Consider the following 288,358-nt stretch of genomic DNA (forward strand, 5'->3'; position numbering starts at 1 on the left):
CTCTGGAAGAACGTAAAGTACCTAGCGACTGGAAGAAAGCGCAGGTCGTTCCCATTTTCAAGAAGGGTCATAAATCAGATGCGAATAATTATAGGCCTATTTCGCTTACGTCAATCTGTTGTAGAATAATGGAACATGTTTTATGTTCTCGTATTATGACGTTCTTAGATAATACAAATCTCCTTCATCATAACCAACATGGATTCCGCAAACAGAGATCATGTGAAACTCAGCTCGCCCTATTTGTCCAAGAAATTCACAGTGCCGTAGACACTGGCAAGCAGATTGATGCCGTATTCCTGGACTTCAGGAAGGCATTTGATACGGTTCCGCACTTACGTTTAGTGAAAAAAATACGAGCTTACGGAATATCGGACCAGGTTTGTGATTGGGTTCAGGATTTCCTAGAAGAAAGCACACAACATGTCATTCTTAACGGTTCAAAATCTGCAGATGTAGAGGTAATTTCGGGAGTACCGCAAGGAAGCGTGATAGGACCTTTATTGTTTACAATATACATAAATGACTTAGTTGACAACATCGGTAGCTCCGTGAGGCTATTTGCAGATGACACGGTTGTCTACAAGAAAGTAGCAACATCAGAAGACTCGTACGTACTCCAGGAAGACCTGCAGAGGATTAATGAATGGTGCGACAGCTGGCAGCTTTCCCTAAACGTAGATAAATGTAATATAATGCGCATACATAGGGGCAGAAATCCATTCCAGTACGATTATGCCATAGGTGGTAAATCATTGGAAGCAGTAACGACCGTAAAATACTTAGGAGTTACTATCCGGAGCGATCTGAAGTGGAATGATCACATAAAACAAATAGTGGGAAAAGCAGGCGCCAGGTTGAGATTCATAGGAAGAATTCTAAGAAAATGTGACTCATCGACGAAAGAAGTAGCTTACAAAACGCTTGTTCGTCCGATTCTTGAGTATTGCTCATCAGTATGGGACCCTTACCAGGTTGGATTAATAGAAGAGATAGACATGATCCAGCGAAAAGCAGCGCGATTCGTCATGGGGACATTTAGTCAGCGCGAGAGCGTTACGGAGATGCTGAACAAGCTCCAGTGGCGGACACTTCAAGAAAGGCGTTACGCAATACGGAGAGGTTTATTATCGAAATTACGAGAGAGCACATTCCGGGAAGAGATGGGCAACATATTACTACCGCCCACATATATCTCGCGTAATGATCACAACGAAAAGATCCGATAAATTAGAGCAAATACGGAGACTTACAAGCAGTCGTTCTTCCCACGCACAATTCGTGAATGGAACAGGGAAGGGGGGATCAGATAGTGGTACAATAAGTACCCTCCGCCACACACCGTAAGGTGGCTCGCGGAGTATAGATGTAGATGTAGATGTAGATGTAGAAAATGTCATTATGTTGAATTGCCAATCATATTAGTCATACTCATAAGTGCTATAGGTAGACATAATAAAACAGTGAAGAATTATGCTCTGGACACCCATAGTGGTGCAAGAGTACAGTTTCCTCAAGGATGTCTTATAATTGCAGAACATTCAGATTATTTTATATTGGGGGTTAATTGCATAGAAAAAGCCAGTGTAGATGTTAAGTGGGGAGGAGAGAAGCTTTGTATTCCAAGATCAGATGGAACCTGTGTTCTAACGAATTTTCTCAAGTCACATTTCAATGCTAATAGTAAAGTTAATAGTATTCAGATTTTGAAAGAAGTAGGATGTGTGAACTATGACACTTTTGGTACAGAGATGAAGAAGGCAGAGTTGGAACAACTTGTTAATATTAAAATAGGGGAAGCTGGTGGGCTCAGCAAGCATCTGCAATGGGAATTAAGAACTTTACTTTGAAAGTACAGTGATGTCCTTAGTAATGTGGCAGGAAGAGTAATAGGCTACCAGTGTACTTTACAGTTGAAATCCAATGAACCATTTTTTACAAAACTTTATAGTGTGTCAGTTTCGAGAAGACCGGCATTTGAGAAAGAATAACAAAAATATGGAACTATGGCATGTTACCGAAAGAAGTGCCAATCGGTATAATAACCTTCTAGTTGTAGTTATGAAGAGAGATGGAAATGTAAGATTTGTGATAGATTCCATACGGTTAAACAAATTTATGTACATAGAAAAAGAACACCTTGTAAACACTGACAAGCTTTTACACAAATTTAAAAACACAATTTATGTCAAGCCTCGGTTTGACCTCAGGATTTCACCATGTACCTTTAGCAAGAGAATCAAGATAGTACACTACCATATTATTTAGTAGTCGTTGTTATCAATATTCTGTTGTACAATTTGGTTGGAATTCATCTGGTGCTATATTTATTAGAGCTTGACATTTTGGTGACTGGATGAGGTTGGAATGAACACATTCAACTTTTGAAACGAGTATGTAATAAACTCAGACAAGGAAGAATGACACTTAAATTAACGAAATGTAAATTTTATGTACCACAGCAAAATTTTTAGTCATCTTGTTACTAAAGACGGGATTCCAGCTGGCTCTGAGAAAATAGAAGCAATTTCCAAATTTCCATCACCACTTAAGAGAATGGAGTTAGTCATTTTTCATTTCATCTGGATTCCATCGAAAATTTGGTAGTAACCAAAGCTTGAATGAACAATGTTTGAGAAACTTTCTAAGAAGAATACTGTGTGGATTTGGAGTGATGTACATCAGAAAGCTTTTATTTGTAAGACAGAACTGAACAACCAAAACTTATTGCATAGACCTGATTTCAGTTTGCCTTCTTGCTTACACAATGACGTCAGTAATTATGGACTAAGTACCGAGTTATTTCCACAAATAGAATTTTTAAATAAAATTACACATTGTCCAATTGCTTTCGGAAGTAGAATGTTTCTCAAACATGAAAAATCTACACCATTACTTAAAGAGAGTTACTGGCTATTCACTAGGTATTTTAGAAGGTTCGAAATTATCTGTTACATTTTAAAACCAAAGTATAATCAGAACTAAAAGCATTAAGTTACCTTCAAGATTGCACAACTAAAGACTGATAAGATGGGGTATGTTTGTACAGCAATTTGGATATAAAGTAATGGACAAAAAAGGTACTGACAATGTTATAGCAGATACTTTGTCTAGGTCACTCTTACGTGGAAATAATGAATTGTTTGTTCAATAAGAGGAAAAGAAATATAAGGTGAGATAAATGAAGGACGTTCATTATGAGAAAGACATTAGAGCCATATGTAACCAAATCAGGAGAAATCAAAATCATGATTCAAACTCGATGTTAGTTAGAAGCTCTTTAGGTAAAGGGTGGTATGAAAAACTGGATAAATTTTACAAAGTACTCAAAGGTACACTGCTTAGGAGGACATATTCTGACTCTGATCATGAGAAGTTATCTTGGCCAGATGAGAAATCTTCAAACTTAATCAGCTAAACTTATGAATCATATGAACAGTGTGGCATTCAGAAATGTGTTCAAAAGTTACAATAGAATGTTTACATTTACAATAAAGAGGTAAAGAAAGAATTGTCATGCTATGATAGAAAATGCAAGTATTAGGTTATGTGAAGGAGTAATGTGGAACATCATTCCTGAAAAACCGATGGATTTGGTAGTCTCAACTTTTATCGATCTTTGACAATGAGTAGAGGTTCTTATAATTAATTTTTGTTATGGTTGAAATTTTGTTTCTAAATTTGTAAAATTGTATACTATCAGAAATTCCAGAAATAAAGAGATTATTTCTAAGACTGACTAGGTCTACACAAGAAAGAGAGGATATTGTCAGAGAAACCACGAAGAAACAGGCAGAGCCACAAAAAGGAGACACGACAGTAAAGTAAAAACAACAAACTTTAAGACTGGGAATTATTTACTTGTGAAATCACACAAAAGTTCTAAAATGTTAACAGTAGAATAAAAGAAATTCTTTGACATATACATTGGCCCATTCGCAATTTCTGAAAATGTGCATCCTAACGCATACTGTTTGATTTATTCAAAATCTAGAAAACTTCTTGGGTTGAGGAATATTACCTCAACAAATCTGTATAAACAGGAAAAACTAGATTATTTGAAGTATTGGGTTTCATAATGAACTCGTTAAGTAAAGAAAGAAAAACCTATCACTGGTAAACAGAAACTTAAATTCTAAACTACTAATTTCTTATGAATTTACATTGATTCAGGTGTTTTTCTTTAACTCTATATGTGCGAAAATATGTGCAAAAATGCTGCCTTGATGTAACGAATGTAGCCCTCAGAGGGATGTACACTTCTTTGTAGATTATATGCTTGTTGAGCACAAGGGCCGTAACTGTTGTTTTGCTGCTGGTTTTCTGTACTACAGCTTCTTCTGCTATCTTTGAAACTATCAGTGTTTTCTTCTACTGTCAATATAATTTTTATTATTATTATTTTTTGAAACACCACTCATGAAGCAACACTTACATATTCACCTGGAAAATTGACCTACTGTGATATGAACTTCCAACTGATTCTTTGAACTGTGACATGTACCATACACATCAAATATTCCTTTACAAAATGAAGTGTTGGGCATTTCTCTACTAGGATGAAAAAGTAACTCTTCTCAGATTGAAATGCTGGGAAATCTGTCTGTAATTGATGATGATGAAATGAGTATGTTAATGATAATCCTTAAGAACTTATATTGGTTTTCACTACGCAATATCATCATTAAAAGAATCAGATATTATTCCATGAGCAATCATACTGCCTAGTGCCACGAAACAAAATGCCTCTGATGTGTTCTTTGAGCAAATTCTCTGTTTCAGTCTTTGCTGCTCTCTACCAGAAGAAATCTTTAAACTCTCTGAATTATACTCTAAGCACAAATTCCAGTTCATGTAAATATCCTTAAGAAATCTCCGGGCTCAGCTCAGAGCAAGTCTTTATCATTTATACTGATTTCAAAACATGTCACTGTATACAGTTAAGTGTAAACCATGTACTTGTATATACGTTTATCAGTTTGAAGGGATTTTACTATTTAATATTAGAGATTCCATCTCATTTGTGAAGACATATGCTTTTAGCTATGTATATATATTTATTCTCCCATGTGTATTGGTAAATAATGATGATGGAACATTTTGAATATCTGAGAAATTCTCAAAACCATGTAAGCAGTTATTAAGTTTGTCTTCACTAATATACTTTTGGTGGATGAAAAGCCATTTCTTTAACATTTCTCCTACTATAGTGTTTTAATATTTTGACTGCAATGTTTCCTCTTATTTAACTGATGAACAATTAATTGCCTTAAAACATGTTCCAACATAACACATTTGCTTTTATTTGTAAGTATGTCATTTGTCTCATGATGTAGAACATTCCAGCACTTTAATATTGTTGCAAATGGGACACATGGAGTTAATGTACTCAGTAAGATATTTACTACACCGGAAAACAACTGGAAAAATCAGATACTGTTGTGAGGAATAAATATGAGGAAGAGCCGTTTGCTATAAAATTAACAATTTTGTTGTAGACAAAGAGATCGTTATGCACAGTAATAATCTTCTAATTAAATAGAAAAGCAGAGAGAATGGAAAGAAAAAGAAAGTAACATTATTCCAACCTGTATATACTGGAGAGTAAACTGAGGCTAAGACTTTTGAGGAGACTTGAGTAACTTGTTGTAAATAATGGGCATGCATGCAGAAAAAGTAATAAATGTGATATTCAGCTGAATTTGAAATAGAGATGCAGTATTGGGTTATCATAATGAAGAAATGTGGTATTGAGAACCTTGATGATGTTTTGGTGCTTGTTGCACACGTATTTGTGGGATGAGATTATTTGCATGAACGGGGTGCAGTTTTACAGTGAATAAAATGAAGCTTAAGTAAACCTTGAAAAAACTGATCCAGCATTATGGTATAAAATACAGTAATAACAAAGTAAGAGAGTTGAAACTTAAAAATGGAAGTGTTAATGAGGTTTTTTTTAAAAAAAAGTGATGAGTTGAAGTGTAGAACAACAGATTCCAGGTGTAATAGTTACAGGTAGGCCACATGCTAGCTGAATTTGAAAGGCAGACAGAAACAAATAAGTCTCACTAAAGAAGGAAAACTTTCAAAGCAATGTGTCTACACTTGCAATAGTCAATAATTAATTAATCACAGCTAGCACACTATGACACAGTTTCTTGATTTTCTTAGCGCTAAATGGTCATTTACTATTTTATTAGGTGATGTATATCATGCACTTTTATATTATTGGCATTGTTGTATTATCCCCAGTTCTGTGACAACATACTTCACGATTTACAATGCACTGTGTCTCATGTTAACAACCCATCCTGAAACCATTCTATTGTGACTTGTGTCCTTGCCAGTTAGTGACAAAGTGTCGTGTCTCTTGCAGCTATGTCCAGAAATAAGTAATGATGGTGAAGCAGTGTGTGGATGTGCCATACAACCAGTCATGCTAAAGAATTACAGCATTAGAAACTTGCGATGTCATGGACAAGAGGTCAAGTGAGCTCTTCTCGAAAAAATAACAAAAAAAAACCATACTATTTTCTCCTGAATTTCTTTTCATTCTGGAAACATCCCACTTTCTGTGGCTAAACCATGTCTCGGCAATATTGTTTCTTTAAAGGGTGCTAGTTCTGCAAGGTTTGCAGAAGAGCTTTTGTGTAAATTGAAAGGTAAGAGACGAGGTACTGGCAGAACTGAAGCTCTGAGGACGGGTCATGACTCGTGCTTGGTTAGCTTAGATGGTAGAGCACTTTAACGCGAAAGGCAAAGCTCCCGAGTTTGAGTCTCGGTCCGGCACACAGCTTTAATCTGCCAGAAGTCTTATATCATTTTCTATTGTATAAAGTGTCGTGAGATCCCTTCCCTTTGTGTTTTTGTCAGCCTGTTATCATTCTCATTCTCACATTCTGACTGGTGGGTTTGTGTAATGAAACCGGTCTGACTACATCATATTCTATGTACGAAAAGTAATCTCACATAAAAGATGTTTTATCATGCGTTTCGTAATACCCTTACTTGTCATAAATATTTAAATATTTCTTACAAATAAGTTGTCTTGATTATTTTGATGAATGTAATTGTCAGTGAGGCATGTAAACATGAAGAAATTTAAAAATCTTTGACTAATGCGTTGCTGTATTTAACAATCTATGGACTATCAGTGGGTAAAGTAACTTAGTTGCTGGAGAGTAGTTTGCCGAAAGAAGCTGTGTAAGGCCGCATGTTGTCAAAGTGGGGCGAGTGCTGCCCATTATGTTTATATTTATATAACAATGCTCAAAAGAATCTTTTCATAGTTATGAACCACAAAGAAAACGTGTGTTTCAAATTTGTGAAACGTTTTCATGAATATATAAAGAAAATGAAACCTGAAACGTGTTCATTGATTTGATTAGAAGAAATACAAAATCATACCTGTGGACTCCTGCAAATCCAATTTAGTCAACATTATGAAGGAAAGCAAGAAATAAGACCACTAGACGTGAGCAACGAGAAGCAATGCAGAAGAATTTTAGCAGCTAAGTACCAATTATGTTGATCATTAAACATTTCTGAACTTCCACCCTGTTCGCTCAGTGTGCTGTTATGGAAGACGAAGAATATGTCCTGAAAAGCAGTCACTTTAAGTGGCAAAATAACCACGACAGATGGAGCAAGAAGACCATAAAACAGCGAACTGTCATAGGCCAAAATGCATTGCTGGCCAAGAGAAATTTAGTGGTATCAAAAATTAGGCGTTAAATTTAGGAGGTAATATCTGAGAATTTATATTTGGAGCACAGCTTTGTGTTGTAGTGAATAGCGCAAAGAGGGGAAACCGAAACACAAGAGAGACATGTGTATGTGGTGCTGCAGACGAATGTTGAAGATTAGGTGGACTGATAATATGAGGAACGAGGAAGTTCTCCGCAGAATCGGTGAAGAAACGGAGTTGCGGGAAACACTGATAATAGGAATCGAGAAGATGGTAGGACATGGGTTAAGACAGAAGGGAATAATGTTCGTGGTAAGAGAAAGCTGTAGTGGCTAAAAACTGTAGAGGAAGTCATAGACTGGAATACACATAATAAATAACTGAAATATGATGCTACTGTGAGTTAAGAGGTTGGCGCAGAAGAGAAATTTGTGGTGGACCACAATGACGACTAGAAGAAAGAGAAAAGAAGAAAATAAATATGGTCTGTTTTTAGGCTGAAGTGTGTCGAGGTTTACATCGGCCATGGCCTTTCCTCTTTTAAATAAATTGATATTATCTCTTTTTTCTGTTTCAGAGCAAGAATTTTTGAAAGCTCTTTGAAATGGATGAGTATGAGATGCTTTGTTCATACTGCATTTGGAGATTTTACATACCTGCATTGACAGCAATGTTGAGGCTGCGTCTATAAAAGAAAAGGTGGCATTTGTTTGCGTCAGAATTAAGTGTAATGGAGTCGCAGCTTTAGCTGACTCAGTAATCTTGTGTAAATGTTGTGGAACATGAACCTCGGTTACCTTCTTCCGTTTCTCTATAGTTGCAAAATCTGTGTCACAGCTGAAAAAGCTGGGCCCACTCGCCAAAAATTTGGGTGTTATCTTTTCAAATCATCCCAAGCTACACGGTGAGGATTTTTACGCATGACACTCCTGAGGGAATCACTTCTTACTACACAGACCATACGCCATCTACTTCCGCATGTTTGGAACAAGAATTAGAACGTGGATCAAGTGTAGTGACATGCAGCAGAATACCGAGAACACAAAACACTGATAACGCGTTCTGTGACAACATGGCGCTTAGAGAGCTTTTAAATCACACTCCTCAATTGATGAATGCGGTTTATCAGATGAGCGAAAATAAAGGAAATACGCTTTAGTCAGGGCTAGCGTATGAAAAGAGAGCAAAGAAAGTGGTGTCATTTTGCGTCGTTTCAGGGCTACAGAAGGCAGACCGAGGCCGGTGTGTAGAGGCTGGCCCCTCCACCTGAGGTGGGCCATTTTCTAAATCCGCAGGCGCCCACCGAAAGGCGCGGTGCGGAGGTGGTGCGCCGTTTTCCTCGTTTCCCTGCTCGGCCACCGCTGATCCCTATCGCAGCGACGAATGCGGCCGCCAGAACAATCGGCGGACTCAAATCCAATCTGGAAATTGTCCGCCGCGCGCCTAATAAATCCCGTCCGCTATCTGCGGCCAGATGGGGGAGCGCCGAGCCTAGCGTCGCGTCGCGCTGCGTGGCGTGGCGCGGTGCTGCGCAGCCTGCCGTAGCGTCACCCTTTTATCTGCGGGCGCCTCTAGAACACTCTGTTCCACCGCAACCGTTGGAAGCTCCGGCGCTCTGAATACGCTTGAGCGTTTCCTCACAAAAGATTAACTAATCACGTGCATGGCCGGCAAAAAGTTGTAAACACTGGCAGAGGAGCAACAAGAGTCCCACAGGGTTCCATTCAGGGTCTGCCATTGTCCCAAGAGACCAGCGTTTCTCTGCTAACACAGCATACATTTGATAAGGTGGAAACAGGAATGTTTCGATCCAAACAGCAGCAATAACGATGTGTCATCAGGGAAATTTTGGTTCTGTGTTATTAGTGTAAGGTGATAAGTACTGCTACTTCTTACTGTAACTTGTACACATTTTTTAAAAGTAACATTGGTTATATTCCGTTAATTGCTTGGATGCGGTCGCTAGAGTGTGGAAAGAAATGGAGCATGCTCAATATATTAATGTAAAATACAGTGAAAGTATTTCAAATTTTGCAGCATTATCTTATTTAATGGTAATCTAAACTACAAAGTTTCGTTGTCCACCTTTTTAGAGGTGGTTGCGGGACTCGGCTGTTCGATAGAGGACGTTTTCAGCTGGCAAATTTCCAACCTTATTTTATTTGGCAACCAGTTTCAGTTGTACTAATCTATATTTTACCACTGTTGCAAGTATCTACTACTACCAGTATCGCTGGCCCTTGTTTTTATCACAACCGCGGTAGATTCTTCCTACATGTCGATCAGGGGATTCACTATGGCGTAGTAAAACGTTGAAACGCGTTGCCAAAGAAAATAAGGTTGGAAATTTGACTGCTGAAAGGTGTTTAATTTGACATCCTCTAAACTACAAGGATTCAACAACTGCCTTTCCAATGGGCCTGCAGCTCGCATGAGGTTGAAGAATTACACATTTTATTTCAAGTAGAACATTTTTCTTGCACTATTTACTTATGTACCGGTAGTGATACAAGTTATACGATGAGGTCGTTTCGGCGTTTCGCCATCGGGTATAACGTGGAGCAGATGCCATCCTGCAGCGTGAATATCGATCGTGTTTTTATTATGATATAATCATGTGATTTATATGTTTACATTTCATTTGCGTTATAATGTAAAGCTATTTTTGACAGTTTTTTGACAACTTCGGCTCCAGCGATGCTATATGTTCACAGTGGAACTTTTATGTCGCGGTAATCTAGTGATAACGTTTAATTTCTCGCAAATAGTATATTATCGGAAGTTTTCGATGGTGCTGAGCCACAGTCAAGCAATATTGTTAGAAAGAAAAAATCTTCAGTTGACTGTATATTACTGTGTTTTTCTTTTTTACTACCTAGAATTCTGTTTTTATGCAATTATTGAGTACAATGGAACAATTTCTTAATCCATTAACACGTCAAATCTGGTAATTTCAGTCCAGGTAAACAAGACTGCTTTGGGATCTCTTTACCAGATATGACGTATTAATGGTCCAAGAACTTTCAGCATTGTAGTCGATAGTGGCGTAAAAGATGGAATGTAGGTAGTACAAAAGAAAAATATAATAATATACAGTCAAATGTCCGTTTATTCTTTAAAAAAAATAGTATCTAGCGAGTTTTGCGAAAATTATACGCTTCCTATTGCTTTGTGTTTATTTTGATAACGTATTATTTTTCTTTTATAATATAACTAAAGTTTTCCAGGTTTTCTGTTTGAAATCTGTTCGTAGAGGATGTCTACTGGGTAATTTTCTGTTGGAGTGTAAATTTCCATTTCCTTAAAAATGTTCACTGTATGTCCTGTAGGTACTTTGTCGAGAATTTTAGGGACTTTTCAATATTTTCTGCTTTATGTTCTTGGCTTTTAAATGCCAGTCAAATATGTATTGTTTGCTTACGCAGTTTCGTGTGTGGTCTTTAAATCTAATTTCAATATTCCGGCTTGTTTGTTCGATATAAAATTTCTTGCAACCGCCACAGGAATGTTTGTGTATTCCTGGATTTGAAAAGTGGAGTTGTTATTTTTTGTTGCTAATAGTTTCTTATTTTGGGCTAAACTGTCATTCTTATGAAATTCTGATTTAAATTTTGTTTTCTGAAACAAGTTATCCGTCTTTTCTATATTTGGTCTGTGTGTCGTGTTGTGACATATGTATTCTTGACATTCCGCGAAACAAAAAATCCAATGTAAACATATAGCATCGCTGGAGCTGAAAATAACTTTATGAGACCATGCAAAAAAGAAAATCATATAAATAACATGATCACAACAAAAGGATAACCGACATTTATGTCCAAAGATGCCATATGGACCACGTCATACCGGCTAATACGTAACCATATGGTGCCATATGTAGGCATAGACTAACATAATCATAAGGAACAACATTATACCTGTTATACCATCTTCACAGATACACGTGGTAACAACAAAACGCTGAAACGAGATTGCCGTTTAACAGGTAAGAACATAAAAAGTATAACAAAAGCTTATAGTTAAAATTATCTGCCAGTATCTTGAACAGATACTATATGAAGGATAGCTATAAAACTTTAAGTACCATCTCGAAAAACTTAAATAAATAAATAGCATTGTGTTTGCTTGCAGGTACATCCTGGGACACAGTGAGGTACCCACATTACCGCGGAACATCTCTGGAGTAACCAAAACAATATGACACAGGCCACTGATAAAATTTAGATTGGCTGCTCCGCCTATTTTGACTCCCCAAGCGGCGTTCAATCTTGTATCGCTCTCTTTTTTAGTTTCAGGAAATCACGCGTTTGTCGACACTGTCTCTATCGGGTTGCGCACGCAACAGCCCCACTGGCTAACTGCAATGCTAATTAACTGCGAAATGGCGCAAAGGATCGAATTTTTTTCTTAATAGTTATTAGTCGGCACAACCTACCGTGCAACACCCTTACTAGCTTTTCAGACTGTTTCTAACCACCCAGTACATGATACACAAGTGGAAAATTTCTAGACCAGACCATCAATTACAATTCACTGTTTTGTTCCGCAGATATCCGAAGCACGAACTATGGGCGTAGTCCTGATCCAGATAGCCTGAAATATGTCAAATAACAATCATTATCAATTTGTTCTTGTAGAATATCACCACTACTTTGAAAAAAAATTTCTTATGAGCCGACCGCGTTGGCCACGCGGTTCTAGGCGCTGCTCCGGAACCGTGCGACTGCTACGGTCGCAGGTTCGAATCCTGCCTCGGGCATGGATGTGTGTGATGTCCTTAGGTTAGTTAGATTTAAGTAGTTCTAAGTTATAGGGGACTGATGACCTCAGTTGTTAAGTCCCATAGTGCTCAGAGCCATTTGAACCATTTTTGTTCTTATGTGGACGCAAAAACAATTGGGAAGAGACTTAACATGCAGATGATTCTGTTTGCATAGGATTTGATTCCTGTTATTAATGTAGGTACGGTGTACGATGCAACATACCATGAAAATTTGTGTACGCTACAACAATAGGACTTCTTTCTGGAAACGGCCTTTCACTAACTCTTTGTTGGTAGATTTCCTTGACATAACTCTCTGAACCATAAGCCGTCCGAATGGATACTACGTAAGATGGTTTTTGAAGAACGAGTGTAACAGTGCGGAGCAAAACCGCCGATGACACTTCGAGAAAATATAGAGAGAAAAGGCAACTATTCGTCCTACAAGAAACTTGATGTAGGTTTGATGTACTTGGCAGCTCCTCGCGAAAATCTCCAGTAGCAACACACACTGGGCAACCATATAAATACTAGCCTAACACTGCAAGATAGAATGTCTCTCGTCGGCGTAGTAGACGCGTGACACGGTAAGAAATGTACACTGATGGAAAAAAATCGCAACTGTTAAAAATAATTAATGTAGGTAACATATTTAAGCGTTTAATGCTGCGAGATAGGTTAATTGGAGTGCGAGATGAGTCATTGCAAATGTGGAAAGGTGGTACGTTAACAACGTATATAACCGCCAGGATGTTGAATGCAAGCATGAAAATCAGCATCCATTGTATTAAACAGGTGCCGAATGTCAGATTGTGGGATGGAGCTAAACCACAGAACTTTTTTTGGCAGGAAGATGGTGCGTCGTCTCACCGGCATAACTCAGTATACGACTGGGTAAATGACATTGTACCCGACCGCCGGATTGTCAGCAAGGGGTCGGATGAGAAAGTTTACTTCGTATGGCCTCCAGGTTCATCCGATATTGCACCATGCAATCTCGGAATTCTTTAAGGATCGTGTGTATGTTCCTCTACCACTAGCTGACTTAAGAAACATGATGAAGCGGTTGTAATAATTACTCCGGACACAATGGTCAAGGTTCGGAATGAACTCGCCTATCGACTCGATGTGTGTCGTGTATCGACTAGTGCTCACATTGAACACGTGTAAGAGAAAATCTTTGAGTTAGTCTTTTATTTGATGTGTTATTTACGAGAGTCATTGCGAAAGGCCTTTCACAGCGCATGCGCGACCATTACAGTGGCGTGATGAAGTTGAAATCCGTGTGAGTTGTGAGAGAGACCAGACCTGACAGTCGTAGATGTGTTTTCTGGTTCGCATGGTTGTCTCATGAGCCATTTAGTTTTAAAATGGAAGGTGAAAACTAGTCACGTCGGATTATACGTTGCGTACAGCGTTCCTACATCAAAATCGAATCCCTATGTGGAAAGAACCCAACGGCAAGTTATAACGCTTTGAGAGAGAGATGTGTAAGAATAGTGTAGTGGTTCGTGGCACAGTTATCACTGTGGTCTGCTCGTTTCCGTAAAGGTCGGGTAAGCACTGAGGACAAAGCAGTAAGTGGAAGGCAGTCAACTGCAAATGACAACGTCCTCAGCTCAATGTCAATGACATTTTGAGAGAGAATCGACGACAAAAATCACGAGGAAATTGCATATGACGCTAGTTTACAGAATCGTAACTGATAAGAGATGAGAAATATTGCCGCCAGGTGGGTTCCGCACGGGCGGAGTGGGGAGCAAAAACAAGTCGGATAAGAATCGCAGAAGCATTGCCTGGAGACTATCGAAGAGAAAGAGAATAGATTGTGAAAAGGATTTTTGCACTTGATGAAACGTGGATAGGAGAGTTGGAGGCGAACTGAAGTCTCAGCCGTCACAATGGAAAAGCTCCTACTTGCCATTCCCGAAACAAATCCGCCGCCAACAATCAGAGGTGAAACTGATGGTGATCTTTGCGTAGGATATAAATGAAGTCATGGCGACAATTTGAATGCCCCAGGGGACGTTTTTAGCTGGCACGTACTGCAAGCTGTTGCTGAAACATGTTTTGCGCTCGGAAATTAGTCAAAAGGGGCTGACATGCTTGCACCTGGTGCCCTCATTTCACCCGACAGTTCAAGACCGTATATTGCCCTGCCATGAGAGAGACTTCCAGAACTCTGTATTTGAAGTTCTTCCCCACGTAGTCCTGATATGAGACCATGAGACGTAGATTTGTTTCCTAAATTGGAGATGCAATTAAGTAGAAAACGTTATGATGCAGCTGGTGTAGCCTCCACTGAGCTGACCTGACTAATTAGACATCTCAACAATGAAGGTGTTCTATCTGGAATTCAGATGTTGCCAAAACCTTAGCAAGCTGCCGTAAGCATGAATGGAGTCTATATTGAAGGACTGTGAAAGCGTTTTGTAAAATGAATTATTTTCTTCAATTGTAACTTACAATGTGCACAACTTCTGATGTGACCTCGTGATGGAATAACGATAAGCACATAGACAGGTGGCGGTAGCATCGCGTACACTAGGTATATAAGGTCAGTGCGCTGGAGCAGCTGTCATTAGTACTCTCGTGAATCAGGTAAAAAATTTTGCAACTTGATTATGGCAGCAAGATGGGATTTAACAGACTTTGAACACAGATCGGTAGTTGGAGCTGGACACTTTGGACATTCGAATTCGTTAATCGTGAGGCAGTTCAATATTCCCAGAGCCATAGCGTCAAGACATTACCTCTCATCATAGACAACGCAGTGGCCGACGGCCTTCACTTAATGACCAAGAGCAGTGGCGTTTGAGTAGAGAATTAGTGCGTTAAACAACCGTAGAAATGAACGTGGGACGTACAACGGACGTATCCGTTAGGACAGGGCCGCGAAATTTGGCATTAATGGGCTGTGGCAGCGGACGACGTATGAGAGTGCCTTTGCTAACAGCACCGCATCGATCCAGCGCGGCTCCTGGGCAGTGGTCACATCGATTGGATCCTAAACGACTGGAAAACCGTGGCATGGTCAGTTGCGTCCCGATTTCAGTTTGTAAGAGCTGAGGGTAGAGTTCAATCCCACGAAGCCATGGACGCAAGTTTTCAAAAAGCACTGTGCGAGTTGGTAGTTTCTCAATAATGGCGTGGACTGTGTTTACATGGAATGGGTACGTCCTCTGGCTCAATAGAACTGACCATTGATCGAAAATGTTAATGTCTGGCTACTCGGAGGCTATTTCCAGCCATGAATGGATTTCATGTTTCCAATCAAGGGCGGATGTTTTATGAAGTCCATGCCACATTGAGTTGTTGCAGTACGCCAGGCAAAAGGAGGTCCAACACCATATTAGGACGTATGTCAGGACTTTTCTCACCTCAATGTAATTGTGGGTTGACTTTAATAAATGCTAACAAGCCTTAAAAATTAGATATTCATTTTGAAACACCAGCTACAATAGTCTTTCATAAATTCAGGGAAGGTCTAAGGTTAGAGTAATGAAGCGCGCAGGTTGAGTAGTTTACACGGCTCGCTCAGACACGCAAGTGGAGCCGAGCAACGAGCGGCTCGTAAGTTACTGATGGCGCCATTATTCTCGGCGAGCGTCGGGTGACAGGGTAAAAGCGCCGCGGGCGGGCGCGCGCGCCTCTGTGTGTGACCGATGCGCCGGCCGCGGGCGTCAGAGCCGCGTGATTCACGATGCCGCCGCCAGGGGCGCGAGCGCGCCAATGACGGCGGACGCGCGCTCCAGCGCCAGATAAACAGACGGCTGTCTCCACGCTTCTACGCTCCACCACCGCCAGCACCACCACCACCACCACTGCCACCACACCCGCTTCATTTTTCGAGTTGTGGGCCGTCGTGGGACGGGCGTTCATCCCTCTTGCTTGTCACTCCGCACGCGACAACCTGCTGTGCCACACAATGGCTGTGTGTTAACTCACTGAGAACTTACCAGCGGCGAATTGTAGTACATACGCGGGGACTCTCAACATTTTAGATGACCAAGTGTTGCCCTTTTGTCTACATCTTCATGTCAAGCATGCTATGGACATTTCGGCCCTGCAAAATGACGACTGCCATATTCACAGGGCTGTCTGCATACCTTTCTGATTTGAAGATTGACCTGCTGTATCATCCGAACTTAATCTCATACAAAAATAGTAAGTATTTGGAACAGAGGGCGAAACTCAGCAGTTAAAACTCTCACAATTCGGTAACTCTGCAGAATCGAACCAAGCATGAGCGTCTGCCATTGTACTGGGAATACCTGAAGACAGTCCTAGACTCTTCTTTCTCATCAAATGGAATTCATTGTCAAGGCTACAGTAATGTTATATGCTATCAGCATGATGGAATCGTAGGGAAAGTGCACATGTTTTGATTGTTATGTTTGTTTACAGTTTAATCAAACGTTGAGTCAAATGGTTCAAATGGCTCTGAGCACTATGGGACTCACTGCTGTGGTCATAAGTCCCCTAGAACTTAGAACTACTTAAACCTAACTAACCTAAGGACATCACACACATCCATGCCCGAGGCAGGATTCGAACCTGCGACCGTAGCGGTCGTGCGGTTCCAGACTGTAACGCCTTTAACCGCTCGGCCACTCCGGCCGGCAATCAAACGTTGAATACGGGCATATTTCTTCTACGTTACAAGCTAAGATTCACTGAGTCAGAGAAGTATTATTTGGAATCTGCTTTACTGCCTATATATCCAGGTTTTACAAGACAGGCACGAATTGTGAGAGCTTAGTTTCCGCCGATATTTCGGCAGAACCAGACCCTGCCACTTTCAGCACGAAACTGCAGCAAGTAAGCGCTAACAACCGAATTTCATAGAAACTCCGTAAAGATAAAACACACACACACACACAGGTGTAAACACTAGCGCCATCACAAATCAAAGGTGTGCGACGTCAGACGTTATCTGTGATGCATCTCACGGAGAATGCTTTTGACGACGCAGCTTTATTCGTCCTACGGGAAGGGTTTAATTTTTAGCGACTCCTTAGCGATTTTCCAGTGGTTGATGCTATTAGGTCTGTTCAACATGCTGTTTAAACTAGCTCCTGATGTTGCATAGGAGGCTAGGCGGAGGCATGTCATGTGTTGATTGGGGCACCTCCACCCAAGTGTACTGTCACAGCAGATGAGAGGGCTGCTTTACAATCACTTATAGCTGATCCGGGCATTATTATTTTACCCGCGGATAAGTGCAGTGCTGCCATTGTTTTGGACAAAGCGATTTCGTTCAAAAGATGCAGTGTTTACTGTCTGATTCTTCATATCGTAATACAGGTGCTGATCCCAAAAAAAGTGTTTGACAGGAAGACTAATAGCTTCTCGAAGAAAAACTCCGTATCACAGGAGACTATCAAGTCTCAATTCTTATCATGCTATTACCCTATGTTACATGGTCATTCTAAGGTCCACAGGACAGAGGTTTCTCTTCGTAGGATTGTGAGTAGCATTGGCACTCCGACTTACAAAGTAGCAAAACACCATGTTACTCCGTTGAGCCCTATAGCGGGTCGGTGTGAGCACCACATTACGAACTTAGCAGATTTCTAAAACTGATTAGAGAGAATATGTTTCAAAGACTCCGATATTCTAGTAAGTTTTGATGTGGTCTTTCTCTTCACTCGTGCTCCTATGTCTGACTCATTACGGTTGATCGGGGTTAGGTTTGGAGCTGAATTATCGAACCTATTTCGACATGTATTGAGTTCCATTTACTTTTTATTCAATGGCCAGTACTACGAGCAGATGTGGTTTGTTTATGGAGTATTTCGAAGAACGTGCCTTGGAGTAGGCGTCTTTGAAATCAGCGTGTTTCTTCTGATGTGTAGAAGGTATTTTCGGTGTTTGGCCACGTGGCAGTGAGAATTCCAACGAATTTTTAGAAACAACTTTCTGGGGAGGGTATCCACAGCTTAGAGACATTATGAACAACAATAACAACACTCAACACTCAATAACCGTTCAAATTATAAAAAATACAACCACAAAAAAGCCAAGAACGACGAGGTGTTTCCGAAAGCCGCATAGCTGTATGAAGGCGCTTTATTCGCAACCACTAGTTTCACATTAGTATAGAGCATCTTCAGATTTAAAACGGTTACATTTCCATAATGTTGATCGACAGTTACGGAGTCCCAGCCTTCGGGAAGACCTGAATTCAATCCACCCGAATATTCTTTTCACGATAGAGGGGGAAATGGAGGGCTGTCTTCCCTTCCTTGTGTGTTGATCACGAGGAAGGTGGATGGTACTTTGTGACATGCCGTTTATAGGATGCCTACTCACGCTGACATTTATCTGCTGGCTGATAGTTGCCACTATCCGGTGATAGTTGTCACTATCCGGCTCAACGTGAAGGGGTACTCCGTACCTTGGATCACAGGGCCCATGTCATCTCGGACCCTGAGAGATCGTGAGCTGCGTCTCAGCCCTTCTAGAAATCACCTTTCGCCAGAATGGTTATAGTAAAAAACCTATTAGACGTGCGTTGCGTTATTGACCAACTGTGCACCGGCTGAGTGATGATAATACCGAGGTGGCACCTCCCTCAGACAGGGAGAATTTCGAACAGAATTAGTCGTATTCTGCGGAAATATGATGTCAAGGGTGTCTTTCGACCACCATCTAAGATCAGAACCCTTGTACGTTCCGTAAAGGATGTTCTTGGTTTGCCTAAGGAGGGTGTCTACCGAAGTCCTTGCAGTGGTGGCAAGTTATATATTGCTCACACTATCAGAACTGTGGAGGACCGGTGTACTGAGCTTTAGCGGCACACACGTTTACAATAGCCGAGCAAATCCGTTATTGCTGAACAGTGTCTTGGCACCGATCATACTGTGGAATAAAACAACACAGAATTTATGGTATGCACTTCCAGTTATTGACTTCACGTAATGAATTAACTTTTGGGTAAAATCTTGTCAGTAACTGTGCTGTAGAAAAATAAAGCCTCACGCCCATGTTAAAGAGTGCGTTTCACTGTGTTTGAAACATGCAGAACGAACGCATTGGCTGTTGTTGTCAAACTAGAATGGCAGCTAAAATCGTTAACAAATTTGAAGATGTAGTGGCACAGATGGAATTGTTCAGAGAGTATGAAATATTTTCTGAAAATACAGAAACGTTTGAAGCTATGGCCTTTAAAATTTTCTAACAATGCGCGCAGTTAATTCCAAACATGGTAACGTATCTGACAAGACTATAAATACGTAACAAGTATACAAAAACTGGAGTGAAGTTACCAACCACACAGTAATCATCGTTTAATGGCAACATGCCGCATTTCCGGCATTTACGTGACACCTTAGCGAGTCTGGTTGTAAACAATGAGGCACTGGACAAAAGTGCAACAATTCATTATTTCAAAAATGTTCAGATGTATGTGAAATCTTATGGGACTTAACTGCTAAGGTCATCAGTCCGTAAGCTTACACACTACTTAACATAAATTGTCCTAAGGACAAACACACACATCCATGCTCGAGGGAGGACTCGAACCTCCGCCGGGACCAGCCGCAATTCATTATTTGCTGGACACCTTTACTGGCGCACAGTCAGCATACTCATACTTCTGTGACTACTAATAATTGTGACATAGGGTTCAATATCGCTCTACCTTAAAAGACAGGCTTCTCAACGGGGTTTTAAGTAATGGGAACGCACTCTTTGTCTTATTGTTAAAAGTATCATTGGAAGAAACATGGTGTCATAGAGCCTGTCGCTCTACAACGAGGGTATTCAGAACGGGCGGCAAGTTCCTCTAGAGAACAACTGGGACCACTGAATTTAAGGAGACAATTCTGTACCCAGCATAACATCCATCATGCCAGGCAAGTGAATCTCGGAATCTACATATTGAACATTGACCACCTTCCAATTACCACTTTCGATCTTTTGGTTCTCGTAGTGTGTCAGTTATATTGAGAAGAAGCAAACATTCTGGGGATATGATGAAACCGTTTATACATGAACGCATTTGCACAAACACCCGTTGCCTTGTTTCAGTAAAGCTTACTCAGGTTCATCTGATCGGTACCCTGCTGTGCCACCTTTACAATTTGACTTGCTATGCACATGATGCTGACATGAAACAAGATCTTTATCCAGAATGCAACAGGGTACGAACTGTCCTCAGTTATCTGTTTATTCTCGGAGCTTCACACTAGCTGCTGGGAACAAAAATAGTTTACTTTGGCTGACCTTTGGTGTATAGTAACTCAATTTGCGTAGATTATCATGTTCTGCTGCCTTATGTTCTTTTAAAAAGTGCAGGGCTACAAGGCAATCGAGAACTTCTGAGTAATTCCTCAAATAACCGCAGCGCAATTTGTTGCACTGCTTACAAATAGCCTAATAACTCACGAACACTAAAGATATCAAAAGCGAAGAGTTCATCGATGAGAACAACATTTTGAAATCATTGAATCCTTTTCACGAAGGCACAAATGATCAAAATGTTAAATGCTGCTTTAAAGTCTGAGGGAGTAGAACTTGATCGGAAGTGAAACACATACTGTTTGTTGAGTTCTGAGTAAGTGCCTGATCTGTCAGCAACAGATGGAGAACTGTCGGAAAAATACACTGCCTTTTGTGAAAAGTGCAACCAAGAAGGAATTACCCGAACAGCGTTACACTTGTTGGAAGTGGCAACGGGTGTGCAAGCAGTACGTGACACGTTTTGCAGCGAGATGGGGTACAGGTAGGCCAAGCAGAGCCCTCTCGTGTCGGCCCGACAGGGTCGGTGTTGCGCCTAGTGTAGTCGGTGCAGAGCTGTCACACAAGGTGGAAACAATACAGTGGGTGCCACTATGTCTCGTAGACGTCAAAGGGAGCCCTATCGGCATGTGAGCGAGACCGAACGGGGCAGAATGATCGGTCTCCAGGAAACGGAGTTGTCATTCCGTGACATTTCGGCTCGCACAGGGCATACTGCAACGACAGTGATGCGTGTGCGGAAGCAGTGGACAGAGGAAGGCCGTACGCAGCGACGAGTGGGAACTGAACCACGGAGCATGACCTCGGCACGGGATGACCGTCATCTTGTCCGCATGGCCATTACGGACCGTACAGCGTCGTCAACAGTGTTGGCTCGTCGCTGGTGCACTGCATCGACTGTTCGTCGCCGTCTGCTGCAGGTTGGACCAGTTGCACACATGCCATTACATCGGCTTCCATTGTCCAGAAACCACAAGCTTCTCCGACTGCAATGGGCACGTGAACATCGTCACTGGGGTGCTGAGTGGCAACATGTAATCTTTTCGGATGAGTCCAGCTTCAACATATCCTACAGTGATGGCAGCATACGTGTCCGGCAGTACCGAGGTGAGCGCAATCTGGAAGGCTGCAGGTGGAGCGGCATAGCGTACAAACACCAGGTGTGATGGTTTGGAGCGCCATTAGTTACAACAACCTATCTCGCTTCGTACGTATTGCGGGCACTTTGAACAGCAACTGGTACCTAACGAAGGTTGTTAAGCGTGAGGTACTCCCCCTGCTTCATGCATCTCCACAGGCCACATTTCAACAGGACAATGCCCGGCCACATATTGCGAGGAAAGTACACCCATCGAACATGTCTGGGATATGGTTGGTCGGTACCTGGTGCGTCACGGTCGTCCAGTAACTGGTGTCACGGGTTTGTGGGCTCGAATACAAACTGCATGGAGGGAAATCCCTCAGGAATGTATTCAGAACCCTACTGATTCAATGCCGCGGCGTATAGCAGCTCTAATTGCAGCGCATGATGGCCACACGACATAGTGAATAGTAGGGCACAAAGGACATGTACAGATCTGAAAAGGTAATCACTTGTTACTTGTCACTTACCGAATCTGTGGTATTAAATTAATTGAATTCATGCGTTTCGTTCTTGGTGTTGCAATTTCTACAAACGGTAGCGTACTTCTTTCGTTGTATCTTGCATGAAGTAGTCGTCATCTTCACCAAGGATATTTCGTGATAGCATGTCTATTACAATCGTTGGCTTTGCTTCGAAATCACTGTCGCTAATTGTCTTCCTTGTAGTCTATCGTACAACCTGTCCCTTGCTTCTTTTGCAGTCGTTTAAAAAATAACGTATCAATAATTTTGAAATATGGAGTTCTGATCGATAAATATAGATATGAAATGTTACTTGCAATTTGTGCCGGAAAAAGGCTGCATTTTTTTAAAAAAATCGAAGGTCGTGAAAGGAGACAGCATTCCTGAAGGGAGTGAGGAAAGGTTGTAGTACACCCCCCACCCCCCACACCAATGTTGTCCACGTTGTTTAGTATGTACTTGTAGCAAGCAGTAACAGGATCTCAGTTGAAAAGTGAGAAGAGGTGTTGAAGTTAAGGCAGAAAAATAAAACCTGAGTTTGCTTGTGACATTCTGATTCTGTAAGAGATGGCTAATGATTTGGTGTATCAGCTGAGTGGAACGTACAGTGCTCTGAAAAGATAATGAAAAATAGATGTTATTTTTAATCACTGCCGTTTCCTTGGCGTTAAAGTTTTACATCTATGATAGAAAGTTGGATGATAAACAGGCCAACTGCTAAATGGCTGCAATGGTGAATTTCAAATGGTTCAAATGGCTTTAACCACTATGGGATTTAACATCTGAGGTCATCAGTCCCATACACTTAGAGCTACTTAAACCTAACTGACATAAAGACATCACACACATCCAAGCCCGAGGCAAGATTCGAACCTGAGACCGTAGCAACAGCGCGATTCCGAACTGAAGCGTCTGGAACCGCTCGGCCACAGCGGCCGGCGGCGAATATCATTCCGATGCCATGTGCAGCAATTCTTGGAACATAATTGATGTGCAAAACACCTGAGATTGTTGGGTGTGTGAATATCTGTCGGCAGCTAATGCAGTCAGACTAGCAGATGTGGATTAAACTTAGTTTGTTAGTTGTCTCCCAGATTCCACAGTTTGTACACCTCGTAGTAGATTTTCTGAATAAACTTGGCACACCGGCCAATTTCTAGAAGGTACCCGACTGTTTTTACTCAGTACCCACCCGGATGGCCACTTACCACAGTAGCCTTCACCTCGTTCGGCCCTGAACATAACGTGCGAGAAGAAATACGGAGTGCGATTGACGGCTTATAACTCAGGCTGTTTTCGGAGCCACATACCTTCGTCGTGCCTGCACAGATTACTTAGTGCTTGAAACGTTACGAATAGTGTTATTATGTTTGACCCTATATGAGATACACACACCATCTATAGTCTATTCAAAGTTACTTTAGTATTGACAGCTGCGACGGAGCTGGTAGGGAGGAGTCCGCGCCGGAGGCACGGCTCGGATTCAGCCAATGCTGTGGTGGCTGTAGCCGCAGCCCACCGGGCGCGTGCACCCTTAGTTTCCAAATCTCAGTCCACAACACTTCAGCGAGTGCCGCGATTTGGTTGCAATGAGCTGGGTCTGTGCGATCGCTGCGCGCTGTGTTTCTGAGTTTGTTTCGTCGCAGTTTAGGAGTTACTGTTTTGTTTCTGTGACAGTTATTTGTTGTGTCTTATTTAACATGTCAGAAGAAAGTACATCGAAAGTTAGAAATGGAAAAGTTCGACGTCGTTCTCGTGGACAGGGGATTGCTTTACGAGGACAGTGTAGAGAAATGGTTTGCTCGTTAAGAGCTTACTTTGAGAGTGAGAAACGTAATGGTGGCCCACTATTCTCCGTTACAAGGTAGTAGATAAAACAGCAGAAACCCTGAATATCAACAAAAACACTGTCCTAAAAATTGGGAAGGAACTGTTTGAGACAGAAAACGAAGTTGTAGAACCATCCAAACTTGGTACTCCCGGGAAGAAACGTTCTATGGATAAGCGTGTTACGAATTTAGATTCATTTGCAGATGATGCAATTCGTCGTCATGTTAACGATTATTACCGCAGAAAGGAACATCCCACACTCTCAAAGTTATTGTTGACACACAAAGAATCAGGACTTTTTCAGGGCATCGAACAACGTTATTCACAGTTTTGCCAACGTAGCATTTCACTACGGACCATTCTGCGGCCGTCAGCTATTGATGGAAAGGGAGGATATTGCTGCATGGCGATGCCGATTTTTAAGACAAATATTTAGCATAAATGTTAATGAAGTGGTTTGGATCAATGAAACGTGTGTTAATTCTGGTCACATAGTTATTCAGGGTAAGACAGACAACACGATTAAAGGAACAATGCAGATGCCCTCCGGTAAGGGGGGCAGATTGATTCTACTGCATGCAGGCACCTTGCAAGGTTTCGTATCAAACTGTCTCCGTCTCTTTAAATCGAAGAAGACAGGAGATTATCATGAAGATATGAACCGCATTACATTCACAATGTGGTTCGTAGAAGCTCTAATACCCAACAATTGTTTTAGACAATGCTCCATATCATTCAGTTGTTGATAAAGCACCTACCATGGCAAACCGAAAGGAGGAAATGATTAATTGGCTTGAGCGTCGTAACATAAATGTATCTCATGACTTTAAGAAGGTCGAGCTTAAGGAAAAAATTAATTTTCATAAACTGCAATTTCCTAAATATGAAATCGACGAACTGGAAACAAAATATGGGCATACAATCGTCAGGATGCCACCGTACCACTGCCACTTCAACCCTGCAGAGCTGATATGGGTCCAAATTAAAGGTTACGTTGCCAGGACCAACCAAAAATTGACGCTCTCCGCAGCAGAAGCACGCACTAAAGAAGCTATTACTCACGTTACCCCTGAAGTCTGGAAGAAAGCAGTCAAACAGACACACACATTATGGAAAGAACATGGCTGGATGAAGGTGCTCTGGAGACTTCAGTGGAAGAGATGATTATCTCTTTAAATGATAATAGTGACAGCGAAACTTCAAGTGTCTGTAATAGTGACGAGAGTGATGTCGGTGGAGTTTTACAATTATCCACATAGAGATGCAGCACAAACGGATTCAGCTACACGTTTGAAGCGCGCAGTTTGCACTTGTAAGTAATGGCATAACAAAATAAATTCAAACTAAGTTTTGAAATTTTAATATGGCAGCATTATCAAATATTAATTACAAATAAAGTACATTTTTAGAATTCAATCTGTGTATACGTATTACAGTATCAAAATAATGTCTGCAATACATTGGGCGTTTTTGTATTGTTTTTGTTTCTCAGAATAAATGTTGCACAATTTAAGATAACAGACAAGCACTATTTTATTTTTTGTTGTTTTGGAATTAAGGATGGATATTAGAAATATATCAGGTCTTTACAATTATAGAGATATGTTGCCTATCGCTAATGTACGCGAGCAGATGATTGCGCGTCATATTATTTACAGTCCTGTATCTCGCGTTAGAGATCTTCGATACAGCTATGGTTTGAAACAGATGAAAATTCTATGTTTTCTGGACATTTCATTCCCATAATGTGCACACCTAACTTGAATAACAAAAAACTTCTTCGCATGTCGAAAATTTGATAACGTCGTCAGAAAGTTGTTCTTGAAAACTGTCGTTTTATTGTCTAAATAAACATTTTAAAAAATTGAAATTAAACCAGCACATAGTGAAACTATTTCACAACGAATTACAGTCGGCTCCACATTTAAAGATCTAATAGTTAGCGTGTGTGAGCAAGTTGAATGAAACATGAGATTACGCGCGAGGTCCGTGTGGGACTTGGGCAACTGTGCTCCGCGCTCACCTGTGCAACTTCCGAAGTGTCAATCGTAAGTAATTCTGAATGCGCTACAGTCTGTTCCAGACGAATAGTCATTATTCCCACGTGCAGTAATGTGGATTTCTTCCTGCATTTATTTGATTTGCTTTATGAGCAGTTGTGTTCAGGAGTAATTTTACCTTGTGCAATAGCAGAACTACTAGTAAACTTGATTAAATGTTCTTAACATGAAACTGATATCACATGCTCCTATAGGCTATAGCTCTTATAATAATGTAATTCGTACTGAAGTGCATATCAAATTCCTTGTTTCCTGAGATCAGCAACTGAGTATTTTATTGTACGACCACTGTTCGGGAAATTTGGCAGAGATGCAAACTGTGATCGACATTTAGTAATTAAGAGAGTTTTTGATAGCAACAAATTAATTTGAAGTGGCGTACTTAAATTTCGATACAAATTAAATAGCAATATTTTGTAATTCTCAAATATCTCTCGAGCAACAGCAGTAAGAACAAAAATATATTAATATACCCATATAAGTAAATACTGTAAAGAAAACTTGCTAGTTAATTAAATCGCCATAATAACATGATAGCGTTTATTTCTTTATCTATCTCTTCATGATTTAGATCTGTCATGCTCAATTTATCTAGGCTGTAAGCTACGAGTTCAATAGACCATATTCGCGGGGAAACGTTATAACGTGGAAAGTGTAAACTCTAAAACGTTGAACACGTGTTTAAAAAGAGACAAAAATATTTATAGGGATAGGGATGCCAGCAGGTGGTTTTTGCTGCATAAATGGCCAATTATTTATACTTTAGGATTCCTGTATGGGCCAGAAGGACCTGCTAAGAAGTAACATTTATAATCTGCATTTGAAAAACTTCTGTTATCTTTAGGTACTATATTTCAGTGAGTAAATTGTCAAACAGTGTCATAGTTGTGTATATTATCCCTTTTTCTCCCAGTATTGAATTCGTGAAACGACAGCGCATGTCATTTGGTCTTATACAGTTGCAGCAGTGAATATCTCTGTTCTAGTAAAATTCAGGTGGATTATTGATTCAAATGGCTCTGAGCACTATGCGACTTAACTTCTAAGGTCATCAGTCGCTTAGAACTTAGAACTAATTAAACTGATCTAACCTAAGGACATCACACCCATCCATGCCCGAGGCAGGATTCGAGCCTGTGACCGTAGCGGTTGCCCGGTTCCAGACTGTAGCGCCTAGAACCGCACGGCCACTCCGGCCGGCCCAGGATTATTGATAACAAATTTCGTATGTGACTGAATAAACTGTGAGCTGTGGTTAAATCCTCTGCTGCTTAAAGAGATGCATGAGAGATATACGTGTGTGAACCCGACATATAATTCTAATTACTTTCTTCTATGCAGTGAATACACTTTGCCTAACCGAAGAGCTACCCCGGAGTATTATCCCACGTACGCTTTTACTTGGAAGGTTGTTAAAACTAGCGTAATGTTACACATCGTAGGTCAGTCAGCTGGCTAAAAATTAAAAAAAAAGAAAAAAAGGCTATGAGTGTCAGACTCACCTCACGCAGTGCATAACGATAGGGACTAGGTCTTGTCCCAACTATCGATGCCTTTTACGTTAATTTCAAAGCTGGGTATGGCTGAGATAGAGATGTGGGTGGTCTGTTACGTATCTATGGTATGTGGCTATTTGTATGTGTATAGGCTGGAGTTAAAATAAGACAATGACTTGGAAATTCAGAAAAATAATTGAAACTCTTTTTGTAGTTCTGTGAAACGAATTGCGCAATATTTTACATCATTTACTGTGAAAATTCATGTAGCAGTTTGGTAAGGTAATGTATGAGAGAGTTTCGGTAGTGAATTACAAGTGGGCACCACGAATACTGTTTAATATTGCGGTGGAACATTTCATGTAAACATACGGCGAACGGTTAGTTAGACGTTTTATTAGACAGAGTGAATCAGCTACATATCAGGTTTGTTAGCACAGCAACAAATAACAGCCCGAGTTCTGGTTGTTCGTGAAGCCATCTACAAACAGTCGCGTGTAATCTGAGTACATTTCTTAACGTAAAATTATCTCTTTCCAAAGTGAAAACACGTACTGTTCCGCATATTTTGACTGTCAAAAAATTGGAATGGGTTCATAACGGCAGCCGCATTTCATATAAAGAGTGGTGTGTCTTCACGCTAAAATGGTGTAATCGTTTCACTGTTACCTTACGTCAATAAGAGGACGACACAAGCTTTAATTTTTCATCGACAGTTTGTTGACAAAATCTCTGTAGTAAATTTATGCGTAAAAGTTAACGATAGTGACAGAAAGTTTACGAAACGTTTTTTTTTTCACATTTTTCTACTAACTTTTGTGGCTCACGACAATGAACATGCCTTTCTAATTGAAACCATCAAGATGGCTTTCATACCATATGTTTCTACTGTAACTGTTTAGTTTAAGATACCTTCAGAAAACATATTTTAAGTCTTGATTCCCGATACAGGCACATAGCTATCAACAGAGTAACATTCCTTCGTCCATGAGACACTGCAGAGAAGGGAGGAATTTGACCCAGATCTCTGGCGTTAGATGTTGGGATCAGACATTTTACGATCATTCGATGTCTACCACGATAATTTTTTTCACCATCATGAACTGAACCGTGTACTTACGAGTAGAGTGCCACCGCCAAAGCGTACATTAGTGGCTTAGGCTAGGGAGATATTAGAAATAATAACCTTAAACTGTAATTAAAGCTACTTGCCAGGTGTATGGTGCACTTAAATAAAAATTCCTAAGATTTTCTTAACTATCCCGGTTGGATAATTGTCAAATACATTGACTGCTTAATCGTATTGGCTGTTTATTGCAAAATGTAAACAAAATTCATTCTAGATTTCTATGTATAGTACTTTGTTATTAGCGGATAATTTATTTATCCATCTGTTTTGTCGTCACATCAGTGATCAGTATTCTCCTACTGTGTTGGCTTACAGGAATGAATACTTCATGTGATTCGAGTGTGTTTCTCTCTGATGGACCAATTTCTGAGATCTTTTGACGTAGCAGTAGCCGTTCAAGGCAGATCACAAAGCAAATTTACATCTAATTTCGAGGCAAGCCTTCGAGCAAACCTTCTTTTGCGCAATTCTGCCGTGTACCAAAGTAATTAAAATTCTACCAAGTACTTGTTCAATGAATTTAGCGATACCCAACTTAATTAATGATATCATCAAATCAGAACAGGACTATATCACAGCCGTCACTGATTCTTCGTCGTCATCATGCTTCACATCAGTATTACCGTTACAGCATATGTAAAAATGACTGAAATGATGCTGTTAGGAGAAACTACATAAATGGAGTGACGAATATAACATTCATTTACGGCAAGCAATAGTTAATGACATACAACAAGATAGCCACAGAGGAGTGTTCTAATCTTTTATATGGCACCAGTCAGCTGAGATGTGACAGCACAGTTATTTTAGCTTGTTGGGACTGTTACATGAAGAATTATTTTTCACCGTAGAGCAGAACAGACTATATCATATCATCATGTCTCAGCACACTCTAAATCATTTTCTATATCGTCATCAAGACTCCGTCTTTCATTGCTGGAACTTGTTAGGCCATCACACGATCTTCTTAAAGGCTGTTTCGAGTTTCGCAGGACTTCGGCATCTCGGCCACTCCGGCCGGCTTCAGTTCCATTTCATCTGGTCCATCGCCTTGGTGGTCTTCCCTGCAATGTTTCTCTTTCGACTTTCCTATCGATGATAATAATTTCTAAGTTACCGTCATCTCGTCGAACAGTGTGACAAAAGAAGTACAGTAGTCCCTAGAAATAAATACAGGGCAACCTCTTTCCCTGCATGAGTTCTTGAAGAATTCATTTGTTGTTTCGTTTGTCCGCATGTGAAATTCTCAGTAATCGCCTGTATGTCTACATTTCAAAAGCATCAGTTGTCTTGCGGTACTCTAAGTTACGTTGTGCAAGACGCGACAGTTGGCTGCGACTGCGACGCTGCCCCCTCCTCTTTTCCCACCCTGGCAGACGGCGACACGGCCGCAACACGACTGGAGTCGTCGCCGTTTCCCAAGCTCCGGTCGGCGGCGGCGGATTCAAATACATAAGAAAAATAAGAATACCGATTTTCTTGCTGTAAAAAATACTGTATGTTAATGCAAAAAAGTTACATCGGCTCCCAGAGTTACTTTTTCGATACAGATTCTCCTTTTACTTTAAAAAATTGAAAAGTATCTCTTCCCGTTTTGCGTGTTTTTTTCGCTGTATATTACTTCTCTATCAATTGTGAGGAAAGTAAAAGGCACAAAAAATTGATGTTTGCGTATCTTACAGTTTCACATCACAGCTTGATAATGAGGTGTCTATTTTTCCGATATTCGTCACAGTTATTCCGATACTTAATTTACAAGTAACCTACTGCATAAAATTTGAATTGTGTACGTATGGTTCACGTTAGGTCATACATCGTTGGCGATGAAAAGAAGCTAACATATCGAAATTATTTTTAAAGTTGAGATCAGAATGATATCGATCTCCGTTTCCGAGATTTGGGCTCATATATCTCCGGGAGCGTCGCAACTAGCCGCCAGTTCTGCCGACGCGCAACGAGAATCGTGTGGTCATCACACGATAGAGAATGCATTTGTTTTGTTTCGCTGACACATTTGGACCTAATGAAACCATTTTATGTCATATATTTCTCCGGTATGAGTTACTAATATTTCTCCATATGCTCTTGACAATTTCATTTAAAATGCCACGAAATGTAGGTTTCTTAAAGCCAAGTGATCAAGCAGAACCCATTTTCTTGGTTTTGCTGAGGCATCTGAACCTGTTCCAAGCTTTCTTTCTCGTTTATTTCTCTGATACGAGTCCCGAATATTCCTCCATGTGTTTTTGCACATTTCACCTAAAATTCCAATGAAAGATAAGTTTATTAACAATAAGCGCACGCTAGCGTCATTGCATTGTTTCAAGTTCTTGACAACAGGATAGGGTTACACCTTAAACATCTCTAGAATTTTCATTCTGAACGTCTACAGTATACACTAGCAGAAATGTGGAAGAAATAATGTCCGTGCTTGTTCACAAAATTTCCCCAAATTACACTTGTCAGTTTCTCCCATGCAGAAACTTTTGGAACAAGCTAAGGCAACTTTCATAGCCGACTGACTCTTTATTCCCATCCAAATGAACGTCCATATTCTTATATTCTGACAGCATACATCGTTATGGATGACATGAACATTTAATCTTGCCAAGCTGCACTAACTGTGTCAGACCAGAAGGGCCTTGAAAAACAGTAGTGCACTTTTGGCACAAGTTTTTTGAGCACCATCCATGAACACCCCCATGAACCATGGACCTTGCCGTTGGTGGGGAGGCTTGCGTGCCTCAGCGATACAGGTAGCCGTACCGTAGGTGCAACCACAACGGAGGGGTATCTGTTGAGAGGTCAGACAAACGTGTGGTTCCTGAAGAGAGGCAGCAGCCTTTTCAGTAGTTGCAAGGGCAACAGTCTGGATGATTGACTGATGTGGCCTTGTAACAATAACCAAAACGGCCTTGCTGTACTGGTACTGCGAACGGCTGAAAGCAAGGGGAAACTACAGCCGTAATTTTTCCCGAGGGCATGCAGCTTTACTGTATGATTAAATGATGATGGCGTCCTCTTGGGTAAAATAGTTCCCCATTCGGATCTCCGGGCGGGCACTACTCAAGAGGATGTCGTTATCAGGAGAAAGAAAACTGGCGTTCTACGGATCGGAGCGTGGAATGTCAGATCCCTTAATCGGGCAGGTAGGTTAGAAAATTTAAAAAGGGAAATGGATAGATTGAAGTTAGATATAGTGGGAATTAGTGAAGTTCGGTGGCAGGAGGAACAAGACTTGTGGTCAGGTGACTACAGGGTTATAAACACAAAATCAAATAGGGATAATGCAGGAGTAAGTTTAATAATGAATAGGAAAATAGGAATGCGGGTAAGCTACTACAAACAGCATAGTGAACGCTTTATTGTGGCCAAGATAGATACGAAGTCCACACCTACTACAGTATTACAAATTTATATGCCAACTAGCTCTGCAGATGACGAAGAAATTGAAGAAATGTATGATGAAATAAAAGAAATTATTCAGATTGTGAAGGCAGACGAAAATTTAATAGTCATGGGTGACTGGAATTCGAGTGTAGGAAAAGGGAGAGAAGGAAACATAGTAGGTGAATATGGATTGGGGCTAAGAAATGAAAGAGGAAGCCGCCTGGTAGAATTTTGCACAGAGCACAACATAATCATAGCTAACACTTGGTTTAAGAATCATGAAAGAAGGTTGTATACATGGAAGAACCCTGGAGATACTAAAAGGTATCAGATAGATTATATAATGGTAAGACAGAGATTTAGGAACCAGGTTTTAAATTGTAAGACATTTCCAGGGGCAGATGTGGACTCTGACCACAATCTATTGGTTATGACCTGTAGATTAAAACTGAAGAAACTGCAAAAAGGTAGGAATTCAAGGAGATGGGAACTGGATAAACTGAAAGAACCAGAGGTTGTACAGAGTTTCAGGGAGATCGTAATGGAACAATTGACAGGAATGGGGGAAGGAACTACAGTAGAAGAAGAATGGGTAGCTTTGAGGGATGAAGTAGCGAAGGCAGCAGAGGATCAAGTAGGTAAAAAGACGAGGGCTAGTAGAAATCCTTGGGTAACAGAAGAAGTATTGAATTTAATTGATGAAAGGAGAAAATATAAAAATGCAGTAAATGAAGCAGGCAAAAAGGAATACAAACGTCTCAAAAATGAGATCGACAGGAAGTGCAAAATGGCTAAGCAGGGATGGCTAGAGGACAAATGTAAGGATGTAGAGGCCCATCTCACTAGGGGTAAGATAGATACTGCCCACAGGAAAATTAAAGAGACCTTTGGAGATAAGAGAATGACTTGTATGAATATCAAGAGCTCAGATGGAAACCCAGTTCTAAGCAAAGAAGGGAAAGCAGAAAGGTGGAAGGAGTATATAGAGGGTCTATACAAGGGCGATGTACTTGAGGACAATATTATGGAAATGGAAGAGGATGTAGATGAAGATGAAATGGGAGATATGATGCTGCGTGAAGAGTTTGACAGAGCACTGAAAGACCTGAGTCGAAACAAGGCCCCGGGAGTAGACAACATTCCATTGGAACTACTGACGGCCTTGGGAGAGCCAGTCCTGACAAAACTCTACCATCTGGTGAGCAAGATGTATGAAACAGGCGAAATACCCTCAGACTTCAAGAAGAATATAATAATTCCAATCCCAAAGAAAGCAGGTGTTGACAGATGTGAAAATTACCGAACTATCAGTTTAATAAGTCACAGCTGCAAAATACTAACACGAATTCTTTACAGACGAATGGAAAAACTATTAGAAGCCAACCTCGGGGAAGATCAGTTTGGATTCCGTAGAAATATTGGAACATGTGAGGCAATACTGACCTTACGACTTATCTCAGAAGAAAGATTAAGGAAAGGCAAACCTACGTTTCTAGCATTTGTAGACTTAGAGAAAGCTTTTCACCATGTTGATTGGAATACTCTCTTTCAAATTCTGAAGGTGGCAGGGGTAAAATACAGGGAGCGAAAGGCTATTTACAATTTGTACAGAAACCAGATGGCAGTTATAAGAGTCGAGGGACATGAAAAGGAAGCAGTGGTTGGGAAGGGAGTAAGACAGGGTTGTAGCCTTTCCCCGATGTTGTTCAATCTGTATATTGTGCAATCAGTAAAGGAAACAAAAGAAAAATTCGGTGTAGGTATTAATCTTCATAGAGAAGAAATAAAAACTTTGAGGTTCGCCGATGACATTGTAATTCTGTCAGAGACAGCAAAGGACTTGGAAGAGCAGTTGAATGGAATGGACAGTGTCTTGAAAGGAGGATATAAGATGAACATCAACAAAAGCAAAACAAGGATAATGGAATGTAGTCTAATGAAGTCGGGTGATGCTGAGGTAATTAGATTAGGTAATGAGACACTTAAAGTAGTAAAGGAGTTTTGCTATTTGGGGAGCAAAATAACTGATGATGGTCGAAGTAGAGAGGCTATAAAATGTAGACTGGCAATGGCAAGGAAAGCGTTTCTGAATAAGAGAAATTTGTTAACATCGAGTATAGATTTAAGTGTCAGGAAGTCATTTCTGAAAGTATTTGTATGGAGTGTAGCCATGTATGGAAGTGAAATATGGACGATAAATAGTTTGGACAAGAATAGAAGCTTTCGAAATGTGGTGCTACAGAAGAATGCTGAAGAATAGATGGGTAGATCACATAACTAATGAGGAAGTATTGAATAGGATTGGAGAGAAGAGAAGTTTGTGGCACAACTTGACCAGAAGAAGGGATCGGTTGGTAGGACATGTTCTGAGGCATCAAGCATGGAGAGCTGCAACAAACCAGTCTCGGGACTGAAGACCACAACAACAACAACATCTTCTACCAATGAATTGAAGTAAATGTGACAAATTACTTATTGCAGCAAACTGTTTGCGCAATCTGTTGAGAAACACCTTCCTCAAAAACGAACATCTATTGATTACAGAAAGCTGTACAACAATCTGGTGGTGGTTTTTCACAACTAGAAGGTATCATCAAGACACAAATCTACCGTTAACTTTCGAAGTGAAGGTATTGTAAAATGTAACATTCTCGTTGTACTTTAGATTGTTCATTTTATAATGTACTTGCCGTTTTCAATTTTTATCGTCACAAAAAAGAGTAATGCGAAAATTGACCTTCAAGTTCATTTTGATCATTCTAATTCTACATCTGCATGAATTATATGATTTTCATAACAGGCCTGAAAAATTTGCATTGATGGGAAAATATTATATATTTCACTCACCTGCCAGTTTCAACTGTGCACCAATTTGTTCCCAAATTCTGTCTCTGAACATAGTGTCTCTATATTTAGGGTTCTTCAAATCGTAAAGGCAAGGATGTTGCGAGACCAGCTCACAGAGCATCACATCCTGTGAGTGGCTCATTTCAGTTTCCCTTGAGTGGCTCGATATCTTTCTGACAGCCGTACGTCTTTGTGTCGTCCGACTTCCGTCGCAACACTGCTCACTGGTGCAGTGCTGCGGCAGCTGCCGCAACAGTCGCGCGTCGCATCCCAAACTCGAACTGCGCATGCGCCAGCAGGCAACTTCTGACGTCACGTAGCGACCCGTCGCAGTCGCTAGTGTGCGTCGCGTCTTGGACAACCTACCTTTAGTTGTTGTCTCACTTTTCAGTCCCATAAATAAAACTTGGAACACCAGAGATTAGAACTATCACTTTCGTAAGTCTGAATAGGCCTCAGTATTTCCAAATTACTGTAAGTTTCAATGCAGCACCCCTATCTAGAGCAGTTCTACGGAGTATTTCTTGTGGAAAACCACACTCTTTCTTAAACACTGAACCCAGGATGATAAAGTGATCAACTTATATACATTCTAGTAGCACATTAGTAGCTGGTAGTGACTCACTTCTGTCAGTTACCAAGATATTGGTAGTCTTCTCAATTCATTGACAACTCTGTTCAGTAATTCCTACACTTTTACTTGTTATTCTGCACACGCCCTACGCCCTTGCACGCGCCCTACGCCTTTGGGTAATTAACCTCATTCGGTATGTAGACGCCAATGAAGACTGTAAACTATCTTTTCTTACTCAAGGATTTTTTAATTGGCCCTAAATTGTGGCCCTGCAGGCTTCAAAAAGGTGGTTGAATAATGACATTGTAATTTAATTTTTTGACCTGGTGAGATACGTTACAACGTACCTACACCAAATAAAGCCTATGTTCGTCTGTGAAAATGGTCTCGATAAGCAACCTGAGCTACCAGTAATCGGAATCTAACCTGCATAACACTGTGTGCATGTTGTGTGAGTGTCAGTTTCACTGTCATTTAAGTCCTCAACAGATCGTTACATGAAAAACTTAAAACTAACATCTGAATAAGCTATCTGACAGCGTGTCTGAATAAGAATTTTCAAGTGATACAGAATATGGCTTGTGCAACTAAATTTACTGGATTAGAGTACAAGACATGTTGTGGTGAGGCAATGTCTCTGTTTCGGCCCTAAGTTTTGCACTCACCTCTTTAGATGACTGCTTTCTTCCAAGTGGTTTACAGCAATTCGCAGCAGCAGCGGTTGAAGGTTATTGTTACTAAGAATGAATTTAATAAAAAGGAGATTGCTTGGACCCTGTTAACAACAAAATAACTAGTAAGAAGGGATTTAATAAATTAAATCTATTTAAAAACATCATGACCAATAATACAGAATGAGATTTTCACTCTGCAGCGGAGTGTGCGCTGATATGAAACTTCCTGATGGATTAAAACTGTGTGCCGGACCGAGACTCGAATTCGGCCTCCCGAGTTCGAGTCTCGGTCCGGCACACTCCTTTAATCTGCCTGGACGTTTCATGACCAACAATAGTTTGACAAGTATTAATAATGGCGAAATGCCTGTCAATGACTGAGTGCGAGATTAATAAATTATTTCGATTTCAAAGTCACATTAACATTTAATAATCAGAGCATATTTATGAATCAGACGTAGAGAATTATTATTATTATTTGGAGAATAAGGAGGCTTCTTTAACTGGCAAGCAAAACACGGGATTATTGCAAACTCGGACTGACAATCACGAGCCTAACCTTGCAATTATGCTTTACGTTATGCGGGCGAATTTTACATTGAATTCCATCTTCAAGCATAGCTAAGCGATCTAAATCTCTCCTGGCTATAAACATGCAATCAAGCCTTGACGGTGGTAAGATCTGACATCACCGACGTGTGATCAGTGTGACATATCTTCTATATCCGGGTTCTCGCATAGAGTAAATATCTCTGGAGTGAGCATTCACATGCGCAGAACAGATTTTGTGTTGTCAACAGACATTGCCGGCCTGGTCACGTGTTCTCGGGACGTCGTGTGTTTGTCCGTATAGCGCCCTGTATATTTAGAATGTCACTACATCCCTAGTACAGACGGATTCTTTTCGTAAGTGTCGTGGATTATTTATATATGTTGCGCGGACATTTTAACAGTATCCATTTGGTACCGGGAATAAACCAGCTACGTAACTTTTAAGGGCAAGTGATATTAAAGCCTGATTCTTTGCGATAGGTGTCACAGTTCAGATGCACTGGATTTTTTGTAGTTTTCGGTATGATACGGCACTTTATAGTATTACGGAGCCTGACGTACATCTTTGCAGTGATAGTCTTGCAAAACGACTTGACAGTACGCTAGTACTTTTGCAACCGTCCGAAAAACACCGAATTTGCCACACATTAGCGATTATATCACTCCTAATTCGTCCTTTATTCTGCTATTTCTGCGTATTTATTTTCTCGTTTTTGCGACCTAAAGCACAATTTTTCTTACTGGTGACACTTTGAAGTATTTATTTAACGCATTTTACGTACTTGCTCCCAGTTTATTAAATAAATAGTAGATTGAGTAATCTATATACATAATTGACAAGTCACTGATAAATACATGGAGGATAGTATTTGCTGAAACAACTAACCATTCCCTTTCCTTTTCCACTAGCAAATTTACGAGAGGAAGCGATTGTTTGTAAGCTTTTGTACGAGCCGTAATATCTACTATATAGTCATAAAATAGTAGAAAAATAGATCTACAGAATCAAGCCTTAATTATAAAGCGTCTCTAAATTTTTAAACATACACAGTGTCACTTACTAATATGATAACTATAATTAGAGCTACATGGTATGTACCCATGAAAAGTTACTATCCCTCCTTTAACATATTTTTCTTTGCATCCGTAGGAACAACAGTAATTCACCATCGCTAATACACTATCAACAAACGGTGAAACACAACAAAAACTCTTCACATTATAAACTTCAAACGCTGCAGAAAGCACACACGCACAGCGAAGTCCCGAAAACACTTGACAATCCTGGTGTAATGTTGGCAACATGCACATAACGCAATGCTCACTCCAGAGATATTTTCTCTATGGGTTCTCGACCAACACTCTTGAGATTTTACTCTCGCAGACAGACCTCGTCTCACAACAATGCTTAGAATCACGCTCCCATGTTTCGCTCTCAGACTGTTACTACTGCTATCGTAGTGCTTATTTATTTGCATAGAGCATCGCAGAATCTCGTACAATGTAAAGAATAGCCTCAAGTTGGCTATATTGTTTTCAATACTCAATGGAATATTTAATCATTGTAATGGAGAGTTCTGACACATTCCTTACAACGTATGTTCTATTGTTTATTATAAATCTTCACACAAAATCAGTGCAGTAGTTGCAATGAAATATAACACGAGCACGTTTGATTACAGCCTATTCACTGACAAATTTTCACTAGAATATGAAACAGTTGTAAGTAACTAAGGTTGGCGGAGATTCAAGACAAGGAACCAATAGGTGATTACTACATTATTAGCACACCGATCCGTTGGCTCGCTCTGAGGACAGGGTTTCTCAGAATTTGAGTTCGTAAAATTATGCATGTAAGAAGGGCGTTTGCTCATTAACACTCCAAGGTTTACTGGGTCATTGTGACTTATACACGCCAAAGTCGATTTCAGAGCTTTATTTTGAAAAACAAAAAAGTGAATGTCGTTATGTGGTCCGGTGGTACGGCAGTGCTGCTGTCAGCGGCCTCTGTATCAGACGATGGCTGTGAATCCCGAAAAGCTCCATAACGCAAACTTCACACAATGCTCCACTTGCAGCTGCAAAATGAAATAACTGCTTCTCACACCGAAATCTATGAGCAGAATTGGAAGGGATTCTCTCACTATCAACGTAGGAAGTCACCTTACCTGCATTTTCGAATAAGACAATGAAATGGAATGACGACAATGAATCTTGGTGCTGGAGGGGGACTCAAACCGGATTTGACGCTTTTTGCGTGCTGTCGCCTTACCATTTAGCTATCTCAGCGTCACTCACGGCCAAACTTCCATGTCGTCAACGTTGTATCTACAACCTTTACTCGTACATCCATTATCTATGAGGATGATGATGAGGTCTCATACTCCGAGGAGCATAGGGGACGATGCGGGAGACCCGCACTGCCGAATAGGCAAGGTCCTAGCGGAGGTGGTTTGCCATTGCCTTCTTCCGACCGTAATGGGGATGAATGATGATGATGAAGACGACACAATAACACCCAGTCATCTCGAGGCTTAAAATCCCCGACCTCGCCGGGAATCGAACCCGGGACCCCGTGCGCGGGAAGCGAGAACGCTACCGCAATACTACGAGCTGCGGACCCATTATGTATATTGCAATGTATATTCCGGCACAGGGGAGACATATTACTTGAAAGTCGCTTGTCTGGTGTCAGCGGATAAATACATTATCGCAGCGTGTGTGTGTTATTACGAATTACAATGCAAAGTTTGTTCGGAGATGCATACATGTCCGAAAGAACAGGCACTGTGGCAACAACTGCAAATACATCTCTTGTATTACATAACGGCATGTCCGAAGAAACTCTGCGTCGCGTTTCCTAACAACACAGGTACTGCAATATGGAAGTCGCCTTAACTCCTTCCGTCTTCCCTCGTAACATTCGTCCTTGCTTCGAGAGCCAATCAAAGGCTCTCACGAGTAGTCATCCAATGACAAGTTCCTCTCCTGGAGAGTCGTCCCTGTTCCTAACAATTTTCCGAAACGACGACGTCAAACCAGGCTGACCAACGAAATTCTGGCGTTTCCGTGCCAAGAGACATACAGCTGAAGGAAGGTATGTGTTATAGCTCGGTCCTGTCGGTGTTTCAAAGGATCGCGTTAGCATGTTGCTTCCTACGACCCTCCTAAAATTCCTATCAGCTTTATGCACATGAGGGGCCAGCTACAGGTATTTTTTGGAGAAGAAAGTTGAAGTTCACACTTACAAAATCCTCACGCCTCACCTGTCCTGTTCAGCTGGGAGCATAAAGCTATAAATACCTGTAGCTTTTACAGAGCCTGCCTACTGTCCGCCTGTTTATTGTTGTCCTATCGGCCGTCTGACGCCGTCTTCTCTGCATTTATCGCCCATGCCTCATTGTTCCTCGCCTCCCGAGATCTTTATTGGAGGACTTTACATCGCTCTCACCGCAGAGAAACGCTTTAGGAACGTGAGAGCGAGGGTCATCTCGCACAGAATTCCAACGTGCGGCCGCGGCCTTATCTGCTTTCGGCATTCTATCGGCTCGTGACCGGCTAACCCCCATATTGGCTAGTAAACAAAACAGGCTTCGGTGAATGCTGTCCTACCTGTCGTAGGCGTCAGATTTTGCAACATCCGTTAAGTTGTTGGTGCCCTTCAGTAAGTTTTGACCTGGTATCTGTTTGTGAAACTGCCAGCCCATCCTAACGTAATTTTCAAGACATTAAACGCCTACGAGCACTTCATGCATAGGCAGCCACTATCTGATAATCTTTCATAAATAAAAAGAAATACATTATATATCGATAAACTGAAAGTCGACATAACCAACAGTTTCACCGTTTTTTATACTATCGCATTTAAGTCTGAAATTTAGCGAGGTGTGTGACAGACTTTAGTGAGTAACAGACTGAAGAAAAGTTTGAGTATACCTACCGACTGGGTTTATGGGAAAAAAATTGACTACTATATTTGGGAAGGGATGCGTTTCCCACCTATAAGTGAACGTATAATGTTTAATATCATACTCATACTTATGGGAACCACCCTTATTCAAACTGACTTGTTGCCCGATGTGCAGAAGCCACCGATGTATGTTGCAAGCGGAATATTTTTCTGTTTTAGGATGACAACTACAAGAATGTAAACACTCAGAAAACAAAATTGGTCCAGCACTCTCCAGCGGAAAACAGACTGTCACACTTAATTCGAGAGAGAGTGTATTTTTTTTTTTTTTAATTTGTGGAAAGGTCTTATGGGACCGATTGCTGAGGTCATCGGTCACTAAGCTTATACACTATTTAAGTTAAACTAACTTACGCTAAGGACGAGACACAATCATGCCCGAGGGAGGACTCGAACGTCCGACGCGGGGAGCCGCGCGGACCGTGACAAGACGCTAAGACCGTGCGGCTACCACGCGCGGCTGGTGTATTTAGTTACAACATCATCTGGTCGCTCTTTCCTATTGAGTTTTGTCGTGTCGTATCGATTCCTCTTCCCGGCGACTACCTCTGCTTGGTTTCTCCTCTGGTCGTCCGGTGGCGCTGCCGCCGCGCCGCGGCCGGTGGGCCGAATTTTCGCGGTGGGCGAGTCTCGTTTGAACAGCGCTGGGAGGAAGTTGGGGCTCTGAACGGCAGCGGTCGGGACTACGGTTGGTCGATTGTGCGAGAAGTGACAAAAGGCTAAGGGCTATTGGTTTTCTAATGAAAGTGTGTTGCCGCCGACGCACATTGTGTTGCCGTCCGTCGAAGTGACCTCTTGGTAAGAAGCTCTCAGTTGGCAATTCACTTGCAACCTTTTCCCTTGCCTGTGATTTCAACGGGAACAACCGTCGGTTGGTCGTTCGGTAGTCTCATCGGACGACGTGTATTGTCTTTTGGCCGCTTCTGGATTCTGTGTGCTCCTGATTACTTGCCATTCGTACCGGTTGCTGCACAGTGACTAGTTTTAGTATTGCTTGAGTTGCTGGCGGTACGGTATTTTGGTGGATCTGGAAGGGGTCTATCTAATAGGAATCCTGCTGGGATAGACAGGCCGATTATTGCGCTGAGTTGTTAAAAAAAAAAAAAAAGAAGAGGGAACAATTTTGCAGCAGCTTACGGTGGTGAATGATCCTTGTGTTTCACTTGGTTACTGTCGAAGTTGATCTAACACTCTGGTCGCCTGTTTTGCAGAGTGGACTAGTTAGTTGTATGCTGATCCAGCTCCTGGTTGTCCGACCAGCCATCAAATTGTTCCGGTGTGCCTCACCAGCCGGCCGAATTGACTACTGGAGAGGAAGGGGGCGCGGTTCTTGGCGGAAGTCGGTACGAGGACCTCACTGGGACCGCTATTGTACCGAGTTGTGGTTGTGGGTCGTCAATCAATAGAGTTCTTATTCTTATTGCTACTCTCTGCCCCGTGAATCTTATACATTTTCAGTTACTCATTAAATTTGCCTCTGCTTGCCTTCTCCTCCTAGAATTGAGCCCCAAAAATGTGCATTAAACTGTATTGCAAGGACACGCACACGCATATATATATATATATATATATATATATATAGTGTATAAGCTTAGTGACCGATGACCTCAGCAATCGGTCCCATAAGACCTTACCACAAATTAAAAAAAAAATATATACACTCTCTCTCGAATTAACTGTGACAGTCTGTTTTCCGCTGGAGAGTGCTGGACCAATTTTGTATATGGAATTGGATATTCCTTAGCCTCCTGGGACTCTGTACTGATCTTCACCTTGTTGCAATCCTTAAAAACTTCAAAGCAATTTCTTAGCCTTCTCGAACTAGCTAATTATTGATTTTTATCTTCCTGTATTTTTGAAGAGTGAGTTTACTAGTAAATGCGAAGGCTTTTGGCACTCTGTTGCTATTGATATTGATCTTGTATATTTTAAGGGATAAATTTCAAAGCAAATTTTTAAGCCCTTCTGGAGATTACGGTTGTTAACTGGCTTTTCGCTTCATTCCACTGTAAAGCAAAATTTTAAATGTTTTCACGGAATCTCTCAAGATGCTGTTGACCACAAGTGATGATGAACCCGAGGCTCGGCCCGTCCATGAATTCATGCCGCCAGTAAAGAAAGACCATTTCACCTATCAATATTGTCACGTCCCAGCACAATTTTGTAGTGCGATCGGAAAGTTGACGGCAATCTGAGGGTTGTCTGAGAGTCAACCTTTATTGTTGGAGATGAGAGGGAGAAAGCTCTCCGAGGTAGATCTGGGTGGTTATTGGTTGCAGTGGTAATCTTTTAGGATTAATGGCAGGATGGGTATACTGCAGAGTTCAGTTTTTATTTAAGTAATATCTTTATTCTCTGCGATAACTTATAAATGAGGTGCCGGTTCCTAACCCCTTTCTGTATTACTTGTCAGATTCAATTTATTATTACGAACAGGCCACTCACCTAAGCTTACAAGAGACACCTATTATTCTGTAAATTGTTCTTGTTAATTACGAAACTACAAATGCTGGCTGTTCCTTAAGACAAAGACAGATCGTCTATGTTCAGAGCTATTCCCCAGAATAGATAATGATTACTTATCTTGCAGTTGAGGTGTGTGTGTCCAGATCTGATCACTGACTTCTCGCTGCGAATATTACTTCTGCATACTCAGGCTGAGGCTGACTGGCGTACTACTGCTCTCGGACTCTGTGGGAGACGAAGGTCAAATTGCTCAAATTCTCCGTCGCGTCTCATCCATTAGTGACAGCTGACGTGGGTATAATCAAGGCTCATTAATGTGGAGTAAGGCTCTCAGTATGACGTTGCATTAGCATATGCATACGTCTTCTTCGTCGATTGGACTGCAGGAGTCCACTCTGGGATTCCTGTCTTGGCTGGCGTCGCATTGAACCCATTTCATCAAGAAGCTCTATGGGTTGTTGCATCCTGCATGTACTAGTAAAAAAAAAACAGACTACTCCATAAGGATTCTCCATCAAACTGACTCCTCTCATTTTATCTCTTGCTTATATACCGTCTAAGTTGCGGCTGACCCTCGGTAATAACATTTTGGGATATTTGCATTAGCTGGCTCCCTTGACAGGTAAATATTTTAATGTTGGATTTCTCCTAGAGGTTTCCGCTCGATGTTACCACTTACGTATACTGGAAAGCGTCCGTTGACGTCAGGGCGTGTATCCCTTGGTGCAGTCTCAAATAGTCCCATCACTTGTTTGATCCATGATCTGACAGGCTACTGGAGGTCCCTACTTTACACAACATCGAACACTTCTGTTGTCGTCCAACTGCGGTTCAAATAATGTCTTAATCTGCGTGTTTTGATCGTATGTGTCTTATCTCTCTCCCCTTCAGAAATATCCTCCATTAAGGTTTCTCAATGCTGAAACTCTGACGCTTCTAACGTCATGAGGTGACAATTGTTCTCCGATCATGTCATTCGACAAGTATTGCTTAGTAAAATCATTATTAATTTTTTTCTTGTTACTAGACAATATTGTGGACCTTCTTAATGTAAGTTTAAAAAGTAACTAAGATTTGACATAAGCTTCACACACACACTCACACTAACACTCAAACCTATTATTTCTATTCAAACACTTTTACTTGGAATGAAATATGCAAAAATGAGAAAAGTAATCAGTTACACAAGAACTATACATTACAAATCAAAACATCAGAATGTTTTTATAAAAGTAAACATCTCTAGCGAATTCACGAAAACACTACTAGTTTACAAAGAGATTCAAAAACTGTGTTGAAATTCTTGCTTTTAAAACAATTCAGACATATAAACAATTACAAAATCCCACGATAATTCGCAAGTAAATGATATAACATTGAAAAACCATTGAATTACATAATGTTAAACAAAATAAATGGCATGGACATAACAGACTAATTTTACAAAGAATTCAGAACAGTCTTGTTGGAAAAGAAGGAACATTTGTGATATATATAATTCACAGAACTGTTTTCTACACTGAATTAGAGACGGCACGCAACACACACGATAACACCCTTTACCATACTTCTGGAGACATTGGGTTAACACTATTAATATGGGGACGATGATTCACTGTAGCTTGTCTGTGGGAGGCGAAGGTCAAATTGCTCTAATTCTCCGTCGCGTCTCATCCATTAGTGACAGATGACGTGGGCATAATCAAGGCTCATTAATGTGGAGTAAGGCTCTCAGTATGACGTTGCATTAGCATGTGCATACGTCTTCTTCGTCGATTGGATTCCTGTCTCGGCTGGCGTCGCATTTAACCCATTTCATCAAGAAGCTCTATGGGTTGTTGCATCCTGCATGTACTAGTAAAAAGCGTAGTTTTACTAGATATCGATAAGGATATGCTGTCGGGAAATAGCTTTGAAAAGCGATATTGCAATGGGTTAACCGGATATGTCATTTGATCCCATAGTTCACGGACTGAAACAAAGAATCGGGTTATCACTGATTTGGCATTCTGGATTAGTAGAGCTCCATTTCGTGTGATGTGAGCTCCTGTCTTTTCTTGACTTCTGCTGCCGTTTACAGAGTCGCTTTTGTCATTTTCCAAGCTCTGCTGTCGGCAAATGTCGTACCTCCTACCTTGGTGGATGAATCGCAGCCAACTGCTGTTGTCTGGCCGTGAGGAAACCGATATGTAGAGTCAACGCACCCCTCCACGCCAGACAGGGTGGCGCCAGAGTTCTCTTCCTGTCTTTGCGGTCTCGTCCTGCAGAAAGTGGGTTAGCCAGCCCTTACTTTCGCTTTCGCAGCCACTGGGCATCTTACTGTGGTTTCCTTCCGGTCTCGCGAGCATAGCTGAGACCCGCTCGCCAGTCCTGCGTTGTCTGCAGGACTATCTGCACACTACTTCCAATTAAACGTTACATTCTTACAAACACTGGGATCACGGCGCGAGTCGGCAAGGGTGCTTCGCCGCGCCCCTGGGTAACCGGGGCGTGTTCTGCCAAACCCAGGTGGTGGTGACATCGCCTGGGCCAGGTTAGATGGGCCCAGACCGCTGAACGACTGGGGGACCGACCCACCACCTGAGTAGGAGTGGGTCCTTGGCCTTCTGGTGGAAACTTGGGCAAGTAGGCGGCGAAGGGCGAGGGGTGCATCCGCCTCTCCGGAGTGCGGGGTGCAGTTGCCGAGGAGCGTCGTGTGAAATCGTCGACGACGGGGCCGTCGATGGGGACCAGTGCGCTGGCGACGGCGCGCTGAACCCGGCAGCTCTGGAGTGCCCTTGATCTAGGGGCGAGGTCGGTGGGCGAGCTGCAGCAGTCCCCCCCCCCCCCCCCATGCCAGAGGAGCCGGTCCGGGGCAAGAGACGGGCTCCCACCCCTTTTGTTATCACTCGTCAATATGGAGACACCAATAACGAGTGATTCGAGTGCGCCATCGCGAGCTTCTGCGATGCCTGTACCTGCTCCTCAGGACGAGTCGGGTCAGGCAGAAGGTGAATCAGTTACGCAAAGACATGGTAGAATCTCACTGCTCTTAGAGCAGAACGTGAAGAACGGTAAAATAAGCCAAGCAGCTTTAACAACTATTAAAAACGAACTTACTGCATGGGCCATCGCCCACGCAAAATTAGAAGGTCGAGTGGAAGAACTGGAAAAAGAAAATAACAGATTGAGAAACCAACCGACCAAGACTTGGGCGGCGGTGGCTGCGCAGGCGCCAACCAAGCCGCATACAACAAAAGAAAGTATAGACAAAGCAGCTAAAAGAACAGACACTGCGGTCTTTCTCAGGACACTGCCTGGGCAAGACACCAGTGTAAAGAAAATACAAGAGCTGTTCACGAAAACTATAAACCCAGCCAAAGACAAAATCAAAATAAAACGAATTAAACCCAGCAGAAACTCTGTAATAGTAGAAGTAGCCTCAGAAGAAGACAAAAACAAAATATTAAATAATCAAAAATTAAACTCACTAGTCAAGTGCGAACCACCAAAGAAAAGGAATCCCCTTGTTATTCTCTATGACGTACCAACCACTATGACAGATGACGAACTGACGAATACAATAAAAGAGCAGAATTTTGATGACATAAATGAGGAAGAATTTAGAAAGAGTTTTAAATTGAGATTTAAGACGGGGCCTCGGGGGCGTGATGTGGTTCATCACGTAGCTGAGGTCACGGCACCGATGTGGAAAACAATCACAGCAATGGGCAGATTATATGTTGGATTTCATTCCATCAACGTCAGAGACTACATCGTGGTACCTCGCTGCCACAACTGTGGTGACCTGGATCACATCCTAAGGCTGTGTACCAGGGAATCGGCCTGCACGAAGTGTGGCACAAGTGGACACAACCGCAAAGACTGCAAAGCAGCAGCGGTCTGTGTCCCTTGCAAAAACCGAGGGAAAAAGTCATGCGGAGCCTCGGGACGCAGTTGCCCAACATATAGAATGTTGGAACAACGACTAATCTCGAAAATCGATTATGGCTGATCACAGCCCACCGAATAGGATGCCAAAACGCAAGTCCCCAAGTAAGAGGAGGCGGGATGCTATGAGGGCAACCAGGTTCAAGAACTTCCTAGTGGCGCTTTCGAGCGCCACTAAGACAGAAATAATAGACAAGGCCATCCAAACGGATCCTTATATGATAGATAAAAACATACAAACAGATCTTCCAGCATTGAACGTAGATCCTGCCCCTCGAAGACGGGAAATGAAGCCGACATTCCATCCAAAGCGGCAAGAGCATCCTAGGACAGAAATATCTCAGACAAAACCCAGAAAAGAACCCATCCAAGATAGTGCTGTCACAAGCACAAGCTCGAAGCCCACAATGCAAATCGCTCCAGCGGTCAGATTGCCGCCCGTGGACCCGGTAAGGGTATACCCCAACATCGAGTTCACGATGCAACTGGCCAGACTGGAAGAGCCGATTACCCTGGCCACTGCCTTACGGCATGTGGTCCGTGTAGGACACGAAGAGGGAAGAAAGGTAACCTTCTCGGTAATGGAGGCAGTGGATAGAATACAGCTCAAGTCAGTGAATCTCCCCACTGATTTCGGAGCCCTGCGGGACTTACTGAAAAAAGTTTTTGAGAGACGCGGTGAAAAGTTTGACCTTCAGGACATCTACGAACAGGCCGTACTGGCAAATGGACGAATTGCTTTTGACTGGAGTAAGACCTGGCCAGACGACCATATACACACATACTTTCCATGACGACAGAGATAACAATTGGACAACTGCACACGCACAATAGTCGACTTGTTATGCAGGAGCTCCGTAAAGAGGTGGAGGAGAGGAGACTAGACGTGCTCTGTCTACAGGAGCCGTACTCCCAAGCTGGGAAAATAGCCTTTGCTGCCACAACTTGGCAAATTGTCAGCAGAGATGAGGACCCAAGAGCAGCAATAGTAATAACAAATAAACTCCTGAGGGTAACTACGCTCTCACAATTTACAACTCGTCACTGCAACGTCGTGGAGCTCCAGTCACCAATGGGAGTAATTATACTCATAAACACGTATTTTCAATACGGAGATGATATAGAACTACACCTGGAACATCTGGCAAGAGTTACCGCGGCGTTGCGGGGACGAAAAATAATAATAACTGCTGACATCAATGCAAAATCCCCCCTATGGTACAGCGGCACCAGAGACGCGAATGGAGATAAAGTAGAGGACTTTCTAATGGCATCACAGCTCGTGGTGGCCACCTACACAACATTGACGTTACCCTTACATCACACAACGCAGCCAATCTAATTAAGAATTGGACAGTTGTAAGCAATGCCACCACGAGTGATCACAATTTAATAACCTTCACCTTAAGCGAAAGAGAGTGCCGCTGGGCCATGGGGTGGGAGGTACAATATAATTATAATAAAGCAAATTGGGAACTTTTAGCGAGGGAGTGCGACATCCCTGCATTACCAGAAGGTGACATACACGAAGACCTAGACATAGACAAAAGAGCTGAGGAACTGGTGGGCGCAGTACATAGAGCAGTGAGGGCCGCCGTACCAACCAGGAGGAAGGCCGTGGCGGCCTCGCCATCACCATGGTCGCCTGAATTAGAGGAGTTACGTCGGTCTGTTAGAAGGCTAAGGAGGAACTACCAGCGCAGTGTCGTCTGGCTGGAAAGACAAAGATGGCAGTTGCGATACAGGGAGGCAAAGCAAAATTTTCAAAAGGAATTACGCGAAGTGAGACTGCGTAGCTGGGAAAGCTATGTGCTGAACCAGTTGGCCTTAGACCCGTGGGGTCTCCCTTATAAATTGGTACGGGAAAAAATCCGCTCTCCCCTGGAGTTATCCACTGTCAGGCGAGGGGATGGGATGACGGAGTCTTGGCAGGAAACTGCCGAGGTCCTTCTCCAGTCCCTGCTGCCTGACGACAATGCGGATGGGGAAACTGAAAACCAGAAGCAACTGCGGGATGCATATCTAATGGATTACAACAACAACACGGCAGTCTACCCATTCTCGGAAGAGGAGGTAGCTGTACAAATAAAATCCCTAAAGAGAGGGAAAGCTCCAGGACCAGACGGCATTGTGGCTGAGGTGGTGCAATTTCTGGCACCCCAGTTAGTCGCGCCGTTAACTCACTTATACAACGAATGCCTCCGACAAAGAAGGTTTCCCAAGAAGTGGAAAACCGCGAATGTAATAATAATTAGAAAAGGACCGGAGAAGGATCCAACTGAAGTAAAATCTTACAGGCCAATCTGTCTATTAGACCTGTTTGGGAAGTTCTTGGAAAAATTGCTAGCTGACAGATTGACGGCTCACCGAATACTGCGTGGGATGAGCAGCAGGCAGTTCGGCTTCAGGCCGGGGCGGTCGGCATCTGATGCCATCGCTCTGGCGGCTGAGGTCTGCGGCTCGACCCCACATAAGTATGTCGTTGGCATCATGGTGGATATCAGTGGCGCCTTCGACAACCTGTGGTGGCCTTCGCTCTTCTCCTGCTTACGGGAGAAAGAGTGCCCAGGGCCGCTATATGGGTGTCTGAGGAGCTATTGTAAAGATAGGGAGGTATGGCTATCATCCCCTAGCGGGAGAATTGGAAAAGCAATCACTAAGGGGTGTCCCCAAGGCTCCGTTCTGGGGCCCCTGTTTTGGGACATGCACATGGAACCATTATTAGATGAATTGCAACAAAGTGAAGAAGTGCTAGAGGTGATAGCCTACGCGGATGACCTCCTCCTGCTGGTCGGCGGTCGTAGCCGAGAGGACATAGAGCCAAAAATCGAAAGGGCCATTGAAAGATTGCACCAATGGTGCCTTAAAACGAAAATGAAAGTATCCCCTAATAAATCAACTTATTTACTACTAAAAGGTCAGCTCATTAGAAATCCCACTGTGAGAATCGATGGCTCACCAGTTCTTCGGCGACGCGAAGCGCGATATCTGGGAGTCATAATTGACGAGAGATGGAACTTCGGAAAGCACATAGAAACCGTAACACAGAAAGCATTGCAGTTACTAAACAATCTCATTTCCATCGGACATAAACGATTTCATCTCCCTCCTCATCTCATCAAACTCTATCACAATAGCATCCTGACATCAGTAGTGGGTTACGGCTCGGGAGTCTGGGCGCACAGGCTCACGCGGGTCGTGCCCGCCATGATAGTGAGAAGAGTCCAGAGAAATATGATATTAAGATCAGTAGGGGCCTACCGGACATCACCAGGGGGAGCTCTGTTAGTCATAATGGGGCTCTGCCCGCTAGATATTAAAATAAGAGAACAAGCGACATGGTATTGGGTGAAAAGAGGGGACGGGGAAAAAATAACAGAGATCATGGGTGTGAGAGTAGAGGATAAGAGGGAGATAAGAAACAGAGGAGAGGAACTGTGGCAGAGGAATTGGGATGAAGATGAAACGGGGAGAAGAACATTCCAGTTCTTACCTAATGTTAAAGAACGTGGGACTATGAAATATTTCGAACCCACACGAGGACTCATCCACTTTCTCACTGGTCATGGACCCTATCCGACATACTTATGTCGGTTTGGGAAAAGGGCAACCCCCGAGTGTGACTGTGGCGCGGCGGAAGGAACTCCCGAACATGTGGTTTTCGAGTGCCCTCTCTTCGACGACGTGGCAACAACATATAGAGACAGACTTCTACACAACGAGACATACGACCTTCTAAGACAAGAAGACACCTTCCATACCTTGAATGCTCTGGCAGAAGAGGTATCGCGAAAAGTTTTAATAGAGTACTTGAGAGATCAAGAGTAAATACCAGATTCTTAACCAACCACCCGATTAAGACCTGATCCCAATCCCATACCGCCCGTGCGTGGAATGGCCGACCTTCATCAGTTGGAAATCGCCACGTGTGGGAACAGGGGGATGGGATCATTTACACCGATTATGACATGCACCAATTATGACATAGGTTAAGTTAGTAGAGTAGGACTTAGATTAGAATACTAACATAGGGAACTGCAGCGATTACTAACCTTGGCCGGCCCAGTGCCAGGGGCACGCTCCTCGGGATTAGCTCGAGGAGCCTGGCCACTCCAAGTAGGTTTGTATTTACTGGCACACCTGTGACGCTGCAGTTAGTAGTCATTTCTAGGTTAGACGTAGGTAACATTAAACTGCCCATTGCACCGTAGGAAATTAACACCATCTTAGGAACTTAAAAAGTAGTTGTCACTAATATAAATTGTAGGTAAATTAAAGTGTCCATTGTACTGTAGGAATTCAACACCAGCTAAAAACTTAAAAGTAGCTCACAAATACAAATTGTAATATTAGCTGCAAATTTTTAGACTTATGTAATAATTATGGCCCACTAATCATGTTAGGAGGTGGGCTAAATATGTATAATTAATATTGTTGTTAATAAAGAATTAAAAAAAAAACACTTTGCACAGTCTGCCTATTATCCTGTAGTATCCTGTCTGTAGCTCACAATAATAAACATAGTACCAATATAATAATAATAATGAAAATAGCTGCTGAATGTCTAACATTGTAGAATTGTTATGACCCACTAATCACTAAGGTGGTGGGTTCCTTTTGTATAAATATTATTATTGATGTTGAAAAAAAAACACTTTTCACATACGTAGTAAATCGGAAATTAACCTGATTAAACGTTACCCGAAAGTATTCCTCAGGAAATTATTTATGAAATTACATTATATGTGTTCAATTGCGCCATATCCTTCAATATTTTGTTTCACTTTTATAAAAACAAAATTCTTTGGCGCAGCACTCCAAGAGATACAAGAAATGCTATATTTATTTACTACTTGCAATAATAGGAATATATTACAAGGTGGACGTTTAGCACTTTATGATAACTTATGTGTACAATCTAGTGAGCTATGCTAGCGTTTTCCATAATTTAAAATGCCTTAACCCTTCATCACCAAGATGCTGGTAGAATCGCACATGCTGTAATATTAACCTAATGGAATTATTCTCACGTTTAGACAGGACGTGGGATCAAATGCCTTCCTACCAATCATGCTTATTCCATCTACGTCCATTTGGCTCCATTTGAGTACCTGTCGATCTACTATTTGTGTTGCACCTTCGCCTTATTGCTCATCACAAAGTCTCTGTCTCGGACTGGGTGTCGATTTTGCTTTAAACAAATTCACAACAAAGAAACAAAAAAACAAAAAACAAGCAAATCCTCATCTCTGAAATATTCAAATGCAGTGTGGAACAGATGTAGACAGAATAATTGTAAATATAAAGCTAAAATATTGAGACAATTTCTCTGTAACTCTGTATGCTTCCTTCGTAAATTTTTCTTTTCCGTGACAGGTTTCTCTTCTGCCATTTGATATACTATCAACAAATAATTCCTTCCTTTCTTTTCGCTCCTACGTCGGTGGTGTCGTATTCATCTACGTAAAAAAATAAATTCATTAAAACATACGTCATCCTTTGTTTAAATTAGTATAAATACATTTATAGCACAATTGTTGGCTAATTGACATGTAGCTAGCTTCATTTTGGGTGGCGATTCAAGGCAGTTGGAAAGAGACTCTGGGGACTGTTCATATCTCCGGACTGTTTAACAGGAGGAAAATCCATGTTGGGTTCCCTGGGAACAAAATTCAGAGGGTGGCTTCTCATTGGTTTCCCCTGTCTGTTGAGACTATAACGGAAAATGTAAAGGACTAACTACATGTGGTTTGAATCAATGATGGTAGGGCAAACCAAGAGGTCTCATAGGTAGGGTTGCGAAATCCCTGAAGTAAGACCATCTTTTCCTGTGATTATGAAGGAAGTACTGTTCACATTTGTAGCGGTTATTATAAAACACTGTCTTCTGTGTCTTCAGTCTTTCGACATCTCTCATTGCGGAATGTAAATATGGCCTATGTTGGAGTTTTGAAAGAGAAAATATCTCGTCAACTGGAGGTTTGAAAATGCCTAAGTCTACTCTGAAATGGGACTGTCAGTATTAACTGAGGCCTATGGCAGAATGATTTGTAAACAGTTGTCTCCCAGTTTACTTTGTTATAGAGGGTCTGACACGCAGGTGCATGTCTCAAAACACTGTCATGCATACTGTGGCTGTTACATGTGCACTGTCAGGTGCCATTCAGGGAGCATCGATTCTGTGGCGCATCGTGTGCTCCTTTACGATACCTACATTGTAACGGATCGCTGGCTTGTGTTAATGCATTGACGGTTTGATGTCATTTTAATGCTGGTCGTCATGATCCCATTAGATAATGGCACATAATAATGAAGTGGAAGAATATTTTTAAAACGGCAGGATGTCTTAGACCAAGGATTACACGAGGAGATAATCGACCCGAATGGGTCCTGGAAACTGTTAGCAGGGTACGAGAAATCATTGAACCCATCCTTCGTCGATGGGTATGACAAGTCAGACAGTCTCGGACTGATAATCAGGTGGGCAACATCGTCGACAAAACGACAGTTAGATACCATTAGATTGTAAAAAGGATGTGCCAGTGTACATTATACGAGGCCCACTTTCAGTAATAAGGGAAGAGTTGGCAGTATCGGGCACTCGAAGACACCCTAGTACTCAACAGGTCCTGGTTATCTTGAATCTGCGTTCTTGGCCTTTTTCTCACTCAAGAGTCGTATTTTTTAACACATGACAAAAGTAAAACGAGGATAATGGAATGTAGTCGAATTACGTCGGGTGATGCTGAGGGAATTATGGTTCAAATGGCTCTGAGCACTATGGGACTTAACATCTGTGGTCATCAGTCCCCTATAACTTAGAACTACTTAAACCTAACTAACCTAAGGACATCACACACATTCATGCCCGAGGCAGGATTCGAACCTGCGACCGTAGCAGCCGCGCGGCTCCGGACTGAGCGCTGAAGGAATTAGATTAGGAAATGAGACACTTGAAGTAGTAAAGGAGTTTTGCTATTTGGGGAGCAAAATAACTGATGATGGTCGAAGTAGAGAGGATATAAAATGTAGACTGGCAATGGCAAAGAAAGCGTCTCTGAAGAAAAGAAATTTGTTAACATCGAGTATAGATTTAAGTGTCAGGAAGTCATTTCTGAAAGTATTTGTATAGAGTGTAGCCATGTATGGAAGTGAAACATGGACGATAAAAAGTTTGGACAAGAAGAGAATAGAAGCTTTCGAAATGTGGCGCTACAGAAGAATGCTGAAGATTAGATGGGTAGATCACATAACTAATGAGGAAGTATTGAATAGGATTGGGGAGAAGAGAAGTTTGTGGCACAACTTAACCAGAAGAAGGGATCGGTTGGTAGGACATGTTCTGAGGCATCAAGGTATCACCAATTTAGTATTTGAGGGCAGTGTGGAGGGTGAAAATCATAGATGGAGACCAAGAGATGACTACACTAAGCAGATTCAGAAGGATGTAGGTTGCAGTAGGTACTGGGAGACGAAGAAGCTTGCACAGAATAGAGTAGCATGGAGAGCTGCAGCAAACCAGTCTCAGGACTGAAGACCACAACAACAACAACCTTGTCACGTTGTGTGTTTATATATTACCACACATAAGAGTAGACCCTGATTTTAGCAATGTGGTGCGACTGGAAAGGCGCGAAAAAGAGTTGCGGCTTTATTAAGACAACATTCTGTGGACACCTGATTTCATTGCGTGTCGATGTCACAAGTCTGTCATTTGTGACTAGCCACTTATACGCTGATGTTTAGTTAGCGAATCTACGTACTCTTGAAATCGTTTTCGACATTATAGTTCTGTAAATTGTCCAGCGTGTCGTATCCACCGAGAACTGCCAAATCTCGTAGAAAAATAGTAACAAACGGAGAGTAACGTTAAATCTTAGTGCGCGGCGAGGACAAGTCATAGGGCCGCAAACAGAGCAGGCCAGTCAAGCGCCAGCTTGTCGATTGACCACGTAGAGTGATAACGCTGTATGCTATGAACACAGAATGATCCTAGGACATTAGAGATTATCACTGAGATTCATAGCTCCAAGTGCACGCAGTACATATATCAAGAACACCAGTCAATCCAGCATTACCTGGATAGACAGGAAACCTGGCACGAGAGGGGCAAAGAGAGTCTTTGGTGGGGACATCGACACTTCATAAAAAGCATGTTGCAGGCTTAGGACGCAGTGTGTGATCATATGAGGAGAGCCTCACTCCCCCAACCCAACCTCTTGTAAACTACTGAAGGGCAGCGCGCAATTACAGCCAATGATGTGGTGAGACACCTACGGGGTCACCTCACCTCAGGTACAGACATGGTCGAAACAGAAATCCGAACAAGTCAGTGAAGTGAGAAGAGCATCCAGGCAGGGAATGCCAAAAGTAGCTGCTGTAGTATCAGTGCAGTTAATGAAACCACAGGTGAATAGGTGAAGTCAGTGTATCGTTTGGTGGGTTGGGCCTCAGTTAATACTGACAGCCCTATTTCAGAGTAGAAGGATCGGTGCTAGCCAGTCGCCGTCTCTGTGCTAAGACTTGGCCTCGTTGGTGATACAACTACTTTGGGCAAGTAGAGCAAGAGTTAAAATTCTTTCCTGAATAAATTTATTAGTTGCAGAACACTTCTAGTTGATATTTTTATTAGAAATGAAACTCCTCCAGCTGCACTTAAGATTTCATATTTATTTGGCTACGGTACTAGTTTCGACGTTGCGTCAACGCCATCTTCAGGCCCGCAAACTTTCATGATATCAATTGTGTGTGACTGAGTATTAGAAGTCCGCGGTGAGACCAGTACGTGGCTCCATGTGGAGCACGTATTGGTCTCTCCGCGGACTTCTAGTACTCAGCCACATACAATTGTTTTCTATTTTAAAATTTTGTGACTATAGCTTTATCGCTTGCTGTATATTTTATACGTGATATGTAAGTAGTGTTTCTTTTTTGTATTGCTAGACAATACTTACACTTACAGAATATTTTTCCTAAAATTTTATACTTATGTTATACGCCAGTTTGCGTGTTTTACTTCTGATGAAGGCACTCTTAGTAGTGCCGAAACCTAGATCAAAAGACTTTATTTTTGGGACCGAGGTCTGAAGATGACGTTGATGCTACGTCGAAACTAGTAGCCAAATAAATATGAAAAATTAAGTACAGCTGGAGGAGTTTCATTTTTAATAAAAATTGTACCAGCTGATGTTCCACCATCTCCAATTTAAATGTGGATGTAAGAAGACTTATACCTGAGGCTATTTCAAGTCACTTCCGAACCATTACCTTTTGTAACGAAGGATTTAAAATGGTAACTGAGTCAAGACTTCCTCTCACATAGGTCAACCGGCTAACTCCCTTCTCAAGAATCCTGTCACTCAATATCAGACACTACACACGCTTCGGATGAGACAGGCGTCCAACTTATGAAAAAGGAATGGACATTCCCGCCTCTTATCTACGTGGTGTCATCACGAAGTCTTGGCACTCGAGCTTGCATTTAGTACCGTTTGTTTCTGTATAAATTTGCTTTTACGGCAGTGTTAGTTGTATGTTAATACTGACAAAGAGTAATGTGTGTAGATTACCTAGTGATAAAATTTTGATTTTCTTGTTTTTGGTACGAACGACATCACCACCCCAGAAATTAATTAAAATGCAATGGTGACAATGTAAGGGAAAATAAGCAGAAGATATCAGTTTGAATTTTGTATTGCGGAAGACCCTCAACTACGGTAGTTCGTGCAGCAATGTTAACAATAGTGCTGTGGTGGTGTAATGGTTAGCATTTCTGCCTGGCAAGACCACCTAGGTTCGAGACCCAGCCGCTGAACATATTTTAATCCATTTTATTTGCTTCAATCATTATCTCAAAATGCTAATATATTTTAACATGGCTGCCTCGTCAGCGATCATCTACAAAGGACGATTAAAGCAATAACAGCCGTCGCTCGCAAAAATTAAGTCTTTTGATCTAGCTTTCGGCGCTATTAAGAGTGCCTTCATCAGAAGTAAAACACTCAAACTGGCCTATAATATAAGTATAAAATTTTATGGAAAAAACTTCTTTAAGTGTAAGTATTATCTAGAAATACAAAAAAGAAACACTACTTACATGTCACGTATAAAATATATATCAAGCGATAAAGCTTTAGTCACAAAATTTTAAAATGAAAACATAAAACACAAGCCACTGTGGGTTGCTCACACATGTCGAGCTACAGTAGCATCAGACTGAGGCGCCCGCATTAGCTATTGCGGGCAGGTGAACACTACACCAAGAGTGCAATCTAGTAGCCACCAATAAAAACAGGCTACAGAACATTGAAAATATAGACAGACAAATATTATGATCAACATTATTTACTACATGAAGTAAAAGGCAATACTTTATCTAACAGCAGCAGACATGGTAACAATTTGTCTACGTAAGTTCTTAGAAGTAAAGTTTAAAGGCTTAAAACGGCATTACAGAATTAAAAATGGAGCTGAATGACTCAGCGAGTAAAGAAACGGTATAGCATGAAATGTAGTTGATATAAACCATTTGATGAACAAAATGTTATGAATCGACTTAGATAGCAAAAATATTTCGGAAACTGCACGAAGGAATAGGGCACCAATATCAAGTAACGTCTTTATATCGTTGAAGAAGCTTTTAATACGTAACTGTAGCTGCTCATTAGGAATAAGACCTATTCAACCAATAATAGTTTGATATTTATTTTATACGTGACATGTAAGTATTGTTTCTTTTTTGTACTGCTAGTCAGTACTTGCATTTAAAATACTTGTTTCCTAAAATTTTGTACTTATGTTACAGGCCAGATTGAGTGTTTTACTTCTGATGAAGGCACTCTTAGTAGTGTCGAAACCTAGGTTAAAAGACTTCATTTTTGTGGCCGAGGGCAGTTATTGCTTTAATTAAAATGCTTCTAATTCCCCATTTAGGACAAGCTTCTCAGAAGGTTTCCCTTAGTCATTAGCGGAATTCCGAAACTGGGAATACGTCCTAAGGACTCTTTGAGCCGCACTGCAGCCAGGTGAGATGTTGCTGTTATTGTCTTTAGTCCGGAGACAGGTTTGATGGACCTCTCCATGCTACTGTATCCTGTACAAGAAATTTAATCTCCAAATAACTACTTTAACCTACATCCATTGCAACCTGGTTACGGCGCAAACACACCTTTCCTTACAGTACAATATTAACAGTTCCTGGACGTCTTCTGGGATATTTGGTTGACGCATGTCAACAAAAGCCTTCTCTGCTCTCAGAAGTTGACAATGAAGAATCAAAAACAAAGATAAAAAAATCTTAACGAAGTAAGCGATAGGGACACTACAAATGTCAATGCAATCATCAACGTTACCGGATCTGAATATACCCGTAACCAAGATTACCTATTTCACTGGAACGTTTTGTCACGAATTAAATTGAAAATAGCTCTCATCCTCCCGTTTTAACCAAGTTTGTTGGGAGGTGTCCCTTGATTGTAAAGCAATTGCTGGAACTGGAAATCTTTCGTGAACTATCCCCAGTTGTACGTTCCTACGCCCTATTATGCTCTCTGTTAGCAGGCTGAATATTACCTAACTCTGCAATTCGCCTTTACTCGGACAGATAGTTTTACAAAGACAGTCGAAGTTTGCAATGAAACCGTTCAGAGCAATTCGAATTATTTATTAAATAAGTGAGTGACCGTCAAGAAGAGACTGTCACTCACTTATTTTAGATCCCATTATTTAGGAAATAATGTTCGTCATCGACTTCTCTGTTTTTTCCCACAAATTAATTGCTCAAATAAATGAACAAAAAGGTTTGTGGGAGACGCACCGCTTCCACCGAGTTTGGTATTAACGTAGAAACTGCATCATGTGGGATGTCTCGCGCTAGGGGTCTGCATGCGCTGCATCATGGTTTCCCAGCTAGCGTGCGAGGAATGTGAAAGGGGAGGGTGGAGGGTGAGTTTTGGACGGGGGACGGGGGCGGAGCGAGGGAGGCTGTGAGAGCGCTGAGAGGCGGAGTTTCAATTTCGGGCTTCGCGGGTGCTGCGCGGGCCTCGCGGCCTCTCCAGTCGCTTTCCGCGATCCAAGCACGCCGTCCTTCACCCGGTGCACCCCGCCCCCACCCCCCCTCCCCCATCCGCCCCACAGTCTGCTGTTATTCACGTTTGCTCCTCGTGCATTTTTTTCTCCTCAGCGAGGCTCGTGAGAAGGCAGTTGCAGCAGGTGCCGTCCGTTTCCAAGGAGACGCAGGTCGTCACCCACTCCTGCCCTCCCATAAGTTGGGGTGTTGCGGACGACGTGCCCGAGTGCGCCATCTCTGAATGTAGCAGCTGCAGGGGCGAAGGCTGCTGTTACGTATGACAGGTGGAAGCTTTAGATCACTGGTTCAGCACTTTGCAGTAACAAATAAACTTTGTGAGGGCTGAAAAACGAAGCGAGTTCCATTATGGCCCGAACGAATTTTCACTTTGCAGCGGAGTGTGCATTGATCTGATATTTTGGGGCTGATTAAAATTTTGTGTCAGACTGGGAATCGAACCTCGACCTCACTGGCCAACGTCCCGGCAAAGACATATGTACCAGGATCAAGTCCCGGTCTGGCACTCGGCTTGAGTCTTCCAGGAACTTCCAGATCAGTGTGTAAGAGTATTACGTCTGGCACATTCGTACGTTTTGTTTAACTTGTGCTACGCAGTGAGTCCGACATTCTAGAATCTTCGGTAGGCTATGTGTCGTTTTTCGGTAGCTGGAGCGTCTAATAAACTATACCTTTTTGCATTTTACTTACAACACTATTTATTTAGTTGTTCGGTGATGAGACTTCTAAGGGAGACGACATACAACAGATTACATCCAATACAGGAATATACTAACGGAAGACAAATCGCACCACAAAATAGTAATTAAGCATAGCAATAATATTATGGGAATACATTTGTCTCTAGGTAACATATTTAAGCGATTAACAATGCAAGATCGCGGCTTAATGTAAGCACGAAATTAGCCGTTGCAATTGTGAAATGCTGATACGTTAACGCTCCGTGTAACCGCCAGAATGTCGAAAGCGATCATGCAAAAGTGCGTGCATTGTGTTGAACAGGTGCCGAATGTCGGTTTGTGGGAGTTGAGTGTAATTCCTATGGAGTTCCATGCCTGTTGCACTTGCTCAGTCAACACAGGGACCGTTAATGCTGTTTGTAAATGAGGCTGAAGTTATCCGATGATGTCCCATATATGCTAGATTGGAGATGATCTGATAATCGATCAGGCCAAGGTAACATATCGACAATCTGCAGAGCATTTCGGGTTACAACATCGGTATGTTGACGACTGTTATCCTGTTCGAATGCACTACCTGGATGCTGTTCATGAGTAGCTGCACAAGAGGTCCAATCACCACACTGACGTACAATATTTCAGTGCGCGTGTGATAACTGTGTGATTGCTCCTGCTGCCATACGACATAGCATCCCATACCATAGCTCCAGGTGTAAGTCCAGTGTGTCTAGCACCCATACAGGTTGGTTGGAGCCATCATCTGGTCCCATTCTAACACACGGCCACAACTGGCTGCAGATGCAGTAAACTGCGCCAGAGCCATAAGCCAAGTGTGAAGCCTTCTCGATAGCGCCATGTGGCCGTTCCGAGCCCGGTCGTCCTGTGACCTTACATTCCCGTGATCACTGCTGCCAGCAATCATGTACGGCTTCATTCCTGCCAAGCCTCTCCGCAGTAACGCAGAAGAAACACTCAGATTGTCGAAGCCCTATTACAACACCTCGTTCCAACTCAGTGAGGTCTTGATAATGTCCAATCTCAAAGGTACATCCTGTATTTCGAGCAAACCTGATTCGCATCCTCACCGTGGCGCCACTCTTATGCGGCTGGTGGAAATTTGGATAGACATGTTTTAGATGAACTTTCTTTAAATCACACAACTCCCTTTTCTCCGCCAGTGTAATATACATGACTATTGTTCATTACGAATCTGTAAGTAACGGCAATTACACATGATCACGAACCGTTATAAATGACAACATGGTGTATAGAAATTTAGTTTACCACTTCGCAAACTGAATGTTCGTAGCTATGGCGTCCACATCCTTAATGTTGTAATCTTTTCTGATAATTTGTCATTTCGAAGAAGTAACCATTTAACTGATCTTGTTTCTTTCATTAATCTACTTTCAAACTTTACAACAGTATCCCGTACGATGTCAGTTCACTTATATTCTAATCAGTCACTTCAGTTCTACCCAAAGCAGGAAGGCTAATGGTACGCAGCACTGACGAAAGGGTGCCTGGGAGTGGACCGGGAAAAATAAGGACTGAACGTCATTCGTATCAAGAATTTTATTAACACTCCTCAGGAAAAGTAACTTTACCAATTATGTCAACAGGACCTATACATATCAAGAAAAAACTTCCGATTATATAAAAGAATGTAAGAACAATTGCTGATAATCGATAAAACAATCTCTCCAAAGATTCTTTTCCTATGTTAAAAGGATAAAGGATTACCTACAAAACTCAAGAAAGCTCCAAATAAGACTCTTCAATAATAAGTATAGCATGATAGAAGAACAGTCTTAAAAACAGGCACGCAATAAACCGTTTTAGAATGTGTTGGACTAAAATACAACAGATAATTCAGGTTTACCTAAAAGTAGTTCATTAAAAGGAAAACCGAAACAATTAAGGCTGCTTCATATGAAACTACCACGCATCGGGCATAGTGGTCCAGACGAATGTCCCCGAAATTGCTTATGGCAGGCTCAATACGTTGATCATCACACTCTTCCTTTTCTAAGGAACTAGTGGGTACACACCCCGAAGAAGAACATACGATGATAGCCTGATTAACAGGGAAGTAACTTTTAAATAAAACTAGTAAAAACTTAAGTCATCACATTTCAGACTGGCAGCGCAGCAAAACAAATGTGGTAAGTCGCTTGGAGATAATGAAGTAACGGCCCAAGGCTACCGTCCCCACTGACACCTGATTGTAAGGAAGTTCAATGTCCAACCGAGATTCAGCTTCAAATCTCGCTTCGAGCTGGAAACGGTAGACACTTAAACGTCGCGTGGTACGAAACACATAGATGAAAGGAAGACGTGAACTGTTGGCTTGTGAACCTAACCTACGTTGAACACAAGCCGGATTTGGAATTATAGCCCATCGAAATGCTCACATCAAAAAAAGTTTTGCATCACCTCGGTTCCCAGAACTCCTAAAGATAGACGTTGACTATGGATACTGTATCACAGACACAGTCGCTTTGACTGTTCAGAGATGTCACTAAACCCGCCCAATAATGTAAACAACAGTGCATGAGGACAGCCTATTAAACGGAGGGGGTCCGACAGCCGATCAGTTCCAGTCATTCCACCAGGAAGGAGGTATACGGCTCGAGTTGTCCGTAGTTCAACCATGCCTAGACAGTCAATACCGCAGTTCGGTCGCGTCCGCCTTGTTACTTTGTGCCAGCAAGGGCCCTCAACAAGGGAAGTGTCCAGGCTTCTCGGAGTGCACCAAAGCGATGTTGATCGGACATTGAAGAAATACAGGCAGACAGGAACTGTCGATGACATGCCTCGCTCAGGCCGCCCTAGGGCTTCTACTGTCGTGGATGACCGCTACCTAAAAATTATGGCTCGGAGGAACCCTGACACCAACGCCATCATCTTGAATAATGCTTTTCGTGCAGCCACAGGACGACATGTTACGACTCGAAGTGTGCACACTTGGCTGCATGTTGCGCAATTTCACTCCCGATGTCCATGGCGAGGTCGATCTTTGCAACCACGACACCGTGCAACGCAGTACAGGTGGGCCCAACAACATACCGAATGGACCGCTCAGGATTCGCATCACGTTCTCTTCACCGATGAGTGTCACATATGCCTTCAACCAGACAGTCGTCGGAGACGTGTTTGGAGGCAACCCAGTGAGGCCGAACGCCTTAGACACACTGTCTAGCGAGTGCAACAAGGTGGAGGTTCCCTGCTGTTTTGGGATGGCATTATGTGGGGCCGACGTACGCCGCTGGTGGTCATGGAAGTCGCCGTAACGGCTGTACAATATGTGAATGCCACCCTCCGACCGATAGTGCAACGATATTGACAGCATATTGGCGAGGCATTCGTCTCCATGGACGAAATTTCGCGCCGCCAACGTGCACATCTTGTGAATGACTTCCTTCAGCATAACATCCTCAACTAGAGCGGCTAGCATGTTCCCCAGACATGAACCCTATCCAAAATGTCTGGGATAGATTGAAAAGGCAGTTTTTCGACGAAATGCCATACCAAACACTCTGAGGGATCTACGCCGAATCGCCGTTGAGGAGTGGGACGATCTGGACCAATAGTGCCTTGATGAACTTATGGATAGTATGCCACGACGAATACAGGCATACATCAACGCAAGAGGACGTACTACTGGGTATTAGAGGTACCGGTGTGTACTGCAATCTGGACCACCACTTCTGAAGGTCTCGCTGTATAGTGGTATAACTTACAACGTGTGGTTTTCATGAGCAATAAAAAGGGCGGAAATGATGTTTATGTTGATCTCTGTTCCAATTTTCTGTACCGGTTCCGGAATTCTGGGAACCGAGGTGATGAAAAACTTTTTTTGATATGTGTATATGCAACAAGATTTTCCCCCATAAGGTGCATAAGCCTGTGAACTCCAAATAACTAAAGAAAGCGACTTGGCGATTTAGTGCACAAAGCGCCAAGCATAAAGAAAGTAAAACAAAAAAACAAAATAAAATATTTTGAACGTCACGAGTAACGAAACATTGAATGTAAAAAAATTTACATAGCCCGAAGGAGTCGAAAACCACAATGATTGAAAACACACAATGAAATTACAGTTGTATGACATCTACATCTAAGTCTACGTGATTACTCTGCTATTCACAATAAAGTGCCTGGCAGAGGGTTCAATGAACCACCTTCAAGCTGTCTCTTCCCTTCCACTCTCGAATGGGGCGCGGAAAAAACGAGCACTTAAATTTTTCTGTGCAATCCCTGATTTCTCTTGTTTTATCGTGATAATCATTACTCCCTATGTATGTGGGTGCCAAGAGAATGTTTTCGCAATCGAAGGAGAAAACTGATGATCGAAATTTCATGAGAAGATCCCGTCGCAACGAAAATGCCTTTGTTTTAAGGATTGCCACTTCAATTCATGTGTCATGTCTGTGGCACTATCTCTCATCTTCGTGATAATACAAGACGAGCTGCCCTTCTTTGTACTTCTTCGATGTCATCCGTCAGTTCATGTGATGCGGATCGCACACCGCACAGCAGTACTCCAGAACAGGGCGGACAAGCGTGGTGTAAGCTCTTTAGTAGACCTGTTGCACCTTCTAAGTGTTCTGCCAGTGAATCGCAGCCTTTGGTTGGCTCTACCCCACAACATTATCTGTGTGACCTTTCCAATTTAGAGTATTTGTAATTGTAATCCCTAAGTATTTAATTGAATCTGAAGCCTTCATATTTGTATGACTTGTCGCGTAATCTAAATTTAACGGATTTCTTTTAGTACTCATGTGATTAAATTCACACTTTTCTTTACTCAGGGTCAATTGATACTTTTCGCACCATACAGATATCTTACGTAAATCATTTTGCAAGGCTAGGCGCAAATTGAGACGCGTATAGCGCGTGTGGGGCGACGCAGCGCACCGCGCGTTTTTTTCAACTTCGCAGGTTCAAAGGGAACCGCGCAAATTGCGACGCGACTGGGACGCGACACGCGCCTGCGCCAGGTCGCGTGGCGTTGTGGTTGTGGCACAGTTTCTCGCGCAGCGCATTGCGCGTGCCTCGCTAGCACCGTGGGAAATTTGAGGCGGGGAGCGGAAAAGTAGCCTGGCCATATGCTCACATCGGAATGGCGCATATGAGCAGTGGTAGTATTGCCCAAACGATAAACTTAGCCTTACTGTGTAAAAAATTTTATTGCCCTTGGGTAGTGTTTCGATTTTCGCCATTTAAACGCTCCAGCTTTCTTCGTTAGTACATTATACTTCTCTGTTATTTATATCTGTATAGTTTTATTTTTCTTCAGTCGAGAAAAATGTATACTTCAGTAACTGATGAGTCATTGGCCGCTGGAATTGTATCTTATGCCTTCGCGATCTTTTCAGATCGCAAGAAGGGACAGAGGTTAGTGAATAAGGAAGCAAGGAATATCATAAAATCGTGTGATTAAGAAGCAAGGCAGGAAAGTAAAACAACGTTATCTTTTCGCTGCCTAGTATGGTGGCGTATCTGTACGATCTGTTACAAAAATTTAGAAAGGGACAATCTCCACAGGTGTGATCCCTTTGTGCTCCTGGTAAAAAGCGTCCAAGATCTGAAGTATAAAAGTCTCATTGTGATATCTTGGATATGGATTTAATAATGTAATACGACACACTGTACGACATGCATGTGAACGTGATATTTCCACTGCAAGCCAGAAACAGTCGAAAAGCAGTCACAAATAACAATGTTTTAATTGGTTCACCGTGATGAGAAAAAGCATTTCAATTGTTGCATGCACACTATCAGCATTAATAAACTAATTATACAACATGCTACACAATGAAGAAAATGGTCGGTACTGTTACGAAATTAGGAATATCCTAAAAGACTGTCATGATTAGATATATTTAATTTGTTGAAATGTACTGCTGACAAAGGCAGATCTACTTTCATGACAATGTTTTTCGAACTCCAACTCACAAGGCACACATGGCTAGCTTGTCCACTCCTGTCGTGCGCATTATCCTCCCCTGCTGACAGTACACTGACCATTGTGTTATGCGACATATCAATTGTTTATTTTTCTCAATAACAACAATTTTATTCGCGATCACACATTGTCAGTTTTGGCAAGCCGTAGGTGAGTCACCAGTATCTAGCATGTGCCTATCATTCCCCCTGAAGGAACGCTCGTCATTGTTTTAATACTGCTCAGATCAAGAGAAGGAATAAAATCCTTCGGTAATTTTCCATTCCAGTCGCTCAGTGTTAAAAATACCGTGGGTTACGGGGATTCCACCAAAATTCCAATAAAATTGGCAATGTATTTTTGGGTAGTTGTTAACCTTTTCTCATTCGAAGAAGCATCAGCGTTTGTGAGTAACGGAGACATTTCTCTTGGTGACTGGTTTAATTGTACTTCCTTTGTCACAGTGTAATTTGCCGAACTCATCTCACAGCAGCTATTGAGACAGAATTTCGAAACGGAGTGCCCCATTAAACAAGTAATTGGCAATCACAGACCTGAATAGCTTACGAAAACCCTCATAGTGTCGGTTTGCAGTAACATAAAAGAGGAAATTTCATGTTCATTTTCATACTAGGAAGCTCTTTTTTCGGTAGCTGTCGATAAGTCTTAAAAAATTACAGTCACTGGAGTGAAATAAATGAAAAGGTAAGTATAAGTACTGACATATCGCCATAGATAAGAAAGTTCCGCGTGTTTAAGAATTGACAGATCACTCTCCTCCTTGTGTGCTGTCATCCGCGAAACTTTCGATGTGTCGAGCGGTTTAGGAGATATGAGAATTGTTGAGAGTATTTCATTCTAATGGGCGTGAGATCGGAAGTGAGCGTGCTACATGGGATCCATTTTCTCGAGATCGGAGGCAGATAGAGACCTCCTCCAAGTCTAAACAAAAATTCAATATCTTAGCTAAATTTCATACGCAGCAACATATGGTGTAATACACACCAAACGCAAAATCATAGCGACCCCTAATTTTCGTTGCAAACTTTTTGAGTTTTGCGTAGTGTCTTACTAAAATGTGTACATCACAATAAGAATGGTCATTAGCGAGATCGTGGGCACTTCGCCACGAAGCTGACATACAACGCTACAACCAAGGCAAAAATCAAATATTTTCAGTGAATAGTTTCTGTAAAATCGTTTGAGGAAGATAACAGGTTGCGCGCGCTTCTTTTCTGCCAGCGCAGAGCGTCGCCAGTCGGCGCGTGCGAAGTATGGTCTACACTTCGCAATATGCGCTGGACCCGCGCGACTCGTGCGGCATGTGCGTGTCGCGCTGTAGTGTAGTGTTACGTCACACGTGCTATACGCGTCTCACTTGCGCGTAGCCTAAACAGGAGGAAGCAAACATGCGCAGGAACCGATCCGGTCACGGTTATCATGCTCGCAGCGTGGAGCGAGGTCAGTCTTTTCGAATGCCGCGTTGTCTCTGCACCACGGCAAAGAACTAAAAGTGGCTCGTCGAACATCCACATCCGCTGTGTGGTGAGACACACTGCGAAAGCTTGGAGTCGCCGGGACATAAATGGACGACAAAGACCAACCACCTACCTACAAATCTGGTCAGCAAAAGAAATAATGCCGGCCGGAGTGGCCGAGCGGTTCTAGGCGCTACAGTCTGGAGCCAAGCTACCGCTACGGTCGCAGGTTCGAATCCTGCCTCGGGCATGGATGTGTGTGATGTCCTTAGGTTAGTTAGGTTTAAGTAGTTCTAAGTTCTAGGGGACTGATGACCTCAGATGTTAAGTCCCATAGTGCTCAGAGCCATTTGAACCATTTGAAAAGAAATAGTGTGTCAACTCTCATTTCCGCTGCACGTCCCTTGTATCTAGAAAATGCTGAGCCTGACAGACTTGGAAGTCACACAGATGGCAGAACAAACATCCAGCCAGTTTCCCCGCAGACCTGTGCTGTCTGCGCTACACCGGTCACTATCTCTCCCCGGAAAAAGGCCTGAACACCACCCACGGCATATATGCCACGCCCCATCCCCCGCCCCCTCACGCCAAATATCACGTTACAGGAGACATGGCACGAGCTATCGATCGTGCAACGTTTCAGCTGACACTCGCTCTTTCTGCGTACCCTTAATACAAGGTATCTGTAATTAAAGTTCCTGTTTCAAAACGTTGCAGAAAGAGATCCACCGCTCAAATTTGACTCCAAATATAAACATCGTATTGTTGACGCAGGGGGAAAGACATGACCAGAAAAATTGAACCAGTAGATGGCGTTGTAAGCGTCTAAACGTAAATGGGGTCGGCTATAAATGACAGATGAATCGCAATATAACGGCTACAGATTGAGTTATACACTAGACCATCTATACTGTTCAGTGTTCGTTGAAAGATACGAAGTTCTTGTGGCTTTTCCCCTTCGATTTTTTGCGTGGATTCAAGTCCAGGTAAGGTCACTGGAGTCATAAAATCTGGTATGGGGGCTTTGATTTTCTTTAGATAGGAACTGGGTAACGGGGCTGGCTACCTGAGGGACAAAAGCAGAGTAAGGCCCCCTAGTCGCACCACATGGGGCGGCCAGCGTTTTCGCCTTTTGTATCGAAGCGAGCAGGGTGTCTGGTACGTGGGCAGCCATTAGGGCCAGCGCCTCACAAATTGTTTTAGTGCTCTGGGACCCGCCGCCCGCCTTCCAGACGAAGCCGGACGGGTGCAAAGTCTGTGCCATTCTGGAAACTTTCATGTCTGTGTCCATGTGGGGTCGGCAGTATGGCGCCCACATGGACCTCTGACTTCCAACAGCCTGAGGAAGTTTTCTGCCTATGCTTTCCCGAGTGTAGACGTAAAAACGCCATCTGCTTGGTGGACCAGTATGATGTGTGCTGACGCAAAACAGCGCACTCAAAATATAGGGGGACGACCTGTCATAGAAGGAAACTTTGTTCTAATGGATTGGAGTGGAAAGCAGTGGCATAATCTAAGGGTATGATTGGCAACTATTTGGAGTGCAGTGGGGAGAAGGTGTTAATTCCTCGGAGTGAAGGCGAAGAGAAGAGTTCAGGTGACTCACTTCTGGACAGCCAGAGAGATCGGTCGTGTATAGCTTCTCTACTGCCAGAGCATGTTACCACTTGGTGACAACAGTCGGTTGTGTCTGTCGTTTCGTGCATGTGCTATTTTGGTCGGGGCTTTATCCATGGGTACAGACCCCCACTGGGAGCAGCTGCAAACAAAATCGCTGTGCTCCCAACTATCGCCATGCTACCAGACTTGCAGGTGGTAATGTACTTGCCACACAGGAGCAGCATGGGGACTTGCCTAATTAAATTGATCACTCTCAGCTTACACTGTCACCTTTCCGTCATACACAGCTATGGCTTGCATGAGTGAGCTGTATCTAGGGCTCACATTCCCGACCAATATGGTTCATAATAATCAGCAGTAACATGTTAAGGCACACTCTCACTCACAAAATTTGTAGGGCCGCCAGATGTTAAAAAAATACAATCGCAAACACCATACTACTATCACAATCGGTCTTGGCTCTACAGGTGCACGCAAGTATCCAAGTTAAAAGCTATACTGGCTTTATAAATCGAAGTATGGCATTTCCTCCGAATGAAGTGGCTTTACCAGACAAATAAGGTGACACTGAATATAGTCAGTGAACGTCAAAGTGTATATTTTCAGACCAACAGTGCGGTCACGCGTGGCCGACGATGCAACCTCGTGGTAAAATCACCGAAGTGATTTGGCTAATAAATGTGGTAAGAAACCGATATTTGCAACTCCCTCACACTGCCGCTAGATATTTCTCCAATATTTTTAACGTATTCTGTCTCGATGCCATGTCAGAGGTTCTGCAATATATCCACTGGGTTATAGGTGAAGGTTGATTGAGAAGCATCACTAACTGTAGATGGTGTGCTGCTTAAGGTTGTGCACAGGATTTTCAGATATCTAGTGTTACGCTAACAGGTAGAAATGCTATCTGGGATTTGGAATCAAGTCCTTCCATTCAACCTCATACCTGCACTGGATCCTATGGAGAAGATACTGTGCAAGCGATACTGCTATGCAAGTGATATTGCTATGTGCTTGACATCGAGAAGTATCATGTAAATGTTATGATATTCTTGCAGACCATTTGAAATTACATAGTTCTTGTAATCCCAGAGTCTGGAGATGGATGTAGAAAGCATGCAAGCAAGCAAGCAGATCGAGCTGACCCTGACTTTATACCAGAGTTTCGAGAGTGACTTTGGGCCACTGAGGGCGCTCTGGTCATGCATCAGGAGCAGATGACTTGTGAGTGTCGGCATCGGTAGATGACTGCCCGACCTTGCGGGAAATACTTAATGCTATGATGAGTGTACACGGTGCATGTGCTTATGCTCCCTGTCTTTGTGGTATATGTACGAGTGTCCGGCGATCGATCCAAAAAGGGCGATTTTGTGTGACGCAGGATACAAATTGTATGTTTACTACATCGATATGGTACATGGAGATCGGTTTCTCGCTGAATTATTCAAGCTTCCATCCTCAGTGGCAGAGCAGTGTAATTGAGCAACAGTCTTTTCATATTTGACGATCTGTAGGTCACTTTTGCAGGGTTTAACTGTCAGTGCAATATGGCAATCTGTACAAAATAGTTTTCCTGCTGAGTCTCTTGTATGCAGATAGAAAAAGGCGGACAGTGCTTCCACACCAGCAGCATCAGTGATTTGTAGGGTAAATTCAGTAAGAGCTGATCAGAATGCTCCATTCATTCGACAGACATCCTTTGTGTTTGGACATAAGGGCCTCTACATAGCGGTGAGAACGTCTGGGTTTCAGACGTTTGTTGAAAGCAGGACTTAACGATTTCCAGGAAGGGCAACAGCTGATGGACGGGATGCCACGTTAGGACCATCAGAAGCAATGCATTTGCCGTTATTCTGGGCTATTTCCGCAAAGAGGTCCTGTTAGGTCAAGAGTTTCTATGTAGACAGGTTGAGACATCACGAAAGCTCCTACAAAGGCGACCATTAACTATTTCAGCAACACTTTACCATTTCTGTGAGGGGCTGATATGTGATGGGCGGGGTCTACTATTAGGTGCATCAGGAAGATTGCATTCGATGATGTTCTGGACTATTTTCGTAAACAAATTCTGAAAGCATTGCTGAAGATTTCTACAGCGCATCCAAGTATTGGAACAAGGCCAGTCCCATTCCATTGCCGGTACCATTCCAAAGTACCGTTATCCATGATGGCGGCCATGGCGTCAGGCATCAGAGACACCCCCCCCCCCCCCCGTCCACATATACGCGCTAGGCATGAAATGTTTTCATAAATAACACCGCCACCACTCCAAAGTACCATTATTCGACAACAACATGGTCGCACCCAGTGTATCCACCACGTGGTGTGTGTCTAGTCCCTATTGCCGTGGCGCGGTGCGAGAGAGAGAGAGATAGCGTCATCTCTCTGTCACAACCCTGCACCTACATACACGCGCTAGGCAGGACCTATATAAATCAGTGCACGGTCCACCTCACTCTCACACTGCTCGCATACTTCGTTCGTCCAGTACTTGTCACGTCTTCGTAATTAAACGTGCAAAAATGAAGCGTTCACGATCCGCCAGTGGCAGCAGCAGCAAATGTGCTCATGTGGATGAAGTTCCCTCGTGGTTCTCGTCTGCTGTCCCGCTCGTCGTCAACTGGCCAGTCACCGCCACAAAGTGTAACTGCACTCACTAAGGATACGATATTTTATACATGATTACTTATTGCCTAAGTCACTTCCTCTTACGTCATCACGTACAATACATTACAATTATTTTACAGAAATACATTTCTTAAACAAAATTTTCAAAACAAAATTATAAAACCAATCATGATGGTCTGTTCCTGTGGATAAAATAAACGTTTATTAATTTAGTCATCCCATCACCACATGGTCTCTAACCAATAATTTCTCTAATTCTACTTTCTACAGTTGACGTCAACATGCTACTACTACATGCCATGACCTTTTATAGTAAACTCCTTTCCCTGGCGTCGCTCAGTTGCTGCTATTATCTGTGAACAATTAAAATCATTTGTTGCACATTATAGTAGGTTACTGTAACTCCGAATTTCTCCGATACCCCTTTGATGTTGTGCTTGTTTGACTGGTTATGGCATTGGTCTTCCGCTCCTAGTCTGCTTCTGTCTGTAACGGTAGGCTCAATTCAACGTGTACTGTAGCGCTAAACTGTGCGCCTTGTTGCAACATAATCTCTGTGGAAGTGTCGTAGTTATCGTCCTCCGAAAGCTAAGTTCTGCAGAAGTCAATGTACTTAGGTCATGATAAACAAAAGTGAAATGCTTTGCGTATAGTTATCGTAGTTATTATGCTTATTGGCGTGATGAAGAAAGTACTCTACAGTAACGTATTGTTGTGCCACGAAAAAGGCTGTCTCATTGTTGCTATACCACAAAAGTTAGTACTAAAACATGTTTTACTTTCCAGAATAATGCAGAAAAACTGTGCAGATATAAAACAGAAACACCGCAAAAGCAACATTGTAAATTGCCACTCATTAGTGGCGTCGTGATAAAACCGTGTAGTTGTCACATAAACTAACCACTGTGTCGTCTGGTATCTCACAGAAAGTACTTTAAATCCAGAATGTATTTTCAAGTAAACCAAAATGTTGCATTAAAATTTCATTAACAGTACCAGTATATGTTCTAAGTATGTAAGCCTTATAGTCGTTACGTAATCGTGCAACTAACAAGCAAGAACATACACACACAATAACACTGTGACGTCTGTTCACTATAACAATGCATTCGTAATTTCTGTTTCAATAAGTTCTCTTGGTTCTTGACTGGATATTTAACTTCAAACACTGTTGCATGTTAACAGATTCTAAGTCTGACAAGCATACTAGTAATGTAAAGTGAAAAGTTATATGGCAAAGACAAAGTTAAAAAGCAGATTATCTTTCAATAAACGGTTTTACATGTGAAATGTGGTGTAAACCTTTACTCTTCCTAGTACGCAGAGTTTCAACTTCAACGTAATTATCATGTGGTATACGTCGGATTCTGTAAGGTCCATTGTAAACTAGAAAGAATTGGTGACTCAAGTGTTTCTTCTTATGTGACAATGAATGAGCTTTAATGAGAACTTTCTAACCAATATATAATTTCTTTGCATTTGCTTTACTGTGTAGTTTTCTCCTTTTATCTGCTGCAGATTTTATATTTTTAATAGCCAAATCAATTATGTCTTTGTGTCCAAGTTTACGTGTATTCGGGAAAGGTAGAAGCTCTCTGATTCTTTTCGGTGGTTCTTCATTCTTCAGTACAAGAATAGGTGGTAAAGCAGTGGAGTCATGAGGCATTTCATTCAGCACGTTTTGAAATAAGTGTAAATATCTTTCCCAATGCTGATGCATTCTGTGACAATAAAGTCTGCAAAGCTTATTGATTTCTTTCATAATCCGTTCAGACGGGTTACAATGTGGTGAGTACAATGAAATAAAAACAGGTTTGATTTTATGGTTCCGAAGCATGCGTGACCGAACACCAGATCTGAATTGAGGTCCGTTATCTGAAATGACTTTAGCAACGTGGCCAACTTCACGTAAGAAATTTTTAGCAAAGGCGTTGGATACAGACCGTCCAGTGGCTTTACGTAACGGAGTGAAAGAAACAAATTTTGAAGTAAGTTCAACAGAGACTAGAACGTACGAAAATCCATTCTATGTTCTGACAAAGGGTCCCAAGAGATCAACAGCAGCAAATTCTTTTAATTTAGAAGGAATAATAGGAAACAATGGAGCACGATGTGAGATAGTAGATGGTTTCGCCTTTTGACAAAGTTTCCAAATAGACAAGACTCTTCGAATTCTCTTTTCCATATTGTTAAAATAACAAGTTGTCCGAAGAATATGATAAAATTTTCGTGGACCAAAATGTGCATAGCTGAAATGAATGTACCAAATGAGCTTATTAACAAAATCGTCAGGAATGCAAAGTACCCATAGCTTGCCATCAACAGTGCAGCGTTTGAAGAGTATGTTGTTTCTAACCAAATAATAATGCCGAATCTGATTGTGCGGCTTTTCATGCCATTTACTTTTGATGTCTTTCCAAATCGGATCTTTATCTTGTTCAGGAGCAATGTCCTTTACATATGTGGTGATGAAGTTTTCAAAGGCGACTTTCTGAATGTAAGGAATACTGAAATTTTTCTCGAGGTTGCCTTCTGTGTTACTTTTCTCAAGCCCTGCCGGTGCGCGTGACAGTGCGTCCGCAACAATGTTCTCCTTGCCGGGAATGTAGACTATTGTGAAGTGGAATTCTTGCAGAAAAAATGCCCAACGTTTTAACCTGTCATGATTTAATTTTGAAGACATAAGAAATTGTAATGCACGATGATCACTGTATACTTTTACGTGCTTACCAGAAAGAAAGAAACGGAATTTGTTAAATGCCCAAACGATAGCTAAAGCTTCTAATTCAGTAACGGAATAATTTTTTTCAGATTTTGTTAGCACTCGGCTAGCAAAAGCAATGGTTTTCTGAACAGTAATGTCATTTTTAATGGCTTCTTGAAATAAATGGGCACCAAGACCGACTTTAGAAGAATCCATGCTAAGGCAAAAGTCTTGTGAGAGATCTGGATGAGCTAGTATTGGCGCGTTAAGTAGCGATTCTTTCAAAGAATTGAATTCCAACTGTGCTTGTTCGTCCCAGTTCCAAATAGTATTCTTTCCAGTGAGAGAACAAAGTTTTGGTGAACCTAGAATTTGCATATTCAGAAAACGACGGTAAAAATTGACGAGACCTAGAAAACTGCGGACTAGTCTTTTTATGGATGGAACTGGAATGGCTCTGAATGCTTCTAACTTTTCAGGATCCGGCTGAATGCCTTCAGAAGAAATATGTCCCATAAACCTCACCTTTGACCTACCGAATTCAGACTTTTCCAAGTTAACTGTAATTCCAGATTCTGCAAAAATACGTAACAAACTGTTGAGGATGCGATTATGTTGTTCCCATGAGGCTTCTGCTATTAGAATATCATCCACATATAAGGTGATGTGACGTTTTAAGAACTCAGGTAATATTGAATTTAGCCCGCGAATGAACGCTGCCGAAGAAATGTTCAAACCAAAAGGAAGTTTCCGAAATTGATAACAAACGGCGAAACAAAGAAAAGCTGTGTATTTTCTACATTCTGGATGAAGTTCGATCTGATAAAAGCTGCTGGATCTGAGATCAATAGAAGAGAACACTTTTACACCATTAAAATTTTGAAGAAGTTCTTCCAACGTTTGCGGCTTGTCTGTTTCAGGAATGATGATAGTATTGATTTGTCTCGAATCGAAGACAAGCCTGATCGATCCATTTTTCTTCTCAACAACATGTAATGGATTGTTGTATGAGCTTACTGCAGGCTCAATGATGCCCTCGTCAAGCATAGATTGTACTTCTGTTCTAACACGGTCCCTATAATGCGCCGGAATTACGTATGGTCTAACACAAAATGCTCACGAACACGAAATTGGTATTGAAATCCCTTGATTGTTCCTGTTTTGTGAGTAAAAACTCTGGAATGTGCTTGTAAAATCTCAGAAAGGTCCTGCCTATCAGTGTCATTACAATTCTCAATTGTTTGAATTTTATTCTGAATTAACTCATTAGTATCAAATATGCCGTCGATATCATCCCTGTCAGTACTTGCAGAGTGATTGTTAGTTTCTAGTTCCGTATAAAATTCCGAACTGTTGTCTAACAGAAGGTAAAGCCGATTAATTTCCTCGTCATGGTTTGAGAGCCAATCTTCAAATTTCAAAGCTATTGACTTACCTTCTTTTTCTAAACTTGTTTCAGCATCGTGAAAGTTTAAGATTGCTTTGTATTCATTCAAAAAGTCTACTCCCAATATAATTTCCATCGACAATAATGGAACAATAAGAAAGCTCATAGAGAAGCTGTGGCTTTGACAAAAGAATTCTAAGTTGGTTTGTTGGCGTACATCTACACTTTTTCCAAAGATTGCACCTTGTAATTTAATCTTACGTACCGGAAGTGTGGGACAATCGTTCGATTTGTTGCATTTGCTAAAGGCTGTTTCACTAATTACTGAAATGGGACTGCCAGAGTCAAGTACTGCCGTAAATTTTACGTCATTTACTGTAATGTGAATCACAGGATATGCAATGTTGTTATGTTTTACGTCGTGTTCCTGGAGTAAGATGTCCCTAATGTCTTCCATTTTTACCTAATTACTAGCTACGGCAGCTGCGTCGTTAGTTTCATATGTACGTTTTGTTGCTACCAGCGGTATGAGTCATTGCCTATTGTCTCTTTGTTGGCGCGCGTCGTTATTGGGGTTTGGAGATCTAACTTCTACACATTCACCTTGTCGAGAGGGCCCTGCCCTGTTTGAATCCCGCCAGTTCTGATGCAATTCAGGTCCGTCGTTACGATCACATCGTCTGTCGTCATGTCGGTAGATTCCATAGTTTCTTTCTTGTCGGTCACATGGTGGAGAATTTCTCCCTGAATCGTAACTGCACGCTGGACCATTGCGTCTAAAGTTATTCTGTCTCCCTTGATAACATTTATTTTGGTTCCCATATTGTCTGTTTCTCTGATTGTCTCTGTGATAGTCATTACCGCGGAGAGGTGAGCTTTCCCTGTAATTATTACTACTCTGCCAACGGTTGTCATACGGGTGGTGTCCGTTTTGGTCACGATTTGTGTTGTGAGAATAGCCTTGTCGTGTCCAGTTATTATTTCTTTCATCGCGGAATTGCGACGGATGTGACCTGTAATTGTTGTGTTCCTGTTTTCGCGTTCCGCAATTGTCAGTGTCAATTTCTAATTCTTGTAAGAGTCCCTGAAAAGCTTCAATGTCGTCTTTGCAACGTCCTGCCAAAATAATATGTCGTAAATGTTCAGGTAATTTGATTAAGCAAATGCGGATGAGTTCTGATGGGCTGTATGGGTTTGACAGGTACTGATTCATGTGCAACATGTCTTCAAATTTATTTCACAAGACTGGAAAATTCAGATTGTTCGAAACGTTTCATCATTATGATGCTATGTTTTACTCGGTCTTGTGTAGCTTGAGACCAATATGCTGAGAGGAAGGCATGATAAAATTCTCCTTCACTGTGACAATCGTGAATGACCGATCGCATTCTTACAGCTGGTTCATTCTCTAAGTAGCCACACATAAATTCTAATCTGTGTTCTAACGACCAGTTGGGAGGAAAACAATGAGAGAATTGATGGAGCCATGCTTGTGGATGAATGTCGTTGCCAGAATTCTTAAATGTTTTGAATTTACGTGTAGTAATGAACAGCTTATAATCAAATTCATCATGTCGGCGAGTCGCATGTCGGTCATTGTTACGTCGTTTCGGCGGTTCCATCTCAAAATTCGGTGTGCCTTGCCCATTTCTTTCATAATTTCCGAAGTGTCCTGTGTTATTATTTTGTGGTTGTTCCGTATTTCTAAGTACCTCTTCCCGTGTTGGAGCGCGAGTGTCCTCTGAAATATGTAATTTTTGTATTACTTGTGCCAACTGATCTTGTACTCCCCGGATTTCTCTTTTGTGTTGCATATTAATTTGATTCTGATTTTGTTTGAATTTCTTAATTTGTTCGTACTCTTCTGTGTCAGTGATGGCTACAGGTCTTGTGTCATTCAGATCATCATCTACCTTTGTAGATAAGTTAGTGAACTGATCCGAAAGTTCGGCTACTTTCTCCGATAGTGTACTTATTTCCTCAGTGTGTTTTTCTGAACCAAGTTTCAGAGTATCTACTGTGTCCTTTAAGTTTTCCTGAGCTTTTGCAAGTGCGTAACCGAATCGGTAGATGCAACTGAGTCAATTTTAGCTTGCAAGGTGTCGCGATTTTCATGAACAATGGTTTGCAGTTCTTTTATGGCTGCTTCGTGATTCTGTAATGCATTTTCATGCCGCGAAAAAATAGGTTGAAAATGCTCACAAATTTGTGTTTTTACGTCATTACAGACTTTTTGACATTTCGATTCAATGTTATGTAACTCAGTAGTTAAATCTTCACGTGTTTGTTCAAGTGTGGTGTCTAACTTTTGAAGCTTTTGCTGTGTTTGTCTCTGATTTTGTTCCATTGTGTCTAACTTTTGAAGCTTTTGCTGTGTTTGTCTCTGATTTTGTTCCATTGTGTCTAACTGTTGCTGTGTTTGTCTCTGGTGTTGTTCCATTGTGTCTAACTTTTGAAGATTTTGTTCCATTGTGTCTAACTTTTGTAGCCTTTGTCCCATTTGTTGCATTGACTGTAATAACAATGCATTAGTGTCTGGAATCTGTTCCTCTACGCTTTTCGGCAGTGCATTTGCACCGGCAACATTCACATTTTGACAAGCAGAAAATGTGTCTTGACTTATTTGAGAAAACGGTGAGGACCCAAAACCTGAATCTACAGTATTTGCGAGATTGTGACCTGTCATTTCGGATTCCTGAGGCGAACTATTGCCGACCGATCGATCCATAATGCTTCCCTGTTCACTAATTGTTTCACTGTCTACGCCATTATTTGCCGCCCGCTCCATTTCCCTATGCACAGTTACCAAATAACTACTTTGAATGTCTGTTAATTCATTACACAGTGGTGCTGATAAACTACGCTCGTCGTCACTATTATTTCTCAGTTTACTTTGGAGCCTAGTGTTACGTTTTTCACACGCCATTATTGTCACAATATTTCACACGACAACACAGAAAAGCACAATTTGAGGAGCAAAATAAGAAAACACATTAACATAGCACTGAAAATAATATCTAGTTAATTGCAAGCGCAGCTGCGAAATACTTGGTGCAAATCTACATGCATGCCACAACAACAATGAAAGACTGCAACTACAAAGGAGATTCTCTCTACAATTACGCACTAGCAATAAACAAAAGCTGCACTAATTACACAAACTACAAGAAAAAAATCTGAAGATTCCAGTGAGGTATCCTCGCCTAAGGGTCGACATATCAAACGTCCCCTTTTGAAAAATTATACAAGACTGTGCTTATCCTGACACACAATATTTTAGCGCAACGCAATCTGACTTTCAATAATCCCTACAAAAGAATGGCCCTGACTAACATTAACCTATACCTTTCACAAGTCACTTACCTCACAAAAATCTTCGTTACTCGAACTACTGCAATACAGCGAGCGCCACTACTGCCAGCTAAATAAAAGATTCAAACTACGGAAGGCACTAACTACTGATAGGCATAGTTAGCAAATGAAAGATTTTAATAGAGAACAAAGAATGTATTTACCTTAATAGTGTTGAAAAATCATAATATACATAGCAGTTCATGACACCCAGTCTTACAAATTTCAAAACTCCGCTATTTCTCTCCCCACATCCACCACTGCTGGCGGCTCACCTCCAACTGTGCAACGCTATGTGCTGTTGACAGCCAACTGCCCAACACTACAATGGCGAGTATTACAACAATGCCAACCAGCCACTGACTGCACACAGCACAGCCAGTGATTTTCATACAGAGCGCTACGTGGTGTTACCAATATAAAAAACCTAAACAGCCTAATTACAATTGTAATAAATAAACTATTTGAAATCAATCCATAAATAAATTGTTCAGAAACAAATAAAGTACATTCCTACCTCTTTCCAGCAGCCCAGCACAGGCTTTATTTTCCCGTTTTTTTTCCCCACAGACCGCCATCTTGGATTATGTCTTGAAAGGGATGACAGAGCCCTCTGGTGGCAGTACTGTGTACTAGGTCACTGGATGGACCTACTGCCTCAAATTGCTTAAATGAAGACCGCCTGCAAAATGAAGAGTTAATTCTTCCTATCCAGCAGCCCAGCACAGTCTGAGTCCTTCTCCTGCCAGTTCCCAGGAAGAGGTGGCGGTTGCATGACTTAGGTTAGTGGAGGTATCCCAAGAGATCTATTTTCCCACTATTTCCTAAGGTTAGTGGAAGTAGCCCAAGTGACTTCTTTCTGACATAGTTTGAACTTCCCACCATTTTCTGGGGAAGGGTAGGAGGTTAGGTTAGTGGAGGTAGCCAAATTGACCTATTTTCCAGGCAAAATTTGAACTTCCCACAATGATGCCATTGTGACATTGCCATATCTATCGCCGCCATCTTGGATCCACCATCTTGGATCCGCCATCTTGAACAAATTTGGCAACAATACAGAGTATGGTCACGCTCTTTTTTCCCTACTACTTGTATTATTCTAAATAATACGGATTTCTTCAATGAGTTTAGGTTACATGCCTACCTCTCAGTCCCGTCAACTCGCAACGTGGTTCGGTAGCCAACAGTTGTGGCACTGTTAGTTAGGTAAGTCCATCCAAAATGGCGAGACTGTACCACTCTGGATCGGAAAACTCGATTTTTAGTTGTAATGAGGCCAAAAACCACATAAAAAGCAAAACTACTTCGGTGTTTCATTCTCCTTGGGCCAAAAACTGCATAAAAAAAATTAAGTTTCTAGCTTTCCTGTTGTCAAAAACCGCAGAGAGACTAACATAGCGTCGGTTTACAGTTGTTGTAAGACTGGCAAAAGACAAGTTCAACATGCTGTCCACCGTTTTCTGCCACATGTTGAAATCGAGGAACAACATATTGCGAAACAGAACAGAATGTGTAGACGTCACGTTCGGAATGTGTTCTGCGATTTGTACCTTCAGATGAGCTACGGTCGTAATTGGAGCACTGAGCACAACATCTTTCAGATAATTCCACAGTCAGAAATCACGTGCATTAAGATCAGGCGATCTGGATGGCCAGGCTGTTGGGAGATGATAGATGATAATTCTAGCTTTTCCATAATGCCTCTGCAGCGGCCACATCACTGGCAGTGCAATGGGCGGAGGGGTTCCAGCTTGCATAAAGAAGACCCTATCCACACGTCCGTGCTGTTGAAGGGTTAGGATTACGTTGGTGTGCAGAAGACTCTCATAGTAGTTACCAATGACGTACAGGTAACAGCAGTGGCAAAACTCATCTCCTCAAGAAAATATAGCCCTATGATGCCATCAATCGGCACCACACAGTCACCTTTGCAGAATGAAGGGGTAGTGGTTGATGTTCGTGGCCATGTTCTGCAATTCTGTGTATTATCATGTCCTCCGAGATGTCAATGGGCTTCGTCTGTCCACAGAATGTTCCACAGATATTTGTTGTCCACTTCTATGCGAGCAAGGAATTTTAGTGGACTTTTGTCTTGCTGGCAGATCAGCAGGAAACAACTATTGAACATAGGTGATTTTTTAGGTATAGCAATGCATGATGTTTCATCGTATTTTACACACCATCCTCACAGGCATGTATATTTCTAAGGCTATTCTGCTTGCACCGCACGATTGCACACCACTGCTCGACCCCTCCTGCAATGCTGTGGTCACATCTTCGACAGATGTCGGAACAGTTGTTTCCTCCCTTTGCCGTATTGCATTTCAAAAGTACCTTACCTGTCTTTCCGCATTTTGTAATCATTTTCTCCAGACATTTAGCAGACATTGGACGAATGCCTTTTTCCATACAGTTCTGCTGGGCTACTGGTGCACATTCATAGCTCTTGTCAAAGAGTTTTACCAGCAGTGTGCGATTATACATGGTGACAGTCATGATGAGTCCCTCGAAAACAAATTGAGTAACAGCTGTGTGCCGTGCTTATGTTGGTGTGCATTTGTGACGCTTACAGTGCCATCTGTTGGTTAAATTTGCGTTATTTCTTTTACTGACGTTTCCCGCTGCGTCAACAATGTGCGGTACAAAGTTTGCTTCACTCTGAGCAGTGGTCCTCTTTCTACAGCGATTTGAAAATTGAAATTATTTATGGATAGACTGTGTTCACTGCTCAGTGTGAGTGCCTTCAACATGTGGCCAAGCCCAAGTAAAACGACATACAGCAGCTGTGGGTTTGGACAGCCATCCCTCATTACAGATGCCAGGCATCGTAGGCTGAGCGGTCTGGTAAAACAGGACAGAAGGCGAACAGTGGCGGAACTAACTGCAGACATTAATGCTGGGCAGAAAACAAGAGTAAGAGGTGCTAACGATTGGCCTTTGCAGCTGACGACCCATATATATATATATGTCAATGTTAACACCATCACATCAGCAACCTCGACTGAAATGGGCATGTGACATTGGCACTGGACGCAAGCGCGTTGGCGAAGCATTGCATGGTCTGAAGAATCCCAATATCTTCATCACCATGCTGTTGGGAGTGTGGCACTCCGTAGCCTTCCAGGGAACAGCTCCTTGACACCTGTATTGTGGGATGGAGACTAGTTCGTGGTGGCTCCATTATGCTCTGGGGAACATTCTCGTGAGCATCCATGGTTCCTGTGGAGTTCGTGCAAGGCTTCATGACGGCCTAAAAGTATCATATATTGGTCGGAGACCCCGTATACCCCTTCATAACGATCATGTTTACGACAGCAATGGCATTTTTCATCAAGATAATGCGCTATGTCATAAAGCCAGGAATGTGGCGGAGCGCACGGTTCGCAAGCTATGCAAGAGAACTGCAAAGTTTGGAATCTAGGAAAATAGGTACTGTCGGAAGCAACGGTGCGATACTAGAACGTAACTCGTGCTCGTATAGCACATCGAGTTTGATTATGTTTTACACACTAAAAAAATTACTTAGACACGTTCACCTCAGGTATGCTTATTTCTTGAGATCCGTCGCCGAAGTTTCTGATGTTGTACAGGGATTTAGGGTATTCTGGGGTGTGGAATGCAAGGTCTCCTGTGGCTAGTTACAGAGTAATAGATTTTCTTCGATTTCTTACTCCTGTTTATCTTTGTATATTATTTGTTGTGTATATCTACATAACAGTGCAAAATTCAACGGCATGCACTGTGCGTGTTGTTGGAGACAACAGTGTTCCATTCACTCATACTGCTTGCTCTTGGAAATAGAAATGGACTTTTAACTCTCGGCCTTCACTCTTGTTTCTTGCACTAATCGGTTCTGCCGCGGGTTTGTTTTTACGACAGTGTTAGTTATTTGTTAATGGTGATTAACAACAAAGTGAACAATATTCCAGATGAAAAATTATCCTGTTTGCACTACATGTATGTGTTCAGTGAATTGCATGGGAGAGCGCCACAACGACAACGATGAACTGCTTGGCAGCAACGGCAATCACATCACACTACATCCAACTCTGTACGTAAGTGCCTACGAGAAATAGAATCCTTCAGTGCTAGAAGGAAAGATTTTGGCCGTGCGAGGTATGACAGAACAGCACATCTGATAGTGACGTTTTTACACGCTATTGGTGACAATTGTGCCGCCGGCGGTCGGCGTGTTAAACGAGCTCTGAATACAAGCCAAACAGACCTTTTGCGAATCTTGCATGAACAAAGCTGCACACCGATCATCAACACAAGATGTAATCACTATAGCCAGATGACTTCCCATGTTTCGCAGCGTGGTTACTACAGTAATATGCAGCAAGTTAGTTTTCCTGCTTTCGTTTTGTTTCCACATGAGGCCTTTAATACAGGAGAGGGCGTAGTGAATACTAAGATTGGCCACGTTCGTCATGAAGAAAACCTTTAAGCACTGTACTGTCAAAATTACATCACCACAATACCATTGTGAAAGTATAGGGTGGCATTGTCACACATTAAGTAGCTACACCCAACATACTTCCCGAAAGTGTACGGAAGATGCCTTCAGCAAGTCTTTCAACATTTATGGAAGGGTACAGCTGAGTATTCGGCAACTTACATGGTTTCAGCGTAACAAGGTGCCGCCACACTTTACACAAGATGATGGGAACCACATCGGTGCACAGTTTGGACTATCGCTGATAAGTCAGGGTGGTTCTCTTCCATGGTGAGCTCAGCTTCTGCGGCCTTTGAAGGACCAAGTGTACAGGACTCCTATCCACGTCCACATGATTTTGGTTGCTAAGAATATCGCAGGAGTCATACGCAAAATTCTTGGGATTGTTGGACATGTCTAACAGTTGATGGTGGGTAGCTGTAGATTGTGCAGTGGTCATGATGGCCGAAATTTTGAACAATACCTGCAGGGCAACAGTTATGCATTTCCTACATACTGTACTGTACAATGGCTGATTGAAACTGTGATACAAGTATAAATGTTTCATCTAAAGGTTGTTGTACTACTTTGTATTTTGTGTTGAACGTTTTGGTAATTACATGTTACACGTCTTCTCAGCATTGTGAAAGTATTTTCATTGAAACTGGTCATTGAAGTAACAAACTGAATCAATAACGATTACATTATAGCAGCAAGGCTATTCTGAGTCCAAACGACTTTGTTTATGCTAGACATTCTGACACTCCAGTGGCACTGACCTAGTGATATCATCCATATCAGTGACGTTGTCAATGACATTGTCGCTCTTATCAGTGATCTCAACATTCTTATCAGTCAGAAGTCACGACGCATTGCCTTCCTCCCTCATCCTTCTTCCTTATCTCCAGCCAATCAAAGTGTGGTGTTAAAATTGAAACAACCAATAAAAACTCCAAGATGGTGGAAATAGCACAGTAGTGCTAATGGAAAATTAGAAACTACCACCCCTCCTCATCTCCGAACAGTCACAATGCAGTATGAAAAATGAAAGAGGAAATTAAAAAAATAAAACAATATTGTGGAAGTAAGCCGATTGCATTAACGAAAAATTAAATACCCTCTCCACATCATTATCTCCTGCCAATCTTAGAGCAGGATTAAAAATTCCAATATGATGGTGAGAGACCAATTGTGCTGGGTACTCCACGCCCCACCCTCTTACCAACAAATGAGAGTATGGTATTTTAATCATGTGTAAAACTAATGTCAAATTACATATGTAACTCACCTACAACAAATATAGCCTATGTTTGTCTGTGAAAACGGACTCGAGAAGCAACCTGAGCTATCAGTAATCGGAATGTAACCTGCATAACATTGTGTGCGTGTTGTATGAGTGTCAGTTTCATTGTAATGTAAGCCATCGACAGATCGTTACATCAAAAACTTGAAACCAACATTTGGATAAGCTTTCTGACAGCGTAATTGAATAAAAATTTACAAGTCATACAGAATCTGGCTTGTGCAGCTCAATTTACTGGATTAGAATACATGACATGTTGTGGTACGTCAATGTCTCTGTTTTGGCTCTATGTTTTGCACTGACCTCTTTAGGTGACTGCCTTTTTCCATGTAGTTTACAGCAATTCGCAGTAGCATGCAACAGCAGCGGCTGAAGTTTATTTTTACTAAGAATTAATTTAATAAAAATTAGTTTTCTTGAATATTGTTAACTACTGAATAATTAGTAACAAGGGATTTCCTAAATTACGTCTATTTAAAACTTGAGAAATAATAATGATCAATAATAACTTGACAAGTGTTAATAATGGCGTAATGCTTGACAGTGACTTTATACATATCAGTAACGGCTGAGTGCCAAATAAACAAATTATTTCAATTTCAAAGTTAGATTAACATTTAATAACCACAGGCTATTTGATAATTAGATGTGGAGGATAATTATTGTTTGGAGAATAAGGAGGCTTCTTTAACTGACAAGCAAAACATGGGATTATTGCAAACGCAGACTAACAAATACGAGAGTTAACCATGCAATTGCGCTTCACGCTATGCTTTCGAATTTTACCGTGAATTCCACCTTCAAGTGTAACTAAGCCATCTAAATCTCTCCTGACCATAATAAGTGAAATTAGGTTTTGAGTATGATCAGATCTGTCATCACTGACATGAGAGCGGTATGACACGTCTTCTGTCTCCGAGTTCTCAACCAACACTACTGACTCGTCTCACAACAATGCTTAGAATCGCGCTCACATGTTTCACCCTCAGATTATTACTATCGATATCTGAGTGCTTATTTATTACCAGTCTTACACAATGCAAAGAATAGCATTAAGTTGGCTATATTGTTTTCGATACTCAATGTAACATTTAATCAATGAAATAGACAGTTCTGACACACTCCATACACATTGTCTCCGACTTACACTATTTTTTCCCCTCATCCCCACCTCCGACCAGTCAGAACAATGTATTAAAACGATGCATCAAATGTACAGTAAAAATTACATAATCCCCAGACCAAAGATATTGATTATTTCTGAAAGATATTTACCTTTGGTGTCATATTAAAATGGTATGTATAAATAATGTTTTGTTATATTATTTATGTACAATTACATACGTGTGGCGTGATATTAAGACGATTTCGAGGTCAAACATAAACATTATTTACGTAAAATAGCGCACAATAATCGCAAAGTGATCTATCGCCCTCGCCTTAACTGGGATCAGGGCCTAGTACTGAAATAAAAGAGCCAATTACATTGTAGCCCGATCTAGGTTGGGCTCAAAAGTATTCAAATTACTTTATACCTTTATCAAAAAATACACAACATACCTCTCTCTTGTCTCCTAAAATCAAAGCCTAATATCAAAATGAAAGAGCCGAGTGAAGCTTTCCCTGGAAGAAAAACTTTAAGCTCATTAAGATGTTTTTCCATTTCTTCCAAACATTGAATCTGTACTAACATGTCTTTCTGTTTCTCACTCACCATCGAAATATCTTAACGCACTGCTCACCTTAGTCGTTGTTCCTCAAACCACTGTAGATGGGAGACAAACTAACATCCATGCCTCTCGAACCTGCGTTCGACTGCGGCATGCTGCGATCTATTTGTTAGTGGCTGGGTATCTTTAACGTTAACTTCACTGTTTAACATCACAATGGAATCTAATAGAAACTGTAAAAAATGTGGGAAGTGGTTATGGCAATATATCCAGGACGGAGAACCAAACTATTAGACGGAAAAGTAAAATTCAGAAACGGAGATGGAAGAGAAAGGATGCAGAGAACAAGAGACATGAAACCCAAAAAGTTAAGAACAGATCCATGAAAGATTTCGTATATAGTTCAAAACATCAGCTAACATACTACGATATTAAGTGTAATTGAAAAGAATAGGATATCTAGAACATCTCATGAAACTAAGTCTGCTGGAACTGTAACTCTTCACATATTTATCATCTAAAATGCGACAAAAATAGTTGCGATGATACCGAACGCTGGTTCTCTTATAGTAGAGCATAATCGAGGGAAGCATAGCAACAGACTGCATAAAACACCAACAGAAACCTGAGAAATTTTCTGATTCCCATTATACCAAGGAAAATCCCAGACGAAATATTAAGACGACCCTGACTTAAGTGCTACAAAATTATTCATATCTTTCCAAAATTATTTTCTCCATGAAAATAATACAGTACTCCACATGAAGTATGAAACACATTATACGGTCTTTAGGGAGAACAGTACGTATTCATTTTTCATTTCTAGAGCCAGTAACTGATGTCTGTTATCTGCGCCGGAAATGTGAAGTTGTACTGAGTGTCAATACAAATGAGTCTCATAAGGAAGTACATGAAGAACACAGCATAAAAATCTCGGAGTACAATGAACTAAAAGAAAAGTATTTGAGATAAGCCAAAATTGAAAACAAAGATACTTCAGTACACGAGTTTGATTAAGTGCATAACTTGCCTCTGGATAAACTGAGCATCAGTGCGCAACTCTGCAAGAGACTACTGGGGTCCTACGAGGGCATGACGAAAAGTAATGCCTCCGAATGTTTTATGTGAAAACTCTTGAAGCTTTTAAAATAAAACAAACTTTATTTATATTCTGCATATCCGTTCTTCACGGCTGAATAAACATTTCTCGGAATAGTCATTCTGGCAACAAACACGTTTCTCCCAACGATAGACCAATTTGTTGACGGCCTCATTGTAGTATTTTTATTGACAGAGCCACAACTTTACATCTCCTTTCACTCATAAGTGTGGACTCTACGGAAAATGATCGATGACTGTGAGCCCAAGGCGTAGGATTGCTACAGATATCGCAGCTCTCCTGTGTGGGCTGGCATGATCGTACTGAAGGAGAGGGTGCTCCATGAGTGGATGAACTCTCCGAATTCGAAACTCGATTACAACGGGTTGTTTCTCACGCTCCGACATAATTATGTTACTCACCGCCATGTAACACGCTACAATTCGGAGCTCTCTAGCGGCAGGGGGCTGCAAATTTGTAGACATGAAGAATAAACATATATAATGTTCATACCGTTTGTTTTGTTTCAAAGACTTTAAGGGTTTTCACATATGAAGTAACTTTTCAGCAGGCTCTCGTATTTTTCACTGTCAAAATGACAATATTCAGAACGTTATATCGGTTTCTTGCAGAAGGAAAAAATATAGAAAAAGTATAAATATTTTAGGATTTTGCACTTAGCTTCAAGAATCAAAAAACGTAACCATATAATACGTTTCCTGTGACGGGAAATCTTTTGGTCAATATGACTGTAACTTCTGCCTATATGAATAAATTCTAAGAGAGACTGAAAACATTAATAAAGTGTGCCATTATATTATATACTGCAGAAAGAATCGAGCACTCTTTGAAGTGGTACGGGAAGTGAGCATTAATGAAGAATGGGCATCAGCATTATCACCATACTACGTCAAGAAACAAAAAAGGAAAATTTCCAGTACAAAAACATGTTAATTTCCATTTCACAAGAAACTCGTTCAGTATCGTTTCCTTATGCAGAACATTGATGCTTTATCAAATTAAGAAACGGGGATGTTTATTGCCATTGTTGAAGACTGAGAGTGTAATTTTGAAGACGTCACGTCCTTAGATTACAGATACAAAGAAGAAATATATTTTCTACATTACCCAAGTTACTAAGAGAAGAAAATAAAGAAATGATAAAGATACAGCTCAAAACTGTGCATCTGTGAAAAAAAAATGAATACCAGGATGAAAATCGAACGTTCGTTAATAACCATGCAATGACTGGTGAAGAACATTTGAGAGGAACTCATCTTGTGCTATTTATTTTCTCATTTAATTAGAAATACATTTATTTCAAACTGTAAATGCTATCGTTAATAATAGGTTTTTAAAAATTGGTGTGTGTTTTGATCTCTATAATATAAAGTGACTTAAGGATCAACGTTACAAATATTCTACTACTTCGCAATGTAAATATGTTTGTATAAAAATGGTTTTTGCTGTGTTAAGATCTGAGAACACAACTATCATCTTATTTTTCATGTCATACTGTGCTCTGTGGAAAAAGAACTTACGTTTGATACTATATTATCACTTCAAATCAGTCAGTATGTCATATTTATTGCACTGTCATACCATTTGTTCTGAAACTACAATCTTTCGCTCTGTCTGATGCTTAGTCTGTTTGTGTTTTATACTCTGTATTCCAATTTCAATAAATATATTTCACCTAAGCTATAGTTCTACAATATGCCTCAATTACAGTTAAGTGCCACCTGGGCTGTGCTGAAAAGTATCCAAAATATTTTTCAAATAATGCGTCAAAGTATCTGGAGATGATGAACTATGTTTTCATTACTGACTTCCAAAAATTTTTTCATGCACTGTCTCACCAGTTATATTTGTAAGTGTAATGACAACTTTTGTATCATTCATCATGGAAAATTGGAATGGGTACATAAAACTCTCTCTATAAATAATTAAAAACCTGTGTTTTTGTATCAAGTATATTTAACACATTGCTGAACATGAGTTTTACCTTCAGTACTATGGTGAAAACCCTTAAATTTAGTATTAATAGTTTTAACACATGTTTATATACACCTGATATACTGTATGAACTGGTCACTCAATTGTGTGTAGATCTTTTAGCGGAAGCTGTCCTAGTTTTTAAAATTACCTGAAATAGCAAAAACTGCTCTTTCATGTCCTAGTTGCTTACTGTCATCAAGTGATAGCTGTAATGTTAAAAACGTCAAATGTTCATTTTTTGAACCAGGAATAGCTCACTATCACTTACAGGTGTCTGCACTGGAAAAGAGTCAAATTTTCAGTCATTGTACAATATTTTCTTTGACACACAACAGCGTCTTAAATCGTTTTCCACGTCTATAATACTTGTCAAATGACACAATATTCTAGAAGTCTACAAAATACGTGATTAGTGTGAAAGGTGAGATATTTATGTTGATAATCAAGAGTTATTTTCCACTGATGTAGGTCTATAAAACATGATTGGGAACCGTAAAGGATTTGTCAAAGGAGGGAACAGTGAAGATAATTTATCACTATAAAAATTTTGCCGCTATAAGTTACTGCAAATGACGGACACCTGATTGAAGTTAAGCAAAAATCGTTGTGAGGCACATCTTCATTATTTTACTTCACCTGTGATGCTTTTCAAATGCCACAGTGTTCTAAAATGTGTCAGTGATGCAAGTAAATGTAATGTTTATGTTGCACCAGTATCTAAATACATAAAAGTATTGAAACTGACAATAACTTATGTCATCACCTAACTTTTTGCACCACCAGTTGGAGGAGTGTAGTGAAGAGAATCACTAGAAAAAAATACAGTTGATGAGGAGTAATACGCAAAATGCTACATTAGGAACTATGGCTCCCTAAAAAATCTATAATCATCTATACCAACCTCTGATAGAAGTACCACCACACACACACACACACACACACAGAGCACAACTCTAAGGAGGGAAGAAAGTGTTCAATTTTTAAAAGGAATAAGATGTTTAAAAACAGTTAGAGCTTATTGTAAGATTTAGAAATTCACAAAGCTTGCTTATTCGTACTACTTATAAAACTTTTAGGTTAAGTAGCACTTATTTTCGTCGTTTAGTTGAATACTAGTACTATATGGGAATACATAATTGGTGTGAAGACTAGTGTGCGAAACACGAAGGAAGACATCCACCGCTATGGAATACTATCAAGCAAGTGCGACTTGGGCTGTGGAGACTACTGAAATCATGTCAGCTATGTGTTAAAAAGTGTCAGTCATTAGGAGAATCTCTTGTTAGATATTCTTGAATCACCCATTCATATGTTGTGTGCAGTAACACCACATGGCGCAACCAAGCTTAGTTACTTTCTTCACAATAATTTGCTCTTCTATCAGAAAAATGAAAGGACTTATTGATATTTTTTCATTCAATGGTATTTGCAGAGGAAATGCTATACTGAATTAAACATATCGAATGGCCTGCATTTGACTGATTTGGTTTACAAAATTGTGAAATGTGTTCGAAGAGTAAAGACCCTTCTGCCACAGAAATACATATTTGTCAGCAATAGCTTTCATTGATAGTTTCAGTTGCCGACAAATGTACTTTAGTTTTCCAAGAAATCGCCATTCTTTTCTAAATACATATTGTAACGTTACAGTTGTTTCTTAAACTCCTCATCGCTGCAGTTTTCCGTCGTGGAACTTAAGCGCTGGACAATGATGGTCTAGTTTTCCTCGTAATCTTCATCGTCCATAAAGTGATTGTTCCCAATGCAAGATGAAGTAACAGCCGCAGGGTTCGAGGTCAGAATTCATGGTGTGCGACCGAAAGTTTATTTATTTATTTATTTTTCTTTTTTACGACAAGGCTGCGTGGCCGTTCTTTGGCTCTGAGTAAGACTGTATCAGATGACAGTATCCCACACCGTCGATTACGAAACGTACGTCTCAATATGGTGAGCGTCAGTTGTAATTGTTGATGCACAATCCAAGTAATCGAACTAAAGAGCACCCTTTACATCCGAGAAATTAGTAGCAACGATTTTTCGACGAAAGTGAGAACATTGCTTGAATTCGGTTTTGTATAGATAAGATGCGGGACTGCTTTTACTGTTGTTTTGGTTATGCGGTGGTGGAGGGTATCAGTGTCTCGTTGCACGTAAATATCTGGGAAAATAAACCATGTGCATCTCACCAGAAACTATCCAAAAACACACGCCCGCTTGACTGTTCGTCGATCTGGATACTATTACCGTAGCTCTACTCCACGTTATACACATTTGTATGCCCACTTTCCTAGTCTGATCCCCGTTTTCTGAGCTTTCTTTCATTGCCTACTATGGTTTCGTAGCAAATGGACAGAAGAGCTGTAGATAATTTTAAACACACAAAATAGAATCATAGCAAGCAGTTCGAAATAGTTGAGTAGAATTGTATCCAGATCTACTGTTGCTTGCTTTCACCTACGGTCAAATGACTATTCAACCAAAGCAATGGTCTCTAGGGATCGTCAACAATAGGTGACATTGCTTTCTTCCAACTTTGTTCTGAAATGGGCATATTTAAGTACAAGCAAGCGCCGTATGATTTTTGGACATGCCTGACATGAATTCCTGTCGCCTTTTGTAGAGACACTAGGTAACAAAACTCAGAAAACCACAAATAACCGTGAGAAACATAATGCTGAATTCCGATTCTCAGCTTCAGAAAATAGCTGATGGTTTCATTTCGCTCTACAGTCCAAAGACTCATTTCATATCCGTGATAGTCTGTCCGCTGCAAGCCTCTTCATCTCTACATTATGAATATGTTAACTATTCTCTTGCTCTTTCACCTCAAACTCTTACCTCAATAATACTTGAGACCGAATTGGCAATTTATTCGGTGCTTAATGCTCAATATTTGAAAGACAGATAAGAAATACTTTGTCTTCCAATTTTTGTTTTCAGTAGAAGTGTAAATTCACCAATTCATGTATTTCTTACTCTTCGCTCTTAACACTCAGTACATGACTAATTTCATACCCCCGTAATTTGGTATTTAGTTAAAAAATGTTGATGATAGTGTCAAGTGAATAAATTTTGCATGATATATTAACTGTAGCTTTTCTAAGCGCAATTGAAAAAGGCTTTAATGTTTCTTTAATGGATTTTTCACTTTAGAACGACGTAGGATTGCATGCAAAAAAGTTGTAGTTTGATATAAGTAATATAAATAATAGGAAACAGCTGATCGGAAATCTGCTAAATATGATACTGCACAGTGCACCGTCTTTAAAATGTAGACGTTAAGTAACGTATTGGAACTTACAATTATCTGGAAGATATTAACGCGCAGTAAGTTATTTTAATGATATATGCCACTTCCTAAAACAATAGTTATTTTAGTTGCTCAGCAAGTTAAGAGCTACGGTTATCGAACGTACACAATATTTTTGTAGCTTCACCGCTTCACTTGCTGAAATATTTTACTTGATGTGTGAACCCACGATATTAAAAGCTTCTAGTGGTTGAAGCCTCAGGTAGTGAACAGTGATGATTTATGTATGTAAAGCGAAGTAGGAATTGAACAAATTAGTATGGTGTTTTACACAAGCAAATAAATGCAGTGAACTGAATTGAACGGAAAAGATGATAATCATTGTTTGGGTTCTATGCGAAGAAGAAATACAAGAAAAATCTTAGAGGTGACGTGACTGATCACCAGACACAAGTTGAAATTGGTTCAAATGGCTCTGAGCACTATGGGACTCAACATCTTAGGTCATAAGTGCCCTAGAACTTAGAACTACTTAAACTAACTAACCTAAGGACATCACACACACCCATGCCCGAGGCAGGATTCGAACCTGCGACCGTAGCAGTCCCGCGGTTCCGGACTGCAGCGCCAGAACCGCTAGACCACCGCGGCCGGCCCAGACACAAGTATCTCACAGTCAATTTGCATGTCCCGTGTTACTCACCTCTATGGAATCCTACCAAGGACAAATGAGGATACGTACAGAAACTGAAATAGGAGTTCAAAGTAGCTTAATTGTTGACCTTTTATTACAAGTATCTTGGGAGAAGGTAGATAACAATGAAAGTGTATTGATACTTATTAACCATCCCTCTTTCGTTTTTCTTTCCTCCTTACGTAGTAGCTTCCTTGCCTGTTGCTTTAGTGATTAGGATGAAGAACTAAATCACGCCCCAATAAACAATAACAATAACCTAGTGCCACACAGAGGAATGACAACTCACTAGCAACCAGGCTTGGGGGAACAGCACATAACAGTCCTTCACGTTGCACATAATATAATTCCGACGTGATTCAATGATCACAGGATTCTCATACGTTTTCTAATTGTGTAAGTTGCAGTGTTTTGGATCTACATGTTACATGATTCTATACTTGCAATTAAAATCTTTTATCATTCGTATTTACAAAATAATAGAAAAACACTTTTTCAAAAATGGGTCTTACACAAAATATTGTTAATAATTTCTACCCACAAATCGTGAAACATTATTAAAATTAGGCCTTGAACAGTTATTCTATATTTACGATTTACGTGAAGGATGTGGGTAAGGGAATCGAGGAACAAGGGGAACTTTGGGGTGGGTGAGGAATATTACTGGTAAACAAGCAGCTTCCGCTAGGAAGAGTCATTTCTGCTCACGTCAGTGTATAAATACATGGAAGAAGTAAAATGGAAGAATATGCTAACTTTACTGTTGCAAGGGATATTGCCGTCCTGGCTGAAAAGTAAGTAAATGAGAGACTAATGGAGAGAGATGGTTTAGGAACTGCATTGATATGGTAACAGTCATAATTTTTCCAACAGTATCGGTAAATGATTTACTCCAGCAAAACACAACCGATTAATGAGGAGTATCTAGTGAAATTATTCAGCCAAGAGCTGAAGAACAGAAAGTACTATCCGTATTCCTCAAACTACCTTACGGTGTGTCTGAGACAGTACTTATGGTACCACAATCACATCCTCCATTTCCGCTCAAGAATGGTGCGCTGGAAGAACAAATGATGGTAAGACTCCGTGTGGGTACTAGTATTAACTTCTCGTAAGGGTTACCTCGCGAGATGAGCCCTTTGTTGCGCGACACTAAGGGGAACGTACGCTGCGAGAGTTCTCACTGTAAACCCCCCGGCGATACGCAACGACTCGCTAGCGACCTAGTAGCTTCTACCACCGTAAATCGAAGTGCATCTCCGTAATACTTTCGCAGTTGCTGAGCGAGTCCGTGACGAAACGCACCTCTCTTTTTTATTAAAAAATCTTTCCTTTCTACTTTATTATCCTGTACGGCAAGGGTTCCACATCCCAGGCAATACTCATGAACCGATCAAACGACTGTTTTCTAAGATACATGTCGCATTGGTACATACGTTTTAGAATTCTTTCAAGGTATCAGCTTTTTATCTGCTTTCCTTCCCACTTGTTACATGTGATCGTTGCACCTTATGTCGTCCCAGACGCATTGTTCAAGATATTTTACTGTGATTACTGTTTCCAGCTAAAGACTGCCAATAATGTGGACGAACAGTAATAGTTCTTATATTCTCGGAGATACAATCCATCTGTGCAACTACATGAAAGATGGTTTAGTTCCTTAGACGGACCACAAGCCGGAGACAGTAACAATAAAATAAAAATAATAGTAGCAGTCCAGAATGAGATTTTCACTCTGCAGCGGAGTGTGCGCTGATATGAAACTTCCTGGCAGCCATGTCTCCGCAATATCCTTTCTTTCAGGAGTGCTAGTTCTGCAAGGTTCGCAGGAGAGCTTCTGTAAAGTTTGGAAGGTAGGAGACGAGGTACTGGCAGAAGTAAAGCTGTGAGTACCGGGCGTGAGCCGTGCTTCGGTAGCTCAGTTGGGAGAGCACTTGCCCGCGAAAGGCAAAGGTCCCGAGTTCGAGTCTCGGTCGGGCACACAGTTTTAATCTGCCAGGAAGTTTAATAGTAGCAGTGTTATTAGCAGTAATATGTATGGCGAAGTCAAACGAAAACGAGGCAGATGGAAAGAGAAAAGTAAACCTTTTATTATTTCAAAAGTAATTTTCATAAGTGTTAATAGATTTATCCCACTGTGAGACAAGACGCCCAGTACCTTTACGGGAAAATGTTTGCAGTTACCTACGAAACCAGGATTGTACCCAAGCGTGCTCCTCTTCATCTGAAGCAAATCTACGGCCATGACTGTCACTTATGGTGGCCCCACATGTTGCCAAGATTGTTTCGACTACGCTGCAAAAGTTTCACTGCGCAGCCGTTACACATCTTCCATACAATGCTCGTCTCTCCTCGTGAGTTTCCATATTTTTGGAAAGCTGAAGAAAGATATTAGTGGCCATCTGTTTGCTCCGGACGAAGAAGTACACGACTGTTACAATCATGGTTCCGTAAGCAACTACAAACACTTTTCCATTATGACATTGACCGTCTCAGTCTCATGAAGGGGCTAATCTGTTAATAATTAAAGCGATTACTATTTCAGAAATAGTAAACGGTTTACTTACTTTATTTCCAATTACTCTCCTTTTCATCTCACTGATCCTTATAGAAGCAACTGAACACTGACATGAAACCGAGCTTTCAGATTACTAACGAACAATAAGTTACTTTTACTTACGTTGAGGGCCAACTTCCAGCCCTTGCCTATATCAGTTTCCCTCCATTTACTTACGTGGAGGGCCAACTGCTAATCACTGCCACGGCCAGCTCTTCCCACAGACAAAACAGAATTTTATTTCACAATCACAAAATTACATTTTAAGTTGTTCCTTGATGTTCACATACATCTTTGAGGAAATCACTAGTGCGTCGACTCATCTGCAACTTGGACATCGTGCTATATACGGTGTTTGGTGTTCCAAATGCCAATTAGTTACTTCTCCCGTGACTCCAGAGTGTCATTAAGCCATATCGACATGAACACCTTCACGGCCACGTACTGTTGCAAGTTCCACAACATTACGTTGATCACACTCGTACAGTTGAGCAGTGAGCATTGAGTACGCGAAAGAATTTGCCCCCCCCCTTCTAACAGTCGTGTACCGCAAGTCTCTAGAGGAACAGAAGGTTCCAAATGATCGGAAAAGAGCACATGTGGTTCCAGTTTTCAAGAAGGGTCGTCGAGCAGATGCCCAAAACTATAGGCCTATATCTCTGATATCGATCTCTTGGCACAAGTGGTTCCAGTTTTCAAGAAGGGTCGTCGAGCAGATGCCCAAAACTATAGGCCTATATCTCTGATATCGATCTCTTGTAGAATTTTAGAACATGTTTTTTGCTCGCGTATCATGTCATTTCTGGAAACCCAGGATCTACTCTGTAGGAATCAACATGGATTCCGGAAACAGCGATCATGTGAGACCCAACTCGTTTTATTTTTTCATGAGACCCAGAAAATATTAGATACAGGCTTCCAGGTACATGCCATTTTCCTTAACTTCCTGGCCGGCCGAAGTGGCCGTGCGGTTAAAGGCGCTGCAGTCTGGAACCGCAAGACCGCTACGGTCGCAGGTTCGAATCCTGCCTCGGGCATGGATGTTTGTGATGTCCTTAGGTTAGTTAGGTTTAACTAGTTCTAAGTTCTAGGGGACTAATGACCTCAGCAGTTGAGTCCCATAGTGCTCAGAGCCATTTGAACCATTTGAACCTTAACTTCCGGAAGACGTTCGATACAGTTCCGCACTGTCGCCTGATAAACAAAGTAAGAGCCTACTGAATATCAGACCAGCTGTGTGGCTGGATTGAAGAGTTTTTAGCAAACAGAATTAAGCATGTTGTTCTCAATGGAGAGACGTCTACAGATGTTAAAGTAACCTCTGACGTGCACAGGGGTGTGTTATGGGACCATTGCTTTTCACAATATATGTAAATGACCTAGTAGACAGTGTCGGAAATTCCATGCGGCTTTTCGCGGATGCTGCTGTAGTATACAGAGAAGTTGCAGCATTAGAAAATTCAAGCGAAATGCAGGAAGATCTGCAGCGGATAGGCACTTGGTGTAGGGAGTGGCAACTGACCCTTAACATAGACAAATGTAATGAACTGCGAATACAAAGAAAGATCTTTTATTGTATGGTTATATGATAGCGAAACAAACACTGGTAGCAGTTACTTCTGTAAAATATCTGGGAGTATGCGCACGGAACGATTTGAAGTAGAATGATCACATAAGATTAATTGTTGGTAAGGCGGGTACCAGGTTGAGATTCATTGGGAGAGTCCTTAGGAAATGTAGTCCATCAACAAAGGGGGTGGCTTACAGAACACTCGTTCTACCTATACTTGAATATTGCTCATCAGTGTTGAATCCGTACCAGGTCGGGTTGGCAGAGGAGATAGAGAAGATCCAAAGAAGAGCGGCGCGTTTCGTCACAGGGTTATTTGGTAAGCGTGATAGCGTTACGGAGATGTTTAGCAAACTCAAGTGGCAGACTCTGCAAGAGAGGTGCTCTGCACCGCGGTGTAGCTTGCTGTCCAGGTTTCGAGAGGGTGCGTTTCTGGATGAGGTATGGAATATATTGCTTCCTCCTGATTATGCGTCCCGAGGAGATCACGAATGTAAAATTAGAGAGTTTCGAGCGTGCACGGAAGCTTTCCGGTAGTCGTTCTTCCCGGGAACCATACGCGACTGGAACAGGAAAGGGAGGTAATGACAGTGGCACGTAAAGTGCCCTCCGCCACACACCGTTGGGTGGCTTGCGGAGTATAAATGTAGATGTATATGTTCCCGCGAACCCTAATCTAAACGTTTAGGTACTAATCGAAATACACGATGGCTTGCTTAAAATCAATGCCTCCATATTTTTTATGTGACAGCTATTTGAAAAACCAACGGTTCCATGTCTGCATGTTTGCAGCTCTCCGCCGTCAGAGGACTCAGAATTGTAGCGTGTAATATGACGGTGTGTACCGTAGCGTAACTATGTCGGTGCGTGAGAAACAGCGTGCTGTAATCGAGTTTCGAATTCGAAGAGTTCGTTCACACATGGAGCACCACTTCCATCAGCATGACAATGCCAGACCACACACGAGCGCAGCGACGTTTACAGCATTCAGATCGGCTGTCGTCGATCATCCTCCATACAGACCCGACTTGGTCTCAGCCGATTTTCATCTGGTTCCAAGACATAAAGAGCTCCTTCGAGGACTTCACTTTGATAGTAACGAAGCGATGCTGGCGGAGGTGAGATTATACCTGCGTCACCAATGTCAAACATTCTGTAATGACGGTTTCAACAAAGTTATCTGTCGTTGGGAGAAATATGCTTGTCTCCAGGGTGAATACGTCGAGAAATAAATATGAAGAAATATGAATTAAGTTGGGAGTGTTAATAACGTTTGTTTCACTTAAAAAATGTTAAGAGTTTTCACATAAACAGTTCTGAGGAATTTTTTGCTCAGGCCCTCGCATGTAATGAAGTATGGAGAGATGAAATAAAACTTATAGTCTGGACAATAGTACCATACGTACAATGCTATAACATATTTTAATCTAAAAACTTATTTTATCACCACTTTTAGCCTCCGTATGGAGCATATTTATTTTTAAACACCAGTAACATTCTTCTCGCTCCTCTTGTTCCGCACTATTGCTACTGCTGTAGCAATATGCTCAAGTTCGAAAGAGGAACAAAACTGTTAGCATTCCATACGTATATTATTTGCGCGAGAATGATTAGGCTATAAATGGGAATGTTATTCATAGCTCTATCTGATACAAATTCATTACAGCAGAAAACGAATATTACTTTAAACTGCACCCATGAATAGGGGATTCTAAACTTGAAATTGCTTCGCAACGTGTAGTTTATTATGAATGGAGGAAGATTCCCGTGCACTGTGACACTAGGTCTGGACCAAACGCCCTACGAGTTATAAAGCGGGCCCATTCATCCGGCAAAATGGTGAATGAGGTTACCTGCCGTCAGGAAATTGATTCCATTTCTGTCGTAACAGAAAAATTATGGCGACAGCGTCGCCGCCCTTGGTTTATTGGACTGTAAAATTAAATAAGCCAGGAAAAAATAATATAAACCCAGCAGCACCATTTGTGCAAAGTCATAAATTTCACTGGCTGCTGAAATTTGCAGCGTACGTTGTATCTTTTCTTTTCGCGTTGTTAAGTCTGAAATTTCTCTCATAAATATGAAGTAACTCGCGGGCATAGAAGGTATACAGCTTTTTGTGACGAGCCGAATGTAATAAATTTAATACTTCGTATTACATCTCGTAGGCTTCTTGCTACAAAGCACTTCTCCTTCTTTACCTGTTCCGACACTTTATGTTGAAGTAAGTCTAGCAAAATCTCAGTGCTAGGGCGTCCACCGGCTCAGTAAATGAAAATAATTACCATATGTTCTATAATTTAAACCAGAGTTGATTATCCATGGTAGTCCTTGAGTGCATTATTTGGTAGTTCTATGTTAAATCGTTGTTTTACAGCCAACTTCTGAAGTAATTCTTTCAAAAACAATCATCGCTTTTCCGGTGGGTGATATGTTGCCAACGTAAAATGACTAAAGGAAACCATGTAGCATACGACAATAACAGACGCCATCTGGTTCAATCTAGAGCACCACCAACGCTAGTGTCTGCAGCGCCTCTGCTTAAAACCACTACTACTTGCTTGAAGTTTCATGAGAAAAATTATATATTTTGGCTTACATTACAGGTCAGATTCAAACGTCAATAAAAAGGCTGTTATTTTAATTGCATCTATCGTAAAATGACAATTCTTTCGGTTCGGAATGACTGTTTATGAGTATTCGCAAGAAGAGAAATATCTGCGAGATATTTTTTTAAAAAATTCTTACGTTTTCTCTTACTATTAAATTACAAAACAGCTTGCCGATGCGTCAAGTAAGGTTGTGAAACTTGCACAATATTTCAAATTCACGGTCTTACTGACGTGTTGTTGTTTTTTTTTTACTTTATTGTTATTTTAACACCTGAACAATCAGGTCGGCTGGCAGCGGCATGCGACGCCGCTCTTCAGTCATAGAGTTGACAATAAAAATACAATAATGGAGAATTAAAATGAACATAGAGACGGGCAAAAAATAGTGGTCACAGACACAAAAAAACACGGAGCCGTTCACACTCGACGAGAAAGACACTGAAAACACGTTGACACGGCGCACATAACACTGATGAATCCGATGGCACAAGTGAACGTAGAAGCGTGACGGCGGACACTAAAAACACAAAACGACGTCACACACACGAGACACAGATGGCGATGATCTCCGGCGCGCGAAAGTCCACGTAGCGTGTGCGAATCCGGGGACCTGCCAAGAGGGGCAGAAGGGTGCGGGCGGGTGGAGAGGGGACGTGTTGCAGCACTGGGTCGCCAATATATACTCTGACTCTCGCGAAAAGCCCAGGCGCAAGGGGTGGGGCTATAACGCCATTGTAGACGAATTGTAGAGCACGGCAATATCCAAAGCCTCCTGTGGGAGAAACGGCACACGGTCATCGCATGCACGACGCAGGAAAAACGCGGCCGAAATCGTGGCCCACTGTGGGCACGGGCAGTGTGTTGGTGCTCAATTTAAGTGATCGGACACCGATCCTCCGTCTGTGCAGACTCGGATTCGTTCGTCTGCAGCCAATCATGCCTTAGTACCACCAATGCTGGTTCCCATGCCTTGCTGAGTTGAAAACTCGTGATCTATCAACCAGCTCGTTACTTACAAGTATTTCGACTGTTCCTTTAACGATCGAGTCTCTGTACGTAGAGGCGGACGTAAGCACCTTTGTCTCTCAGTAATTCATGCTGTCCCGTGTCACGGAAGTTATCGGCTTGAGCAGACTTTTCTGGCTGACCCAGTCTCGTGTGACATCTACGTTCAACACATCTATCCCTAACAGTGCGACACGTCTGGCCAATGTATAATTTCCAACACTCGTGCCAAAGTCAATTTTATTCAAGAAAAAATAGTAATATAGTTTGAAACTTGCCTTTAGAATGTAAAAACAGGACTGTGCTGGTAAACTTTTACGTTATTTGATACAGAAACAGCTGAGTAAAACTGAACGTACTCAGTTTTCTATTTGCTTATTCTGATATTTTATAAACTGGCACACAATATTTTAGCGCAACGCAATCTGACTTTTAATAATCTCTACAAACCAATAGCCCTACCTAACAATAACCTATACCTTTCATGAATCACTTACCTCACAAATGTCGTTACTCGAACTACTGCAATACAGCGAGCGCCAATACTGCCAGGTAAATAAAAGATTCTAACTACTGAAGGCAGTAACCACTGACAGGCAAATAGTTAGCAAATGAAAGATTTTGATACAGAACAAACAATGTATGTAACTTAATAGTATTCAAAAGTCATTATACAGGGTGTTACAAAAAGGTACGGCCAAACTTTCAGGAAACATTCCTCACACCCAAAAAAAGAAAAGAGGTTATGTGGACATGTATCCGGAAACGATTAATTCCCATGTTAGAGCTCATTTTCGTTTCGTCACTATGTACTGTACTTCCTCGATTCACCGCCAGTTGGCCCAATTGAAGGATGGTAATGTTGACTTCGGTGCTTGTGTTGACATGCGACTCATTGCTCTACAGTAACAGTACTAGCATCAAGCACATCAGTACGTAGCATCAACAGGTTAGTGTTCATCACGAACGTGGTTTTGCAGTCAGTGCAATGTTTACAAATGCGGAGTTGGCAGATGCCCATTTGATGTATGGATTAGCACGGGGGAATAGCCGTGGCGCGGTACGTTTGTATCGAGACAGATTTCCAGAACGAAGATGTCCCCACAGGAAGACGTTAGAAGCAATTGATCGGCGTCTTAGGGAGCACGAAATATTCCAGCCTATGACTCGCGACTGGGGAAGACCTAGAACGACGCGGACACCTGCAATGGACGAGGCAATTCTTTGTGCAGTTGATGATAACCCTAATGTCAGCGTCAGAGAAGTTGCTGCTGTACAAGGTCATGTTGACCACGTCACTGTATGGAGAGTGCTACGGGAGAACCAGTTGTTACCGTACCATGTACAGCGTGTACAGGCACTATCAGCAGCTCATTGGCCTCCACGGGTACACTTCTGCGAATGGTTCATCCAACAATGTGTCAATCCTTATTTCAGTGCAAATGTTCTCTTTACGGATGAGGCTTCATTCCAACGTGTAAATTTTCACAATCAACATGTGTGGGCTGACGAGAATCCGCACGCAATTGTGCAAACACGTCATCAACACAGCTTTTCTGTGAACGTTTGGGCAGGCATTGTTGGTGATGTCTTGATTGGGCCCCATATTCTTCCACCTACGCTCAATGGAGCACGTTATCATGATTTCATACGGGATACTCTACCTGTGCTGCTAGAACATGTGCCTTTACAAGTACGATACAACATGTGGTTCATGCACGATGGAGCTCCTGCACACTTCAGTCGAAGTGTTCGTACGCTTCTCAACAACAGATTCGGTGACCGATAGATTGGTAGAGGCGGACCAATTCCATGGCCTCCACGCTCTCCTGACCTCAACCCTCTTGACCCCGGTACCAAAAGTAGAGACTCTTCGTGCTCATATTGTGGACGGCTGTGATACAATACGCCATTCTCCAGGGCTGCATCAGCGCATCAGGGATTCCATACGACGGAGGGTGGTTGCATGTATCCTCACTAACGGAGAACATTTTGAACATTTCCTATAACAAAGTGTTTGAGGTCATGCTGGTACGTTCTGTTGCTGTGTGTTTCCATTCCATGATTAATGTGATTTGAAGAGAAGTAATAAAATGAGCTCTAACATGGAAAGTAAGCGTTTCCGGACACATGTCCACATAACATAATTTCTTTCTTTGTGTGTGAGGAATGTTTCCTGAAACATTGCCCGTAAGTTTTTATAACACCCTGTATATATAAAGTCGTGACAACTATTTTGACAAATTTCCATTTTCTGACGGACAGACTTCCAGATTGTCCACTCATATTAACATCTCATATATCTGGGATCTCTCTACCCACATCCACCACTGCTGGCGGCTCACGTCGAACTGCGAAACGCTACGGGCTATTCACATGCAACTGTCCAATACTACACTAACGAATAATCCAACAATGAGTCCAACCAGCCACAGAATGCACACAGCGCAGTCATCGATTTTAATACTGAGCGCTACGTGGCGTCACCAACATAAAAACCTAAACAGCCTACTTACAAGTTGTATAATCTATAACGCAATTTTTAAACGTGCCGAAATCTGTCCAATAGCGTCTACACAAAATATTTCTCACTTTAAGGAATAATTAACTTGGTATCGGTGGGAATTTTGCTGCCGGAGGGGTGCGGAGAGGGGGGGGGGTGTTGGGGGGAGTGAGGGGCGGTTTGTAGATGAAGGTCGATGTTTGACTACAGTAAACAGGTCCAAATAGAAACAGTTCAACCTATGCAAAGTCTTGCATAGGATAAACTAGCGTGGACAGTTACAATAAGCCTTCCCCCTCACACAGAACGAGTTCGCTAACTTTGGCATGGTGCTGTATCTATTTTGTGATGTCACTTCCTGTTGGTTCGTCTTGTGGAGCCATGTCGTCACGTGATACATAAAATACATTCTGTAATATTTCGGCAACCCACCATGTAAAGTGTATATATATATATATATATATATATATATATATATATATATATATATATATATATATATAGTGCAAAGTGTACATACGCAGAGTTAAAAGACAGCGAATGGTTTGTAGCTGGTTCGCCTCTCACGGGATCTATTTTCTTACTAGCTTTTTCGTTCTCTAATGGGTTCTGATTTTTTCTTATTAGTTAAAGTATATTTCGTTATGTTCGATGTAATGTTAATGTAAATCGCTATAACTCAGGAATGAGTTTGTTCGATTGCTTTTATTTACACGGCAGCTTGTACTGCTCGCACTAAGATATTTTGCACTTTCTTGGTTGTAGTCTTGGATTTCACATGTTCTAAAGATTAAGGTACTGAAGACAATCAGTGATCAGGTACGAATGAATTGGGGCTGTACTAAAACGTGAAAACGATGAAATAATTTTTATCTTATGTGGTGAAATATTGCAAAATTGTATCGCACTACTTTTAATGCAAATGTTACAATGTCGATGTTCATATTGACTGGACATGGTACTTTCCGTTTTGCCTTATAACATGTGTATGTATATCTAAGATTTTATTTATGTATACTACAGACAGAACAACACAACAAGCATATGGACAGGTGTGAAAATGTTCGTTTTTGTAGAGCTGACGTAGCAATTTTACGCTCGACACTCTCGTAAACAGGTGATTTGTGAGTCAGGTAACAGCCGAGAACAATTGCTGCAGGACGTTGCAATCGCAGATACCGCGTTGAGGCACATATTCACGAGTCGCTTCGTATCTGAGCGTTCAACAGCACTTTGACCTCGACACGCTCGACTTCGACGTTCGAAAACGCGATCAGTTTGCCGACAGTTTCAGATCTTATTACAAGACTTTGCGGCGACGCAGCACTGCCTCAGTCAGCTGAGCATGCCACCACCCCAGCAAAACATCTCGGCGTGTAGATATTACAAATATCTAGCCGGCTAGCAGCGAAAGGATCAGTGAATACTTCGGCGACAGTGTGCAGCGGAACTGTGGTTCGCATCGCACAGCCTCCTCCATGCAGCCACCGGACATCCTCCTCCAGGTCCACCTGCCGTTGTGGCCGAACCGTTCTAGGTGCTTCAGTACATAACACCGCTGCTGCTACGGTCGCAGGCTCGAATCCTGCTGCGGGCGTGGCATGGATGTGTGTGACGTCCTTAGGTTAGCTAGGATTATGTAGTTCTAAGTCTAGGGGCCGGATGACCTCAGATGTTAAGTCCCATAGTGCTCAGAGCCGTTTGAACAATTTGAACCTTCAGGTCCGAGGAGTGGCGCTGCTTGTCTGCGTATAGAATCCAGTGAAGACCACCTATGCTGTATACAAGCGCTACGTCCTGCAAGAAAGATGCCTTCGCTGCAGCATGTTGCAGACGCCGGCGACGCTACTCCACATTGTGTGAGTAGCCGTGGATTACGCTATGTCGAGCCCAGCATTGGCTTCATCATCAATGAAGAGTTACACTGAATTGCGACTATCTCGTTTGGGGCTCTTTTAACCCTGACGGACTCCTTTAGTCCACGCAAGCCATTTGAAGACACAAAACCGAGGTGGGAGAATCGAAAGTCATCCTGGCAACGGGAAGAACCAACCGACCTGTAGCGGTCTTTATCACACGTTACCGCTGCAGTAGAGATTGGTGTTAGTCTGTGGATACCTTTTCTAAAATCCACATAGCTGACAGCACAGTTTGGCCTCTCAATCACGTACTGGCTTAACCCTTGGCTCCCCAGGTCATTTTTTGGTCACACTCTGTCCCAGTTGCGGTCTATCACAACTCTACATCTACATCTACGTGATTTCTATGGTATTCACAATTAAGTGCCTTGCAGAGGGTTCAATGAACCACCTTCCAGCTGTCTCTCAACCGTTCCACTCTCGTACGGCGCTCGGGAAAAACGAGCACTTAAATTTTTCTGTGCGAGACCTGTTTCTCTTATTTTATCGTGATGATCATTGCTCCATATATATGTGGTTACCAACAGAATGTTTTCGCAATCGGAGGAGAAAACTGGTGATTGAAATTTCATGAAAAATATCCCGCCGCAACGAAAAACGCCTTTGTTTTAATGATTGCCACTCCACTCACCTATCATGGCTGTGGCACTAACTCCCCTACTTAGCAATAATACAAAACGAGCCGCCCTTCTTTTAACTTTTTCAATATCATCCGTCAGTCCCACCTGATACGGACCCAACAGCAGTACTCCAGAATAGGGCAGACAAGTGTAGTGCAAGCACTCTCTTTAGTTGATCTGTTACAGCTTCTAAGTGTTCTGCCAAAGAATCGCAGTCTTGGTTTGCTCTTGCCCCAATATTATCACTGTGATCGTTCCAACTTAGGTTATTTGTAATTGTAATCCTTAAGTATCTAGTTGAATTTGCAGCCTTCAGATTTGTGTGACTTAGCGCGTAATCGAAATTTAGCGGATTTCTTTTAGTATTCATGTGAATAGCTTCACACTTTTCATCATTTAGGGTCAAATGCCATTTTTCGCACCACAAAAATATCTTATCTATGTTTAAATAGCGATAAAAATGCATTTAGGAGTTTCATTGAAACAGTTCGGATTTTTATGTAAAAGGTTACATTAATGCCACTTAAAAATATATTGAAATAAATTTTAGTTACTTGTACGAAAACGATGCATTCAAACAAAAAACTGAGGAAAATGAATGTAGTATTACGTGATAATGTTAATGCTACGAAAACTCAAATATCCTGCACTTTAAATTTTACTTTTTGCTATATTTTTTTTAATCATACATGTAATAATAAGAACATCAAAACCACCCACAAAAATTAAAAAAAAATTAAAATTGCACTAGCAATTTTCAGGTTTTTAGTTTTATTCTCAGAAGTTTACTTTGCAGACGCTGGAAATTTTTGTAGAGAAATAAAACTAGATTGGAACAATGACGTATATAAAACGTCTTTCTCTTCTTTTCTGAGTCACAGAGGGAGCATGTTTTACGTTTTTACAATCGTTCTACGACTTCTAGTATTGGTTCTGCTACACCCAAAACACGGGGACTAAGTCCACGACGTTCACGGGCTTTGTGATAGTTTTTTATCTTTGGTGTCACCAACTGGTTTGCAAGCTTCTGCAGAAATTAAATGGGCTCACTTGAGTTTCGCTTTCGTCGTAATTATGAAGGACTAACACATTCATCATACTTACGTCCAACATGCGGAAGAACAATGCCATTGGCCATCGTTGGAAAAGGCTTCGACGATCAGCGATATTCGTGTGAACTAAATATTTTTCTAGCAGAACCTTTAGCTAAAGCTTCAGTCTCTACAGTTCTGTCTTCATCACTTTGGTAAAGTCTTTCGTTCAAGGATTTCACAGGAATCAAAACAAACTCGGGTTCACTTTCGCACTCTTTCTATTCAGTTTAATTTTCGTTGGCACTATCTAATCCAACATCACTTCCTACACTTTCCTCAGACAATTTTAAAGCAGTATGCTCCAAGTCAAGGTCCGTAACATGAATAGCAGATGAAGACTTGGCTACTGAATCCATAATTCGAAGTCCCCGGTGCGGTCTCAGAGACCGTTAGCACGAAAGAAGCAGTAATAAGTGTAGGTCCATGTCATATTAAACTGTCTATCAACAAAGGAAATCACTCTAACTTCGGGAAAGAACAATCAGATAACGCTATAATCTCCTACCCCACTCCTATGTATTAGCAACAGAGTAAAAATAAACGATAGCGGTCTGTGAGACCGCACCTGGAATGTCAAGGGTCATTTATGAATTAACACTAGAACTGCCGACGGGAAAATTTTTATGCGTGGCAAAATTGTAAACCCTCTCCCTCTTCTAATTCTTTTAGGACGTCGATGACGGTTCGTGACTTTTAATGTTTGTTAACCTTGTTCATTTTGAAATAAAAGTAACTGCCGTCAGTGGCATAGTTTTCGAGAAAACGTTACAAATACCTGAAACCGCTGTTGTGACGATTTTGTCCAACTGAATAAACTACGCACTGACGATTGTTACACGTTGTTGGTAGGCGTTATGTTTATGTTGCCGAAATGCGGATACGAACTGTAACCGCGGCATTTAACACAGTCATGCACATGCTAAAAGTCTGAGCAAGTCAAGTGAATGATGCTTTCTCAGTTTCACTATTTGTAGTGAGGTAAAAGCTCCTGATGGAACAAAACTGGAAGTGCCTCCTACTAACATTAGAAATTCTGAAAGTCGTGGACAGCAAAACTATCTTCAAGAGAATTCTGGTCTTTCTTCACACACAAAAAGGTGTGTTAGCAATGATTTTACTCTCTCGTGTTTGACATCTCTTTATTGAACACATTAAAACATGCGCTGTGAGAAAGAGGTGTAGTGTTTAGGGAGATGAAGAATTCAGTAAGTATTGAAGATCTCCATACGTTTCCGTTATTCTGTATGTTGCGAGTGTAAACGAACCCAAAGGAATAGAATTGGAAAGTGGGAAACAGAATTTCACAAATCTGCCATGTCTTGTAATCTTTTCTGGGAATTCATGAGGTTCCTCAGATTTGATGTACGGGAGGGAATCAACTGTCAAAGCCTGTACATTTCTGGTCGATATATCTTTGTCGACGAGCACTCGCTCTTGTCTAAATGTAGATGTCTGGTCACTGAGTTCATGACCTCAAACCGTGACAGGTATGCGCCGAAATACTGGATAATTGTCTATAAAGATTCCTAATTTATTCTAAGTACTTTCTCATATCATGAAACGCTTCCTGTTGGTGAACGTCGTAGTGAATTCGTAGTGCAGAATATTTTGCGTCGATACAAAAATAAAGAAAGAAATGTTAGTTGTAAGAACGTCTTCACCCGACTTCAACTACCACGACATCTGAAAACAAAGTGAACAAACTTTCTTGGTGCACTAAACAAAATTAGAAGAGAAGTTCGTGAGTGCATAAAGAAAGCTCGCGAGGACATTTCCAATGCGCTAGCGTACAAAAGCAGTCATTTGATACACGCAGTGCGTCAAGAAAAGCCAGGGAACTACGTGATAATTCTCAGTACCTAGCCTCCATATCTATACATTGGAACGAACACGAAGTGAATGCCTGATCCAGTGACACGTTACCATGCAGCTAACTATAGAGTATATGTTATTGACCAGATAAGCCGCAAGGGCTCAGTGAAAGATAGCAAGTATTTGACGTGTTCACACTTTTTATAATATTCTATATTTAGCAGGAATCAATGCAGGGGTAACATACAGACAAGTAAAACAGATAAAAACGAGATTTCCGTCTCAAGGTCGCGGTTGAACTTACCAAAGATCATACAGAAACTGGTGTCAGAGTACCAGCTATTCACGTTATGGGTGCCGCAGCCACTGCCAGGTCTGAAAATCCTCAAAATAATTGAAAGGTATATGTAACTGTGCATCGTGTGACAAACAAGTTTGCAAAAATATTATTGTTACTACGTCTGTGCAGATTGCAAACCTCAGTCTGCAAATAACGATGATCTATTAGTATCTAAAACGAACTTACAAAGACTGTAACCTTTATATTTAGACAATTTGTGATAACATGTAGACCTATGTTACACAATGGTTTTGACTTGACTGAATACATCTACAAAAATACAAAATTTCTTGATGATACTGCGAACAGCTTTCAAGTAGCTGCATATTTAAGTTGAAATGGACAACAATTAAGAAAATATTCAGTTTTTATTTTGTAGCATTAAAACATTTTGAAACAAACTGTAAGTTTCTACAATGACTGCACTCAATGTATAGAAGTAAAACAAAATGAAACAATTAGAGTGGATATTTGCTATGTGAAAGCTCCTTCTCTAAAATAAAACGTCTAAGAACGAGCTTTAGACTTATGGAGCAGTGATGGGGCATTTTTGTCCCAACGGCGATTTTAGGTGGTTCGAAAAATACGGCGGTTCTACTGGTAAGGATGAACACATGATCTTTCTTCGGCGAAACCTCCTCGAAATTTGGCTCTGCACCGCAGAAGAAAGAACATTGTAAGTCAGTGGGAGTAGTATGGTAATCGTTGGCATCTATTTTATTCTCTTTCTTATGGAGCGTTTAGATTAGTGTGCTTTTCCATTTTTCCAGAATTTGTTCCGTATTACAGACCTTTGTATTATGTTGTGTGTGTGTATATTTGCACCTGCTACTTGTCACATTTATGTCAATATTCCTTCTACATATGCTCAATGACTTTTAGTTACTCGACAATTTCTTTTACTTCTTGGAAACTATAGGGTAGTAGTGGGGCAAAGTTCATACAAGCACACTTTGTTAGTTCAGTTTCCTACTGCACTCAGCGGCAAACCTGTTGTTCTCTTTGATTGAAAGGTACTTAACCTATTGTTCTCCTTTGACTGACAGGTCCTTAACCTATTGTTCACCCAACCCTCCCACCCTCCTCCCCTCTAACGAAACCCGCTCGCCACCTCCGCACTGCTACATGTACACTTTAAGGTCTGAGTTATTGGAATAGCACCTCTCACACTTATCAATTTGACTGACTTTGTCATTGAATTGACCAATTAATTAACCTCTCCCCCTTTAGTAATCCCCGCCCCCTTCCAACCCACTCCCACAAAATTGGTGGGAAAAAGACTGAGTTAATCGGTCATTTGGAGGGAATTCAATTGTAGTGTATGGAATTTTGTTTTAACACTTTAGACAATGTATAGAATTTTGTTTGGTTATTTATGGCAGTGTATGGAATAACAGTTTATTTATTTAATTAAGGAATTTGTAAGGGAATTGACTGCACTGTATGAAATATTGTTTAAAAAATTTAGACAATGTGTGGAATATTGTTTATTTAAACAATTTGTGGGGTTCAAGGCAGTGTGTGGAGTGTATGAAAATCGCTGGCTCTACATTGGAGAGGAAGGATCTCATAACAGGAAAATCAAGAAGATTCAGTTTGGAGGTGTTGGATTTCTCTTGCTCATCATTGACTGCTGTTTGAAAAGGTGTAGGTCTTGTAAGAAGCAATTACATGTGACAAACCTGTTGCATAACCCAATTTTCGGCACTGTACTCTGGATGTGTTAACCTAATGTTGGGCCCCATTGTTAGCATTCAACCTGTTGTTCTGTTAAGTGGTTTTCCATGTCACACCCATTTATTTAAGCTATTGTACCGCCTTTGGTACCAAATTAAGTAATTAGTTATATCCGTCCACCATTTTCTGGTACACTTTACCAACTTCACATGCTTTTGAACGCCGTTTATGGCGCATTTTTCTTTGTCACCCACCCCCTTAAATTATTGTACTGCATTTTACATAAAAATTATGCAAATTTACCTATTGTTCTGCACTTAAGCTGCTGTTCTGCTCTATGTAACCCACTCACTCACACCCTCCCCTATACTATTGTACCGTTAACACCACGCTGATATAAAAAATTTATAGAAATTAATTTAATCGATATTCTTCATATGAGTGGGGTAGTTTTTTTTTTTTTTTTTTAATTCACAGCATCCTATTGGTGTGTGAAATCGATGGAATATACACTCCTGGAAATGGAAAAAAGAACACATTGACACCGGTGTGTCAGACCCACCATACTTACTCCGGACACTGCGAGAGGGCTGTACAAGCAATGATCACACGCACGGCACAGCGGACACACCAGGAACCGCGGTGTTGGCCGTCGAATGGCGCTAGCTGCGCAGCATTTGTGCACCGCCGCCGTCAGTGTCAGCCAGTTTGCCATGGCATACGGAGCTCCATCGCAGTCTTTAACACTGGTAGCATGCCGCGACAGCATGGACGTGAACCGTATGTGCGGTTGACGGACTTTGAGCGTGGGCGTATAGTGGGCATGCGGGAGGCTGGGTGGACGTACCGCCGAATTGCTCAACACGTGGGGCGTGAGGTCTCCACAGTACATCGATGTTGTCGCCAGTGGTCGGCGGAAGGTGCACGTGCCCGTCGACCTGGGACCGGACCGCAGCGACGCACGGATGCACGCCAAGACCGTAGGATCCTACGCAGTGCCTTAGGGGACCGCACCGCCACTTCCCAGCAAATTAGGGACACTGTTGCTCCTCGGGTATCGGCGAGGACCATTCGCAACCGTCTCCATGAAGCTGGGCTACGGTCCCGCACACCGTTAGGCCGTCTTCCGCTCACGCCCCAACATCGTGCAGCCCGCCTCCAGTGGTGTCGCGACAGGCGTGAATGGAGGGACGAATGGAGACGTGTCGTCTTCAGCGATGAGAGTCGCTTCTGCCTTGGTGCCAATGATGGTCGTATGCGTGTTTGGCGCCGTGCAGGTGAGCGCCACAATCAGGACTGCATACGACCGAGGCACACAGGGCCAACACCCGGCATCATGGTGTGGGGAGCGATCTCCTACACTGGCCGTACACCACTGGTGATCGTCGAGGGGACACTGAATAGTGCACGGTACATCCAAACCGTCATCGAACCCATCGTTCTACCATTCCTAGACCGGCAAGGGAACTTGCTGTTCCAACAGGACAATGCACGTCCGCATGTATCCCGTGCCACCCAACGTGCTCTAGAAGGTGTAAGTCAACTACCCTGGCCAGCAAGATCTCCGGATCTGTCCCCCATTGAGCATGTTTGGGACTGGATGAAGCGTCGTCTCACGCGGTCTGCACGTCCAGCACGAACGCTGGTCCAACTGAGGCGCCAGGTGGAAATGGCATGGCAAGCCGTTCCACAGGACTACATCCAGCATCTCTACGATCGTCTCGATGGGAGAATAGCAGCCTGCATTGCTGCGAAAGGTGGATATACACTGTACTAGTGCCGACATTGTGCATGATCTGTTGCCTGTGTCTATGTGCCTGTGGTTCTGTCAGTGTGATCATGTGATGTATCTGACCCCAGGAATGTGTCAATAAAGTTTCCCCTTCCTGGGACAATGAATTCACGGTGTTCTTATTTCAATTTCCAGGAGTGTAGTTTAAACAAGAAATCGCTAGTAAGAAACACATTCCTCCACTCGATGCCCAACGCTGAAGCCACTGATTCCACACATGTACCCAGTAGTTGGGATGTACTGACGGTCCCCGCGAAGTGACGATGTTCTCATCAGCTGCCAAGCGACGCATAGGTGTCAGTTCGGGTCCCACAAGGATGAGATTGCGGCATCTCTTTTATACTTGGCACTTGAGAAATTCCTGTCGAAATACGTGTTCACCTAGGTACCATTGCTGGCGCAATGACGCAAAGCTGCGGTGTGGGTCCAGCGCCGTGAGAGATGTTACAATGCTCCACAGAATAGCATAGGGTGCATTGTTCCTAGTGATCCTAACAGGACAGCGCGTTCGCCACCGAATTAACCCATTAAATTGCTGCTGCTGCCAGTGTGGAAGCACCGTCTGCCATTTTTTCGGCAGACGAGACTTTCAGCAGCAAAATTATTTTGTACAGATCGTTACATTGCACTGATAGTTAAAGCCTACAAAAGTTGTCTGCATATCATAAAACACGTACAAGACTCACAAGAATATTGGGAGTCAGGAACACATTTACCAGTGTAAGTACAATTAAGTGTTACGATTTTTGCTGCAGTCTGACACCAATCGATTTATAGGTAATGTCTCCTCTTGACGGTAGTGGTTCTGGAATGAATCTCAGTATCTATAGCGCTCGTAATTTTCCACTTAAAAACCTCTCTTATAACCTTGCAGTTATCGATGTGCTGAATCTATACGTCCCTCACAATAGGACACACACACACATTTTCTCTGGTCATCTCGCAACATAAGCCACAGTAACCCTTAAACTGCAATATACAGGGTGTTACAAAAAGGTACGGCCAAACTTTCAGGAAACATTCCTCACACACAAAGAAAGAAATTATGTTATGTGGACATGTGTCCGGAAACGCTTACTTTCCATGTTAGAGCTCATTTTATTATTTCTCTTCAAATCACATGAATCATGGAATGGAAACACACAGCAACAGAACGTACCAGTGTGACTTCAAACACTTTGTTACAGGAAATGTTCAAAATGTCCTCCGTTAGCGAGGATACATGCATCCACCCTCCGTCGCATGGAATCACTGATGCGCTGATGCAGCCCTGGAGAATGGCGTACTGTATCACAGCCGTCCACAATACGAGCACGAAGAGTCTCTACATTTGGTACCGGGGTTGCGTAGACAAGAGCTTTCAAATGCCCCCATAAATGAAAGTCAAGAGGGTTGAGGTCAGGAAAGCGTGGAGGCCATGGAATTGGTCCGCCTCTACCAATCCATCGGTCACCGAATCTGTTGTTGAGAAGCGTACGAACACTTCGACTGAAATGTGCAGGAGCTCCATCGCGCATGAACCACATGTTGTGTCGTACTTGTAAAGGCATATGTTCTAGCAGCACAGGTAGAGTATCCCGTTCGAAATCATGATAACGTGCTCCATTGAGCGTAGGTGGACGAAACTAAAATGAGCTCTAACATGGAAATTAAGCGTTTCCGGACACATGTCCACATAACATCTTTTCTTTATTTGTGTGTGAGGAATGTTTCCTCAAAGTTTGGCAGTACCTTTTTGTAACACCCTGTATACACATTTTACACAAACTGAGCTGTTATCTTTTATATCTGTACAGCGCCCGAAAAAGTTATGGTATGCCTACACTCAAACCGGCTATATGTCTCGATTCTCCTCAGTCCTGTTATCTGATAACTTCGAATCAGCGCTTCTGGAGGGTGTTGCATCCTGCCAAAGTTCTCTCACAAGTGTTATCAAGGGCAGGCGTCCAGAACTGTGTGATAATGAATACCACACCCGTGGACGTAATGGTTGGAAAGACATCACCGACGTGGGTTGGCATACTGTAATCAACATTACTGCTAATAGAACAGCAATTAAAATGCTAGGGTACGCTTAGGGATGCCGATGAGTGGATGTATTGTTACAGTCATACTGGCCGTCCTGTTTGTACAATGTAGCAGGTCCACTTGAACACTTGCATTGCTATACTGTGCAGCTGTTTACGAAATGAATCTATCACCACTTACGTTCGGATATACTGCTCATTGCGTTGAAATCACCATTAACCATGCCACATCTATCATTTTATTACGACTGGACACACATAATTTATTTTGTTTTTACGTGAATAGTAGTTTGATTACATCGCACAAGTGTATCTCGGAACATAAGCTGCAGTACCTTTACGTTCAAGCAGCAACGTAACATTTCTGACTAACAATTATAGGTGTATAAAGAAAATTATGATACGTCCACACTTGCACCAGCTGGGTGTCATTTTCGCACTGCAAAAAAGCATCCCGGCATTACGTGTTTGTCGATGAATAAAGGATGTAATTACAATTTAAAAAAGCTCTAGAGCCTTTTCGGTTTATCGATTTCACCACGTCCACTAAATCTTTTGTTATTTTCGATACTTGTAAATCGAGTCACCACACAGTGGCTTCTTTTATTTATTCAGACCAACAAGTCGGGGTTTGTGTCGGTGGATTCCATGCATAGCTTCCATCACCCAGACCACCATATTTTCTCCTGACTAAGAAATCATTGTGAGTGCAAAATATACTCGAGTACGTTCATTCGGAGTTAATTTTCACGGGCGGAGCATGTGAGTGGAGAAACCGCAAAACTGTTTTAGTCTAAGCGCATTTTTAAGTTCATGTTGCAAAGCACCGTTCCTGTTTAACACTTTGGAGGAGGAGTAGGATCACCGCGAGATGTACCTGTCGTTTCAGGTGGCAAAATTGAAATTGTTACGAAAAAACAAAAGAGGCTGTTAGAGCTTCATACAAAGATTTTGTTTGTTACATGTGCGAGAAACGGTGATTTAATAATACAGTCCTGTTTAGATCCTATAACGTGTGTATTGTAACCTACCCGCAAAAATGAAAGAAACTTATTTAAATGAGAATGGACATCGTGCTAAGTGTAACCTCCTCGTAATTATTTTTAAACGATATGAATTGAATGAAAATGCAAATAAAGCCAAATGTTAGCTTCCCACAGTAATAAAAGTCAGTGATAACAAAAATGTTAAGTCCCCACAAAATTAACGTTTGAAAGGTGGCTACACTGAGCCACAGCGCCAGAGATCGCGCTAGAGAGTATTGTTCCGCCGCCTCCACTGGCAGTGATTCTTGAGATGTCGTGGTAGGCAGTGCTTGTTTAGAACTCGTAGTAGGTAGTTATTATTGAGATGTCGTAGTGCGCAGTGCTTGTTCAGAACTCGTAGTAGGCAGTGATTATTGAGATGTCGTAGTGGGCAGTGCTTGTCGAGGACTCGTAGTAGTCAGTGTGTGTTGAGATGTGCTAGTGGGCAGTGTTTGTCGAGATGTTGTAGTAAGGAGTGCTTGTTCCATGTTTTATGCAGTTGTTTGATGGGATAGACAGCAGATGGTTCGAATGGATATACTGTAATGATCAGAGTGCTTTTCGTCAATATATATGAAGGTAAAATATTCTGTGTTTTTTTTTTCATTATTTCAGTGTCTTAAATAATGTGTCATTACAGGTTCAGTCAACAAAGCATCTGGCTTGTGTTCTTGGATTAGAGTATAATTCTGGTTTTCTTGAGTAATTATGGTATTTCTATTCCCTTTAATTAATTCAGTATAAATGATATTTAAAATTTCTTGTGTTGTTGAAGAAGAACCGTGCCAGATGCGTACGTTGAGTCATACTTCCACACACAGAACAGTTATACTTGTGCTTTGGTTTCGTAGGTTTTATAGTTGCTGGGGACTTAATTAATTAATTGTGTTAATGAAAATTTCCACTTCATTCTTTGTTGTTGTTCTATGCAGTCAGATAGCGTAATAATACTAGTCAGGGCCAACCGTTTACGAGACTTCGTAATCGGACATACAGCTACGAAAAATTAACATTATTCGCATTTTATTTTAATTAAGCCCCCATGCACGTGGCGACCGCTGCTTCGGATCGTCCCTTGGAATTCTTCTGATTGTAAAAATAGTTTGACAGTAGTATTGTTGTAGTAATTTGTAGTTAGTAATTGTAGTCTATTTTGCATTTGTAGATTTGGTAATTGTCATTCTTCTAATGGTATTTTTTTGCAAAATTTTATTTTTTGTTGTCTTGTCTATGGGTGTGACAATTTAGTGCAATTATTTTAATTGTTCGATTAATCGTGTTTGAGGGAAACATTTCGTGTGAATGGTATTGTTGGAGATAAAGAGTCATTGTGTGTAATTTTCATATAGTGACGAGTTTTTTATGTTTTGTAAATGATTACGCGATCGATGAAAAAGGCAAAAATGATGAATAGTGAGAATGACGAAATTGTTGACATGGCGAACTCGCCAACACAGGAGAACAGTATGTTGAATAATGAAGTGGAAAACAATGTAATAAGTCGGGAAAATAGTCCGGAACCATTTCAAAATTTTTCTCAATCAGAAAATTCACAGAATACGAGATTAACGATAGAAGATTCTGAAATAGTATCGAACACAGATAGCTTTACAGCTATGACGAAAGAAGTTGGTTTCGCGGTAAATGTTAGGGGCGAAAAGAATTTCGATCCGGCTATTATGGAGCAGTTGATGAGTGCTATATTAAATTTGGGAGCACGAATGGAAACACGGTTAGACTCACAGGAATCACAAATGGGAACAATTAAAACAGAGATGGGAACTTTGGCAACACGTTTAGAAACTGATAGGGGAACAACAGAAACACGGTTAGACTCACTGGGATCACAGTTGGGATCTGAATTAAAAACAGTGGGATCACAGTTACGATCTGAAATTAAAACAGAGATGGAAACAATGGAAACACGGTTAGACTCACGAATAGAGACATGTTTCAAAAACATGAAAGATGAATTAAAGAAAGAAATTAGAGAAGTACAACCGATTTTGAATTCTCACAATAATAGATTAATTGCAGTAGAGATTAGACAAAGGGAACAGGATAGAGAACAGGAAGAAGGAGATCGCGTGATAGTACAGAAATTTTCAGAGTTAAATTTACAACGTGCACACGATAAGAAAGAAATATTTGAGAGAATCGAGGATTCCGTACCAAATGACAGATTAAATAATCTAACACAACAGTATGAACAGTTAACTACTAAATGTGTTAATACTGAAACCCGAGTCGCGACACTTATGAAAGACGTAAATAAACAGAAAGAACAATTAGGTGACTTATCGGAAAGAGTTGAGGAGATTTCAGATAAATTGATAAGTCTTAGTTTAAATGGGGACAGAGATTTGGATGAGACAGCTCCATTACCATTTGCAGAAACCGAAGAGTACCAGAACATAAATAAGCATGTTGAAAATCAGGGAAAATTTAATGAACGCGTGAAAAGGGAATTCGAGGCATTACGAAAGCAAGTCAAACAAATTGAAGGGGAAATTGTAGGAAAAGACAGCAAAAGAAATTTGGAATCACAGATAGCAGAGGGGTTTGAAGAAAGTAATTTATTTCATTTACGAGAAGCAACAAGAGAGCGCCAGGCGCGCGAACTTGACAATAATCGACATTCAACCTGGGACAGACGCGGTAGGTCTTTGTCGCCACGAGGCGAAAACTTTGACTATAAACACTTTTTGACTGTTCGGAAATTTAAGATCTTCCGCAATTCTAAGAATGACATACATCCATGTTCATGGTTAGATCAGTTTATGTACGCACTTCCACCAAATTGGCCTCTAAGTCACAAACTGGAATTTATGTGTGGATATTTAGAAAACGAACCGGCGACGCGGATGCGCGCACTCATTAGAGATTGTAATAATCTGAATGATTTTTATCATGCATTTCTATCGGCATATTGGTCGGAAAACACACAAGACATAGTCAAACATAGTCTGATTATGCAGCGTAATTTTAAACAGTCTGAGTTCCGCACGCCGGCAGAATACTTTGAAGACATGATTCGAAAGAATCAGTTCCTGTCCAACCCTTATAGCCCGACTGAATTAATTCGCATTTGTTTAACTAAGCTGCCACAATCCATAAGACAAATTGCTTTAGCCGGAAGATGTAAAGACGACATTGAGACTTTTAAGACTTTGTTACAAGAACTTGAGTATGACAACGACGACGGGACTTCTTGTAACTTTTTCAGTAACAGTAATTACGACAGATTTTCAGAGAAAAGGGATAGTGATCGGAACGGGCGTTATATGGGTAATTTTGAGAATGACAGACGTAACAGACAGGACAATAGATACCAGCCTTATGACAATAACAGACGTTCTAACAGACATTAGGCAGACAATTATAATAACGGTAATTCTTACCGGAATGATCAATCATATGGAAACAGTAATCGGTATCATCAAGACAGAAATTATTCATACAATAATAGAAACTCTTACTACAGAAATAACCAGGGTAGTAGGTCTAACAATAATTTCAGAAGTGACAGTCGAAATTATACAAGAAGTAGTTATGCAGACAGACAAGAAAACAGAAATTTTAATAACAGACACAACCAAGAATTTGCATCTAACAGACAGGAAGGACCTAATTGGCATCCTCCGCGTGACAGAAATTCAGAGAGACAAGTGGAAATAGTAGAAATTGATCCGCGAAATGACGGGAATAATCAAAGACGTGACGCAAACAATCGACCATGACTTGCAGCTTCGGCTTCTGGCAGCAATATAGACGGTTCAGAAAGTAATGACATTGCAATTTTACACTACGTACGCCTGGAAGATATGAGAGACATTTTGCTAGGCGAAAAGGAAAATAATGTAGACGCATTTTTACATCCTGTTATTGAAGTATGTGTGGGTAAGAATAAGTTCACTGCAGTTTTAGATTCTGGGAGACCATTGAACGCCATTAGTGAATCAGTTTTTCGTATATGTGAAAGAACTATTGCCTGTCCTGTGTTACCTATTTCTGAAACTACAATTCGAGGAGCGATTTCTGGAAAAGGTGTGGAAGTTAAACAACAGACCAACCTAAATTTCATTTGTCGAGGATACGAATTGTCTGCTAATTTTATTATTGTTCCATTACTCAGTACACAGATTATATTAGGTATGGAGTTTCTTAACACACATAAGGCAATTTTGAACTTTAAAGAAGGAAGTGTGAATTTGACTGTTGCCGGAATGCCGAAATGTTTGAAATTTTTCGAGTGTTTAGCAAGATCTGAATCAGATACAAAATGTTTAAGGTTTCTTACTTCTGATGTTTTCGTTGAGCATTATGATGACAGTGTGTTTCTCGATGACAATGACAATAGATACAGAGACGCGATGGAGGATATAATTAGTAGCGAAGAATTAATTAATGAAAAGGTTAAGAAAGCTGAAGTGCCAGATGACGTTGCAAGAGAAGAGCTGCACCATATTTTGACTTCACATGCTACAGTGTTTAGTCATCACACAGGAACTATACAAGGCTTACAATATTTAATTAAAGTAAAAGAACACACACCATTTTGCGGGAAAACGTACGCTATTCCTTTGGCTTACAGAGACAAGGTTAATAATGAACTTCAATACATGTTAGATCAGGGCATTATTGAGCCAGCAGTCAGCCCTTATACCAGCCCATTACATGTCGTTCTTAAAAAGGATGGATCAATTCGTTTGGTTCTGGATTCCAGACATATAAATAATATCATCATTCCTGAAACTGACCGCCCACAAAATTTAGATGAACTTCTTCAACATTTCCATGGAATTAAAGTTTTATCCACGATTGATATGCGCGCAAGTTTTTGGCAAATAGAACTCCACCCTGATTGTAGAAAATATACTGCCTTTTTAGCCTTTGGTAACTGTTACCAGTTTCGGAAATTACCGTTTGGACTTACTGTATCTTCTGCAGCATTCATTCGTAGCTTAAATGAAATTTTACCTGTTTATCTTCGTGACAATATTACTTCATATGTTGACGATATTCTTATTGCTAAACGTTCCTGGAGTGAGCATAACAAAATTTTGGATTCATTATTACGTATTTTTGCACGAGTTGGCATGACAGTGAACTTGGAAAAATCTGAATTTGGTCGTTCTCAGGTGAAATTTCTCGGTCATATTATTTCTACAGAAGGTATTCTTCCTGATCCAGAGAAACTAGACGCTATTCGTAATTATGCTGTTTCTTCCACAAAACGTGCTGTTCGTAGTTTCCTTGGTGTCTGTAATTTTCTTAGACGCTTTGTTAGATTGGATGATTTGGCCACACCTCGTTTACACATTTCAGTTATGCGCACTTTGGTCCCAGTAAATTACGAGAAAGTTGTTACTTCAGTAATATGGAAAAACGTATTCGATCTGTTCTTGCCAAATGCAAATTATTTTAAAAGGCTAAGCCGCCAACTGTTTCTCACAGAGCACCGTTGTTTCCTATCATTCCAGCGAAATTAAAGGACATGGCTGCAGTCGATTTGTTCGGTCCAGTGGTCCGTTCTACTAATGGTTTTGCGTACATTTTCGTAGCAGTGGAACTGACATCAAAATATGTGTGTTTTACACCTTTACGCAAAGCAACAGCTCGTTCAGTATCTAATGCTTTCATCAAACATTTTCTTAAAGAAGTTGGTCATGTTGATAAGGTTATATCAGATAATGGATCACAGTTTCGCTCTAAAATTTGGCTTCGTACTCTACGGCGTCGTAAGATTAAACCAATTTTCATTTCACTTTTTCACCCTCAGTCTAACGCTTCAGAAAGATGGATGAAAGAAATTAATAAATTGTGTCGTCTTTATTGTCATCAGAATCACAGAACTTGGGATCAGTATCTTAATGTTTTTCAAAACATTCTGACTGAACTTCCTAATGACTCAACTTCTTTACCGCCTCTATTGATATTAAAAAAATAAATTACCAACAAATCGTATTTCTGAAATCGTTCCTTTTCCGCCTTCACGGAAACTGCGGCATTCTGAAGTTGTCAACCTGGCTCTACAAAATATTGCATCTGCGGCTGCTAGAAGAGAGAAATCAGCGAAACGTCCTGGTCGTTTAAAAACCTTGTCAGTTGGTCAGAAGGTGTTAATTAAGTCTCATCGTTTGTCTCATAAAGGAAAAGGCTTGTGTCGCAAATTTTTTCTGCTTTATAACTGTCCATATAGAATTCGCAAAATTATTCATGATAACACTGTTGAAGTTGAAACCCTTAAATCTCGGCGCTCTAAGGGAATACATCATATATCGAACGTTAAAATTTTTGTGGAATGACATACTTGTGAGAAACTAACAGCTACGTAAACACACGGAGAGTACAAGGATACCGCGCTGTGTTTTGGCGGCGGCACATACTCGAAGCAACAGTCAGTCTGCGCGCCGCACAAGGCAGTCGTTGACCGCAAACAATTACTTCCTACATCACGCGCCTACAGCTGATCGAGCGCTCAGTGCGAATGCACTGACAGACGTAAACAAATACACAGTCTAATTTCTCGAATTAAATTCAGTATAAAGCTATAGTGACTTGATGAATTATGTTATTAACGTTCAGTATTTTTCAGGATATGGTTGTATAAAATATTTAAGACCTTCAGGTAAATTCTGTGCGTGTCCGACGTTAAGACGACTTGCTATGGAGAAAATTTCAGGAAGAATGTAATTTCGAAGAAAAAAGTAATAAACTAAATAAGGTAACTGTTAATTGAGTTTATTTTTCAGGTAACATATTTCCACTTAGGTACGTATTTTAGACGTAATTTGCTGCTCGCGATTACGTGACTCATACTTTGTGCTAAATTTCATGTTCTATGAATTTACTTGTGAAGCGACGTGCTTGCGCACATTAACTGATTTTGACAATTATTGATTAATGAACAGTGTTCTTACTTATGTATATTATGCATCGCTTGGCTGCTATGCCTTTTCACTGATGTCATATTTTTTTATTATGTGCCTGCTGTGCTTATTTATTTAAATTGTAATTGTCAACTGATTAATTGTGCTGACTGTGGTTATGTATGTAAGTTATACTTTGTGATTTATCTGCTTGCGCCTTCATGTTTACTTATTAAGATTACGTATGAACATTTATTTGCTTATGCTGATATGATGATAATGACCTGTTTATTATGTAAGATACATATTTGCTGCTTTGCGTATGGATTGCATATTAACACATTTCCTTTTGTTGTCATAAGTACTCTTTAATTTGGTGTATAGAAATGCTGATATACTGTGTGCGAACATGGAGTTTAGGTCACACTATGGTATTAATTATAGATTGTTCGCTTGGCAGAGCCTTGTTGTAGGAATTTTGTTGCATCCAATTGTAGACATTCTGTTCTATACTGGTATATTTACTCGCTATTGCACGTTTTGCTTATGCTCAGTGCCTTATATTTTTAAGATAAGAAAATGAACTGCAGTAATTCGACGAACGACATTAGTACAAGAAACTTCATAGAAGTCACATGAGCTGGAGGTTTTATGGAAGCTGTATAAATTTATGCTAATAGGAAGGAAGCTAACGACGTGACATACCAACACTAGGTTTAGACCATTGCCAGTTATTACACTGCATTCTTCGTGAGCAATTGAAATAGGAAGTGACACATGACACAAGAAATACTCCACATGTTTGCTTCTGCCATGATTCTTGAAGCGGTGTACACACTGTGAAATATTATGATCATTCACACTCCGTAATCGTACTTAATTTCTGAAAGTTACTCTAACTAAAGTCTGTTAGAGGTCATGTATGCATTTATTTTATTTAATGATGAACAAGGAAACCAAAATGTGTTTTATGATTCATAATGAGTAGAATATTTGGATCAGGTGGATTATACAGAGGTTGTGTGTGGACATTGTGTCTTCGGATTGCATGAGATGATGAATTGAGGTTTGCACTAGGATTTTATCTGTACTTGTTTGAGGAGACTGACTAGAAGAAAGAGTTTTTATGGAAGTGAAATGATATTGGTAATAAGGTTTATATGTATCGACGTACTGAAGAGGTATTAGTGAAGTATTGAGATTATGTGATGCTGACGATTATTGAAGTTTTGGTGGATAAGAGATAAAGTAAGTGAGGAGCATAGTTTTTTTTTTTTTTGGTTTATATGGATCAAGGAGGATGAAGATGGCAGACTAGAACACTTAAGTAGAAGGAAGATTGTCTACACACACACTTTGTTAAATCACTAAGCAGTATATACTTTTTTTTTTTTGGAGAGAGGAAGTAATTGCATATCTTGGCTCACTGACAGTTGTTCAGCAACCGTACATTTTGATCTGGCTTGGCAAACATTGAAATTGACATGATGACTATGACGTTGACTAACTATTATTGACTGTTATACATTGCTGCCACTACTACTTGATACACATGATGAACATAAAATTTTGACAGAATTGCATTTTCACAGTTAACACTATTCAATTACACAGTAGCACTAATGTGGATGAAAGATGAGTGAGTGTGTTTTGTGTGTTTTCCTTTTATAATCCCAGAGAAGTGATCCCAGCCTATCTCCTAAATATTATTTTACTTGTTTGTTGTGGCTTGCACTGACACCCATAAATATTATGGGTTTACTGCTATTTGTGTATTGTAATAGTTAATATGACAATTATCTGATATCATTTGTGTGTTTATTATTATTTGTGTGATGAACTGTCTAATTAGTGAAAGTGAATATTATGGACTGTTACTTGCACTTTTTCTACATGATTGGTGCCACTAGAACATGTTTAACTTCTGCTGATGAACAGTGTGATTAGTGAAAGTGAATATTATGGACTGCGGTCAGCACCCGTTCAACATTGCTGGGTGCCACTGATGGACTGCTTCTACCGAAATGATGTCACTTGTTGGTGTCTGCACCTGCTCAACAATGCTGGGTGCCACTAATGGAACTGCTTCTACTGAAAAGATGTCACCTGTTGCTGTGTGCACCTGCTCAACATTGCTGTTGCCACTAATGGAACTGCTTATACTGAAATGGTGTTGCTTGTTGGTGTCTGCACCTGCTCAACATTGCTGGTGCCACTAATGGAACTGCTTATACTGAAATGGTGTTACTTGTTGGTGTCGGCACCTATTCAACATTACTGGGTGCCACTGATGGACTGTTTCTACTGAAAAAATGTCACTTGTTGGTATTTGCACCTGTTGACCATTGCTGGGTGCTACTGCTGGAACTATCAACTGCTTATTCTTGAGATATGGAAAGCGTTTATGTGAATATTTGTATAAACTGATTTTTTGTGTATTACTGTTTGTGAAAAGTTATGAGAGTCTTACCTGCACATATTCGTAATTGCTGACACTATTGATTGAACTGTTTAACCACATAATACTTGTGTAAACTGTTATGTAAAGTCACATGTATGAAAGAATTTGTATTGCTTACTGTATTTTATATATTAGGTTATTGAAAGGTCAGTGCAAAGCCAAAATTTTATCTAGTATGTGATATTTACGTATTAATATTATCTTTTATTTTTGTCTGTATTTTTTTGACGAATTTGGTGGTATTTTCACCACCAATGCTGGCAAAAAACCATCAAATTCTAGCCTGTGGAGGAAGGGCATATGAAAGGTGGCTACACTGAGCCACAGCGCCAGAGATCGCGCTAGAGAGTATTGTTCCGCCGCCTCCACTGGCAGTGACTCTTGAGATGTCGTGGTAGGCAGTGCTTGTTTAGAACTCGTAGTAGGCAGTTATTATTGAGATGTCGTAGTGGGCAGTGCTTGTTCAGAACTCGTAGTAGGCAGTGATTATTGAGATGTCGTAGTGGGCAGTGCTTGTCGAGGACGCGTAGTAGTCAGTGTGTGTTGAGATGTGCTAGTGGGCAGTGTTTGTCGAGATGTTGTACTAAGGAGTGCTTGTTCCATGTTTTATGCAGTTGTTTGATGGGATAGACAGCAGATGGTTCGAATGGAAATACTGTAATGATCAGAGTGCTTTTCATCAATATATATGAAGGTAAAATATTGCGTGTTTTTTCATTATTTCCATGTTTTAAATAATGCGTCATTACAGGTTCAGTCAACAAAGCATCTGGCTTGTGTTCTTGTATTAGAGTGTAATTCCGGTTTTCTTGAGTAATTATGGTATTTCTATTTCCTTTAATTAATTCAGTATAAATTATATTTAAAATTTCTTGTGTTATTGAAGAAGAACCGTGCCAGATGCGTACGTTGAGTCATACTTCCACATACAGAACAGTGACACTTGTGTTTTGGTTTCGTAGGTTTTATAGTTGCTGGGGACTTAATTAATTAATTGTGTTAATGAAAATTTCCATTTCATTCCTTGTTGCTGTTCTATGCAGTCAGATTGCGTAATAATACTAGTCAGGGCGAACCGTCTACGAGACTTCGTAACCGGACAGACACCTACTAAATCAAAAAATTAAGATTATTTTCATTTTATTTTAATTAAGCCCCCATGCACGTTAAGATCAACCTGATGAATTTTATAAGGTCATCTGCGTTGACCTTAGGCCCTGTGCAATAATCAACCTGATAAATTAAATCTGGGAGGAAAAGCAAAGGAAATATTGTTTCAATTATAATGATTATTTTCTTAAAAGATTGCCTTGAGAACAAAATTATTATTGGGGCGATTCTTGATCAAATTAATTACAGTTAACATACATTACATTATCAGATGTGCGCAATGCTGCTTCATTACCTTATTTTAAAAATATACCTCGTCCTGAACCTTGACCAGAGACCCATGTCGACGCCCGCCGACTCCTCACTCACAACTCCGAGTGTCTCTCGCGCGGTACTAGCACAGACTGAACTACATGCTCTCGCGACTCGCTACGTACAACAACTGCCTCGCAACTGAACTGAACTCTCGCGCGGTCAAGCGCAGACTAGCAACGATAAATAACTCTCTGGTCAGAGATTCTGTCATGCCTCGCCATCGCTGCTACCGAATACATACGTGTTTCATAACCCTCCACCGGGGGGGGGGCAAAAATTTGGCAGCGATGGTGAGTCATTTGGACTTGCCATGAGCAACAGATTTTTTTGTAACTAATTAACTTTGCAATTACAGCATATATACAGATATAGAACATGAAGGGAATATGGTGCACATGCATCAAGTACAAAACATATTAGACAATGACAAAATGTGAGTACAAAACAAATGACATAAGTGCACACGCACTGAAAAACTCTTTAGCATTTTCACACAAATAAACATAATGCCAAAAAATCATGTTGATAAGTGACATAAGTGCACATGTACAACAGTTCAGCAAATCGAAAAAATGTATAGGCCATGAATATAAATGATATTAGCAAAAAAATGATTTTCATTATGTTACAAGAATTAGGATAGGAAAGGGAAGGATTTCATCATGGTTGTAGCACTTTCGGTTGCATGCAGCTGCACTGAAAGTCCATATCTTGCTTGGGGGCTTAATTATAAAACATGAAAATAATTTTAATTTTTTGCTTTAGTAGCTGTCTGTTCGATTACGAAGTCTCGTAAACGGTTGGCCCTGACTAGTATTATTGCGCAATCTGACTGCATAGAACAACAACAAAGAATGAAATGGAAATTTTCATTAACACAATTAATTAATTAAGTCCCCAGCAACTATAAAACCTACGAAACCAAAGCACAAGTGTAACTGTTCTGTATGTGGAAGTATGACTCAACGCACATCTGGCACGGTTCTTCTTCAACAAGACAAGAATTTTTAAATACAAATTATACTGACGTGATGAAAGAAAATTAGAAATACTATAATTGCGCAAAAAAAAACAGAATTACACTCTAATACAAGAACACACGCCAGATGCTTTGTTGACTGAACCTGTAATGACGCATTATTCAGGACATTGAAATAATGAGAAAGAAAAGAAAAGTAGTTTGTTACCTTAATTTATATTGATGAAAAGCACTCTAGACATTACAATCTCTCCACACCGACTCGCTACTATCACATCTCAACAAGAACTTTTCAGTATCACATCTCAGCAAGCACTCCCTACTAGCACATCTCAACAAACACTCTCTGCTACGAGTTCTTAACAAGCACTGACTACCACGAGCTCTCCCCAAGCACTGCCCACTATGAGTTCTCAATAATCACTGCCAGTGGAGGCGGCGGAACAATACTCTCTAGCGCGATCTCTGGCGCTGTGGCTCAGTGTAGCCACGTTTCATATGCCCTTCCTCCACAGGCTACAATTTGATGGTATTTTTGCCAGCATTGGTGGTGAAAATACCACCAAATTCGTCAAAAAAAATACAGACAAAAATAAAAGATAATATTAATGCGTAAATATCATATAACTAGATAAAATTTTGGCTTTGCACTGACCTTTCAATAACCTAATATATAAAATACAGTAAGCAATACAAATTCCTTCATACATGTGACTTTACATAACAGTTTACACAAGTATTATGTGGTTAAACAGTTCAATCAATAGCGTCAGCAATTACGAATATGTGCAGGTAAGACTCTCATAACTTTTCACAAACAGTAATACACAAAAAAAAATCAGTTTATACAAATATTCACATAAACGCTTTCCATAGCTCAAAAATAAGCAGTTGACAGTTCCAGCAGTAGCACCCAGCAATGGTCAACAGGTGCAAAAACCAACAAGTGACATTTTTTCAGTAGAAACAGTCCATCAGTGGCACCCAGTAATGTTGAATAGGTGCAGACACCAACAAGTAACACCATTTCAGTATAAGCAGTTCCATCAGTGGCACCAGCAATGTTGAACAGGTGCAGATATCAACAGGTGACATCTTTTCAGTAGCAGTAGTCCATCAGTGGCACCCAGTAATGTTGAATAGGTGCAGACACCAACAAGTAACACCATTTCAGTATAAGCAGTTCCATTAGTGACACCAGCAATGTTGAACAGGTGCAGACCGCATTCCATAATATTCACTTTCACTAATCACACTGTTCATCAGCAGAAATTAAACATGACTAAATGTCACACATCATGTTGAAAAGTGCAGCACCATCACTAATCAGACAGTTCAGGCATGACCAATAGTTTGAATACACATACAATGCTTTTACACTAAACATACAAATCATAACAAACACACAAATGATATCAGATAATTGTCCTATTAACTATTACAATACACAAATACCAGTAAACCTATAATATTTATGGGTGTCAGTGCAAGCCACAACAAACAAGTAAAATAATATTTAGGAGATAGGTTGGGATCACTTCTCTGGGATTATAAAAGGAAAACACACAAAACACACTCACTCATCTTTCATCCACATTAGTGCTACTGTGTAATTGAATAGTGTTAACTGTGTAAATGCAATTCTGTCAAAATTTTATGTTCATCATGTGTATCAAGTAGTAGTGGCAGCAATGTATAACAGTCAATAATAGTTAGTCAACGTCATAGTCATCATGTCAAGACCAATGTTTGCCAAGCCAGATCAAAATGTATGGTTGCTGAACAACTGTCAGTGAGCCAAGATATGCAAATACTTCCTCTCTTCAAAAAAAGTATATACTGCTTAGTGATTTAACAAAGTGTGTGTGTAGACAATCTTCCTTCTACTTGAGTGTTCTAGTCTGCCATCTTTATCCTCCTTGTTCCATATAGACCAACAAAAAAAAATATATGCTCCTCACTTACTTCACCTCTTATCCACCAAAACTCCAATAATCATCAGCATCACATAATCTCAATACTTCAATAATACCTCTTCAATACGTCGATCATCAATATCATTTACCTTACCTCTTGTCCACGAAAACTCCAATAATCATCAACTTCACATAATCTCAATACCTCAATCATACCTCTTCAATACGTCAATATATATAACCTCATTGCCAATATCATTTCACTTCCATAAAAACTCTTTCCTCTAGTCAGTCTCCTCGAACAAGTGCAGACAAAATCCAAATGCAAACCTCAATTCATCATCTCATACAATCCGAAGACACAATGTCAACACACAACCTCTCGTGTAATCCATCAGATCCAAATCTGCTACTCATTATAAATTATAAGATACATTTTGTTTACCTTGTCCATCATTAAATAAAAGAAATGCGTACATGATCTCTAACAGACTTAGTTCGAATAACTCTCAGTAATTAATTACGATTACGGAGTGTGAATGATCATAATATTTCACAGTGTGTACACCACTTCAAGAATCATGGCAGAAGCAAACATGTGGAGTATTTCTTGTGTCATGTGTCACTTCCTATTTCAATTACTCACGAAAAATGCAGTGTAATAATTGTCGATGGTCTAAACCTAGTGTTGGTATGTCATGTCGTTATCTTCCTCCCTATTAGCATAAATTTATACAGCTTCCATAAAACCTCCAGCTCATGTGACTTCTATGAAGTTTCTCGTACTAATGTCGTTCGTCGAATTATAGCAGTTCATTTTCTTATCTTAAAAATATAAGGCACTGAGCGTAAGCAAAACATGCAATAGCGAGTAAATATACCAGTAGAGAACAGAATGTCAACAAGTGGATGCAGCACAGTCCCTATAACGAGTCTCTGTCAAGCAAACAATCTATAATTAATACCACAGTGTAACCTATACTCTATGTTCGTACACAGTATATCAGCATTTCTGTACACCAAATTAAAGAGTACTTATGACAACAAAAGGAAATGTGTTAATATGCAATCCATACGCAAAGCAGCAAATATGTATCTTACATAATAAACAGGTCATTATCATCATATCAGCATAAGCAAATAAATGTTCGTACGTAATCTTAATAAGTAAACATGAAGGCGCAAGCAGATAAATCACAAAGTATAACTTACATACATAACCACAGTCAGCACAATTAATCAGTTGACAATAACAATTTAAATAAATAAGCACAGCAGGCACATAATAAAAAAATATGACATCAGTGAAAAGGCATAGCAGCCAAGCGATGCATAATATACATAAGTAAGAACACTGTTCATTAATCAATAATTGTCAAAATCAGCAATGTACACAAGCACGTCGCTTCACAAGTAAATTCATGGAACATGAAATTTAGCACAAAGTCTGAATCACGTAATCGCGAGCAGCAAATTACGTCTAAAATACGTACCTAAGTGGAAATGTTACCTGAAAAATAAACTCAATTAATAGTTACCCTTTTTTAGTTTATTACTTTTTTTTTTTGAAATTACATTCTTCCTGAAATTTTCTCCATAGCAAGTCGTCTTAACGTCGGACACGCACAGAATTCACCTGAAGGTCTTAAATATTTTATACAACCGTATCCTGAAAGATACTGAACGTTAATAACATAATTCATCAAGTCACTATAGCTTTATACAGAATTTAGTCGGAGAAATTAGACTGTGTATTTGTTTACGGCTGTCAGTGCATTCGCACTGAGCGCTCGATCAGCTGTAGGTGCGTGACGTAGGAAGTGATTGTTTGCGGTCAACGACTGCCTTGTGCGGCGCGCAGACTGACTGTTGCTTTGAGTACGCGCCGCCGCCAGAACACAGCGCGGTATCCTTGTATTATCTGCATGTTTACGTATAACTGTTGGTTTCTCTAAAGTATGACATTCCACAAAAATTTTAACGTTTGATATATGATGTATTCCTTTAGAGCGTCGTGATTTAAGAGTTTCTACTTCAACAGTGTTATCATGAATGATTTTGCGAACCCTATATGGACCATTATAAAGGAGAAAAAATTTGCGACACAAGCCTTTTCCTTTATGAGACAAACGATGAGACTTAATTAACATCTTTTGACCAACTGACAAGATTTTTAAACGACCAGGACGTTTCGCTGATTTCTCTCTTCTAGCAGCCGCAGATGCAATATTTTGTAGAGCCAGGTTGACAATTTCAGAATGCCGCAGTTTCCGTGTAGGCGGAAAAGGAACTATTTCAGAAATGCGATTTGACGATGCTTTATTTTTTAATATCAATAGAGGCGGTAAAGAAGTTGAATCATTAGAAAGTTCATTCAGAATGGTTTGAAAATTATGAAGATACTGATCCCAAGTTCTGTGATTCTGATGACAAAAAGACGGCACAATTTATTGATTTCCTTCATCCATCTCTCTGAAGCATTAGATTGAGGGTGAAAAAGTGATATAAAAATTGGTTTAATCTTACGACGCCGTAGAGTACGAAGCCAAATTTTAGAGCGAAACTGTGATCCATTATCTGATATAACCTTATCAACATGACCAACTTCTTTAAAAAATGTTTGATGAAAGCATTAGATACTGAACGAGCTGTTGCTTTGCGTAAAGGTGTAAAACACACATATTTTGATGTCAATTCCACTGCTACGAAAATGTACGCAAAACCATTAGTAGAACGAACCACTGGACCGAACAAATCGACTGCAGCCATGTCCTTTAATTTCGCTGGAATGATAGGAAACAACGGTGCTCTGTGAGAAACAGTTGGCGGCTTAGCCTTTTGACATAACTTGCATTTGACAAGAACAGATCGAATGCGTTTTTCCATATTATTGAAGTAGCAATTTTCCCGTAATTTATGAAAGCATTTTCTGGGACCAAAGTGTGCATAACTGAAATGCGTATACCAAATCAGCTTATTAACCCACTCATCAGGAATACAAACTAACCAAACACAGTTGTCGACCGATTTTCGTTTAAAAAGAATGTCGTTGCGAACTAAATAATGCTGTCTAATCGCTACGCTTTCCTTTCTCCTCCACTTCTCCTTAATGTCCTTCCAGATTGGATCTTTATTTTGCTCCTTAGCGATGTCCTGGAGCGAAGACGAAATAAAGTTCTCAAAAGCAACACCTTGAATATACATCGAACAATAATGGTTTTCTTTGCAGTCCTCTTCAGCACTTTGTTTCAAACCCATAGGTGCACGTGATAAAGCATCAGCAACAATATTTGAAGATCCCTGTATGTAAACAATACTAAAATCAAATTCCTGTAGGTACAGCGCCCATCGTGACAATCTTCCATGAGTTAATTTTGTCGACATAAGATATTCCAGAGCTCGATGATCGGTGTAAACCTTAGTATGTCTGCCATACAAAAATGTGCGAAATTTTGTGAAAGCCCAAACAACAGCCAAAGCTTCAAGTTCTGTAATCGAATAATTCTTTTCGGATTTAGAGAGAACACGACTTCCAAAGGCAATAGTTTTCTGTACTACAATGCCGTCTTCTTCTATCTCTTGAAATAAGTGTGCACCTAGGCCTTTGTATGATGAGTCCGTCGCCAAACAAAAATCTTTAGATAAATCCGGATGTGAAAGAAGTGGATCAGCAACTAAAGCATCACGAAGTTGTTCAAATTCTGACTGAGCTTCCTCATCCCAACACCAGTTAGATTTCTTTCCAGATAGTTCACGTAAACGAGGTGTGGCCAAATTGTCCAATATAACAAAGCGTCTAAGAAAATTACAGACACCAAGGAAACTACGAACATCACGTTTTGTGGTAGGAACAGCATAATTACGAATAGCGTCTAGTTTCTCTGGATCAGGAAGAATACCTTCTGTAGAAATAATGTGACCGAGAAATTTCACCTGAGAACGACCAAATTCAGATTTTTCCAAGTTCACTGTCATGCCAACTCGTGCAAAAATACGTAATAATGAATCCATAATTTTGTTATGCTCACTCCAAGAACGTTTAGCAATAAGAATGTCGTCAACATATGAAGTAATATTGTCACGAAGATAAACAGGTAAAATTTCATTTAAACTACGAATGAATGCTGCAGAAGATACAGTAAGTCCAAACGGTAATTTCCGAAACTGGTAACAGTTACCAAAGGCTAAAAAGGCAGTGTAATTTCTACAATCAGGGTGGAGTTCTATTTGCCAAAAACTTGCGCGCATATCAATCGTGGATAAAACTTTAATTCCATGGAAATGTTGAAGAAGTTCATCTAAATTTTGTGGACGGTCAGTTTCAGGAATAATAATATTATTTATCTGTCTGGAATCCAGAACCAAACGAATTGATCCATCCTTTTTAAGAACGACATGTAATGGGCTGGTATAAGGGCTGACTGCTGGCTCAATAATGCCCTGATCTAACATGTATTGAAGTTCATTATTAACCTTGTCTCTGTAAGCCAAAGGAATAGCGTACGTTTTCCCGCGAAATGGTGTGTGTTCTTTCACTTTAAATAAATATTGTAAACCTTGTATAGTTCCTGTGTGATGACTAAACACTGTAGCATGTGAAGTCAAAATGTGGTGCAACTCTTCTCTTGCAACGTCATCTGGCACTTCAGCTTTCTTAACCTTTTCATTAATTAATTCTTCGCTATTAATTATATCCTCCATCGCGTCCCTGTATCTATTGTCATTGTCATGAATAAACACACTGTCGTCATAATGCTCAACGAAAACATCAGAAGTAAGAAACCTTAAACATTTTGTATCTGATTCAGATCTTGCTAAACACTCGAAAAATTTCAAACATTTCGGCATTCCGGCAACAGTCAAATTCACACTTCCTTCTTTAAAGTTCAAAATTGCCTTATGTGTGTTAAGAAACTCCATACCTAATATAATCTGTGTACTGAGTAATGGAACAATAATAAAATTAGCGGACAATTCGTATCCTTGGCAAATGAAATTTAGGTTGGTCTGTTGTTTAACTTCCACACCTTTTCCAGAAATCGCTCCTCGAATTGTAGTTTTAGAAATAGGTAACACAGGACAGGCAATAGTTCTTTCACATATACGAAAAACTGATTCACTAATGACGTTCAATGGGCTCCCAGAATCTAAAACTGCAGTGAACTTATTCTTACCCACACATCCTTCAATAACAGGATGTAAAAATGCGTCTACATTATTTTCCTTTTCGCCTAGCAAAAAGTCTCTCATATCTTCCAGGCGTACGTAGTGTAAAATTGTAGTGTCATTACTTTCTGAACCGTCTATATTGCTGCCAGAAGCCGAAGCTGCAAGTCATGGTCGATTGTTTGCGTCACGTCTTTGATTATTCCCGTCATTTCGCGGATCAATTTCTACTATTTCCACTTGTCTCTCTGAATTTCTGTCACACGGAGGATGCCAATTAGGTCCTTCCTGTCTGTTAGATGCAAATTCTTGGTTGTGTCTGTTATTAAAATTTCTGTTTTCCTGTCTGTCTGCATAACTACTTCTTGTATAATTTCGACTGTCACTTCTGAAATTATTGTTAGACCTACTACCCTGGTTATTTCTGTAGTAAGAGTTTCTATTATTGTATGAATAATTTCTGTCTTGATGATACCGATTACTGTTTCCGTATGATTGATCATTCCGGTAAGAATTACCGTTATTATAATTGTCTGTGTAATGTCTGTTAGAACGTCTGTTATTGTCATAAGGCTGGTATCTATTGTCCTGTCTGTTACGTCTGTCATTCTCAAAATTACCCATATAACGCCCGTTCCGATCACTATCCCTTTTCTCTGAAAATCTATCGTAATTACTGTTACTGAAAAAGTTACAAGAAGTCCCGTCGTCGTTGTCATACTCAAGTTCTTGTAACAAGGTCTTAAAAGTCTCGATGTCGTCTTTACATCTTCCAGCTAAAGCAATTTGTCTTACGGATTGTGGCAGCTTAGTTAAACAAATGCGAATTAATTCAGTCGGGCTATAAGGGTTGGACAGGAACTGATTCTTTCGAATCATGTCTTCAAAGTATTCTGCCGGCGTGCGGAACTCAGACTGTTTAAAATTACGCTGCATAATCAGACTATGTTTGACTATGTCTTGTGTGTTTTCCGACCAATATGCCGATAGAAATGCATGATAAAAATCATTCAGATTATTACAATCTCTAATGAGTGCGCGCATCCGCGTCGCCGGTTCGTTTTCTAAATATCCACACATAAATTCCAGTTTGTGACTTAGAGGCCAATTTGGTGGAAGTGCGTACATAAACTGATCTAACCATGAACATGGATGTATGTCATTCTTAGAATTGCGGAAGATCTTAAATTTCCGAACAGTCAAAAAGTGTTTATAGTCAAAGTTTTCGCCTCGTGGCGACAAGGCCTACCACGTCTGTCCCAGTCCCTGTGTTGATTATTGTCAAATTCGCGCGTCTGGCGCTCTCTTGTTGCATCCCGTAAATGAAACAAATTACCTTCTTCAAACCCCCCTGGTATCTGTGATTCTAAATTTCTTTTGCTGTCTTTTCCTACGATTTCGCCTTCAATTTGTTTGACTTGCATTCGTAATGCCTCAAATTCCCTTTTAACGCGTTCATTAAATTTTCCCTGATTTTCAACATGTTTATTTATGTTCTGGTACTCTTCGGTTTCTGAAAATGGTAATGGAGCTGTATCATCCGAATCTCTGTCCCCATGTAAACAAAGATTTGTCACTTTATCTGAAATCTCCTCAACTCTTTCCGATAAGTCACCTATTTTTTCTTTCTGTTTACTTACGTCTTCCGTAAGTGTCGCGACTCGGGTTTCAGTATTGACACATTTGATAGTTAACTGTTCATATTGTTGTGTTAGATTATTTATTCTGTCATTTGGTACGGATTCCTCGATTCTCTCAAATATTTCTTCCTTATCATGTGCACATTGTAAATTTAACTCTGAAAGTTTTTGTACTATCACGCGATCTCTTTCTTCCTGTTCTCTATCTTGTTCCCTTTGTCTGATCTCTACTGCAATTAATCTATTATTGTGAGAATTCAAAATCGGTTGTACTTCTCTGATTTCTTTCTTTAATTCATCTTTCATGTTTTTGAAACATGTCCTTATTCGTGAATCTAACCGTGTTTCCAGTGTTGCCATATCAGTTTTTAATTCAGATCCCAAAGTTCCCATCTCGGTTTTGATTGTTCCTATTTGTGAGTCTAACCGTGTTTCCATTGTTCCCATTTGTGATCCCAGTGAGTCTAACCGTGTTTCCATTGTTCCCCTTTGTAAGTCTAACCGTGTTGTCACTGTTTTTAATTCAGATCCCAAATTTAATATTGCACCCATCAACTGCTCCATAATAGCCGGTTCGAAATTCTTTCGCCCCTAACATTTCCCGCGAAACCAATTTCTTTCGTCATGGCTGTAAAGCTATCTGTGTTCGATACTATTTCAGAATCTTCTATCGTTAATCTCGTATTCTGTGAATTTTCTGATTGAGAAAAATTTTGAATTCGTTCCGGACTATTTTCCCGACTTATTAAATTGTTTTCCACTTCATTATTCATGATACTGTTTTCCTCTGTTGGCGAATTCGCCATGTTAACAATTTCTTCATTCTCACTATCCATCATTTTTGCCTTTTTCATTGATCGTGTAATCATTTACAAAACATACAAAACTCGTCACTATATGAAAATTACACAGAATGACACTTTATCTCCAACAATACCATTCACACGAAATGTTTCCCTCAAACACGATTAATCGAACAATTGAAATAATTGCACTAATTGTCAAACCCGTAGACAAGACAACAGAAATGAAATTTTGCAAAAAAAAAAGATACCATTAGAAGAATGACAATTACCAAATCTACACATGCAAAATAGACTACAATTACTAAGCTACAAATTACTACAACAATACTACTGTCTACTATTTTTACAATCAGAAGATTCCAGGGGACGACCCGAAACAGCGGTCGCCACGTGCATGGGGGCTTAATTATAAAAGATGAAAATAATTTTAATTTTTTGCTTTAGTAGCTGTCTGTTCGATTACGAAGTCTCGTAAACGGTTGGCCCTGACTAGTATTATTGCGCAATCTGACTGCATAGAACAACAACAAAGAATGAAATGGAAATTTTCATTAACACAATTAATTAATTAAGTCCCCAGAAACTATAAAACCTACGAAACCAAAGCACAAGTGTAACTGTTCTGTATGTGGAAGTATGACTCAACGCACATCTGGCACGGTTCTTCTTCAACAAGACAAGAATTTTTAAATACCAATTATACTGACGTGATGAAAGAAAATTAGAAATACTATAATTGCGCAAAAAAACCAGAATTACACTCTAATACAAGAACACACGCCAGATGCTTTGTTGACTGAACCTGTAATGACGCATTATTCAGGACATTGAAATAATGAGAAAGAAAAGAAAAGTAGTTTGTTACCTTAATTTATATTGATGAAAAGCACTCTAGACATTACAATCTCTCCACACCGACTCGCTACTATCACATCTCAACAAGAACTTTTCAGTATCACATCTCAGCAAGCACTCCCTACTAGCACATCTCAACAAACACTCTCTGCTACGAGTTCTTAACAAGCACTGACTACCACGAGCTCTCCCCAAGCACTGCCCACTACGAGTTCTCAATAATCACTGCCAGTGGAGGCGGCGGAACAATACTCTCTAGGGCGATCTCTGGCGCTGTGGCTCAGTGTAGCCCCCTTTCAATCTTTCCACAGAAGTACAACACCAAGTGAGACAATTTGAAGTTCTTTTCCCAGAAGTATTTATCAGCATAGCCAAGACACTGAAATGTCGTAGTAATATTCCATGATTTCATTTTGGCATTACATTAGGTACACCAAACAGTGGGACCATAATAACGTCTCCATCGCTCACGGTGGTGGACAGCATGTCGTGTCAACACCACACTCTTACAAGGCACACCAACGTAGAATTAGTGCAAAGACCAAATATAGTGCTCCATGATCAGTAAGATGTACAGGACAAATGGATATTGCAGTAATTCAGGGTAGTGAGGTCAGAAGGTGAAGGACATTAAGTCACATACTAGTCTTCATTAGGAATTACATTAGTAGTTTACGGCATTCATAGCCCAGTTATTGAACATTTCTGTACCATGTATGTAGTATTACAGAAAAATGTTCATTAATTGTTTTACATAGAATATTTGCACCCATTCTCTAATTACAAATCATCAGAAGTCATTACTTAAAACAGGAGGTAGTCAATAATAATGTTGATACTCAATCATTGGTCATCCCAATACAGTCATCATTTCTCAGTTACAAAGCATTATTAATTAGTAGCATTCATTTTCCAGTTACAAAACAGTATTAATTAATCATTTGTCATTTCAATATAGCAATAATCAGTAGCCTTCTTTTCCTAGTTGCCCGCATCTCGTGGTCGTGCGGTAGCGTTCTCGCTTCCCACGCCCGGGTTCCCGGGCTCGATTCCCGGCGGGGTCAGGGATTTTCTCTGCCTCTTGATGGCTGGGTGTTGTGTGCTGTCCTTAGGTTAGTTAGGTTTAAGTAGTTCTAAGTTCTAGGGGACTGATGACCATAGATGTTAAGTCCCATAGTGCTCAGAGCCATTTGAACCATTTTTTCCTAGTTACAAAGCATTATTAAATAATCGCATTCTTTTCCCAGTTACAAAGCATAATGATTAGCATTCAGTTTCTAGTTACAAAGCATAATTAGTAGCATTCTTTTCCTAGTTACAAAGCATTATTAGTAGCATTCTTTTCCTAGTTACAAAGCATTGGTCATCTCAATACAGCAATTAGTAGTATTTTCCTAGTTACAAAGCATTATTAATAGTTCTTTCTAGTTACAAAGCATTGGTCATCTCAATACAGTAATTACTAGTATTTTCCTATTTACAAAGCATTATTAGTAATTCTTTCTAGTTACAAAGCATTGGTCATCTCTATACAGTAATTAATAGTATTTATTTTTCAGGTAACATATTATTCATAGCTGATCAGCATTACTCAGAACTCTCTTAAACTGGTATCATTATTTGGGACTGGTAATACATTTTTTTTTTTGTTAGCAATGCATTGCGTTGGGTAATTATAGGGGAAAGCAAGAGAGAAAAATTTGCTTCTGGGTTGTTGGTGTAAATGAAAATGTGTAACGTCATTCGTCATAAGTCAGCTGTGGGAAGATTATGAAACAAGTAGAGTATATATAATCACATTCATATATGATATAGATTTAATGAACAACTGTTTATAGCACATTAATTTCATAAATAATTTCTCCTGCGAAAATATACAAAAAATGGATTATTAAGCTGAAAGAAGGAATGCATTTTATGCTGAAAAGTAGTGAACTTCGAATTAACAGGTAGTGAAATGTGTATAAAAATGTGTTGCATAGCTGTCCTTTCCAAAACCTTCCGTCATTATACTATGCAATATAACACCTGCTGTCAAAACGAACTGCAACAAATACTTAAATAACTACATAGCATAAATACATAACTTCAACAATATCCTCATCTGTAAAGAAAAAAACTTCATTATCCATCACTTCATTACTTATATTATCGTAACTCCATTATTATCATCACCTGTGAAGAAAAACTTCATTATCCATAGTAGCATATTCTTCATCATTATTCATCAGCATTCATTATCATCTGCAAAAAAAATCATTTCATTACTCATTACACAACTATTCCTTATCTCTAGCATATTTCATCACTAAAACTAAGATGTGAAGTTCTGTCTGACAGGCTGCATCAATCGCTTCGTATTCTGAAAGAAAAAGATAGTTAAGACTGCTATTCTACGATGTGTATAGTATTTTCTTGTTAATGCTTGTTAATTCTGATCCATTTACTCTTCCTCATAAGGTTTTTGCATCTTCTTTCGTTTATTCCGTAGGTGAAATCCCCATGTCTGTTTAATTTATTTCCTTTAGTCGTTGTTTCCTTCTGAAAATGATGAACAAAGAGTAATGTCTTGCATTTAAATCATATACCCATTAAATAATGACTGGTTTATAGTAACATAATTTGAGCATACAGCAGACCATGACAGAAAACGTAATATGTCAAAAAACATAGACAGTGTTCAGATGCAAAAATGTACACAGAATATCATACAGCAGCAGCAAAAAAAAAAAAAAAATGTAAAACAGTCACGGTGTTGAGATATCATAGGGCAAAAGAAATGTCAAAGTCAACTGGTGTTTGTTATATCTTAACCATTTCATAGTGCATACAAACAAAACATGAAAACAATCGTACATACATAAACAAACGATGACAACTTGCCAAGAAAAAATGCGATAATCATCAATAAGGAGTCATGTGAATATAATTGCATAAGTAGTCATAAAATGTGTAAGTTCATTTGGAAAAATGTGCACGGTCTGATGTGTAACGACAAGAAGAGCATAAAAGCGAGAATTAAAGACTTTAATGGAGAAAAAATTTCATAAAAATTGATATGTCACTAGATAACATTGCATAATTATTCATAAGATACGTAAGTTTCTCTAAAAATAAAATGTGCACAGTCTGATATGTAACGACAAGAAGAGCGACCTACTAACCTTACCTTGGTGGGCACTTGCCAAGAAAAAATACGATAATCATCAATAGGTAGTCATGTGAATATAATTGCAGAAATAGTCATAAAATGTGTAAATGGCATCATAGCATGTTAAATCATAAAGTGTCTTCACTCAATAAAGGGTTTAATGCTAGAGACATGGTGGTTGCCTTTACTTTTTCTGGTTCTCAGAGTTTCGACGTGTACAACATTGGGGTGAGGAATGCTGCGAATCCGATATGGACCTGCGTATAGAAGTTCAAATTTACTGCACTTACCTTTTATTCTGCTGGATAAATAGTGTGTACGTACTAATATCTTCTGTCCAATGTGAAAGTCTCGGCGTGTACAAACCTGTTTTTGCTGTCTTCTCCGGCGCTCTGCGGCACGTTTGATGTTGTTCAGCGCAATGTCAATTATTTCGTGCTGTCGTAATCGACGAGATGTAGGAAGATTTACTAATTCTGTAATTTTGTTTGGTGGTTCAACGTTTTTCAGTATAACAGACGGAGATAGCATAGTGGATTCATTTGGAATGGAATTAATTACATCTTGGAATGAGAATATGTGTGTGTCCCAATCAATATGTCTTTTGTGGCAGTATATTCTACACAGTTTACCAATTTCTTTCATTAATCGTTCACAGGGGTTCGAAGAAGCATGGTACCTGGATAGATAGATCGGAGAAATGTTTCTAGCTCGTAACATGCGTGTCCATATAGCAGATGAAAATTGTGATCCATTGTCAGAAATTACTTTCAACACATGCCCTACATGAAATAGAAAATGTTTTACAAATGCTTTCAAAACGGTTTTAGCAGTGGCTTTGCGTAACGGAGTGAAGGTAACAAATTTTGAAGTGAGTTCAACAGCGACAAAGATGTAGCAAAAACCTCTATTGGTTCTGGGAATCGGACCAAAAATGTCTACAGCGGCCATATGTCTTAATTTAACAGGTACAATGGGATATAATGGAGGAATATGTGAAGTTGTGTCTGACTTAGCTTTCTGGCAAATTTTACATGACGCTAAAACTCGTCGTATACGTTTTTCCATGTTGGTAAAATTACAGTTCTGTCTCAGTATAAGAAAACATTTTCTGGCTCCGTAATGTGCGTAACTTAAATGAGTATACCAGATTAATTTGTTAACCAGTTCATCAGGAATGCATAATAACCAATTGTTGCTGTCAGGATGAGAGCGGCGAAACAGAATGTCATTGCGTACAGTGTAATGGTTTCTAATCGTAACATTATTCTTATCTTGCCAAAGGTGTTTAATTTCTTTCCACACATTGTCTTTACTTTGCTCTTGTGCTATGTCCTGTAATGACGACGAAATAAAATTTTCAAATGCAACTTGCTGAATGTACATGACGCTGAAATTTGCTTTGCAGAAGTTGGTTGCGATGTCTTGCTGATTGTTGCTGAGAGAACGAGATAGTGCGTCTGCTATAACATTTTGTGTGACGGGAATGTGAACTATTGTAAAATTAAATTCCTGTAAATAAAGCTTCCATCTACTTAATCTGTTGTGTGTGAATTTAGCTGAAAGTAAAAATTGTATAGCTCTGTGGTCTGTGTAAACGGTGGTGTGTCTTCCATAAAGAAAATGCCGAAATCTGGTAAAAGCCCATACAACACATAATGTATCCAATTCCGTAACGGAGTAATTTCGTTCAGCAGGCGACAGAATGCGACTTGCAAATGCGATGTTTTTAATTATTGTTGAGCCATCTTCTTCAATTTCCTGAAAAATGTGAACGCCTAAAGCGGTGTTGGAACTGTCGGTGGCAATGGAAAAATTTCTGGTAAGATCTGGGTGCGATAAAAGTGGTGCATTCAACAAAGCATGTTTTAGGTTCATGAATTCAGAATGTGCTTGCTTATCCCAAGACCAAATAGTGTTTTTACCTGTCAATTGACATAATCTACGTGTGTCTAAAGCAGAGTGATGAATAAATTTACGAAAAAAGTTAATTAAACCCAAAAAACTGCGTAGTTGCTTCTTCGTCTTAGGAACAGTAATGTCACGTAAAGCTCGAAGTTTTTCCGGATCAGGCGCAATGCCTTCTGCTGAAATTACGTGTCCAAGAAATTTTATAGAAGTTTTGCCAAAGTGCGATTTACTAATATTAACTGTAAGTCCTTGTGCATGAAAAGTTTGTAACAGTCGTTCAAGAATCATATTGTGTTCAGACCAGTTAGCTTCTGCGATAAGAATGTCGTCTACGTACGTCGTAATTCTGTCTTTAAGTTCTGTCGGAAGTATTGTGTTCAAACCACAAATAAAAGCTGCAGAAGAAATAGTTAAACCGAATGGTAATTTGCAAAATTGATAACAGTCGCCAAAACAGAGAAAAGCTGTACCCTTTCTGCAATTCGGATGAAGTGGAATTTGCCAAAATCACGATTTCAGATCTAATGTAGAATAAATAGCCGTACCATGAAATTTCTGTAGAAGTTCCTCTAGTGTCTGTGGTCGATCTGTTTCATTAATAATTATGTCATTAATGTGACGCGAATCAGTACAAGGCGAAGTGAGCCATCTTTTTTCTTAACAATATGCAGCGGGTTTGTGTACGGACTAACTGCCGGTTCTATAATTCCTTGGTCGAGCATATCCTGCAATTCGTTTTTAACTTGTTCTCTGTGAATATATGGAATGGGATAATGTTTAGCTTTAAATGTGTCGTGCTGTTTGACTTGAAATTCATACATAAAGCCGGACATAGTACCAGGAATGTTGTCGAAAACTGGAGCTTGCTGTAAAAGAATTTTGTGTAGTTGCGTGCGTTCGTCGTCTGTATTTGCACTGCTTTGTTTAACTTTATCAGAAATCATCTGCATTACGTCGTAGTCAGTTTCGTCTGGAGTGTTATAGTTATGTGCGTACGTATCTGCGAACAATGTGGAATTACTGTCTAAGTTACGTGTTGCGGAAATGACCTCTGTACGATTAATTGTTTGTTCTTCACAGATAATGAGTGCTGAAATTCTAAAGCCAATTACACATTTTCGTCCTTCAACATTAAATAAGAATTCTGAAAATCAACCACTGCGTCGTGTTGTACGAGAAAATTAGTACCTAAAATAACGTCTGTTGTCAATAAAGGAACAATCCAAAAATTTGAGTGAAAAGTATGACCTGCAATACAAAATGATAAATGTGTCTGTAATTTAACGTCTACTCCTTTACTCGATACTGCTCCTTTTACTTTCGTTTTGCCTAATGGTAATGTAGGATAGGTATTCTCTTTATTACACTCGTTAAAAGTTTCTTCATTTATTACTGACATAGGTGATCCAGAATCGATTACTGCTGAAAATTTCGATGAACTTATTTTAATTTCGATGACAGGATGTGAAATGGTTTTCTGAATAACTGGTCTTTCCTGCAAAAGAGTGTCTCTGATATCGTCAAAAGTAATTACATTTTCATGAACAATATTTTGCGTGTCAAAAGTAGTGCTTGTGTTACTGGAAGATGCGATCTGTACAGTATCTAGTCAGATTCTATCTGACGTGTTATTATTATCAGGAGGATGTTGTGGCATTTCTACTATTTGAACTGTTCTATTACTTCTTCCAGACGTATTACGCTCTGGATGATACCTACTGTCGGGTTCATTCATGAGAATATGTTCTTGCGGATGATTTTGCTGTTCGTAAGACCGACTGTTATTATACGTACGCATAATTGTGCTCATCGTTTTTACGTCTGTCGTAATAGTCATTCCTATACGGTGCATTGCGATAGGATTTGAAATACTGTGTTTCCTGTACGTAATTATTTCCCTGCCGCCGTGCGTTACTATTTGTTGTACCAGGGACTATACGTTCACGCGGCGAAACATTAAAGTTAGGTTGACCTTGTGCATTACATTGTTGGTTAGGTATGCTAACCGACTGGTTTTCATGCTGTTGTGGTGTAAAACGTCTATTGTTACAAAAATGTGGTTCCTGTTGCTGACAATTTTGACGATATTGATAGTTGGAATTTTGTCTGTTATTAAAGTTTTGGTGGTTGTCATACCTAAATCGTCTGTTACTTTTACTATTGAAATTACGTGGTTGATCGTAATTACTGTAAGTTTGCTGGCCTTGGTTGTTATATGAAAAATTTTTGTTTAGGAGGGAATAGTCTGATTGCTGCACTTCTAAAAGCTGTAACAAATCCCTGAATGCCGAAATATTTTCCTTCTGCTGACCCGTTAAAAGTGACACTCTTAATGATCGTGGCAACTTAGAAATACATAACTGAATGAGTGCAGATTCACTGTATGGTTCACTTAGGTACTGGTTTTGTTGGACCATGTGCTCAAAAAATTGCGTGACACTGGGAAAATTTGTGTTCTCATAATTTGGTAAACTAATTAGCTGATCTTTAATTCAGCGCTGTGTCGTCTTCGACCTGTACGCTGACAGAAAAGCATTCTGAAATTCTTCTACCGAGTAGCATTGTCTCGCGATCGGTCTCATACGAGTTGCCGGTTCGCCTTCCAAAAAACTGCGAATAAATTCTAGTTTGTGTGTTACGGGCCAAGTCGGTGGAAAGGCAAAGCTAAATTGTTGTATCCAGTCCAGTGGGTAAATCTGTCATTTTTAAACACTTTAAATTTTCTCACTGACAGAAAATGTTTGTAATCAAAATTATCGTCTCTGTATGATGGAACGGGTTCAGTATTGTAAGAGAATCTATTTGTCTGTATCTGTTCAGAATCTAAGTCCCGTACTCTTTGTAGATTACCCAAATTACACGCGCTGCGTGAGTCTGACAAATGTTCGGAAAGTGGCGTCTGCTGTGATGTGTTATTAACTGAAATACTTTTCATCTCTGTTACTTCTTGCTGCAAACTTGACAATATTCTACGCAACGTGTTATTAGACGAATCGATCTCATTAATTGTCTGCTGTAGATTTTGAAATTCAGGTGTCTGATTAAATGAAATCGGTGCGGTATCGTCTGATTTATTGTCATTAGTACTTTCGATAACATCAATACGACTGGCCAATTCATCATATTTTTCAGTCAGTATTTTTGCCTGATCATCGGTTTTAGTGTCAGAGGCATTAATCTGTTTTTGCAATTTACTTGTAGTTTCGTTAAATTTTTTAACGTCAGCTTTGATGTCATCGGAATCCTGTGTTAGTTCTAATTGTTCGAGTCTGTCGGTCACTGTTTGAAAATCTACTGAGTGTGTATCTGTTTTTGATTTAAGGTCAGAAATCGCATCACGTAATTCTGCGTTCAACTGTTCGATGGTATTAGTTTTGTCCAATACTGTAGCAATATTGTTGTCTACATATGTTTTTGCCTTCGCAAACATTTTACGTTTGTCTTCTTGTCTCTGAGCAGTGATTGTTTCCATGACTTGACGTTTGACTTTATTTTGATCCTGAATAAATTTGGGGAAACGCGTATCACTGTTTTGTATGTGGTGATTAAAACGCTCGTCAATTTGAGTGTTCTGTTGGTCGAATTTCGCGTCAATCTTTTCATCCATTGTGCGCGAAAGTTCTGCTGTCATTGCTTTAAACTCGTCGCATAATTGTGTAGCTTTTTCAGAGCATTGTTTACCGACTCTACTAATTTCGTCTCTGAGTGATTCTGTTGCAGCTGTTTGCATATCCCTTAATTCTTGAGCAACCGATCTAATTTCTTCGCTACTTTTTCTTGAACAAGCCTCAATTTCCTCGCGTAACTGTTCCTTAGTATCATGACATTGTGCGGCAATGGCTCTAATCTGTTCACTAAGCTGTCTGGAATTGTTGTCTAATTTTTCATTTAAGTGTTGTTTGAGATTTTCGTTATCTTGTTTGTTCTGTTCTCTAAGTTGTTTGAGATCTTCATTATCATTGTCTAGTTTTTTATCAAATTGTTTAAAAAATGCCATAATTTGATCCAACCCAAAATTAGCATTTCTATTCTCTGTGCTGTTTAATGATGGACCTGGAATTATCTCACTTTCTGTAACCATTTGGTTATTCTGAGATTTACTAAAAGGTTTGCCAGTCGAATGTACACTGTCGGTCACTATTTCGGAATTAAATGGATCCATCGTACTTTCAGTACACTGTCCATTTTCATTAGAAAAATTTGTCTGTACGTTATTTGAATTTTCCAAACCGGGTGTGTTAAGCTGGGCAGCGCTCATTACAATAGGGCGCCCCGCGTCATCAATTGTCGTCAAATTAACAGAGGACACAGTTGAGTTCGTTTGTTCATCAGTACATGAAAATCATCATGAGGGGTTGGAACGCACTGATTGTCAGTGAACGCAGGATTGTCATCATTACACTGCGTGTCACTAGTACTATTGGTGAAGTTGTTTAAGTCGGTAATTTCATTCATAATACCTCGCGATACACTATTCATAGTCTTTCGCGGCATTTTTACAATAGTCACAATTATTCACAATACAACAGAGCAACGAATTGCCGATGATCTGAGGAAAGAAAGTCATAAAATTAGTAAAAGCGTTGCGCCAAATGCAAATTATATCAAGTAAATAAGAGCAAATATCTATCTACTTCTCAGAAGATTCTCAACGAAATACGATCCTGGACCGGATGTCGCCAAGTGTAACCTCCCCGCAAAAATGAAAGAAAATTATTTAAATGAGAATGGACATCGTGCTAAGTGTAACCTCCCCGTAATTATTTTTAAACGATATGAATTGAATGAAAATGCAAATAAAGCCAAATGTTAGCTTCCCACAGTAATAAAAGTCAATGATAACAAAAATGTGCAAAAATGTTAAGTCCCCACAAAATTAACGTTAAGATCAACCTGATGAATTTTATAAGGTCATCTGCGTTGACCTTAGGCCCTGTGCAATAATCAACCTGATAAATTAAATCTGGGAGGAAAAGCAAAGGAAATATTGTTTCAATTATAATGATTATTTTCTTAAAAGATTGCCTTGAGAACAAAATTATTATTGGGGCGATTCTTGAACAAATGAATTACAGTTAACATACATTACATTATCAGATGTGCGCAATGCTGCTTCATTACCTTATTTTAAAAAAGATACCTCGTCCTGAACCTTGACCAGAGACCCATGTCGACGCCCGCCGACTCCTCACACACAACTCCGACTGTCTCTCGCGCGGTACTAGCACAGACTGAACTACATGCTCTCGCGACTCGCTACGTACAACAACTGCCTCGCAACTGAACTGAACTCTCGCGCGGTCAAGCGCAGACTAGCAACGATAAATAACTCTGGTCAGAGATTCTGTCATGCCTCGCCATCGCTGCTACCGAATACATACGTGTTTCAGTATGTGTGTGTGTGTGTGTGTGTGTGTGCGGGAACTGAATTTTCAGAACGGAATATCATGTTATGTAGAAACCTCCTATAGGCCTGAATGCAAAGAATGCTTTATTACAAGGCTTTTGTCTCTTTCATCGCACTAGATTTATGTGACTGAATAATCACTATGACTCCATCATCATTCAGTTATTCAACTTCAAGTGTGTCATGGATGTCTGCGAATAAGGTAATGACGTAGTTCTGTGGAGCGGTAGTGAATGTAGTGTGTAAAGTGTGGTCATGCTTTAGTTGTCACTATTAAAGGTTGGATAGTGCCTGAGTGATTCTGATTGTTGAACAATAGAGTTGTAGCCACACACTAGGAAAATATATTCCGTAGCTATTACTTCCTTAACATGTTACGACAATTAACCTTCAGAACCATCGATTAAAGTGAAAAGAGAATGTTATTGCTTACAGCGTGTTTGAGCTCGTGATATCAAGAAATGCATGTAAAGTTCTCTTGGATATTTATAAGAAACTAATAAATAATCGTCGCCAGGTGAACGCTTTTGATTACTACATGTTCCCTACACAACTTGTAACGCTACTATGTGATATATATTTTATTTGCCACCTGACTTATTTCCAAAGTATGAGCCACGCTTTAAGCACTATGACTCGAATGCGTGATGCAACGCTGATGAGCCGCCATCAGCGTCCCCTATGTCACTTTAGTTTAAGCTTTACAACAGGGTGATTCTCTGTTTTCTGTGTCGTGTAGCGGTTAATTTGTGAATAAGGTGTTGCTGCTTCACGTGAACTCAAACTGCGTAAAAGGAAGATTTGATTCCAAGAAAAAAACATTCACATAAATGTTTCTTCATAAAATGAGGGAGGCATGACTATGAAGCACAATGCCTATGGGGAACAGCAGATATTAAGGATCATTTAGCTGACGTACAGCACATATCAAACATTCACTCTGAAAGCCCTTAAAGAAGTGGACAGTTACTTTGTTTCGAATTCATTCAAACACGGGCAAATAGTAACAGCAGCGAAATTAGCAATGTGCTGTCATACCGTTAAACATCATCATGTCCTAGCAATCAGTGAACTACACTTTCATGCCAAGGTCCAGACTGTTTTATATTTCCGAAGCCGCAGAAAAGACTGACGTTAGACGTAACGAAATCGACAGCAATTGTGAAATAGTTCTTAGAGCCCGACGCTGTGAAACAAAATTCAGCATTTCTTTCAATCTTTTAACGTTAAGAGAAGTAGCCCGCATTCCCCGAATTTTCAATTTGAGAGAAATGTTCCGTTTTGCCAGCCTAAAATTGTGGCAGCTCTAGATACATAGGATGCTGAACGTAAAGTTATCGCGAAATATTACGTTCCATTTTGTCGAATAGCAAAAATTCTACAACCAGCAGGACACAGGCAGTGCTCGCAGACCGGCACAGACTTGTCGAGCGTGGTCAGACTGGCACCGACCTGTCCAGCGCGCTCAGAAAAGCTTTCACCTGCTGGTGGGGTAGAATTTCTGCGTTCCTATTGGCTCCCTGAGAGAAGTGGTGGGTTGATGGAGCAGAGAGTATATAAAGACCGTTCTACCCCCAGTCGTCCTCATTCTTTCAAATGGTTCTAATGGCTCTGAGCACTATGGGACTTAACTTCTGAGGTCATCAGTCCCCTAGAACTTAGAACTACTTAAAGCTAACTAACCTAAGGACATCACACACATCCATGCCCGAGGAAGGATTCGAAGATCAGACCGTAGCGGTCGCGCGGTTCCAGACTGTAGTGCCTAGAACCGCTCGGCCACCCCAGCCGGCCTCATTCTTTCGTCAACCACCGTAGAATGAAGTCGATCGTATTTTTCTCGCTCGTGCGCGTCAGTTCGTTCCTTTCTTGCGTGCGTGTTACCAGTTTAGGTACAAAAACTGAAACATTCAGCAGCGGCATCAAGCACCGTCGGTAGTGCCATTGGCGGAAAACGGCAGAGACCGTTAGAGCATGATGGGGAATTACCTAGTAAGTACAGATTTAAATCGGTAACTGTAACTTTTCTCTTCCACTAAGAATTTCATAGTATTTAATCCATTTCTTCTTCTTATTGTTTCAGCGCATATCCACCGACACCAAAGCGTGGATGGTATGAACCCTATCGTGCAACAGCTGACACAGTTGCACCAGCTGCTCCATCAGCGGCAGCAGCATCGGCAGCATTGTAAGTATATACACCATGTTGATAGTACTGCTGTGGCCAGCGAGTTCGTACATGATTTCGAGAGAGACCACAATCGATAACGGTAACTTTTTTCACTAAGAATTTGGTATTAAATACATGCCCTACTAACGGGTAATTGAAGAAGATGAGAGGCAACAGCAGCAGCAGAGGCAGCAACAACAGGGGTTGCAGTTGCACCACCAGCAGCAACTGCAACAACAACAGTGGCTGCAACTGCAGCAGCAACAGCAACCGCAGCGCCATCAGCTGCACCAGCAACAGCAGTGGAATGAACTGCAGCAACATCAGCAATATCATCGCAAGCAGCATACACATCTTTCATCGAATACATAATGTGTTGCGACGAACGAAACTGGAGGTGTAGATGATTTAGAGGGTCCAACATCGATAGATGTTACTTTTTCACTAATAATTTCGTATTCTTACAGTATATGTCGTGTACACGCAGTTTCTTTCTAAAAAAAGTCTTCAGCTACATAATATGTTGTAGCCGGTGTTGTTGTTGTAGATGATTTCGAGGATCAAAAACGATAAAACGTTCTTTCCTTTTCACTACGAATTTCGTATAGTACTGTATAATTAAACTGAATCGTATAAGTAATATGATGTATATTCTTTGTTGCTGTAGATCACTTCCTGACATAGAAAGAAGGGGGACAGGGAGGGTATATGCTGGAGATATCCAGGAACCATCGCAGAGCTCATGTATAGTTTCTGTGTGTGTATGTTTTGTTATTATTAGATCATTACGTTGCAGGTGATATAGGGGGGAATGAATCGATGGGCCCTCCCCAATTCAGGCGAAGGTGAAATGCCACAGTGGATGGAGGAGATGGAGGGAGACCTTCGTCATCGTGAGGAGATGAGGGAGATGTCAAGGAGCCAGAGCGAAACAGGTAACACAAATACCCACTCTGCTTACTAGTAATCAGTATCCTTTCTTTCCGTGCAGCAGTAGCGACAGCTGGCGGTGTCTAGAACGTTGTACTTAATTTTATTTTCATTATTCTACAGTGAACCAATTCCCGCAATACGCCGTGGCTCGGGTACCGGGGGCGGCGAACGTCCTGTGAGGCGCGCTTCGCTGGCAAGAACGCCGCTAGTCGCCGCGCGGGAAGCGGCCGATGCCGCCCCCACCGCCGCCACCGCTGCCCCCGCCCCTGCCCCAGCCGCGGCTGCCGCAGCATTCGTCTGTCGCCCATGGGCCGCCATCCCTCAGGCTAGCGGGTCAGGGCTGCAGCAACCAGGCTGCTCGCAGCGGCACGATTCCACGGCGTCTCATCCTCCTCCGCCGCCGCCATGCCCCTGCCAATCACGCGAGGCAAAGCAGATACCCTTGTCCACCTTGACAACTCCATCGACTAGTTGTAGTTATAGTATTAGGAATAGAGAAGATCCTACGGCTAGTGGCAGTTCCCTCTCCCGTACATTTAATGAAGGACATCAGGTCAGTGACACCAAACCACAGTTATACTACTCGGTGATTGCAGATGCTTTTGTTGAGCGAATCTCGTTCACGAGGATCGAGAACCCGGCAGGAGGGTAACGAGACCCTGTTGGTTTTCGAAGGGCGTACCGTCCTGACATTTAAATGGAGCTCATCAAGGTAGTCAATGATCCACGGTATCCCGCCATTAATTGCAGTGCGGTGCTTTACATCGAATTGTCGCATCATCCCAAAGTTGAGCCTAGTGTTGAAGAGACAACTCTTCGTTATCTTTGGGGGAAAAAGGCGTGATAACGTGGAGCACGTCAATTACCGAGTGGTTTCGCACGTCCACCTTGTTCGCTACACTCGCTCGTTTTTCCGAGATGGAAGTTAGAGGGTCATCTAAAGCACTCAGCTGGATACTACACCTGGACAACCATACACATGTCTATGATCTCTAAATGGAGGATCTAGCTATATCAAGTTCCCTAAACATATAGCTAATAAGCAGGCATGCATTAATGTCGAAAATAGAAAGTATCAGGCTTGTTTTGCATGGTCAATCCTGGCTTGCGAGAGAAATTAAACAAAACAACCGCAACGCACAACTCAGTACGGCAGATACCTTGACATTCATAAGTGTTACAACTTTGATGGAATCGAGTTCGCCGTCAAGATCCAGGACATACCTAAATTTGAGGCGCAGAATACTGGCATATCGATTTATGTTTATGGCCTGGAGAAGAAAAGCATGTCAGATAAGCAAGACAAGCATATTGTCGTCGGCCTCCTCCATTTCTCAAAATTTGCTGGTGAGCGTGAGCTGCATGCATAATTATCACTACGTTTGGGTCAAAGACATGTCCCGACTCCTTTCCTCCCATCTATCAACTAATCATCGCGTAAAACATATTTGCTTAAGCTGCCTGAATTACTTCTCTTCAGACAAGTTGTTAGTGGTACATCTACTAGACTGTTCTTCCAAGGACCTGGTACATATTATTATGCTTACTGATAGCTTTCTGTTAACATTTAAGAAAGAAAATCGCCAAACAGCCGTGCTACTTTAGAAACAGTGTTATTATACTTTGACACCCAGACTCGTCATTTCGGTATGCCTTCTTCAGGCTCCACATTACCTTTATGTATAGATATTCAAACGTATTGGTATTAGCATTGGCATACTGGAGTCATCAGTATCTGGACATATTGAATTTGTATTTCGAATGCTTCCTTGTTGACATGTCTTCGAAGGCAGCACCCGAGGTACAAATTGACGGTCCCCGAACACTGATGGCTCCAGTATGCCAATACAGATACGATTGAATGTCTACACATGAAGTGCACATTGAAATACTGAAATTGTTTGTCAAAATAAAGTAAAATAACTTCTCAAATCTCACGGATGTTTGTCGATTTTCCTTCTCAAATATTCGAACAACCGCTGCCGCGCGTTCTCAGTGGATCAACACAGATGTTGGCCGTTAATATTCTTAAATTAAGTCATAAAATAGTGCTGTGTCACCTGGCAGAGCTGCAGACATGCCCTGTGTGAGGGAACGACGCTGCGTGATCTTTCGTGTACTCAGTCACGAGAGCCATTTCAAGAACATTGTCCACAGGTAGCATAGGCATTAACAAATTTCCCTTTACTGTCATTTAATTTGCTTTTAATTTTTAAATACTGCATTCTTTCGCGACCATTTTCTTTGTACTTCTATTTGTTGTGCCTTGCCATGTAACGAATCAGTGTTACGTCTGTATTTCTAATACTATCTTGTTCCATAATCTGTATGTAGTTTTTATTATTGTAATTTTTATTGTTGTAACTTCGTCTACATTGTTGTCATTGCCCAACCAATTCTCGCTTACTGCGAGGAATGTTTTCCGGGATTTCTTGCAGCTCTTTGTAAATTTTTATCTCTTTGTTTCCTTTGTTGTATTTTCTATCTTTGTTGTGTCACATGACATTTCTGCATTTGTAGTCTGTTGTTGTATAAGTATTTGGCATTCGCGTCCTCACGACGTTCTGCTATGACATTCTTCTGTTCCATGAGTGGCGTGGAAATATGAGATCACTCTTTAACGGACTGTGATGACTGCTTCTGTCGATGCTGTGCGGAAATGTGACAAAGAGACCTGTTCCCGTGCTAGGCCTTCATCAGCCGTATCGCAATGCTTAACGGGCTGAATCATAAACCAGCAACTGATTTAACTTTTTTCGTACACCGACTGTAATAACAATTCACAATAGATGTTAAACAGCAGTAGTTGTCTACCATCCCAGTTTGAAGTTGATAATCTAAGGAGTTGCTTCCGGTAGTACATGATGTACACTGAAGAGCCAAAGAAATTGGTACATCTGCCTAATATCCTGTAGGGCCCGTGCGAGCACGAAGAGGTGCCGCAACACGACGTGGCATGGACTCAACTAATGTCTAAAGTAGTGCTGGAGGGAACTGACACCATGAATCCTGCAGGACTGTCCAAAAATACGTAAGAGTAAGATGGGTTGGAGATCTCTTTTGAACAGTACGTTGCAGGGCATCCCAGGTATGCTCAATAATGCTCATTTTTGTGGAGTTTCGTTGGCAAAGGAGGTGTCTATAATATAGACGAGTGTTTCTGCCGCTAATGTGTAGCAATTCTGGACGTGCGGGGTATCGCAGTCCCATATTACTCCAACTGCACACGCCCCACACCATAACAGAGCATCCAGCAGCCTGAACACTCCCCTGCTGACGTGCAGGGTTCATGGATTCATGAGGTTGTCTCTATAACCGTGCATGTCCATCCGCGCGATACAATTTTAAACGAGACTTGACGGGCCCAGGCGAGGTGTAAAGCTTTGTGTCGAGCAGTCAGCATGGGTACACGAGTGGGCCTTCTGTTCAGAAAGGCTCAGTAGCTCGGTACGGGCTTTTGTTGAAGTTTCGAGAACATACCTTCACCGAAGAGTCAAGCAGTATATTGCTCCCTCCTACGTATATCTCGCGAAGAGACCATGAGGATAAAATCAGAGAGATTAGAGCCCACACAGAAGCATACAGACAATCCTTCTTTCCACGAACAATACGAGACTGGAATAGAAGGGAGAACCGATAGAGGTACTCAGGGTACCCTCCGCCACACACCGTCAGGTGGCTTGCGGAGTATGAATGTAGATGTAGATGTAGATCGATGATGTTGCATTGAATGGTTCACACGCTGACACTTGTTGGTGGCCCAGCATTGAAATTTGCAGCAACCTGCGGAAGGATTGCTCTTCTGTAACGTTGAACGAGTCTCTTCAGTCGTCGTTGGTCCCGATATTGCAGGATCCTTTTCCGGCCGCAGCGATGTCGGAGATTTGATGTTTTACCAGATTCCTGATAATCTCTGCTCTCGTGAAATGGTCGTACAGGAAAATCCCCACTTCATCGCTACCTAGGAGATGCTGTATCCCATCTCTCGTGCGCCCACTACAACACCACGTACGAACTCACTTAAATCTTGAAAACCTGCCATTGTAGTAGCAGTAAATGATCTAGTAACAGCGCCAGATACTTTCTATCTTATATAGGCGTTGCCGTTCGCAGCGCCTTATTCTGGCTGTTTATATATCTCTGTATTCGAATATATATGCCTATACCATTTAGTTGGCGCTTCAGTGTATATGTACTGTAGAAGAACATCTGAAGAAAAGTTGTCAGAGCGCAGTCTTTGACATTAAAGGTAAGATGTAGGCTATGGCCAATACTTTTGGAATGTTGTTTTCCATTTCAAATTGCTTTTATTAATAAAATAAACATTCTATCTGAATGTGTAGTGGGATGGCATTAAAACAGCCGGTAATTGATCGACAAGGTATCTTTCAGACACATATAGTGCTAGCTGAAGGTTGTCTCGTAGTTTTAGAGGATACGTTTTGGGAAACTACACAAATTTATTGAAGATTTTGTGAATGTTATAAAATAACCTACAAAACATTACTTTTACTAGGTCTCGACACCGACACTGGGTGTCTTCTTCAGAAAATCCAGATTTACCGAAAAACATTATGGACAAATATTAACACAGAGAGAAACTAAGGGAAAGACAGTTTTTATCCCAATCAGATTTATAGTATATGCGTAGTAATTAACGAACAAATTTAAGACAGTTATTACTTTCGTCACAGAAGATTATTCATTAAGAAATTGATATTAAAGCCACATAAAACGAAAATCATTGAAACCGACATCAAGCTTGTAACTGCCATACAATTACAGCTACATTCGTAGCACACTAAACGCCGGTAACAGTTCCAAGAGGAAACAATCACTTGAGATGGCAGAGGCAGAGGCTCATAAGCCGAAGTTGCCATGACGTGGACACAAAACCAATCACACCATCTAGCAACAATCGAGGAAACCAGCTACTTAATTTATGCACAAAATTTTAAATAGTATATAACTGTTCATCTCACATGTCAATCGCCAGTATTTTGTAGAATGAAATTTATGTAGTACAATACAATAGCAAATAATGGGTACGTTTTTATACGAACTGATTAGAGAATTTTTATACCTCTTTTAGAACCTGTATCTTATGGGATTCGGCGTCTTCTCCCAAACAAATGTAACTGTAATAACAGTAATACAGCAATTTCTACTAATAATAGTTGGAAAATAATCTTAGTCATAATCTGAAACCAGCGCATTCTCTTAAGAAGAAAAGGTACAAACATATATAACTCGTTCTTTGCCAATCATTTATTAATTACAGGCCATAAGATAAATGAAATTGCTGAATAGCTATGAATTTTGAACCACCTTTCTTTAAATAATTATTTCATTTTTAATGAACAGTAGCCGTTACGTAATACATTTTGAACGGTATAAAGCCTTTACTTAGAAATGCCTGAAACATTCAAAATAAAAACTGGGTTACGGCAGGGCGATGGACTATCACCTGTTATTTTCAATATTGCATTAGAGAAGGTAATGCGAGAGATGTCATCTAATGAACTCACAGAAGTTCAGACCGGGGATGTGAACATCAAGTACCTCGGATATGTCGATGATGTAGTGCTACAGTCTGCGTCGCAAGAAGAATTAAGGGGAAATGGCTGACATCCTGGAAACAACAGCGAGTAAAATTGGACTTCAAATCAGTCGTGACAAGACAAAATACATGGTTCTACACTGTAGACATAATGAAACTCAAGGACCACTTCCACCCTTATAGACAACTGAAGGTTCTTATCGTCAAGTCAGGGAGTTCAAATATCGGGGTGTATTAGTCAGAGATGAACCATCCAGTAAAATGGAAATGCAGTCAAGACTACAGGGAGGTAGTAGCTGTTACCATGACCTTAATGCTCTCCTTAAAACCAGAAGTTTGTCAAGACATTTCAAACTAAACATCTACATAGCACTCCTACAGCCAGTAGTACTATATGCGTGTGCCACCCGGAGTACAACCAAGCAAGATCTGAACAGGCTGATGATATTTGAAAGGAAAGTCCTTCGGAAGATTTCAGGACCAGTTTACGATAATGGGAGTGAAAAATGGAGGATTCGTCGCAATACAGAGTTGTATGATATTTATAAAGAGCCGAAAATCGTGGCTATAATGAAGACACGACGAATCCAGTGGGCAGGGCATGTTGATCGAATGCAGGACAACCGATGGCCGAAAACTGTACTCAACAACAAGCCAACCGGCAGAAGGCCCGTAGGAGAATCTAGAACTCGATGGAGTGACTGCGTATCCAAAGACCTTCAGAGAGTGGGACTGCCAGAAGGATGTCAGAAAGCAGCCGAAGACAGCTGAAGTTAGACAATCTCTCAAAGCAGTGCGTGGTCCACTGGGCCTGATCGCGTAAAGTAAGTAAGTAATATCTGCTGTTCCATTATCCTAAATAATTTCCATTTAAAAACGGTCAGTCTCGTTCCCGCAACGGCACGTCGGCCGGTCTCGTTCCAGCCTCGATCCCGTTCCCGTCTCTGTCTCGGTCTCGCTCGGCCGAACTCATACTTCTTCGCGTGGACACTCGTCGCAGTTCCACTGCTGGCTGCTCCTAGTTAGTTCAGTATAGTGGTGCGCTGAACTGCGATTTCCCGATACCAGCGATTTCTTTGAATGCTACTTTTCGGTGTCTGTTGTTCTTAACCGTGATTTGTCGCAGTTACGAATCGCAGTTAACGAATCCATGTTTTGTGTGCCTCCACACTCTACCACTGCTATTTCTGCGACTTCTGCGACCTCTGCGATTTCTGTGACTTCCGCGATTTCTACAACTCCTGCGATTTATCACCGTATGAAGTAGTTACACTTGTCCACACATAAAATTGCGTCTCAAGAAAACTGTCATTAGCAATTATATTTTACATTTGCTCTTCCGTTCGCTTTAATTTTGCATTAAAGAAACAATAATGAAAATATTAATAGCGTAATGAATACGTAAGTAGCCATACAGTACCGTAGTAGTTCGTATTTAGAAAACGAATCCTGACGTATTGTTATGTTCACTGGTACCTGAACTACTTTTCAGTAACTCAGTATAGTGAAAATTCAAAATATCACTGTTAACAGATCTGAGAAATTGCCACTTCGTCCTTAGACCGTCTTCGTCAGACGAGAGGTAGTCTCTAAGTGTTTCGATGATCTTAATTACATAAGTGAGATCGTTCTTGCAAATGTGAACGAACCCCCATTGAGCGGCTTTCATTACGGGAAATAATAGCAATACTACTCTGTCGATTACATTGCTTGTAATTGTTGTTGTTGTTGTGGTCTTCAGTCCTGAGACTGGTTTGATGCAGCTCTCCATGCTAATCTATCCTGTGCAAGCTCCTTCATCTCCCAGTACCTACTGCAACCTACATCCTTCTGAATCTGCTTAGTGTATTCATCTCTTGGTCTCCCTCAACGATTTTTACCTTCCACACTGCCTTCCAATGCTAAATCTGTCATCCCTTGATGCCTCAGGACATGTCCTACCAACCGACCCCTTCTTCTAGTCAAGTTGTGCCACAAACTTCTCTTCTCCCCAATCCTGTTCAATACCTCCTCATTAGTTACGTGATCTACCCATCTAATCTTCAACATTCTTCTGTAGCACCACATTTCAAAAGCTTCTATTCTCTTCTTGTCCAAACTATTTATTGTCCATGTTTCACTTCCATACACGGCTACACTCCATACAAATAGTTTCAGAAACGACTTCCTGACACTCACATCTATACTCGATGTTAACAAATTTCTCTTCCTCAGAAACGCTTTCCTTGCCATTGCCATTCTACATTTTATATCCTCATTAGTTCGACCATCATCAGTTATTTTACTCCCTAAATAGCAAAACTCCTTTACTACTTTAAGTGTCTCATTTCCTAACCTAATTCCCTCAGCATCACCCGACTTAATTCGACTACATTCCATTATCCTCGTTTTGCTTTTGTTGATGTTCATCTTATATCCTCCTTTCAAGACGCTGTCCATTCCCTTCAACTGTTCTTCCAGGTCCTTTGCTGTCTCTGACAGAATTACAATGTCATCGGCGAACCTCAAAGTTTTTTTCTTCTCCCTGGATTTTAATACCTACTCCAAATTTTTCTTTTGTTTCCTTCACTGCTTGCTCAATATACAGATTGAATAACATCGTGCAGAGGCTACAAACCTGTCTCACTCCCTTCCCAACCGCTGCTTCCCTTTCATACCCCCCGACTCTTATAATTGCCATCTGGTTTCTGTACAAATTGTAAATAGCCTTTCGCTCCCTGTATTTTACCCCTGCCACCATCAGAATTTGAAAGAGGGTACTCCAGTCAACATTGTCAAAAGCTCTCTCTAAATCTACAAATGGTAGAAAAGTAGGTTTGCCTTTCCTTAATCTTCCTTCTAAGATAAGTCGTAAGGTCAGTATTGCCTTACGTGTTCCAACATTCCTACGGAATCCAAACTGATCTTCCCCGAGGTCGGCTTCTACAAGTTTTCCATTCGTCAGTAAAGAACTCGCGTCAGTATTTTGCACCTGTGACTTTTTAAACTGATAGTTCGGTAATTTTCATATCTGTCAACACCTGCTTTCTTTGGGATTGGAATTATTATATTCTTCTTGAAGTCCGACGGTATTTCGCCTGTCTCGTACATCTTGCTCACCAGATGGTAGAGTTTTGTCAGGACTGGCTCTCCAAAGGCCGTCAGTAGTCCTAATGGAATGTTGTCTACTCCCGGGGCCTTGTTTCGACTCAGGTCTTTCAGTGCTCTGTCTAACTCTTCACGCAGTATCGTATCTACCATTTCATCTTCATCTACATCCTCTTCCATTTCCATAATATTGTCCTCAAGTACATCGCCCTTGTATAGACCTTCTATATACTCCTTCCACCCTTCTGCTTTCCCTTCTTTGCTTAGAACTGGGTTTCCATCTGAGCTCTTGATATTCATGCAAGTGGCTCTCTTTTCTCCAAAGGTCTCTTTAATTTTCCTGTAGGCTGTATCTATCTTACCCTTAATGAGATAAGCCTCTACATCCTTACATTTGTCCTCTAGCTATGCCTGCTTAGCCATTTTGCACTTCCTGTCGATCTCATTTTTGAGACGTTTGTATTCCTTTTTGTCTGCTTCACTTAATGCATTTTTATATTTTCTCCTTCCATCAATTAAATTCAATATTTCTTCTGTTACCCAAGGATTTCTACTAGCCCTCGTCATTTTACCTACTTGATCCTCTGCCGCCTTCACTACTTCATCCCTCAGAGCTACCCATTCGTCTTCTACTGTATTTCTTTCCGCCATTCCTGTCAATTGTTCCCTTACGCTCTCCTTGAAACTCTGTACAACCTCTGGTTCTTTCAGTTTATCCAGGTCCCATCTCCTTAAATTCCCACCTTTTTGCAGTTTCTTCAGTTTTAATCTACAGTTCATAACCAATTGATTGTAGTCAGAGACCACATCTGCCCCTGAAAATGTCTTACAATTTAAAACCTGGTTCCTAAATCTCTGTCTTACCATTATATAATCTATCTGATACCTTTTGGTATCTCCAGGATTCTTCCATCTATACAACCTTCTTTTATGATTCTTGAACCAAGTGTTAGCTATGATTAAGTTATGCTCTGTGCAAAATTCTACCAGACGGCTTCCTCTTTCATTTCTTAGCCCCAATCCATATTCACCTACTATGTTTCCTTCTCTCCCTTTTCCTACTGTCAAATTACAGTCACCCATGATTATTAAATTTTCGTCTCCCTTCACTACCTGAATAATTTCTTTTATCTCATCATACATTTCTTCAATTTCTTCGTCATCTGCAGAGCTAGTTGGCATATATACTTGTACTATTTTAGTAGGCATGGGCTTCGTGTCTATCTTGGCCACTATAATACGTTCACTATGCTGTTTGTAGTAGCTTACCCGCACTCCTATTTTTTTATTCATTACTAAACCTACTCCTGCATTACCCCTATTTGATTTTGTATTTATAACCCTGTATTCACCTGACCAGAAGTGTTGTTCCTCCTGCCACCGAACTTCACTAATTCCCACTATATCTAAGTTTAACCTATCCATTTCCCTTTTTAAATTTTCTAACCTACCTGCCCGACCCTTGTAATTAGCGATAGTAAAAATCTTTAATAATACTTGTGAGTTTTCAAACGCTGTTACGACGCTGATTGCTGGTTGCTGTATATAACTATCGACATCGAGGCTCTAGAGAGAGAATCGTGAGGAGTCAAGACAGCTCTTAGAGGACTTGGCAGCTTAGAAGTGCCATAATGATGAAATAAGTGTGCAAGATGATTTACTGAATTGTGTTTGATTGAAGTTATTATGCGATCTTAAAGGAACGATGAATAAATGTTGAATACAGTGAGTGAATAATGAAAATCTCATTTTCCCCATGTTAAGCCGTCTTAAACCCGTAAATTTTCCGCCATTTAATTATTGGGAAAGACTTGGAGAGTGACCTGCGCCCCGTCCGCTCCCCCCTTTCCCCGTAATCCTGGTGTCGTGACACTGACCTGTAACGTAGCCTGAGGTCTAGAGTATGCGTTCCGAGGCTGTTGATATGAATGGGAAGTACGGATCTTCCAGTTAAATCCGGAATAGTTTAAGTGCAGTACTTGATGGTAACACAGGAAAAGCTTACTTGTCTAGGTGGTTGCAGTATTGGCAAAAACTTCCTTGTGTATGTGTAGTTGTCATGTAGAACACCTGGTGTAACATTTTTCTTCAGAGTCTTGAATTGTCTCGGAACAAAAGTGAGGCATTCATATGACTCTGTAACATTGTTTTCGTTTCATTACACTTATACAGATGTGTGAGTTCTGATGTGTTATCATTCCAAAGTCCTGTAGGCATTTGTAGTATTAACCACACCTCTCACATTGGAAGCAGAATCAAACTCATTTTTAGTTTACTTGTCTCTAGATGATATTTTCAGGAGAAAAAGGGAATGTTGCTTCCTATTGCTGTAATACATTGAGAGTCACAGCTGTGTTTGACCAACCATGACTGGTGCTGAATGTCCATGTCGTCCTATAGCATGCACACACAGTACATCGAGCTCGCGAGGCTTTTTTTTTTTTTTTTTTTTTTTTTAGTATTGTGTGTAGTGTGGACTGAAGAGATCATCCTTGATGACTCATTCTTCTAGGATGGGATGTAAGGATAAAAGGAAAACACTTTATTTATTACACATTCAGTTAGGCTTGGGCACGCAATGGGTTCTTTAGCCTGCTGTCTTTGGTGATGTCTATCTCCTGTGGAGGGTGAAATGTGTCAAGGCTGTTATGTGTGACTGCTTCCTCGTGTTATGACAGATTGCCTATGGGGGGGTGAAACGTTATTGACTTCGGTACTCGATGCTTGTGCCATCTTGCAGGGTTTACCGTTCCTACCGATTCTAATTGTCGAACTTCGTCCCTAAGGGCGTCGATCTTGTCAAAAACTCGTAGAGCCTTGTCATGGACCTTCTCTTGTATAGTGGTTTCGTGGAGTGCGGTGCAGATGTCGACGTTTCTTGTCCACCATGGAGCTCCTGTGATCCATCGATAGCAAATGTTTTGCAGCTCTTGGAGTTTGTTGTAGTTGGAGACGCACGTAGTTCCCCACGAGGTGGAGCCATACAACATTGTGGGTTCCACTGTTGCCTTATACAACTGGAGTTTAGTCTTACGATTGAGATCCTTACTCTTCAGGAACGGAATCAATGACCTGACCATCTTCTAGGCTGCCGTCTTCTTGTCGTCAATATGCTCCGTAAAGAGTAATTTTTTGTCAAGGTAGACACCGAGATACTTCACTCCTGGCGACCATGGGATAAATTGGTCAGCTATTTGGAGTCTGTCGTTCAGAAATGGTTTCCTCCGTGTGAACAGAACGGCTGCCGTCTTCGTCGGGTTGATCGTTATCTTATTTTGCAGCGCCCAGCATTCCATTACAGCAAGTTGCCGTTGCATCCTAGCGTTTACCTGGTCCAAGTGTCGTCCAGATGCCAGAAAGGCCGTATCGTCCGCATAAAAACTCGCCGTAACAAGCGGGACTGTTGGGATGTCATTTATACAGGGTGTTACAAAAAGGTACGGCCAGACTTTCAGGAAACATTCCTCACACACAAATAAAGAAAATATGTTATGAGGACATGTGTCCGGAAACGCTAAATTTCCACGTTAGAGCTCATTTTAGTTTCGTCAGTATGTACTGTACTTCCTCGATTCAATGGAGCACGTTATCAAGATTTCATACTGGATACTCTACCTGTGCTGCTAGAACATGTGCCTTTACAAGTACGACACAACATGTGGTTCATGCATGATGGAGCTCCGGCACATTTCAGTCGAAGTGTTCGTACGCTGCTCAACAACAGATTCGGTGACCGATGGATTGGCCAATTCAATGGCCTCCACGCTCTCCTGACCTCAACCCTCTTGACGTTCATTTATGGGGGCATTTGAAAGCTCTTGTCTACGCAACCCCGGTACCAAATGTAGAGACTCTTCGTGCTCGTATTGTGGACGGCTGTGATACAGTACGCCATTCTCCAGGGCTGCATCAGCGCATCAGGGATTCCATGCGACGGAGGGTGGATGCATGTATCCTCGCTAACGGAGGACATTTTGAACATTTCCTGTAACAAAGTGTATGAAGTCACGCTGGTACGTTCTGTTGCTGTGTGTTTCCATTCCATGATTAATGTGAGTTGAAGAGAAGTAATAAAATGGGCTCTAACATGGAAAGTAAGCGTTTCCTGACACATGTCCACATTACATATTTTCTTTCTTTGTGTGAAGAATGTTTCCTGAAAGTTTGGCCGTACCTTTTTGTAACAACCTGTATATAAGTTGAAAAGCAGAGGCGAAATGACAGAGCCCTGCGGAATTCCTGCGGAGATCAGTTTCATTTCGGAGTTTTTATCGTCGACTCTGACATACAGTTCCTGTCCTGCAGAAAGCTGTCTATGAGTCTAATGTAACAATCCGCAATAGGGGTAGTGCGATGCAGTTTGACGATAAGGTTGGGCCGTCACGCCATATCGTAAGCTTTTTCGATGTCAAGGAAGACACCAATCGTGAAGTGCTGCTTGTTGTATCCTTCTTGTATCCGTTCGGTGATCCGTAGAAGTTGAAGTTCGGCGGATAACTTGTCCTTGAAACCGAATTGTTCGGGTCGTATAACATCATGCGCTGTAAGCGTGTAATGGAGCCTCTTCAACAGCACTCTCTCGAGCACCTTGCCAAGGGTCGGCTAGAGGCTAACTGGCCGGTAACTGTTGGGTTCTGCTGGGTCTTTACCTGGCTTTGGTATTGGAACTACTCGAGCCGTCTTCCATGCCGTAGGAAAATATCCCTGCAGAAGACAGCTGTTGAGAATTCGGGTAAGGAGCACAGTTGGCTTCCTGGGCAACTGTTTCATATCGGTGTTGCTTATGGAGTCGTTGCCCGGCGCATTATTCCGAGTCTTCCGGATAATTTTACGGATCTCTGCTGGTGTGGTGAGTTGTGGGCGGCTCTGCACAGGCGCAGTACGAAAAGCAGTCCATTCTGCTGTAACGACGGCTTCCTGTTCTTGCAGGCGGACGTCGTTGACGGGGTTCGCTGGTGTAGACATCTGTTCTTGGTAAGTCGTAGCATACAGCTCCGCCTGGGCGAGTTCGTCATAGGGGAGGCCATCTGGTCCTCTGATGGCTCGTTTAGGTGGCCGCTGGTGTGGTATGTTCTTGACTACCTGCCATTCGTTCTTCGTTCGAAGTAAGAATTCATCCATCTTATCTTCCCAGACCTGCTGTCGCTACTCGGCCACTCTCCTGTGCAGTTCTCGTGTTAAGACGTGTTTCTCGTCGATCGATCGGATTTCTGTAGCGGAGCCAACGTCGCCTGCTCCTGTTTCTATGCGTCTTCAGTTGTTGGAGTAGAGGCGGCAACTCGTCGAAAGCTACTATAGGGTAGACCGTGTGAGTAGTTGCCCTCCGTTTGTTTACCTTTATCTTCTGCGTCAAAATTTGTACCGCGATGTCGATGACTTCCGGCGTTGAAACGTCCTGCGTCGGGCAGATATTGTTGTCAACATGTGTCCGAAATTGACTCCAGTTCAGAGTTTGTGAGGTTGGGGGCGGAAGGTAGGCCGTTGCGTTTTCCACTATGCTGATAATAGGTCGGTGGTCAGACAAAAGATCGTCGACGGTGCGGAGCTGGAGGTTCGTCTCAATATTTTTGATGATAGCAATATCTAGGACGTCTGCTTCTTGCCGATCGACGTAAGGAATCCGTATGGGCTCTCGTGGGCCATGGACTGTGATGTCCAGTTCTTCTTCCATGGCAATCAAAGTTCGTCCACGAGGGTTCGCACGCCGGGAATTCCACGCGACGTGCTTGCTGTTAAGGTCACCTCCGAGGAAGATTTTGTCGATATTGGTGAAGATACTCCGTAGGTCGTCTGGCACCAGGTTTTTACCGGGGCTGTTGTACGCCGCAATGAAAGTGATGTTGCCTGCCGTCGATCGAACCGTTACTGCTGTTGCCTCCAGATGTTGGAGGTGTGGTAGTGTTTCATGATGGTGCCGCAGTTCCCTTTTAAGCAGAACTGCGGTCCCTCCACCTCGTTGGCCTTGTCTGTCCGTTCTATAGACGTACATGTTACGAAATCTGGGCTCAGTTGTTGGACGAAGGTGCGTCTCCGACACAAGTGCGATGTCGATTTTGTGACGTTGTAAAAATTCAGTGAATTCTGTTTTCTTGTGTTTCATTCCGTTGGCGTTCCATATACAGATTTTCAGGTTTCTCGTGGTCCCAGGGTGATCCATCTTAAGGTGTTCCAAAGCCCTTCAATAGACTTTCGATTAAAGGAAGTATCCCCACTAGTTGTTGCTGCACGTCGGTGAGAAGTTTCGCGACATCAGAGAGCGCTGGAGCTATAGATTCCATCAAATGAGCTGATGAGACGTAGGTTTCCGGTTCCGGTCGGCGTGGTGATGCTGCGTGGGCGTATGAATAATGCTGGCGGTGCTGTTGAGGTGGAAGTGCTTCAGGAGGAGGCTGTGTTACTGGCTGCCGTGTCGCCGCCGGCTGTTGTTGTGGCGTTTGCTGACGGTGGGGCGGAGGGTGTGGCGTCAGGTTGGAGTTCCGTATTACACGAGTCCTCCGTTGAGAGCCGGCCGAAGTGGCCGTGCGGTTAAAGGCGCTGCAGTCTGGAACCGCAAGACCGCTACGGTCGCAGGTTCGAATCCTGCCTCGGGCATGGATGTTTGTGATGTCCTTAGGTTAGTTAGGTTTAACTAGTTCTAAGTTCTAGGGGACTAATGACCTCAGCAGTTGAGTCTCATAGTGCTCAGTGCCATTTGAGCCCTCCGTTGAGAGGGCTGCGGGGAAGACCGTTGTCTGTATTTCCTGAGAAGTTCGTGGTACTTCTGGCAGACACGCGATGTGGCAGGATGGTCCTTTTCACAGTTAGCACATCTCGGCGGAGCCCCTCGGGGATGAGTACAAGCTGAAGATCGGTGTTGCCCTCCACATCGAACGCAACGAGCAGGCAAGCTGCAACAATTAGCTGTATGTTCGAATCGCTGGCAGTGGCTACATTGAACAGGTCTTCTTGTCTGTTGTAGGTTTCAATAACGACTTTAGTACATATAAGGTATTTGATGTCGTAAGTCTTGTAGTTTTCCTTTTGGGCTGGCAACGTGACACAGTAAGGATCTTGAGGTCGTAATTCCTTGGTGTTGTCGTCTCGATTTTTAAACTGGTGGACGTTGATGACAGGGAAACCCTTCTCTATCAGTGCGTCTTTCAGTTCTTCCTCCGTAGCTTCGGCAGGTAGACGTTTGACAACCACTTTGAGGTTGTTGTCCTCTGCGGCCTGATGTGTAAAAAAGTGGATTTCATTCTACACAAAGAAATTGATGGCCCGCCATTAATCTTCATAGGAGTCAAAGTGATATTTGATCCTGTCTCGTTGGTAGATGGCCTTAAGACTGCCGCAAATATTCGCTTTCAGCGCCTTGTTGAGTTCCATATAGTTCTTGGTATGGTAAATAGTAACGGGCGGGACTTTGCGTAGTAAGTTTCCGGCCAGAGCCATCTGTCCCCTCTTTATCTGCTTCGAGATTGACATCACTCGTCTGGTCCATACGTTCTGGAGCATCCGTAGTATCTTCCGTCGCAATAGCCGCATAACGGTTGGAAGTTTTATGTTCTTCTGGACGTGGTCGCTTCCGAGAGTTGTTCTGCTTAGGAGAAGCGTTGAGTCGTTTTCTTTGGCGAACTAGTGTAAAATCGCCCTCTCCGTCGGTGGGCTGCATGGTCCAAACTCCATTTCGTCGTCGTCCTCTGGTGGAGAAAATGTTCCACGTCGTCTACTTGTTCTTCAGGCTGTGAAGTAAGAACTGTACTAGTGCGGTTGTCGTAGACTTCCTGACTTTGCAGAATCATGTGTTGTATTTCACGTCCTAGTTCCCGTTTCTTCCGATCTTCCTGTGTTATCTGATGTCTGTCGTCATAGGGGTTTGACGTATGTTGTCCTCTGCTCTGCATTCGCATATCGCTCGTCGTGGTCCTGTCCTCGTTATCTTGCCTGTCAGAATCCGTTGTCGTTGCAGGGGTCGTCGCCGTTGTATCCGTCCTGTGGGGAGCGGCCGCCGGAGCAGGCCCCACCGACCGGCCAGCGGCCGGCCTCGGCGCGACCCAGCCGCCTGGCTCGGACGCGCGCGCTCCGTTGCCCGCACTCATCGGCATCGCGCGCTCAACGGCTCGTGAGGCACGGAGATCTTATAACGAACTACGGACGTCGGTCAACAGATGGCACTTGTTAACTGCGCTTTTCAGTTGCTTCTTGCTACTTTTAGTCGCGACTTGTCACTGATATAGCGTGTCGCGGTGATAGTAGTTAGCACTTCAGCCAACAGGTGGCACTGTTGTTTCCAGAAATACTACTTCCGCCCTCGTAAGGAGGTATAGTGGTTAAATCTTTGTGCTTAAAATTGAAAGCGGTGGCATTCAGTGCTACGTTCGCTGGTTCACCTATAGTTTGTTTGTTTGCCTAAATCGTCTCTTATTACTTTATTGTTAGCTGAATGTTTAGCCCTGAAAGTTGTGACCTTCTTATTGTTTTGAAATGCATTCATTTCTTCAAATTTTACGGTTACTGGAGCTCCCTAGGAAGCCAGCAGCTGGTTCCCATGGAGGAAGAGGTAAGGTCTGAACTATATGGCGCGTAGTCAGTCACGAGAGAGGGGAGAGGAACACGAGCCAAGTGAATGATTCTTTCTCGGCAACTATTACGTAGAGGAACCACGAGTGTCCGCGTGCGAAACGTCGATTTTACTTTATTAGGTACTAGCTGAGTACCAGTCGCTGTCTGGATATGTATACATTCCATCTCCTTCTTCCCTCTCTGTTTGTCTATCTCCTCCTCCCCTCCTCTCTGTCAGTCTGCTCCTCCTCCCTCTGTCCACCTGCCCCTTGCCCCTCTGTCCAAATCCTCCTCCGATTTCTAATTCCATCTCCCTCTGCCCCCTCCTCTCTGTCCATCTCATTCTCCTCTCTCTATCCATCTCCTACTCCACATCTCTGTATTCATTTCTTCCTCTTTCTCTGTCCATCTTTCTTCTCCCCTTTCTCTGTTTCCTCGTCCTCCTTTGTCTGTTCATCTCCACTTGCCCCTTCTCTCTACCTGTCTTTTAGTCTCCCTGCCTCTGTCTATCTCCTCCTCTTTCCTTTCTCTCTTCATCTCCTCTTCCCCACTTCCCCACTTCCCCACTCTATCTGTCCATTTCCCCTCTGTCCATCTCCGCTTCCTCTTATCTGCCTCCTGAGTTTAAAATTAGTTGAGACTTTTGACGCTCAGATGCCCAGCGAAGAAATTGCAAGGTTATGCAATATCGAACGAACTTAGGACTGCATTAAGAACATTGAAATGGCTGAGCTAGCAGGACAGAGCGGATTAGGTTGTTGAAAGGGGCGAAAATAAGTTGCTGTCAGTTGCACTCAACATAAAAACTTAATTTATCAACACATAATATTGCAACAAGGACGCAAAACCCTCAAAACTTTAATCGATCTCCTTTGATTAACTTTAGATCTGCTGAAGGTCACACTCAAAATCCAAGAAACAAGGCCTAAGCAACAAATTGAAATACAAGGTTCTTCTGGAGGTTTCACCCAAAAATATTTTCTAAATCTTCAATCTAAACAGGATGAAGGCCTTAGCAATTTAATTTTAATGGAACTTGGCTGCAGGCCGCTTAGTAAGCAATAAGAAGAGTTTCAATCAAAAGGCAGAAGGCCTTATGTTAAAGCATTTCATGTAGAATTCGGCTGAAGGTCTATACAAAAGCATAACAATCGTATGACTAAAGAGCACGGCAAGAACATTAAGAGATATTAAAACTCGGATGCAGGCCGCACATCAGCAAATAACTAAAACCCAAACAGGGAAATTATTATACAACACACGAGGAACGGCGCTGAGAAGTTTCCAAGGGTCGGCCTTGGATTGTAACACTAAGGCCCATTTAGGTGAGACAGCAGCCTGTCCAGCTACTTCTTAATCTGAAGGCAACCCAACCGACATACAGCCGACCGACCAATCAACAAGATCAATTCCGCTCCAGGCAACCAACAAAACAACCACAATATGTCAATACAACGATACACAGAATATTGGCGCCCACAACGAGCAACAACACCTCAGCTGTCGAAATATATGCCGCGCTGGACACCAACAAAACGACGAGGAAAATACACCGCCGAAAGTTACGTCAATGACCAGGGCAGGTAACCGAAACGTCAACGGCCACAAGGCAAAAGATACCGCTGGTCAACTTCAATAACAGGGAATAAATTATGTTAAATTAAACTCCACAGGAAGACGGCTGGAATCTTAGCCGACTTAAATATACGCACGTTGTTACTCGTGGGAATGTCCAAAAACGACAATCAGGATCAAACGATGATGATGATTATTGGTTTGTGGGGCGCTCAACTGCGTGGTTATCAGCGCCTATACAAATTTCTAACCAGCCTTTGCTCAGTCCAAACTTGTCACTTCCACGAATGATGATGAAATGCGTGCTCGAGAAGCGAGAACGCAACTGTGAGAACACGAGCTGCGTACAGGATCAAACGAAGAAATGCAAACAGTTGAGGCTTGATAGTAGGTTCAGTCAGGACTCAACTTTCATGTCCAAGATCAGTGGGCAACGAACTTCGTAGAACTCGCAAGCAGCACTTCACACTCCAACCGCGCGCGCAAACCGCCAGTGGCCACAGCCAGAGTACGCTGCTCCACGCCAACCGACCGACTGCACAGGCCTGGAAACGGTGAAAGGACCTAACATACGTCGACCGATGAGACGACCAACCGAATGACCAACCAACGGTCATCTTGCTCCAATCTCCCTCCGTCGGACAGTTCATGTGTGTCGCCAGCGGTCGGCGAGCACTGGCTGTCGGCTCCTCACCGGCGCTCCGTCCCCGACTTCACTGCTGCTGCATCCCGACTGCACTGCTGGTCCGTCTCCAACTGACTGCCAGACACACGACGACCCGGAAGTACTATTGGTCACTCCAGACATGGTAAGACAGTGCACTTATCGATACACGCTGCTGCTGCCGCTCATGGGCAGGTAAGGCAGGAAGTTAGTGACGCCGGTAAATGGAATAAGAAAACGAGGCGGCAGTACCGTAATAGAAGATGACAAACAATAAATGGCATGAACACGAGCAGTGCACGGATCAGACATCTTGGCCAGCATCCCATTATTAACAGGTCAAAATTTCAAGACGTATAGGTATCTTCTTGAACATCTCAAGGGAATATTGTAGGGTTATTGCTGTCCACAAGATACAGAAACTATTTTGTGGGTAACCTAGGAAGCTCCTTGGTGCTGTTCGAGGATTACTCGCAGTAGACAGAAAATTTGCAACGCCAAAAAATTTATAGCAATATGTAGGAAAACGTGGATGGGATTGGCGCTTTCTGCAGTTTCCGCAAAACGTAAACAGATGTAAACTATCGACCACAAGTAGGTGGAAAAGTCTATGACTCTTCGGTTAAACAAGTGTCGAAGAATAAAGCTCGTAATATGTCTAGAAGTTAGGAGTAACCATCCTAACCGATCTCATCCACATCTATATCTGCATCTACACACTTAGTCCGCATGCCACCATCTGGTGCGTGACGGAGGGAATCCTGTACCACTACTAGTCATTTCCTTCCCTTTTCTACTCACAAATAGAGACAGGTAAAAACGGCTGTCTAAATGCTTCTGTGCGAGCCATAATTTCTCTCTTCTTATCCTCGTGGCTCTTACGCAAAGACTACGTTGGAGACAATAGAATCGCTCTGCTCTCTGCTTAAAATGTCGGTTTCCTAAATTTTATAAGTCTTCTTCCGCGAAAAGAACGCTGGCTTCGAACCAGGGATTCCTACTTGAGTTCGCGATACATCTCCGTAATACTCACGCGTTGCCTCTTAACTTCTTCGATGTGTTCCTTTAATCCGACCAAGTGGAGATCCAAAACTCAAGCAGTACTGAGGAATGGGTGCCACTACTGCTGCATATGCGGTCTCCATTACAGATAAACCACAATTTCTTGAAACTCTTGCAAATAAGCCGGAATCGACCTCGCACCTTCCCTACTCCATCCTTTCTTGCTCGTTCTATTTCATATCCTTTGCGACGTTACGCCTAGATATTTAATTGACGTGACGATGTCAAGCAATACATTACTAATTATGTATTCCAACATTACAGAATTGTTTGTCCTACTCATTTGCATTAGCTTAAAGTAAATAGTGCAGATGAGCGTAATTGAAGGGAAAGCCGATGCAAGGTAGATACTCACTGAAACGATTCTGAGGATATGTAACTCACCCTCAAAGCAAGTGCCTTATAAGACGTCCGTTCGACCAATTCATAACTGTTACATACCTCTTTCTGACCCGTAAGGCTACTGAAGGAAACTGTGGAAATTCAAAGAAGATCGGCGATTTTCCTCATAGGCTCATTTAGTATATCTGAGAGCGTTATGGAACTGCCTAAATAACTGCAATGGTAAAAGACCCAAGAGAGGTGTAAACGTCATGGAGAACATTACTATTACGATTACGAGAGAGTATGAAACTTCCTGGCAGATTAAAACTGTGTGCCCGACCGAGACTCGAACTCGGGACCCTTGCCTTTCGCGGGCAAGTGCTCTACCATCTGAGCTACCGAAGCACGACTCACGCCCGGTCTCACAGCCTTACTTCTGCCAGTATCTCGTCTCCTACCTTCGAAACTTTACAGAAGTTCTCCTGCGAACCTTGCAGAACTAGCACTCCTGAAAGAAAGGATACTGCGGACACAAGGCTTAGCCACAGCCTGGGGGATGTTTCCAGAATGAGATTTTCACTCTGCAGCGGAGTTTGCGCTGATATGAAACTTCCTGGCAGATTAAAACTGTGTGCCCGACCGAGACTCGAACTCGGGACCTTTGCCTTTCGCGGGCAAGTGCTCTACCATCTGAGCTACCGAAGCACGACTCACGCCCGGTCTCACAGCCTTACTTCTGCCAGTATCTCGTCTCCTACCTTCGAAACTTTACATAAGTTCTCCTGCGAACCTTGCAGAACTAGCACTCCTGAAAGTGCTATGTTCCAAAAACAGGCAGATGACATTTTACGACGCCTACGCGTACGCCTACGCATCATTCTAGCAAGATGACCACGGCTAGAAATTCGCCGAAATTGGAGTTCATGCGGTGGCTTCGATGGTTGTCCTTCTCATGCACCAGGTGCAAATGTAACAGGATAGATGGGCCAAGGCAATAGTTCCAGATGTACTTTGCACCACATACTGTAAAGCGGCTTGCTGAGTACAAAAATGTGGCTGTACGCCTCTCAAAGTGGCAATAAGTACTTGACTCTTTGGGTAACTTTAGGAAAATTTGTAGGTATTGCATGAAGTGTGGCCATACATTAATATTCATTTGCTAAAATTACTCTCCTTTAAGGAGTCATTTCAACGCAAATGGAAAAAAGTCATGAAAATATACATGTTTTCCCATTAACATGGAGAGAGATAATCTCTAATAGAAGTTGAAAGAAGTTCTTTCCGTCTCCCTAAAACTTATTCTAGTTTGGAGCGTCTTTGTTTGGTTTTAAACCGTTTTTCCATGTATGCAGGAATCGGCTACTTACTGTGCTCAAAGTATCAAAGACTCATTTGCTAACAGTTTGATAGATGGCTAATCTCTTGGCATTATTAAAAGTGTCGAGTGCATTGCTGAACTCTGCTGGCAGGACGCACGTAAAAATACCGTTGAGAACTTCTTGCCGGGTTAATTCAGTCTCGTGCTAGGTTTCGTCATCACCTTCATCAGTTTTACTATTCCAATATATTTACTGACACCAGTCTTGATTTTTGACCTTTCTAATATCGTCATGCACTGTGAAAAATGGATGACTTCGGAAGCTGTCGAAGTTAATGTTTGGTGGAATTCTGATTCCCATGATGTCTCTGAAAATAGTTGTCACATTGAGTAACGTTTGTAGTCTGGAACGTAAACTAGGTACACAATTAACAAACGTTACCCCATAACGAACAAACTGAAATGTATTTCTTTTAATGGTTTATTCCTCGTTTCTCTTCCGCATGTCTTTACAAATGTTTCCACATTGTTTCATTGTCCTACGATTACTTGCTTTTATAGGGGGCATTCGTAAGTACCGAAAGTTTAATTCTAACCAACCTCTATAATAAAGCACATGGTAGCTTTCGATTATACGATATCCTGTGTCGCTTTGTTGGAAACTCAAGCGATAGTAATAGGTGAACACCACTGACGTGTACACAACTGACGAATCCAACATGAAAGGAGAGTTGTGATCTCTGGTTGGTTTTCAGCTCCAACCGACACACGTTATTATCTCCCATGATGACACAACAAGCAGGTGTGTCTTTTTCCAGCGTCGCTTCAGCGTTATTTATTTCACGTAATACTTACTATAAAAATTATGGACGTGCATTACTATCTTACTATTTATCTTGGGTATTATTGTATTGCATAAATTGGACACTTCATTGCAGTTGTTAAGGTCAGAGGTAGACGACGTTGTAATTTCTTTCGTCTCGTTTCCGGATGTGGAATCATCTAGGGTAAGGCCGACCGGAGTGGCCGAGCGGTTCTAGGCGCTTCAGTCTGGAACCGCGCTACTGCTACGGTCGCAGGTTCGAATCCTGCCTCGCGCATGGATGTGTGTGGTGTCCTTAGGTTAGTTAGGTTTAAGTAGTTCTCAGTTCTAGGGGACTGATGACCTCAGATGTTAAGTCCCATAGTGCTCAGAGCCATTTGAACCATAGCCATCTAGGGTAATCTGTAAGGCAGTTTGTCGTTTCGGAACCGAGTTAGCTTTCAAGTTTGACGTTTTCCTCCTACTTCAATTGCGTGATGTGTTATCATACCGAAGGCTGTCACAAGATATACGTATAAAGCTAAGCCCGTACAATTTCTTCATTATATTTGTTTCAAAAGAAAAAGAGTTTACTTAGGTGTCTGTAGCCGCTTCCATGTTTGCTGTTAATCGGATCTGGGTTTTTTCTTTTTTCCTTTTTCTTTTTTAACGCAAGTGTGCGCATGGCGAGTTATCACGTTCCATATAAATTACTGACTGTTATCAAGTACAACACGATTTGTATTTTGACGTGTTCGTTCCTTTTTGCTTTCACTGCGAATATTTGCACGGTAATTGGGTGCTGGATTACATAGTTGCTACTTCGTTGAGCAATAGAGTTCTCAGAGGTAGCAAAGCGTACTTTGGTTTACGTTAAATGAAGAATGTTTATTCCACGCTGTGTGAATTAGAGGTTAAACTGTAACGCACTTAAGTCTCCCAGACAATTATTTGGGGTTAAGGTATTAGCCGTACTTCTGTGTTTCTTGAGTTTCTCTTTGCCGCGCTCTTGGTCTTGGTCTCTCTTCTCCTCCTTCCTGTTTTGTTACTTCTAGCTCTGCTAATGCAGATTTTCTCTCTCTCTCTCTCTCTCTCTTCTCTCTCCCACACGCACACGCGCACACACACACACACACACACACACACACACACACACACACATACGCACTCACACACGCGCACACACACACACACACACACACACACACACACATACAAACACGCACGCAACTGCGAACTTCACCCGTTTGTTGCGCCCTCGCGGCCCGTATTTTGGAAGCATGGCGAACCGTGCTGTGAAGTGCTTCCGTCCGCAGGAGCACAGCGTAGAGTGGGGCTGAACCTCAATTTGCGCCACGTACCCCTCGCCACTGATTACTCCTGTAATTACGAGAGGGGAGGGGTCGGCTGACTGCAACGACCAACCCGGTGTTCCGGAATGCCTTCTAACCCACCTGACGTCCGTAAACAGCAAAACGTACACAGAGGACGTCTGTCACCCTTAAATTTCTTTCAGTTCATTGCCTGCAATCAGATCAGAAAAAGAAAAGATTTTGCAAAACCCTTTCGTGGTATCGAAACTCTATACAACTTTCTCAGTTGAGCCGCGATTCCGTAGATAGTGGTGTAGGTGACGTGCAGTATACCTGTCAAGGTTTCCCACCAGAGAATGTGCTAATTAAGATGACTCCGTCATGGATCACCTCAGTGAATCGGTACCTAGGATTTCCTATAATCCGTTCTCCGTGGAGCTCTCGTGGATATTGTCCCTCGAAGAAGCTCTTGTAGCGCATTGGAGTCTTCAGAAGATGCAAGAAGGCAACCTGTGATTCTAAGTGGTTAAGCGGTGGTCGTGGTGGTTGATGGTGCTGGCGGGTGAGCTAATTTATGTGGAATAAGTCACGGAACGACAATAACATGCGTTTAGTAGCAAACACTGTAATATAGTAACAATTTAGTATTACGAAACGATCCTCTCAAAATATTAATAAAATCCGAGAGCCAACAGGCTGTGAGTACGTCCCACCACAGACTGACGAGATTGGCTCGCAGCTTAAATCTCTAACTGACAGTATACAACTTCATAGCTCTTCATACATTTTTGATAAGTTAACACCCTAATCATTTTTACTGAATTTATTGGTTTACTACACAACTTTTATTTTCGTGGCCGGCCGAAGCGGCCGTGCGGTTAAAGGCGCTGCAGTCTGGAACCGCAAGACCGCTACGGTCGCAGGTTCGAATCCTGCCTCGGGCATGGATGTTTGTGATGTCCTTAGGTTAGTTAGGTTTAACTAGTTCTAAGTTCTAGGGGACTAATGACCTCAGCAGTTCAGTCCCATAGTGCTCAGAGCCATTTTTTTGCTGAATGTACCAACAAAAATATGTTACTGTACGACATGTCGTTCAGAATATATAACGTCATAAACACTGAGATGCGTGAGAATGAACAACAGGGCGAAGTTCACTAGACATAAAGGCGAAATATTTTTACAAATACGCCAAAACACATGTTAAATATGTGTAAAACATGCAGACTTTTCTGGTTGCTCCAGACGAGTGTATCGTCGGTGTTCAGTGCACCTCTCTTCTACAGTGCGACAAGTTTGTCCGACGTACGACATGCCGCAGCTACAAGGAATCTCGTAAACACCGGGTCTTCTTAGGCCAAGGCTGTCCTTAGATGAGCCCAAGAGAGCTCTGAGTTTTGCCGGCGGACGAAAAACACATTTAACTTTATGCCTCTTCAATAGTCTTCCTATTTTTGAAGAGACACCACCGATGTATGGCAAGATGACCATTCCCCCTTGTTCTTCGCCTTCTTCCACTTCCTCACGTTGGGTAACCCGCTTTGGCTGTAAGGCACGGCGAATCTCCCGTTCGGAGTATCCATTTTGTTGGAAAATGGTACGCAGATGGAGTAGCTCATTGGATAAGCTGTCTGAGTCTGATATGGCTCGTGCTCTGTGGACCAACGTCCTCAGTACGCCACTTCGTTGCGAAGGATGGTGACAGCTGGTGGCCTGTAAGTATAAGTCCGTATGTGTTGGTTTACGGTACACTGAGTGACCTAACGTGCCATCTTCTTTTCTCCGTACCAACACGTCCAGGAATGGAAGTTCGCCGTTTTTTCTCCAGCTCCATCGTGAACTTGATGTTGGGATGAAGCGAGTTAAGATGCCCAAGAAAAACATTCAGCGATGCAATGCCGTGAGGCCAGATAACAAAGGTGTCGTCCACATATCGCCAAAATCACGTAGGTTTCGAATCCGACGTCTGGAGCGCTCTCTCCTCGAAGTCTTCCATAAAAAGATTAACCACAATGGGAGACAGAGGACTACCCATTGCGACGCCGTCAGTCTGTTCAAAGTATTGTCCATTAAATAAAAAGTATGTCGAGGTGAGCACATGTTGGAATAACTCTAAAAGTTCCCCATCCAGCTTCTCGCTAATGAGCAACAACGATTCCTGCAATGGTACACAAGTAAAAAGTGAGACTACGTCAAAACTCACGAGTATATCTGATGGTGCGAGTCGTAAGTTCTTGAGCCGACGAATAAAGTCTTGTGAGTTACGGATATGATGCTCACACTTTCCTACTAAAGGGCTCAATTGCGCTGCTAGATGTTTCGCGAGATTATACGTTGGTGCCCCGATATTACTCACAATAGGCCGCAGTGGCACATTATCCCGTACCTCCCAGGCTGTACGGATTGCCCAAAATTCACAAGGATAATGTGCCACTGCGGCCGGCAAAACTCAGAGCTCTCTTGGGCTCATCTAAGGACAGCCTTGGCCTAAGAAGACCCGGTGTTTACGAGATTCCTTGTAGCTGCGGCATGTCGTACATCGGACAAACTTGTCGCACTGTAGAAGAGAGGTGCACTGAACACCGACGCTACACTCGTCTGGAGCAACCAGAAAAGTCTGCAGTGGCCGAGCATTGTCTCAGTACAGGCCATTCTATGAATTACCTACATACAAAAATTCTCGCATCGACGAGTTCGTACTGGGACAGTGTTATTAAGGAAGCAGTGGAAATACGTAGCTCGACGAATCTTGTAAACAGAGACACGGGCTTTCAGCTTAGTTCAGCATGGGATCCAGCACTGGCCATATTGAAGTCGCTTCGAGCGGAGAGGAATACTTTTGGTCATAAGACGGACGACGATTCGCCAGCAACATAAATATTCTGTTGACAACGGGAGGATAATCAAGGCGCCTACGTGGACGCGCAGTATTGCTTGCGGCTTCCGACAGAGGTCGCTGGGGCTGCCGATGGCAGCGCAGAGCAGCGGCGGCAGCCTTCGCGCGTGCGCCGAAGTATTTGGTTCTTCACCCTGTAGGTGGCGTTACTGTCCTTCCAACTATCAGTTTATATCGTCGCTATTGGCCATCGAATTTGGCGCCTCCACGCATGCGCACTTCCTGCCTAAAACGGGCATAAATGGGGAGCCCTGGTCCTGCCTTAGCAGTGTGTTCATCGCACCTGAAGATGTCGGCCAGTTGCGCTGACGAAATATTGTGGAGTTTTCACTATGACATCCGACGTATCGCCCGAGAACCATATATACAGCATGTCCGTCGGGAAAGCCTCAAGCAACACATGTGTAAAACATATTTGACATGTGCATAAGCGAACGAAGCCTTGCATCAGAAGCTCATCATAAGGCCTTACAACGATTTCTGTAAAATCAGGTACACATATTTAGTGCGTTTAAAATTAGTTGCAACTTTTGACAGTTCGGCTCGGAGTGAATGGAGGGAAGCGTAGTTGCCAGCGTGTGTACCGCGCGTCAGCAGATGACCAATAATGAATGCGTCCTACTGGGCGCCGAACCTGGCAGGGTAGCTTGACTGCGTGAACAGCTAGCTGGCCGATCTGCTATCTTTCCAAGACCATTTTGAAGAAACTATTCGGCTATAAACTGTCATTCTCACTCATCCTATAGTTTAAGTCGTCAGCTTCATGGCGAACTACCTACAGTTTCGTTATTGCTCATCGTTATTGTGATATGTCGGTAGTAGGTAAATTACTGCAAGAAATTCTTAGTTTTCCGTGCAAAATAGGTGTCGTTATGAATTTGTGTTTAGTGCGTGTTAGGTTACACGTTGCTGTGTATTAAATGTAGATGGTATATTGAACTACTCTTTAAATTTGTCAGGATATCGCTGTCTATTTCCAATCTCGAGAAAATCGGCTGTACATAAAGCGGTCCGACAGGAACTCGTGCGTCAGAGAAAAAACTTGAATAAAATGTTCATAACTTCCGCGTATCCCATAAATGTTTTTAGATATGGAAACAAGATTTTGGCAAATGATAACGATTACTAGTGTGTTTTGCTATATGATTAATATGCGGTATTTCCATATCTACAACGGTATCCAAGTGACTACAGATTTTTTAAAAGAAATAATGTAATTATTGAGGGCCATGGTGAAACGAGAACTGCTGTGGGTTTTGTAGCAGCGTAAGTAAAAAGTTACACATTTACTTTTATACTGAGAATTTGCTGTTTCATAAAATATTGACTGACTTGCACTCAGTTTAAAAATACACTATATCAGGATTGTGTCGCAATTTCAACTGAATTGCAATGTTAATGATATGAATATTTCTAAACTCTGCAGTGTTTTATCAAGAGAAGCAGATTTTAACATGGCAACAGGAGAAGTTACGTATTCCTCAAAACTCGTTACAGTCGTTCATGAATCAATGTCTCCTCAACAACCTTCTTCGTATTACGACTGACAACTGAAGACGAGCCCTGTGGTGCAACTTTGCAGTGATTTCTTTTAACAGCATTTCAGTCTCAGTGAGCGTAAACTTCTTGCTGCTTCATGCCACATTACTTTTCACCTAGGCCCATACACTCTGTAGGATTTAAATGAGCATGACACGAATGAAGCCTAATTAAACTATGTCCTTCACCGTTAGCCAGTTCGTCGGCATGGTAACGTCAAATTTTGGCTTGTACAACACTAAAAGTTGCATTAACTTCGCCTTATACATGGTAGGCTAAACTTTATCTCATGTAACATTTCTATGTACCCAGAACTAAATATCAGCTTTCATTCACTGCATTGTGTTAGCTTTATGCGTCATAACAGAGTGGTATGGCGTTTTGTCCATTACTGTTGTCGAATTCCGAGGAATATTTTGCAGCGGAACTTTATCTTCCCAGCCGGTGAACGTATTCTTGGATGACTCTTTTATTGCCAATCTCGTATTCAGATTTACTGGATTGTTTACATTAATGCAACGCCAACACAGAACACTTGTTCACAATACCTGACGGCTACAGAACACTTCAACGCCAAGAAATACGACTTTACTACGAGAGCTGAAAAACGTTGATGCATCTAATGCGTGAAACGACGTGGTACTGTTACTGGTTTGGCAACCGGGGCCCTTTACCAGCCGAACCGCTGGCGGCCTGGTAGGGAAAGCCGCCTCGCCATTGGTGTTACCTGGGCAAAGGCGTCACGTCCCAATCCGGTCAGCCAGACGACTGAAGTCGTAACTACTTTCAAACGCACTATAGTATGTGATTCATTTGATCATGTGGAATCAATGAAGTGCCGCTCCACTCGGTGTTAAAATAGACTTAAAACAATAATTCGTATGGTCAGTACTGAGCTTCAAAGGAGAGGAAAGATGGTAGCGTATAGTTTCTGACAATCAGGCTTCGCCTCCTGAATAAAATTCCGAATACCTATGTAGTATATTGCAGAGTCAGAGCATGTGACATTACTGATGAGGAATTGTCCGTCGGGTTTGGACGTTGAGTTCTGGGCTTACCTTTACTATACTACAGAATGGGTTGTGTGCATGCACCAGGTTTCTCACCTTTTTCGACACCATAAACACAACACTAAAGCTACACAAGCGCTCATCAAAATCACCTACTTTCTTCAGATACTTAAACCTCACACAATCAAATGAACCATTGTGTACGAAGAAGGAAAATCACTCTCATGGGGTTCCTTAATCAACTATGTAACTTTTTTCATCAGATTTCCCCGGCATGTTCTTCCTTTAACGGGTTTCTGAACAGTTAATGTCATGCAGAAATACGTATTCACTGGTATTAGGAGATTCTGAGTCACATTAATGTGACTGAACTGTGTATTATATGTCCTTCTCAGAATATTTTATGATATGTAAATACGTATTTTTTGCATGACATTACTTGATCAGAAACAGTGGAAAGCCTCAATAACCAACTCCTGTGACGCGGACGGTTAGGAAGAGAGTCAGTGAGGTTCTGAAAGGCACCAACAGGAACGTGGAGCCACGCTGACTCCAGTGCCGTGTCCAGCTGCGCTATATTTCTCGGTTCAGGACCCATGGCGCGAACACTCCGATCGAGGTGGTCCCACAGATTCTTGATTGGGTACTACAAGGTGTGGTAGATAAGTAATGAGACTCAGTCTAGAAAAACAAATTTATTGATCCAATTTGTACAAAACGTTAATATTCTTCAAAGTACTCGCCTTGGGTGTCGACACAACGTTGCCAGCGAATTTTCCAAGCTTCATAGGCCCCACTGTAGTCCGTTTGAGTTATCCCAGTTAGTGCATTCATGACAGCACATTGGATGTTCGGAATATCGTCGAAACGATGACCCTTCAGGCATCTTTTGACCTTCGGAAATAGGAAGAAATCAGGAGGACTCAAGTCAGGGCTGTATGGTGGCTGTGGCAAAACTTCAACTCCAATTCGGGTCAAGTAGGAGGTCACGAGAAACGCTGTGTGCGCTGGAGCGTTGTCGTGGTGGAGACGCCAGCGTTGAGCAAGGTCCTGTCGCTTCCGTTTGACGGCTCTGTGCAATCGCTGAAGGACTTCTTTGTAGAATTCGGCATTGACAGTCTTCCCCTGAGGGACAAACTCTTTGTGAATTAACCCCCGCTTGTCGAAAAACACAATCAGCATTGTCTTGATGCGGGACTTTGACATTCTTGCTTTCTTCGGCCGCGGGGATGCCGGTGTGTGCCACTCCGAGCTCTGGGCTTTCGTCTCCGGGTCGTACTGGAATGTCCACGATTCGTCGCCTGTTACTACATTGTCTAAAAAGTGTGGATTATTTTCCAAATCATTCAACATCTCACGGCAAACGTCCACTCGTTGTTGCTTTTGTTCAGCGGTGAGCACTCGGGGAACCAATTTTGCGCAAACTTTCCTCATCATCAAATCTTGCGTAACAATTTGGTGAACCGTAAATTTATTCACGGAGACCTCATCGGCGATCATTTTGAGACTTAAACGACGGTCGGAGTCCAGGAGTTCTTTCACTTTGGCCACCGTTTCATCCACACGACTCGTTGAAGGGCGTCCAGATCGTTCCATGTCTTCAACGGATTCCCTCCAGTTTTTAAATTCATTAAACCACCGGAACACTTGAGCTCTTGATAGGGAGTCTTCTTTGTAGGCCTCCGTAATCATAGCATAAGTTTCCGAAGCAGTTTTGCCCAAGCGAAAGCAAAATTTGATTGCATACCGCTGTTCTATCGAGCGATCCATCTTCAGCGTTTTCACAAGTGTCACGGGCACACAAACAACGTAATACGCGAAGCTCGACCCTCACTGCGCCAGAGCTCCGACGCGACTGCGAACTGGTTCTATTGTTAGCTCAGATCCCCCACCACGTGACGTACAGGTGGAGACCGCCCTGCGAACGACTGGGGCGCCGCGCGGCGGCCAGTCTCATTACTTATCTACCACACCCTGTAACTAACACGGGGAGTTGGGTGGCCAGCGGAGCACGGCAAACTCATTCTGGTGTTCTTCGAACAACGCACGTAAACAGCGAGCTGTGTGTCACGCTGCGTTGCCCTACTGGTAGGTGCATTGGCGCCAGCGAAAGTAAATTGAATGTAAGGATGTGGGGAACGTAGTCCCCAAGGATAGATACGTAGCTGGGTTGATCCGCTGTGCCTTCCAGAACGACAGGATCACCCAGGGAATGCCACGAAGAATTCGCCTGAACATAACGCTCCCTCCTCGTTTGTTTTCAGACGTTTGACGCCACGCAATCTTAAGGCCGTCTGTCTGATACAGCATAAAGCGAGGTTCATCTGAAAAGATCCCGTATCGCCACCTCTCGCCACTCAGTGGACGTCTAGATTCACTACTGGCGTGTAAATTCCAGCCTTCGTCGTCGATGAGCAGCAGTCAGCATGGATGCATGAATCAGGCGCCTGGCATGGAGGCCGAGGCCCATACGCAGCATCGACTACTGAATGGTCGTTGAGGAGACACAGCAGACAGCATTTTTATTCAGCTGGCCGGTTAGCTGCTCAAGCGTTGCCCAACAGTTGCAATGTCTATTCGCGCATACATATCTCCGCAGCCGTCGTTTACCCTGCACCACAGTTGCCTCGGCGCCGGTTTTAGGCAGCGCCATTTTGCCGTGGAAGATATACGTTTTTTTTTAAACCCTCGTCGCCAGTTTTATAAAGGCTTCGTCGCTACTTCTGTGGAGGCCAAGCTGCCACTGTAGTAATGGTAGGCCGAGCTTGTGGATTCGTGAAATGGCTTCTCGTGCAGTAGTACACCGCTAAGACAATTTCTCCCTCCCACTATGCCGCAGGGTCAGGTAACAGGATAGGAGAACGAAGGTAGTTCAACACTCCAACAAGTTAGTAACAAAGTTGCACAAATGAGTTCAAAAGGTGTAGGTATCTTTGTGACTAGTTGAATAAGGAAGTCTGCATCACTGCTTGTAATATAACACAATAAGGCTCCCAATAGCTAAGTGCAAATAATCGAAGGTGAACTTCACAGTGCACAGCAAATGCAATTTACATATTATTACGAGATTACGAGTGGAATATGAACGTATGGATTATATTCATTCAAATATGGAATTATTTCTTAAAAAGATTTTAAGTATGTAAAACAGAAACAATTTTTGTCTCACATTCTTTGTTAATTTATTTCATTCTTTTCTTTTGTTTTGTACCCTTTTGTCGTCTTTTTCTGATGTACGTCGCCGACCCAAGACGCGAATCGATTTGAGGTCTCTTGAATGAAAAACATTTATGTAAAATTATTGTACTTTTATGTTCATTTGCTGCTGAAACAAATAGAGCCAAATGCGTTAAAACTATTTATGATTAATTACTGAAAATTCACTTCCTCTTTTAATTATAATTTCGTATTAATGGTTTTATCATAGCTGCAAGAAGCGCTGCCATTGTTAGTTGCGATTATATAGCAACTTCGTCTGTACTTCTAGTTGAAAATAGCATTGGTTTGTGTTAAACTAATTTGCAAAACAATTTAATAATTTTTTATTGGTAGCATCAATTTAAATGATTAATTATTTAATGAGCAAAGGAAAATCTTAATTAAAAAAGAAATTCTCTATACTTCGTTGGCCGCCACCTTAACTTTTATCACAGCGGCAAATTTAAATTACTTGAAACTGCAAACAATATTCCGATGTGTAAGAAATAAATGTGCACCGATGGTACTGAACTCTATTTATAAAAGAAAAAATTAATCGAATCAGACTGCATTTTCTAAGAACAGTGCTGATGGTATTTAATGTTGAACAAGATTTCATTGCTGATGTATGTGGCAAAAAAAAAAAAAAAAAAAAAAAAAACTGCGCACGAATCACGGAGAAAAATATTTCTGGTAGCATACGTCAGTGTTGTGTGCGGGTGGTATTCTGTGGTTCTTTTTCATGATCAATTTGCTAAGAATAATTAAATCCATCGAAGACAAAAATTATAAAAGCTCTGATGTACTATCTGTAATTTTAGTGATATGAACACAGCTTACTGTCAACATTATTACACTACGTCAGGTGGAATTCTTGTGCAATTTGAACAAAATAATTATGCGGGAGAAGTTGTAGTATGAATAATGCATTATACATGTTTACAATATTGTCAGTGTCATTTACAAAATCAAATCAATGCAAATGCTAAAAAAAAAAAACAAAAAAAAACGGAGTGAATTCAAATCGCAGAATACCATAGAGTATCGTATCATCCATATTCATCGCATTTGTCCATGTTGATGGTACGCAATAACCGCCACACTCTAACCAAGTGGGCGAGACCTGTTTTTCTATCTTCCGAGTAGGCTTCTATCCTTTGTCGTCCGGACATTGGTGGATCGCAATCGGCCGGCAATTGGCCGCGGCGAAGTCGATATCTTCATCCTTAGCGCCGCCCGTGGCGCTGGTGGAACCCGCGCAGGTGCCGAGTCTTCAGGGCACTGGCACCAGCGTCAATGTTTGCACCTGTGGTGCTTTTACCCTGGCTCAGTCTTGTTCGGGCGACACAGCACCTTAACCATGGCGGCACTTGAACAGTTAACAAACTTATCCGTTTCGGAAATGGTTCCATTCTTCGCTCAAAAGCCAACGATCATGCCCTTCAGGACGTGACATAAACAGCTCTAGTTCCGCATTATGAAAACAACTGTAGTGCTTTCCGCCTCCCTCCGACCCGCTTTATACGAGCCAGTGCTAATATTGCCACCTGCGGTCTCTGAATGGTTATTACACTTTGACGTGAAACATAGGCGGTGGTTAAATTAATGTGATTGGACCGTTTGTATGTCCAAGATATTTGTTTGGTTGGTTGGTTGAATCGGGGAAGAGACCAAACAGCGTGGTCATTACTCCCAGCGGATTAGGGGATAGAGAAGTATCTGCGCTAGCACAATAGAAATGCGAAAAACACAAATCCAAAAATACTTTTTTGTGTGAAATCTTATGGGACTTAACTGCTAAGGTCATCAGTCCCTAAGCTTATACACTACATAACCTAAATTACCCTAAGCACAAACACACCCACCCATGCCCGAGGGAGGACTCGAACCTCCGCCGGAACCAGCCGCACAGACCATGACTGCAGCGCCTTAGACCGCTCGGCTAATACCACGCGAAAAAAAAAAAAATAAATAAATATGAAACAATAATACAGTCTCGAAAAGAACAACAGACTCGATACCAGCTGCGGATCGTCACCAGGGTGAGATAACAAATAACAATAGAAAACACCCGTCTCTTCGCGGGGAGAGATCGCTATGAAACAGTTCTACAATGTCAAGATGTTTGTCGACTATACCATGTCCACCTGCTAGAGACCAGCCAGATAGAAGAGGTGTCTGGCCTTGGCTGCTGGGGTGGCAGCTCTGTAGACCTCCAAGCGGTGTGTCGAACTGCCCTTTGCCTGCAGTGCACCACTGTATGAAGGCAGTTTGGAGGATGTATCTGCCGGATCTATTTGCGATCCCGTGCCTGGCGTATCAAAGTAGTTCCTGCGCTAGCTGCGACATCTGGTGAATATGTTCTGCAGGCTCCGCGAACGGGTAGCGATTGTTGGTGGCCGTTGGTGGAGGCCTGGTCTTTTGTGTTGCAGCCGCCGGTAAATATTTGTGCTGACAACACAGACGACGTAGGTTTTCCTGGTGAATATACGTCCTGTGATGCAGGCATTCCTTGTTGGTTAGACGTGAAGTGGTATGCCGATTAAGTAGGCGCTACGATGTATGACGTGGGCGGCCACAGCAGATGGGGAAGGAAGTCAGCCATGCCCCGTCAAAGGAACCATTCCGGCATTTCCCTGGAGTGATTTAGGGAAATCACGGAAAACATAAATCAGAGTGGCTTGACGCGGGCTTCAACCGCCGATCTCCAGAAAGTGTATTTGTTTGATACCTCGGACAACAACAAACTGAAAATGACGCCAAAAAGACAGAAATAATGGTGATGGATACAACAAACAATCAAGTAAATGCAAATGTTGAGATAGGAAGTACAGAAATATTTGAAATAAATGGCTCTGGTTAATTGTACATTACAGTAACTGGTACAAACAAAAGTGTAACAATTTTTTTTCATAATGCGGGGCCAGAGTCGTAAAATACTTCTTGAAAATCAGTACCGCCGTTACAATGTTGTTTATTTGCAATGTTACAATAACACTTACACAATCATGATTTCGGCTTGAAAATGCCATTATCAAATGTTTTAAGTGTTATAAATTGCCTGGGATGGCACACTGTCGTATTAAACTACACTATTAGATAGAGTCAAGATGGTGTGCACAGTAATGAAACAAAGCAGCAGACTCTGCCTGAAACATCGACTCTTAGACAATGTGTCTAATAGTGTATTTTAATACGACAGTATGCAATTCCAGGAAATTTGTAACACTTAAAACACTTGATAATGGCATTTTAAAGCCGAAATCATGATTGTTTAAGTGTAAATGTAGCACTGTAAACAAACAACAGTCTAATGGCGGTACCGACTTTCAAGAAAAGTATAACAGATATTTAATGAAGAATTGCGACGACCAAACAAATAACAGTAATCTATTAACAAACAGCCACCTTAGTGTAAAAATAGGAAACAGGTCAAGCAACAGACTAGTTTGGGGAATTTTTGTTTGCGAAGGGTGGACTCTGGGGACAAAGGGAAGGATGACTACATGAACAAGGCGTCGCCTTTAGTGTCCGACGCCGATGAGAATAATATGTTTCTGAAATATGAAACTTGAAGTACAGCCTTACAAGTAAGATCTCCAGAACCTGCACCATACACGATAAGCGCTTGGATCTCTTCAGATTAGATACTGAAATTCTGTGTAGGCTTACTAACTGACGAAAAAACTGAGTTTTTAACTTTTGCATCCTTGTCGGATTACAAAAATGACCTGCAAATATTTTCCGAGTTAGTAACAAGGCAAATTCACTATAATTTGCATTTATACGAGAGTAACTCCCCTGAATGAGTTTAAATTCCAGAAAGACTCTTTTTAAGTCGGTAGTAGATGAGTGCTGTTGATGCCACGCTACTGCGCGAATATAAATCTCTGTACTTAGCAACGCTCTCTAAGCATTTTCCAGGCGAGAGCCTGCGAATAAATATGAGAGATTTTCCCTCCGGAACACAATATCAGTCTCATTCTCGTCTCTCCAATATTTGCTGTGACGCTCTTTACAAAAAAATTTCCCGACCGCCGAAAACAGGCAGATGAATTCCCAGTGGGAAGCCTCATTTATTTTGTTTCGCCCAAACGGTGGCGCGCGGACGTCCAGCGGCGAACACGCTACGCTGACTGCGCCGTGTTCTGACAGCGCAGGCCGGGCCGGGAGGCGGCGCTGAGCGGCCCTCCGCGGCGCCACTTGCACCCCAAATCCCCGTGAAACGAGGCGACGCAGATTTATTCCAGGATTATCGGTCCATTAAAAATGCTTGCTTACACTTCGCATCCTGAGTGCCCCTGATGAAATATTGAGGGCCGAGCCCGGACGATACTTTCTATACCCTTGTTATTGTCTGGCGTTACCGCCTGTCTGCAGCATAACTTTTTCGTTCTTACTTTTAAGGGTCTGGGAAAAAACAGCCTTCAATCAACTTACTGATTCTCGTTAACACACAACCATTCGTACAAAATCTCAACACAGAGCTACATTAGCTGTTTGGTTTTTGTTTTTGTTTAAATGCTAGGCGAATATGAAATAATCTGGTCGTACGTAAGGCACACCAGCGACAAGACACAATCAATACCTCCATTGCTAGGTAGCAACGACAATGTTACCAATGAAAGTGCCACTAATCTGGAGTTACCTATCACTTTTTTCCAAAAGACTTTCACCGAAGCCGGCCGCGGTGGTCTCGCGGTTCTAGCCGCGCAGTCCGGAACCGTGCGACTACTACGGTCGCAGGTTCGAATCCTGCCTCGGGAATGGATCTGTGTGATGTCCTTAGGTTAGTTAGGTTTAAGTAGTTCTAAGTTCTAGGGGACTGATGACCACAGTAGTAGAGTCCCATAGTGCTCAGAGCCTTTCACCGAAGAAAACCAAGTAAGTAATTCAGAAATCGAATCAAAACAGGTGCCATGGTGAGAAACTTACAACAAGAAGATGCCCTCAGTGTAGCGAAGCAGCTCAAATCACGAAGCAGTTCAAATCACTAAATAATGTAAGTCTTTTGGTCCGGAGTGTATACCAATTACGTTCCTGTCAAACTGCTGATATAATTGCTCCACATTTAGCAGTCATATACAACTGCTCGCCCCAAGTAAGATCCGTACCTAAGGGGTGGAAAGTTTCCCACCAGGTCACATCAATAGACAAGAAACATAGTAGGAGTCACCCGCTGAATGACAGACGAATATCACTGACGTCCATTTGCAGCAGGATATCAGAAAATATGCTGTGTTCACAAATTATGAATTACCTCGGAGGAAACCGGCTATTGACACACAGTCAGGACGGATAATCCTCGCGAAACAACTTTCCTGGAGGGCAATAAAATCGGGAATTTTATTACGTATACTTCGACGTTTACTGATAAAATTGTAACAGTCGAAGTGTCTTCATTCTGAATGCCGTTTGACTTCCCTTGTTGCATGTAAATTGGCGAGTGTTCATCAGACAGCCTCAAACTACTGCCTAGCCTAAAAAACCTCCATGTGCATTCCACAAGTACTCTGCTACCCGAATACCTGGTTTTTTGTGTAGAGCACCCCTGACATATAGACCTATCGACGACGACGCAGGACTACAAATTTGCAACGAAGGTCGTCACAGAGTCGACGAAGCCTCTGGTTGAGATCCTCCACTCGGCTCCAAACGAAAGGACCCCGATAGACTTTTGGGACGATGCTCGAAACTGCGATCTGTGCTTGCACCCGACGCGCAAGGCCAGCAGTCTTCACCACCTCCGCCAGCTGCCTGTAAGAACTGGGGATCGCCTCAGAACCCATGCGAAGGCGTGAGTCGTAACAAGCAGACGACAGCACACTGCACGCTCGGTAGCCACTGGCAAGGAAGCCTCCACGTCTCGGATGAGGCTCTCTGGCAGACATAACGAATGCACATTGGCTGTCTCTCCAGTCCTCTTCCTAAGGGGCTCCATAACTCCTCTAACATTGCAGCTCGCAATAACTAGTAAAGTCCTCCCCACGAGTGCCTGTTCGGACCATGCTGAAGGAATGTCCACTCATAGGGTGAATGGGCGAGGCCAAGCGGCCAGCCACCACACTGGCCCTCCGCCTCGATCGACGCCAACGCGTTGGCACCCGCCACTGACCCGGTTGTGACGGAGGATCCCCCACTTCGGGTGCACTGGAAGGTACCTCGGAAGGAGAGCCCGTGGACAAAACAAGGAAAACGTGAGGTGTCCCATGCGACGCGTCAGGTTCTCAGCCACCACTGCACTCCGAGGCACCAGCCTGAAGATGATTGACCAAAGCGAAGAGCACATTCAGCTGTTGGTGAACTGCGGCCAGCTCCTCCTGTGTCCGCACACAGCATGCACACATCTTAGCCATCCTACCAAGACTAACAGAAGAAGTGAGCTATAAAAACAGACAACTCTAGAGATGCAATTTGCTACCATCCTGATGTGTCACCAATGGACCACGAAATTTATGAGCTACGTAGCGGGCTGTTCAGTGAGCACCTATTTCACTTAGGAAAAAGCGAGACTAAACCTCTTAAACAGAGAGACACGAACAAGATACAATAAAGATACTACGAGGAAAAACACGGGAAAGAATGAACACTTAACTTGCCTCTCTGTAGTTGTACTGGTCCTCGTGTATCAGCTAAGAGCTTGATCTTTTGGTTGCAAAGACTTACAAGCTTAAATATTTTTCACCACCAAGACACAGTAGACCTTACTATTTGATATAAACTTCCATTTGACAAATCTACCATTTCCTGAGAAGAAGGAGTGTTAGCAAAAATGGCTCTGAGCACTATGGGACTCAACTGCTGTGGTCATAAGTCCCCTAGAACTTAGAACTACTTAAACCTAACTAACCTAAGGACATCACACACATCCATGCCCGAGGCAGGATTCGAACCTGCGACCGTAGCGGTCGCGAGGTTCCAGACTGGAGCGCCTAGAACGGCTTGCCCGCCCCCGAAGCTTATATTTCTTACATCAGCAATGGGCGCTAGTACTTGTCATTCATTTCATTTCGATATCTATGCCCTTTCCTGAGAATAAGGGGTCTTAAGAGACAGACAGACAACAAAGAAGGGCATTGTACCGATTGAGGTACGGAAACCTAAAAAAGGAACCATGGTTTTCCTCCACGACAACAGTCCATAAGCTGGTTCCATATGCTGCTTCTTTGACAGCATCAACATCTGCCTCACGCCGCACTTCCGCGCCTCCCCCCCTCCCCCTCCTCTTCCCCCCTCTCCCCCGCAGCCCCATATTATTCACCACCGTAGTGGCGTCTTCCTCTTTCCTAGAATGAAGAATTCACTGCGTTCCTGGCATTTCCACAATGACAACGAGACTGTTGCCAAGGTGTAAAATTATGTGAACAGCCAAGTCATCTGTCATTTGGAAAAAATGTATCATCTTATATGAAGATAAACTAACGCCATGAAGCCGTCTCACGTTTTCGAGGCTATAACTGAAACATTATGACTACTCTCTGTACTGGAAGTGAAGCATTATACAAGTTATCTATTTCAAGCGCATTTACACTGAAATTGGAAGAGGACTGCCAAACAACGACCACAGTATATTGAAAACTGGCAAAGTTAAATTGCAGCGCATTTGTGATATAAACTGTTCGTTTTTCCTGTGGCGTTACTGACGCTCAGCGGCTAGTGAAAGTTTCGACACTTGTTGGAGGGGCACAGGCGGACACCCTGCACTGTGGGGAATGGTTCACGGCGCCCAGCCCGGCGGCAACTTCCCCAGAGAGAGCAGTCGCCCACCCGGGCTTCGGAGCGACATCGCACTGCTAACGGACGGCGACGCGCCCGTCCCCAAACTCTATCAGCATAAATATCGGGAAAAATCCCACCAGCGCCGCAGCCAAACTGCCGATAACTCTGTTCCCGTTTTCCTTCACGTCTTGACGTTGATTTCTTATTTGGCGTCTATTCTTCGCGCCGCATATTTGAAGTCGTATCGATTTCCTTTAGTGCATCCCTATCTGCGAACTTCGTTGGGGCTTATCAACTCACCAGAGTTAAGGGGCCGTTGATTACCTATATTTATTCGAGTTTCTTTCGTGAACATCGTTAGCTTTACAGTGTTTCATCTAGTACGATATGTCGGTAATACAAGGCTTCAGGAGTGTCTCTTACCTGTCCCTGTCAAGCAACACAAATCATATTGCAATATAAATTTGGTATCTGCAGTATCATTTTCGTTTGTTTTCCCCACTGAAGCACCACTTTGCTGCGACCACTGGTACAGATTGCATAAGTTAGGAAGAGAGTGCAATATCTGAGAACCACAGTACATTGTTTGTTGTGTTTACTTCACACATTACAACTAAATTTAACTAAGGATAAAATATTAAAAATCGGGCCCTGAGAACCAATTATGTGAAATTCTCTAATAATATTTGTGTATACCACTGAAGGTTTGTTTCCTTTTCATTTGAATGACATTTAAAATGCATGTCTGAAATCATCCTTAATGAAGAATTATTGAACCTAACCTACTCCGATAGCTACTTTAGAAGAGTATTCAAAATCCAATACATTTAGCGTTAATATTTTTAATTAGACTTATTTAGAATCTCGACAATTACAGGTTCAAGTACTTCGACCATTTTCATGTTCAAAATTATAGGAGCCTTACTAGCGTTCTTTAGTTCAATATATGGAAGCAATATTGTGTTGACATGTTCAGTGTGCACTGAAATGATTTGATTAAAAAAGGCATTAAGAATGTGATTCAATATGGGGTTACTTCAAGGGCTGGCAATAAACCGTAGTGCCGGAGAGAGAAGCACTACGAACTCGAAAATGACAGAAAAAACAACTACAACTAATTAGACAAACTGAGTAGCTTAAATAAGAAACACAAATAAAGAAAAATTAAGTTGTTCGCTTTCAAATTTACCGTGAGGAATGCAACATAATTAAAATATTAATTTAAGGTTCTCTTTAAGATTCTGTTTCGCAAAAGGTTAGGTAATTGCTTTAGGGGTGAAGCATCGCCTGTTGACGAGGTAAGATAAAACTGCCACAAAGCCTCGATACGAAACCGACTCATACGACATGTGCGCCTCTTTTATTATGTTCATGATTGTAGTGTGAGAAATGTGCATACCAGTAACATGTAGTAAATCTTGCGGTTAGGTCAATATAAAACAGTGTACTACTTAGTGTGTGTTAGCTTTTCATCCTTGCTAAAATACAATAATTGGCGAACAAAATTTCTGTGAATAAGGAGAAAAGTGGAGATCAACCATACTTAACGTAGAAAACAGAAGACTGTACCAGAAATCAAAAAAGGTATTTAAATTCGAGGTAGTGGTTTCTGGTTCCAGCCCACTAAATCATTCACAGCACTAGAAGGACCAAGATTTACAATCCACCTAGGAGGGCCAACCCGTTATTTTGACAGGTGCAGTTTTATTAATACAGTTTCCTTTCTTCTGAAAAATTGCGTGCCACCATGAACACTTTACACCTATTAATTAATCCAAATATATATGTAAAACGGATAACTTCCCTTAGAAGGAACCTGTTTTAACATAAAATTTTAAATAAAGCAGCAGAGGAAACATTTATAACCCTGATTTCGCTCATGCAAAGCCATCTGCTTCTTCGTGTCACTCAATACATCTGATTTCAGCGTTTCCTAAATTTGGTCTGGAAATGGAAAAAAGAACACATTGACACCGGTGTGTCAGACCCACCATACTTGCTCCGGACACTGCGAGAGGGCTGTACAAGCAATGATCACACGCACGGCACAGCGGACACACCAGGAACCGCGGTGTTGGCCGTCGAATGGCGCTAGCTGCGCAGCATTTGTGCACCGCCGCCGTCAGTGTCAGCCAGTTTGCCGTGGCATACGGAGCTCCATCGCAGTCTTTAACACTGGTAGCATGCCGCGACAGCGTGGACGTGAACCGTATGTGCAGTTGACGGACTTTGAGCGAGGGCGTATAGTGGGCATGCGGGAGGCCGGGTGGACGTACCGCCGAATTGCTCAACACGTGGGGCGTGAGGTCTCCACAGTACATCGATGTTGTCGCCAGTGGTCGGCGGAAGGTGCACGTGCCCGTCGACCTGGGACCGGACCGCAGCGACGCACGGATGCACGCCAAGACCGTAGGATCCTACGCAGTGCCGTAGGGGACCGCACCGCCACTTCCCAGCAAATTAGGGACACTGTTGCTCCTGGGGTATCGGCGAGGACCATTCGCAACCGTCTCCATGAAGCTGGGCTACGGTCCCGCACACCGTTAGGCCGTCTTCCGCTCACGCCCCAACATCGTGCAGCCCGCCTCCAGTGGTGTCGCGACAGGCGTGAATGGAGGGACGAATGGAGACGTGTCGTCTTCAGCGATGAGAGTCGCTTCTGCCTTGGTGCCAATGATGGTCGTATGCGTGTTTGGCGCCGTGCAGGTGAGCGCCACAATCAGGACTGCATACGACCGAGGCACACAGGACCAACACCCGGCATCATGGTGTGGGGAGCGATCTCCTACACTGGCCGTACACCACTGGTGATCGTCGAGGGGACACTGAATAGTGCACAGTACATCCAAACCGTCATCGAACCCATCGTTCTACCATTCCTAGACCGGCAAGGGAACTTGCTGTTCCAACAGGACAATGCACGTCCGCATGTATCCCGTGCCACCCAACGTGCTCTAGAAGGTGTAAGTCAACTACCCTGGCCAGCAAGATCTCCGGATCTGTCCCCCATTGAGCATGTTTGGGACTGGATGAAGCGTCGTCTCACGCGGTCTGCACGTCCAGCACGAACGCTGGTCCAACTGAGGCGCCAGGTGGAAATGGCATGGCAAGCCGTTCCACAGGACTACATCCAGCATCTCTACGATCGTCTCCATGGGAGAATAGCAGCCTGCATTGCTGCGAAAGGTGGATATACACCGTACTAGTGCCGACATTGTGCATGCTCTGTTGCCTGTGTCTATGTGCCTGTGGTTCTGTCAGTGTGATCATGTGATGTATCTGACGCCAGGAATGTGTCAATAAAGTTTCCCCTTCCTGGGACAATGAATTCACGGAGTTCTTATTTCAATTTCCAGGAGTGTATTTTTCAACAGAAGGTTTGATAGTGAAAACATCATTACACCACAAACGGATGTAAATAATATAGCAGAAGGTCGTGTACTGACGTTGAATGGCACCAAGGTATCAATGAACGTAGATAGCTAGAGTCTGTCAGAGGCTGTTACAAAGAATGGTGAGGTGTACTGCATTTGTCTTTGGGAGACAAAGCTACCTGTTCAGTTTCAAAAATCATCATGAGGGGATAAATTACGTGGCTGAATTCGAGAAAATTGTCATTGTTGTTGTTGTTGTCGTCTTCAGTCCAGAGACTGGTTTGATGCAGCGCTCCATGCTACTCTATCCTGTGCAAGCTTCTTCATCTCCCAGTACCTACTGCAGCCTACATCCTTCGGAAGCTGCTTAGTGTATTCATCTCTTGGTCTCCCTCTACGATTTTTACAATCCGCGCTGCCCTCAAATACTAAATTGGTGATCCCTTGTTGCCTCAGAACATGTCCTACCAACCAATAACTTCTTCTAGTCAAGTTGTGCCACAAATTTCTCTTCTCCTTAGTTTTATTGAATATCTCCTCATTATTTATGTGATCTACCCATCTAATCTTCAGTATTCCTCTGTAGAACCACATTCCGAAAGCTTCTATTCTCTTCTTGTCCTAACTATTTATCGTCCACGATTCACTTCCATACATGGGTACACTCCATACAAATACTTCCAAAAATTCTTCCTGAATCTTAAATCTATACTCGATGTAACAAATTTCTCTTCTTCAGAATAGCTTTCCATGCCATTTCCAGTCTACATTTTCTATCCCCTCTACTTCGACCATCATCAGTTATTTTGCTCCCCAAATAGCAAAACGTATCTACTACCTTAAGTGTCTCATTTCCAGATCTAATTCCCTGAACCTCACGCTAATTAATTCGACTACATTCCATTATCGTCGTTTTGCTTTTGTTGATGTTCATCTTATATCCTCCTTTCCAGACACTGCCCATTCCGTTCAATTGCTCTTCCGGGTCCTTTGCTGCCTCTGGTAGAATTACAATGTCATCGGCAAACCTCAAAGTTTTTATTTCTTCTCCATGAATTTTAATTCCTACTCCAATTTTTTCATTTGTTTCCCTTACTGCTTGCTTAATATACAAATTGAATAACATCGGGGTAGGCAATAACCCTGTCTCACTCCCTTCCCAATCACTGCTTCCGTTTCATGCCCCTCGACCATTATAGCTGCCATCTGGTTTCTGTACAAATTGTAAATAGCCTTTCGCTCCCTGTATTTTACCCCTGCTACCTTCAGTATTTGAAAGAGTGTTTTCCAGTCAACGTTGTCAAAATTTTTTCCAAGTCTACAAATGGTAGAAATGTACTTTTGCCTTTCCTTAATCTATCTTCTAAGATAAGTCGTAGGGTCACTATTGCCTCATGTGTTCCAACATTTCTACGGAATCCAAACTGATCTTCCCCGAGGTAGGCTTCTACCAGTTTTTCCATTCGTCTGTAAAGAATTCGCGTCAGTATTTTGCAGCTCTGACTTATTAAATCGGTAGTTCGGTAATTTTCACATCTGTCAACACCTGCTTTCTTTGGGATTGGAATTATTATATTCTTCTTGAAGTCTGAGGGTGTTTCGCCTGTCTCATACATCTAGCTCACCAGATGGTAGAGTTTTGTCAGGACTGGCTCTCCCAAGGCCGTCAGTAATTCTAATTGGATGTTGTCTACTCCCGGTCCCTTGTTTCGACTTACGTCTTTCAGTGCCCTGTCAAACTATTCACACTGTATCATATCTCCCGTTTCACCTTCATCTACATCCTCTTCCATTTCCCTAATATTGTCCTCAAGTACATCACCCTTGTATAGACCATCTATTACTCCTTCCACCTTTCTGCTTTCCCTTCTTTACTTAGAACTGGGTTTCCATCTGAGCTTTTGATATTCATCCAAGTGGTTCTCTTTTCTCCAAAGGTCTCTTTAATTTTCCGGTAGGCCATATCTATCTTAGCCCTAGTGAGATATGCCTCTACATCCTTACATTTGTCCTCTAGCCATCCATGCTTAGCCATTTTGCACCACTTTCTGTAGATCTAATTTTTGAGGCGTTTGTATTCATTTTTGCCTACTTCATTTACTGCATTTTTATATTTTCTCCTTTCCTCAATTATATACGATATCTTTTCTGTTACCCAAGGATTTCTACTAGCCCTCGTCTTTTTACCAACTTGATACTCTGCTGCCTTCACTATTTCATCCTTCAAAGCTACCCATTCTTCTTCTACTGTATTTCTTTCCCCCATTCCTGTCAATCGTTCCCTTATGCTCTCCCTGAAACTCTCTGCAACCTCTGGTTCTGTGAATTTATCCAGGTCCCATCTCCTTAAATTCCCACCTTTTTGTAGTTTCTTCATTTTCAATCTACAGTTCATAACCAATAGATTGTGATCAGAGCCCACATCTGCCCCTGGAAATGTCTTACAATTTAAAACCTAGTTCCTAAATCTCTGCCTTACCATTATATAATCTATCTGAAATCTTCTAGTATCTCCAGGCCTCTTCCATCTATACTACCTTCTTTCATGATTATTGAATGAAGTGTTAGCTATGATTAAGCTCTGTGCAAAATTCTACCAGGCGGCTTCTTCTTTCATTCCTTGACCCCATTCACCTACTACATATCCTTCTCTTCGTTTTCCTACTATCGAGTTCCAGCTACCCATGGCTATTAAATTTTCGTTTCCCTTCACTATCTGAATAATTTCTTTTATCTCATCATACATTTCTTCAATCTCTTCGTCATCTGCGGAGCTAGTTGGCATATAAACTCGTACTACTGTGGTAGGCGTGGGTTGGTTGGTTGGTTGGTTTGGGGAAGGAGACCAGACAGCGTGGTCATCGGTCTCATCGGATTAGGGAAGGAGGGGGAAGGAAATCGGCCGTGCCCTTTCAGAGGAACCATCCCGGCATTTACCTGGAGTGATTTAGGGAAATCACGGTAAACCTAAATCTGGATGGCCGGACGCGGGATTGAACCGTCGTCCTCCCGAATGTGAGTCCAGTGTCTAACCACTGCGCCACCCCGCTGTAGGCGTGGGCTTCGTATCTATCTTGGCCACAATAATGCGTTCACTATGCTGTTTGTAGTAGCTTACCCGCACTCCTCTTTTTTTTTGTTCATTATTAAACCTAATCCAGCATTACCCCTACTTGATTTTGTATTTATAACCCTGTATTCACCTGACCAGAAGTATTGTTCCTTCTGCCACCGAACGTCACTAATTCCCACTATTACTTTAACCTACCCATTTTCCTTTTTAAATTTTCTAACCTACCTGCCCGATTATGCATCTGACATTCCACGCTCCGATCCGTAGAACGCCAGTTCTCTTTCTCCTGATAACGACATCCTCATGAGTAGCCCCTGCCCGGAGAACCGAATGCGGACTATTTTACCTCCAGAATATTTTACCCAAGAGGACGCCATTATCATTTAACCATACAGTAATGCAGTATGCCCTCAGGAAAAATTACGGCTGTAGTTTCCCCTTGCTTTCAGCCGTTCGCAGTTCCAGCAGAGCAAGGTCGTTTTGGTTAGTGTTACAAGGCCAAATCAGTCAATCATCCAGACTGTTGCCCCTGCTGCTACTGAAAAGACTGCTGCCCCTCTTCAGGAATCACACACTTGTCTGGCCTCTCAACAGATACCCCTCCGTTGTGGTTGCACCTACGGTACGGCTGTCTGTATCGCTGAGGCACGCAAGCCTCCACACCAACGGCAAGATCCATGGTTCATGGGAGGAGGGAAGTGCCTCATTATACCACGGAAATACAGCCACAACAATTATTACTTGGAATGTCAACCAATGACATCAAAAAGTATTATGAGTAGGAAACCTCAGGGGGCGATAAAGTTCTTTGTGTCGCTAGGTAATAGGCAAAAAGCATGTGCCCGAGTTTACTGACAGCACACTTTTCTTTTCGCATAAATTATAGAGTGCAGCATATAATTATGCAAATTCGGATTTCGGCTAGTGGCTAGCCATTCTCAATCCGCTACTTTTTATTCTCAATGCATGTGTTCCTGTTGTTCGGGAGTCAGTCAGTGTTCTTTTCTGTGACTGACGCTCGAACAACCACGACTTATTTGCATTGAGAATAAAAAATATTGCCTCCAATTGCCATTGTCTGGTTAAAGGCATATGCGACACTTATCGATGAAGAGAACGTAATGCCAATCATAAACGGTCTATTTAGCATGTTGTTAGGCCCATCTGTAACGCGCTGCATGGTGTCGCGGTTGCGAAGATGGACCTCGGCATAGACGTCGGGAGTGAAGTTTCGCATCATGCAGCCTATAGCGCACAGTTTGAGTCGTTTCACGACGTCCTGTGGCTACACGAAAAGCATTATTCAACACGGTGTCGTTGCTGTCAGGTTTCCTCCGAGTCATAACCCTTTAGGTAACGGTCATCCACTGCAGTAGTAGCCCTTGGGCGGCCTGAGCGAGGCATGTCATCGACAGTTCCTGTCTCTGTGTATCTCCTCCATGTATGAACAACATCGCTTTGGTTCACTCCGAGACTCCTGGACACTTCCCTTCTTGAGAGCCCTTCCTGGCACAAAGCAACAATGCGGACGCGATCGAACCGCGGTGTTGACCGTCTATGCATGGTTGATATTGGAAGTTTGTGATAAGTTCCAGCCGGCCGGAGTGGCCGTGCGGTTCTAGGCGCTACAGTCTGGAACCGAGCGGCCGCTACGGTCGCAGGTTCAAATCCTGCCTCGGGCATGGATGTGTGTGATGTCCTTAGGTTAGTTAGGTTTAATTAGTTCTAAGTTCTAGGCGACTGATGACCTCAGAAGTTAAGTCGCATAGTGCTCAGAACCATTTGAACCATTTTTTTTTATAAGTTCCATGAGACCAAACTGCTGAGGTCATCGGTCCCTGGGCTTACACACAACTTACCCTAAATTAAACTATAACTTAGGCTAAGGACAACACACACACCCATGCCCGAGGGGGACTCGAACCTCCGACTGGGGGAGCTGCGCGAACCGTGGCAGGGCACCTAAGACCGGTCGGCTACCCAGCGGGGTGGCATGGTTTGAACTACAGACAACACGAGACGTCTACCTACTTCCTGGTGGAATGACTGGAACTAATCAGCTGTCGGACCCTCTCCGTCTAACAGGTGCTGCTCATGCATGGTTGTGTTCATCTTTGCGCGGCCTTGTGACCTCTCTGAACAGCAAAAATGACTGTCTGTGATACAATATCCACAGTCAATGCCTATCTTGAGGAGTTCTTTGAACCGGAGGGATACAAAACTTTTTTTGATGTGTGTATTAATTTGTTCTGAAGTTGGTTTTTTTTTTTTTTTTTTTTTAGCTCTCGGTTTCAACATACCGACTCATAATTTAAACTGTATTGCTTTAATGGAAATTACAAATCTGTTTTCCGATGGTGTTGGTCGCTATACGTTGAACTTCGTTCTTTAAGTCCGCTTAAGGCTCTTAGCAGATAATAATTTTTGCAGGAATTTTCCACATTCATGTCCTCCACCGTCAGTATGTCAGATATTACAGTATTATATCTACAGAATGGGTTTTTGTACGTGATTTCCCGTGTCGTTACTCTTTTTACTATTATCTGTGTTTATTAGTATGGATTTTATGACCGCGATACAATTTGAGGTCTCTGAGTACGCATGATTGCGGCACCCTCAAAAAACGCGCGGCCACTGGTTCGGGAAAATCCTCTACCAGCAACTCTTCAGCCTAGCTGCTGCCCTTTCGAAAGTCGAGAATTGTACTAACGGCAGAAATCATCTGTGGGTCAAACAGGCAGCTACACACACTGCTGTCTCCTCCAGAGCTATGCTTGCATGTACCTAAAATCGCGCCATACGGCGTAGTATAATGCGTCCAAACCTCGCTTCGTTTGTCAAGGTAAAGTGTCTGGACGCAATTGTCTGTCGTCCCGCACGGACCTCATTATTACGAATCCATGTCGCTCCTACACGTTTCCTACGTACGGCCATCATCCCATACGAAGATCGTTGCATAACAAGAGTGTGCGTTTGTTAGAAGAAAGTACGTGTTACCGACTACCTCCAGCACACTTGGAAGGCACCAACCTTTATTGGCTTGAGACGCCAAGCTCTCGTGGGTTGTCCCGTTTTATTGTTCGCTTCTGGACGGCCAGTGAGATCAGCTGTTTTTCCCTTCTGGATCGCCAGAGCGAACGTTAGATTTCTTCACTTCTTTTCAGCCAGACTGAAGGTGATCACAAGAGTCAGAGGTGTTACTGTCATGATAGCTTGGACAGAGGCTGTCTGTTACCACTTGTTGACAACAGTAGGTATTGTCTGGCGTTTCGCCCTTGCGCTATTTCGGTCGGGTCTTTATCCACGGGCGCGGACGCTACTGACAAGGGAACCTCCCCATCGCACCCCCCTCAGATTTAATTATAAATTGACACAGTGGATAGGCCTTGAAAAACTGAACACAGATCAATCGAGAAAACAGGAAGAAGTTGTGTGGAACTATGATTAAATAAACAAAATATACAAACTGAGTAGTCCAAGTGTAACATATCCAACATCTAGGACTGTATAACACGAAGAGCGCCGTGGTCCCGTGGTTAGAGTGAGCAACTGCGAAACGAGAGGTCCTTGGTTCGAGTCCTCCGTCGAGCAAATCTTTTACCGTGGTCCCGTGGTTAGAGTGAGCAACTGCGACACGAGAGGTCCTTGGTTCGAGTCCTCCCTCGAGCAAATATTTTACTTACTTTATTTTCGCAAAGTTACGATCTGACCGTTCATTCATTGACGTCTCTGTTCACTGTAATAAGTTTAGTGTCTGTGTTTTGCGACCGCACCACAAAACCGTGCGATTAGTAGACGAAAGGACGTGCCTCTCCAATAGGAACCGAAAACATTTGATCGCAAATTCATAGGTCAACCGATTCCTCCACAGGAAAACACGTCTGAAATATTCTATACGACACTGGTGACGGCATGTGCGTCACATTACAGGAATATGTTGTCGACCCACCTAACTTGCACACTTGGCGAATGGGTAAAAAGATTCTTCTACCTTGCCCGATTTAGGTTTTCTTGTGGATGTGATAATCACTCCCAAAAAAGTGATGAAAACATTGAGTTTGTCGCATAAACGGCAACAAATGAATGCAACAGTTTCACAGTCGCACAGTTTTCCATGTGCTCTGTCAAAACAAACGTTTTTAACGTTTTCAAGTTTTTCCATGTGTAGACCGTCAAATCCTGCATGTGTCCAAGCAAATCTGAACATGTCCTGGAATTTAGGAGAGCAAAGTTGATCATGTCTGAGCGCATGAACTTTGATAATTGTCTGAAAATAAAAAATTAAAACTTTTCACTCGAGGGAGGGTTGAACCACGGACCTTCCGTTCCGTAACTGCTCCCGGTAACCACGGGACCACGGTGCTCCTCAGAGAACAGCTACCTTAATGTGACATATCTTGCACACGGACTGCTCAGTTTGTATATTTTGCTTATTTTTTTCATAGTTCCATACAACTTCTTCCTGTTTTCTCGATTGATCTGTGTTCAGTTTTTCATGGCCTATCCCTGTGCCAACTTATAACTAAATCTGAGGGGGGTGCGATGGGGAGGTTCCCTTGTGAGAGCACCTGCAATATCATTCCTGTGCTCCGAGCAGTCGGCGCGCAGTCAGTCTTGCAGGTGGTGATGTACTTGCAGTACCGGAGCAGTAGGGACCTGTATAATTTATGAGACTCCTCCCAGATGCGCTGTCGCCTTATCGCTGTTCACAGTCACGGCTTGCATGTGTGATCTGTATCAAGTGCTCTCATTCTTGATTGATATTGTTCATAATAGCCAGGACAGGCCTTCTGTTTGTACTCTTGTAATGAAGTACCACTGGGCTGTGCCCGTCTGACTTCTAGGATTGCGCTAGGGGGTTCATGAAGATGGTGGTTTGGTTTGTGTGCGTGTTTTTGAGTAAATGTTTGTTTTGGGTGTTTGTTTGTGTGTTTTAAATGTCCCTAAAGCGGCGCGTAAGGGTTAGTTTAGGTCTCTTATGTTGAAGGTCTGGATGCTCGCAGCCTAAATTTCGAATGAGGTGATGGGGCGATGTTTGTGTCCTCTCATAAAGTTTGGAAGATTTTTCCTTTATGAGGGAATAGATGGTGGGATGTTCTAAGAAGTCTCTGATTTGTGTGTTGCGGACGTATCTGTCAGCACCTGTGATTACCCGAAAGGTTTTATTTTGTAGCCGTTGTAGTCTTGAGAGTGAGGTGTCTGACGCCATTGACCACACTTCCGAACCATACAAGATGACCGGAAGTATGAGTTGGCGCCAGAGAAGCATTTTGCATTTCAAGGTGAGTCCATCACCCTTCAAAAGAGGGTATAGTTGGCCCAGGAGCGCGCACCCCTTGTTTGCCGCTTTCTTTATGTGTTGTCTCCATGTGAGGCGGTTGTCGATCTCCATCCCGAGGTAGGTGATGCAATTTCGCCAGGCTAGGTCCCGACCACCAATTGTCAGTTGTTGGTCTGGGAGTTTTAGCCTGGTTGTGAAGTATATGGCCTGGGTTTTACTAGGATTGATTTTAATTTTCCATAAATTGCACCACTGCGTTATGGAGTCGAGGTGGGCTTGAAGCTTTCGTCGTATGAAGTCAAGGTTGCGGCAGCTCCTGTAAATGGCAGTGTCATCGGCGTAGAGAGCGATCTCTCCGCCGACCTGCTTCGGTATGTCGTTCGTGTAAATGGAGTATAGGACGGGACCTAAAACCGAACCTTGCGGGACTCCGGCCGCAATCGGTCGTATCTGGCTCGATACTGTCCCGTTTCTTACGAAGAAGTGACGCTCCGCAAGAAACGAGTCAATGATCTTTATGATATGTTCTGGGCACCCTATGTGATCTAGTTTAAATATTAGGCCATCGTGCCAGACGCGGTCGAATGCTTTCTCTATGTCCAGGAATACTGCTCCTGTGGATTCTCTCTTTGCCCTGGCCAGGCAAGCGTGCTCTACCAAGCGCAGGCATTGTTGGACTGTGGAGTGCTCAGCGCGGAATCCAAACTGTTCAGGCAACAGGATGTTGTTGTCAGTAAGGAATTTCTGGAGGGTTGTGAGGATTAGTAGCTCAAGGATTTTACTCATGCCAGTGAGTAAGGAAATTGGTCTGTAACTTTCGGGTAGGAGAAGGTTTTTGTTAGGTTTGGGGAGGGTGATTACCTTAGCAGTTTTCCACGCTGAGGGGAAGTAGGTGAGTTTTAGGCAAGCGTTGAAGACGCTTGCCAGAAATGTTATGGCGGGAGGCGGAAGGTGCTTTAGGAGTGGGGTGCGGATACGGTCAGGGCCAGGAGCCTTGTGGTTTCCCTGTCGCTTGATGAGTGCACTTATTGTCGGCTCGTTAACGGGCACGAATTCTGTGTTTGGGCGCGAATTTCTTATCTGAGTCACTCGTCCGATGACTATTCTTTCCTGCCTCTCACTCTCGTCATCATCGATGACGTGAGTTCGGAATTGTGACTCTAGTGATTTTGCCATTATTTCCGCTTTTTCTTGGTCTTCATAAGCTAGACCGTTCTCGCCGTGGAGTGGCCTGTTCTCTCTGGTGGGGGCTTTCCGCTGCCGGGCTACTTGCCAGATCTTGCGTTTGCTGTTTTCTGCTTCGGCAGTTTGTAACATTATAGCCAGGGGTAGCGTGTTAACGCACACTCTTACAAAGTTGCAGGTCTCTGTAACCTAACAGTTGATCCCACTCTTGTACGTGAATTCAGCCAACATCTCATTACCCACGTTACATTGTTCTTACTTGTATTCCACTTGATATTTGTGTCTTGCAATACTCAAGGAATTCACGTAATAACTCTTGTTGTGATACTAAAATCTTTGTATTATTTAATAGCTGAATTCACCTTTATTATCAGCGCCCTATGACAGATACGAATAATCAGTTGTTAAATTATCAAAAATGTAATTACATCGAAGGTGCAACTCTTAAACTGAACACAGACAGGGACGTATCACAATTTCTTCCATAAATTGTCTCTTGCATGATGGGAACTGTGGTTGTTAAAGGAGGTGAGGGGGAGGCTGAGTGTATTAACCTAACTAATATAGATTTCTGTAATGTATCTGGGTGACATGTCCACCTCTCAACCCGTGCATCTCGCACACTTCTGCTGCAGTACATATAAGGGTGCAATTGAAAAGGCGCGGAAACGTGAAATGTACTCCAAAGTTGAAGTACGAGGGACTGTACGATTCTGGTAAGTAAAATGTCTAAATTGCACATATGTGGGGCAGTCAAATGAAAACGAGACACTTTGAAAAAAAGTAAGTAAACTGTAAATTATTTCAGAAATCATAGTCATGACTTAATACATTCATCCCGCTGTGAGACAAGACGATCAGTGCCTTCATGAATAAGTTGTGGCGGTTGCTGAAAACTGAAGCAGATAGATGCCTGTGAATATTTTCTACAGGTTTCCAAAAATATGTAAATAAGGAGCGCCCACACGATCCCAAGGTTGTTGCTACTGCGCTGCAGAAGCACTTACACATGCAGTCCCGATCACTTTCCATGCGATTTTCATGTTTGTGGAGCCCTGAAGAAAGGTATTCGTATCCTTCGATTTGATTCCGACGGAGAGATGCACGCCTGGGTACAAGCATGGTTTCGCAAACAGCAGCAAACATTTTTCCACAAAGGAACTGACCCTCTCACAGCTGAATGAATGTATTAACAGTTACGGAGATTATTTATGAAATAATAAAGAGCTTATTTTCCCTCTCTCTCGTTTTCACTTGACTGCCTCTCATAGATTCAACGTGAAATTCTGGCGATATATTGACCAAATGCAGTGTAGCGTCCAACCGTACTGAAACGGCGTCGCCGGCCGGAGTGGCCGTGCGGTTCTAGGCGCTACAGTCTGGAACCGGGCTGCCGCTACGGTCGCAGGTTCGAATCCTGCCTCGGGCATGGATGTGTGTGACGTCCTTAGGTTAGTTAGGTTTAATTCGTTCTCATTTCTAGGCGACTGATGACCTCAGAAGTTAAGTCGCATAGGGCTCAGCGCCATTTGAACCTTTTTTTTTTTTTTTTTTTTTTTTTAAACCGCGTCAACACTTATTGTCCAAGACCTCACATATATCAGTGATGCTGATAAGAATTTCCATATACTGCACCATGCGATTTTCATCTCCTCTCCAATCTGAAAGATCATCTGAGAAGACACAGATTTTCCAACGAAGAGAACATTGGCACAGCGGTTCTCGAATGGCTCCGTGGCCAAAGAGCAGATATCTGTCGTTGCGGTATTGGATCCTTTAGATCATTACGACAGTTGTTTTCAGAGACTTACCAATTATGATGAAAAATAGTGTCATTTATATGTGTCACTTTGACTTGCAGTGCCGCCACAAAAAAAAGTAACGTGGTCTGCCATAATAATGTATAACTTACTTTGAAGTCCTCTCGTAAGTCTTGGAATCTAGCAAATCACTTGCTTCTTCCTTCTACTGTCTGTTGACCAAGCCTCATATGCCTTCTACCTCCATTAAATTTCCACTGGCGTCATAATTTGGTCTTTCACTATTCTCTGTTGACCGATCCATATATGTCCGTGTCTCTTAATTATTTCCAAAATTCACTGGTAAATTGCTTGCTGAGAAATCACAACGTTTTAAAAATTTTCTCACTGAAAGTTGTTTCCCAAGCATAAGTCAAATGTGTAAATACAGACTCATTTTAAACTATCTTTTCAAGGCGCTTTAGAAAATCCGTTCTCAAACTCTATTCAATTTTCCAGAAGCACTGGAAATTGCAACTGTGCTTCCAGTCCTTTATTTTGCTATGCATCCATTAACCTACATCTACATCTACATCTATACTCTGCAAACCACCGTGAAGCACATGGAACACAGTACATCCCATGGTACCAATTGTTAGTGTTTCTTCCTGTTCCATTCAACTACGGAGCACAGGAAGAATGATGGTTTGGATGCATATGTGCTTAGCGTAATTATTCTAATCTTATCCTCACGATACCTCTGTTCGTGCTGCCCTTCTCTGTTGTATACGTTCGATATTCTCTTAATCCTTGAAAGGTGGCTACACTGAGCCACAGCGCCAGAGATCGCTAGAGAGCATTGTTCCGCCGCCTAAGCAGTTCCATAAAATCTAGTATCACGGATCACACTGTTCATCAGAGTTTATAAGCAGAAATTAAACATGTCCTAGTGGCACCAATCATGTAGAAAAGGTACAAGTATCAGTCCATACTATTCACCATAACTACTGAGACAGTTCAGTCATGAACAATAGTTTGAATGCTCATACAATTTCTTTAACAAATTATTATCAATGCTCTTACACTAAACATACAAATCATAATAAACACACAAATGATATCAGGTAATTGTCACATTAACTATTACAGTACACAATAACAGTTAACCTATAATATTTATGGGTGTCAGTGCAAGCCACAACAAACAAGTGAAATAATATTTAGGAGATAGGTTGGGATCACTTCTCTGGGATTATAAAAGGAAAACACACATAACACACTCACTCATCTTTCATCCACATTAGTGCTACTGTGTAATTGAATAGTGTCAACTGTGTAAATGCAATTCTGTCAAAATTTTATGTTCATCATGTGGATCAAGTAGTAGTGGCAGCAATGTATAACAGTCAATAATAGTTAAGTCAACGTCATAGTCATCATGTCAAGACCAATGTTTGCCAAGCCAGATCACATTGTACTGTTGCTGAACAACTGTCAGTGAGCCAAGATATGCAAATACTTCCTCTCTTCAAAAAAAAAGTGTATACTGCTTATTGATTTAACAAAGTGTGTGTGTAGGCAATCTTCTTTCTACTTGGGTGTTCTAGTCTGCCATCTTCATCCTCCTTGTTCCATATGGACCAACACAAACAATATGCTCCTCATTTACTTTACCTCTTATCCACCAAAACTCCAATAATCATCACTTAATCTTAATACTTCTATAATACCTCATTTACCTTACCTCTTGTCCACGAAACTCGAATAATCATCAACTTCACATAATCTCAATACCTCAATAATACGTCGATACATATAAACCTCAGCACCAATATCATTTCACTTCCATAACAACTCTTTCCTCTAGTCAGTCTCCTCGAACAAGTACAGATAAAATCCTAATGCAAACCTCATCATCCATACAATCCGAAGATACAGTGTCAACACACAACCTCTGTGTAATCCATCTGACCCAAATTTTCTACTCATTATAAATTATAAGATACATTTTGGTTCCTTGTCCATCATTAAATAAAAGAAATGCATACATGACCTCTAAAAGACTTAGTTCGAATAACTCTCAGTAATTAAGTACGATTACGGAGTGTGAATGATCATAATATTTCACAGTGTGTACACCACTTCAAGAATCATAGCAGAAGCAAACATGTGGAGTATTTTTTGTGTCAAGTGTCACTTCCTATTTCAATTGCTCACGAAAATGCAGTGTAATACTGTCAATGGTCTAAACCTAGTTTTGGTCTGTCATGTCGTTAGCTTCCTTCCTATTAGCATAAATTTATACAGCTTCCATAAAACCTCAGCTCATGTGACTTCTATGACTTTCTTGTACTAATGTCGTTCGTCGAATTATAGCAGTTCATTTTCTTATCTTAAAAATATAAGGCACTGAGCGTAAGCAAAACATGCAATAGCGAGTAAATATACCAGTAGAGAACAGAATGTCAACAAGTGGATGCAGCACAATTCCTACAACGAGGCTCTGCCAAGCGAACAATCTATAATTAATACCACAGTGTAACCTAAACTCTATGTTCGTACACAGTATATCAGCATTTCTATACACCAAATTAAAGAGTAGTTATGACAACAAACAGAAATGTGTAAATATGCAATCCATACGCACAGCAGCAAACATGCCTTACACAATAAACAGGTCATTAGCATCACATCGACATAAGCAAATAAATCTTCATATGTAATCTTAATAAGTAAACATGAAGGCGCAAGCAGATAAATCACAAAGTATAACTTACATATCTAACCACATCAGCACAATTAATCAGGTGACAATTATAATTTAAATAACTAAGCACAGCAGGCACATAATAGAAAAATATGACATCAGTGAAAAAGCATAGCAGCCAAGCGATGCATAATATATACAAATAACAACCCTGATCATTAGTCAATCATTGTCAAAATCAGTTAATATGCGTAAGCACGTCGCTTCACTAGTAAATTCATAGAACATGAAATTAGCACAAAGTATGAATCACGTAATCGCAAGCAGCAAATTACGTCTGAAGTACGTACCTAAGTGGAATTATGTTACCTGAAAAATAAACTCAATTAACCGTTACCTTTTTTTGTTTATTACTTTCTTCTTCGAAATGACCTTCTTCCTGAATATTTTCTCCAAAGCAAGTCGTCTTAACGTCGGACACGCACAGAATTTACCTGAAGGTCTTAAATACTTTATACAACCGTATCCTGAAAAATACTGAACGTTAATAACATAATTTATTAAGTCCTTATAGCTTTATACAGAATTTAGTCGGAGAAATTAGACTGTGTATTTGTTTACGTCTGTCAGTGCATTCGCACTGAGCGCTCGATCAGCTGTAGGCGCGTGACGTAGGAAGTGATTGTTTGCGGTCAACGACTGCCTTGTGCGGCGCGCAGACTGACTGTTGCTTTGAGTATGTGCCGCCGCCAAAACACAGCGCGGTACTCTTGCATTCTCCGCATGTTTACGTAGCTGTTAGTTTCTCTAAAGTATGTCATTCTACAAAAATTTTTACGTTCGATATATGATGTATTCCCTTAGAGCGCCGAGATTTAAGAGTTTCTACTTCAACAGTGTTATCATGAATAATTTTGCGAACTCTATACGGACCGTTATAAAGCAGAAAAAATTTGCGACATAAGCCTTTTCCTTTATGAGATAAACGGTGGGACTTAATTAACACCTTCTGGCCAACTGACAAGATTTTTAAACGACCAGGACGTTTCGCTGATTTCTCTCTTCTAGCAGCCGCAGACGCAATATTTCGTAGAGCCAGGTTGACAACTTCAGAATGCCGCAGTTTCCGTGAAGGCGGAAAAGGAACGATTTCAGAAATGCGATTTGTTGGTACTTTATTTTTTAATATCAATAGAGGCGGTAAAGAAGTTGAGTCATTAGGAAGTTCATTCAGAATGTTTTGAAAAATATGAAGATACTGATCCCAAGTTCTGTGATTCTGATGACAATAAAGACGGCACAATTTATTGATTTCCTTCATCCATCTCTCTGAAGGATTAGATTGAGGGTGAAAAAGTGAAATGAAAATTGGTTTAATTTTACGACGCCGTAGAGTACGAAGCCAAATTTTAGAGCGAAACTGTGATCCATTATCTGATATAACCTTATCAACTTGACCAACTTCTTTAAGAAAATGTTTGATGAAAGCATTAGATACTGAACGAGCTGTTGCTTTGCGTAAAGGTGTAAAACACACATATTTTGATGTTAATTCCACTGCTACGAAAATGTACGCAAAACCATTAGTAGAACGAACCACTGGACCGAACAAATCGACTGCAGCCATCTCCTTTAATTTCGCTGGAATGATAGGAAACAACGGTGCTCTGTGAGAAACAGTTGGCGGCTTAGCCATTTGACATAATTTGCATTTGGCAAGAACGGATCGAATACGTTTTTTCCATATTACTGAAGTAGCAATTTTCCCGTAATTTATGAAAGCATTTTCTGGGACCAAAGTGCGCATAACTGAAATGTGTAGACGAGGTGTGGCCAAATCATCCAATCTAACAAAGCGTCTAAGAAAATTACAGACACCAAGGAAACTACGAACATCACGTTTTGTGGTAGGAACAACATAATTACGAATAGCGTCTAATTTCTCTGGATCAGGGAGAATACCTTCTGTAGAAATAATGTGACCGAGAAATTTCACCTGAGAACGACCAAATTCAGATTTTTCTAAGTTCACTGTCATGCCAACTCGTGCAAAAATACGTAATAATGAATCCAACATTTTGTTGTGTTCTCTCCAAGAACGTTTAGCAATAAGAATGTCGTCAACATAAGAAGTAATATTGTCACGAAGATAAACAGGTAAAATTTCGTTTATATTACGAATGAATGCTGCAGAAAATATAGTAAGTCCAAACGGTAATTTCCAAAGTCACTTTTGGGTAAAACAGTCAAATCCGGTTATTCTTTACCTACTGTCTAGATAGATGGATAGTAGAAGAGTTGTTTTTTATAGATACAAAGAATAGTGAAAGAGTAGGCAGCGGTGCAGAAAACTAAAAGGGAAATAGCACCACTACAGCTCGGGGCCCTGTGAGCGCTACGGCACATGTTCACTTAGTGTAGTGAATCCCCTGAGGACTTTAATAGCTGCACATTAATTTCAGTTTGTGACTTAGTGGCACATTTGGCGGAAGTGCGCACGTAAATCGATCCAACCATGAACATGGACGTATGTCATTCCTAGAATTGCAAAAGATCTTAAATTTCCGAACAGTCAAGAAGTGTTTACAGTCAAAGCTTCCGCCTCGCGGCGACAAAGACCTACCGCGTCTGTCCCAGTCCAAATGTCGATTATTGTCAAGTTCCCGCGCCTGGCGCTCTCTTGTTACATCCCGTAAATGAAACAAATTACTTTCTTCAAGGCCCTCTGCTATCTGTGATTCTAAATTTCCTTTGCCGTCTTTTCCTACAATTTCCCCTTCAATTTGTTTGACTTGCTTTCGTAATGCCTCAACTTCCCTTTTAACACGTTCATTAAATTTTCCCTGATTTTCAACATGTCTATTTATGTTCTGGTACTCTTCAGTTTCCGCAAATGGCAATGGAGCTGTATCATCCGATTCTCTGTCCCCATTTAAACTAAGACTTGTCAATTTATCTGAAATCTCCTCAACTCTTTCCGATAAGTCACCTAATTGCTCTTTCTGTTTATTTACGTCTTCCGTAAGTGTCGCGACTCGGGTTTCGGTATTGTCACATTTAGTAGTTAACTGTTCACACTGTTGCGTTAAGTTATTTATTCTGTCATTTGGTACGGATTCCGCGATTCTCTCAAATATTTCTTCCTTATCGTGTGCACATTGTAAATTTAACTCTGAAAATTTCTGTACTATCACGCGATCTCTCTCCTCCTGTTCTCTATCCTGTTCCCTTTGTCTAATCTCTACTGCAATTAATCTATTATTGTGAGAATTCAAAATCGGTTGTACTTCTTCTCTGATTTCTTTCTTTAATTCATCTTTCATATTTTTGAAACATGTCCCTATTCGTGAGTCTAACCGTGTTTCCATTGTCCCCATCTGTGTTTTTAATTCAGATCTGAACTGTGTTTCCATTGTTCCCATATCAGTTTTTAATTCAGATCCCAAAGTTCCCATCTCGGTTTTGATTGTTCCTATTTGTGATCCCAGTGAGTCTAACCGTGTTTCCATTGTTCCCATACCAGTTGTAATTGTTCCTATTTCTGTTTTTAATTCAGATCGAAACTGCTCCATTGTTCCCCTATCTGTTTTTAATTCAGATCGAAACTGCTCCATTGTTCCCCTATCTGTTTTTAATTCAGATCGTAAATTTAATATCGCACTCATCAACTGCTCCATAATAGCCGGTTCGAAATTCTTTTCGCCCCTAACATTTCCCGCAAAACCAACTTCTTTCGTCATGGCTGTAAAGCTATCTGTGTTCGATACTATTTCAGAATCTTCTATCGTTAATCTCGTATTCTGTGAATTTTCTGATTGAGAAAAATTTTGAAATGGTTCCGGACTATTTTCCCGACTTATTAAATTGTTTTCCACTTCATTATTCATGATACTGTTTTCCTCTGTTGGCGAGTTCGCCATGTTAACAATTTCGTCATTCTCACTATCCATCATTTTTGCCTTTTTCATCGATCGCGTAATCATTTACAAAACATACAAAACTCGTCACTATATGAAAATTACACACAATGACACTTTATCTCCAACAATACCATTCACACGAAATGTTTCCCTCAAACACGATTAATCGAACAATTGAAATAATTGCACAAAATTGTCAAACGCGTATACAAGACAACAAATTAAATTCTGAAAAAAAAATACCATTAGAAGAATGACAATTACCAAATCTACACATGCAAAATAGACTACAATTACTAAACTACAAATTACTACAACAATCCTACTGTCTACTATTTCTACAATCAGAAGAATTCCAAGGGACGATCCGAAGCAGCGGTCGCCACGTGCATGGGGGATTAATTAAAATGAAATGCAAATAATTTTAATTTCTGCTTTAGTAGCTGTCTGTCCGTTTACGAAGTCTCGTAACGGTTGGCCCTGACTAGTATTATTACGCTATCTGACTGCATAGAACAATAACAAAGAATGAAATGGAAATTTTCATTAACACAATTAATTAATTAAGTCCCCAGCAACTATAAAACCTACGAAACCAAAGCCCAAGTGTAACTGTTCTGCGTGTGGAAGTATGACTCAACGTACGCATCTGGCACGGTTCTTTTTCAATAACACAAGAAATTTTAAATATCATTTATACTGAATTAATTAAAGAAAATAAAAATACCATAATTACTCAAGAAAACCAGAATTACACTCTAATACAAGAACACAAGCCAGATGCTTTGTTGACTGAACCTGTAATGACGCATTATTTAAAACATGGAAATAATGAAAAAAATGAAGTTTCGTTACCTTCATATATTGACCAAAATCACTCTAATCATTACAATATGTCTCCACACCGACTCGCTATTACCACATCTCAACAAGAACTTTTCAGTATCACATCTCAGCAAGCACTCCCTACTAGCACATCTCAACACGAACTGACTACTACGAGTCCTGGACAAGCACTGCCCACTACGACATCTCAATAATCACTTCCCGTGGAGGCGGCGGAACAATGCTCTCTAGCGATCTCTGGCGCTGTGGCTCAGTGTAGCCACCTTTCATCCTATTTGGCACGTGTATCACACACTTGAGCAAGATTCTAGAACCGGTCACACAAGTCACTGATAAGCAGCCTTCTTTGTTGATCGACTGCACTTCCCCAGTATCTTATTAATGAACCGAAGTCCTCCCCCCGCCGTTTCCAAGACTGAATATATATGATCATTCCATTACATATCCCTACAGTGCTACACCCAGGTATTTGTATGAATTGGCCGATTCGAGCAGTGACTGACTGATATTGCAGTCATTGGATACTTCGGTTTTTCGTCTTGTGAAATGAAAAATGTTATATTTGAGGACATTTAAAGCAAGTAGCCAATCTCTACACCATTTTGAAATCTTATCAAGACCTGATTGAATATTTATGCAGCTTCTTTCAGGTAGAACTTCATTACAGATAACTGCATCATCTACAAAAGGCCTAATTTTACTAATGATATTGCCTGAAAGGTCATTAATATACAACATGAACAGCAAGGGTCTCAACACAGTTCCCTGGGCCACATCCGAAGTTTTTCCTACATCTGACGATGACTCTCCATCCAAGATAACAGGCTGCGTCCTCGCTACCAAGAAGTCCTCAGTCCAGTCACATATGTCACTTCATACCCCATATGATCGTACTTTTGACGATTAGCATAGGTGTGGTACTGAGTCAAATGCTTTATTTAAATCAAGCAACACAGCATCTACCTGACTGCCTGACTGCCTTCATCCAAAGCTTTCAATACGTCATGTGAGAAAAGTGCGAGGTGGGTTTCACATGATCATTGTTTACGAAATCGATGCTATTTAGCTTTGAGGAGGTCATTCTGTTCGAGATACCTGCGTTTAAACTCAGAATATGTTCTAAGATTCTACAACAGATCAATATCAAGGATACTGGACAGTAGTTTTGTTGATCACTTCTACTACCCTTCTTCTAGACAGGTGTGACCTGTACCTGTTTCGACGAAATGGGTACGGTTTCTTGTCCGAGGGATCAACGACTGATTATGGTTAGTAGAGGGGCAGGCTAACTCAGCCAGAAATTCATTATACAATAAAACAGAGTCTGAAGCTTTATTCAATTTTAACGATTTCAGCTCTCAACGCCATTGATACCAACACTTATTTCATTAATCTTTCCAGCGGAACCAAAATTAAATTGGGTCAATTCTTCTGGGAAATTCGAAAACGGAATTAAGTACGTCAGCTTTTGCCTTGCTACCCTCAATTTCAGTTTCTGTCTCATTTTCTAGGGACTGAATACTAACTTTTGTGCCATTAACACCCTTTTCACGAGAATTTCTTTGGGTTCTGTGAAAAATCACTTGACAATATTCTGTTGCGATAGTCATTGAAGGCATCATGCATTGCTCTCCTGACAGCCAAACGTGTTTCATTCAGCATCTCTCTATCTATAAACCTACTCTTTATTTTACATCTATTATGCAGTAGTCGGTTTCTTTAAAAGTTTCTTTACAATGACTGTGTACTATGGAGTTTCCCTCCCATTATGAACTGTTCTACTGGCTCATATATATCCAGCACATGGTCAACTGATCTTTTGAACTTCAGCCAATGTTCCTCTACATGCTTCTGTCCTGTAGTGCAAGTTTCAAGTTCGTCATTGAGATATGATACTGCTGATTTTTGTCTCGTTTTCTGAAAATATATATCTTCCTGCTAGTTTTAAGTGCCCTTTCTACTTTGGTAATCATTGTTGCCACAACTGCGTCGTGTTCATTGGTACCAGTTTCGGTGACAACATCCTCAAAGAGGTCATGTGTGCTTGTTGCCATTAGATCCATATATTTCCATCATGAATGGGTTCCCTAACTATCTGCTCTCCTTAGTTTTCAGAGAAGGCACTTAGTAATGTTTCACAGGATACTTTCTCACATCCACCAGTAACAAAACTGTAATTTCCCAAGTTAATTGTTGGACGATTAAAGTCTCCACCGATGATTCCAGTATGATTGGCGATCATAAGTAAAGTTTTCCGTTACATAAGGAGATTCGTTGTGTTCAGCTAAACGTAAATAACAAAACTCATGAACTGTTTCCATGTGTTCATTGTTAACATTTAGAATCTTCTTTCCAATGTATTCTATAAAGTAATGTAATTTTGAGCATTGGCAGTGACAATGATATACATGACTACAGTATGTGAATAAAACGTTCAATTTCATTCACAGAATTTTTTCAAGAAGCTGGAGTCAGACTAAATGATATAATCCCTTATCATACTATATTTCAAAATGCGAGTCATGGTGACAAACATTCAAATTCCTTATTGGCTCAAGGTAGCCCTACTCATATTAACTATCAGCAAGCTCCCATTAACGACACATAGCAGAGTACATTTTATACTTTGTGCGCATACTTTTCATTGTTAACAACAGTAAACGTACTTGTAACAGTCTAGTAATTATTAAATATGGGAAAGTAGTAGCAACCTCAACTGTCAGTAGTATTATAATGATTGACTTTCTGTTTGAAGTTGATAGAGAATCGATAGTATATTGTTATGGACTTCTGAAGATATCTCCATAGCCGACGAAGAAGAAGCGTTTGCTACAGTTAAGATTTCTAGTTCAATAGTTTCAGTCAACTTTTTGGGGAATAATCCTTTCATATGTCAAAATGACGTTTTGGCATTACTATTTTTACAATAAATCAGAAACGTCATCATAGAGGCTTCATATTTGGAAATTATGCTTTATAGCGATTTGAATATAATTAGTCAGCCGAACATTTCAAAAGTTTTGAGGGCATATATCAATTTCTTTTTTCAATTTTTCACTTGCTGATGGACAGTTCAATGGTTTATCCAGCTCATTAGTCAGAACTGCATTTCCATGACTGCTACTAGTGTCACATCGACCCTCAACCGTATAATTTGCCATATCCAGTTCTCTCACACGAGGATCTAACTTCAGATTCAACGACAGTGCCCGCGCGTCGGGGCGGTAGCGCCGTGGGTGGCAGCAGCCGACACTAACAGACGCCATCAGGGCGGCGCGCTACGAATTACAGAAACAAAACACGCGCGAGATGCAGGGCGCACGCGCACTCGCCTGTGGAGTTGGCGCCCGCCGTAGCTCGCATGCCTCGCGCAGCGCAGCGCCGCGCCGCGCCGCCTCATTTAATTACCGCCGCGACTGCCGCATGCGTTCCCCCAGCACAAAGGGAAGCTCTTAGCAGCGGTTTCCTGGCGACGCCGTGTGGAGACTGTCGCGCGCCGAGGTTGGTAGGCCTGCCGCGAGGGCGACCGCGCCAGGTGGTTAATAAGGTTGTGAATGTCGCTGGCCGCGGGCCAACAGTGGCCAAATTAAGCACGCGCTGTCTCCGCTCATGCGTGACGAAAATTACTTTCGCGCTGCCAGCAGGGGTTTTTCATTCTGCTTTCCACATTCAAACTATAGGAAAAGCGGTGAAAGAATGAACGCTAAAAACACTCGTGAACTCTCTTCCACTGTTCCCCACTGTGTTATACTCCGGTGCTCTACGGAAAGGCTAATAAATTCTCAGCATTGACATCACAACTTCAGTTGCAAGCGTTTCTGGCATTACGTGCGGTGAACATATCGAAATTCCAGGGCGACGATTCGGGCCGCGTGGAAAGGGGTAAGGTGACCACTCAAAGAAAAATTCACTTTTTACCAAATCTTGGTTATTGATGGGAACTTACCACTTATATATTTTGAATCTACATACTCTAAGGCATCACACGAAATACTTTTAACTGAAAAAGAAAATAATGAATTCAAACTACATGCATTTTTGAATGCTTACATAGTAACCAATTTTCCGTACATAAATTGGTTCAATGGCCAGTGCCATTGCAACAGGATCCCATGTTTGTTTTTCTATTGCCGGGCACATTTAGGCATCGACGTGCCCTATATGAAAAACTATCAAGCGACTGCGCAGACCGTTTTCAGCCGGAATTTTCTATAGGTAACAGAATAGAGGCCGCATTAAATAATGTAACATAAATTGTCAGAAAGGGATAGAAAGTCAGATGATATTTTTGTGTACAAATGGGGTTAGAGGTAAGTTTTATCTGTTGTATTTGCGAGTTTTTTTTTAAAGTAACTAACTTTTCTGGGTTGAACTCTTCTGGGATGAACACCTTGGCCATCTTTCCCGACGAAGAGTGTTGGCACTTCCCCCCGACAGGATGCCATGTCGGCATTAGCGATCCACAGAAGAAAATTTCAGACTGAAGAAAATAACAGGAACTACATTTGTAGGCCACAAGAGTAAAGACGGAGGTTACTGTAAAAACTAGCTACTCTCCATACGAGTGAGGTGAGAAGAATAATACAAATGACTTATCTTACGTCAGGTGACTCTAAAAACAAACAAAAAATGATTTTACTAACAAATAATGGAAGAAACTTCCTCTGTCAATCTCACTGACGACAATGACGATGTATATTAGAACTAATCCGATTACATCTGGCAGGCAGGAGTGCTGTTCAAGGCAAAAAATATGCAATGGCCGCTTGAACCCCCGGTCGCTTTACCACATCTTCCTCTACCAAAATTACTTTTAATCGGTAATCTACATAAATTGTTATATGACATTGATTAAAAACAGTAATTCCAATGTGAGACACAGTCACAGATATTAACTAGATGTTTTGAAAACAATTTTTTTAGTAATTGCATTGTGTTATGACACTCTGAATTTGATTTCATATTGCTTGCTACAGACATGTACAACATTTGAAGATTACAGTGTCTATAATGCGCATTCACAAATCCGTGTTACTTCTATTAGACGTTTGTACCATAGCAGCTGATGGTTGCTACTTGCGCATATTCGTGAGGCAAACAATGATAATATTCCACACCTCACTTCTATTAACGTCGTAGTGACCGCGCTACGTACCATTCCGCCGTTGACATAAGCGGCAAACTTAGATCACTGTCGAATTCACCAAAGTCAATTAAAATTAAGCACATCTTAAAATACATTGAAGCGCCAAAGAAACTGGTACAGGCATGCGTATTCAAATACGCATATATAAACAGACAAACTACATCGCTGCGGTCGGCAAGACCTATATAACACAACAAATGTCTGCCACAGTTGTTAGATCATTTACTGCCGCTATAATGCCAGGTTATTAAAATTTAAGCGAGTTTGAACGTGGTGTTATAGTCAGCGCACGAGCGATGGGACACAGCATCTCCGAGGCGATTTTACCGTACGACCATTTCACGAGTGTACCGTGAATATCGGAAATCCGGTAAAACATGAATTCTCCGACATCGCCGCTGCTGTAAAAAGATCCTGCAAGAACAAAGCTAACGACGACTGAAGGAATCTTTCAACGTGACAGAAATGCACGACTTCGATAAATTTCTGCAGATTTCAGTGGTGGGCCATCAACAATTGTCAGCTTCCGAACCAGTCAACGAAACGTCATGGACATGGGAGTTCGGAGCCGAAGGCCCACTCGTGTACCCTTGATGGCTGCACGACACAAAGCTTTACACCTCGTCTAGGCCTGTCAACACCAACAATAGACTGTTGCTGACTGTAAACCAGTTGCCAGATCGGATGAGTCTCGTTTCAAATAGTATCGAGCGGATGGACTTGTACGGGTATGGAAACAACCTCATGAATCCATGGACTCTCGGCATGTCGGCATGTCGGCAGGAGACTGTTCAAGTTGGTGGAGGCTCTGTAATGGAGTGGAGCGTGTGCAGTTGGAGTGGTATGGGATCCCCGTGATACGTCTAGATACATGAAGATGGTCTCTGTTCTCTCGGACATGTCAGAGAGAACAGAGACCATTGGTGACCGTGCAGCTCTTTAGATCTAAATTACAATTAAAGCAATACAATGAAATGAATACCATTAGCTGCATCCAGGCGTTGATATACGTCAACGAGGGCAGTTGAAAATGTGTGCCTCGCCCGGGACTCGAACCAGGAATCTCCTGCTTACATGGCAGACGCTCTATCCATCTGATCCACAGAGGACACAAAAGATAGTGCGACTGCAGGGACTTTTCTCTGGCACGCCTCCCGCGAGACCCACATTTCCAACTTATTGTCCCACACCACATTCATAGTGCCCCTGCTCATTGCACTCATTAATCGCGGCTTTACCGATTCCCGTAAGAGTTCGGGCAATGTGTGTGCATCCGCACAGAAGATGGTCAAATGGCCGATTAGCCTTAACTATATATATGAACATGGTGTCTGTTCTCTCGGACAAGTCTAGATATGATCCTGACATGTACGTAAGCATCCTGTCTGATCACCTGCTGCCATTCATATCCATTGTGCATTCCGACGGGCTTGGGCAATTCCAGAAGGACAGTGCGACACCCCACACGTCCAGAATTGCTATAGAGCGGCTCCAGGAATACTCTTCTCAGTTTAAACACTTCCACTAGCCACCAAACTCCCCAGACATGAACATTTTTGAGCATATCTGGGATGCCTAGCACCGTGCTTTTGAGAGAAGATCGCCACCCTCTTGTACTCTTCAGGATTTATGGACAGTCCTGTAGAATTCATGGTCCCAGTTCCCTCCAGCACTACTTCAGAAATTAGTCTAGTCCATTCCACGTCGTGTTGCGGGACTTCTGCGTGGTCGCCGGGGCCCTACAGAATAGTAGGCAGATGTACCAGTTTCTTTGGCTCTTCAGTGTATTACTGTCTCTGTAAGTACTTTTGTTTGTTACTGTGCAAGAAAAACACGTTCTTAAGAAGTTCTTACGATTAGTTGACGTTTTCGGATTCTGTTAGTAGTTACTGGAAGTGTATATTTGCATAAATTACGGATGTCAAGGGAAAATCCCGATAGCACGTCCTCAAATTTAGAGGTAAGATGGCGCAGTGGGTACCCCGTCAAAAACTGAACACAGATAAAGCCTGAAATAAAAGAAGAAGGTGTATCAAATTGTGAGAAAAAGAAGCAAAATTTAAAAACAGGCACGGCGTCATGGTTATGCTGTCACGGTATTGGCCTTCGAAGGGGAATTCGTATTCAAATCGCTCTCATGGTCGATATTCTCTTTTTCTTTTTTCTTAAAAAAAATTATGACCTGTCCGTCCGGTCACTGACGTGTCTGTTTCCTTTATTCAGACTGGTGTAACGTGGGTTTGCAGCAGCGCGGCGTAAGGAAGGGACTTACAAAATGGCTCTAATGGCCCTGAGCACTATGGGACTTTACTTCTGAGGTCATCAGTCCCGTAGAACTTAGAACTAATTAAACCTTACTAACCTAAGGGCATAACATACATCCATGCCCGAGGCGGGATTCGAACCTGCGACCGTAGCGGTCACGCGGTTCCAGACTGTAGCGCCTAGAACCGCTCGGCCACCCAGGCCGGCAGGGACTTACAGATGTACAAACGTCCAGTTTGTTCTACACAAGTACCACATGTTATGACTCTTGCATTCCGTTTTGAAAGTTTCTACCCTTGGATTCCTTAGTTCACACACTTTTATTTGTTGTTTTCATTTCTGTGAGAGGTCTATGCGGCATCTCGCACGCTCTCTGTATTCATCACATTTACTTGGCCGGTAATATATTCTTAACACACGACTCATATTTTACAACAAGTGTATAGTGTGACCGTTGCCAAGAGTACAGTAGGAGCACAGGTACATCAATGACCGGGCAGGATGTTCATAATTCTGTGAAAAAAGAATAGTGGGGCAAGAGAGAGGTTTGAACACGGGTCTCGCACTTTGCAGTCCATCATTTTTTTAGTAATAGTTATTTGAGTTTTATTTATTTATTAATTTTGTTTACATTTAATTTGTACGACGTGGGAAACGCATACGGGTCTTGCTAGCACGTTTCCATTCCGTTCGTGACTCTGCGCCGATTGAGCATGGCATAATAGTGACGAGTTCGGACACGTAAAAAGAACGCTGTTGGGTTTATGTGCACGTCATATCCCTGCAATCGTAATTACTTATTATTGTTCCACTTTCCTACACATCTTTCTATTTTGAAATGATCCATACCATTTCCTTTGGATGTGACAATATTCACGAAGAGGAGTGGAATGGGACAGAATCTGATGGTATATGAGAGCGTGAAATCTCTTACAGCCTTTTAAATAAAACAAGCATTACTATTATTGTACATCTTTAGTCCTCGTGCCTATCTATCCGTGGATCACCCGTGGATCACCCTCTCCTTCAGCAGTACAACGCCAGATCACGCACGAGCGCTGTGACATATTTTTGCATCCGACGCGTTGGATTCACTGTTATCGATGATCCTCCATACAGTCCCGACTTGTACCCATCCTGTTTCCAAAACTTAAAGAACACCTACGAGGACTTCAATTTGATAGTGATGAATCAGGCAGAGATGAGGTTATGGCTCCGTCAACAATTTCAAGCATTCTACACTGACTATATCAACAAACTGGTTTCTCGTTGGGAGAAATGTGTTCGTCAACAGGGTGAAATGTTAAGGATTAAATATGTAGACATGAAGACTAAAGATATAGAATGGAAAGAACCTTTGCTTTGCTTAAAAAGGTTTCATAGGTTTCACATAAGAAATTCGGAGGCATAACTCTTCAGTACGCCTTCGTACAATAAGTACGTGACTTGAGTGGGTCGTGATCTAGGAAATAACACGAACCAGAAGGTGAGAAGAAAAATAAGCTGCTGAATATCTCTCAGACATTTGTGATACAGTGAAAAACAAAAAAGTAGTTCACTACAATGGTGGCTTCAAAATCCACTACATTACAACCTTCCGAGAATATACGTTGTGGAGATGATAATCGTGACATTATCTTATCCCTGGCCCAAGCAGAGCTCTGTCATGTAAAAACACTTGTATCTCAATCGCTTCCTGAAATCATCAGCTGTCAGATTATCTGAACACTATAACCCCTTTGCAAAACATGATCATTCCTCACATTTTCCGATCTTGTGGGAAAGCACACCGCCTGTCTGAGTAATTATGATATCACCATGCGCTCGTAAATCAGAAGATGTATACCACGAACGTGACGTAATCATACAACATTGGTTTGTTGTACTAATTTAGACGACGTACAGAATGACGCACCCACAGACTGCGTTGTCTTCTATATCTTTCACATCACTTGCAGCGCCATCTGTTGTTGAAAATTGTAACTACTGTAATTTCGAAAGTGTGTCCGCCTGAAAATGTACTGTTGTCCCAAGCATATTGCAACAAACGGTGTATTTCTATCGCTGCTCGTTTAGTTTATTTGCCTAGTGGCTTCTTAATACTAGGGCATAGAGAAGAGAGACATATAAAGCTATTTTGTAATGAAATAAGTGTATATAACCAACAGATTTGTCAACTTCCTTAACGTCTAATTGATTCACTAATTATCATAGCAGACTTCTCTCTTGTAATGGCATTGACGATGATTTCGTTGTATGTCAACAAATTTATTGACAATTCAAGCGTCCTTTAAAGTCCCCCTCTATAGTGTTATTATCTACCATCTCCTCATCGTTCTTTCATTAAATAGCTCCCTGTGCGTACTATATTCGAGTAACCAGGATTTTCCATTTACTAAATTATGCAATACTATTGATTCATCAGTTCCAACATATTTTCATTCTATACTACAACTTCAGTTGCAGAAACATACTTCGAAAGTACAACTTAATAACACCTTCTTCAGATCGATTTCACTTTTTTTGCACAAGTACATAAAATGAATTAATCATTTAGCGTTCTTTCTCTATGTCACTGTGCTCATACGTGATTTTCCCTTCAACTGCCATTGGTAGCGGTTTCAGTTGTTTCGCTACCTCTATTGGGGTGACTCCAAAGTTTTTAGCAAAGTCATCCCCATTTCTACTCCTGTTCAGCAACTTCACTTTATCCACATTCGTTTACCCTAATTCCTCTTGAATTACATGCAAAGAACAGTTAATACGTGAACAGTAAATTTGGTGCTCCTTGCTTGTCCCGTCCGTACTCACCCTTCACTGCAACATTTGTTTCCCAACGTATAGCTTGAATATCAATGAAGGTGAACTAAATCTCAGCGAGTTAACATTTTAATGAAAACATGTACCTCTTTGACAATAACCTCAGACCTACCAAAATCTCAGAGCAAATTTTCATTATTAACCTATTTTGGTGGTTCATGGTGTGGGTTCCTGTAGTCATGTCCTAGTTCATGAACCACGGGCAACATATGAGTGGCCAAGTAAGTGGTCCCGACAGTCGGGATACCAGTTACTTTGGAATAAGCCTGGGCATCTCTGACACATTCCGAGTCATGGTCACCTTTGTGCTCATACGGCAAAGACTACAAAATCCACCGGTTAGTCCCTCAACCGTTAGGGGTAAAACTCAATGGGACTCGGGGCAAGTAAGGCTAGCAACCTGCTTCCCTGGTACTTTAAATATGATGCTGGCCACAATCAGAGCAAAATGCCTCGGACCTTTGGAGGTGACGGAGTCCCACTTCTGACTGAAAAACCAGGGACTCCTAAGATACGACCTGGCAAACAAATGGTAATGAGATGGGGAGCTATTAATATCAATGTGGGCTACTCTGGGAAGAAGGTAGAGCTGGCAGAGGCTGCAAGTAAGATGGGGCTGGACGTTTTAGCTGTTAGTGACTTTCGGATAAGGGGTTAGAAAGAAGAGGAAGTAGGAGAATACAAGGTCTACCTGTCAGGAGTCAAAGCAGGAATAGCACAACGGGGTATAGGGCTTAACATCAGGAAAGAAATGGAACCCAGCGTAGTTGCAGTAAGGTATGTAAACGAACGACTGATGTGGATAGATTTGACAGTGTCTAGCTAGAAAATTAGGATTGTGTCAGTATATTCGCATTGTGAAGGGACATTTCAAGATAAGATGGATAGTTTTTATGAGGCACTCAGTGATGTAGTTGTTAGAGTAAAGGACAGGGACAGTGTTCTGCTCATGGGTGATTTTAATGCTAGGATCTACGAGATTATGGAATAGGAGGCAAACTTTTGCAAGCAATTAAAGCTCTTTACATGGATAGTCAGGCAGCAGTTAGAGTTGACACTAAATTGAGTTCATGGTTGAGAGCAGTTTCAGGGGTAAGACAAGGCTGCAACCTGTCTCCACTGTTGTTCATATTATTTATGGATCATATGTTGAAAAAAATAGACTGGCTGGGTGAGATCAAGATATGTGAACACAAAATAAGCAGTCTTGCATATGCGGATGACTTAGTTGTGATGGCAGATTCGATTGAAAGTTTGCAAAGTAATATTTCAGAGCTAGATCAGAAATGTAAGGACTATGGTATGAACATTAGCATCTCCAAAACGAAAGTAATGTCAGTGGGAAAGAAATATAAACGAATTGAGTGCCAAATAGGAGGAACAAAGTTAGAACAGGTGGACGGTTTCAAGTACTTAGGATGCATATTCTCACAGGATGGCAACATAGTGAAGGAACTGGAAGCGAGGTGTAGCAGAGCTAATGCAGTGAGCGCTCAGCTACGATCTACTCTCTTCTGCAAGAAGGAAGTCAGTACCAAGAGTAAGTTATCTGTGCACCATTCAATCTTTCGACCTACTTTGTTGCATGGGAGCGAAAGCTGGGTGGATTCAGGTTAACTTATCAACAAGGTTGAGGTTACGGATATGAAAGTAGCTAGGAAGATTGCAGGTACTAGTAGATGGGAACAATGGCAGGAGGGTGTCCACAATGAGGAAATCAAAGAAAAACTGGGAATGAACTCTATAGATGTAGCAGTCAGGGCGAACAGGCTTAGATGGTGGGGTCATGTTACACGCATGGGAGAAGCAAGGTTACCCAAGAGACTCATGGGTTCAGCAGCAGAGGGTAGGAGGAGTCGGGGCAGACCAAGGAGAAGGTACCTGGATTCGGTTAAGAATGATTTTGAAGTAATAGGTTTAACATCAGAAGAGGCACCAATGTCAGCACTGAATAGGGGATCATGGAGGAATTTTATAAGGGGGCTATGCTCCAGACTGAACGCTGAAAGGCATAATCAGCCTTAAATGATGATGATGATGATGATAACCTATTTTGTTAAATTCATAATCGATGGTGTGTTATCTTGTTGTTTTGTTGTCTTGACCCTACCATATTTATAAAACAGTAATAATCAGTCTATAGCTAGGTTTATTCCAAAGAAATCGTTGCTTAATACATTCCTGTTTCTGGTATGAATAAAAGAAGATCACACTGATGTTTTCCAGTGTATCAGAAAATAGGAAATCTGACGTTAGCACTACAGTCTTCAGAAAGTAATTTTGATGTCACATAGGATCTGAGATATCATTAGCTTTAATAACTCACTCCCAGCAATATTTATCCTTGTCTTTCATTGTTGTTGTTGAGGTCTTCAATCCAGAGACTGGTTTGATGCAGCTCTCCATGCTACTCTATCTTGTGCAAGCTTCTTCATCTTCCAGTTCTTACTGCAACCTACATCCTTCCGAATCTGCTTAGTGTATTCATCTCTTGGTCTCCCTCTACGATTTTTACCCTCCGCACTGACCTCAAATACTAAATTGGTGATCCCTTGATGCCTCAGAATATGTCCTACCAACCGATCGCTTCTTATAGTCAAGTTGTGACACAAATTTCTCTTCTCCCCAATTCTATTCAATACCTCCTCATTAGTTATGTGATCTACCCATGTAATCGTCAGCATTCTTCTGTAGCACCACATTTCGAAAGCATCTATTCCCTTTTTGTCTAAACTATTTATCGTCCACTTTTCACTTCCATACATGGCTACACTCCATACAAATACTTCCAGAAAAGACTTCCTGACACATAAATCTGTACTCGATGTTAACAAATTTCTCTTCTTCAGAAACGCTTTCCTTGCCATTGCCAGTCTACATTTTATATCCCGTCTACATCGACCATCATTATTTATTTTGCTCCGCAAATAGCAAAACTCATTTACTACTTTAAGCGTTTTATTTCCTAATCTAATACCATCAGCATCACCCGATTTATTTCGACGACATTCCATTATTCTCGTTTTGCTTTTGTTGATGTTCATCTTATATCCTCCTTTTAAGACGCTGTACATTCCGTTCAGCTGCTCTTCTAGGTCCTCTGCTGTCTGTGACAGAATTACAATGTCATCGGCGAACCTCAAAGTTTTTATTTCTTCTCCATGGATTTTAATACCTACTCCGAATTTTTCTTTTGTTTCCTTTACTGCTTGCTCAATATACGGATTGAATGACATCTGGGATAGAATACAACCCTGTCTTACTCCCTTCCCAACCACTGCTTTCCTTTCACGTCCCTCGACTCTTGTAACAGCCATTTGGTTTCTGTAAAAATTGTAAATAGCCTTTTGCTGCCTGTATTTTACCCCTGCCACCCTCAGAATTTGAAAGAGAGTATTCCAATCAATATTGTCAAAAGTTTTCTCTAAGTCTACAAATGCTAGAAGCGTAGGTTTGCCTTTCCTTAATCTATTTTATAAGATAAATCGTAGGGTAAGTATTGCCTCACGTGTTCCAACATGTCTTTCATATCCTTTAATAATTCTTCAGTGTGGATCGTTTAGAGCATTACTGATATAGTTGTGTTTTACATACCCATGTAAGTAATATTTTAAATTTTGATTTTCATAAAACGAAGAAAATTTTGTGATTATTGCGAAACAACGAATTGTCTCCGTCCTTCGTGCCCGTTATACTCAAAATTACAAATACGTCACTGCATTTGGTATTATCAAAGTCTGTACTACATACACAAACAATGTGGAAGTATCTTGCATTTTAATGAATATTTTAATTTCAGCAACTTCCAAAATTCATTCATCTTTTGTGGAACGTAATGACTAACGTGTAGATTTTTAAGTCGTTTTCTAGTTGTTTTCATGGCATCAAAGTCAATTTTTAGATTCGAGTAAACTGTCTGTCTTTACCAACCTACTACTACCGACTATTTATTGACATGTTTTACTGTAGAAATTTTACCCTGGTACTGTTTATAGCAGTTCACAGGTATAGCAATTGTGTCATTAACATTGTCCTCTGCGTGGCAAGGGTTTTCGATGTATCTCTCTCCTGGCACCTGTTTCTGGTACCGCAAATTTCCGTACTCTGTCCATCCACATAATTTTTACATCCTTGTGTAGCACCACATTACATATATCTTCAGTTTCACCTCTTCCTATTTTCCCATGATCCACTACCCGGGACAAATGCTATTATAGCTGATCGTTGCGAAAAATTTTCTTCATCTACCCCATCAACTTTTGGCTTCAGAATGGCCTCTCGCTCCTTTTCAGTTTAAGACTGCGAACCGGAATGGAACTGGAATCAGGAAACTTTGGCTATCAATTGCAAATGCTCAGCTAATTCAGTAATCCAGACAAGACTCAGGCGAAGAAGTATAATTTTTTCGAATGTCGTTTCTCCCAGGCGTGCTAGTCCCACTAGGTATGAAGGAGAAACACTGCAAAGTTTAAAAAGTAGGTGAGATGTACTGGCGGACAAATACACTGAAGTGACCAAAGTCCTCCTATGTCTCGTTGTTGTGCAGCAGCTCTATATGGAGTGGACTCACCGGGTCTTTGGAAGTCCCATGCAGAAATATTGAGCCTCTATAGAAATCCACAATTTCGGAAGTGTTGCCAGTGCAGGGTACTGTGCACGAACTGACCTCTCAGCTACGTCCCATAAATGTTCGATGCCATTCATGGCGGGCAATCTGGGTGACCAGATCATTCACTCGAACTGTTCAGAATGTTCTTGAAAGCAGGCGCGAGTACATGTGGCCAAGTGGCATGACATCGTTTTTTGGAAACGTGAAGTCCACGGCTGCAAATGGTTTCCAGGTTACCGAACATAACCATTTCCAGCCAATGAACGATTCAGTAGGACGAGAGGACTCAGTCTATTCCGTGTAAAAACAGCCCACGCCATTATGGAGCCACCACCAGCTGCCACAGTGCCTTTATGGGATCTTCACCACACTCGAAACCTGCCATCAGCGCTTATCAACTGAAATCTGGGCTCACCTAACTCTGCCACGATTTTCGAGTCGTCTAGGATCCAACCGTTATGGTCACCCGCCTAGGCTGCAGGCTTTGTCATGTTGTTAGCAACGGCACTCGTATCGGTCGTCTCTTGCCATAGCCCATTAACGCCAGATTTCCTCACATTGTCCTAACTGATACATTCGTTGTACGTCTTAAATTGGTTTTTGCGGCTACTTCGCGCAGTGTTGCTTGTCAGTTGGCACTGACCTTACTATGGAAACGCCTGTGCTCTTGGTAGTTAAGCGAAGACCGTGGTAATGGGTAACGCCTGAAATCTGGTATTCTCGGCACGCTCTTGGCACTGTGGATCTGAGTGTACTTTTTGCGCCTTTTACTTTTCACGATCTTTAGTCATTCTGCTTCCTAGTTGAAGGATTCTACTGTGTCACAGTTGATCTTCAGGAGTAAAACGATATTCTTTGTACCTCCCAGAACCATTTTCACAGAGCTGTATTAATATCAAGCTAGGTCCTGTGTTATGAAAACCATCAACTCCAAAGCCATCCACTCACGAGACGTGAAAATCCACATGAATGAGTAGCTGGTGACGTCACAGCGTGGAATTCTACGTCCCACTACATTGAGAAGCGTGAAAGGAAGAATCCTACATGCCAGATTTTTGCCTCGTTGAGAGTAACGTGACCAATGACATGTGGAAAGAGGCTTACATCATACGGACAAATTAAGAGAGGCCATATTGTATTCACAAGGGGAGGCCGCCAATTGTGAAATTCAGATTCGATTCATACTGCGCATAATAAAAGCTCATGGCCAGAGGTGCAATGTGGCAAAGCACCAAGATGCACTTCTCAGCCGTTGTCGAGAAAATCGACAGTTAAAATAAACCGTTACGGTGAAATACTCTCTACGATTAATGGCTTTCTACAGCGTCGTGGCGCAGCGGTAAGCGCTCGGGTTCGTAATCCGAAGGTCGCCGGATCGAATTTCGCGCCATGCAACATTTTTTTATTATTAGTTTTTTGTAATTCAAATATATATAAACTATTAATGAATTCCTTATGCATGTTGGTGCAGGCGGATCGCTCTCCAATTGTACCGCCTCCATTTTCCCGTTTGTTTAACAGGATGTACCAAAGCTCTCACGTCCGCACTGATTTTCGACGATGTTATAAGTTGCGCTAGGGACCGCATCTACCTTCTTTCGAAGTTAGCAGCCAACTACGCTGTTATGCGGCGGCTCGTTTCGGCCCATTCAACATCTGTCCTTCAAGTGTAACGAGCGAGTAACGGAGTTTATATTTCATACCTGCCACAGCAAATTTGTGTTCGTGGGGTTTCCATTCTAATTCGAACGTTTGACTTACGCTATACGTATTCCTTTCGGAATATCGTTTCTACGTCTTCCGTTAACTATACGCGGTTAACATTATGAAGACAATTAATAACATTTGTGAAATACAACTTTGTTTGCGGAAAACATAATGATGTTCGAAGTCGCCAGTTTTTCCACGACAAACGACTTTCAACAACTTATTATATGCATAATTGTTGCAACTGATTACCGGGATATATATATATATATATATATATATATATATATATATATATATATATATCTGTGTGTGTGTGTGTGTGTGTGTGTGTATACACACACTTGAATTACAATAAACAAATAATAAAAAAAAGTTGCATGGCGCGAGATTCGATTCGTCGACCTTCGGATTACGAACTCGAGCGCTTACCGCTGCGCCACGACGCTGTCGAAAACTACTAATCGTAGAGAGTATTTCACCGAACGGTTTATTTTAACTGTCGATTTTCTCGACAACGGCTGAGAAGTGCATCTTGGTGCTTTGCCACATTGCACCTCTGGCCATGAGATTTTATTATGCGCAGTATGAATTGAATCTGAATTTCACAATTGGCGGGCTCCCCTTGTCAGTCAAACTCCGTATTTGGTGATTTTTTCTTATTATTATACTGTACGTGGTATGAATGTAAGCCGTTTCGTAACTTCATCACATTGCGCATCTCTCGAAAACGCGACGTTTTAGATGCGAGTTGTTATAATAAAACTACAGCAAACTACATATCCATAATTAAAGGCTTCCTGTATTTGATGCTTTTCAGTGTTGCAACAAGTGCGCTATGAAAATATACCGTATCAGTAGTACGGCACACTGGTGGTCTATCAAAAGCTCGTCGCATTTCGTCATAGGTAAACACCAAATAATGACATTTGTTGATACAGCGTTACGCACCGTATATTACAGACCGTATACCACATATCTAAGAGGCTGCAGTCATGTGAAGCTATATGGTCGTTGATAGCGTCGTGGACGAAAAAGAGCCAGCCGCTGGTGGCCGAGCGGTTCTGGCGCTACAGTCGCGAACCGCGCGACCGCTACGGTCGCAGGTTCGAATCCTGCCTCGGGCATGGATGTGTGTGTTGTCCTTAGGTTAGTTAGGTTTAAGTAGTTCTAAGTTCTAGAGGACTTATGACCTCAGCAGTTGAGTCCCATAGTGCTCAGAGCCATTTGAGCCATTTTTTTTTTTTTGACTAAAAAGAAAAGGGTAGCAGGTTCACGTCTAACTTTTGTTTTCACCTTTTGTTTCATAAACGATTTTAGGGTGTTTATCATTAATGTAACAGAATTAGTGTATGCAACAGTTGATGTTATTTAATGTAAATATAGTGTTTGCCATACTTCTTGATGCATAGGCCAAGGACTGGAATGTTTATCCAGTGGGCAGATATCTTAAAATGATTTCCAGTCTGTGTCAGGAAGTAAACTTAGTTTACGCACCGTAAGTTAACATTTTACTCTTATGGAACTTTTTGTAATATGTACACTACTGGCCATTAAAATTGCTACACCACAGAGATGGCATGCTACAGACTCGAAATTTAACCGACAGGATGAAGATGCTGTGATATGCAAATGATTAGCTTTTCAGAGCATTCACAGAAGGTTGGCGCCGGTGGCGACACCTACAACGTACTGACATGAGGAAAGTTTCCAACCGATTTCTCATACACAAACAGTAGTTGGCCGGCGTTGCCTGATGAAACGTTGTTGTGATGTCTCGTGTAAAGAGGAGAAATGCGTACCATCACGTTTCCGAATGTGACAAAGGTCGGATTGCAGCCTATCGCGATTGCGGTTTATCTTATTGTGGCACTGCTGCTCGCATTGGTCGAGATCGAATGACAGCAGAATATGGGATAGGTGGGTTAAGGAGGGTAATACGGAACGCCGTACTGCATCCCAACGGCCTTGTATCACTAGCAGTCGAGATGACAGGCATCTTATCTGCATGGCTCTAACGGATCGTGCAGCCACGTCTCGATCCCTGAGTGAACAGATGGGGACTTTTGCAAAAAAAAAAAAAAAAAAAAAAAAAAAAAAAAAAAAAAAAAAAAAAAAAGGCTCTGAGCACTATGGGACTTCTGAGGTCATCAGTAACCTAGAACTTAAAACTACTTAAACCTAACTAACCGTAGCCGTCACGCGGTTCCCGACTGCACCGCCTAGAACCGCTCGGCCACTTCAGCCGAAGGACGTTTGCAAGACAACAACCATCTGCACGAACAGTTCGATGACATTTGCAGCAGCATGAACAATCAGCTCGGAGAGCATGGCTGCGGTTACCCTTGGCGCTGCATCACAGACAGCAGCGCCTACGATGGTGTACTCAACGACGAACCTGGGTGCACGAATGGCAAAATGTCATTTTTTCGGATGAATCCAGGTTCTGTTTACAGTATTATGATGGTCGCATCCGTGTTTGGCGACATCGCAGTGAACGCAATTTGGAAGCGTGTATTCGTTATCGCCACATTGGCGTATCACCCGGCATGATGGTATGGGGTGCCATTGGTTACACGTCTCGGTCACCTCTTGTTCGCATTAAGGGCACTTTGAACAGTGGACGTTACATTTCAGATGTGTTACGACCCGTGGCTCTACCCTTCAAAAAAATGGCTCAAATGGCTCAAATGGCCCTGAGAACTATGGGACTCAACTGCAGAGGTCATAAGTCCCCTAGAACTTAGAACTACTTAAACCTAACTAACCTAAGGACAACACACACATCCATGCCCGAGGCAGGATTCGAACCTGCGACTGTAGCGGTCGCGCGGTTGCAGACTCTAGCACCAGAACCGCTCGGCCACCAGCGGCTGGCCGCCCTACCCTTCATTCGATCCCTGCTAAACCCTACATTTCAGCAGGATAATGCACGATTGCATGTTGCAGGTCCTGTATGGGCCTTTCTGGATACAGAATATGTTCGACTGCTGTCGTGGCCAGTACATTCTCCAGATCTCTCACCAACTGAAAACGTCTGGTCAATGGTGGCCGAGAAATTGGCTCTTCACAATACGCCAGTCGCTACTCTTGATGATCTGTGGTATCGTGTTGAAGCTGCATGGGCAGCTGTACCTGTACACGCCATCCAAGCTCTGTTTGACTCAATGCCCAGGTGTATCAAGGCCGTTACTACGGCCAGAGGTGGTTGTTCTGGGTACCGATTTCTCAGGATCTGTGCACCCAAATTGCGTGAAAATGTAATCACATGTCAGTTTTAGTATAATGTATTTGTCCAATGAATACCCGTTTATGATCTTCATTCCTTCTTAGTGTAGCAATTTTAATGGCTAGTAGTGTATATACCTATGTCACGGTTTTATGGACTGCTTCATGTTTGTATCTCGCCGGTAACTGCGTTTTACAATGATGGTAAGCAGCCTAAAAAACTTCCTGTATCATTAGAATGAAATACGAACCGAGACGTGAATTTGAAAACTATGCGATTAGGGACACCATCTCAAAGTGATGACAGTCAATACAGCATCTGGGATATGGGCTGCGCAAATCAACATTAAACGCTACACCTTCAGTGTATTCAATTTGAAGCCGAAAAAGTCTAGAATATTCAACTGAGTTATGGAATAACTTTTACCAGTATGTTTAAAAGCCATTCAAACAAAAACGAGACGGGTGGAAAATAGTAAGTATACTGTTTATTGTTGCAAAAAAATCTCCGTAACTGTTAATATATTTATCCACTGTGAGACAAGACGTTTAGTGCCTTCATGGGAAAATGTTTACGGCTGCCTGCTGAATCAGGACTGTTCCCAGGCGTGCACCTCCTCGTCAGAATCAAATCGACTGTCAAGAATTTTCTTCGGGGCTCTGAAAATATAGAAATCTCATGGGGAGAGAGCCGGACTGTGTGGTGAATGTGTAAGCGCTTTTCAGCGAAACTTCTTCAGCGTACTCGAAACCACTTTGACATCATTTGGGCGAATTCCTTAGGCAACCGAAACCATTCTTGTATGATGTCATTCCCCTCCTTCAATCACCATGGGATAAATATATTAAGAGTTCTGTCGACAACTTTTACAGTTTACTTACTTTTTTCCATCTGTCTGTTTTTATTTGACTGCCACTTTATGCCTGATTGTTGTACACTATTGTGTAGTGTTCCTCTACCAGCAGTTCCCTGTTCAAGCCATCGAATGCCGAATGTTCAACGTGATTTTCTCCGCTCTTCGCTATCACAGTTGAGGAGCTATTTTGCGTCTGTCCATTTTCGTAAGGAAACTGTGTGATTCATGGACGTAGCCAGGATTTTGTCGAAAGGGGGGGGGGGGGTTAGATTTGTTAAAGAGGGCCTTAACAAGACTCATGTTTTTCATTTATTCAGATAATTTTAATAAAAAACGACAAGACATTTTATTCGAAAATGATCTCCGAGGCTTCACCAAGCGGACATGTGATCTCCATAATTAGGAGTGCTGCATTTGGTAAATCACCAAGAAACAGTCATGCCCCAATTTATGTTCACTCTCCAAGGTCATTTTACACTCTTCCTCATTTAATCTGGATTTGAGCTGAGGAAGTGACCAAGAGTGCACGACAGCAAGATTTTTGGGACACCGTTATTATCATACAGGTCTTTTGAAATAAAGACATCTCTATTCGACAGAGACGCTAGAATAATTTTTTATGGTGAAGATGCAAATGGCCTGGAATTACTCAACTTTACACTTTCCCAAATTTCCTCTTTTAAAAACGCACATCTCATTTCTTGAAATGTGAGAAAGATCATTTTCTGCTTTAAAGAATGTCCCGGCAGAAAAATGCACGAGCCTAAATGAGGAGAATTTGGATTATCATTTATCATATGGCTTTCAATGCTAGGAGTCTTCCAAGAGATGTGCGGCTCGCCCTTGATGTTGCTGTTTTCGTTTTAGCGGAGGGTTATGCCTCGTTATTGGAACTGTAATCTACCAGTAAAGAAGGCTATTCGGAAGTAGTTGGCTGTGATCTATAAAAAGGGACCACAGAAAACTATTTTCAACGTAGCGGGAGCGTGGATTCAGACCATCTAACTCTCTGATTCCATTGATTGCTAACTCAGCAGCACAACACGTAGAACTACCTCAAGTCAGTGGAGAATTTGGAAAAACTGTTTGTTTTACACAGTTTTAAAACAAAATAAAATGTATCAGAAGACTGATTTCTGAATTATATGTTTTTGCTTTAATTATGCATGTTTGGTTATTTGATAGTGCATGAATGCATGAATATTTTAAGATTTAGTTTTGTATGGAATTGTTGGCTTCAGTTATAATATTAAAAGAGCGTCAATAGATTTTGGACGAACGGGGGAGGGAGGGATGCAGGGCGCAGTCGGCTCACACGAACACGAGCAACCCGCTGAAAAAAATCTTCTAGAAACGAACAGACTATAGAACGTGCGCTGTCATCACAGACTACTTTCACTCTCCACAAAGCCCTCCCCCTCGTTTCATATCGTAAGTAGTTTTCATTTTTCCATAAATGAGTACCAACTGGGTGACCAGATTGGGAAATATTTTACCGTTTGGGCTACAAATGATAGAATATTGAGAAATTTAAAAAAATATATATGCAACATTCACAAATTGGGCGATATTTTTGTTGACCTATGCGAATTTTGGACGACACAGACAAATACAAGTGTATTTTTATGCACTGAACGTAATTTAATGTTATGTGTAATGATATTTACGGCCACTTTGCCTTGTGAAATACTGAAACAGTGCAACCTCATTGTTCTGACAGCCTCCAAATAGCAACTCCAGTGCTAACATTAAACTGCTGCAAATAGGTATTTAGGTTACTATAGAAGTGCATACACATTTTTAATTTACCACGGTGCTGGCGGACAAATCAGAACATCTTTTCCTCCTATTTCTCATTACAAACTTATCCGTGATTAGAAACTGTCGTAATAGCACACATCACAGAAACAGTAAACGGTAGCAGTTACATTGAACTGAGCTGCAAGTAAGAACTGAACTGATTAACAACAGAGCTCAAGCAAGACTACCAACAGGTCTTTGCTAAAATAGGGCGGGGTGACACTCAATAGTGCTATGGACGCATGGAAAGTTTAAATTTATCTGATTATTGATCTTTCATCTCCATTTTTCGTCGTTTGACTGAAAATCAAACTATCTTTCAACTCGGCCACTAGGTCGTGTGTAATTTCATTTATGTGGGGGTCCAGACCCCGTGCACTCCACTTTGTCTATGCCATAGTGTGATGCAGCTGAGATCTTCCGCTGAAGAACGCTACGATCCTAAATCACGATGAAGAGCACGTTCTGTGAAATGTACACTTAAGCGCCAAAGAAACTGGTATAGGCATGCGTATTCATATACAGTGATTTGTAAACAGGCAGAATGCGGCACTGTGGTCGGCAGCGCCTATATAAGACAATATGCGTCTGGCGCAGTTATTAGATCGGTTACTGCAGCTACAATGACAGGTTATCAAGATTTATGTGAGTTTGAATGTGATGTATAGTCGAGGCATGAGCGATGGGACACAGCTCCACCGAAAGAGCGATGACTTGGCGATTTTCCCGTACCACCAATTAATGAGTGTACCGTGAATATCAGGAATCCGGTAATAAATCAAATCTCTGGCATCGCTGCCGCCGGAATAAGAATCTGCAGGAACGGGACCAACGACGACTGAAGACAATCGTTCAACGTTACAGAAGTGTAACCCTTATGCTAATTACTGTAGATTTCAGTGTTGGTCCATCAATAAGTGTCAGCGTGTGAACCATTCAACGAAACATCATCGATATGAGCTTTCGGAACAGAAGGCCCACTTGTGTACCCTTGATGACTACACGACACAAAACTGTACACCTCCCCTGGGCCCGTCAACATTATACTGTTGATGACTGGAAACATGTTGCTTGGTCGGTCGACTCTCGTTTCAAATTTTATTGAGCGGATGGACACGTACGTTGAAGGAGACAACCTGTTGAATCCATTGATCCTACATGTCAGCAGGCGACTGTTCAAGCTCTGTAACGGGGTAAGACGTGTCTAGTTGGAGTGATAGGTGGTCCCTGATACGTCTGGATAAGAGTCTGAGAGGTGACACGTACATGAGCATTCTGTTTGCTCACGTGCGTGCATTCCGACGGACTCGGCAATTCCAGCAGGACAATGCAGAATTGCTATAGAGCGGCTCCAGAACACTCTTCTGAGTTAAAACACTTCCTCTGGCCACCAAACTCCACAAAAATGAACGTTATTGAGCCTATCTACACTTATGCTCACAAATTAAGGATAATTGCAGAATGTGGTGCCACACAACGTGGTAGTACACAAAACTGGCGCTAATAACATAGGCACATAGGGAACACACACGACACAGATATGTAAGTCCACGGTATTGGTGATAAGTTGAGAAAACAGTCCCGAAACACTTGTGCTACAAAACGCCACTGTTTCCTGCGCATGTACCCCGACATCAATATGGGATGTGATCACCATACACATGTACACAGGCCGCACAAAGGGTTGGCATACTCTGGATCATATGGTCGAACAGCTTCTGGCGTATAGCCTACCATTCTTGCACCACTGCCTGTCGGAGCTCGTCAAGTGTCGTAGGGTTTTGAAGACGCGCAGCGATTCGTCGACTGAGAGCATCCAAGACGTGCTCGATGGGGTTTAGGTCTGGAGAACAGGCAGGCCACTCCATTCGCCTGATATCTTCTGTTTCAAGGAACTCCGCCACGATGGCAGCTCGGTGGGGCCGTGCATTATCATCCATCAGGGGGAAGGTGGGACCCACTGCACCCATGAAAAGGCGGAGATACTGGTGCAAAATGACGTCCCGATTCATCTGACCTGTTACAGTTCCTCTGCCAAAGACCTGCAGAGGTGTACGTGCACCAATCACAATCCCACCCCACACCATTAAACCACGACCTCCATACAGGTCCCTGTCCCTGTCAATGACATTAAGGGGCTGGTATCTGGTTCCTGGTTCACGCCAGATGAAAACCCAGCGAGAGTCACTGTTCAGACTATACCCGGACTCGTCCGTGAACATAACTTGGGACCACTGTTCCAATGACTATGTACTGTGTTCTTGACACCAGGCTGTCCTGTGACCAGAGGTCAGTGGAATGCACCTTGCAGGTCTCTGGGCGAATACACCATGTCTGTTCAGTCGCCTGTGGACTGCGTGTCTGGAGACAACTGTTCCTGTGGCTGTGGTAAGGTCCCGAGCAAGGCTACCTGCAGTACTCGGTGGCCGTCTGCGGGCACTGATGGTGAGATATCGGTCTTCTTGTGGTATTGTACACTGTGGACGTCCCGTACTGTAGCGCCTGGACTCGTTTCCTGTCTGCTGAATTCGTTGCCATAATCTTGAGATCACACTTTGTGGCACATGGAGGGTCCATGCTACGACCTGCTGCGTTTGATCAGCCTTCAGTCGCCCCAGCATTCTAGCCATCATAACGTCATCAGTATGTGTTCTTTGAGCCATTTGAAACACACAGTCACCATTAGCGCGTCTGTAAACGTCTGCACACTTACCCGCTGCACCGTACTCTGACATGCACCAACAAACCTCTACATAAGTGAACTGCTGCCATAGCCACCGTGCTACGACCGCAGGTCAAATGCACCTCATGGTCATACCTCGAGGTGATTTAAACCCGCAAACGGCCCACCAGAGCGTTGTTTCACCATGTATCAGCATTATCCTTCATTTATGAGCATGAGTATAGTATGCCTTGCAACTTGGTGTTCAGAAAAGATCTCCACCGGCTCGTACTTTTACACATTTCTGAATTCACGGTTCCAGTTCCCTCCAGCACTACGTTAGACACTAGTCGAGTCGTTCTGCGTGCTTGTGGGGGGCGCTACACGTTATTAGACAGGTGTATGAGTTTCTTTGGCTCTTCAGTGTAGCAGGTCATTTCAGAACGTGCAGTAACCACCACAGACATCACGCCAGGCGTGGATGAGAAATAGATCCCTTATGACTACGGCTCAACACTTATTGTACATATCTTTTCCTTTTTTGCGTACTAAATAAGCACGGGAGAACCGCTTCAGTCCGCTAGCCGTCTTTCAGCTGCACTGCTAAGCAGTCTTGCACGTCAAGCGAGGGACCACTGGTGGTGGCGACGGCGCCTGCTGTAGCGGCGTCCGCGGACAGCCCACAAGTGTTTCCGGGAGCTGAAGCTCGCATCGGCGCGGCCGCCGGAGCTGACCTCAGCGGCGCAACAGCGGGCGGCCATTACGGGAGACGGATGACCGCGGGCGTCAGCTGCTGCCGCGCCCACCACGCGCCACCCCCAGCCCTTCCCTGCCCCCACCCCGCGACCGCCACCCCAATCAATTAGCGCGCCTAGCCCCGAGGGTGCGCAACTCCGGCTCCTCTGGTCGGGTCGCCACAAGCCGTGAGCCGTCAATCAGGAGCCACCGCCATGTGGGACGCGCTGATGATGTGCCACCGGACTGACCCAGAACCGCGCGACCCCTCGCGGTTCCCACTGTCCAGCGATTACGGAGCCCAGACTCCACCGTTCCGCAGTGTGTTTAAGTATCCAAAGCAGCTCCTGACCTGTCCCTGAGCCGAGGCCATCGTAATTTCAGAATACTGAAGGCGGCATGCAAAATACTCAAACGGGCATAAGTTGTAAAGTGTGTTTCAAAAGTACGTTTATAAACTTCGGGGATAGGTTCTTTACATCAAAAGAGGAAAGAAAGTTCATATAAGCATGTGCCTGATCCTTCGTTTTCGAGCTATTAATGGAAACTAATAGCCAGCCGGAGTGGCCGAGTTGTGCTAGGCGCTACAGTCTGGAGCCGCGCGATCGAGACGGTCGCAGGTTCGAATCCTGCCTCGGGCATGGATTTGTGTCATGTCCTTAGGTTAGTTAGGTTTAAGTTGTTCTAAGTTCTAGGGGACTGATGACCTCAGAAGTTAAGTCCCATAGTGCTCAGAGCCATTTGAACCATTTTTGGAAACTGACGTTCCACTGTTTTCCGTGTAAAACACAACAACTTCACTTATCTGTGCAACCCTTGAACTCATCACTGCCATTGTGTTGCTAAGGAGACTCGTTCTCAACCGTCATTCATCTGTCTTCAACATGTCCATTGCTTACATGTACTAGATTGGCATATAAGTTCTTAGCCGTTTTGTTTTGTTTCATGACATTCCAGTTGCTATGGGTTTATTTATCAACTGCCATTTTTTATTCGTGGTTCACTGTCGCTAATTGGGTTTACATATTGTTATTTACAGAAAGTAGATGGAGCTGTGTACGCTGGACAATGGAGAGTCAAGAGGGGAAAATAGGACACATCCGACATATTCATCTGTTCGAGTTAAGCAGAGGGGTGATAGCAGCGGAGGCAGTTATACGAGGGTGAGTCAAATGAAAACCTTAAATTTGTAATAACAAATCGAAATTTCGGGCCGTTATCCTGTAAGTAGTCGAATTAAGTCGGACGATTAGATTAGGAAATGGAACACTTAAAAAAGTAAAGGAGTTTTGCTATTTGGGGAGCAAAATAACTAATGATGGTCGAAGTAGGGAGGATATAAAATGTAGACTGGCAATGGCAAGGAAAGCGTTTCTGAAGAAGAGAAATTTGTTAACATCGAGTATAGATTTAAGTGTTAGGAAGTCGTTTGTGAAAGTATTTGTATGGAGTGTGGCCATGTATGGAAGTGAAACGTGGACCATAAATAGTTTGGACAAGAAGGGAATAGAAGCTTTCGAAATGTGGTGCTACAGGAGAATGCTGAAGATTACATGGGTAGAACACATAACTAATGAGGAGTTATTGAACAGAATGGGGGAGAAGAGAAATTTGTGGCACACCTTGACTAGAAGAAGGGATCGGTTGGTAGGACATGTTCTGAGGTATCAAAGGATTACCAATTTAGTATTGGAGGGCAGCGTGGAGGGTAAAAATCGTAGAGGGAGACCAAGAGATGAATACACTAAGCAGATTCGGAAGGATGTAGGTTGCAGTAGGTACTGGGAGATGAAGAAGCTTGCACAGGATAGAGTAGCATGGAGAGCTGCATCAAACCAGTCCCAGGACTGAAGACCACAACAACAACAACACATCCTGAAGTTGGTAAGCGTGCAACAAACAGCATGCAGAATGGCCTGTAGGTGATAGCATAGTGCAGATGCACACATTTCGTCGCAGTATCAGTATAAATATGGCCGCCCCACTTGGGACTTTCACCAGGGAAGAATAGCGTTCTATTATTCGGTTTTTGCGTAGTGAAGGTGTGAAACCTATTGAAATTCATCGATGAATGAAGGTTCAGTACGGCGATGTATGGCTGTCGTAGCAGCAAGTCTACGAATGGAGTAGGGAGTTCGCAAATGGTGTGACTTCAGTGGAAGATGCTCCTCGTCCAGCTGAGGCACAAGGAGTTGTGACTCCGCAGAACATTGCAAGCATGTTTATAGATTAGTCATGGGTCAGCACACCACATTGTGCGTGATGAGCTCCAGTTTCACAGAGTGTCTGCAAGATGGGTGCCACGGCAGCTGACTCCTGAAATGAGGGAACGACGTGTTGATGCTTGTGAAGAACTTCTTCGACGCATTGAACGAAAAGGTGATGGCTTCCTTGCAAGAATAGTTACTGGGGACGAAACCTGAGCTCACTTCCAGTAACCGGAAACGAAGAGAGCGAGCAAGGAATGGCGCCAAACCCAAAGAAGTTTCGAACAGAACCCTCAGCAGGAAAGGTTATGCTGACTCTCTTTTACGACGTCATTGTCGAGCATTACAGGCCTAGAAGGACCGCTGTCACCAGTGCATCATACACAGATCTCCTCAAAAATCATCTGCGGCCTGCAGTCAAATGAAAGCGACTTGGATTGCTGTCGGCAAGTGTCCTTTTGCTACATGACAATGCAAGGCCCCATACTGCCCGTACGCAACAATCACAGACCTACATTTTGAGTGCCTTCCTCATCCACCATACTCACCAGACCTTGCCCCAAGTGATTTCCATATGTTTGGACCACTCAAAGACGCAATGGGAGGAAAGAAGTTCCGTTCTGATGAAGAGGTACGCCACGCGGTGCATGAGTGGTTGCGGTGAGTACCAAAAGAATTTTTTTCTAAAGGAATTTATGCACTTTGTAAGCGCTGGAGGACTTGCATTGAGCGTGGGGGAGATACGTTGAAAAGTGATACAGCTTTGTACCACTTCTACACAATAAATATTATTTAAAAAATATTTGAGGTTTTCATTTGACTCGCCCTCGTATTAATTTTCTCCCGTGTATGTGGGTAATGAAATTGGACACAGCGTGGCGTGAAAATAGTTTCCTCGTTTTAAGGAGGATTGTTTTCAAATCAGTGGCTATTAGTGACTCTTCACGTTCAGGAAGACCGTCGGGTTTTGATGAAGATCGCTTCAACACACTAATCCGCAATGACCCACGTCAGTGCACCCGAGAACTGGCAAATGTGATGAACTGTGATCATTACAGCATCGTGCGATATTTACAAGCAGTGGGTAATATTCCAAACCCGGGTGTATGGAATACCGGAGGCTCTAAGCCAAAATCTTAAAAATCGGTGGGCTGTCTTATGTGTATCTCTTTTTGTTCGTCATAAGTTGGCTTGTGAACGACTGCACTCATTCCGGTCCTGTATTGTTGCTGGCGACGGGAAACAGTTACTTATGCTAACATAAGGAAAATAAATCAACGTTTGAGCCCAAACAAAGCAGCGACTTCCTGACTTCCTGTACAAAGACCTGCGCGCATCCACAAAAGATAACGATCACTTCTGAAGTTTATTATCAACATCTGAGACGTCTTACAGACGCAATTCAAGAATAACGACAAGGTAGAATACGTGATGTGATGTTACTCTACGACAACGCTCGTGTGCATTCTACCACGGTGACAAAATGACTTTACGGTAGTTGGGATGGGAAGTCATTCGTCGCCCACCTTATTCACCAGATCTTGCACCCTCACATTTCCTCCTTTTCCGCTCTCTATCGAACAATTTCAAGGACCTTCTTTTCCGAATGGAAATCCGTGTCGAACATGGCTCGATGCGTTCTTCCCCTCAAAACCACATGATTTCTACAACTGCGGACTCGAAAAGGTACTCCTAGCCTTGCAGACTGTGGTAAACAGTGAAGGACAATATAATGTTGATAACTAAAGTCTGTTATGTGTATCAGTTGTGTTTATCAAACTTATGGAAAACCGCTACGAGATTATGTAGCCAAGCAATAGTAGCGAGTTCACTGAAAGTGCTTCAAGCATGGCAAGATATTTATTTCCTAAGCAGGTATACTTGAGTCTTACGTACGGCCACCTGAATGGTAATGGACACCAGACGGCGTTTCCAGACCGAACACAGCCGTCATCCAACCTTTGGTGCTGGGTACCGCCGCACTTTTGAGACATGATCCGTAGCTACACACACTATTGACGGAGGATGATGACGTATTATTCACACGCCTGACCACGAAGAGCGCGTTCTACAGGCTGGTTCAATGGCCCTAAGCACTATGGGACTTAACATCTGAGGTCATCAGTCCCCTAGACTTAGAACTACTTAAACCTAACTAACCTAAGGACGTCACACACATCCATGCCAGAGGCAGGGTTCGAACCTGCTCCGTAGCAGCAGCGCGGTTCCGGACTGAAGCCTCTAGAACTTGCTTGGCCACAGTAGCGGGCTCTACAGGGTGTCGAAGAAGAGCCACCTAAAGTATCAGTGCAAGACAAGTGGCCCTGGAATGTGGTTCATCTCCAAGTTCAGTATGGAGGATACTTCACGAGCAACTCACGTAATCGTGTCAGTTTCGAAGTGTACGGGGCCCTACCCCTTCCGATCACGCATTAAAGAGATCTTTTGCCTATGGTTTGTCGCAGAAAGTGCTCTTCCGTTTTTTGTGTCCTCAGGTTTGTTTACACACGAGGCAGCGTTTGGCAGAGATGGAATAACACGTTTTCATAATTAACACGTATGAGCCGATCATAATCCTCGTGCTATAGTACAATCTAGACACCAGCATCAGTTAAAGATCACTGTGTGGTCTGGAATTGGTAGGCTATACGTTTTCCCAGCATATCTTACAGGTGCTGTCTACAGGGACACTTTTCACAACACTATTCAAGACCTACCAGGAGATGTGCGCAGCAAATAACAAGGAACATGTGGTTTATGAGTGATGAAGCTTCTGCACATTCCAGTATCAGTGTTCAAGATGACTTATCTTGTATCTACTATGCCAGAAGGGTAGGTAGAAGAGCACTAGTTCCTAGGCCTGCTTGATTTTGCATTGTTTACATTGTTTACATTATTATTTCTGGGGACGCATCAAACATTTGCTCTTTGCAGCTGCCCACCTGGGTGGAGAAACTCTTCGTCGACGTGTAAATGATTTCTGTGAAACCTTTTGAATCGGTCCGGGTGTATTTAAAGGATTCGACAGCCCATGGTTCGACGATTACATGCATCTTCAGAAGCACGAGCAGGACATTCCGAGCACTTATTATGAGTTTGTGTGTTGAGAGTTCTGATTATCTACATTGTAAACTCTCATTCATCAGTCAAAAACGAAAGATTTTAGGGTTTGGTGTAAGGAAACCGTCCTAAAAGACTGTATAAGAATTTTTGGACACCCTGTATAAAGTGCAAATATAAATGCAACTGTATTTCGACGAACCTCAGAAAGTAAATAGGAGTGACGCCATCTACATCCTTTGTACATGCAGTCGGATTCACATTCACAAATCGCTTTTTAATGTTTGTTGTTTGTGGGGAGATAACGTTGTGTCACTCGTAAGGAGGAGAAACTTCTACCAGCATTCACTGCCTAATGAAAAGTATCCAGACACCTATTTGTAATGCGGTATTAACCACTAGATATCAGACAAAGTGAACCTGCAAGTATAAAAGCAGGTGGGGAGTATTGGGTTATCAGCAGAGGGGCAGTAGCAGTTAAATGGCTAGGTCAGGAGGGCTCAGTGACTTCTATCACATTCTAGTCATTGGATACCAGCTGCATAACAGGTCCATCGGTGATATTTCAACTGTAATAACGCTGCCCAAGATGACTATTGGTGAAGTGATAATAAAGTGGAAACGCGAAGGAAGGACCACAACTGTAGCAAGACCAGACAGACCTCACGTACTCACGCAGAGTAGTCATCGAACGCTGGGTAGTGTGTTGTAAAAAAAAACGAGTCGCATTAAAGCGGCAGATTGAACCTCTCGTGTGTTACAAAGTGCGATCAGCGGTCAAGCCGTCCGCAGCTCGCGGCCTAGTGGCTAGCGTTGCTGCTTCTGGATCACGGAGACCCGGGTTCAATTCCCGACTGGGTGTTAGTGTTGTCCTCATCATTTCATCATAATCATCATTTGTAGCAGTGGCTAGATTGGACTGCGAAAAAATTGGACAGTGTAAGTTTGTAATCTTGTGTGGGCGCTGCTGACCGCACCATCAGCAGTCAAGATAGCACAATGACTGTTCGCCTGGAGTTAAAAGGAACGGAGTACCATGGTCGAGTAGCTGCTCACAAAGCATACATTTCTGTAGTCATTGCTAAGCCACACTTCAGGTTGTGAAAGGAGCGACGCCACAGGACGGTGGACGACTGGACACGATTAATTTCGAGTGGCGAATCACACTATGTCGTGAGACAATCCGGCAGAAGTGTCAGGGTTTGGCGAATGCCTGTAGAACATTACCAGCTATCATGGGAAGTGCCAATAGTGAAGTTCGAAGGAGATGGTGTTACGCTGTGGGTATATTTTAAGTGGCTAGATTTTGGTCTCCTTACTGCACTTAAGAAAAGTCCGAACGCGGATGGATACTAACGCATTTTACACTATTATTTTATTGTGTATACCAGAAGAACAGTTGGGAGGCATTGATTGTTTTCACCCTGCCGTAAAGCAGGATATACTACGTTACAGATTGTGCACATTAACGTTCATGAAAGGGAATGGGAATCAGAATGCTGCCCTCAACCCAGTGGGATAGGGAGAACGTGGCTTCGCTCCAGTTACCAGCGACCAGATAGCTTCTGTGGTCTAGGCTCTTGAGGAACAATGAGCTGCCATCTTTCCATAGATATTCACGTCACTGAAAGCGTCCAAAGCAGAGTACAAGCAATCATAGGGGCAAAGATTCAATGATTAGACACGCTACTTATTAATGACGACTAAGAGATGTACGAATACTTTTGATCAGATAGTATATGTCGGAACTCAACGGAATTGTAGCCTACCGAGGCTGAAGTTCATCGCTCCACGATATTACTGACCTTAGGCCCGATCTGACGATTGTCACGCGAATATGCAGTCGATGGGTTCAAGACCTTCATACATAATGCTATGGAGGATCTCTTGCGATACTCCGACTGGTGCTCGGAAGAACGGATGCATTGCTCACTCGACTCTACAGGATTGTACAGCCACGTCACGGACGTCTTTGCAGCAAGTCGAGTATCAGCAATACAGTACGACGACGTCTGGGCACAACGGACTGTCAGCAGAACGACCATTGTGGCGGCTTCCTTTGACGCCGCAGCAGAATGAGTTGAAACAATAGCCCAGCGACACTCAAACTCTAACATGTTGGGCGAATCCCGGCTTAGTACACGGCTTGAAAATTTGCGTGGGGCTCCGAGAATAACGGTTGGCACCTGGCTTGATGGCATGAGGTGTCACTAAGAGCAAAGGCACGATCACGTCTGTAAACACAACAGGTAATTTGGACATCAGTGGTTACATTCTTGACCTGTTAAGGCTGTACTCTGTCTTAGACGCCGCCGTGATATTTTTCAACAAGATAACGCAATACTGCATGTATCCAGCGCTGTCTACACTTACCAATTTCAATGGGTGTTCTGTTGTTGCCCCGTTCAGCTCTCTCACCGAGAGAAAAATCTATTACCTGGGTGCCCAGGGACTGGCACGGTTTCTGTCACTAGCCGCTGTGGTTGATGATTTGTGGCATAGAGTAGAAGTCGCACATAACATTCATACTTGTAATCCCAGCTTGGTTCGACTCGATGCCCAGCCTATTTGCGACCATTATTACTACCAGAGGTGCAAGCACTGTGTACTAAATTTCTCACCATACACATCGTCAAATTAGGTAAAAAACTGATTGTGTAATACGCTAGGCAGGCAAAATTTTGTTGTTTCCTCCTCGCTCTTTCGTTACAATTTTAAAGGTCAGAAGTGTATTTAATTGAGGCGATTCTGAGAAAGAAGCAGACATAGAGTAGCAGTTAATGGTACGCTCTAAGAAACATGTTTCACTTATGGTGAACTGTAAAAAATGAAGACAGCAGTCCAGTGAGCCAAGGGAATTTTCAAGAAGAGCTGTGGTACGAAGACATACAGCAACTTAAAGTCACGAAGAGCGCAAATGACGGGAAACAGAAAAAGTAGACCTGGAACAGGAGAAATTAAAATACATCAGTACTCAAATAATAGCAACTGAGGAAAGAAAGGAGAAAACATTAAAGAAATATTATCCATTTACTGGCTAACTGTAGTAATAAGCATTATTTAGAGTTATATCATCTGAAAGTCCACAAACTAAGTTCATGATATTAATGGAAATATGAAGTAAAAGAAGAAAACGAGACATGTGTATGGACAGTGTCGAGTATCGTACAAATATAAAAATCTGAGGGCCGCACGGGATTAGCCGAGCGGTCAAATGCGCTGCAGTCACGGACTGTGAGGCTGGTCCCGGCGGAGGTTCGAGCCCTCCCTCGGGCATGGGTGTATGTTAAGTAGTGAGTAAGCTTAGGGACTGATGACCTTAGCAGTTAAGTCCCATAACATTAAAAAAAAAAAAATCTGAGAGAATGTTTTCTCGGAAGATTCTGCAGAGAACAACGGAGGGTAAGAGAAGCGTAAAAATGGGAAGGGTGGTGGAAGGAGGAGGAGGAGGGGAAAATGGAAGAATAATGAGGCAGATTTTCGCCTAATCTTGGGGCACTTTAACAAAATGCCGGGATATCCACGAACAACAGTTGTTTTAGAACAGGTTGTACAGAAAAGAATACGTCAATTAAAAAGTTACTAGCTAACTGGAACAGCAACGGTATTTCCAGAGTGAACTACTCACCGCGGAGTGTTCTCTGCTGGTTTGATGCGGCCCGACACGAATTCCTCTCCTGTGCCAACCTCTTCATTTTGGAGTAGCACTTGCAACCTAAGTCCTCAATTATTTGCTAGCTGTATTCCAATATCTTTCTATTTCTACAATTTTTACGTTCTACGGCTCCCTCAAGTTGCTGCCTGGATAGCAGAATTTCTTAACTTCACCTAGTTCGTAAACACCAATTCTGATGTCAAATGATCCGGTTTCTGCAGGTTATTAGCGCCTTTCCTGAACGATATTTCACCTACGGGACTCTACTACTTCTCGTTACTTCCGCCTTTCTTCGATTTACTATCAATCCATATTCTGGCCTTATTAGACTGTAGATTCGATTCAGCAGATCACATAATTCTTCATCACTTTTACTTAGGATACCAACGCCATCAGCGAATCTTATCATTGATATCTTTCCACATTGAATTTTAATTCCACTGTTGATCCTCTCTTTTATATTCGTAATTGCTTCTTCGGTGTGCAGATTGAACAGCAAGGGCGAAAGACTACATCCCTGTCTTATCCTTTTTAATCCGAGCACTTCGTACTTGGTCTTTCACTCTTATTATTTCCTCTCGGTTCTTTAACATATTCTATGTTACCCGCCTTGCCCCGTAGCTTAACCGTATTTTTCTGAGACTTTAGAACGTCTTGCATTTTACATTGTCGAATGTTTTTATAGTCTGACAAATCATATGGACGTGTCTTGATTTTTCTATAGTCTTGCTTCCATTATCAACCGCAACGTTAGAATTGCGTCTCTGGTGCCTTTACCTTTCCTAAAGCCAAACTGATCGTCATCTAACACATCCTCAATTCTATTTCCCATTCTTCTGTATGTTATTCTTGTCAGCAACTTGGATGCTTGGGCTCCAAAGCCGATTGTGAGATAATTCTCGCACTTGTCGGCTCTTGCAATCTTCTGAATAGTGTGGATGATGTTTTTCCTAAAGTCAGATGGTATATCGCCAGACTCAGACGCTCTAGCCACCAATATGAATAGTCGTTTGGTTGCCACTTGCCCCAATGATTTTAGAAATTCTGATGGAATGTTATCTACCCCTTCTTCCTTATTTCATTTTAAGTCTTGCAGAGCTCTATTAAATTCTGATTCTAATACTGGATCCTCCACCTTTTGTATACTGACTCCTGTTTCTTCTTCTATCACGTCTTCATACAAATCCTCCCACTCAAATGGTCTTCCTTGTATTCTTTCCACCTACCCGCTCTCTCCTCTACATTTAACAGTGGTATTCCCATTGCACTCTTAATGATACATCCCTTTCTGTTAGTTTCAGCCAAGGATGGTTTGACTTTCCTATGTGCTCGTCAGTCCTTTCGACAAGCATTTCGTTTTCGATTTCTTCACGGTTTTCATGCAGCGACTTCCCCGTAGCTTCCCTGCGCTTCCTATTTATTCAAATCCTAAGTGACCTGTATTTCTGAATTACCCTGAAAATTTTTGTACTTCCTTATTTCATCGATCAACTGAAGTATTTCTTATGGTAAGCATAGTTCCTTCGTAGTTACACTTTTTTGTACCGACGATCTTCTTTCCAGCTTCTGTGATTGCCGTTTATAGAGGTGACCATTCCTCTTCATCCAAACTGTCCACTGAGCTATTCCTTATCGCAGTGTCTATAGCCTCATAGGACTTCAAGCGTACCTCTTCATTCCTTAGTACTTCACTTCTTTGCACACTGGTTCTTCCTGACTAGTCTCTTAAATTTCAGCCTACTCTTCATCAAAACTACTCGTAGATTCTGATTTCTGTCTATAACTGCTCCTGGGTACGCCTTACAATCCATCATCTGATTTCGGAATATCTGCCTGACCATCATGTAACCTAACTGAAATCTTGCCGTATATTCCAGCGTTTTCCAAGTAAGATTCAAGAACAAAATATTCGCTATTACTACCTGAAATTTATTGCCGAACTCAATTAATCTTTCTCCTCTCTCATTCCTAGTACCAAGCACGTATTTTCCCGCAACACTTTCTTCCACTCCTACCCCTACAACTGCACTCCAATCCCCCATGACTACTAGATTTTCGTCTCATACTGAATTACCCATTAAATATCCTCATTTACTTTATCCATCTATTCATATTCGGGTAGCGACGTCGGCATTTATACCCAACTATGGTTGTCGCTGTTGGTTTGATATCGATTCTGATGATAACAGCCTTATCAGTGAACTGTTCACGGTAACTCACTCTCTGTCCTACCTTTCTACTCATAACGAATCCATTCCCCGTTATACCATTTTCCACCACTGATGATACTGCCCTGTACTCATCTGACCAGGAACCCTTGTCTTATTTCCACTTCACTTTACTGACCACCCAGTATCTACATAGAGCCCCAGCATTTCCTTTTTCAGATTTTCTAGCTTCCCTGTCACGTTCAAACTCCTGCCATTCCACCATCCGACTCGTAGAATCTCGTTGGTTATTCAGAGCCCTAGCAAGAGAATCGGAACCAAAACGAGAATATGGGTCCGAATTCCACAAACACCTAGCAGACTGTTTTAATCCGCTGAAGAGACTCAACGGTAGACATCTGCAAATATACTCCGCCAGCCACCGGAAAACGCATACGAACTTTAGACACTTTATTTGCTATTTCATTATTTTACGGAGCGAGAGAAAAAACTGTCTTCATTCTAGGGTATGCAGCTAATATCTTTTAAATTTTTTCAAACATTGTTGATGCAAATAACAGCAGTCTAAGAGTACTATTAAGAAGGTTTAGTTAAAAAAATAGCCTTCACCGCTAATATAACTTAAGTTTATATTGAGGGGGACCTGTATAGATCTGTATGACAACATCTTCAGACCAACTACTCTCTGATAATTTTTGAGACGGTAGGAAGGAGCCAAAACCACTCTGGGAAGGGGTGAGCAGTTCTTCACTCCATTCCAGAGAGATTCTTGCTGCATGTCACCGTCTTCAGCAGTCATCAGGGAGTACCTGATCGGAAGATAATCTCGTACGGATCGAAACAGGTCAACTTTAAACACAAAAATAAATTATTTTAGTGGTCAGGACTGTTTTCTAATAAAAAATTTTAGTAACCTCTTTTATCTTAGCCTCGTCGTCTTGACGCGAAATATCTTATGGATGCTGCAGCGTTGACATGCAGTGTTCCTTGAACATCTAACAGACTTTTTGAGGTCACCTCTCTTCTTCACTGGTTCCCATTACTCGCGGAAGAGAGTGACAGTTCTGTTGCCACAATGGTTGCACCCACCACCTGTTCTACTGGCAGTATGACGATTCATTCTGGCAACATTTAAAAATTATGCCTATGCATGCGTTAGGGTTCACATACTGAGCCTGTCCAGCATCTTTAGGGAATGTGGTATGCCAGGAAAGTGAGTATGGCGACAACATGCACAGCAGAAACCAGAGCAAAGGTGAAGTACAAGGAAGTGACGTACGCGGCGTGTGAACAGACCTACGAGAGCGTGATACTATCTCATCCATACTATGTAAGAGAATGAATGTTTGAGAAATTCGTCCAAGAAATGGGCAGTATCAATGAAGATGACAATTTGAATGAACATATTTAATAATTCATTGCCGGCTGTTGTGGCCGAGCGGCTCTAGGCGCTTCAGTCCGGAACAGCGCTGCTGCTACGGTCGCACGTTCGAATCCTGCCTCGGGCAAGGATGTGTGTGCTGACCTTAGGTTAATTAGGTTCAAAATGGCTCTGAGCACTATGGGACTCAACTTCTGAAGTCATTAGTACCCTAGAACTGAGAACTAGTTAAACCTAACTAACCTAAGGACATCACCCACATCCATGCCCGAGGCAGGATTCGAACCTCCGACCGTAGCGGTCTCGCGGTTCCAGACTGCAGCGCCTAGAACCGCACGGCCACTTCGGCCGGCTTGGTTAATTAGGTTTAAGTATTTCTAAGTCTAGGGGACTGATGGCCTCAGATATTAAGTCCCATAGTGGTTAGAGCCATTCATTCATTGTGGTTGCATCACAGAGTCAGCAGCATCTGAAGGTGAGATGATGTAGACACAGCGATCTAGCACAAAATAAAAGCAAAGCCAGCCTCAAGACCAATGCCGCGAAGAGGGAAGTCGTAGTACTAGCTAGACGTGCGATACGGATGAAACGTCCCCTTAGAAAAATTAATGAATTACTGTGGTGATAAACTTCTTACGTTATCTGATTTCAAACAGCTGAGCCAAACTGAACGTACTCAGAAATTACTCTCTTTACTTATTCTCATCAACACTAAACTGACACGCAATATTTTTTGCCCAACACAATCTGACTTTCAATAATCCATGCAAAAGAATGGCCCTGACTAACAATAACCTATACCTTTCATGAATCACTTACCTCACAATAATCTTCGTTACTCGAACTACTGCAATACAGCGAGCGCCAACACTGCCAGCTAAATAAAAGATTATGACTACTGAAGGCACTAACTATTGATAGGCATAGTTAGCAAATGAAAGATTTTGATAGAGAACAAACAACGTATTTACCTTAATAGCGTTCAAAAGTCATTATATATATATATATATATATATATATATATATATATATATATATATATATATATATATATACCAGTTCATGGCATCCAGTCTTACAGATTTACTCTTTCTGGCGGACACACGTCCAGATCATCCGCTCTCAAAACTCCGCCATCTCACTCCCCAAATCCACCAGTGCTGGCGGCTCACCTCCAACTGCGCAGCGCTACGCGCTGTCCACATGCAACTGCCCAACACTACAATGGCAAATATTCCAGCAATGCAAACCAGCCACAGACTGCACACAGCACAGTCAGCGATTTTCATATAGAGCGCTACGTGACGTTACCAAAATAAAAACCTAAACAACCTACTTACATGGAGAGTAGCGTTGCAAGTTGGAAGTCTGAGTTTTGACAAATTAGAAAACACTCAGTAACTCAGCTCCTTGTGTAAAACTCACAGCTTGTAGCTGGAGATAAAACAACAAAAAATTTCGGCATCCAGAGCGTACTTCAGCATGGAGCAGGTATTTGCATCAAACACTGTCTCCAACAAAAACACACTCAAGATGTGTACTGCAGAAACAGTGCCAGTGTTTTTATATGGAACTGGGATTATGAAATGACGCAACAGCCAACCACTGTGTAGATATGGTTCAAATGGCTCTGAGCATTATGGGACTTAACACCTGAGGTCATCAGTTCCCTAGAACTTAGAACTACTTAAACCTGACTAACCTAAGGACGTCGCACACATCCATGCCCGAGGCAGGATTCGAACCTGCGACTGTAGCGGTCACGTAGTTCCAGACTGAGGCGCCTGGAACCTCTCGGCCACAGCGGCCGGCTAATGTGAAGAAAATGAGGGCTAGAAGAACTGGTTGGAGAGGACATATGGTGCGCATGCCTGAACACTAGAGCCATAGCATTTGTGTTCAGAATACCACGAACAAGACTTTCACCTAGTTGGCCAAGAAAGCAATGTACAGATGAAATCATAAAAGACTTACTTTTGGTAGCTGTTGAATTAAACGATAAAAACATCTAATGAGCAAAGTCACCGCAGGTACATTTTGATGTTGGCATACATCCTTCAAGGTCGAGAAATGCCGGATGCGTAAGTAACTACTCTCCACAATGCACTCTAAATTAGCTTGCTGAGTGTACAAAAGAAAGTAGTAAAAGTGGAAACGGAATATACAGAAGAGATGTACATTCGAGTATCCGAGTGACGCCGGGACTGCATCTCTTCGGTGTAGCGCTGGAAAACCCCCGGCGCAACGAATTGCAGCCCTGTGACGTATGGGAGCGCCGTAGCAGCAGCGAGACAAATGCCTGCGCGTGACGAGGGCGACAGCCGGCGGGCTGAGAAATCACCCACGATTCCGACCAGCGACGTCTCGTCCATCGCTTCGCGTCGCAAAGCATAAAACAGCCACCGTGTTTGAGCGACCTCCGGCGCGACGATCCGTCTCGGCAAGACGATTGCTCGACGAAGTCTCGCAGGCAGTTCAGACTGGCACGAATGTGGAAGCATTTAACTCACAGAAACGAGACCGCACACTGCGCACTTTAGTTAATTAAGAATATCGGAAACTCTGTATGCCTTTCCTTGTTTCTCGTTTTCAGCTAATACGCCTTGTAATGGAACGGAAAAGGAGGCAGTTAAAGGTAGATGCAGCCAGAAATGATGTGTGTGATAGTCAGGCTCTACATCTACATGCATACTCCGCAATCCACCATACGGTGCGTGGCGGAGGGTACTTCGTACCACAACTAGCTTCTTCTCTCCATGTTCCACTCCCAAAGAGAACGAGGGAAAAATGACTGCCTATATACCTCTGAACGAGCCCTAATCTCTCTTATCTTTGTGGTCTTTTCGCGAAATATAAGTTGGCAGCAGTAAATTTGTACTGCAGTCAGCCTCAAATGCTGGTTCTCTAAATTTCTTCAGTAGCGATTCACGAAAAAAATGCCTCCCTTCCTCTAGAGACTCCCACCCGAGTTCCTGAAGCATTTCCGTAACACTCGCGTGATGATGAAACCTACCAGTAACAAATCTAGCAGCCCGCCTCTGAATTGCTTCTATGTCCTCCCTCAATCCGACCTGATAGGGATCCCAAACGCTCGAGCAGTACTCCTTTACAGATGAACCACATCTTCCCAAAATTCTACCAATGAACCGATGACGACTATCCGCCTTCCCCACAATTGCCATTACATGCTTGTCCCACTTCATGTCGCTCTGCAATGTTACGCCCAAATATTTAATCGACGTGACTGTGTCAAGCGCTACACTACTAATGGAGTATTCAAACATTACAGGATTCTTTTTCCTAATCACCTGCATTAATTTACATTTTTCTATATTTAGAGTTACCTGCCATTCTGTACACCAATCACAAATCCTGTCCAAGTCATCTTGTAGCCTCCTACAGTCACTCAACGACCACACCCTCCCGTACACCACAGCATCATCAGCAAACAGCCGCACATTGCTAACCACCCTATCCAAAAGATCATTTATGTAGATAGAAAACAACAGCGGACTTACCATACTTCCATGGGGCACTCCAGAAGATACCCTCACCTCCGATGAACACACACCATCGAGGACAGCGTACTGGGTTCTATTACTTAAGAAGTAGGCTCATGCCAAACTTGTTCAAACAGGCAAAGTGTTTGAAGAGCCGGATAGCTGCTAGTATGTCGCGTGGTGGATCGCTGCTCAAACGGAGGCTACTGGTCATAACCCTGAAAACCCCAGGTTGGGATCCAACGGTCCAGCTGATCTCGCGCGAAACTGAGTCAACGAGCCTCAGCCCGAAATTTAAACTGTGTCAATGTATGTGTCCCTAATAAAACAAAACAAAAATAAAATAAAGTAAAATAAAATAAAACGTGACAAAGAGGCCATAATGTACCGACAAGCCGGACGGAGTGGACGAGCGGTTCTAGGCGCAGCAGACTGGAACCGCGCGACCGCTGCTGTCGCAGGTTCGAATCCTGCCTCGGGCATGGATGTGTATGATGTCCTTAGGTTAGTTAGGTTTAAGTAGTTCTAAGTTCTAGGGGGCTGATGACCTCAGAAGTTATGTCCCATAGTGCTCAGAGCCATTTGAACTTTTTGTACCGACAGACAACTTTGCGTAATTAACGGGGCGAAGGGGACTAGTTTGAAATTGCTTGCTACGAATTCCTCTACTGCGCCAGTCTTTTCACTTCAGAGCAGCACTCAACCAACGTCCTGATTTATTTGCTAGATGCTAGAGGGCGGAGGAGCGGATAGAGGTTCAGGGCACTCTCTTGTCCTAGGGGTGGGAAATTCCCCCTAAAGGCGGAAGAAGCAGCAATTATCAACGACATGAGGATGCAGAAGGCAATGGAAACCACTGCATTAAAGACACGTACCGTGTATCCACAGGACATGTGGCCTGTAATTGAAGAAGTGTCATGATGATCTCTCCATTGGCCAAAGATTCCGGAATAGTCCCCCATTCGGATCTCCGGGAGGGGACTGCCAAGGGGGAGGTTACCATGAGAAAAAGATTGAATAATAAACGAAAGGATAACGTTCTACGAGTCGGGGCGTGGAATGTCAGAAGCATGAACGTGGTAGGGAAACTACAAAATCTGAAAAGGGAAATGCAAAGACTCAATCTAGATATAGTAGGGGTCAGTGAAGTGAAGTGGAAGGAAGACAAGGATTTCTGGTCAGATGAGTATCGGGTAATATCATCAGCAGCAGAAAATGGTATAACAGGTGTAGGATTCGTTATGAATAGGAAGGTAGTGCAGAGGGTGTGTTACTGTGAACAGTTCAGTGACCGGGTTGTTCTAATCAGAATCTACAGCAGACCAACACCGACAACGATAGTTCAGGTATACATGCCGACGTCGCAAGCTGAAGATGAACAGATAGAGACAGTGTATGAGGATATTGAAAGGGTAATGCAGTATGTTAAGGGGGACGAAAATCTAATAGTCATGGGCGACTGGAATGCAGTTGTAGGGGAAGGAGTAGAAGAAAAGGTTACAGGAGAATATGGGCTTGGGACAAGGAATGAAAGAGGAGATAGACTAATTGAGTTCTGTAACAAGTTTCAGCTAGTAATAGCGAATACCCTGTTCAAGAATCACAAGAGGAGGAGGTATACTTGGAAAAGGCCGGGAGATACGGGAAGATTTCAATTAGATTACATCATGGTCAGACAGAGATTCCGAAATCAGATACTGGACTGTAAGGCGTAGCCAGGAGCAGATATAGACTCAGATCACAATATAGTAGTGATGAAGAGTAGGCTGAAGTTCAAGACATTAGTCAGGAAGAATCAATACGCAAAGAAGTGGGATACGGAAGTACTAAGGAATGACGAGATACGTTTGAAATTCTCTAATGCTATAGATACAGCAATAAGGAATAGCGCAGTAGGCAGTACAGTTGAAGAGGAATGGACATCTCTAAAAAGGGCCATCACAGAAGTTGGGAAGGAAAACATAGGTACAAAGAAGGTAGCTGCGAAGAAACTATGGGTAACAGAAGAAATACTTCAGTTGATTGATGAAAGGAGGAAGTACAAACATGTTCCGGGAAAATCAGGAATACAGAAATACAAGTCGCTGAGGAATGAAATAAATAGGAAGTGCAGAGTAGCTAAGACAAAATTGCTGCAGGAAAAATGTGAAGACATCGAAAAAGATATGATTGTCGGAAGGACAGACTCAGCATACAGGAAAGTCAAAACAACCTTTGGTGACATTAAAAGCAACGGTGGTAACATTAAGAGTGCAACGGTAATTCCACTGTTAAATGCAGAGGAGAGATCAGATAGGTGGAAAGAATACATTGAAAGCCTCTATGAGGGTGAAGATTTGTCTGATGTGATAGAAGAAGAAACAGGAGTCGAATTAGAAGAGATAGGGGATCCAGTATTAGAATCGGAATTTAAAAGAGCTTTGGAGGACTTACGGTCAAGTAAGGCAGAAGGGATCGATAACATTCCATCAGAATTTCTAAAATCATTGGGGGAAGTGGTAACAAAATGACTATTCACGTTGGTGCGTAAAATATATGAGTCTGGCGACATACCATCTGACTTTCGGAAAAGCATCATCCACACAATTCCGAAGACGGCAAGAGATGACATGTGCGAGAATTATCGCACAATCATCTTAACAGCTCATGCATCGAAGCTGCTGACAAGAATAATATACAGAAGAATGGAAAAGAAAATTGAGAATGCGCTAGGTGACGATCAGTTTGGCTTTAGGAAAAGTAAAGGGACGAGAGAGCAATTCTGACGTTACGGCTAATAATGGAAGCAAGGCTAAAGAAAAATCAAGACACTTTCATAGGATTTGTCGACCTAGAAAAAGCGTTCGACAATATAAAATGGTGCAAACTGTTCGAGATTCTGAAAAAAGTAGGGGTAAGCTATAGGGAGAGACGGGTCATATACAATATGTACAACAACCAAAAGGGAATAATAAGAGTGGACGATCAAGAACGAAGTGCTCGTATTAAGAAGGGTGTAAGACAAGGCTGTAGCCCTTCGCCCCTACTCTTCAATCTGTACATCGAGGAAGCAATGATGGAAATAAAAGAAAGGTTCAGGAGTGGAATTAAAATACAAGGTGAAAGGATATCAATGATACGATTCGTTGATGACATTGCTATCCTGAGTGAAAGTGAAGAAGAATTAAATGATCTGCTGAACGGAATGAACAGTCTAATGAGTACACAGTATGGTTTGAGAGTAAATCGAAGAAAAACGAAGGTAATGAGAAGTAGTAGAAATTAGAACAGCGTGAAACTTAACATCAGGATTGATGGTCACGAAGTCAGTGAAGTTAAGGAATTCTGCTACCTAAGCAGTAAAATAACCAATGACGGACGGAGCAAGGAGGACATCAAAAGCAGACTCGCTATGGCAGAAAAGGCATTCCTGGCCAAGAGAAGTCTACTAATATCAAATACCTGCCTTAATTTGAGGAAGAAATTTCTGAGAATGTACGTCTGGAGTACAGCATTGTATGGTAGTGAAACATGGACTGTGGGAAAACCGGAACAGAAGAGAATCGAAGCATTTGAGATGTGGTGCTATAGACGAATGTTGAAAATTAGGTGGACTGATAAGGTAAGGAATGAGGAGGTTCTACGCAGAATCGGAGAGGAAAGGAATATGTGGAAAACACTGATAGGGAGAAGGGACAGGATGATAGGACATCTGCTAAGACATGAGGAAATGACTTCCATGGTTCTAGAGGGAGCTGTAGAGGGCAAAAACTGTAGAGGAAGACAGAGATTGGAATACGTCAAGCAAATAACTGAGGACGTAGGTTGCAAGTGCTACTCTGAGATGAAGAGGTTAGCACAGGAAAGGAATTCGTGGCGGGCCGCATCAAACCAGTCAGTAGCCTGATGACCAAAAAATGTATTCCAATCTCTGTTGTTTTTACCCTCTACAGCTCCCTCTGATACTGTAGATATTATTCTGCGAAGTCGTAACAGATGTCCTGTGTCATCCTCTTCCTTTTTCATATATTCCTTCCATCGCCGACTCTGCCGAGAACTTCGTGTCCTGATTTTTAGTATTCTCCTGCAATGTCACATCTCAAACGCTCTTGGTTCAATTGGCTCTAAGCACTGTGGGACTTAACATCTGAGGTCATAATTGCCCTAGACATAGAACTACTTAAACCTAACTAACCTAAGGACATCACACACATCCATGCCAGAGGCAGGATTCGAATCTGCGATCGTAGCAGCAGCGCGGTTCCGGACTGAAGCGCCTAGAAACGCTCGGTCACAGCGGCCGGCTCCTAACGCTCTTATTCTCTTCAATTCCAGTTTTTCCACAGTCCGTGTTTCACTTCCATACAATGTTCCAAACGTAGATTCGCAGATATTGCTTCTTCAAATTGAAGCCTACGTTTGACGCCATCAAGCTTCTATTGGCCTGGAGTACTTTCTTTACCTGTGATACTGTGTCTTCTCCTTGTTTGTCCGTCATCGGTTATCTGGTTTCCACGGTAGGAGAATTCCTTAACATAGTCTACTTTGTGATCACCATTTTTTATATTAAATTTCTCTCTTTTCTCATTTCTCTACTGCTCATTACTTTTATCTTTTACCGGTTTACTGTCAATCCATATTCCTTACTCAATAGGCAGATCGTTCCATTAACAGATACTGTAATTTTGCTGCACTTGCACTGAGGATAGAAATGTCATCAGTGATTCTTATCATTAATATCTCTTTACCCTGAATTGTTGTCTAACTCATGATCCTTTGATTTCCGTCATTGCTTAGATGTATAGACTGAACAGTAGGGGTGAAAGACTGCATCCCTGCCTTAAACCCTTTTTTAATCCAATTTCTTCTTTCTTGCTCCTCCAGTCTTATTGTTTCCTCTTGGTCGTCGTAACATTTCATATTACTCGTGTTTCACTATAGCTTACCGCTATGTTTCTCAGAACTTCGAACGTCTTGCACTATTTCACAGTGTCGAAAAATTTTCTTAAATAAACAAATGCCGTGACCATATGTGCCATTTTCTTCAGGCTCGCTTCCATTATCAACCGAAAATCCAGACCTGCAACTCTGGTGCCATTACCTTTTTGAAATGGAAACTGATCGTCTTCTAACAAATGCCCAGCGTTCTTTTTCACAGTACGGAGTAGCACTTTGATTAGAACTGTCATCCCGTCTGGAGTGACTGGGATTATATGACGACCACTTCCGCGTTACTGCTACTTGCGAAGTGCACGTCTTTCATCTACACTGAAGCGCCAAAGAATCTGGTGCGGGCAGACGTATTCACATACAGAGATATGTAAACAGGCAGAATACAGCGCTGCGGTCGGCAACGCCTGTACAGCACAACAAGTGTTTGGCGTAATTGTTAGATCGGTTACTGCTGCCTCAGTGGCAGGTTATCAAGAGTTAACTGAATTGGAACGTTATGTTACAGTCGGCGCACGAGCGATGGGGTACGGCATCTCCAAGGTATCGATGAAAAATGGTTCAAATGGCTCTCAGCACTATGGGACTCTACTGCTGAGGTCATTAGTCCCCTAGAACTTAGAACTAGTTAAACCTAACTAACCTAAGGACATCACAAACATCCATACCCGAGGCAGGATTCGAACCTGCGACCGTAGCGGTCTTGCGGTTCCAGACTGCAGCGCCTTTAACCGCACGGCCACTTCGGCCGGCGGTATCGATGAAATGGAGATTTTCCCGCACGACCGTTCCACAAGAGTACCGTGAGTTTGAGGAATCCGGTAAAAACATCAAATCTCATACATATTTGCGGCCTGAGAAAGATCCTGCAAAAACAGTACCAAAGACGACTAAAGAGAATCGTTAAACGTGACAGAAATGAAACCCTTCCTCAAATTGCTGCAGATTTCAATACCGCTACATCAACAAGTGTCAGCGTACCCCATTCAACGAAACATCATTGATATGGCCTTTTGGAGCCGAAGGCTCTCTCGTGTGCCCTTGGTGACTGCATGACACAAAGCTTTACACCTTGCTTGGGCCCGTCAACACCGACATTGGACTGTTGCTGACTGGAAACATGTTGCCTGGTCGGACTAGTCGGCAATCGCTTGAATCCGTTGACCCTGCATGTCGGCAGGGGTTTTTCAAGCTGGAGGCTCTGTAATGGTGTAGAGCGTGTGCAGTTGGAGTGATATGAGACCCCTGATACATCTAGATACGACTGTGACGGGTGACACGTACGTAAGCATCCTGTCTGATCACCTGCATCCATTCATGTCCATTCTGCGTTCCGACGGACTTGGGCAATTCCAGCTAGACAGTGCGACTCCCCACATGTGCAGAATTGCTACAGAGTGGCTCCAAGAACACTCTTCTGAGTTTAAACACTTCCGCTGGCCACCAAACTCCTCAGACATGATTATAATTGAGCATGTCTGGGATGCCTTGCCACGTACTGTTCCTAAGAGATGTACACCCCTGTTCCGAAGAGATCTCCACCCCTCGTACTCTTACAGATTTATGGACAGCCCAGCAGGATTCATGGTGTCAGTTGCATCCAGCACTACTTCAGACATTAGTCAAGTTCATACCACGGCGTGTTGCGGCACTTCCGCGTGGTCGCGGGGGCCTACACGATATTAGGCAGATGTAACAGTTTCATTGGGTCTTCAGCGTTAATCAGCTGCGTCCGACTGGACTGTATGAGGGATGTTATCGCAGGACTTTTGTTGTCACGAACTCCTATCCACACTGCACTTCTGCGGAACTCGACGAGGTGCTATATGCCAACATAGGAGGTAATCATCCTTGTGTCCCTGGCTGAAGGTGAGGGCTGGCATTTGAAGATAACAATTCCGGATTGTTTGGGCGCCAATTATCCGAAGTGCTCGACGAATGGGTGTCCCTAAGCGACTGCTTGTCCTCTGGGTACGAATTTGAAGACATTCTATTGTAGAGATTTCACTATTACTTAAGCATTGATCTGCAGAAATAGTTAGCTCTCTCCAACCGATGGTCTGCTTTGGTGGCATGACATCGGTGTGATTTGGTGAGAGAAAATGAGCCTTAATGGTAAAATCGAACAATTTAGTATATAACTTTTAATCACTTGATACGTTCCTGTTCTGTATGAATTGACTCGTTATTTCGCAAGAAATGTGAATCAGGAATTGTATTATCAGAATTAATGACCATTGTATTGTATTGTGTGTTAACCAGGGGACTAGAAACGGCGGTGAAGCCACGTTCCCGCCGTAGCCGGAGTGGTCCACGGCTCCACCACGACTACCGCAGTCCACTTCACCCCTCCGCCGCCCCACACCGAACCACTCTTGCAGGGTTATTGTGCGGTTCGGACCACGGTGGACCCCCGTAGGGAACGTCTCACACCAGACGAGTGTAACCCCTATGTTTGCTTGGTAGAGTAATGGTGGTGTACGCGTATGAGGAGAACTTATTTGCGTAGCAATCGCCGACGTAGTGTAGTTGAGGCGGAATAAGGGGAACAAGCCCGCATTCGCCGAAGCAGATGGAAAACCGCCTAAAAACCATCAACAGTCTGTCCTTCCCAGTCCGGAAACCGCGCGTTAAACCTCACGGCCTACCGGGCGGGCCTTTAATCACCATACGATATTTCTCTGCCTGTGTTATTCCGATTTACGATTCAATGTTCCTTCGGACATACATGTATGTTCGGAGTAACTTTCCATAGTAAATTTGAATAACACAAGCCCCGGAATATCGTATTTATCCGCCGACAGCGGGCAAGCGACTTTCAAGTAAAATGTCTCCCCTGTACGGTAACGTATATAGAAGCTGTACGTGTACAGGTTGTAGATGTAAGTTTGGCGACATATTATGCACCGATAGCCAAATCAGTTCCGCTTCGAGCACCAAGCGGGAAGGTTCTTGTTTATTTTACTTGCCGCAGCGTTGCTTGTGTGAAGTTTTCCTCGTTAGTGTTGTTCTGTCTGCCGAGTAGCGCCTCCAGTCTCTCTTACCGTCTGTTTGTGTTCCTGTGCTTGCAGCGGCGTCGGCGTCGGCTACCACGGTTTCCACGTGCAATCCGCGAAAAGGCACTTTGTGCTTTATTTTCGATAAAACAATGCGACACGTTCAGCCAGGGTCTCTACAAATCCATGTTTGGCTTTTCCATGCAATTCATGTGAACTCTGATGAGGTCCACACCGCTTACTTCGACCCAAACGAGTACGTGTTTTACATGAAATTGATGGATCCCCTTTACGTTGAACGATTACTGTCGTGACATGGTTCTCAGGTTCCGTTCAAGCATCGCTATAATTCTGTTAGTATGGTGTCACTTGCAGATGCTGAAATTAACTGCATCAATGTTCGAGTGTTCGACCTCCTGCCGAAGGTTGATGACAACTTATGACATACTGCCTCCTTATGGTAGCGTGTAAAACGTCGGACGTGTACGTTGGTCTACTCAACACAGATTACGGAGTTATAGTGGAATTCGTTTCGTGGAAATCCAGGTCAAACGCAATATTCCATCACATTTAAGAGTGTGTGGTTACCGTGTTCGTGTCATGTGTACTGGCCATGACGGGAGCTGCTTCTTATGTAATGAAAGTGGACATGTTCGGTCTAATTTTCCGTGGACGGTTTTTGTATTACAGCCGTCATCAATGCATCGTTGCAAATTGACGACTGCTGATTTGTTCCTTCCACTTCCGACGTCGGATGCTTTTGCTTCAGATCATAACGAACAAAAAGTCAGCTCTGTAATCGTGTAAACGAATTTCCGCATTTACCTCAGCGCAGGTTCTGAATACTACTGCCCCCAGGGCAGAACCTGTAACAGTGACAATCAAGCAACGTCGCACTCCAGATGGTGAGGATGAGGATTTCGCTCTACCTTCTGCCTCAACCTCCTCCGCATCGATTGTGTTCCCTGCTCCTTTCAGTGCTCCGATATCTCCCGTCCGTGGTACTACGAGTGGCGAAGAAGTTATCTCCAGCACCCCTCCTGCTCGCAAAGTGGCTCCTTCCGAGCTGCCTGTGTCTGGAGAGGGAACGGAGTCCCCTCTTTGTGCCCTCCGTTACAGTCTGAGACAATGCAATGTCCTCCTGCTCCTTCATCTTCAGCTGCCGACGGTTTCCCGTATTTGCCGCCTACAGTAAGTCCCGAGGAGAATAAAATTAGCGAGCAAGTGTCACCTGCTGCATAGCTAGTCCCACAGAATGTTTCCGCCTTAGTGTCTGGACCTGCATTACTGTACCTTGTTCTGAAGGGCAGCCGACAGAAACAACGTATACAGCCTGACCGTTCGGTGGTACGTAATAAATCTAAGAGAAAAAGGTTGCGATGACGGGGGTTCTGGTCTCCCGATGTCTGATACATGCGTGGTTCCCCGAAATGGACCTTGACGCTCAGCTGCCTCGATAATTCTGCGCAATACGTTCCGTACACCCCTGTATAGCTGTGATCAATGACCCAAGCCTACTCGTTCATTTCTTCAAATGTTAATCGTGTGGAATCAGAATTGCGATTGACTTCGCTGCGTCAGTTCATTTATGATTCATGTGCGGACATAGTGTTATTACAGGAGGTGTTGTTTAGGAATTTCTCCTTATCTGGTTTTGTGTGATCTTTAATGTCGCGCACGAAAATTCTACGGGGATCGCCTTATTCTTTCCCGAAGGCCTTCCTATTGCTGAGATGGAAATGTCGGATTCTTACCTTGGTTCTTTTATAAGCCCCTTCTGGCACTGGTCACGCATTAGATAGTTCGCGTTATTACGAAGGGGAACTCATTTATTTGTTGCGTAAGATTCCTCCGGGTAATCTGTTGCCGGCCGGAGTGGCCGAGCGGTTCCAGGCGCTTTAGTCTGGAACCGCGCGACCGCTACGGTCGCGCGGTTCGAATCCTGCCTCGAGCATGGATGTGTGTGATGTCATTAGGTTAGTTAGGCTTAAGTAGTTCTAAGTTCTAGGGGACTGATGACCTCAGATGTTAAGTCCCCTAGTGCTCATGGCCATTTGAACCATTTGATTTGGTATTCTGTTGGGTGGTGATTTTAACTGTGTGTTACGACCCGCAGACCAGTCTCCTAATTTTAATTTATCTCGTGAATTACACAAATTGGTCCGCTCCTTGAGACTGAAAGACGTCTAGATATGTAAATACCCGATTTTAGTTAAATTTACGCACTTCACTGCGACTTCTAGTGGCAGGTTAGATAGGTTTTACGTATCAGAGTGCCCGAGCAATAGTACTCTCAATGTTGAAGTCATCACAGCTTCCTTTACGGATCACTGTGCTGTGATTACAACTCTCAATCTTGAACTCCAACCAGTCAAATTTTTTCGCCCTCCGTGGATGTTAAACGTCGGTCACCTATCTGACCCCTCTCTCGATAAGGTGATGCGAGCCGTATGGGAGCGTACACCACAGTCCACTGGGAAATACTGTTCCACCCTTGACTGGTGGACAAAGCTGGCAAAACCGAGGCTCAGGCAAACTTTGATACATTTCTGTGCTGCTAAAGCGCGAGACTTTCGGAGAACATACGAATATTACTATTCCATCCCGCATGAACTTTTTGCTGCTTCGGATCACGTCGCTCTGCGAATTGCGGATGTTAGGCGTGTAAAGACAAAATTGTTGACCTTGAAGATAGTACAAATCGAATATCCAAGCAGTGTTCATTGATGACGGAAGAACTGACTTCCTTATATGACCCGCCGGCCGCGGTGGCCGAGCGGTTCTAGGCGCTTCAGTACGGAACCGCGCGACTGCTACGGTCGCAGGTTCGAATCCTGCCTCGGGTTTTGATGTGTGTGATGTCCTTAGGTTAGATAGGTTTAAGTAGTTCTAAGTTCTATGGGCTGATGACCTTCGGTGTTAAGTCCCATAGTGCTCAAAGCCATTTGAACCTTGTATCACTTGCTTCTTCATCAGACTTGTCGCCGACGCGCTTGTATTCATTCTCTCACGAAAAATGATGGACGTGTCGTAACGGCGTGAGCTGATATAGTGCGTATCTTACACCAGTACTATGTAGACATCTACGACATCGATGAGTCCAGTGAAACCTTCTACCACTCACTAGTGTGCAACTTGGATACGACATTTACACCCGAACGTAATGCAACTCTCTTCGCTGCCTTTCAGCCTGAAGAAATTTATAGACTTACTGTGGGATCGCCTTCTTAAAAGTCCCCGGGTCTAGATCGACTACACTAGGAATTTTACGTGCACTTTTGGCCGTTGTTGGGTACTACCTTAACGTCCATTTTGAATGAAGTGTTACAGGGAAGAGTTGTGGCGACCTCGTTCAAAGTGGGAAAAATTGTTTTAATCCCGAAGCGTCATGGACCGCCTGCCTCTGTTGGCTTTCGCCCAATTACTTTGTTAAACTTTGATTAAAGACTGTGGCTAGGGCAGCTAATAGTAGGAAGGCGGCTCTGATGGCGACGATTGTTGCAAAACATCAAAGCTGCATACCTGGTCGCTCCATTCTTACTTCTGTTGTCGAGTGTCCACCTGTGCCTTTGCTTTTCTAGACTTCGATAAGGCATTGGATCGTGTTAATCACGACTTTTTGCTTCGGATTCTGGAGGAATTTGGTTTTACTATTGACACACGGCGAGTGCTGTGAAACCTGTTTGCGGCTATTTCAGCTTCATTGGTTGTTAATAGCCAACTGACGACCCCGATAAGTATCCGTAGGGGAGTGCCTCAAGAAAGCCCACTGTCAATGACTTTGTTTGAGTTATCTCTGGAGCCCCTACTTCGGATGCTAGCATCCCAGCTGACAGGTTGGAAGCTTTCCGGCTGGGCTACAGCTGTTCGTTCGTACCTCGAGTGAAGGCTGTAATCGGTGATTATTGTCGGAGTTCTGGTGAACTACGTAATGAAGGTAAATGCAGGCTTGCCAGGTATTGATGACGCGGTTGTTCCATGGGCTACTGTTGTGGATCGGCACGCGTCTGTCGGTATCATCATTGATCGTCGTCCACTCAAAATGGTGACGCTCAACTGGAAGAGAATTCAGGGAGCGATACTAGAGCATGAAATGCGTTCCCTTACTGTGCTCCAGAAAGTCAGAATACTGGATACGTATGTCTTATGCAAAGCTTATCATGTGGCCCAAATTTATCCGCTTCCCTCGATGACGGCGAAGAAACTTCACCAGTTGACGGTTCTTTTCTTATGGGAGAGACATATATTTCGCTTACGGTACGAGGTGATGACGGAGCTTCGTTCCTGTGAGGGGATGGGCCTGACTGATACACGAAGGAAGATGCTGATGATGTATGTGCGTCGCACTGTTTTGATGGTGACTCAAGAAGCTCTCACATTCAGGTCTCGTTATTTCTCTGTGTCCGTCCTGCTAGTCTTGAATGCCCCATTGATGTTGCTCGCACAAATTGTAAGTTAAAACACATTCGTGATTTCTATCTTGCGGTGAGCTATTTAGGGATCGACACCCGTCTTCACCATGAAGTTCCTAAAGACTCGTTGGGTAGCAGTCTCTTGCCCGAACATCGTTGAAAGAGGATCGCCGCAAACGACCTGTACGAAAGTTTGGTTCAATATGAGACTTCCGATTTGCCGATGCGAGTAGCATCCTCGTGGTATAAGGTAGGAAATAAGTTAATTCCAACGAACGAGCGACTTACCCGTATTGGGCTCAGCGACACGGAATTATGTAGTCGTCGTACTTCTACAGGTACGATACGACATCGCTTTACTTGGGGAGGTCATGTCGCAAATTGGTCTTGGCCATGGACAAAACTGGCCTTCCTTAACCGATCTTCTGAGACTGTATACGCTACGGACATCATATTGCACCCAGATTCTTCCTTCTTTTCACGGTAGAAAACTCATACCATTATGTTGTTGCTGGACACTTCGCTCATTATGTTGTAGAAGGCCAGGGGGAACATCACATGAACTTCATGCAGTACATGATCACTGCCTATTGGACATGCTTGCGAATGCCTCGATATCGAGGCCTCTTTGCCAACATGTTGAAATTTGTATTCCCTCGGCAAGGCATTGGTTAATTTCATTTTTCTGATGATAGGTGTTTTCCTTCGTTAACTATGTTCCCAACCGATTTGCTTGGGCTTCTTTTCTTCTTGTTCTCCTGTTAGTTTTGTTTTGTGTTTTGCCTCAGCATCGTTCCAGTTCTATTGTGAAATGTGTATAGATGAAGTATATATACACATGGACGTATACAATCCTTGCAGTAAAATTGGGATTCTTCTTAGTTTGCTATTTAGAATGTAATCTGATTCGTTGTCCTTCTGCTTTTCGAATGTACACTACTGGCCATTACAATTGCTACACTACGAAGATGACACGTCACTGACGCGAAATTTAACCGACAGGAAGAAGATGGTGTGATATGCAAATGATTAGCTTTTCAGAGCATTCACATAAGGTTGGTGCCGGTGGCGACACCTACAATGTGCTGACATGAGGAAAGTTTCCAACCGATATCTCATACACAAACAGCATTTGACCGGCGTTGCCTGGTGAAACGTTGTTGTGATGCCTCATGTAAGGAGGAGAAATGCTTACCATCACGTTCCCGACTTTGATAAAGGTCGAATTGTAGCTTATCGCGATTGCGGTTTATCGTATCGCGACAATGCTGCTCGCGTTGGTCGAGATCCAATGACTATTAGCTGAATATGGAATCGGTGGGTTCAGGAGGGTAATACGGAACGCCGTGCTGGATCCCAACGGCCTCGTATCACTAGCAGTCGAGATGACAGGCATCTTATCCGCATGGCTGTAACGGATCGTGCAGCCACATTTCGATCCCTGAGTCAACAGATGGGGAAGTTTGCAGGACAACAACCATCTGCACGAACAGTTCGACGACGTATGCAGCAGGATGGACTATCAGCTCGGAGACCATGGCTGCGGATACCCTTGACGGTGCATCACAGACAGGGGCGCCTGCGATGGTGTTCTCGACGAACCTGGGTGCACGAATGGCAAAACGTCATTTTTTCGGATGAATCCAGGTTCTGTTTACAGCATCATGACGATCGCATCCGTGTTTGGCGACATCGCGGTGAACGCACATTGGAAGCGGGTATTCGTCATCGCCATACTGGCGTATCAGCCGGTGTGATGGTATGGGGTGCCATTGGTTACAAGTCTCGGTCACCTCTTGTTCGCATTGACGGCACTTTGAACAGCGGACGTAGCATTTCAGATGTGTTACGACCTGTGGCTCTACCCTTTTATTCGATCCCTGCGAAACCCTGCATTTCAGCAGGATAATGCACGATTGCATGTTGCAGGTCCTGCACGGGCGTTTCTGGATACAGAATATGTTCGACTGTTGCCCTGGCCATCACATTCTCTAGATCTCTCACCAATTGAAAACGTCTGGTCAATGGTGGCCGAGCAACTGGCTCTTCACAATACGCCAGTCACTACTCTTGATGAACTGTGGTATGGTGTTGAAGCTGCATGAGCAGCTGTACCTGTACACGCCATCCAAGCTCTGTTTGACTCAATGCCCGGGTGTATCAAGGCCGTTCCGAAGTGGCCGTGCGGTTAAAGGCGCTGCAGTCTGGAACCGCGAGACCGCTACGGTCGCAGGTTCGAATCCTGCCTCGGGCATGGATGATTGTGATGTCCTTAGGTTAGTTAGGTTTAACTAGTTCTAAGTTCTAGGGGACTAATGACCTCAGCAGTTGAGTCCCATAGTGCTCAGAGCCATTTGAACCATTTTTTTATCAAGGCCGTTATTACGGCCAGAGGTGGTTGTTCTGGGTACTGATTTCTCAGGATCTATGCACCCAAATTGCGTGAAAATGTAATCACATGTCAGTTCTGCATTTCATCTTGGTGTAGCAATTTTAATGCCCAGTAGTGAATATTAAAACTAAAAATTATATGTTAAAAAATACAAAATTAAAAGTTAAAAACGACTAAAATAGAAAAAAGCTTTGTAAAACAATTGTTGATACAAATCATGAGAGCTCGGTGGTGGCTTGTCGGCTATGTTCCCGTTTTTGTATTTATTTTTTTTATTATTATTCTGTTAGCATAATAATTTTTTCTTCCGTTTGCAGCTTATATTACATGAATGATTTGTCCATGGTCTACTGAAGTGTCATGATAGTATAAAGTCATTCTGATAATAATAAAAAACAATGGTATAGCGACCGCCAGTGAGAAGCGGGAAATCTGGATTCGATATACGATTTGGCTCAAATATTCATTCTCGTCATTCCATTCTGCAGTTGACGGTTGTCCATATTCACAGTTCAGGATTTTTTTAAAGGTTTTTCCCACCAGGTTATCTGTAAAGTTAAAATTCTAAAAGCTGCCTATAGCCTGTATTATAACTTGCTCTAAAAGTGAAAGTACCGTGAAGGGCGGTACTGACGCCTTATAGCCTGGCACAGTCACTGTGTAAGCTGATCAGGAGATGATAGCTCTCGCGGCAGACACATGCTGCTCAGCTCTTGAGACTGGCTGACGTAGAACACTTGTTCACGAGAACACGTGGTCGGTAGACGAGGTTTAGGTTACACTGTGATATTTCGTGACACTGGTGGGCTATTGTGTATAGTTTTACTTGCTAAAATGGCTTTGTTTTCCCAATCCAATGACAACTCGTAGCCTAGATATTTAGGGTAAAAAGTAGTAGACTGAGATACGAATAGTACTTTAGCAAAGATGACTGTCTGTGGCTGCTTTAGTAGAAACACTGGTCTCTTGAATTAGCTTTGCTTATCCCGAATTGGGAACCTGGCGGCGACCTTGCACTTTTATTCGTCCCTGCTAATATTGTTTAACAAGCATTATGGAGTGCGGTGGTGGCGTCCGTTGTGCAACAGAACACTCAGTGGAAGGCAGAGGTGACGGCCAGTTGTATGTCAGAAGTACAAAGCAGATCATCATCCGCTGGATTCCGCAGGTCCCGAAATGCACATGTGCAAGCACAATACGACCAACACTTACACTGCATATCAGTGCGCCCTCTATTGTCATTATACCAGCTACGAGCATGTAAGAGCCAGGGTTTCTTACGGTCGATCGGTTTCGGCTGTATTCTGTTTACTGTCCAGAACGAAATTAAATGCCATGATTATGCGGAAAGAGTACAAAATAACTTACGATTCAAATGCTGTTCCTCGATACGTGCACTATGTTGCATGTACAATTTTTATCAATTCACATGGTTCACTCACTTCAGGCGTGGATTGAAAAACTTGTGTTTGAACTTCACCATTATTCAACCGACATAAAAGCATTTTAGTGCTTCAGTCGTGTATAAGGAGGAGAGTCGCATTGCCCGTGAGTAATAAATATTTAACTGCTTTTGAATATTCGCATGGTATTAAATTCGTGGGCACAAACAACAAGCAGCGTATATACAGTATACAAATGATAAAAACATGTCAGTGTGACAGTTATTCCGTGCAAAACGAAAACAGAAACTTTGACAGTGACACAGAGGTACTGCAGTGACGGAGACAACGATATGCCATATGTTAGAAAAATGAAGCAAATAAAAAAAGGATGGTATTAATAAATACAAAAAAGCTGAAGAGAACATAAGGAGAAACCGATATAATTCAAGAATGAGGGAGAAAAATAGTAAATTTTTAAAAGTAAATGTTACATATAATACTGAAATTTGGTATAGCTTCACTGACATATTTCTATGGGAGTCTGTCTTATTTTTGGGCACTGTATATAGCTAACGGCCTAACTTTAAAAATACAATCAACTGGAAAATGGAAAAATCGTCCACATAAATGGAAAATGGACAATTCATTCACATATTTAAAAGAATACTAAGTGTTCCTTCTTTATACGGACGCCTTAAGTTAGTTTATTTTTTTGAATTCGTCGTGTAACACGTTTGCGCACGATGGTCCGCCGAACGGGAGGGGTCAAGACGTGAATGACATACCCATAAAAGCAGTCTCCCACGTGTAACGCCGCTGACTTCTTCTCAAATACCGAGCGAAGTGGCGCAGTGGTTAGCATACTGGACTTCAGTTCGAGAGGACGACGGTTCAAACCCGCGCCCGGCTATCATGATTTAGGTTTTCCGTGATTTCCCTAAATCGTTTCAAACAAATGCCGGGATGGCTCCTTTGAAATGGCACGGCCTATTTCCTGCCCCATCCTTCCTTAATCCGTTATTGTGCTCTATCTCCAATGACCTCGTTGTCGACGAGACATAAACACTAATCTCCTCCTCCTCCTCCTCCTCCTCCTCTTCTCAAGCTTGTACTTAAATGGCTTATTCTTGGCAGTTAATGTCTCATCAGAACGTCATGAATTTAAGTGTTTTGTGATGGAGCTCGTTAACGACGTATTGCTTAAATATGTTATGCTAGGTTGAAGTTCTGATAATACACTACTGGCCATTAACATTGTTACACCAAGATGAAATGCAGATCATAAACGGGTATTCATTGGACAGATATATTATGCTAGAACTGACATGTGATCACATTTTCACGCAATTTGTGTGCAGAGATCCTGAGAAATCAGTACCCAGAACAACAACCTCTGGCCGTAACAACGGCCTTGTTACGCCTGGGCATTGAGTCGAACAGAGCTTGGATGGCGTGTACAGGTACAGCTGCGCAACCAGCTTCAACACGATACCACAGTTCATCATGAGTAGTGACTGGCGTATTGTGACGAGCCAGTTGCTCGGCCACCATTGAACAGATGTTTTCAATTGGTGAGACATCTGGAGAATATGCTGTCCAAGGCAGCAGTCGAACATTTTCTGTATTCCGGTCGTGCATTATCCTGCTAAAATGTAGGGTTTCGCAGGGATCCGATGAAGGGTAGAGCCACGGGTCGTAAGACATCTAAAAAGTAGCGTCCACTGTTCAAAGTGCCGTCGCTGCGAACAAGAGGTGACCGAGACGTGTAACCAATGGCACCCCATGCCATCATACCGGCTGATACGCCAGTATGGCGATGACGAATACCCGCTTCCAATGTGCGTTCACTGCGATGTCGCCAAATACGGATGCGATCATCATGATGCTGTAAACAGAACCTGGATTCATCCGAAAAAATGACGTTTTGCAATTCGTGCACCCAGGTTCGTCGATGAGTACACCATCGCAGGCGCTCCTGTCTGTGATGCAGCGTCAAGGGTATCCGCAGCCATGGTCTCCGAGCAGATAGTCCATCCTGCTGCATACGTCGTCGATCTGGTGGTGCAGATGGTTGTTGTCTTGCAAACGTCCCCATCAGTTGACTCATGAATCGAGACGTAGCTGCACGATCCGTTACAGCCATGCGGATAAGATGCCTGTCATCTCGATTGCTAGTGATACGAGGCTGTTGGGATCCAGCACGGCATTCCGTATTACCCTCCTGGGCCCACTGATTCCATATTCTGCTTACAGTCGAGACCAACGCGAGCAGCAATGTCACGATACGATAAACCACAATCGCGATAGGCTACAATCCGTCCTTTATCAAAGTCGGAAACGTGATGGCACACATTTCTCCCCCTTACGCGAGGCATCACAACAACGTTTCACTAGGCAACGCCTGTCTACTGCTGTTTGTGTATGAGAAATCGACTGGAAACTTTCCTCATGTCAGCACGTTGTAGGTGTCGCCACCAGCGCCAACCTTTTGTGAATGCTCTGAAAAGCTAATCATTTGCATGTCACAGCATCTTCTTCCTGTCGGTTAAATTTCGCGTCTGTAGCATGTCATCTACGTGGTGTAGCAATTTTAATGGCCGGTAGTGTGCTTTGAGGTCCAAACCAGATCGGCCAGCTTGTGCGTTTGGAGAACTTATTATGTTGTCGTGTGGACTCTTACTCCTGCAGTGCAATTAAAATGGTCAGTCATAGCCCCCTTTCTCTGGTAGATCGATAGCGCGTTACCTCACTCATCTTCGCTACAGCACATCGTCGTCTGCTCTCTTTATGGACAGTTACCCTAGTGGAAGGTACCACTGCAGTCTGGGAAGACATAAAGCTTGAACAGATTAGGGTGTCCTTAATAATGTTCACATACTCCGATGAGATTATAGAGTATAGAGAAGCGTGTTTGACCAGTAAACAAAAATTTAAAGAAGAGTCCACGACACAAATCCAGCCCCTGCTTAAATTCTGAGTAAAAATTTTCGGCAATGGAGGCCGAAGATACACGGTCCGAGCAGTTACCGTCGTTCTGCTAACCGCCTTGTCAAAGAGGACAAAGGAACAACGGAGATTTGGGGCACCGTCTTCCCCCTGAGCTGGGAAACTGCACCTAAAAAGCGGAAGGATCAACAATGATCAATTGTATGAGGATGTAGATGGAAATGGAAACCACTGCATTTAAGACATGCAGTTTGTATCCACAGGACATATGGCCCGTAATTAAGAAACTGTCATGATGATATCGCCAGTGACAAAAGAATTCCGGGTTAGTTCAAAATTGGAACATCCGCGTGGAGATTCCCAAGGAAAAGGGGGAGTGAACGTGAGAAAAATATGGAATAACTAACAAAAGGGTAGCATTCTGCGAATTGGGGCGTGGAGGGTGGTAGGGGAAGTACAAGTTCTGACGTGGGAAACGGAAAGGTTCAGTGTAGATGTAGTGCCAGTGAGTGAAGTGAAATGAAAATAAGATAACTTTTTTCTGGTCAGACGAATATAGGACCATACCAAGAGCGGCAGAAAACGGTGTGAATGTAGTAGGATTAATCACGAATAGGAAGGTAGGTCAGAGAGCAAGTTATTGTAAACGGTTCAGTGATAGGATTGTTGTTGAATGAGGTTTTCACTCTGCAGCAGAGTGTGCGCTGATATGAAACCTCCTGACAGATTAAAACTGTTTGCCGGACCGAGATTGGAACTCGGGACATTTGCCTTTCATGAGCAAGTCCTCTACCATCTGAGCTACCCAAGTACGACTCATAGTGTCCTCACAGCTTCAATTCTACCAGTACCTCGTCTCCTACCTTCCAAAACTCACAGAAGCCCTTCTGCGAACCTTGCAGAACTAGCACTCCTGGAAGAAAGAGCACTTTCCTTCGAGTGGCAAAGATCCAGAGTTGGAGTCTCGGTCCGGCACACAGTTTTAATCTGTAAGGAGGTTTCAGAATTATTCTTATCTGAATCGACAGCAAACCAGCACCAGCTATAATAGTTCAAGGAGAACTTGCGCGAATACATTGGCTCAAACACCACAAGAAGAGGTGATGTACTGGGAAATGACGTGGGAACGCAAGAAGATTGCAGCTGGACTACATTATGGTGAAAGAGAGAGAGATTCCGAAATCAGTTGGTAGATTACAGGGTGTACCATGGAGCACGTAAAGGTACCTATCACAGTTTAGTAAAGAAGAGAAAGCTAATAAGTTTAACTGTAAGCTGAAAATCAAGCAGTGCTCATGGTGATGGAAGTTGTCTTTCCAGGAAGAACAGTGCACCTGCCATAAAGGATCTGCAGGGATTTACGTAGGTTCTGTCCATGAACATTGCTTGCGTTAGTGTTATTAGTAACTGTTACCTGCTTTACAGGAAATGTTGATGTACTTTATGCAAAATAAATACGCCTTGGGCATGTCTGCGCACTGCGTTCCCACACTGTGGAGGGTTCGTATACGTTAGCGAAACACGCTGTAGTTACTTCTTGTGACGTAGTGTGGTAGGTGGAGTGGGGAATCTGATGTTCGATCTTTAGTCTGCCGACCTACGAAGGATGGGTGAGCATGAACACAATGGCACGGCCTACATGCCCTTGTGCTTCTACCCCACATATCTCAGCTCTCCATCCTGTTATACCATCCGAACAAAATTTATCCCTTACTAATGTACTACTACACATAGATAGATGTGGTACACACGTTAATATATTTTCTTTTAGTCTACTTCATTAAAAAAATAGACACAAATTTTATAAATTTAACAATATTTTTAATGATATGCGTCTCTTCTACCCCTGAACGCGGAAACTATTAGTCCTATAGAAAAAATTAATAGTGCCTTCTTGTTTGGGCATGTATTTTAATTTTGAACTGGGGAACATTTTCGTTAGAAGCCGTGGTTTTCCGTTTGTTCAAGGAAACGTAACAAAGTGGTCTTTAAACCCACCGCAAAAAATGGTTCAAATGGCTCTGAGCACTATGGGACTCAACAACTGAGGTCATTAGTCCCCTAGAACTTAGAACTAGTTAAACCTAACTAACCTAAGGACATCCCAAACATCCATGCCCGAGTCAGGATTCGAACCTGCGACCGTAGCGGTCTTGCGGTTCCAGACTGCAGCGCCTTTAACAGCACGGCCACTTCGGCCGGCAAACCCACCGCCAACCCAGCTCTCACACCTATCGATCGGCGTATTTAGGATGTTACTCAACACACTCAATCCTAGCACTGTTAAAAAATTTACGATTATACGATTTTTGGTCACTAATCGAGCTTTATATCTTGTTTGGCTGGGCTAAGGGTCAGGCGGCGGCAGCGGACGGGAGAAGCCCGTGCGGTGCTGCGCGGCGCCGCCAGCTTGGGATGACATCATCTTTGCCGGCAAGAGAGCCAGGGCGGCTATCTCCGGCGGGGGATCCCCGGCCATTAGGGGAAGACAGACGAGGGCGGCAGCGCGCTCGGACAGCCGGCGCGACGCTGCCACCTCTCCGCCCTCCGGCCTGCCCCCCCCCCCCCCTCTCTCTCTCTCCATCCCTCCCTTCTCCCTCTCTGCCGACTGCAAGAAGTTTCAATCAATTAGGAGAGCGATGTCCACTAGCCGCTCTCACTAATCGCTTACTTTTTTCTTAAACCAAGTGCACATGTCTACGTCAGCCTGCACACGGCTGTATGACGCTAAAAAACACATACAAAAAGTCACTTTTAGTCTGTCACAGGCAAGGCCCGAAATCTGTCGACGGATTATCATAGGAAGACCACGGTTATTTGCTGGTAGCTTTGAAGTACCCTGTGCAGTCATATTAATGTGACCAAATGTCAAAAGCCTGAGTAACCACCTTTCATAGCGAAGACCGCTGCTAGAGGTGCAGGAGGACAGAAAGTGATGTTCTGGAAGATACTGACTAAGATATGGAGGCATGTCAAGCCCAGAGCCATGGAAAGCTGCGTTAGGTTCCTCGTCTGACGATCCATGGCGCGAACAGCCGGATCGAGGTTGATTTTAAAACTGCGGTGTTTGGTGATCAAGGAACTACGATAAACTCATCCTGGTGCTCTTCGAACCACGCTCGTATGCTGGGAGCTGTTTGAACCGTTGCACTGTCCTGCTGCTAGATGCTATGTGCCTAGGAAAAAGAAACTGCATGTAGGGGTGAATAATGTCCTCAAGGATATACTTGTGTTGATCCGTTGTGCTCTCCGAGAGCACTCGCGGAATGCCTTCCCCATACCATACCGCACGGAGGGTCTTTGATTCCAGGCGTTTCATGACGTATATTCCGACAGTCATCTGTGCGTTGGAGCATAAGATATAATTCATCTGAAAAGGCCATATGATGCCACTCGTTGGAGCGAAAAATCCAGCCTTCCTCGCCGATGAACAGCATTCAACATGGATGCATGAAACAGGCGTTTTCTACAGAGACCCAAACGCAGCAGCCGTCCGGTGTGGCCGAGCGGTTCTAGGCGCTTCAGTCTGGAACCGCGCGACCGATACGGTCGCAGGTTCGAATGCTGCGTCGGGCATGGATGTGTGTGATGTCCTTAGGTTAGTTAGGTTTAAGTAGTTCTAAGTTCCAGGGGACTGATTACCTAAGATGTTAAGTCCCATAGTGCTCAGAGCCGTTTGAACTTGAACCAAACGCAGCAACGTTCGCTGAACGGCATTTGAGGAGACGCTGTTGGATGCCCCTTGGCTCATCTAGGCGATAGGTTGCTCAGCTGCACGTCTAATCGCACGTACATGTCTCTGCAGCTGTCATTCACCCCTGTGATGAATGGCCCGTAGTGTTCCAATATTGTCTCGGCGCCGGTTTTGGATACCGCTGTTTTGCCATGCACGGTATTCTTTAACTACGGCGGCATGCGAACAGCTGACCAACTTATACTGCTTCGGAAATACACTGTGTGATCAAAAGTATCCGTACACCACCAAGGTGCATTGTGCTGCTACCTACTGCCAGGTACTCCTTTTCAACGACCTCAGTAGTCATTAGACATCGTGAGAGAGCAGAATGGGGCGCTCCGTGGAACTCAAGGGCCTCGAACGTGGTCAGGTGATCGGGCGTCACTTGTGTCATACGACTGTACACGAGATTTCCACACTCATAAACATCCCTAGGTTCACTGTTTTCGATGTGATAGTGAAGTGGAAACATGAAGGGACAAGTACCACTTGAACAGGGTCGTAGTGTGTAATAGGCCAACATCCTTCAACATCATCACACAGGAATTCCAAACTGCATCAGGATCCACTGCAGGTACTATGACAGTTAGGCGGGAGGTGAGAAAACTTGGTTTTCATGGTCGAGCGGCTGTTCATAATCCACACATCACGCCGATAATTGCTTTTGTATATTGGTTCTAATGGTTCAAATGGCTCTGAGCACCATGGGACTTAACATCTGATGTCATCGGTCCCCTAGAACTTCGAACTACTTTACCCTAGCTAACCTAAGGACATCACACACAACCATGCCCCTGGCAGGATTCGAACCTGCGACTGTAGCAGTCGCGCGGTTCCGGACGGACGCGTCTAGAAACGCTCGGCCACACCGGCCGGCTATGACTGCATCGAAGAGTTCCTATCAGACGGCATGTTGCTCTTCACGGTGAGGAAACTCTCTCCATTCCCGTCCTCAATGGCAAAAGACAGAGGTCTCAGTTTATATCGTATCCCTTTACTTCGAGAAAGTGTTTAATACATTTCCGCGCTGTCACCATATAAAAAAAAAAACGGAACATCAGACCAAATTTAGCAGTTCAGTGGGAGAAGTTTATCAGCTTTGAAGCTGTTCTTAATGACGAAGAAAGTTCAGTTTTAAAGTGTAGTTGCAGCCAGTGAGGACTGTAGCTACTACAGGTGGAGCGTCCTGTGAATTGGCCACAGCAATGTTTCGAATGTCTCTGAGCACTATGGGACTTAACTCCTAAGGTCATCAGTCCCCTAGAACTTAGAACTACTTAAACCTAACTAACCTAAGGACAACACACACATCCATACCCGAGGCAGGATTCGAACCTGCGACCGTAGCGGTCACGCGGTTCCAGACTGTAGCGCCTAGAACCGCACGGCCACCCCAGCCGGCTGGCCACAGCAGCACTGCCTCTCGCACAGCACACTGCTCAGCACAAAAGAAAGCTGTCCAGTTCTAGAATTAGAGTAGGACAAGTCTGGTGCAAGCAGTCTCTTTAGTAGACCTTTTGCACCTTCTAAGTGTTCTGCCAATGAAGCATAGTCTTTGATTTGCTCTACCCACAACACTATGTGATCGTTCGAACTTAGGTTAATTGTAATTGTAATCCCGAAGTATTTAGTTGTTTTTACAGCCTTCATTTTTGAGTGAGTCACCACGCTATCGAAATTTAGCGGATTTCTTCGAGTATTCATGTGAATAACTTCACACGTTTCTTTATTCAGGGTCAGCTGCCACTTTTCACACCATACAGATATTGTATCGAAATCATTTTGCAATTCGTGTTAGTCATCTGATGACTTTACTACATGGTAAATGGCAGCATCATCTGCAAAAAATCTGAGAGGGCTACTCAGATTGTCTCCTACGTCGTTATTATAGATCGGGAAGAATAGAGGGCCTGTAACACTTCCTTGCGGTAAGCCGGATATTACTTCTGTTTTACTCGATGATTTTCCGTCTATTACTACGAACTGTGACCTTTCTGTCAGGAAATCACGCTTCCAGTCGCACAACTGGGGCGATATTCCACAGGCACGCAGCTTGGTTAGAAGACGCTGGTGAAGAACGGTGTCGAAATCCTTCCGGAAATCTAAAAATATGGAATCAATTTGACATCCCTTGTCCATAGCACTCATTATTCATGACTTTAAAGAGGTAGTTGTGTTTTACAGGAATATCATTTATGATGGCAGTTGGTGACACGTTACAGCAGAGTGTCAGAGAGGTTTCTTTTTCTTTCTTTTTTTTTCTTTTTTCCCACCGTCAGTCTTCGGACTGATGCGGCTCACCATGAATTCCTCACTTGCGTCAAACTTTTCATCTCATCGTAGCATTTACAAACTAGGTTCTCAATTATGAAACTTCTTGGCATATTAAAGCTGTGAGGACGGGGCGTGGGTCGTGCTTGGGTAGCTTAGATGGTGGAGTACTTATCCGCGGAACGCAAAGGTCCCGAGTTCGAGTCTCGGTCCGGCACACAGTTTTAATCTGCCAGCAAGTTTCATATCAGCGCACACACCGCTGCAGAGTGGAAACCTCATTCTAGGTTCTCAATTATTTTCGCAATATATTCTAGTTTCTGTGTTCCTCAACAGTTTGTACGCTGTACAGCTTACAGCTGTCTTTAGTATCATGTAAGGTATCTACATACATCCAAGTGCCAGAAGAAATTGATCTATACCTACTTCTACAGACATACTCCGTAAGTCACCGAATGCTGCGTGGCAGACGATACCCTGCACCACTACTAGGCATTTACTATTCCACTCGCCAACAGAACGAGGAAAAAACGACAGTCTATATGCCTCCCCACGAGCCATAATCTCTCTAACCCTATTTTCGTGGTCCTTGGGCGCAATGTATGTTGGTGTGTAGTGGAACAGATTTGCAATCAGCCGCAAATGCCGGTCCACTAAATTTTCACCTCCAGTGATTCCCATTTGCGTTTCTGAAACATCTGTGTACTAACAGCCCACCTCCTAATTGCTTAGACGTCTACTTTTATTCTGACCTGGTAAGGATCCAGAACACTCGAAAATTACTCAAAAATGGGTCGCACTAGTGTCTTATATGCAGTCACCTTTACAGATGAACCACACTTTCCCAGTAACTGAAGTTGACCACTTGCCTTCCCTGCTACAATGCTTACATGCTCATTTCATTTCATATTGCTTTGCACGTTATGTCTAGGTCTAGGTAGTTAATCGACAGTACTGTATCAAGCAGCATACTACTAATTCCTTACTCGAATACTGCGGGGTTATTTGCCTACTCATTCGAATTAACTTTTTTTTTAACACATTTAGAGCTAGCAGCCACTCATCACAAGTACTAGAATTTTTTTTATGTCATCTAGTATCCTCCTACAGTCAACGGCGATACTTTCCAATACACCACCAAATCATCAGCAAACTACAGTTTACTCTGTCTGCTAGATAACTTTTTTTTATTTTAGTCATCAGTGTTGTGACTGCTCTGATGCGAACCGCCACTAATTCCTCCCCTGTGTCTCCCTATTCACCTCAGAGTAGCCCTGGCGACCTAGTTCCTCAATTATTTGCTGGATGTATTCCAGTCTCTGTCTTGTAGCTTTTTTACCCTTTCAACTCCCTCTAGTACGTTGGAAGATATTTTATGACCGCTTATTAAATGTTCCATAATCCTGTCCCTTCTTCTTACCATCGTTTTCCATACAACCCACTCTTCGATTCTGTGCAGAACCTCCTCATTTCTTACCTTATTACTCCAATTAATTTTCAACACTGGTCTGCAACTCCTCAAATACTTCGATACTGTTCTGTTCCAGTTTCCTCGCAGAACATGTTTCTCTAACATACAATGCTGTGCTCCAAAAGCACATTCTGAGAAACTTCTTCCTCAAATTGAGGCCCATGTTTGATGCTAGTAGAATTCTCTTGGCCAGGAATGCCCTTTTTGCATTTTTTGGTCTGATTTTGACGTCCTCTTAGCTCCGTCCGTTACGGCTTATTTTTCTGCCTAAGTAGCAGAATTCGTTAACTTCATCTACTTCATGCCCATCAATTCTGATGTTGAGTTTCTCACTGTTCTCATTTCTGCTACTTCTCATTACTTTCGTCTCTCTTCGATTAACACTCACTTCATATTCTGTACTCATTAGTACAACAGATCGCGTAATTCTTCTTAAGATTCATTGAGGATAGGAATGTCGTATTCGAATCTAACCACTGATATCCTTTCCCCTTGAATTTTAATTCCACTCCTGAATCTCTCTTTTATTTCCAGCACTGCTTCTTCGATGTACAGATTGAACAGTAGGGTGAAACACAGCATCCTTGTCTGAAAGCCTTTTTAATCCGAGCAGCTAGTTCTTGATCTTCCACTCCTATTATTCACTCTTGGTTCTAGTACAAGTTGTATATTATAAGTGTCTCCCTACAGTTTATCCCTATTTTCCTCCGAATTTGTAACATCTTGAGTTCCTTTACACTGTCAAACACTCTCTCCACGTCTACAAATCCTGTGACATGTCGTGATTTTCCTTAGTCTTGCTTTCATTATCAACTGCAACGTCAGAACTGTCTGTCTTGTCATTTTACGTTTCCTAAGGCAAACTTATCCTCATCTAACATGTCCTCACGTTTCTTTTACATTCTTCTGTATATTGTCGTTATCAGCAACTTGGATGGATGATCTATTAAGCTGGCTGTGCCGTAATTCTTGCACTTGTTAGCTGCTACAGTCTTCGGAATTATGTGGATGATATATTCCGAAAGTTAGATGGTATATCGGCAGACTCGTACATTCTACACACCAGCATTAAAAGTCATTCTGTTGCCGTCTCTCACAAATGATTTTAGAAATTCCAGTAGTATATTATCTATCTCTTCTGCTTATTTAATGTTAAGTCGCCGAGACCTTTTTTAAATTCTGGTTCTACTACTGTATTGTGGGGCGGCGTGTATTAGGAAATTAGGATTGCTGTTGCATAAATGTTTGAATGTTGAATCAGTTCCTATTATTTAGAATATTATTTATGCTGTCTTTCGCCCTTCTCAACACTGGCTCTCTAATTACACTTTAGCAACCAGAAAGTGATTAGCAAAACGTGAAGCCTGTAATTACAATTCCTAGTGCCCACTTCATCGGAGAATACAAATTATAGCTGCAGCTATTAGCTCTGAGGAAATTAGGAGATTGTCCGGGATTTATAATCAAAAACGATTTTCCAAAATAGTTGAGTATATTCTCAAAGTCACTGATGAAAAACAAAGTATCCATATAACCTAACAGAGCAGTTCAGAGTCTAATGCGCTGATGCAACTATAAATGTCCGAATTAAATGTTAAAATGAATGCTCGCCATAATTTGATGATTAGTTTCATCAAACGCCACGCTAATTAATTGGTAGAATGTCTGTCCCGCGACGGCACGTGAAAATACGACAATACGCAAACTGAAGCTAGATAATGAAAAGTCAACCCAGAATTAACACTTCACTTGAAAATGATTTCCTGGTTATGCGCATCTCGAGTAACTGAATACGGGATCCGAGGCTGTTTGCAGCAGTGATACCGACGCGACGCGACTCCCGACACAGATGGCGTGTTATTCAGCGTCTGGAGAGAACTGGGGCCTTGCTTCCTCGCGCAGCGTTCTTATATACGAGGGCGGTTCAGAAAGTAACCTCCGATTGGTCACAGTGCGGGTTGTGGGGGGAGTAGCGACGCCTTCTGTGCGTTCACGCACTCAACAGGTCAGTCGGCATCAAGCCGTGGTCGAGTGAACGTCGTACCTGCGCTAGTTTAGTTTTTGTGGCAGTTTGAAATGTGTGCTGCAATAGAAAACCCCGCCAAATGTGAAGTGCGTGCTGTCGTAAGGTTTTTTACAGCCAAAGGATATTCTGCAGCAGCTATTCATCGTGAGCTTTGTGCCATGTACGGACCAAGAGTTATGAGTGAAGGAGTTGTCCGGGAATGGGTACGTTTATTTAAAAGTGGACGAGAAAACGTTCATGATGAAGAGAGGAGTGGTAGACCATCATTGGTGACTGACGAACTCGTTCAGACAGTTGATGCAAAAGTTCGTGAAAATCGACGTTTCTCAATGTCGGAGTTTTCTTCTGGTTTTCCACAGATTTCTAAGACTCTCTTGTACGAGATAGTGACAGCAAGATTGGGTTACCGTAAGTTCTGTGCACGATGGGTGCCCAAAATTCTTACCGACCACCACAAAACTCAAAGAATGGCCTCTGCATTAGACTTTCTGTCATGCTATGAGGACGAAGGAGAACCATTGTTAAACAGAATCGTGACCGGTGACGAAACCTGGATTAAGTACGTGAACCCTGAGACAAAAGAACAATCAAAGATGTGGGCACATTCAAATTCGCCTACCAAGACAAGAAAAGCCTCGCAAGATTTTTCTGCCAGAAAACTGATGGCAACGGTGTTTTGGGATGCCAAAGGGGTGTTGTTGGTTGAATTCATGGAACATGGTACGACCATTAATCAAGACGTGTACTGTGAAACAATAAAAAAGTTACGACGGGCTATACAGAACAAACGCCATGGTATGCTGACTTCCGGTATCGTTTTTTTGCACGATAACGCCCGTCCTCACTCTGCTCGCAGAACAACGGCCCTTCTTGAGTCCTTCAAGTGGGACGTTATCAACCATCCACCTTACAGCCCAGACCTCGCGCCAAGTGATTATCACCTCTTCATGCATTTGAAGAAATGGCTCGGGTCACAGCGGTTTGATGACGATGAAGAGCTCAAAGATGCGGTCACAGGCTGGCTCCAGGCACAAGCGGGTGATTTTTATGCAGAAGGAATTTCAAAGCTTTTGAAGAGATACGATAAGTGCCTCAATCGCTATGGAGACTATGTAGAAAAATAGTGCAAAGATATAGTTGTAAGATGTATATATTAAAATATTTTTATTTAACTTGGTGTATTTTTTTAAATCAACCGGAGGTTACTTTCTGAATGGCCCTCGTATAAAGCCGTGGTGCGGACGACTACGGGAACGCCTGATCAAATCAGCTCCCCCGACTAGCCGCTGGACTGGTAACACACCGCTTTAAGTTACCTAATAAATCATAGCTTCTCTTGCTGATGGCCGATGAAGCTCTTAATTTAAATGTGCATTCAGCACGTAGGTAAGTATTGATAATAAAAAGTTTATTACGGCGTGAGTAGGCTGCTTCCCTACAGTATCCCCTATCTCTTCCCTGTCGAATCCTGTTTCTTCGTCTTTCAAGTCCCAAGACAACTCCTCCCCCTCATACAGGCCTTCAGTGAACTGTTTGCTCTCATCTCTGCATTTAACTATGGAAATCCCATTGCACTCTTAATATTTGCCCCCTTGTTTCTAATCTCACATACCTGACATTCAAGACAATGTGACACGCAAGTTCAACAGCATCCAAAAGAAGGAGTTTTTGACAGTTGTACACGGTTTTATGGACTTTTCTGCGGTGTACTCAAGTGAGGGAAGACTATGTAACACACCTGAGGCATTAAAACTGCTGTGTTAACTTTAATTTTTTTGCGACTGATCCAGTCTGGAAAATTCCTCGACTTACGGGGTTTACAGGACTTATTTCTTTTTCTATGCTATTAAGGATACACAAACTGTGGTGACAAAAGTCATGGGATAATGAAATGCGCATATACAGATGGCGGTAGTATCACGTATGCAAGGTACTAAATGACAGTGAATTGGCTGAGCTGTCATTTGTACTCAGGTGATCCATGTGCAAAAGTTTCACACCTGATTATCGCTCCACAACAGGAAGTAATAGACTCCGAACGAGGAAAGATATTTGGAGCTACTCGTACGTGACATTCAGTATCGGAAATCGTTAGGTAATTCAATATTCCGAGATCCATAATGTGCAGAGTGTGCCGAGAATACCAAATTTCAGGCATTACTTCTCACCGCGGATGACACAGTGGCCGACGATCTTCACTTAACGACCGAGAGCAGCAGCGATTACACAGAGATGTCAGTGCTAAATTGCATGCAACACTGCGTACAGTAGCAGCGAAAATCAATGTGGAACGTACAACGAACGTATCCCTTAGAATGTGTGGTGAGATCTGGCGTTAATGGGCTATGACAAGAGACGACCAACGCGAGTGCATTTGCTAACAGAAGTAGATCACCTGCATTGCCTCTCCTGAGATCGTAACCATATCTATTGGACCCTAGAAGAATGGGCAACCGTGGCCGTATCAGACCTGATGGTAGGGTTCGGATGTGACGCAGACCCCACGAAACCAGGGACGCAAGTTGTCAACAAGGAACTCTGCAAGGTGATGGTGGCTCCATAATGGTGTGGGATGTGTTACAGGGAATTGACTAGGTCCTCTGGTCCAACTGAACCGACAATTGACTGAACATCGTTATTCATAGACTTCATGTTATCAAACAACGATGGAATTTTTATGTATTGCTATGTACCATGTCACAACATTCTGGACAACCCGAGCGTAGGATTTGGCCACCCAGATCGCTTGACATGAATACCATCGAAATATTTTTGGACAGAATCGAGAGATCAGTTCGTGGATAAAGTACTTAAGCATTTATGGGTGGCTGTAGAGGCAGCATGCCGCACTATTTCTGCAGGGGACTTCCAACGTTTTGGTGAGACGGTGCCACGTCGAGTTCCAATACGATATTAGGAGGTATCCCATACCTTTCATTATCTCAGTGTACTATGAGAGTCATTATCTTGTAAAGAAACCATATGTTTCGATTTGTTTTGGAGTTTCCCTATGATGTTTTTGCGAAGTAGTATTGCCCACACTTCGACAACTAGTATACTAGCCTAGATTTGGCTGACAAACAAACGAGTAACAACACTGAAGTTGTCAGCACAATGCGGCATAAGAGAGTGGAGTTCCCTGACTTCACCAGAAATGAAGAACTGAAACAGGGAGTTTGCGCAATGGCGTACAGTAACAAGCAGGCGAAGATGAAATGTAAAGACAGGAGAGACGTAGAGATGGTCTCTACGTTCCATGACGATACATTTCAAGAAAGAAACTCAAAGAGCAGCATCGTGTTGAGGTTACATGTTGTCACGGGTGAACAAGAATATGGGAGGCGTCGATGGGAGCGATTCTGCGTTGCGAAGTCACCACATGACCAGCAGGAGAGTGGAAAAATATTATCTGAAGATTTTTCGCCATTTATTGGATGCTGAATGTTTAAAAGCATACGTACTGTTTAGAAG

General features: G+C 42.2%; 1 protein-coding gene across 1 annotated transcript; it reads left to right on the forward strand.

Annotated features, from left to right (window-relative positions):
- Positions 1 to 16,114: 16,114 nt before the first annotated feature.
- On the forward strand, positions 16,115 to 151,232 carry LOC126199608 (alpha-protein kinase 1-like). Its single transcript, XM_049936536.1, has 3 exons — positions 16,115 to 16,304; positions 150,774 to 150,878; positions 151,024 to 151,232. Exons 1-3 carry the CDS (start codon positions 16,115 to 16,117, stop codon positions 151,230 to 151,232), a joined length of 504 nt encoding a protein of 167 aa, XP_049792493.1.
- The last annotated feature ends 137,126 nt before the right edge of the window (positions 151,233 to 288,358 follow it).

This window comes from Schistocerca nitens, chromosome 8 (genome assembly GCF_023898315.1).
Source record: "Schistocerca nitens isolate TAMUIC-IGC-003100 chromosome 8, iqSchNite1.1, whole genome shotgun sequence".
Classification (NCBI taxonomy): Eukaryota; Metazoa; Arthropoda; class Insecta; order Orthoptera; family Acrididae; genus Schistocerca; species Schistocerca nitens.

Coding starts and splice junctions, on each gene's coding strand:
- LOC126199608 (XM_049936536.1), top strand. CDS start 16,115: ATGCGCCGGCCGCGGGCGTCAGAGCCGCGTGATTCACGATGCCGCCGC. Junction 16,305..150,773: donor CCCGCTTCATTTTTCGAGTT/GTGGGCCGTCGT, acceptor TTATTGTTTCAG/CGCATATCCACCGACACCAA. Junction 150,879..151,023: donor GCAGCAGCATCGGCAGCATT/GTAAGTATATAC, acceptor TAATTGAAGAAG/ATGAGAGGCAACAGCAGCAG.